Source organism: Orcinus orca, chromosome 11 (genome assembly GCF_937001465.1).
Source record: "Orcinus orca chromosome 11, mOrcOrc1.1, whole genome shotgun sequence".
NCBI lineage: Eukaryota > Metazoa > Chordata > Mammalia > Artiodactyla > Delphinidae > Orcinus > Orcinus orca.
In genome coordinates, this window is record NC_064569.1 from 90,501,586 (window position 1) to 90,744,280 (window position 242,695).

The 242,695-nt window shown below is 46.1% G+C and overlaps 2 protein-coding genes and 1 long non-coding RNA gene across 7 annotated transcripts; 2 read left to right on the forward strand and 1 right to left on the reverse strand.

The window, feature by feature from the left end:
- Positions 1 to 49,922: 49,922 nt before the first annotated feature.
- ISX (intestine specific homeobox) lies at positions 49,923 to 68,655 on the forward strand. Its single transcript, XM_033417324.1, is given in 7 exon segments — positions 49,923 to 49,961; positions 50,667 to 50,904; positions 64,801 to 64,952; positions 67,159 to 67,272; positions 68,107 to 68,295; positions 68,297 to 68,393; positions 68,579 to 68,655. Coding segments are annotated over 7 exon segments (906 nt in total).
- Positions 68,656 to 76,793: 8,138 nt separating this feature from the next.
- LOC117199005 (uncharacterized) lies at positions 76,794 to 209,162 on the reverse strand. 2 transcript variants are annotated; one of them, XR_004480182.2, is made up of 5 exons: positions 208,335 to 209,162; positions 191,525 to 191,677; positions 112,793 to 112,876; positions 88,403 to 89,021; positions 76,794 to 76,918 (listed from the first exon to the last, which is right to left on the reverse strand). It is a non-coding gene; the product is annotated as an uncharacterized LOC117199005 (long non-coding RNA). The 2 variants fall into 2 exon arrangements; XR_007470111.1 differs by lacking the exons at positions 76,794 to 76,918; positions 88,403 to 89,021; positions 112,793 to 112,876 and adding an exon at positions 181,937 to 182,637 and having other exon boundaries at positions 208,335 to 209,160.
- Positions 208,519 to 240,160, forward strand: HMGXB4 (HMG-box containing 4). Of its 4 annotated transcripts, none has more exons than XM_033417320.2 (11): positions 208,519 to 208,617; positions 214,123 to 214,271; positions 214,524 to 214,602; positions 214,710 to 214,824; positions 215,388 to 216,343; positions 229,967 to 230,048; positions 231,000 to 231,064; positions 232,043 to 232,148; positions 233,022 to 233,191; positions 237,432 to 237,554; positions 238,058 to 240,160. In XM_033417320.2, exons 5-11 carry the CDS (start codon positions 215,456 to 215,458, stop codon positions 238,100 to 238,102), a joined length of 1,479 nt encoding a protein of 492 aa, XP_033273211.1. In that variant the 5' UTR covers positions 208,519 to 208,617; positions 214,123 to 214,271; positions 214,524 to 214,602; positions 214,710 to 214,824; positions 215,388 to 215,455; the 3' UTR covers positions 238,103 to 240,160. The 4 variants fall into 4 exon arrangements, with proteins under 4 accessions (XP_033273211.1, XP_033273212.1, XP_004286246.1 ...); XM_004286198.4 differs by lacking the exon at positions 214,710 to 214,824 and adding an exon at positions 213,376 to 213,474 and having other exon boundaries at positions 208,548 to 208,617; XM_033417321.2 differs by lacking the exon at positions 214,710 to 214,824 and having other exon boundaries at positions 208,525 to 208,617.
- Positions 240,161 to 242,695: the final 2,535 nt, after the last annotated feature.

A 242,695-nucleotide genomic window follows, 5' to 3' on the forward strand; every position in this document is an offset into this window, starting at 1 on the left:
TACAGAACAGAAATAGACTCACAGACACAGAAAGCAAAGTTATGGTTACCAAAGGGGAAAGGGAGAGGGGGAGGGATAAATTAGGAGTTTGAGATTAACAGATACACACTACTATATAAAAAATAGATAAACAACTAGGACCTACTGTATAGCACGGGGGACGATATTCAGTATCTTTTAATAACCTATAATGGAAAAGAATCTGAAAAAGAATAGATATATGTGTATAACTGAATCACTCCACTATATACCTGAAACTAACATAGCATTGTAAATCGACTATATTTTAATTTTTAAAAAACCCTGGGTTTCAGAAATCAGACAGGAGTTAGAATTCCTTCCCACTGCTGGCCTCTGTCTCCAGGAAGGCAGAGACCATGTTAGCTTGACACCTTTGGGTCCCCTAGCATCAAGCCTAAGACATAGTGGTACTCACTAAATATTTGCTGATTGAATGAATGAGTGAATTCATTTACCAACAAAAGGATCTTGGAAGAACCCCCTAATCTGTCTTCCCTCTGGGTCCTCCCACATATCAGTTCCTCCTTACAGAGAAACTGCGAGGATGCAATGAAGTTAGGTATTTCAGAGGCATAACATATAGTTTTGCTCAGTAAATAAGTCTGACGCCCCTGCCGCGTGTCACATTCCTGGAGCACAGGCGGTTGCTGTTAAGGAACGTGGCACCTGGCTTTGGAAGACAAATCAGCATAGAGGAGACATTTGTTATTCGGGGGCGAGAGCAGGGGAGTAAGGAGGGTGGTCCAGAATCCAACTCTTCTTCACATTAGCACCCTCCAGTCCTTTCCAGCATGCCCCCATGGCGGGCAGCGTGGGTAGGCACTGGCACCTACCTGCCCCTGCCCCTGTGGAACTCTGAAGGACCCATCCTCACTCTCCCAGCCCCCGCTTCTTCAGGGGTCCCAGAGATGTGACTCAGATTCAGCCCGTCAGGTACCTGCTCGTGGGGAGGGGTTAGCCAGGGATCAAGTCCACCGCCCTTCGCGCAGTGCGTCTGTGCTGTGGGTCCTACGTATGCTGTGGGTCTAGCCACCTGTTATTTACCCGATGCCTTCCCTAATATCTTTTCAACATTTCCCTTTGTACGGAGGCAGCTGTTAGGGGCTTAACTATGTCCCTGCAAAATTCCCATGTTGAAGTCCCTAGCCCCCAGGACCTCAGAATGTGTCCGTATTTGGAGATAGAATCTTGAAAGAGGTAATTAAGTTAAAATGAGGTCATTAGAGTGAGCCCTAATCCAGTATGACTGGTGTCCTTATAAGTACCAAGAGGAAATTAGAACATAGACATGCCCAGAAGGAAGAGACCATGTGAAGACACAGGGAGAAGATGGCCGTCTACAAGCCAAGGAGACACGGCTCAGAAGAAAACAAACCTGCCAACACCTCGATCTTGGACTTCCAGCCTCCGGGACTGTGAAAACATAAATGTCTGTTGCTTAAGCTCCCCGGCCACTCCCAGGCTGTGGTACTTTGTACGGCAGCCCTAGCTGACTAATACAGCTTCCGGGTCAGTTTCTGTTATTTGCAATCCTTCAGTGGCACAGCCCATGACTTTCTAATCTGAGAAGTGGGTGAAAAACAGCACAGGATGGAAGTTAAGGCCTTCGACCTTGGGACCAGGCCACCTGGGTGCAAGCCCTCCCACTTCTACCTGCAGGACGCTGGGTGAGACACATGACCTCCCCATGAGCCTCATCTGAAAAAGGGGCTGATAGTTGTACTTTTCTGAGGGGATTGCTACAAGTAGGACGAATATATGAAAAACACTTAGAACGGTGCTTGGCACAGAATAAGTGCTACATGGATGTTAGTTATTATTTCTATGGTCCTCTTCGTGGAAAGACACATGCTCTAAGAGAGCCAGAGGAGTCCTGTCCTAGAGATGGGCTTGGACCTGCGCTCTACCCAGCTTTCCACGAGGATTTTCTGTCTCTCCCAGGGCTACCCGCCGTGTTTTAAGCCACGGAACCACAGAAAGGGAGCTGGAAGAACTCCACCACCTCACCCCTTTCTCCCCGCCACCGCCACCATCTTTACAGTGGAGCACAGTATGGAAACAACCATTTCTAGTCCAACCCACCTATTTTATACAGGAGGGAACTGAGGCTCAGAGAGGAAACGCCCTGCCCCCAAGATCACACAGCCAGCTCCTAGCAAGGCTGAGAGCAGGAGTTTGGCCTCTGTTTTTGACGCAGGGAATAGAGAACCACCAAAAGAAACAGTTATGACCTCCAGAAGCCAGAGAAGGAAATGATGTGAAGAGAAGAGGAAATGGAATTTCCTGCTGCCTGGGACATCAGTCCTCGGAGGAAATTAGTGAACAATGGAGAGACTTGAAAGTTGGTTTGCCGGCCCCTCCCGCACCCTTTCCATAGACAGCCCGGCCCTGGGGCTGCTGCGTGCCCTCGGGGCCAGTGTACCCTCCCTCACCTCTCCAGCTGAATGTCTTCCATTATCTTTCCTCCCCGTCACCGTGGTTTGGCATGCTGTGGCCTCCTAAAAGAGACACTGAGCAAAACAGAGGAAGCTGGGTCCAGGGCGACATCGAAACTCTTCAATAAAGGGCACAGTACCGACCCTGGCCATCGGCCTGCCCACGGGCCAGAGGACTGGAGCAGGGCTCTGCCCTCTAGTCGATCTTGAAGTGGTCTGGGGGGGTCTTGGGAGGAGGGTCCAGGGTGCCCAGCTGTGAGTGAGGGCAATACGGGTGCTTAGAATATCACTGGCTGTTTATGTACCACCAATATGGAATTACTTTAACCTTTTAATACCCAGTGTTGGCTGCAATTCAGCATTGACTAAACCCAGACAGATGACTACCAACTGGACACCTCCAGGGCTGGACCTGGAGCACCCAGCTGGACACCTCCAGGGCTCCAGCCGGCATTGAAGGCCCTCCGAGATCCATCTGACCCCTGGGTCACTTCCTAGGTCCATCTCCCACTTTCTCTCTCTGTGTGAGGTTGTGTGGTATCATGGAAAAGGCAAGGGATGTGGAGTCGGAAAGATCTGGATTAAAATTCTTGCTCTGCCACTTACAAGCTTACAAACTAAGGTGAACTCAGGAGACAAAGTTCTCTGAGAATGATTCATAACAAAGAACAGCCAGCCATCAATCCCTGGCTCTGTGCCAAGCATCCTAAGCGCTCATTGAATCCTCACAACCACCCTATAAAGAAGATCCCCTCTGGGGCTTCCCTGGTGGCGCAGTGGTTGAGAGTCCGCCTGCCGATGCAGGGGACGCGGGTTCCGGGAAGATCCCACATGCCGCGGAGCGGCTGGGCCCGTGAGCCATGGCCGCTGAGCCTGCGCGTCCGGAGCCTGTGCTCCGCAACAGTGAGAGGCCCGCGTACCGCAAAAAAAAAAAAAAAAAAAAAAAGAAGATTCCCTCTGTAGCCTTGTTTTACAGACAAGGAAACTGAGGCACCAGAGCCAGTTCAATAGCTCATCCAAGGTCATCAGCTTCCAAGTTGCAGGGTGAGAACCCTGCCCAAGGTCAAGCCTGTGCACGTGACTACCCCATTATGCGTCCCTGTTAAGTGGGGTAGCTAAAATAACCTGCAAAACGGCACTGACCCCTCTAAAGCCTCCATGTGGGTGGATTCCCTCCCCTTTCCATCCCCCACAGGTTCTCACTGTCCCTGTGCTCAACCCCAAGACGCCAGGAGGAACCCCACCTATGCGCTTCCCTCACACAATCTCACCTGCCCGTGAAGCTGCCTCCTGGCTCACTCTCCACCCAAGCCCTTCTGTCTGCAAAGCAGCAAGAAACTGTTAGAAAAAGTCAGATGGGCGGTACTGATCAGCAGCAGACGGGGCGGGGGTGTGGGTGTTTGCTCCTCCACTGACCCGCTGCAAGGTCTTGGATGCACTGCCCCTCTCTGGGTCTCAGTTTCCTTGTCCATAAGGTCAGAAGCAACAGCACCTAACACACAAGGTTGTAGTAAAGGGTTAATGAAAGTCTGTGTGCAGTATGCCAGGCACACAGCAGCTGCTCAAGAAACTCTGCTGCTGTGGACGAGGCTCGCCTACGAGCCAGGGAGCTGGCTGGTGGAATCTCTAGTCGGCATTGATCTGAATCATTCCGGAAATGTTTCACTACAGGATCCACCTAAGCGGGGGACAGCAGCCTGCTTGTGATGGGTGTTCCGTCTCCAGCTAGGAAGCGGGCAGCCTAGGTCTCTCAGGGAAGATCAAGGGCCCTCAAAGTACTTCCCAGCTCACCCAGCCTCCCCATCACCACTCCTTAGAATTCCCACCCACGCTTCATCATCACACACCGTGTGGCCTTCCCCAAAGTCTGTACTAGAAGAGGCCACCCCGGACAATGGAGCCGATCCCAAGAGACAGACAGCCGTCCTCCCCAGCCACCCCAGCACTGCCTTCAGTGTCACTGACCAGTGCTTTCTAACCACAGCCCTACCAAAAGTCACCAAAAGTGACTGAATCCAACCAGGTGGTCTTGGGGCCGCGTGCAGGACAGCTGCCCACTGAGATGGCAGTGCCCAGGTCTCAGTCTCACACCTCCACCTCAATGGCTCTATCAGCCACCTCGTTAATGGGAAGAGAGGCCTCTGACTCTGGATGCCAGACAGGTGTTGCCCGTCCACGTCTTCCCTGCATCCTTCCCCTCCTCCAGCCAGGCTTCCACCAGTAGCATCCTGCCAGCCCCTTCCACAACCACCCCGGCAAGGCCCACTCTGAGCAGAGAGGGAGGAGTGGGCAGGACAAGAAGACAGGAAACTGGCGGGGAGGGGGCACTGTGAGATACTCTTCTTGGACCTTATATCCATTCAAGAGGGAACCCAAGAGTTGGCACCATCATTTACAACGACCATCTCGTCTTTCGGGATGGAAAAGGGGGGTCCAGAGAGGGGGTGACTTGGCCAAAGGCTGGAATAAAACTCCTGCTGGAACCCAGCCTGGGTTCTAGAGCACTGCCTTCTACCAATCAGATCCATTCTCGCCCTCAGCCCTCAGACCCACCCAACACACACGCAGCCAGCACCCCCCGGGTGCCTGGAGGGCTCTAATTTGGACAGAGCCATGGTATTTCACACCTGGGATCTCCCCGAGTCCCAACAGCCAGGCTCAGCATCCTCTGCAAATGCACATTCCTCCCCAGTGCCTGCGTCTGCGCTGTCTTTGAGAAACACGATGACGAGCTGACTCCAGCTTGGCAGAAAGACCCAACCTCTCAGAGATGCTACATGGAGTCTCCAAGCTCAGCACCTCTGAAGCCACAAGCACGGAACGATGCCTGGCTAGACGGGTGGGTGGGCAGGTAGACGAACAGAAGAAATCATGTTTTTCCGTCACATCATCTGTGATTTTTTTAAGGACTGGAAGTGGGCAGTTTCCAGGCATGCGGCTGTTTTCTGCCTGGTGAGCACACAGCCCTCCCCCATGGGCTCTCTCATTAGAGCCGAGTCAAAGGTCATGGGCCCATGTCAATATCTGGAACTTCAAATCTATTTCCTCAGCTTCCAAAATCCTGGTCAGATCGGGGAAACAGAGGTAACACAAATCTCGTTTGGTTAAGACCACAGGCCCTGGAACAAGGCTGCCATTTCCTCTGTGTAAACTTGGGCAGGTTATTTAACAGCTAAATAATTCAGTTTCCTCCTCTGGGGACAAAAAATAACTTTTCAGAGGTTCTTTTGTGTATGTGTGTATATGAATAGAGCAAAGCACTTGACTCCAGCTGAACCTGAAACTCTATGACCCCAGGCACTGGGAAGGGATGAGGTGTCACCCTGCACACAGTCAGGCTGCTTATTATGGGATATGGCTGTGACAATTACAAGGGGTGGGACAGGATGAATTGGAGAGGGCTGTGAATGGGGTGACAATGTAGGAATGGTTTGGGGCTCTGTAACTTGGAGTAAAAGAAGATTCCCCACAGCAATGGCAAAATAATTGATCTGTATATCCCCTGAGGAGGTGAATCCTGGTGACCCCTAGGGTCTTCCATTCGGAGCTGGGGAGAGTGTGCCTCCTAGGAGGAGGCAATTAAGCTGAGCTTAACTGCTTTGCTGAGGCACAGAAGAGAGATGGTAAGGCCCCAGAGGAAACCTGGGAGAGGACAGCTGATTGAAGACACAGGGTCTGGAGCCAGACTCAGTTAACCCGGGGCAAGTCACTTAACTTCTCTGTGCCTCAGTTTCCCCCTCCGGAAATGGGGATGCTAATTGTTCCTTGATTCATTGAGTTGCAGTGGGAATTAATGGGTTCATATGCACCTGGAACACAACCTCCTCCGTGGAAGGAGGCCTGAGGGTCTAGAATTCCCAGGGGGTATCATCTCAATTGAATGCTTCTTTCCCTAAAAGAACCCAAAGCATTTTCAGAGGCTGCTCACTTGGTTTAAACAGCTCTCCACATGGCAGTTTCCTCCAAGCTCACTACCATTGTCTCTACCTCACTAGGGTGTCAGAGGTGTGGAGAAGGCGTCCTCCGAAAACATGGGGCATCACGCGAGGAGAGTGATGTCCTGGAGAGCGGCAGCCACCAGGAACGCGGGTCCACACCCTCAAAGCCCGCTCGCGTGGTGGAGCGACCTTCCTCACCGGGGACCATGGGCCTTCACCAGAACCGGGAAAACATGAAATGAAACCAGACAATCCATAATTAGAATGGTAATAAAGGCAGGGGGAGGAGTAAGGCAGTGAACTCTATTAATAGCGCTGATAAATGTTCTGGGAAAGTACTGCTGTGTTCTGAACCTGCCCGTGGGAAGTGTTGCTTACACTTATTTGCATATTAATTTGGAAGGAAAATGCCGGGCTCTTTCTGCTGGGATAAATCAATTCCAGGGGAAGTTCTCAGATGGGAAGCTGCTAATTCTTCTTCTCTTTTCCACCCAGCACAAAGACACCCATTTGTTTCCAGGAAAATATTTTTAAGAGCCACCGCGGTGTGAGAGAAACCAGGCCAGAGAACTCCAGGCAAAGTGCAGAATTTGCCAATGGCTGGAGCCACGATGGGCTTCGTAAGGCCCAGCTCAGTGGTGGCTCAGAAGCCTGACAGGTCCTGGCTTCTCTGAAACAACACATTTGGAGCAAGTATGCAAAGTAGGTTCACCTCGAATCCCAGGGTTTATAGACTGGTACTGGCTGTTAATGGAACATGGAGTTGAGAATTTGAAATCCAGGATTTGAGATCCTAGACCAGACTCAGAAGACAGAGTGCAGTGATGTATTAGTGATGTCTGCCCTGGGTGAGGGTCTGGTGGGAGGAGTCATGTCTGCCATGCTGCCTTAAGGAGAATCATGCTTCATATTCTGGAGCAGAACTTTATAAACAGGCCTTCTGCGGCACAGTGAGGCAGGCAGGGTTGAGAATGGGAATAAAACTGCAGAGCAGCCAAGCAGATAAGAGACAGTCCAAGGAATGGGGTGAGAGAGGACGTAATTGAATACCAACATTTTTTGAGCAACTACTGTGCGTTGGATACAGTGTCAGGTCTGAGGAGTACAGAGATGACTAAGATTACATTTTCTTAGACAGATACCATATGACGTCACTTACATGTGGAATCTAAAATGTGACACAAATGAACTTATCTCTGAAACAGAAACAGACTCACAGACATAGAGACTTGTGGTTGCCAAGGGGCGGGGGTGGGGGAGGGATGGATTGGGAGTTTGCGGTTAGCAGATGCAAACTAGTAGGTATAAGATGGATAAACAACAAGGTCCTACTGTATAGCACAGGGAACTATATTCAATATCCTGTGATAAACCATCATGGAAAAGAATATGAAAAATAATATATATATATAAAAATAACTGAGTCACTTTGCTGTAGAGCTGAAATTAACACAACATTGTAAATCAACTATACTCCAGTCAAATAAATTTTTTTAAAAGCTAATTCTTTCAAGAAATTAAATCTAATGAAGGAGACATGCATGTAAACAGGACTTATCACGTAATGAGATATCACTCCTCTGCTTCTTCTAATGACTGGGCTGCCTCTTTCCACACCCTCCACAAGTCCTACTTCTCCACTTCTCCTCTTATTTACTAATATTCCCCAAGTTCCCTCCTTGGACCGTTTAGCTCCTCTCCTCACTGAACATACTCTGAAGGGACTCTCTTTTGTTCCCCAAGCTAGAGCTTCCTCCCCTGCACCAATGGCTCCGAAAAATCTGCCTCAAGGCACAGTTTCTCTCCCTAACACCATTCCCAGGTGCACATTGGACATCGCCACTAACACCATTCCCAGGTGCACACTGGACATCTCCACTATTACAATCCCATTTTACAGATGCGGAAACCGAGGCATGGAGGGATTCACATGATAACAGGTGGTAGACTGAGGATTAGACTTGCTCTCTCCTTAGAGCATCCTCCCCTGCAGGGAGAGGGAGCATGGTGCAGGGGCAAAAGGCAAGGGGTCCAGGACCAGATGACTCGTGGTCCAATCCCAGCTGTTTCCTACTGGCCGGATGGTCACCTACTTCCCTGAGCCTCGACACCCTCACTAACATGGAGAAAGTCACAGCACCTGCCTCATAGGTTTGTCATGAGGATAACATGAGTTCAAAGATGTAAAGACAGAATGACACCTGGCACACAGCAAGAGTTGATCCCCCTTCGATTCTTTTTTTTTTTTAAAACAAGTTTCTTTTCTTTTTTTTTAAATTTTATTTATTTATTTTTGGCTGTGTTGGGTCTTCATTTCTGTGCGAGGGCTTTCTCTAGTTGCGGCGAGCGGGGGCCACTCTTCATCGCGGTGCGCGGGCCTCTCACTGTCGCGGCCTCTCTTGTTGCGGAGCACAGGCTCCAGACGCGCAGGCTCAGTAGTTGTGGCTCACGGGCCTAGTGGCTCCGCGGCATGTGGGACCTTCCCAGACCAGGGCTCGAACCCGTGTCCCCTGCATCGGCAGGCAGATTCTCAACCACTGAGCCACCAGGGAAGCCCCCCCTTAGATTCTTATATGCTACTTTCTGTCTTCCCCACCGGCACCGAAAGCCCCCAGGACAGGGATGTTGTTCTGTTCACCACTGGATCCTTAGCATCTAGAATAGTTCCTGGCACTGATCTGAGGTCAATTTGTAGAATACTTGTTCAACATGAGTTCTGCCGGGCACAAAACATGGCAGAGACGAAAGGATTCGGGAGGCGGTAGAAGGAAAGGATTTTTTCTACTAGGAAGAAATGGAAAGAGATTGTCAAAACGTGGAATGCTGAGATCTGTGCCCCCAAAACCCTAGGCTTTGGGGTCAGATAAAACTGGGGTGCTGGTCAGGAGGTGGGCCATCATGCGGACCTTCACATATGGGAGCCTGCTTCCTCACCTGAAAAGTGGGAGTTCTCATCCCGCATGGAGGGGTATCAGGGGGCAGAAGAGATCACCTGCGTGTCTGCAGGTACTTAGTAAACTTCAGTCTCCTTCCCCCTCAGGGTCCCTGCAGAGCCCTCTCCCACCTCGTGCATCTCCTCGATCCTCCTGACCGAGTGATGGCTGCCCGTACCAGCAGGGACCCCACATTTATCCGCCAGACCTCACCTGCACTCCATGATAGAAGAGATGCGCTTTTTCTACTACGCTCTGCGCAGGGGGGGGGGGGTGGTTAAGCTCCTGTTTTTGTGTTTACAATGCAAAATTTGTCAACTTGGCACAGTTGACAGGCTGCCTCTGTGCTCCTTTAATTGCCTTCCCTGCGCGAAAGCATCTGTATGTGTGTGCACGTGTTTCCTGGGAAGGGCTTGCTGGCTGGCTTGGGCAGAAAAGGAGCTGATTTCAGAAGATGGGTCTGTCCCTTGGGATGTCTGCCCATGACCCCAACCTCGAGAGGCAGTGTGGGGTGGGATAAGGAACCCTCTCTGGGAGTCAGGAGACTTGGACTCAGGTCCACTCTCAGCCCCTTGAATTATAGTCAATAGCAACAAAATCAATAATAATAGTGTGACAAGGACGAAAATGGGCTTTTTCTAGCTCAATGTCAGACCCCAAGACATTCTACATTTGAAGGTGAGTATTTGACCCCCGCCCCCTCCAGGAGGTAGGAAGCAGGAGGTGACTGAACATCTGCTTTGCAGTCATTGGCTGACCACCCCCTCTGACCTGTACAATGGCAGAACAGTCTCAGGAAGGTCTGGATACTGGGTGACTTTTTTAAAATTTATTTTATTGAAGTAGAGTTGATTTACAGTGCTGTGTTAATTTCAGCTGTACAGCAAAGTGATTCGGTTATAAGGATATTGGGTGACTTTTATTTGGAGTGTGTGGGGTGCTGGGAACTGACCTCTATCCAAGATGATGGAATGGGGGTGAGGGTACTTTCTTCTCCCCTCAAGCCCAGAGAGATGGGCTTCAAGGGGGCCAATGGGAGACTTTCTGCTGGTTTTGGGTGGTTTGTACACTGTGACTTCTATGTGTTGCTTGCCTAATGAGCCTAGGGGTGAAGGGCTGCAGCTATGGGCCTGGACAGTGAGGCAGGAAAGAAAGATGCTACCTCAGGATCTTGATACACAGCCGCGAGGTGTGGGCAAAGCTGGGCCAGATCTGGGCCACATGGAGTGAGCCAGCCCAGAGCTCTCCCAAGGTGACCCCGAGATCAGGCTAGACAGCCAGATTCCCAGGTGCAAAGGAAGGAAATCTAAGTGGGCAGTAGGTCATCTTGTGGCCCTGAGGGGAGCTGAGACAAGCTAACGATGGATGAATGCCAGACAAAGAGAACCTGATGAGTCTCCGTGAGTCCGTGAGTCTCCGATGAGCTCACGGACCCACTGAATGAACCAACCTGGACCTCTCCAACCTCAGGACTTCGTATTGGGTGAGGTACCACGTTTTCCTCATTGCTTAGGTCACCAGAGCTTTCTGTCTCTTGAACCCAAGCCGAGTTGAGTAACTTGTCCTAAAGTTCTCAACTAGTAAGTAGAAGAGTTAAAACTTGGTGACGGATCTGTGAGCCCAGGGCTTGTCACGAGTCACTGTGCTGAGGCATCCGTGGGAAAAGTGCTATGTGAGCCCAGGTCACCGATGTGTCAGCCCAAGTCACACCTGAGACACAGGCAGCAGGGGAACCTGAAGACACAGACCTTAAGATGCTTTAAGAGGGCAAAAGCAGAAGCTCCAAGCACACATCAGGATATAGGAAATTAACAGATACACACTACTATATACAAAATAGATAAACAACAGGACCTACTCTATAGCACAGGGAACTAGATTCAACATCTTGTAATAAACCATAATGGAAAAGAACCTGAAAAAGAATTTATATATATATATATATATATATATATATATATATATATATATATATATATCTCACTTTGCTGTACCCCTGAAACTAACACAGCATTGTAAATCAACTATAATTCAACTTAAAAAAAATGTTTTAAGGATATAGGAAGTACTCAGTAAAAGTGTATTCTGAGAAACCATTATAGATCAGAGGGAAATGGGGAGACACAATAACTAAATGCAATATGGTAGCTGGGATTGGATCGTGGAAGAGAAAGAGGACATTAGTGGAAAACTGATGAACTCCAAATAAAGTCTGGAGTTCGGTTAAAAGTAATGTACCAATGTCAGTTTCTTGGCTTTGACAAATGTACCGCAGCAATGGAAGATGGTAACGGTGAAAGAAACTGAGGGGATGGTACACGGGAACTCTCTGCACTGTCTTTGCAACTTTTCTATACTAAACCTAAAACGATTCTGAAATCTAAAGTTTCTTTTTAAAAAGTTTATTAAATGACTGATGAATGCGTAAGAAGTCTAGGTCCAGGGATTAACGGAATACCTATCTTTCATTATAGTTACTTAAGTCACTATACCTACAATTGGCCGTTCCCACATCTCTTTCAGTCCCTTCAGTAGCCCTGGGAGGAGTGCAGCGCACAATACTTGGCACATAGTAGGCTCTCAGTAAATATCCACTGACTGGATGAATTAACCCTCTTTGCATTTAAGGAATTTGAAGCTGAAAGAGGCCAACTCCCTGTACCCATGACTCCAAGGCTCACGCTCCTTGACTCCACCACCCTCCCAGCATTAGGGGTAGAGCCATGTCAGAGCCTGGGATTCTCTCCGCCACCACTCTGGGCCACAGCTGCTCAACTTCACGGTTTATGCTTGAGAAAGCTAAAAGCAAGACGCTACAGCCTCTCCATGTCCCAGAAATCAGCACCATAAATCTATTCTGAAATTTAATAATATCTGTTTTCGCATTTATGGCATCATTATTACAAGCCACTTGCTTGGGCTCAAGGTGGCTGTAGGCAATTATTTCATTTGACGGACTCAGCCCACCCGCCGCACCTGTGACCTGGCCTCCCCTAACGGAGGGACAAGCGGGCCAAGGTAATTCCGAATGGCATGGGGGGACAGAGTTCCAATTAATGGTGTTCAGGAGGTTGGGGGGGGGCCCTTTTCCTGCAGATCATAAATACCTCCTGAGGCTTTCCATCGCTCTAGTGTTTAGGGACCCACCTGCCTTGGTGGCAAGAATTCTAACAAAAGAACTCAAAGGAAATTGAAGAGATACAGTGGAAAAGTGAAATTGGCTAATCCCCTTCCTGCCACTCACTCCTCCCCAGACATGACAATCCTATCCATCCTTCAGAGTCCAAGTCAGACTCCACCCCCAAGACACACACACACACACACACACACACACACACACACACACAAACACTCACTCACTCACACACATTCCCAATGGCAATGAATCTTTCACTCTTCCAAGTGTCCTGTATTCCTATCATAGCACCAGTCAAAGTCAGCCTGGATTGGAGAACTCGTTTATTCATTGATTCACTCATTCACTTGATGAATATTTATTGAGAATTTACTATGTGCTATGTTCTATAGATATAACATTGACCATAATAGACACGAACCCTACCCTCACAGAGCCAGCCATCTAGTTGCTTATATGTGAGTCTGTCCCCACTCCCCATTGAATGGTGGGTTTCTGGAAGTAGGGATCTATATTTTCATCTCTGATCCCCAGTAGTTAGCATAACACCTGGCACACAGTAGGAGCATAATACGTGCTTGCTGAGTGATTGAATCAATGAATCACTCAACACTAAAACCCAGACTGCTTATCATACTTAAAACTCTCAGGTGTCCCCCGCCCCCCATTGTCTGCAACAGGGCCAGCAAACTGCAGCCCATGGGCCAAATCTGGCCTATCACCTGTTTTTGTAAATAAAGTTTTATTGAAACACAGCCACACTCATTTATTTATGTATTAACAATGGCTGCTTCCATATTACCATGCAGCATTGTCACTTCTCTCATTTCCATGCTCCCCAGTCCCCACCCCGCAGTGCCCAGCCTCCCACCGACTCAAAGAAAACAGAAGCACAGAGGTCAAGGAGAAAATCCCAGTTATATAAATTGGGGATAATCTAGGGTCTGGTACCCGTAGACGAGAGCAGAGAACAATGGGTCTCCTGCATGTTCTTATAACACAGCAGAGGGCAGGAATGGGCAAGGGCAGAAACCCAGGAGTGACCCCAAAGTCAGGTTCCAGTTGGCTGCCTCACTGGGAGACCAGCTGGGGGTGCCTTCAGTGGCAGCTCAGAGCCAGAGGTGCCACCAGGGTCTGGCTAAAGGTGGGGAGATGTGAGTGGGCCAAGCCCACCGGCTGGCACTGAGGTTGCTTAAGTGTTTTCTGCCTCCAGATTGGCTTTACCTGGAAAGCAAGGCTGTGGATGTGGGAGCAGGAGTAGTGTGTAAGACACTGCAGAGGGAAAGGGCAGATGGGTAGGGGAAGACAGCAATTCACCCTGTGGCATCAACTCAGCCTGTGGTTCCCTGTTATTGTGATATCATACAATGTCCCTCTATGTGCCCACGCCCATGCCCCTGCTCCCCACGCCACAATCTTTTTCTTTTAAGATTTATTGTTTATTTATTTATTTAATTTTTATTTTTGGCTGCATCGGGTCATAGTTGCGGCATGCAGGATCTTCCTTGAGGCATGCGGGATCTTTTGTGGCGGCGCGCGGGTTTCTCTCTAGTTGTGGCGCGCAGGCTCCAGGGCACGTGGGCTCTGTAGTTTGCAGCACGCAGGCTCTCTAGTTGAGGCCCGCAAGCTCAGTAGTTGTGGCGTGCGGGCTTAGTTGCCCTGCAGCATGTGGGATCTTAGTTCCCTGACCAGGGATCGAACCCACGTCCCTTGCATTGCAAGGCGAATTCTTTACCACTGGACCACCAGGGAAGTCCCCACACCACAATCTTGACATCTGTGACTTCAAAAAGCCATAGCAAGACTGAACCCAGGCAAATATAGAGGGGATAACTTTCGAAGTTTGCAAAAAATGGAGACTGGCTACCTGATAGATGAACCAGGAGTCATCTGAGACGGACAGGACAGAAATCAATCTCTGTCTCAAATTCCCAAGAGGTAAGAGCCCAGAAAGCATTGGTCTGACAAATCGTCTGGGGCTGACCCTCTCTGGATTCTCTCTTTCTTACAGTTCAAATTTTGTTCTCTGCCCAAGAAGTTGGGAGGCTTTTGGCTTGGACCTCTTGACTTATGTTTTGGAAAGTGATGACATGAACTTGGAACGTGTGTTTTGCCCCTGGCACCAGGACTGCCCTCCGGGAAGCAGTGGCTTTTGAGATTCTGGATAAATGGAAATGAGAGAAATACCATGACTAATAGGATCTTAGAAGATTTTCTAATTTCTTAAAGAATATTGGTATGATGGGAGCAAGGCATTGATGTTTCTCAGTGAACCAAGGTAGACCAAAGTTTCTGTGTCAATTAAAATGAAACTTTTTAAAAACCTTCTCTCCTTGCAAACATTCACAGTCCTCACACAGTTCTAGCCCCTTCTCCCATCTCTATTTCCCTGAAATGAGCTGCACCCCATAAGTGATGAGGGGTACATCACGAAGGAATGACCTTCACCCCAAGTCATCCTTTCAGGGTTCTCATTTTAGGGGGTAAATTCTCAGCCTATTATGCTGCTACTGTGGGCTCTGGAAAGTTTCCACGTGATCAAACATTCATTCAACTTCTTCACATAGAGATGACTTATGCCCCCTCCAGGTCCAACCCCAAGAGATCAGAAAATCCCTGAATTATATGATTTCTCTGCATCATTTAGGACAGTGTTTCTGAATGTATGGTCTCCAAGTCAGACGCAACAGGATCTCCTAGGGTTCTTATTAAAAATGCTTGAACGGCCCTCAAAACCTACAAAATGGGAATCTGGGATGATGTTGACCATCTGCATTTTACATGTCCTGGGTGAGTCTGAGAACCGTAGGGAACCATAAAAAAGATCACACCCAAAGATAAATGGAAATGCATGTTCACGCTGGAGACTATAAATGCCAACCAAAGCCAATGTGGCCCTCAATACCCACCATTTAACAAGATGCACTGAATCGGGCGCCCTCTAACCTCCATTCTCTACTTCCCTAGAGGAAGCGCCACGAGCTCCCGTTTGCAGTGGCCGCAGTAGCCTCCTGACTAGTGTCTGTACTTTGTCCCTCAGCCCCCATGATCTCCTCCCCCAGAGCAGCGAGTGCCCGTCTTGTAAAGTAAGTTACATCACGTCACTTCTCCGTTCTCTACCCTCCAACGGCTTCCCAGCACACTTGGAACCCAACCAATCCCACGCTCTTACCATGGTCCACTGGGCTCTACAGGACCTGGCCTCCACCTGCTCTCCAAAAGGGTCCACTCTCCCCTCGCTTCTGTGCTCCAGGCACCCTGCCCCTGCTGTTCCTTTGAGCACATGGGCCATGTGCTGACCTCAGGCTCTTAGCATCTACTGGCCCCTCTACCTGGAAGCCCTTCCCTCTGATACCCTCTTGGCTCCCTCCCTCACTTCCTTGAGCTCAAGGTCACCTCCTCCACAAGGCTTTCCCTGTTCACCCCATCTACAAAAGCACCCCCATCACTTTCTATCTCTTTATCTTACTTTCTGTTTCCTGATATTATATTACACATTTATTTGTGTATATTGATGAAGTTCATCTTACTTTCTGTTTCCTGATATTATATTACACATTTATTTCCTGATATTATATTACACATTTATTTCCTGATATTATATTACACATTTATTTGTCTATCATGTATTGTTGCTCTTCTCCACTAGAATGGAATCTTCACAGAACAGTGTGTCAGTCAGGATAAGCCAGGTTCTGCTGCACAAACAAACAACTCCAAAAGCTCAAGGGCTTAGAAGCACAAGGGCAAGTAGTTTAACCTCTCTGTGTTTGAGTTTCCTCATTGCTAAGGTGGAGTAATACTGTTATTTTTCACTTCCTGTCCAACATGGATCAGCTGTGGGCTCTACTCCCATGCTACCATCATCCTCACTCAAAGACCTAGGCTGATGGACAAGCCACTACATGGAAATTGCAGGTGACTTGCCAGATGGAAAAGAGAATGTGGCAAAGCATGACATGGCTGGTACACAACATCCCATTCAGATTTCGCTGGCCAAGGCTGATTCAATGAGGTGGGGAAGTATAATCCTTCTCCAGGAAAGGAAGTAGAGTTTGGGGAACGGTAACATGTCTGCTAAAGGCTAGGACATTTGTTTTATTTGTTTCTCTGTCTCTAGTGCCCAAAACAGTGCCCGGTATGATTAGGTGCTCACTTATTGGATGGGTAGAGGTTTGGATCCTAACGTTGGATGGCAGCTTGACTTAATTCTAAGGTCGTGTGTGCTGGGGCTGATGCTGTCCCATATAAGATAGGCTCAGTGGTATCTGACGCATTCAAAGATCCAGCTACGGGAGCTGAAAAAAGCATGGCAGCACAACTGACAGCAGCCTTAGATGCCTAGAGCCAGAAGGAAACATCAAGACCACTACTCCAGTCTCCCTCCCGATGAAGGAGTTCTCCTGTCCTCCCCAGAGAATCCCACTGCAGGGAGGTGCTTAGGCAGGGCAGATCCCAAGGCACAGACCAGCAGCACATACACACAGGAACGCAGGGTTCAAAGCTGGGGACTCAGATATCCAGGCCAAGTTGGGTCACTCAGGAGACCTGGGTCAAAGGCAGCTGGGAGGCCAGGATGTCAGAGCTTGGAAAACAGAAAAGCACCCCAAAAAGGGCTTCTTCAGGGAGAGATGATGATTCTGAGACCCAGAGAGGAGCAGTGATTTACCCCAGGTCACACAGCTAGGAAGTGGCAGAGGCAGGATTTGAACCCAGGATCCTCCTCTCCTAGCCCAGTGCAAACAGCAGGCTGGGAACAGCAATGATGATGATAATAGTATTAAGAGCTGTTAATACTGTCCTCTTACCATGTGCACTATTGTAAGTACTTTTCATGAATTTTCTCACATAATCCCCAAAATAAGCCTATGATGTAAGTAGTTATTCATTTCCATTTTATAGATGAGGAAACTGAGGCCCCAAAGTTTAAGGAATTGATCCAAAAAACACAGCTACTAAGTGGCAGAGCTAGAATTTGAGCTCAAGTCTCTCTGACTCCAGCCCCCATGCTCTTAATGGATAATATACTGATACTGTATTATACTCGTGACCAGCGCCCGCTATAGACCCAGCAGGAGAAAACAAAGTAAGCCAAAATTAGAATTGGAGACCCAGGCCTGGGGAACTAAAATAATCTGCAGCCAGGGAACAAGCCCAGTGAAACCTGAACCAAAGGTCAGAGTAAGGGCAGGGCCAAGGAACTGAGGGCTGGCGGGGGGCAGGGATGGGAGGACCCAAATGGAAAACGGAAATAACAACAGTGGCATTCATGTAGCATTTTCCATGTTCCGGCAGTCCAGTCTCTCACCATGCACTAACTCATTTAATCCTCATAACGGCCATTTGAGGTGGAAACAGTATTACTCCACCTTAGCAATGAGGAAAGTAAAACACAGAGAGGTTAAACAACTTGCCCAAGATCACACAGCAAGTCACTGGGGAGCTGGGATTTGAAATGGGGTCTGGCCCCACTTTTCACTACTGCATTGGGGATCAGTGATGTCCTGGGCACAGAGCCATGTGGACACAGAGCCAGCTGGCCACCAGGGCCCTGCTCGGACATGTCTGGGGACAGCATCGGTCTGTTTCATTAGGTTGCCCAGTCCTCCAGGAAGTGTGCCAGTGCTTGGAAGTTTCTGGCTTATCTCAATCGATCTGAAGCCTGCCTATCCTTGTAAGTGTCCCTCACTGGCCCTAGTTCTGGCCGGTATGGCCGCAGTGATAAACTCCACTCCATGATTGCTTTCTCCATTCTCAGCACTCCCTCCTGACCTTGGCTGGCCCTTCAAGCTCCTCACCTTCTCAGCCCCATCCTCTGGATGAAGGCTGGAGTGCCAGCATCCCATCCAATTCATCTGGCCCTGGTTCCCCAAATACTACTTCCCAGCACACAGAGCCCCCAGTGAGACACTGGCTGGTCAGTGTCTTCCAAATGTGCCCTGATTTGTTACAGACCTCCTGCCAGTTTTCCGTTAGGTCAGGCAAGTTAGGCAAGAGCTCATTTTCCCAGCTCTTCCAAAGAATGTCCCTGGACATATGCTCTCTTGCTCTTTCCAGGGCTCATAAAATGTAATATTTACACAGGTGCAAGGGAGGCACTGCCCAGCTGAGCCTTCTCTCCCAGCTAGCAGGCATCCAGGATGCAGACCCAGTGTCTCTGTCCCCATAGAACTGTGCTGGTTGGCAGTTCTGCCTCCACAACTTTGTCCCAAGTCTCCCTAACACTTCTCTTCAGAATCTTTGCCCTCAGGTATCCCCTGGAGGAGACTGAAACAGAAGAGCGATTGACAGAGAGACTTCTGCAGGATGGGCTTAGTTGAGAGGGATGAAGGGAGAGAGGAAGCAGATTCCATGGTTAAGTAAGATGAGACACCCTGGGTAAGACAAAGGGCCACTGGCTTCTTTACTGTCAGACCTCTCAGGGCCTTGAGTGTGCTCCAGTGCATTAGAAATCGACTTAAGGGGCATCATTTGATTCAACAGATATTTATTGAGGATCTATCAGGTACCTTCTTTAGGCAGTAAGAATACACCAGTCAATAAGATAACCAAAAAAGAAAAAATTCTTTGTTGGAGACAGACAAGAAACAAGAAACATAAGAAATAAGTAACATACATAGGATGCTAGATCATGGTATGTGTTACGGAATTTTTTTTTTTTTTGAAAAAGCAGGATAAGAGGGATTAGGAAGGCCACGGAGGAGGGGCAGCGTTGCAACGTTAAACAAGGTGGTCCGACTGGGTCTATCGAGAAGATAGCATTTGAACAAAGATGTGAAAAGTTGGCTGGGCAGATATGTGCAGGACCAAACCACCAAAGAACATTCTGGAATGTTGGAGGAGCAGGGGAAATGGGTACCAGAAGCCTTGGCATTATGGGCATCTGGGGCCAGATCATTCTTTGTCCTGCATACTGTAGGATGTTTAAGAGCATCCCTGGCCTCAACTCACTGGATGATAGTAGCACCCCTTCACCCAGTGGTGATAACCAAAAATGTTTCCAGAAGCAACATAAATGTCCATTAACAGATGAATGGATAAAGAAGCTATGGTACATATATACGACGGAATACTACTCAGCCATAAAAAAGAATGACATTTTGCCATTTACAGCAACATGGACGGACTTGGAGGCCATTATGCTAAGTGAAATAAGTCAGACAGAGAGAGACAAACCCTCTAGGGCACCACTTATATGTGGAATCTAAAAAACACAACAAACTAGTGAATATGACAAAAAAGAAACAGACACATAGAGAACTAACTAGTTGTTACCAGTAGGAAGAGGGAAGGGGAAAGGGTAATACAGGGGGAGGAGAGTAAGAGGTACAAACTATTAGGCATAAACTAAGCTTCAAGGATCTATTGTACAACAAGGAGAATATAGCCAATATTTTACAATAACTATAAATGGAGTAAAACCTTTGAAAATTGTGAATCACTATATTGTACACCTGTAACTTATATAATATTATACAGCAACTATACCTCAATTTAAAAAATCCTAAAAAATAAAAAAATTTTTTAAAAACCTCATCTCATGTAGATCTGTAAGCAGGCAGCTGGCCCAAGTGCAAAGCCTTGAAGTTCTGTAGTTGAGACCAGCCCGGATCACCCATCCAGCAAACTTCTATGTCGTCCTTGGTCTCATTACTCTCAAGGCAAGATCCCAGGAAACAGCTGGGCCATGGAGCCCAGAGGCAGGGAAGCTTCTGGATCGACAGCCGGGGATCCAGGCTGACCTGGGCTTGGATTTGGCTCTACCCCTTCCCAGTTGCCTGACCCTGCAAAGTGGGGCCGTTGATATTAACCTGCCTTATGTGGCCGTGGTGAGGCTTAGGTGAGAAGACGTTTGTGAACACACTCAGCAAAATGCCTGGCACAGAGCGGCCCCCTCCATGCTGCCTTCTGTCTTAACACCTTGTATTTGTTTTCTGTGGCTGCTGGATTCCCACAAACCTGGTTGGCTTAAAACCACAGGAATTTCTTCTCTCACAGTTCTGAGGCCAGATGTCTGAAATGGGGCTGTTGGCAAGGCCGTGCTCCCCCCAGAGGCTCTCAGGGAGAACGCTTCCTCACATCTTCCAGTCTCTTGGGTTCCTTGGCTTGTGGCTGCCTCACTCCAATCTCGGCCTCTTGGCCTTCTTCCCTGTATATGTGTGTCTCTCTGTGTTCTCTCCTTTTATAAGGACTCCAGTCATTGGATTTTGGGCCCATCTGGATGATTGCATCTTGAGATCCTTAACTAATGGCATGTGCAAATATCCTTTTCCCAGATTAGGTTATATTCTGAGGTTTTGTGTGGCCATAAATTTGGGGAGACACTATTCAACTCAGTGCACACCTCAAGGCCAAGGAACGCAGGCCAGGGCCTTTGCCCTGTACCTCTGCTCCCTTTCCCCAGCAAGAAAGGCCATCCTCGGGTCTTCTGTTCACACAGCCTGGTTGTTTTCTCTCCTGCAGAAGAGACCTTCCTGGTGTCTGGGTCCCATGGGTCCAGGTCACATCCCAAGGCTGACCCAGGGCAGGAGAAAGGAGCTCGCTTTCCCGCCCTTTCCTGTTCTGGGTTAGCCCAGAAGTTCTCTGGGGACTTCAAGGACACAGTGGGTGCCCAAGTGGAAGAAGGCAAAGGGGGAGCTGGGGGGACGCGAGTAGAAGATGCCCATTTTACCTCTTTCCTTGCCGAAATCAGCTCTAAGCCTAAGCCTCCGGTTGCGGCCAAACCTGAGCCCACAGCGCCCCCTGGCGGTCGTCTCGGGCACGCACTGCGGCTCCCCTGCGCTTACGCAGCCGCGCGCGGCGAAGGCGGCTGAAAGTGAATTTAGCATCAGCACAGTTATTTAAATTGTTTTAATTAATCACAGATTGAGCAGTAAATGAACCTCTAAGTGGAGAGAGAGCGCGGAGTGAGCGAGAAAGAAGTGAGGGGAGAAAGGCGGCGCCTAGGTGAAGGCTTAGGCAAGCACAAATGGCTTCCGAAGGGGCAGTGGGAGAGGGCTGGAGGCGCAGATCGCTGAGCTTTTCCTCCCACTCCCGTCTCACCGCCACAGACCGGGTGCCACGCGGTGCGGCGGGAGGCGGCCCAGCCGGCCCGGTGGGGTTGGGAAGGGCGCACAGCCTTGGCAGGGCGGGCGGGGTGCCTACTCCCTCGACAAAGAAGGATAGAAATTTGCCTAAAAGGGAGAGCAAGCAGGAGGGCGGAGTAACACTTAAGTGTTTAAAACGTGCCTCGTCTGTGCTCAGCACTTTTACGCCCATTTCTTGGATCTGAAAAGCACACACAGTTGAAAACACCAAGCAGCCTGACCCAGCAATGCCAAGGGCGCCCCGTGGGACCTCGAACGTGCATTCGGCGCCGGGATCTGCAGAATGGGAGAGGGGCCCAGTGGAACTGCAGAAGATAATGCCTAAGAGCTCCCAGATCTAGGATTCTTTGCCCTTGAACGAGACATTTCAGTGATGCTCTGGGCCAGCTTCCCCAGTAAAACAGGTTTACCACCTTCTCCGGAATTTAATGCGGGATTGGACAACCCGCAGCCCGCAGGCCTGTTTTCGTACAGCCTGTGAGCTAAGAGCGGATTTTTTTTTTTTTACATTTTTATACGGTTAAAAAAAATCAAAAGAATAATATTTCATGACACGTGAAAATTATATTTAATCTAAATTTCATAAATAAATTCTATTGGAACGCAGCCATGCTTTTTCATTTTAAGGATTGTCTGAGGCTGCTGGCACAACACAGAGGCAGTGAAGTAGCTGCAACAGAGACTGGATGGCCTGGGAAGCCTGAAACATCGACTAGCCGGCCATTTACGTCACAGGTTTGCCGATCCCTGATTTAACACATCATGATTTGTCAGATGCGCGATTTTTATGTATCACCACCAAGGACGCACGGGACCAAATTAAACTATACCATGATGCTTTCACATGACTTAGATTTTATTATTTTACTTTGGCTGAAAGTTATTTAGACTATTTACACCTAGATTTGGATCACACTTGTGCAAACGTAAAAAGGAAAATGTATGCGAAATAAACTGGTTCCAGTATTCCCCAGACATCTTCATATCCGGAGACCAACTCTTCTGCATCACTTTTTGACTCAGAATCACTTTTGTCCTTGTCTTGCACACAATCTCCTCCTCAGTGCCCCGTGTGAGGCAGTTTTTTTTTTTCTTCTTTTTTATTTGTTTTAATTGAGGTAACAGTGGTTTATGACATTATCTGAGTTTCATGTGTACAATGTTATATTTCAACTTCTGTATACACTACAGCACGCTCACCATCAAAAGTTTAGTTTCCGTTCATCACCCTACAGTTGACCGCCTTTCTTCATTTTGCCCTTCACCCTTCCCCTCTGGTAACCACTACCCTGTTCTCTGTATCTGTGTGTTGGTTCTGGTTTAATTTGGTTTGGTTTGTTCATTTCTTTTGTTTTATTTTAATTCCACTTATGAGTGAAATCCTAAAGTATTTGTCTCTCTCCATCTGACTTATTCCGTTTAGAATAATACCCTCAGGCTCCATCCATGTTGGTGCAAATGGCAAGATTTCATATTTTTGTGGCTGAGTAGTATTCCATTGTATATATACAACACAACTTCTTTATGCATTCCTCTGCTGATAGGCACTTAGGTTGTTTCCATATTTTGGCTATTGTAAATAATGTAAATATTGTAATGTAAATAATGTAAATATTATTTACAATATTGTAAATATTGTAAATAACGCTGTGATGAACCTAGGGTGCATCACCTCAGGATTTTCCTCCTAGCTGCTGACACCCGATCTGGAAGTTTTGAGTCCAGTGTACAGGCTGTGACAACTGCATTGTGACTGCTGCCTGACATCCCAATTTCAGAGACGTTAGACTGCTTGTGGAGGGGGTGACATCAATAACAAACTTTTTCAAAATTGTAGCAATTGTCGTCTGACTGGACTATAATAGGAAACAAATCAGATCAAAATTCTGTCCTCGAGGAGCTGCAGTCTAATGGGTTAAGAAACCAAGAAACAGAATAATATGGGTTGTGTCAGTGGCTGATGAGTGCTCTGAAGTGAAATAAGTGGAATAGGAGGAGAAGGAGAAGTACGTGACAGGAAGGTGCTATGGAGGCAGGTTATATCCTGGAAGTCCTCCTGGAGGAGGTGGTATTTGAGCAGAGACCCGATAGGGTAAAGGAATGAGACATGGAGAGACGTGGGGTGGGGGGCAGTGCTCCAGGTGGATGGACGGCAGGTGTGACCCTGGTGGGAGGGCCATAAGGTGGGAGAAGGGAGGTGGAGCCACATGAAGCATGAGAGAATTCTGGATTTTATTGCAAATCCGATAGAAAGCCACTGAGTGGTTTTGAGGAGAGGCATGGCACAATCTATCACATATTTTTAAAGGCTGGCTCTGGTTTCTCTGGTGTAGAATGTAGGGGCTGGGCAAAAGCAGAAGCAAGGAGACCGGCTCAGAGCGGAGAGGTAAAGGCAGCTTGGACCAGGGTGGCTGTGATGGAACCAGTGGGAAGTGGTCAAAATGTATCTATAATTTGAAAGTAGAGCCGACAAGATTGCTGATGACTAGGAAGTGGGTGTGAGGGATGGAGGGACACCGGGGATGGCTCTGAGGGTTTAGTCCTCGGACTGGAGGTAGAAGTCCCCACTCTCTGGGAAGGGAAAGACTACAGAGGATGAAAACGTCCAGAATTCCATTTAGAACTTGCCCGGTGTGAAATGTCTATGAGATGGCCAAGTGAAGACCCAAGGAGGCCATGGCAAGGACAGCTCTGTGTTTCAGTGGAAGGAACCTCTGGGAGAGAAACCCTGGGAGACATCAGGGCATAGATGGCGGCCAAAGCCATGAGCCTAGATGGATCGCAAAGGGGGTGGGTATCAGTGGAGAGGACACTCCTCCGAGGGCTGGGCCCTGGGACCCTCCATGAAGAATCCCGAGAGATGAGAAGGAAGGAGCAAAAAAGACAGAAGGAGCCACCAGTGAACAGGACAGCTACGTCATTCGGGGGACCCAGTGCAAAATGAAGAAGAGGGGCCCCTTGCTCAAAATTATTAAGAATTTCAAGATGGCAGCAGGAGAGCTTTTTTATTGAAGTATAGTTGATTTACAATGTTGTGTTTCGAGTGTACAACAAAGTGATTCAGATATACAGATATAGAGATAGATAGATATAGAGATAGACAGATAGATAGATAGATAGATGATAGATTGTTCTTTTTCAGATTCTTTTCCATTATAGGGTATTACAAGATGAATACAGTTCCCTGTGCTATACAGTAGGTCCTTGCTGTTTACCCATTTTATCTATAGCAGTGTGTATCTATTAATCCCAAGCTCCCAATTTATCCCTCTCCCCTCCTTTCCCCTCTGGTAACCATAACTTTGTTTTCTGTGTCTGTGAGTCTATTTCTGTTTTATAAATAAGTTCATTTGTATCCGTTTTTTAGATTCCACATGTAAGTGACATCATGTGATGTGTGTCTTCCTCTGTCTACTTACTTCCCTTAGTATGATAACCTCTAGGTCCATCCATGTTGCTGCAAATGGCATTAGTTCATTCTTTTTTTTTTGCTGAGCATTATTCCACTGTATATATGTACCACGTCTTCTTTATCCATTCCTCTATCAATGGACACGTAGGTTGCTTCCGTGTTTTTGCTATTGCAAATAGCGCCGCTATGAACACTGGGTTGCGCGTATCTTTTCAAATTAGAGTTAAAGCTCAAGGCTCTTCTGAGCATTAGTCGCTAAGCAAATGCATAGGACACACATCCATGAAGCAGGTGAGATGGAACACCAGGGGAGTGTGGGGTCCCAGAAGCCAAGTGAAAAAGAAAAAGAGTATTTCAAGGGGAAGAGTATGGCTGGTTAACTGGGTCACAGACATGAAGAATGAGGACCGACCACCAGGTACGGCAAGATCGATGCCACTGGCAGCCTCAGTCAGAGCAGCTCCTCGGGTGGGGTGGGGACAAAAGCCTGATTGGATGGGTTCAAGCAGAAAGAGAGAGAAGATACAGAGTTGGCAGGTAGACAGCTTTGCTGTCTTGTTGGCGGGAGGGGTTTTGCTATAAAGAGGAGGAGAAAAGGGAAGCAAGATCTAGAGGCCATTACGGAATCAAGGCAGTATTATTATTATTCATTATCGTTATCACCTATTTGTACACTGATGAAATTATTCTGTAGAGAATAGAAAGTTGATAAGGCAAGAAAGAAAGGGGAGAAGTGTCCTTGAGGGTTGGAGGAGTTGACCTTCTGTGGGAGAACAGTTTGCTGACGGTGTGAGGAAGGAAGGCCGGCCTAGGAGTGGGCGTGACCATGTGGTATTGTGGTATTGTTGTCATGACAACTACTGTCTCAGTGAAATGGGAAGCAATGCCAGGGCATCCTTGAGACGCGGGAGAAAAAGGGACACTTTTGAAGCTAAAGAATTGTTGGTGAATTATTAGTGAAAAGCAAGTCTGAAATAGTCATCTAGGAAAGGGTGGGGGAATAAGCCCAGTTCTGTACCCAGATCTCTTTGGACCACTCCCCACAGTAAGAAATTCATTTACATCCAGACCCAGTAGACAATGCATTTCACAAAACAGCATTTAACCTTATTATATCTCAGGGGCTCTGACCTTTTCTATTTTATCTCACTTTCTTAATGCTTGTTGGACCCACTAAATCGGCTTGACCCGTGAGTGAATCTTGACCTGTAGTTTGTAAAACGCTAGGGAGCTAGGGAAACAGAGTTGGCCAACAGACCCCCTGGGGGTTTGCTGAAAGGAGTGGTCATCGAGGTAAAGGAACACCTGGGTCCAGGTGTGGAGTAGAGAGAAAGTTGGATTTAACCTAGACCGTGTTTTGCCAAGTAGGTACCACCCAGTGAGAAGTGACGGGTCATAGGCTCTAAGGAGGGAGTCGAGGGCATGAGGGGTGAGAGGCAGTAAAAGGATGCTAGGGTGGCAAGGAGAGTGAGGTCTAAGAGCATGGAGACAGGGAACCGCAAGGAGTGATGGGGAATGACAGGGGGTGTTGGTTAAGGCATGGAATTGGGTGGGCGGTAGGGAGAAGCAGATAGCAAATATTGGTAGAAACGAGGTCCACAGTGTAACCGTGGGCGTGACGGACTGAGACAGGGTGAGGAGAGGAATCTAAGGAACAAAGAGGCTGGGCTATCGGAGGGATCCTCTCTGCAGGTACTAAGCCCCCCCTAGATTAGGACCCCACAAGTCCAGGTTCGAATCTTGGCAGGGGCTAAAGGCTTCAGTCTATGAGACACAAACTCAGGCCCTAGAGGTGATGGCAAGGAAGAAGGGGTGGCAGGAGGCTTGAATCTCAGTCTGTGGCTGACCCTGGGCAGCAAGGATGGGCAAGGAGTCCCCGCAGTACGGAGTATGGGAGAGGAAAAAAAGTCTACCTGAAAGGCTGCTGGGGCCTCGGGTGCCCAGGGGAGATCCGGGCGTCCCCCAGAACAAGAGGGCACAGGGAAGGCCCCGGGGAGGAGGCCGAGTGCGTGGGGAATCTTGCAGACAGCACTGCTACGTTCTAGAGGGCACGCCCCAAGGGTCTGGGCAGTGGCGTCCCTGGCGGGGGGCGGTGGGGGGGACTTCCTGCCAGGGAGGGAGGAATATTTTATCGCTGACATTGTTTAGAATTGTGGGTGCATGGTGATCATGGAAAGCAGACTGACCTTGATCGGTTTCATTCTTGTTTTAAATTCTCTACAGCCCTTCCTGCCTGAACCGGACTGCTGGCTGGGGCAGTTGGCAGACACATGAAATTGAGTCAGTCAGGGATGAACCGAGAACAGTAGAGATGAGATTTGGGAGTTGGGGGTTGAAACAGCTAACGCCCCATGTGTGCCGCCCTCTTCTAAGGGCTTCCTCACACAAAGCCACTCATTGAATCCTCACAACCACCCGTGAGCTGGGCTCTGTAATTAGCCCCATATTACGGAGGAGGAAACTGAGGCACTGAGAGGTACCTGACTGGCTGGAGGGTCTAGAGATTCCAAGTGGAAGAGCCGAGGCTCCCACCGAGGCCGGCTGGCTCCAGACTCTGGGCTCTGGACCCCTGTGTGCCCTTGCCTCATGCTGGGTCCCATCGTGTTGACCTGGGGTCCTAGTTTCTCGTGGCGGCTGTGAGAGTGTTGGGTTCATCCTGGTGGTCCCTCAGGCTGTGAGGGTTGAAAGCAGGGTGTTTCCTGGGCTCCTGAATCTCCCTTCCCCTATCCTCTACTCAATCACTCCAGTGGCTGTGACCTTGGGCAGAGGGCCGGTCCCTTGGGCCCCAGGACCTCAGCTGCCCCTGTCTCTGTCTAATAAGGACGGGGATGACCAGATTTCTGGATGCAGCAGTGACTATTAGAGGCAGGGAGATGCAGGACTCCACACCTGTTACTGGAGATAAGAAAATTTCTTTATCTTTTTTTCACACATCTTTACTGGAGTATAATTGCTTCACAATACTGTGTTAGTTTCTGTTGTGCACCAAAGTGAATCAGCCATAGGCATGCATATGTCCCCATATCCCCTCCCTCTTGAGCCTCCCTCCCACCCTCCCTATCCCACCCCTCTAGGTCCTCGCAAAGCACCGAGCTGATCTCCCTGTGCTATGCGGCTGCTTCCCACTAGCTAACTCTTTTATCGACAGATGAGTGGATAAAGAAGATGGGGCACATACATACAATAAAAATTTCTTTTTTTAAGGCAGGTCAGGTTGGAGTTTCCCTCCCTTGCAACCACAGCACCATAAGTGAATTACAACGAGAGTCTGCCATACAAGAGGTCCAGGACACAACAGTGCAGAATCTAGGGAAAGCCAAGACTTGGAGATTCGAGCTTCAAAGAGGACTGGCAACCAGGCTGTACCCACCAGGAAGGCCTTCATGATCCCTGAATAGGGGGGCCCGGAAAAGTAGTGAGGGGCCCTATGGGAGAACTGGATGTCAAGCAAGGACCCAAGATGTACCATCAGGCCACTTCCTGGCATGCAACATGGCAGGAGACGTAAGAATACCAGCCGGAGAGTGGAACTGCCCCTACTGGAGCCTGATCCCCACCCTGTATTAGCTGTGTTCCCTCAGACACATGACTGAACCTCTCTCTGTATCAGTTCCTGTCTCTGCCGAGTGAGGATAGTGAAGTACCTGCCTCCAGGGTTGCCAGCTGGGCAGATGAGACCATCCTTGCCAGGTGTTGAACATGATGCCTGGCGTTGCTGAGAAAGTGCCGTCGATGAATATTATTCCCCTTCCTTTTCTCCCCTAGGTTAGCTGCCTTGTGGCCATGTCTTCCCACGCTGCACTCCCCTCCATTTCTGCCTGTCTGACTTGTGCACACCCTTGAAGAGGCAAACTTAGGCGTCACCTCCTCCAGGAAGCCCTCCCTGCTTTCCTCCTACTCCAGGTCTGGGTAGATGCCTTCGCTGTGCATCTCCCTGTTGAGTTTTGAAATCTTCCTCCCAGCACCTATTATAGCAGGGGGTACATTATAGGTTCTTGGTGATTGTTTAACAAATAAGGGGGTGAACAAGCAAGCTGGGAAAGTGGGGACTGGGTTTCAGGAACAAGGTAGAGGTTTATTTATCAAAACTGGGAATCAAGGGACAAGTGATGAGAAGGGCTCATACTGAATGTCCTGATGCCTCCTCCTACACACATTCTAGGTCCTGTTGGTCTCAGAGCCATTTTTCATTCATGCAACAAATATTACTGAGCTCCTGTTATATTCTATACCCAGTTCTTGGCACTAAAGATAGAGAAGTAAACAAGATATTCATCATTCCTCATCTGTTTGTGCCTGTTATGTTCTAGTAACAGAAACAGACACACAAGGAAATGCATAAAATACAAGATAATTTCAGATCAAGGTAAGTATTAGGGAGAAAATGAAAGCAGGTGGGGGCGGGGCGGGGGGAACCAAGGCAGAAAGTTCCTCTAAATGAGGTAGTCAGGGAAGATATTTAAACAGAGATAGGAATGAATGATGAGAGGGAGGAAGCCAGGCCAAGTCCTGAGGAAAGACTGTCCACACAGGGGGAACAGGCAGCAAGTGCAAAGGTCCTGAGGCAGGGCCAGGCTTGGTGTGTCGGAGGAACTGAAAGAAACAGGGAGGTGGTGCTTGGGAAGCCAGATGCAAGAGGAAAATGTAGGTAAAGGTAACACAAGTGCAATAGGAAGCTTTTAGAGGGTTAAGCAGGTTTTAAGCATGATCTGACATGATTTTAAAGGAGCAATGTGGGTGCTACATTAAGAAATGACTGTGGGGGGCAGGGGCAAAGGGAGTAGCAGGGAGCCAGTGAGGAGGCTTTCTTGGTTGTCCAGGTGAGAAGCAATGGTGGTTTGAGAAAGAGCAGTGGTGGCAGAAGTCGAAGGAAGTGTGGATTGGGATATAATTTGGAAGAGGAGGCAGTAGGGCATTGCGAGCATACCAGGTAATCAAGCGGCCCCAGCTGCTGGAGTACTCGGGCCCGAGAGGTGGCTATTTCCTCTCCAGCTTTACCCCGGCTTGGCCCTGAGCTGCCCACGCTCTGAGGCCTGCTGCCAGTGTGTCCGCCGTTCACCCCGCAGCCGGCCACCAACAGTGGGCGGACACCTCCTGCCCTGGAACAGTCTTCCTCCCTTCCCCACCTGCTGTAGCTAACACCTGCTTGCAGAGTTCTTTACCTCCATTCTCTTCCCTAAGGATTTCTGCCTCTGTCTGAAGACACCTTCTATTAATATAAAGGAAATACCAATGGCCAGCCCCAGCTCTGCCCAGTGTTCTGTCATCTGCAAAGAAACTCTGTGTGTCGTGTCTCCTATGAGGCTCAGAAGTCATAATAATGGCTAATATCGATTGAGCACTTACGAGGCACTGGACCAAGCTAAGTGCTTTCCTTACTGGTATGGGTTTAATTGTGTCCCCACAAAAGACATGTGGAACCCCCAGTACCTGTGAACGTGCCCTCATTTAGGGTCTTTGCAGGTGTCATCAAGTTAAGATGAGGTCATTAGGGTGGTCCTAATCCAGTCTGACTGGTGACCTTATAATAAGAGAAGGGACAGAGAGACGTGCGGGATTTCAAGCCTCGTCCTCTCCGCCCCGCCCCGGAGCCCCGCCCCTGCCATTTGAGGGCCGTCACCTTGCGGCAGAGCTCAGTGCCCACCTGGCTCTAGGAAGGGTGCACTGCTGGATTCCGTCCAGGTGTGCTGGGCTGCGGAGCTCTGCTCGCCACCACTTTCCCACTCCAGTCATACCCGCTCCTGTGTTGTTCTTGCCCAAGACTGGGACACGGCTCGTTCAACAGCCCAGCACAACGCAGGGGATTGAGGACCGGCCACCAGTGATTGAAAGACCCATTTTCAGTATCGCGGTGTTCCAGATTTTGGAAAAATACAAAATCTGAATCATTTATATCTTGAGACATACCGGAAAGTTATACGCTGAATAAAAAAATCAAAATGAACCAAAGTGACTGCTTCAGAAAGCATTCCTATCCCATCCCTCCCCCATATAAAACAATTTCCAGGCTGTCATCTAAATTCCCAGGACTTCCCCGGTGGTCCAGTGGTTAAGACTCCACGCTTCCACCTCAGGGGGCACGGGTTCAAGCCCTGGTTGGGGAACTAAGATCCCACATGCCGCGAGACGTGGCCAAAATAATAAATAAATAAAAATTTTAAAAATTAATCCTCATCTCCCGGGTTATTGATGAGATGTAGCCCTTCTCCCTATGTTAATAATCATTTAGTAATCTTAAAGTGTGAATAATAATCAATGCCATTTCCTCCAGAGTCTGTCTGAACCCCGAGACTATTTCCCAGAGTCTTCATGGAGGAGTCATGTTAGCCTAGGGTGGGGAGATTGGAGGGCGATGAGAAGGGAAACTGAGGAAGTTATCCTATGGGGAATGAGGAAAGAGGGAGGGAGGGAGGCAAGGGAGGTCCCAAGTCCAGCGCAGCCTCTGAATCCTGACCACTTCCCTTCCTGCGGGGCGAATCCCTCTGCCCCCCTCTCCACCCCCATCACCACCGCCATCAGGGCCCTGACTACCTGTGATTGCCTAGGTTGTACCTACACACGAACTCCAGCTGGGAGGGCTGGGAGACCCCAGCTTTCACTGTTTACCAGGTTCTACCCCCTCCCGCATCTGCCGCAAGGAGAGCATCTTCATAACCGGCCCCAGGTCCTGTACTGGCCGACAGCAGCTCTGGCACTCCAGAGGAGGGAGGGTGCAAGGGGGCCCAGCTTCCCTTTCTTCAGCCAAAGACCCTACTCAATGCATCTGGACCAAAAGGATGCTGTTGACCCTCAACCATCTAGGGAGACGGAAGGGAGAGAAAGGAGGCCTCCCAGCCTACACACACTGACTGTGAGATGTGTGTGGCCCCCCTCTCCAATGATTCCTGGGTGTGCCAAAAATATCGTCCACTCCATCAGCCTCCAGGCCGGGAGGCGGCCGGCCGGAGCTGGGCTCAGGCACAGAGAGATGCTCCTCTGCTTTATTTCCTCTTAGCCTCGTAATACACTGAGTGTAACTGGTGCGTGAATCAATAGACACGCTCCCTTTTATGTTCTCTGTGGAGACCGCCCTGTGTCCCTCTGCCTCACTCCGGCACTGTCCAGCTGGTCACCCTGACGTTTCTGGAGCTGGCAGAGAAGATACTTTGTTGCAGCCCCTAAACTGGGGAGTGACATATTCTCAGGCTCTTGTAAGTGGCAGCTATCACATCATGGGAGGACCAGCCTCCCTTTTCATTCCTGGAGAAAGAGTTTGTTTCTAAATATAAGGAATTGGTGAGGCCAGGTGGCAGCCAGTGGGAACCGATGCTGGTGAGCGGGCCCCGCCATGTCTGTCCAGGGTTACAGCTTCCTGCAAGCCCCGCTTCTCACTTCCTGCCACCACTGCCACCCTGACTACCTCCCAGCCCCATTCTGCCAGCGATCCCCAAGGTCCCCCGCACAGCTAATCTTTCTGGACTAGCAAGGAGGCAGTGCCATGGGAAAAGTCTGGCTTTGGGAGACCAACAAACCCAAAATTGAATCCAGATCTGAGTATCCAGGCCAGGTGACTTCACCTCCCCGCGCCTCGGTTTCTTCATCTGTAAAATGGGCAGGTCATACCTTTCTCCCTGGCTTTTGGGAAGGATTCATTAAATCTCCCAGAAGCTCTGGCACAGCATTGGTGTCCAACAAATGTTAGTTTGAAGCCCCCTTATATCCTCCCTCCAGTCCTGCCTCCCTTATCAGATTGTCATGAAGGGCTTTTCATTATGCCAAAGAATGAATTCAGGAAATAGTGTGGGGAAGGCCCGGGCTCTTCACTCTAAACACACAGCTGCGGGTTTAATTATCCCTAGAGCGGTTCTCATGCAGTTCCTTCCGTGGCCAAACATAAAAATCATCAATGAACTGGCCACTTATATACACATCCTTGCCTGAATGTCCCACCCCATTTTAACACCAGTGTCCCTGGTGGCTCATCACACCCTCTGGTCAGTGGGGAGTCAACCTCACAGACGGACCTCGGCATCCCGTGATGCTGTGCCCCTGAAATTCAGATTCATTTCATTTGAGAATGCAAATCTCACAAATGAGGCAGGATTTCACGAGCTCAATGAAAGTGATATCAGAGCATGGTTCCAGTCACACACAAAGCCTTTGACCAGGGAGCAGCTAAGAAGCAGCCTTGTGCAGTAAGCCCCTCCTCCTCCCCTTACTCAGTACACACCCCTCAGCAAGTTGCTTAACCCCTCCATGTTTCAATTTCCTCGTAAAACACACCGAATATGTCCTACCATGTAGAGTTGCGGTAAAAATAAATCCATTAATATACACAAAGAGCCTGGCACATGGTAAGCACTCAGAAAATGCTGGTTATCAGTACAATGTAGAAGGGTGAGACCAGTTAATAATTAACAAGGAGGAAATCAATGAGGATAATGAATAAGTACGTCCAAAGAGAGTAATTTAAATATCAAAGTACTAAGAGAGGCCCTTAGGAAAACTTGGGAAGCCCTCAAGCATTTTTGCAAAAAAAGACCCTCTTTACAGTGGAGCTGTGAAAATCTAATAACAAGTGAAGGTTGTCCTAACACACAATCAGACTGTCTTGTCAGAAAAATTCCACCAAAAGGAGAAAAATGTGATTCATTCTTTGTTCATTCTAAAAATTCGAGGGACTCGTTTAATTATAGTACAATAGTGTTTGACGTAACTTACAATTTACTTACTTTCATAAATTTTGCTTTATGTTTAGTGACAAGTTGGTCTCATCCAAAGAGATGGCACACGGGCTGACACTGGGCTGACATGACAGTGATGTCCTTGCCCTTGTGTGACATAAATACTTGTGTGGCCGGAGAGAGGGTTCAAGCCAGAGGAAATGGAAACAGGAGATTGTCTTTCTTTCTTTGGATCAGTAAGTATTTACTGTGCCAGTTACTGTTCTAGATCCTTGGAATACAGTCATGAACAAATAGACAAAAAGTCCCAACCCTCAATTATAATCTAACTGGCAATCTCATTGGCAAGAGGGACAGAGAGTAAGCTCTAAGCCATACACACACACTTATTTAAGTTACTTAAATAAGTAACTTATATAGTGCATAAGCGCTGTAGAAAAGGAAAGGAGGATCAGGGTGCCAGAGCAGGGGTAAGCAGGGAGGGACTGGCTGAGAAGGTGGTGCTTGAGCAGACTAGAAGGAATGAAAGCGTGAGCCATGGGATTGTGCAGGGAAAAGCATTTCAGGCAGAGGGAACAGCAAATACAAAGAGGCAAGTGTGTATGGTGTGTTCAAAGGAGCTGCCAGGAGGTCTGTGTAACTGGAGCACACAGAGGCCACGGGTCAGATTTCACAAGGCCTCATAGGCTGTTGGTTCTCCTCTGGATTCAGGGAAGGGGCTTGAGCAGAAGAGGCCAGATATGTCAGCTGTATGGAGCAGAGACTGGAGGGGAAAGGAGAAAAACAGGGAACCAAATGCAGCTGTCCAAGGTGGGGACACAGCTGGCTCACCCCAGGGGCAGCGGAGGTGGGGTGGGAAGTGGTGGGATTCCAGACACATCCGAAAGATGCAACCAACACGAGTTGCTGATGGATTAAGATGTAGGATGAGAGGAAAAGGTGTGGGATAATTCCTAGGTGTTCGATTTTGGCCCATGTGGGCCCAGGTCTGGGACCTAGGTCAGCTCCCCATCCAACAGTTCAAGGCTGCAGTGAGTGGTGGAGAGTCAGACACAGCCTCCCACAATACAGCCACCGCCATGCGCAGCCTGGGAAATAATAATAACGGCACGCATCAAGTGGGGACTTACTGGGTGCAAGGCACGGTGCTCTGCTCCTATCATCTCATTTAAGCTCACAACAAGCCTGTGACATGGGCATCATTAGTTCCGCTTAAGAAATGAAGGACCCTGAGCCCAGAGACGGCACTAAAGTTCACAAAGGTAGGAAGTGACACGACTGAGACATGAACCTGGGATTGTCTGACTTGATAGCTTGGGTCCCTAACCACTGTGTGACCCTGCCCCACCCCCATGCCAGGCAGGTCATTTCCCCTCCCTGACCATCTCGCATAGGGGAGGGATGACCTCTAGCGGTCTCCCAGCTCTGGTATATTTTGTGCTACAAAATCAAGAGTCAAGAGACCCACGTGCCATCTGTCTTGGCTTTCCCACTAACCGAACCTGTGACCCTGGGAAAGTCACTCCCCTGACGGGTCTCACCTGGGCTTGATGATCCCTCCAAACCTTTTCTGCTCAAAAACCCTCTGTCTATATGAATACCACCATTTCCAGAAAGTTCTGGTGCGCACCAGTGGACCTTTTTAGGATGAGTGATGGATTATACGGCCCTCTACACAGAAGACTTCCCAGAGAAGCCCTGGCAAGCCGCCCATCACCCCGGCCTGGCCTGTCAGCATCCCCGCTCTGGCCGGCTGCCCCTCCGAGAAGGTGGAGGATGGACCGGGCAGCTGGGGTCCTGCCCAGGCCCGGTCCCTCAGAGGTCCATCCACACCCACCTTCCTCCTGAGCTCCCAACCTTCCACCTGTCCTCCCTTTCTCTCTTTCATTCCCTTAATCAAAACAAGAACTGTTCAAAGTCAGGACTTCGTTTCAACTGAGATAAGGGCTCTAAATGCAAGTCAACATTCACTGCACCCCTGAGACACTGACCCTGTCAACAACCAGGGAGGGAGACAGTTTTATCCCCACCTGTGTTAGTGAGGCGGGGGCCTGGCACAGGAGGGTGGGTCTTCGCCTCCCTCGACCCCGTCCCCTGCTCTGGGCAAACCCTGCCGTGACTCTTCTCTGGGCAAGTCCCACCCCCTAGGTTAACATCCCCATCTCCACAGCACCTCCTCCTCCCCTTCCTCTCAGAGATGCCTCGAGTGCCACCTCCTTCAAGAAGTACTCCGTGGTTCCCGCTGCCCACACCCCCCCACCCTCCACCCTGGGTGTGATCAACCTTCCAGTGAAACTGCATAGACAGTTTCATCTTCTTTCTTTCATTTTATTTGTTAATTAAAATTGTATATATTCAAGGTGTACAACATGATGATATACATATACACAGTGAAATGATTAGTACAGTCAAGCTAATTAACATATCACCTCCTCACACAGTTACCGTGTGTGTGTGATGAGAGCACCTGAAATCTACTCTTAGCAGATTTCCAGTATTCATTACGCTGCCCCAACCATGGTCCTCATGCTGCATGTTAGATTCCCTAGACTTCTTTATCCTCTATAAGTGCAAGATTGTTCCCTCCACCAGCGAAACTCCACTTCCCCACCCCCCTGCCCCTGGTGACCACCATTCTACTCTCTGCTTCTACGGAGACAACTTTTTGAGGTTCCATATAGAAGCGAGATCACGCGGTTTTTTCCCTTCTGTGTCTGCTGAACGTGACTTCTTGGTTATTAGGATGAGAGCTGGAAAATAAAGTGCTTTCTGAGTGTAGAGGCTCTAAGGGAGGACGGATCTGGGTTCAAATTCCACTCCTCCTGTTTCTTCCCTCAGCAGCCTTGGGCAAGATACTCTCTGGGCCCCCCTTTCCTCATGAGGCTTCTAGGATATTTCAACTGAATGATCAGTTTTAGGCACAGGACTGATAGCAGTACTTTCTGCAGACCGGGCACTGTTCAAAGCCCTTTATGGTCAATTCTCACGGCAGCCCTGTGACATGGGTTCTATCAATAAACCCATTTTACAGAAGAAGAGACTGAAGGACAGAGTGTTGAAGTAACTGGCCCAAAGTTCCCTGGCTCCTCTCCTTCTCTGCTGTGTGGCTTTGGGCAAGTCACTTCACCTCTCTCATCTTGGACAAGTTATTTTACTGCTTGTGTGCCCCGGTTACCTTCTCTGGAAAATGGAGTATCTGGCATGTGTTAATAGTCAAAGACAGATGGGGTGTTTTTTTAAAATCCTTACCACCTTCATCATCACTACTGATACAGTTACAGGTTTATCCAAAGAGATACTCAGGAAGCATTCAACAAAGGGAGGAGGGAAGGCGGGCAAGAAGGAAGGAGTAAGTGAATGAAGAATGAATGAACATATGAATAAATGAATGTTATCACCCACCCAGAGAAAGCTCTGGAATGCAGAAGGGGGGCAAGAGGGTATGAAGCATATTTAAGTGATACACCTGTGAATTGATGGACCCTGTGGGTGCAGAACAAACAAGGACCCACATCACTGTAGCTAAGTAACCCTCCACCCCTCAGCTGATATCTCCCTTCAACCCCCAGGGCACGAGTCGGGAAGCATTTGCACCCTGATGGATGGTGATACAGACGGAAACATCAATTGATCGTAACTGGTCCATGAATGGACCCCACAACCCAAGTTATCAGTTTAAGGCCCCAGGGATGCTTTATTAACATTTCTAATTTATAGGCTCATTTGAGAAGTCATTAGGGACGACAAACCCAATAAATCATGGGTTAAAAGGACTCCAGACAGCAGCGCACAGGGTGGGTGGTAGCCATTGAACTTTTGAGACAGTCATAGCAACTGTCACCAGGGAAACGGGCTGCCAAAGGGAGTCTGGAGTTGGCGGTGGTGACAGCTGGAAGCAGATTATCAAGAAGACAGCATTTTCTGGTCCAGCAGGATAGGCAGGGGAAGAAACTGCTATCAGTTGTTCAGCGCTTTGTGCAGGCACTGTATTTGCATTGCCTCATTGAAGCCTCCTCGAGTCACATCTGCGTCATTGCTGTCCTGATTCCCACCTACAGGCGAAGCAACCGAGGCTCAGGGAGACTAGGTCACTGGCTCAGTTAAGAGTTAAGCTGGGATTTAAAGGCAGGAGGTACCCACCCAATGATCCATGCTCTTAATCACTGAACTTTTCTGGCCACCAGCCCAATGTCCCCATTCTACAGAGCTGGAGACTGAGACCCAGTGATGGAGATACACACACAAGTCAACAGCAGAGCTGGGATGAGGACTCAAGCATCTCGACATCTATTGTCTCATTCTTTCTGGAGTTCTTCCCTGACTCTCTGTCATTCTCGTCTCCTTACTCTGTTGTTTTGTGTTTGTTTTTTTCATTCCTTCATAGTATTTATCACCTGCCATGTTATAGATTTATTTCTTTGGATCCCAGCATGCTCATTTGTGAGGGGAGGGTTGGGGCTGTTTAATCTTATAACAACTTGTACCCCAAGTGTTACAACTGTTGCACACCCATCTCAAGCATAGGATCTTCCCGGTGGTACCAACATAACCAAAGTCCACTTTCTAAAATTCTCCCTTTGGTTACACTCCCTGCTGCCAATGGTCAGGAAGAAATGGGGCCTCCTACGTTTGCCCCTTTGAGGGTTTTCTCTGTGCCCTGGGGAGTGGACCAGCCCCTTTCACATTGACACGTTTCTTCACAGGTTACAGCTTTTGTGTCTCCTTAAGTTGCCTTTACACTTCTCTGTTTCAGCGTTTTATTTGTTCATGATTAAGTTTGTCACCAGAAAGGCCATCTCACTTCCTTTTCTAAGTTTTTAAGGGATTTTTTCCTTGTAGCTCCAAACTACAAGCTGTAGTCAGGCAATATTCTTGCTTCCCTTCTTGTTAACAATAGAACCCCAATCTTATTCATGGTGGCAGTGTTCCCAGGTTCTAGATTACATTCCCTAGTCCCACCTTCAGCTAAGAGAGGAGGCTTAATGAGATGAAAGAGAAAGTCATTGGATGAGTTTCCTTCCAGAAAGTCTCTTGACAGGGGGCTGACCAAGCTAAGAGACTGGTCCTTCTTCCCTTCTACCTGGAATGTGAACTTGATGTCCGGAGCCCCAGCAGCCAGCTTGGACTCTGGGGCAAGCTCGAGGATGGAAGCTGACACTAAGGTATGTAGACCCTAATGATAGTGAATCTGCCAGCCCAGCCCTGACCTGACACTCCTGGCTCCATTTACACGACAGAAAAAATAAATAAATACACTATGATCCCTCTTGTGTGTGAAATTTGTGGTTATTTTTATCCAGGATTTCCACCGGTTGGAGGAGGAATGGGTTGCTTCCACAAAAGCTAAACTCTTCTTGTTAAACTCATGTGCCCAGATCATGGTCTGACAGGAGAACACCAGTGAGGCAGTCAGGAGACCTGGGATCCAGTCCTCAATACTCAGGAGTTGTTCTAGGATGACAGATGGATTGTTCCCGTCTTCACACTAGTGTTTACACTAGTCTCTGCCTCATTGTGGAAAAGAGTTGAGAAGGTTTATTTGAGTACGGAACAACCCAGCACATATTTTCAAGGAATGAATTGATGAAGAAACCAGGGTGAAGAAAAGGAAGTCCAACACACTCTAAGGTCCAAGAGGTCAAATGAGGTGTTTAACTTAGCTTCCCAGGAGCCACAGAGAGAACAGAAACACGACTACCTACAAGTGGTCAGGATGACAGTGATTCTGAAAATTAGATAGCTGCTCAGGTGCTCAAGAGAAGCAGGCTTTTCTCCTGGCTTGGTGGTCTGAGAAGAATGTAACTGTGTGTTCTCATCAAGGAAATATCATGTGAGCCTCAGCCAGAGCCAGTTCCTCCGGGGAATTCCCAGGACTTCTCCCTCCATCTCTGTAGAGATGAAATGTGGAGAGCAGACAAGTTTGAAGGTACAATCTGGAGTAAGAACTGACCTGTGGCATGGGTATACTGTGCTACCAGTTAAGGGAAGATCTACATGCATTAACAATCAAGTGGACCTACCTCGACACAGAGAGAGGCCAAAGGAAAACCTGTGGGAATACCTCTGAGAATACTTGTGGGAATACCTGTGGGATACTTTAGGGAATACCTCTGAGAATACTGGTGGGAATACTTGAGGGAATACCTGTGGAAATACCTACAGAAATACCTGTGAGAGTACATGTGGGAATACCAATAAGAAAGTTTTGGGGGATGCCTGTGGGAATACCTATGGAAATACCTGTGAGAGTACCTGTGGGAATACATGTGGGAATACCTGTGGGAATACTTGTGGGACTACCTATGGGAATACATATGGGAACACTCTGGTAATACCTGGGAGAGTACCTCTTGTAATACCTGTGGGAATACTTGTGGGAATACCTGGGAGAATACATGTGGGAATACCCGAAGGAAAGCTTGTGGGGATGCCTGTGGAAAGCTGTAATCCTTAAGAGAACAGCTCTGGATCTATTCCCACACCAAGAAATAATGTCCAAGTCCATCAAGTTGAGCCATAATAATTTTAGCTTAAGTTTTTTTTCAAAGTACATTTTACAAATCACCCAAGAAGGCATTAGAGAAATCCTAACACTGCATCCACAGACACCTAATGTTAAGCAAGTGTCACCTCCTGGTGAGTCCCGCAAACGGCTGAGTAGGAAAATGTAGCCCTCAGTGACTACATGAGTGAATGCAATTCACAGGTTGTTGAATAAAAGCCAACTCGATGCTGGAGGACATCTGCCAACAGTGACAATTGCGGGTTGGAGCAGTTCATCCTGAGCCAGTTTTTTCTGACAGTAATGAGGCCATTCCTGGTTTCTGACAATAAAACCATGTCATTTGCATAGAAAAGACTTTCAACTTTCTGTTCCTCATAGCAAAGGGCAACTCATTCAGCTCATCCAAAAATTCTTTCAAGTCATAAAGCACCCGTTAGAGGGAGCGGGGACCAGAGCACACGGCTCTTGTGCCCTGTTTGAAATCGTGGTCTGCTTCGTCAGGACACGATTCCTCCCAACGCCAGCCCTCAGGCGGTGCTAAGGGGCACATTCTGTCTCAGTGCCCGTGGCAGGGTGGGGATGAATACCAGCACTTCTAGGTTAGCCCATAATTGGTTTCTCTCCACATGATTAGTTTCTCTCCACTGAGTCAAAGGTCAAAATCAGTCATTGCTCCTGCAATTCTTATATTGTTCCTGACAGATTTCTGCACCAGTGGCATAAGAAAAGTCAATCGTGTGGAATAAATAGGCTGAAAACCCAAGGGCTTCTTCATACAAAGCACCAGCCAGAGAAACCCAGACTTGCCATTTCTAAAAGGGGAAATTGACAGGTGATTTAGTTAGAATAGCAAGTGAACCAATAGGTCTGTCAAGGGAAATAGAGGATGAGCCTTTACAAAGTGGGATAATCTACCCTCTGGGTCCATCCAGACAAGGCTACCTGTAGAATTAAGGAAAATATGCGACTGGCTAATGAACGCTTGAGACAGGGCAAGTCCTAATAGAGATGAGCTGTAAATGTAAAGTATACATCAGAATTCAAACTTAGTATAAAAAAGAATGCAAAATAATTTTATATTGATTATATTGATATTATTATAATATTTGGATACGTTGGGCAAATAAAACGTATCATTAAAATTAATGCCACCTTTTCTTTTTTAAATTTTTTTATGTGACGCTAAAACGTTTTAAATGACTTGCATGCACACTGTGGTAGCCGTCTGCAAGATGACCCCCAGTGATTCCCTCTTCCTGATAAGTCACACCCTCTAGTGACTCCCTCCCACAGGGTTGGTCTGTGTGACCCACAGAATATTTTTGTTTAAGTCCATTTACCATTATGATGTCAATGTTTATGTAACTTTTTGTGTGCATCTCTAAATGTGAACACCACATGCCTGTCTATGACCAGTTTACAGAACGCAAGGCGTCTTCTAGGTTCAAGTAATTCACAAGTTGGTGAATGTCACCTTACCACATGCCCCGTATGGCTTCCTTAAAGAAACACTACGGTATTATTTTAGTAGAATATATCAGAAGCAATGGTATGTCACTCAAAATTAGGTTACAAAAGACACTGCTGCTTCTGCCTTGGTCTCTTTCTCAATCTCTCCATCTCTCTCTCTCTCTCTTTCTCTCTCGTCACTTACTCTAAAGGAAGTTAGCTGCTAATGTGTGAGCAGCCCTATGGAGGATCCTGCATAGCGAGAAACCAAGGCCTCCAGGCAACACCCATGTGGATGAACCTTCTTAGAAGCAGGTCCTCTGGCCGCAGTCCAACCTTCATAGAACGGCAGCCAAATGGACATCTTGACTACAGCCTCACGAAAGACCCTGCATTAGAATCACCCAGCTAAGCCACTCCTGGATTTCTGGTCCTCAGTAACCGTGTGACGTCACAGACATTGTCTAGGGTAACTTACTGCACAGCAAGAGATACTAGCACGCGCGCTTTTCATTTCTATTAAGCGGCACTTCCCTGGCGGTCCTGTGGTTAAGACGCCGCGTTTCCACTGTGAGGGGCACGGACTGAATCGCCGGTCGGGGAACTAAGATCCCGCATGCCGTGCACGGCCAAAAAAAAAAGAGAATCCTCTAGAGCAGAGGCTCCTACACCTAGCTGTACATTAAAATCACTTGGAAAACATTTAAAAATAGCTGATGCCCAGCCCCATCCCCCAACAGTTGAATGATTCTCTAGGGGTAGAGCCCCAGCATGGGTATTTTATAAAACTCACCCAGGTGACATGAATATTCAGCCGAGGTTGAGAGCCCTGCTCTAAGGAAATGCTTCTCCAGTGTCATGGTGCTTAATTCCACGTATCATCTAGGGCTTGGCTACCCCAGGTGTGCATCTGAATCCACCTGGGAGCTGTTAGAAAGGCCAAGGCTTGGGCTCCAGCCCAGGTGGAACAAATCAGAATCTGCATTTTAATAAGATTCCCAGGGAATGTGGACGCACACTGAGCTTTGAGAAGCACTGATTTAGGGCATCAATTCAGAACTGGTCTTCAGAACCCACACTCCAGATCCCTGCTAAGGGGAACCGTATCCCAGCATCTCTTCTCCCATAAGCATTTATTAAGATTGAATTGTAGGGGCTTCCATGGTGGCCCAGTGGTTAAGAATCCACCTGCCAATGCAGGGGACACAGGTTCAAGCCGTGGTCCGGGAAGATCCCACATGCCACGGAGCAACTAAGCCCGTGCGCCACAACTACTGAGCCTGCAAGCCACAACCACTGAAGCCCGTGCCTAGAGCCCGTGCTCCACAACAAGAGAAGCCACCGCAATGAGAAGCCTGCGCACCACAACGAAGAGTTACCCCTGCTCGCCACAACTAGAGAAAGCTTGCGCACAGCAACGAAGACCCAACACAGGCAAAAATAAATTAATAAATTAATAAATAAGATTGAGTTGTACACGATCTTCCTCGCCAAGGGATTCTGACATACTGGTGTGGGTGGGGCTGAGCCATGGAGAATTTGGGGAAAGCTCCCCCCAGGGGGTTCTAAGCTGTAGCCTGGGTGGTGAGATGGGTCTCAATCTGTCCTTTCCCTGAGTCTTTCATCTCACCACGACAGTGGGAGTCAAGAGTTTAAAGATGTCTTATTTCCATACAACATAAACCCTACAAGCCAACCGCCCCATCTAGAACTTACCTAAAGAAACAGTCATTTCGGGCTTCCCTGGTGGCGCAGTGGTTGAGAGTCCGCCTGCCGATGCAGGGGACACGGGTTCGTGCCCCGGTCCGGGAAGATCCCACATGCCGCGGAGCGGCTGGGCCCGTGAGCCATGGCCGCTGAGCCTGCGCGTCCGGAGCCTGTGCTCCACAAAGGGAGAGGCCGCGGCAGTGAGAGGCCCGCGTAACACAAAAAAAAAAAAAAAGAAACAGTCATTTCTTCCAATTCTAGAGAGGGAAAACTTGCCACATAGGATTTACCCAGTGCTAACGTGTTCATTTCGATGCTGGGGACCAGTCGTCATCCCCTGAATCACATCCTTGGGGACGAAGCCCCAGCGAGATGCCCTACCATGGCACAGCAAGGTTTAAATTTCATTATAACTCGAATAAGCCTCCCAACTCCTCTTCATACATCAACTCACTTCTGTGGTCACAGTTTAAGAATTGTTTTTATTTCTTAGTTCATTTATTTTCTTTTTCCTTTCTGACAGCCTTTATCAAACCAAGAACTACAATGACAAAATCCACATGGAGCCAGCAAAGCCAGTTTTCATTTACCGGCAACTCCGTCGATAATGGGTGAGGGAGTAAAACCCAAGGCATTTCACGGCATTTCAAGAGAGTCTCAGAAAAGCAACTTCAACCAATTAGAAAATTCCATTCCTCTCTTTGAAATGCCCCCATCCTTTGAGGTATAACCATGAGTTCTAACGGGCCTGGCCATACCTGTGGTTGAGGTGGGATGGATATTATCACTTTGTCCCCGTCTGAACATCACCTTCCTAAACATCGTAAAAAAATAAGACCTGCTCACTGTAATACAATTGACAGCACTCTCGCCTTCAAACTGTTTACCGTAATTTGCAGTATCTATCTGGCTGCTTGCTCATCGTGTCCCCTCTCTGATCATAACCCTATCTGGACAGGAGTCACGTTGGTCTTCATAGATTCCTCCTCCTTAGCCTAGTATCTGACACATAGTAGGTACCAGATGAATGTTTGCTGAATGAAGCCCTGAGTGGAAAATTGCCCAGATCCATGCCGTGCACTAATACTCAGGAACACTAGACCCTATAGTGACGAACTATAGACCCTATGGTGACGAACTGCCTCTCAGCTTGATACAGCCGTCTACAGGAGATATGATCTATAGGTAATCAAGGCGGTTCAAGCTGACCCCTGCAAGCCCTGTGCCAATATTGATAGACTGGTCTTCTGAGGTTATTATGACTGACTCTATGTTTTGTTCAATATAGAAAATTTATATTTTTATATGTATGAACAACAAACATTTGGAAAGTGAAATGAACAAAACAATTCCACTGACAGTGGAGGCTAAAAGTAACATAGACCACTTAGAAATAAATACAACAAAAGATGTGGAAAAACCTCTACCCTGAAAACTATAATACATGACTAAAGGTAATTAAAGAAGATGTTTTTTAATTTTTATTTTATATTGGGATAGAGTTGATTTACAGTGTTGTGTTAGTTTCAGGTGTACAGCAAAGGGATTCAGTTATACATATACATGTATCTATTCTTTTTCAAATGCTTTTCCAATTTAGGTGATTACAGAACACTGAGCAGAGTTCTCTGTGCTACACAGTAGGTCCTTGTTGGTCATCTATTTTAAATATAGTAGTATGTATATGTCAATCCCAAACTCCCAATTTTTCCCTCCCCTCCACCTTTCCCCTTTGGTACCCATAAGCTTGTTTTCTACGTATGACTGACTTTAAATACATGATGGAAATAGAGGATTTTGACCATCAGACACAACCCAAGGTCCAAGCAGACTGCACATACCTGACCAGAGAGATATGAATCAACTTTAAACCAGGTCCAGCCCCTCTGGTTACCAAATGCAGAAAGGAAAGAGCCTTGTGTTCTGTCCTGTGCACTGAGTATCTCCACTCTCCATTTTAAGGCACCTATAGCATATGCCCAGCCTGCCTGGAAGGACAAGTTCTCATTCCCAAGTAAGGGAACATAAAGACCCGGCAGACTACTGAAGGGCTTTGAATGCTCTCAACAGAATCCAGGGTGAACAAGAATCAAACACAAGCTCAAAATGTCAGTTCTAAGCATCTCAGTTCCCCCAAGAGACCACGTCAAATGCCAAGTCTCAAGTACAAATAGTGCAAGGACAGGGGTCCACTGAGAACTCCTGATCTTCTCACCAGGCCATCCCATGATGGGCCATCTTTATATTCTTGTCCCGATCCCTCAGCCTATATAAAGTAGCCCACAGAATCCCTGATGCACAGAAGTCTAGACCCTGAAAAATTGCTCTGGAGAGAATAGAATGGGAACCCCCCACCTCCAACCTCAAACCTCTCAGCCACCAACCCATTGAGGTCTCCATACAGAAACTTTCTGGGGAGTTCCTTCTTAAAACCCAGAATTTTGAAATAACTCAAAGAGGCAGCATGGGGGTGCAGGGGTCAAACAGGGTCATAGAAAGATTGGGTTCAAGCTGGGACTCTGCCTCGCTGGTAACTACCAGACAGACCTTGGGTGAGTCCCTTCCCTCCTCAGGCTTCAGTCCCTTTGACTGCACAACAGGGAGAGTAACTTCCACTTTCTGGGGAGGCTGCAAACATCAGACACACCAATACGAAGAGGACTTAGGAAATGGTCCAGCTATGAGCAGTGTGAGTACATTCAAGGGTAACCAGGAGGGGAGGACCGGAGGAGTGCTGTTTCCTCCTGCCTTCCTCTCTTCCTTCTTTCCCCACATCTTAGGAGGGAATTAGTCAACGTGCACGTCGCTGAGAACAGCCCCCATCCCCAGAACACATGGTCACACACCTTTCCGGACACAACATCCCAAAGCAAAACCCACTAGATCTGCCACACACGCACTGCGGCTCATCCCCGCTACAGCGATAAATGAGCTGCCTTCTTTCTGCCCAACGGGCCCTTGGTTTTATCCAGAAACGGAGCAGCAGAGGGATGACGGCAGGCGGCCCCACTGCAGCGTCCCAGGGAGCGAACGGTGAATAATGAGATCCCCATGGCTGGTTCACTCTTTCTGCTAGCGATGGGTTTAACTGTGAGCACGTGTCACAGTCCTGGCCAAGGGGAATAAAGGAAATCCACTTGGAGGTTTCTGGAAAATGTCTTCCTCTGTGATGAAAAGAGTGAGAAAAGGCCAGTCTTCCCCTGCAGCCTTGGGATGAGTGTGTGAAGCCATAAAGCCTGGAGCTGCAGAGACCATCCCCAGCCACGCTGGGACAAGCTCAAAGACAAAACCAATGCACTGGGGATGGCAGAGGAGAAAGATGGAAAGTGCCCGCCCTCAGCATTGTTGCTGCGCCCAAATGAACGAGCTCTGGAGCCTCCAACCTACAAATATTCTCCTGTGAGCTAACAGACCCCTACTGTTTAAGCCGCTTCAAGTTGGGTGTTTGGTTACTTGCAACAGAGCCCATCCTGATACACACTTCCCCCCAGACACCAACACACACAGCCTGTAACTCATCTCTGACTTATTCAAATCCCCGGTGGATGCTCCCCTTAGCCCTACAGTCGGGTTCATGAACCATCGCTCACAGAAACACCCACGGCTCTGTGTCACCTGTGGGATAAAAGTCAAATCTGAAAAAACTAAAGTACCTTCCCTCACCCGCTCGCTCTCCAGCTCAACATCCTGTTTTGTTTTCTTTACACCATGGTCACAAATGGAAAATACATCATTGGACATTTATTCATTACCTGTTTACTATCTACTTCCAATGTAAGCTCCATGAGCAGAGGGGGGCTGGTCTGTTTTGATCACAGCTGTCTTTCCAGCACTGCAATCATAGTGTGGCACATCATTGTGGGTGCTTTAAAAATATTTTTTTATTGAGTTCTAGTCGATGTGCAATATTATATGCTTCATAGTGATTCACAATGTTTTAAAGTTCTGCTCCATTTATAGTTATTATTAAATATTGGCAGTATCCCCCGTGTTGTACAATACATCCTTGTAGCTTATTTATTTTATACATAGTAGTTTGTACCTCTTAATCCCCGTCCCCTATCTTGCCCCTCTCCCCTGCCCTCTCCCCACTGGTAACCTTTAGTTTGTTCTCTATATCTGTGAGCCTGTTTCTTTTTTGTTATATTCACTAGTTAGTTTTATTTTGTAGATTCTGCCTATAAGTGATAATCATACAGTATTTGACTTCCTCTGTCTGATTTATTTCGCTTCACGTACTACCCTCCAAGACCAGCCTTGTTGTTGAAAATGGCAAATGGATGGACACATAAATGAACAGATGGCTCCAACATACCTTTCCAGCACGTTCTTCCTAAATGCCTCTTCATAAAATAAAATCTCTCTCCCATCAATGAACTAGCAATAGTGCACCGTGCAGCCAGGTGTCTTTCCTTGCTCGTGTGTTTTAGGGTAGACTGAGGGAACTTGTGCGACGGCTCCCCTTCTCTCCTTCCTCCACGTCAAAGCTTTCTTTGATCCAAAGAGCTGCACAGAGTTACTCCTCTGAACTCCTCTGACACTGACCACTGACCACTTTCCACCAAAGTGACCACTTGGCCACTCACTGGCCTGTCTGCCCTCTTCTCCCCTCCCTGACACACTCCCCACCCTAGCGTGTGTGTCCCTCAGGGCAGGGTCTGTGGCTCATTCATCTGCATCTCTACGTGCCATCTAGTGAGTGGCACATAGTAGATGCTCAAGAAACATCTGTGGGGATGAACACACGTGGGAACGCCCAGGCTGTGGGGTGATGGTCTGGAAGGAGAGCGAGTGTCCAGGTCCACACCACAAGAGCCCAGGGTGAGGCTCACCCCAGAGAGAGAGAGAGAATACAAGGAACTCTAATGAGGTGCCGAAAAGAACAGGTGTGACTCTGGAAACTTCTCTCTCTGAGATGTGGTTCTTCATCTGCACGGTGAGAAGTTTGGACCGGATGGTCTCTGGGGATTATGGCAAAGGGAGCTGAGTGTGGGTTTCAGAGCTGGACTCACCTGGGTCTGACTGCTGCTTCTTGTACGGGTTAGCTGCGTAGCCCTGTAAGCCGCCACTCACCTCTGGGCGCATCTCCTCAGCTGTAAAATTGCATGAGTGACCGCAGTTCATAGGGCTGTTGGGTGGATTAGATGAGGCAGTGCGTGCACAGCGCCTGACTCCAGGCCCTCCCTCCCCTCTGCTGCTTCAGCCCCTGGAGTCCCTGTCCCCCCTCCTCACCGGCCGCCGCAAGTGTCCATCACACCTTCTCCGCCCCAAGCAGAAGGAGACCCACCCTCCCAATGCAACAACTCCTTTGGCCGCCAACAGGGGGCTTGACTCCTGTGGGACTCTGGCCACCTGGCCGTAAAGGAGGCATTTCCCTGTGCACCAACCCAGCTGGGCTACTTTCCTCCTGGCCCAGACGAGAAGTCCCCTTCCCAGCACCTAGACAAGGCCTTATGACTCATTCTGGTCACAGAATATGAACAGAAGTCACTCAACCGCTTCCACTGCTGACTCATTACCATTCCCTCCTCTGCTCTCTCCACTTCCCTGGAAATCCTGAATCCGGGTAGCATCACAGTCTGGAAGGAGCCTGGGTTCCCAAAGGGATGTTCAACTACACTGACTGTGACATGAGTAAGCAGTGAAGCCCCCAAGATTTGGGCGTTTACCTGTGACTGCAGCGGTGGCAGTCTCCCCGAGCTAGACCAGCAGTGGTGGCAGCCTCCCCGAGCTAGACCAGACCACCTGAGCCTTCCCAGGGCCACGGCTCCTGAAACAGGACAGATGCTCTTTGCTCTGACTCGCCCTCCTCAGGGAGTAAGGATCGGCCTTCCCCTTCCCCCTCCCTCCGAGAGAAGGTCTGGATTCTAATGCCCCATTCACGCTCCCAGTCTCTCCCAGGGTATCCGTCACCCTCATTCAGATGGCACCTTGTGGCCAGCCTGGCACCCTGGAGCTCCCCAAAGGCCTGCTTAGATGAGACTGTGCCGTGGTCTGGGCCTCAGTTTCCCCACACACCCCATGAGGACCTCAGGAGACCCCTCTCGCTCTGATATTTGCAAGCCCAGGACAGCACATCTTAGAGGGACTGCCCTCGGCCAGCACCAAGCAGACCACACCCTGGCCCAGCTTCCAGCCTACGCGTGACCCATAAATTCTCCCTGCTGAGTAAACACATGTTATGGGGCCTGGGGACACTTCCTGGCCATGCTGTTCCCACCTTCCCTTGTCCTGCTCTGGCCTGGCCAGCTCCCCTGCACACACCTCCCCGGGACCCCCAATCCCCACCCTTCAGTCTCCCTCTGCTTCTTACCACTTTCCCCCAACACCTGCATCCCCGGCCGTAAAGAGGGTGGAGAGTTTCCTCTCTTATCAGCCGTCTTCTCCTCCTCCCTGGTTACACAGTAATTGCGAACAGAACTCCTGGCAAGGACGGGTCGGTGCCTATCAGCTCCCCGGGGACAGTTTCCTGGACAAAGAGAAGGTGCCCCTTCAGTGCAGTCTCAGGAGGCAAGTAAGAGGCATGCAAATAGGAGGGGGGGAAGAAAGGACCCCAAAAGGAAGAGAGAGGCACCCCGGGCCCAGAGCCGATGGACAGGCTTGTGCAGTGAAGTCAGGGAGAGAACGGAAGAAAGTGATGGTCGGACCAGAGACGCCAGGGGAGACTCAGACACCAGTACTCAGCGCAGCCCCGTCACAGAGAGCCAGCCTGGCAGTGGTGACCCAGTGACCCCCTTCCAAAGCCTCCATCTGCAGGGCAGCCAAAGCACGGCTATTCTGGAAGGTCTACTCTGGAGTCTGGGAGCAGCGGAAGCAAGAGAAACCCAGGAGGGTTTCTGGGAGCGCCCCTCCAGCTGCACTGTGGCCCAGGACTGAGTTGGGCACCTGGGGCCCGCCAGCGGCACCCCAGCCTTCCAGAGGCCTGGCTGGAGCCAACGGAAAGGGCGAAGGTGGCCACCCCACCTCCAGATCTCCCCGGGGCAGGTTCCCTCCTCCCTCCAGCTCTTTGCCGTGTTCCCCACTGTCCGTGACCTCGGGGTCCCCGGCCTACGCTGGCGATTGTGCAGGTGACCACCCTGGAGAAGACTCGCTGCAGTAGGACTGAACCCAGTTTGGCAATGGTGACTCCCTCGACGTGGAGCTGGCGAGGGCTCTGAGCCCCTGGGCACGGGGTTCAGCCCCTTCCAGTGTTCCCGACGTGACCTGCCTCCTTGATCCCAGGGTGTTTTGAGGTGACCCATGGAAGTCCCCGTGGAGACATAACCCTGCTTGGACAATCCCACACGAGGATCCACCTCTGCTCACTCTCTTGGTTCCAGGAGCTTCGGGAAAGGAAGAACGCCACCCTCCACTGGCATAGGCCCCTCTGCCCCCCTTGCAGCCGCCCGCGGAGGGTGCCAAGGTGGGCCCGGCTCTCCATGGGGGGATGGAGAAGAAGAGCTCGCGGTGCTGTGAGGCCCCAAAGAAGCGGGGCCTGTCCTTCTCCATCGAGGAGATCTTAAAGAGGCCGGCTGAGAGGAGTGATGCAGTCAGGCCAGAAGGGGCAGGTGGACAGGGCACCGGGCAAGCAGCAGCTGCAGACTCTGGGCCGGAGAGACCCCCGCACGACCAGCCCCAGGGTAAGTGTCTTCTGGCCATTTCTCATCTGTTCCTGGGTCTCCAAGACCCAGCTGCACTCAGGCAGAGAGGAAGCTGCCCCCAACAGAAGAGAAGCCTTCAAAATTCAGAGATGTTAGGCACTGGGCTGTCAGCCGTAAATACTCTTCTACGCAGCCCGGCACTGCGGCTGTTCCAATGCGGACCAAGCCTCGGTTCCTTGCAGGATGCAGGGCCCTGGGGCTCCTTCCTGTAACCAGGCCACAGCTAAGAGTTATCGTTCATTCATTCAGCATTTACAGTGTGGTCGGCACTGCCCCAGAGGCTGTGCACGTCTCTTCTTTAACTTCAGTAGAAAAGCATAATTATCATAACTTGACAGATGTGGAAACTCACCTGTAAAGGGAAGAGGTGGGTGATGCCCCCAAGTCACAAAGCAGAGGACCCGAGACCCAGCCGCCCCCAAACACCTGCTCGGTCTGTTGTGTTCTTTCCCTACGTAAGCAGAGTTCAGCCTGCACGGCCTCTAGTGGCTGAAGCCGTGGCCCGGATCTGCCCACCCTGATCACACCCCAGGCCAGTGCCCACCCCAGGGCTTGCCCCCAAATAACAATGACCAGATCCCAGGCCCCTGCTTGAGAGCCAGCTGGAGGAGGGCTGGAGGAGGGCACACACACGCTAAGAGTCAGGAGTCAGCAGTCAGTGTCACCTCTCCCCCGGCCTGCTGAGCCACCTTGGCAAAGTGCCTTTCCACTCTGGCCTCAGCTTCACCCTTGGTGAGACGGCTAAGTGACGGAGGAAATGGAGCTGGTGATGTCTCGAGGGCCCACTGGAGTCTGATAGGAGATGAGCCTGGAGTATCTCACAAAAGGGTCCCAGTCCTCTTTCCTTTCCACCCCTTTAATCCAAGGAAAGGAAGCTCGGGGGGCCCCGTGATGTCTTCTACCAAGCACGGAGCTCCAATCCCTCCAACCAAGTCAAGTCTCCCAAGATGGAGATTGTGCTCAGAGGCGGGCCAAGAGAAAGACCCTGGCGGGCAACACGTCCCCGGGGAGCTGGCAGCTTTCCCAGTAGCTCAGCCTATCAATAGGAAAGGGCCCCAGCTTAATGTTGAGAAGTTCATTAGTATCTTCCAGTGAATTGAATGAGCCATGAGCATTCACAGAAACCGTTCTTCTAAGGGTCTAACCAGAGTCTCTCCTGCTGCAGCTACATAAAATCCATGTCTGTCCTCTCTGCTGTGGAGAAAGAGAGATCTTATTTCCCCTCCCAGAGCAGCTTGCCTTCTCCTAGCCTGACATTGGCTGATGGCAAAAAGGAGGCGAGTCATTCTAAACCCCCCCTGAAGCTGCTGGCATGTTTCACGCCAGCTATCCCGCTGGACCCAGAGGAGACCCCCCAGTGAGCGCTTACGAAAATAGCAGTCGTAAGATTGGACGGTACTCCACAGCTCTCATGGCAATCTCACGGCCGTTGTTCTATCCATATCCAGTTGTGAGCCCTAGCTTAGAGCTGATGAAACCAGGAAGACAAATCACCTGCAAAAACCGCAGAGTAGGTAGCATTAGAACTGAACCCTGGTGGTCTGAGACCATCCACTCTAGAGTATTCCTGAATGTGGTCTAAATCCATCCGTCTCCCCGCTGGGTTGGAATTCAGCACGTCCAAGATTCCTAAGGGTCGCCGTGGTGGTTTTCAAGATGACTTCGAGGGGCAGGCAGACAAAGATATTTTTTTTTAACATCTTTATTGGAGTATAATTGCTTTACAGTGGTGTGTTAGTTTCTGCTGTATAACACAGTGAATCAGCTATATGTATACATGTATCCCCTTATCCCCTCCCTCTTGCACCTCCCTCCCGCCCTCCCTATCCCACCCCTCCAGGTGGTCACAAAGCACCGAGCTGATCTCCCTGTGCTATGCGGCTGCTTCCCACTAGCTATCTATTTTACATTTGGTAGTGGATATATGTCCATGCCACTCTCTCACTGTGTCCCAGCTTATCCTTCCCCCTCCCCGTGTCCTCAAGTCCATTCTCTACATCTGCATCTTTACTCCTGTCTACAAAGATTATTTACGTCAATAGTTCTGTAATGATTTCTACACTAACCTTCTATTTATGACACGTGATACCATTTACCCACTTATGGTCATGATGTGAGGTTTTCTTTTAAAATAAATGTATTTATTTAGGTAAAACAAAAAAAAAGTCTGTTTAAATGTGAAGTAAGTAATAATGCAGGTGAGATGCCAGCATGTTAGAAACTATAAAGGTAACTTGCACAAACTGCAAAGACCTGGAGTCTGTGAGATGCTAGGCTGGGCGGGGAGGGCAGGAAGCTGGGATTCCAGAAACCTGGCCTCTAAGACCTGGTCTGGCACCGATGCACTGGAGGACCTCAGGCAAGCCGCTGCCCTGGCTGGGCCTTTGTTTCCTCATCTGGAACACGAAAGAGCAGAGCTAGAAAATTCCTAAGGGCCCCCCCGCTCCGACATGCCACGACCGATTCCACAAGAAGCTGCTTGCACAAAAGCCTCGGTGGTGTCACTCGTGGGCATTTTCCATGGCAGAAGCTTCCTCCCTGCAGAGGGGTGTCCGTGCCAGGCGAGGCAGGACCTACTCACCACCTCCACCTCTCACTGCCCCCCAGGAGGCCCCACCTCCGCCAGTGCTGGTGGCCCAGCTGACGCCTCTCCACCTGTGTCCTGTTCCCCACCAAACACACACACACACACACACACACACACACACACACACACACACACACACACAGCATGCAGGAGCCCTCAGGGAATGGGCAACAGGACAGAAGAGGTGCATCCAGGGCCCTCCCCTGTCCCAATAATAACAACAGAGGAATAAACTCCTCTGTCTCCACGTAAAGGGCTTCACAGAGGGGCTCCTGGAGGTTGACTGCAAAGCGTTACCTCAGGATCCCAATCTCCTAGGGAGCTTGTGAAGAGGCAGCATTCCAGGCCTGGCACCTAAGACTCTGCCTCCAGTCTAGGGTGGAGGCCAGGAATCTATTCTAGCAAGCTCTCCCAAGTGAGTCTGACACAGGTGGTCCAAGGACCGTTTTTTTGAGGAGGCTGGAGTCCAGAGAGGCAAACTGGCTTGTTCGGTGCTACAGAGCAATACGGGCCAGATCCGGGGCCAGGTCGGCGATCCAGACCAAGGCCAGTGCTGGGCCTCCCTCATTTCTCAGGGCAGAGACCCAGGTCCCTCCCCACAGCTTCCCACTCTCACAGGGACCCTCATAATCTAAGGCTTGGACCTTCCCCAGCCTCCGTGGAAAAATCCAAGAGGGTCTCCCAATTTGAAGGGATGCTAAGCCCAGCTGCCCGCTCACTCCTCCTGAGAGAGGAAAGCCCCCCCAGAGTTCGGGGGTCCTCAAAGTCCAGGGAGACCCAGTCAGGAGGAAGTGACTTTGTACTGGAGGATCAGACCGTGGAAAGAAAGAGATCATCTCTGCACCTGTCCCACTGATGACCCTCTGCAGGGAAATTGCGAGTCCCGGCGGGGAAAGGGGAGAGGAAGATGGGCAAATAAGGGACCACTTCAGTGGGTAAACCAGTGTGGATCTTCCGGCCTGGGAGGGACACAGATATCTTCCCTTGTCCATTCATGGGCCATTTCAGTCCCTCAGTGAATCATTGCTGAGTGCTTACTCTGGGCCAGGCGGCAGGCTGGGGAGGCAAAGGTGAATAAAACCAGAAGTAGTGGCCACCCACCTGGAGCAGAAGTGGGGTCAGCAATGAGAGTCCTGGCAACACCACCTTGGGGCGGTGCTAACTTCCGCCCCTCTTATCTGGTGGAGGTGGCCGGGGGCACCGTGGAATTCTTGAGCCTGGAAGAATATCTTCTTGCCGTAGTCAGCAGCGTTTCTACAAAGGGCCTCACATTAAGTTTTGATAGCTAGATGGTCTCTGTGGCAATTACTCAACTCTACCATCACAGCTGAAAAGGAGACAAGGTATAAATGAACGGGTATGTCTATCTTCCAATAAAACTTTATTTACAATAACAGGCAGAGGGCCAGATCCGGCCTCAGGCTGTAGTTCATCAACCCCTAACCCACTGGTGTGACATTCAAAGCCCTTCACAGACTGGCCCTGCCGATCCCCAGGTTCATCCCCCATCACGGCCTCCCGTCCCTCACTTTCCAGGCACATGGAGCATCTCTCCCACTTCAGTCTTTCTTGCCCTTTCAATGCCTCCAGACTTTGCCCCTTAGAAGCCTCTGCAGCCCTCCCCCTTCTCCTTCCTCCTCTTCCTCTTCTTTCCCTCATCCTCTCCCTCTGTCTGAGCTTCCTGTGGCCATTGTACCAAATTGCCACAAACTGAATGGCTTAAAACAACAGAAATGTATTATCTTAGAAGTTCAGAACCAGAATTCCAAAACCAAGGTGTTGGTAGGGTTGATTCCTTCCAGAGGCCCTGAGGGAAAAACTGCTCAAATGGCTCTCTCCCAGCTTCCGGTGGTTGCTGACCATCTACAGCCGTCTTCGGCTTGTAGATGCGTCTACAGGCCTCTGGGTCTGTGTGGAACCCTCCTCTCCTTTCTCTCATGAAGTCACCTGCCATCGGATTTAGGGCCCACCCTAAATCCAGGAGAACCGCATCTCAAGATCCTTAGCAGGGCTTTCCCTGGTGGCGCAGTGGTTGAGAGTCCGCCTGCCGATGCAGGGGACACGGGTTCGTGCCCCGGTCCGGGGAGATCCCACACGCCGCGGAGCAGCTGGGCCCGTGAGCCATGGCCGCTGAGCCTGCGCGTCCGGAGCCTGTGCTCCGCAACGGGAGAGGCCACAGCAGGGAGAGGCCCGCGTACCGCAAAAAAAAAAAAAAAAAAAAACTTTAGCCTAATCATATCTGCAAAGACCCTATTTCCACATAAGGTCACATTCACAGGGATCAGGGATTAGAACTTAGACATTTCTTCTTGAGGGGAACACAGTTCAACCCACTCCCCCTTTCCTCACTTCTTCGTCCCCCTCATTTTCCTCTTTCCCCCCTCTCTTCCCTGTCCCCTTCCTCTTTCTTTTCTCTTCTCCCCCTCCCTTCCCTCCTTCCCCTGCCCTCCCTCCTCAGCCCCCAGCTGCCTAGAACTAAAGGCAGTGGCTCTGCTCTGCTCTGGGCCCTGGGAGGGGGAGCCCTGGCTCAGGGCTGGGGCCAAGCCTTCTTCTCGCTGTTCCTCTTCTTGTCCTCACACTCTTCCACACTGGGTTGATGGTTTCTTATTCCTTATGACTCCTCATAGGTCACTTTCGGTCTCCATATATAGAACTCTCAAAGTTCCTTTTTTCCTTTCTTTTAATCAATGCTTGTTACCCCTAGAGGTTTACTCCTCCAAATACTCCTTGTACTGTAGCAGTTGTTAATCATTTTTTGGCCAGAAATGGCTCTTCTCCCTGTTTACAGGGCCTAGGGCTTTGGATACCTCTAATCTGGGTACTCTGCACACCTGCACTTGGGCTGGCCTTCTGTATGTATTTTCACAGAGATAAGAGCTAGTTAGCTTCCTCCTCAGTTCTCGGCAGGAAGGGTAACTGAATATGCATTCCCGCATTGAATAGAAACAAGTTCTGTGACACTTCCTGTGTCACATCAGAAAACATCCTCTAGCTTCACAGCTTGTGTCGTCTGTCTGTTCCCCTGCATTGTCACAAGTATAGAATGGAAAGGAGTAAGGGCAGGAGGGAAGCAAACACACACACACACACACACACACACACACACACACACACCCCTACCTTCTCATAACTGTTGAAATACGCTGCCACCTTGAAAGCACATGTAATCAGCCCATGTTGCAGTACCCTGTGCCCAAATCCAAGCACACTGTCTCGAGAGCCACACTGTAACAACACAGAGAAACATACAACCCTGACACAGTGCTTTGAGAACGCAGAGGAGACAGCAACAAACTCTGCTTGAAGGAAGACTTCAGAAGGAGGTGGCATCTGAGATAGCAGTCAGGCAGAGGAGGGGAGAGAGCACGCCAGGCAGAGGGAAGCAGGTGAAGCAGCCCAGAGGAATAAAATGGAATATTCCTTTTGAGAAACAAAGAAACTCAGGGTGGCTGGAGTTGAGAAATCATGGACCAATGTCGGCGGAGGTGAGAGGCATGAGGTAGGCTGAGGTCACGTGTGCCAAGCTAAGCACCTTGGCCTTTATCTATGTCCATCAGCATCTTTAAAACCTACGTTTGGGGAATTTCAGGCTTCCGCTGAGTTGCACAGTCAGAGAGACCTTGGATGAATGGGGGACGGAGCAGGCTACACTCTGGTGCCTTCACAAGGTGTCAAGAGAGGAGCCCTCATGCTATTTGTTTTGTAGCTTTCCCGCACAAAATCCTTTAAACAAAGGTACAACTTCTAGTTTAAAAAGAAAAAACACATATGAAAAGTGTGGTAGAGTATGAGGGGACATATATGCTGAGAGCCATATATAAAAAATACTATGAAAGGGAGACCATACATGTGGAAAATAACCATCTTCACGCTGCTGAGGGGTGGATGGGCACTGACCCAGTCACCCCTGGGAACAGGGCGCAAAGCCGTGGCTGGTGAGCTTTCCAATGGTCTCTCAGCTGTTTCTTTTAGCAATTTCTTTATCCTCATCTCTTTCCACTCTAGCTGTATTCGCTGGGTTGTTGTTTATTTATACAAGTAATCCACGTTTATTATAGAAAAATTAAAAATACAGATAAACAGAAAGAAGAGAAAAGAAAATGTAGCTATAACTCTACCATCTCCTAGGCAGTAGTAAGTACCATTAACACTTTGATACATGGATACATGAAGATTGAGAGAGATTTTTTTGTACAAATATGGAGGCTGGTTTCTTGCACACTGAAATTTAGCACTCTTTACTTATCGATTAAACAAAAAACCTGTTGTGTTTCCACATGGAGATTCACAACAGACCTTGGAGAGAAGGAAATCTTTGACTGATCGGGGTTTTGATGGATGAGTAAGAGTTTACTAGGCAAAGGAGGAGGACAGGCTTGCAGATGTAGGGGGTAGTGAGAGCAAGTCCCTGGAGGATAAAAAGGCATGGCCGATCTGGGGAATCTAGAAGCCATCAGGTGGCGCAGAAATAATGGAAGTGATGATTGGGTAGAAAGCAGATGACCCTGGGAAGCGGGGAGCCTGAAGAGCTTGAATGCTGGGCCAAGGAGCGTGCCTTGCACGCTGTGGGCACAGGGAACTGTAGAAGTCCAGGACCACACCCGGAGGGAAGAGGCCAGAGCATCTCTGCCCTGGGAGGCACCTCCCTGCACCCCACCTGTCCTGTTCAGGTGTCCTCACCCTGCAGGAGGGCCCCAAGGGGAGCCTGGATCTCCATCCTGCCGAACCCGCTGCCTTGGGAAGACAAGGACAAGACCCGTTTCCGGAGTCTCAGCCCAGCTGCAAAGCCCCCGGGGCCTTAGCTGAGAGGCCAATTAGCAGACGGCAGAGAAGGAGCCATCAGGGGAGGGAGCCATGCACGGAAAACCATCCGTTTATAATTAGGTGACCTAATCACCTGTGTAAATTGTGTATTTCTTATGATCAATGTGCTAAACGTCTCAGGTTTAATTAAGTTCTGCTGACTCGTTCTCTTTGAAGACCCACTGAAGTGGGATTCACAGCTCCAACAATTAATAACCGGGTGAGGGGCAACCTGAAAGGGGCGGCGGTTCCCTGCCCGCTTCCTGCCCCGTCTCCCCACCCTCTCCCGGGTGCCCTTGGATGGGGCTCCACACTCCCCATCGTCCTCTCTGAGCCGGGGCCCAGCCCTTCCCCATGATTAAGAATCATCCCATGCAATGGGCGCTCCAACCGTGAACTGGTACTTCCAGCTTCCTGTTTAATGAGGTTCCTTCTGGTTCCAAAATTCTACCTGCAGAGTCCTGTGTTCTGCCTTCTCGGTTCCACATTCCATTTATGCTGTTCTGCCTCCCTCCCCTGCTTCATCTCTCTCATCGCCTACTGTGGTCTGTAACCCAAGCCTCAGGCTTCCTGGCCCCCTAGAGCAGCCTCCTCCTGCATTTGATGGGAAAACTGAAGTGTTGACCTTCATACTTCCTGAGCCAGCCCCTCAGATTCTGCTCTCCCCCATCCCCCCTGCCCTGTGGACCATGGGCAGGTCACTGTGCTCTGAGTCACCACCCGGAGCTCCAGGGCACCATCCTCTCCACTGGACACGTTCCTTCTCCCCAGTCACCAGCAGAGAGATGGGCCTGGGCCAGTCTTCCCTTCCTCTCACTTTCCCTGTACTTCCAGTTTTCCCAGCACCATCAAAGTCAGCTCTATGACTGATGGATACTCTCCTTCCTAGACAAACGTGGCAATTAGAGGAAACTGCAACACGAGAAGAGACGTAAAGTGAGACCCAGAGTATGACTTGTTCAAGAACCCAATGAGAAAACCAGTAAGGTAGCACTCACTATCCAATAGAACTTTCTCTGATAATGGAAATGCTCTATATCTGTGCTGTCCAATATGGTAGCCACTGGCCACAGGTGGCTATTGACCTATGCCTCGTGTGACTAAGGAACTGTATATTTTATTTTATTTTAACAGCCACAAGTAGATAGTGGCTACCATACTGAACGAGGCAGACCTAAGGAGTTAAAATTTTAACAAGGTCCAGCCTTAGATCCTAACCTTGTTCCCCTAGCTCCAGGCTCAAGTCTATCTGTCTCCCAAAATGGCTCTTCTGGTGGGGTGTCACTAGTCATATTTCAGGGACCCCCACTCACTGGGGGTGATCTCAACTCCAGGACCCCTCTCCCTACCACTCCTTTTTATAGTTCTCCAATTTAGGGATATTCAGTCCCAGATAACATCCCACGAAGAGTTGGACGGGGACAATCAGTGTTTGACTATTGACACCCCAAGAACCCATGCTCAGTCTTAGGGGAGGGGCTTTGGCCCTTGAGTCCTGCAGCCCGGTCCACTTGGGGCTCAGCCTCCATCTCGCCAACCATGTGAATTTTAGACACCCCTCTTTCTTCACAGGAGAAGTCACTACAGCTGTTGGGCACATACACATAGATCCCATCACAATCATTATCATCATCTCTCAAGAATAAACATTTATCCTGAGAATGTATATAGTTCAAAGCTAATGAGAATAATATTTTTCTTACTGGCCCATAACTTGCCAAGCAGCCCCTCCCCAATTATTTTGCAGGGTAGGGTTCAGATCTTTTCCTCTTCACCTTATCTCCAAACGATGCCCTTCTGGTCCTACAGGAAATACGGGAAAGCCATATATATCTTAATAGCTGCTCCCTTAATTACACAAATGGAAACTTGAAATAATCATTTTATTAAGGCTCATGCTTAGTCATGAGCGCTTGTTTGCCTAACTTTCCTTCTGGGGAAAAAGGAGGAGATGGCTTATTTCTACTACAATCTACATTCTGTTTCTAATCCTCTGTTCTCCACTTTGCCTACTTTCCTGTATTCCGGTTCAGCACCCTACGTTTTCTGTTCAGTATCCTCTATTCCAAAGCTCTGTATTCCCAGAAGAATCCCAGATCCATGCTGTCCTTGACCTCAGTTTGTCCGTCCAACCTGGAATCTTCCATTCTGTGAAATTTTTTTGCAATTTTCTATAGAACTGCCCTGTATCACTAATATCATCTAACATGCTGACCTCATGAATGAATGAATGAATGAATACTTTCAGCATGGCTTGCCATTTCTCTCTACATCAGTTCTGGCTGGGTTTGGCTCTATCCCTTAAATACATCACCAGCTCTAAACACAGAATAAATATCTCTTTTTTTGAACTTAAAAAGTAGGGTGGACTTGAGGAGGGAAAAGGGGATAGAGAAGGAGAGAAATCAGATCACATCAGCTGGTTCACAATCCAATAGCTTACTCTAGGGGGTAATCATGTTTGAAACCTCGCTGTCCGGGACTCCCAAGAAGCTTCCAAGAGTCAGAAAAATGAGTAAAAGTACTTTGAGGGAAAAAAAAAATGGACTAACAAAAATGAGGGGTAGTCAGGAGGGGTGAGACCAAAGGCAGACTATGAAATGCACTTGTTGATTCTCAGAGATGCAGGAGCAATTCAGCCGGGAGAGTTATCCTCAGCAGAAATCTCTCCTCTCTGGCCCTCTCCTTTCACCCACCAGGCAAGCCCAAGGCCAGGCCTTTTAAGCCATTCAGCCTCCAACTGAAGAGAAAAAGAATTACAGCGTGTCAGGGCCTTAGCGATTTGATCATTCAAACCCTCTCTCCTCGCCCATTTCTACAGATGGGGAGACTGAGGCCCAGAGAGTAAACAAAACATGGCCCAAGCTGTAGACTGGAGCCAGGAACAGAGCTCAGGGCTTCTGACATCCAGCTTAGTGGGTTTTCTACTGTCCAATGATAGCAGGACGGATAATAAGCACACACACACACATAAAAGTTAATTGATCTCTTCAGCTGTTAAACCACCACAAGTGAAATCCATTTTTCACTGTGTCTACTCCAGCTCATAGTTTATGGTCGTTTTACCTCTTTTGGGGGGAAAAAGAAAGCGGACTGAGTGGAAGTAAGGAGACCTCAACAAGAGTTTAGATCCCCACCCCTCCTTTCCAGCTAATTCTGCTCTCTCCCGACCTGTGACATCTGACAGTGCACAAGAGTCCACACAAATCATTCCGCGTCGTTTCTTGTGACAGTGTCTTGTCTGCCGAATGGGTTGAGAACAGAGCCTAAACTTCACCTTTATTCATTTAGAGCAAATAATTATGAAGCTCCCGATAGGTGCCAGTTACTCAGCAAGTCCAATGTATAGTCCCTGCCCTCCAGGAGCCCACAGTGGAGAGACACAGACACAGACACAGAGAACAGCAGGCTTCTTTCCCCAGAGGGTTTGAGTCTTGCCAATGTGCGTGAGGGATGCTAGGACAGGACGTACCTAGATTCACCATCATTTCTGAGAGCAGACTTTTCTTACAGGAGTGAGAAAGCAATCAGGAGCCATGGTGGTCAACTAGAATGGTAGGAATTGGCCCCAAAAGTGAAGGTGATCTGTGTGGGGTGGGGTGGGGGGGGTACCTTTCCTACTATTCCTAAAATTGCATCATGTGGTCTTTGTTGCAAGTCAGACTAGAATTGTAACCCTGGCCTCAGAAGTCCATGGTCAGAGAGACAAACCTGCCCCACCTGGTTTGGTGCTTCCTCCAATGTTCACCGTCCCTTGGTTTCATCAGGAGGTACAGCAAGGCTGGTTGAATCTCCATCCTCCCTACTCTCCTAGCTTCTCTCACCCTTCTCCAGAGCAGCTTTCCAAATCCCTTCTTCATTCCTCCAGCCTCTAATCCCTCCCACCTCCTTCACTCTCTGCTGATGACCTGAGCTCCCGTTGTCCTGTCCTGAACAACTCAATGCCAGGTATAATGAGCACCTCTGACCAGCCTGCCCCGCAGCCCTGCTCCATCAAGCATCCGCCAAAGCCCTCACTCTTCTTCCTCAGTTTCTCCTCCTGAGAGGCTTTAGATATATGCTCCAGGCCGCACTCCAGACTTTTCCCCAACCTCCCTCTAGCCTTTTTCGCACCTTCTCAACATAAAAGTTCTTCTTTTCCTCACCACCTTGACTTCACCCCAACCACTCACACCGCATCCAATTTAATACAACATATACTTGTTGAAGTTCCTACCCAGTATCAGAGACACTGTATTTAGTGTGTTTGTGGATAACACAAAATTGTTCTTTTTCGCTTGGCTTTGACCATCCTAATTCAACCCAAGTAGTCTTCCTGTGGACCTCAATGATGTCCTGAATGCCAAATTCGGGACCACATGCCTCACAAATCCATGTTGGAACAAGGCAAGCTAAATATACATACACACAGGCCAAGGTCAGGGTTTAGCACTGTACCTGGTACTTAACAGGTGTCGAATAAACACACTGATTGTTTCTTATTTTTCTTCCCCTTCATCCTCTCTAATTTAAAGTCTGTGATCACTCCCTTCTTTCCAAACCTCTCTTCCCCCACGTTTTCTATGGAATTTTGTGGATCTGAGCTCCCTCTGTCTTAGGTAGGGTTCCCCCAAAAATAGACTGAGAGAGAGATTGGCTGGAGAGATTACGTGATGTTATATTGTTAATTTGTTTTAAATCCCTGGGACCACATGATCATGGTCTCTCCAGCTGTCAACTGCAATATTTCCTCCACATCCCAGCAAACCTTTCTGAAGATGTGCACAGTTGTTGTCTCCTCCAATTCCCCTCCCCTTCTCTCCTCTGCCCACTGCCCCTGAGCCCTTGCTGCCCCTATTCTGTGGGAACTGCTAACGTTAAGGTCCTCACGCAGCCAGGTTCAAGGACCCCCTTTCTGTCCTCATTGCAATTAATCCAGTTACAGCATGGACACAGCCGAGCCTTCTTTCTTAAAAGAGTTTCTTCGCTAGGTGTCCATGTCACTGCACTTGTCGCCTACCACAGAGACCTGTCCTTCTTGGCCTCCCTCATTGATTTCTCCTGGGTCCCCCGTTGGTTCCTGAGCCTCTAAATAGTGGACGGACCCAGGCTCACTCCTAGACCCTCCACTTTTCTCCTCCTGCCTAAGTGATCTCACCCACTCTCATGAGATCAAAGGCCAAATATACGCTGATGAGTCCCCAGTGTGAACCTCAGTCCCGAGATCCCCTTTGAGCTCCAAACACATAAGCATCTGCCTATTTGATCCTTTGCTTTGAATAGCCAACAGGCATCTCAAATTTAACACGTCCAAACTGAATACCTGATTTCCCGTCTCTCTCTCTCTCTCTCTCTCACACACACACACACACACACACACAGGCACACAGGCCTAGCTTCATGGGCCTGTGTGTGACCAGTGTAGTTGCACAGGGCCCTGCGCTCAGAAGGAGGCCTGGCACTTGCGGGTTAAAGCTCATGGTCACCCTCTTGAAATTCTTAACGATTTTATGTTTGAATCTGTGTTTCGCAAGCGCAATCCAGTGGGACCACGAACCACGTACCAGGGGCCTGGAGCCTCAGCTCAGGCTCAGCGCCCCTCTCACCGCCTCCCTGCTTCCCTGGGATGGGCTCTCAGCCACCTGTTTCCCCGCCCCTACCCAGTGACTGCTGCCTCCTCTGTCGTCTGTGTTGGGGGTATTGGGGAGGGAAGGGCACGGATGTGAGGAGGGTCAAGGTCAGGCACAGGCACCCCGGCACCAAGTCGAAGGGTGGGCCCTGTGAGGGTCCACACTCATGCTATTAGTATCCCTGTACCCAAGGGAGCAGGGCCTTAAGTAGCAAATAAAAAACCACCCTGACAAGTCAAGAGAGAGAGAGGAAGAAAGGAAAAAGCTTTCTTTCTGAACCCACGTTTTCCTTTTGCGCTAGGACCACCTATGATGCAGCGGCTCTGAGTGGGCATGAGACTAGTCATGTGGCTGGAAACAGGCTGTCAGGGGCTGACTGCTGTGCTTTTACTGTAAAGGGCTGGATGGTAATTATTTTAGCTTTTGCCGTCTCTGTTTCGACGACTCAACTCTGCCATATAAAGTCGCCTAGGGCTGCCCAAAGCAGCCATAGACAATACATAAACCCATGGGTCAGGCTGTGTTCCAATAAAACTTTATTTCTAAAAACAAACAGTGGACCAGATGTGGCCCCCAAGCTGTGGTTTACCATTCCTTGTTACAGACAAGGGAAATTTGTCTGAAGGCATCTGAGCAGCAGAAAGGACAATCAAAGAAGTTTCTAGAAGGTCATCTTGGCCACACTGTCCAGGATGGATGGGAGAGTGGGGTCAGCCTAGGAGCAGAGTTTCTAGGAAAGAGAACCTTGTAAAACTCCAAACCTAAGGAGCTAGAGGCCAAGTAGTGGCAACAGGGGTTGAACAGGTAGAACAAGACAGCACAAAAGCTTCACTGAGACCAAGGTCACTAACCCAACTTGGACCCTCTTCCATCCAGAGGAGAGGAAGGGCAAGCGGAGGATCCGAACCACCTTCACCACAGAGCAGCTGCATGAGCTGGAGAAGATCTTCCACTTTACCCACTACCCTGATGCCTATGTCCGCAACCAGCTGGCAGCCAGGATCAACCTCCCAGAAGCTCGGGTACAGGTACAGCCATCCCCGCCCTCGGCCCCCCACCTCAGTGCACTTGGGGCATGGGTAAGATCCCACGTATCCTGCACCCTCTAGGGCTGTCCCATCAGAAATTTTCCATTGCCTTTATCCCATGAGTACAGTTATACTGGCCAAATATCATCTTCCAGGAAATGAGGCCACCATAGTTATAAGATGGTTTCTCACCTTGGGGGATGGACACGGAGGTAGCGTAGATATCTGCTTCCACACCCTCCTTCTGTACTTGGCTGTAGCTCCAGAACCTCGTTCACCACACAGCCTCATTCACAAAATAGGTCTTGACAATCTAGACCAGGGCTCCACAGACTTTTTCTGTAAGGGACAAGATGCTAATTAAGTTAGGCTTGGGGGGCCCATAACGTCACTGTCACAACTATTCAACTCTACCCTTGTAGCACAAAAGCAGCCGTAGTTTACAGTATGTAACAACTGAGCATGTTCCAATAAAACTGTACTGGTGAACACCAAAATTTGAATTTTGTATCATTTGCATGTGTTACCAAATATTATTCTCATTTAGATTTTTTTCCCAACATTTAAAAATGTGTAAACCATTCTTAGCACAAGGGTTGTACAAATACAGGTAGGAGGCCAGAGAAAGCCCAAGGCTCTAGTTTGCCAACCCCTGACCTAGAACACATGGGCATCACTTTGGAGGCAGCACAGAGAGGTGGCAAGGACCCTCCATGGTCAGAGACCTAATCTGTGATCTGGCATTTTTTCCCCCCAAGTGCCTATGGCTTCCTCTGTGGTTAGAGATACAGTAGCCCCTTGTCACTCACTAGGGGTATGCCTCGCCCTCTGCATATCCCCAGTCCTGCAAGAACCGCTCTAGCAAATCCAACTGTTACATGTTGGCACTCTCTCTAAAACAGTTTTCTAAATCACTCTTCATTTTTTTTTAACAAATATAATGGGGGAACTATACTCAATATCTTTTTTTTTATAATTTCACTTTTAATGAATAAACAAAAAAGCAATCCTTGAAAAACAGAACAATATAATTTTTTTAATTTTATATTGGAGTATATTTGATATACAAAGTTGTGTTAGTTTCAGGTGTACAGCAAAGTGGTTTAATTGTACATAAACATATATCTATTCTTTTTTCAGATTCTTTTCCCATATAGGTTATTACAGAGTATCGAGTAGAGTTCCCTGCGCTACACAGTAGGCCCTTGTTGATTATCTATTTTATACATAGTAGTGTGTATATGTTAATCACAACCTCCTAATTTATCCCTCCCCCCATCCACCTTTCAATATCTTATAACCTATAATGGAAGAGAACGTTAAAAAAGAATATATATATTTATATGTATATGTATAACTGAATCACTTTGCTGTACATCTGAAACTAACACAACATTGTAAATCAACTATATTTCAATAAAAATTTAAAAAAATATATGATGGACTCATTCGAATTCAAAATCTGCTCCAGGGTCTATGTCAACATTCCACCCTTCATTTCACTGGAACCTACTGTTCTTCTGGTGAACGACCGCCCCTGTCTGGACTTCTCCCCTTTTTCTTCCTATTTGAAAACAGTCACCAGCTAGGTGGGTAGCATCTGCATCTAGTGTAATGCCCAGAATTCAGCATCTGCCTCGGCAGTATGACCAAGTGCAGATGGCAGCATGTCATGGACAATCAGGGCACCTGTGAACACAGGGAACCGCCAACATTCAACCAACCTACAGATGCCACGGGGCCCAACGGGGTTGCAAACCGGTGGCCCACCAGCAGGAAAGAACCTAGATGGGTTTTATTTGAACTGCACGGTATCTTAAATCTCAGCGCTTTCACATAAAAATCAAGATTTCTGCCTTAGAAGTTGGATGAGCTTGCAACGCTGGCCTCACATTTCCACATGGTGACTGTTGGCTAAAGCTGAGAAGCTGCCCCCTTTAGCCACTGTTCACCGCAGACTCCACCACTCCCAGTTACATGGCACCCAGCTGCTTCACCCCATCCCATGAGCCCACACCCCTGCAGGTATTGAAGGTTGTGATCCCCGGCCCCCTCTCTCAAGGCAGATCAGATCCAAAGAAATCCTGGATGCCTACTGTAAAGGGTTGGTCCCTTGGAAGGCGCCGTCATTATGCCTTTTGGAGGGAGGAACTAGATGGAGAAAATCCCTTTTGCTTATCTCCATCCTCTCTCGCCTCCATCTCAGATCTGGTTCCAGAATCAGCGAGCCAAATGGCGGAAGCAGAAGACCAGCAGCCTTGGGGCTTCGCCGCAGCCGAGCGAGGCCGACTTGGCCCCGCCCACAAACCCAGACGTGGTCGTGAGTGGCTGAGGCGGAGGGCGGGGGGCGGTCGCGGGCGGGAGAGGGGGTGTGGCTGGGGACCTCCGGAGCTCTGTCTACAGTAAAAAGTGCAACGACAATTCTTTTAGAAAGATAGTAGGCCCGGACGCTGGGGAAGTCGCTGCCTCTGTCCCCGTGTCCTCCTCCACTGAGTGCCAATCACACTCCTCTCCCTCCTCCGGGGATCCACGTGTATTACTTATGCAAAACTTCCCAGTTTATGGAGCAGGATCACAGAGTAAAGGGCGGTGCATGGAGGTCGAGCCCACTGGCTGGGGAGTCAGGTGGCCCCGGTTCGAATCCCAGCTCTGCGCTTAGCAGCAGTGTGGCCTGGAAGAGTCACTGTGCCCCTCAGAGGACAGTCATAGATTTGATGAGGATGAAACGACCGCTCATCACCTAGGAAATGCTCCCTAAGGTTTAGCTGTCCACTGAGTCAACACAGATTTGGCATGTGTACCAGATGCGAAACAGAGGGGCGGCAGCAGTACACGAATAGACACTCCTATGGGTAACGGTTTGTACAAAGCCATGAGTGACCCTATGAGGTAAGATTTTTAATTTATCCATTTTTTGCTAATGCAGAAACTCGACTCTGAGAAGCAAAGTGACTTTTCCACAACAAACGGTTGCTGTAAATGACGGGATGGGGACGATGTTTCCTGGCCCCCCTGGGCACACATTTCTCCCCAAGTTGGTCCCCCTACCCACTCCGAGCTGCCCGAGAGTAACGGGGAAAGGTTGGGAAGCCGAGGGACAGCCCAGGGTAAAGTTCAGGGCTCACTTCTCTCTCCTGGCCTCTCCTTGTGACAGGGCCCCATGCTGCTGCCCCCTGCACGGCCCAGGCTGGCTCCTCCCACAGGTTGCTATTTACCGGCTCAAGGTCAACTGGCCTCTGCCTGGCTCCCCACCCGGATCGCCCTCCTGCCATGCCACCCGTGGGAGACACAGCCTCTCCCGGGCCCTCTCATCATCCAGCAGACCTGCATCCCTGCACTTTGCTTTTTTTGCACCTCCGCACCCCAAATGGGGCAACATCTGTGCCACTTCCACACAAGGACCAGACATCCTCTCCTTAGTGGAGCTGCTCTCTTCTCCAGGTGAAGGCAGGTGGCGGGAAGGTGCCCAGGTCTCTGGGGGAATCGATCTCACGATCCAAAGACAACCCACAGCCCAGGAAGCCACCCTGAGGTTGTCCCTTGGAAGGTTGCATCGGACTTAGCAGCAAGGTGACCAATAAAGGAAGCTCTCATCTCTCCTGGCCAATGTCACCCTCCTGCTTCAGGCGACAGACACTGTGGGAGGTCTCAGGATGATCTCTGGAAGGAAGAGGTCGTCCTCTTGCACCTGTACTTCCTCTAATTTGCTGTGTGACCTCCAGCCAGTCACTCACCCCCTCTGGGCCTCATTTGTAAAACAGGCAGTTAGACAAGGTGACTTCTGAGGGTCCTTCTGGCCCTTACTTTGGTGAGATGAACTATGGTGAGAACAGAGGCACAGAGGAGACTAAGGAGAGGTTTGTTCATTCATTCATAAGGGCTCACCTACTGAGCACTTCATAAATGGAACTGGATATTGACATGAACAGCTGAGGCTCTGTGCCCTGAAGCTCAGTCCAGGTTGGTGGAAGGAATGGTACTGACCTCCCCCTGCAAGCAGAACATTCACTCAATGACTTTGCACGAGGCCCATGTCTAACACATTCTGTTTGGCTTTGATATGAATGTCCGAAAGAGTGAAGGAAATATAGAAACATTTCTTTAAAAATTTAAACAGAATTTAGTGTCTTTGGTTATTCTGCTGGCTTGGGGAGAGATGTTGTCATTCTAGTTTGAATGAAGGTTAGAGAGTAAGCTCTTTTCAGAGTTTAACTCCCCAGGATTTGTGCAAGGGGCCTAGTTAGAAGGCCAGCCTCACTCTGTGCTGAAAAGCCTAAGAAAGAGGGAGAGAGAAACTAGGGTGGTTAACTTTTATGGGCTGGGTAATTTCATAGGCTAATGAGTGGAAGGATTATTCCAACTACTTTGGAGAAGGGGTGGGGATTTCCAGGAATTGGGCCACTGCCCACTTTTTGGCCTTCTATGTAATGGCACTGGTGGGAGTCTCGTTTAGCGTATGCTAATGTATTACAATGAGCGTATAATGAGGCTCAAGGTCTACTGGAAGTCGAATCTTCCACCACTTTGGATCTAATTGGTTCTAACCAGTTTATGTCCTATCCTCAACGGCTATCTCATTCTTTCAAAGGTTGTGCCCTGCCCCCTGCCCCCCTGGTTTCAGTACGATCATATAAATATAAAATGAACACGTGCCAACGTTTTATCTAACTCACTAATTAATGGGGGAACCAGTAAGACATCATAACAGTTCAAAGGAGAATTCAAAGAACAGACACAAGCAGAGGCAATCAGGAATGCTGAAATGAATTACAAACAGAGACAGAAAGGGTCAATGGCCACAGGGAAGTAATCAATGGCATCTCCACCAGGCACAATTCATTTGCATTTCTATAGACAAGTATCATTTGCATTAGTACCAGTTTCCAACAATTATACAAAGTGGAAAAATAGCTCACAGACAATGAAAGGGGCAGAAATTCTGGAAGAGTGCGCTAGACAGAACAATCTTTTTATGCTTATTTCAAAGTCTTTCACAATTTTTCCTGACCTAAAAGTTACTTAATCTCTCTGGGGATACCAGGACCTGCCTCAGAAGTTAGCTATGAGATTATATTAGATGATATAGCCAAGTGTTTTGTACTTGTAAAACACCATGATGTTAGGAAATGATTATTTATTGCCTTTCAAACTCCTCTAGAACTCAAGTTTAAAAGTCTACATCTAGAAAGTGTTTAGAAATACAGTAACATTTCTTTAATATTCATTGACCTTTGATGGTTCAGTTTTTTAAAAGGCTAAACAAGACACAAAATGGGCAAAGAGCAGAAATAAGAGATTCCCAGGAAAAACATATAAATAGATACTAAACATACAAAAATAGTCTCAACCTCATCCATCATTTAAAAATGTAAGTAGGGCTTCCCTGGTGGCGCAGTGGTTGAGAGTCCGCCTGCCGATGCAGGGGACACGGGTTCGTGCCCCGGTCCGGGAAGATCCCACGTGCCCTGGAGCGGCTGGATCCGTCAGCCATGGCCGCTGAGCCTGCGCGTCCGGAGCCCGTGCTCCGCAACGGGAGAGGCCACAACAGTGAGAGGCCCGCGTACCACACACAAAAAAAGTAAGTAAAACAGTAATGCAATACATTTTTTTTAACTTTCAGGCTGGCAAATATTTCAAAGTGTTGGTAAGGGCTTGATGAAAGTCACTCTCATATAGAAGGAAGTATAAATTAATAAATTATTTTGGACGATAACTTCACAACTACTCATATTCTAAATGCACATCTCTTTGACTCATTGTTTTTGCAAGAACTTATCTGATAAATACACATGGATATAAATACTGTCTATAAGAATGTTCACCAAGGCTTTGTGACAGCAAACCCTGGAAACCACCAAAATAAGACACTGGTTGAGACAACTGATTATAGCATATTCATCCAGCTGTTAAAAATAATGAGAGGGGCTTCCCTGGTGGCACAGTGGTTGAGAATCTGCCTGCTAATGCAGGGGACACGGGTTCAAGCCCTGGTCTGGGAGGATCCCACATGCCGCGGAGCAACTAGGCCCGTGAGCCACAACTACTGAGCCTCCGCGTCTGGAGCCTATGCTCCGCAACAAGAGAGGCCACGATAGTGAGAGGCCCACGCACTGCGATGAAGAGTGGCCCCCGCTTGCCACAACTAGAGAAAGCCCTCGCACAGAAATGAAGACCCAACACAGCTCAAAATAGATAAATAAATAAGTTTAAAAAAAAAGAAAAAAGAAAAACATAATGAGAGAGACTGAAATACACCTCATGGGAAACTGTCATTAGACACATCACTGAATGGAAAAGGCATGTTTCAGAACAATATCATGGGCTCAGTTGAGTAAGAAACAGATCAGATATCCTGATATTTAAACACATCATCAGAATGTGATGGTTTCTGCACCGTAATAAATCCCACCAACACTTAGTTGCTTGAAATAATGATCTCTTTGGCTCAGGCTTGACCGGGCTCCCGGTCTAGTCGGTGCTGACTTAGCTGATCTCGGCTGGGCCTGCTCCTGTGTCTGCGGTCAGCTAGTCGGTCAGTGGCCACCGGGGGAATCTCAGGTGGCCTTACTCACAGACAGGCCTGGGTCTGGTAGGCTGTTAGCTGAGGCCACAGGGTGACTGGGCCTCAGTAGGCTTCCTCGTAGTGTGGTCACAGGATTCCAACAGCACAAAGGCAGAAGGTACAAGGGCTCTTGAGGCTTGGCCTGAGAATTCACTTCTCACTTCCACTGCGTCCACTGCTGAAAGCAAGTCATAAGGCCAGCCCGGATTCAAGGGGTGGGAAAACAGTCCTCCTCTTGACAGGAAGAGCTACAAAGTGCATGCCCTGCTTACCATCCACCGTAACACCCAAATGAATTTCTCATCTAGACTTCTTCCTTGAGTGCTCCTGACACCTCCACTTGACTGTCTAATGTCATCTTGAGGCAGAAGATAGGTGGGCCCCCGGGGCAAACAGTTGGAGTTCGTTCTCTGTGGACCGATACTCCAAGACGAAAACAGCCGGACAATCGAGGGAGGAGGCTGGGCCCTGCCCAGATAGAACATGAGACCACATATTCCTCATTCTCAAAGTCAGGAGACCTCCCCGACTACACATGCACAGAAAAGCTCCTTGGAGGTCAAACGGGAGGGGGCGCCACCCCAGAGTAAGTGATGCTAGCTACCCATAGGCCTCTTCAGTAGACTCCATCTTGGCTAAGAGATGCGCACACACCCGGGAGGATCCTGAGATGTACCAAATACGGACTCTGAACCAGGCAAATCGAAAGGATTGGCCAAAGAAAACCTAGAAGAAATGCCCCAAATAAGTGATTTAAACTACCACGAGAGCGCGACTCTCTCCCTCTCTGAGCCCCCCCGTGTGTCTATCCCCACGTACTGTACTCTGTTTTCTTCTAATAAACACTTTACTTGTTTCACTACTTTCCATCTTTGTGGGAATTCTTTTCTGCAAAGCCGAAGGGCCAGGGCCTTGTCACTGGCCACTGGTCGAGTGGCTAGCATTTGGCGCTCTCACCGCTGCGACCCGACCTCAGTCCCTGGCTGGGAACCGAAACCCTGCTTCAGGCTGCTGCAGGCTGCGGCCACCTGACATCACTCTCAAATTTAACACGTCTGAAAACAAACTCTATTCACTCCCCACCCCAAACGTGCTTCTTCCTCAGCCTTTCTCCTCAGCACATGGCAACGCCTTTCTTCCAGTTGCTCAGGCTCAGATCTTTACAGCAATTTTGATGACTATCTTTTCTTTATAAATATATATTTTTAATTGAAGTATAGTTGATTTACAAAGTTGTGTTAGTTTCAGGTATATAGTAAAGTGATTCAGTTATAAATATATTTTCTTTTTCCAATTCTTTTCCATTATAGGTTATTATGAATATAGTTCCCTGTGCTAAACAGTGGGTCCTCGTTGTTTATCTATTTTATATATAGTAGTGTGTATATGTTAATCCCAAACTCCCAATTTATCCCTCCCCCTCCCTTTCCCCTTTGGTAACCGTAACTTTGTTTTCTGTGTCTGTGAGTCTATTTTTGTTTTGTAAATAAGTTCATTGGTATCATTTTTTTAGATTCCACATATAAGTGATATCATATGATATTTGTCTGATGACTATCTTTTCTAATCAAGCAGCAAACCCAGCATCCAACTCCACCTCCTTGATGCCAGCCACGAGCATCTCCTCACTGTTTCCTTGTGCTCACCTTGCCCCATCTGGGCTCTATTCTTCACTCCGCAGCCAGAGGGATGCTGGGAGAATGTGAGTCAGATCATGACTCAAACCCTCAAGTTCTTCCCTGCCTCACGTGGAATAAAGTCAAAAAGTCCTTCCCGTGGCCAACACGGAAGTTTCCGTGGCTCCCATCATCTTCCCCAGGGCTCCCTGCTCCGGCGTTGCTGGCCTCCTACCAGCTACTGCTCCACAGTGCTGAATACAATCCTACCCCAGGGCTTTTGCACTTCCTGTCACTGCCTGAAACATCCTTTTCTAGCTATTTGCCTGGCTCACTCCCTCAATCAAATAGTACTCAGACAGCCCCCCTCAGGCCATCCTACCTAAGAGAGCACGCACATACACACCTTGTCATTCCCTACCCCTTACCCCATTTTTTAATTTTTACAGTGCTTATCAATACCTGACATAGTATGCATTTCTTTATTTATTGTCTATCTCCCAACAGTAGAATGAAAGTTCCATGAGGTCAAGGATATTATCTGATTTGTACACTGCTGTATTCCCCAAACAGGGCCTGGCACGTAGTAGACACTCAATATTTGTTATGTGTGTGTGCGTACTCACATCTATATATCTAGAAAGTTCCTAGACAAATACAAAAAAAACCCTGACAGCAATTACTTCCAGAGAGTGGGCTGATGGTCTCACATAATGGAGAGAGGAATATTTGTTTTCCCTGATGCCTGGCAGTGTTTGAATTTTTTGCCCTAAGTATATACTTTTAGAAATTAAATGTTAACAAATAACAGGACAATGGTTGCTTTTTCTCACTTCTCTTGTGCTTTACAACATGCCCTCTTGCTATCAAAGAAAATGCTTTTCTGCCTCTTCTGGTGCTGGAGGGGTCCCATGTGGGGACAGGGGGATCACCCAATGAGCCAGTGCAGAGAATCATAGGAGGGGATGGAGGTCTGGAAAGCGTCCTCTGGAGGCGGGGAGGGCAGACTCAGGGCACAAGGAGAAGTGGACCAGGAGCTCTGGGACAAAATCCAACGGAGATCAAGTTCATTCACAGAATAAAAGAACACGGAGCAGGCAGGCTCGGAATCTGAGAACAGAAGGTGCCGGGCCAAGAGCTCTTGGCTGTAGGATGGAATTTTAATGTAATCTCAGGGAAATAAATGCAGAAGATGGTCAGGTGGAAAAGACCTTTTATGGCCATCAGACCAAGAAGCTGATTTGCTGCATGGTGGTCTAATAAGAGGGCAGATCCGCATAGGAACAGCGGCGATGGCTTGACAGAAATCCTCTAGTAAATTTCTGAGCAAGATGTTAACAGGGTAAATAAGGAGGAGGAGCCCGGGGACTGCGTTCTGGCTCGTAAGCAGATCATCTGCAGAATTCGGCAAAACATGGATTCCCTTTCGACAAGGATTTGAGCCCCTGCTCTGGTGACAACTATTGTTTAAAGCTAAGTGGCCCCACCTCGTCACTAAGTCTGGACTCCTGAAATGGAAGAGTCAGCTCAAGTAACTGAAGAGTGTGAGTGGGGCTGCATCTAAAATTCAGTTATGTCTCCACCTCATTCCCATCTCTCCGCTCTGCTTTCCTCTGCGTCAGCCAGCCTCTCAGGTCTGAGGGGAAGAGTCTCCCTTTCCCAGGATTATCACAAAGGTCCTGGCATTGGGTGCCGCTAGCCACACCCAAGGCACAAAGCATCCCTCAATCTGTCTGTCCCGAAGGTTGAGGGGAGGGTGTGAACCGTTCTGACGGACCCTAGGGTACAGCCAGAGGTGAAGTCAGCTCTACCCCCAACCATGTGGATTGACAGTAGAGGAACAGGGGATCCCCTGGGAAAACTGGGATGCTGCTACCAGAAGAAAGGGAAATGGATTCTGGGTTGACAAATAATAGTCATTCACTAGAGATAACCTAAAATTTTATCTATTTTATACCACATAAGAATGCTTTCAGCTACAAGAAACCAACAGTAACTTATACCAATGTGAATTTGGGTTTCTCATCTAACAAGAAACCTGGAGGTATGGCCAGCATGTGTACGATTCACTTGACCTTTCTCCCATGGACACACAGTGACTGCTTCAGCTCCAGCCATCACATCTGCACTCAATTAGGAAGAAGCAAAGAAAGCAGTGTCAGTGATGTCTGTCTCTTCTACCAGGAAAAACAAAAAGACTCACAGACATAGAGAACAAACTTGTGGTTGCCAAGGGGGAGGGGAGGTGGGGGAGGGATGGAGTGGGAGTTTGGAGTTAGTAGATGCAAACTAGTATATATAGAATGGATAAACAACAAGGTCCTACTGTATAGCACAAGGAACTATATTCAATATCCTGGGATAAACCATAATGGAAAAGAATATTAAAAAGAATGTATATATGTGTATACCTGAGTCACTTTGCTGTACAGCAGAAATTAACACAACATTGTAAATCAACTATACTTCAATTTAAAAAAATAGATTAAAGAAAAGCCCTCCCAGAAACCCCCCAGCAGACTTCCACTTAAGACTGTGTAGCCAAAACTTTGTAAAAGGCCACACCTAGATGCGAGGGAAGTTGAGAGAACAAATATTTAGATTCTCCAAGCATGTTTGTTTGATGGAGGCTGGCGATGGAGGAGAAGGTTGGAAATGGGTGTCTGATCATTCAAAACAACTGTGGCTACCACACAGGCAGTGACTTGCCAGGGTGACAAGGTCAGAAAGCACAGAGCTGGGTCTTGAACTCAGGCCTTCTGAATCCAGAATTATGGCCCTATCTCCTTTGCCATGACTTCTCTAAAAACCAGGCTGGGAGTCAAGAGCAACCAAATAAACAAATTCTTTTTCTTGTACACAAAGGAGGAGAATCATTTTGTTAAAACATAACAAGCCCCCGAAGACGGAGACAATGAGTGGCAGGTCATCTGCCTCTTCCTCCTTCTCCCCTCCCAGGGCGCTGGTTAGGCTTAACATCTTCCACAGCGGGTCTCTAGGTGCTCTTTATTCAGACTTTCATGGTATAAAACAAACTTCTGACTTGGAATTCAGGAAGCCTCAGCTCTGGTCCCGTCCCCATCATGAGCAGCAGTGGCCAATTTGCTCCCCGTCTGGACAGCTCAGCTTCCTCCACTCTAAAATAACATTGGTCAAGATGTGGCTCCTGGGGCCCCTTCCAGTTCTGATGGTCTTTGTTCCTCAGAAAGCCAAGGTCTGAGCCCAACTCGTCACCTGAGCTCCCAGGAGACACTGACTCACTTTCTCTCTGGTCCCCGGGGTTCTAGCCAGAAATTGGCTCGAATAAGCACTGACCCATTCCCCTACCCCCACAAAGGTTCAGTGTTAACGAAAAGATCAGGGTTAATGAAAGTGTTTGCCATGAGCCTCAGGCTCTGCAAAGAAAGGTTCTAAATGGAAGCTGTTGCTAATCTTTCTCTGGGGTCTCAGCTAAAAAAATTGGTCCCCCTCAGGGCTGAGTCACTCCAGCTAATCGTCTGCTTCCTTGACCTGGAGTTAAATGCAGTGGATGGGCAGAAAGAACACGCTGCATCACACGAAAGGACTTTTCCACTTCTTACAACAGAGCCCTGCCCTTTGGTAGCACCTTGGGAAGCTGTGAGTGTGTGTGTGTGTGTGTGTGTGTGTGTGTGTGTGTCCATGCTGGGCGTGTTCCAGCTTTATCAAGCCAGTAGTTGACCTTGAGTCTTACAAAGGAATAGGTAGTCTCCAGGATTCGACAAGGGCTTATCCATTCCATAAACACTTACAGAGTCCTCTTCTGGGTCCTAGAGAAACAAAAACAAGAAGACACAGTCCCTGGCCTCAAGAGTGGATCTGGCAGGAGAGGACAGACACTTAGGTTAGACAGAACATTAGGATCTGGGGGGATATGAGTTAAATGGAGCAGTGTGGGAGCACCGTATTGAGGTGATTCAATCTGCCTAGGGAAACCAGAGACTTCCAGAGAAGGGAACATTTTACTTATACTTCAAGTATTAGTAGGAGTCTGAGAGGTAAAGAAGTAGGAGAAAGAACACTTTGGCTGAAGGAATTGTTACACAAATGGGAGCAGAGGTGGATTTACTGAAAAGCTATGAAACTTCATTTTGGAGGTTCCTCCTTTGTATGGGTCCCTTCCAAGATCTTGGACTGAATTTGATACTTGTAATATTGCATTCTCCTGCTTTGAAAAGGGTCCCCTGAATTGCATAAAACTTAGGCTCCATAAAATATGAATCGAGCTAGATTCCAAAATCTTCCTTGGTGTAATTAGATAGAGGAGTCACCTACCCAATCCAGGTACCTGTTCAGACAGTACCTGAATGGATTCTGTAATCCCAGCATTATTGCATAAAGACAACAAAAGGATGGGCTGCAGATGGCTGAACCCACAAGCAACCTGGAAGGAGAACTCAGTGGAGCTTTCTCTGCAGACTTCAACTCAGCAAACTATCAAGGGCAGGCTCTGTTTCCTAATAGCAATGCCCAGCTATTTATACTAAAGCCCTCGTGAAGATCCTCAAAGCACCGTGACCAAGGAATGGATCTGGTTGTGGTTTTGAGCACCCTGTGTGTCCCACGCCATGCTCAAACCATGCTACTGCATCTGGGGTCTCTAGTCCTCACTTCCAGGCCCTCAAGAGCATGTCTTGATCTTTGTTGGTTCATTTGCTTGAAGTCGAGGTTGAAGCCTTGAGTTTATACTTATATCATTAGGTATTTGAAGCTTTCAGATGCTCCAGAGAAGCTCAACCCTCTGCTGTCCTTCTTCATGGAGCAGCAGGTTGTGGACAGCTACCTGGGTGTCTCTGTAGCCCCATCACCCTGTGCTCTCAGCCACTGGAGGTCCCTCCCCATTGGCATCGCCAGAGTGACCCTTCCAAGAAGACAAGCACCAGTACCTAAGTGCTCACGGAGCCTCTGCTAACATTGCTTGCTAATGTCTCATTGGCCGGAGAGTCACATGACCACTCCCCCATGTGGGCGGAGGCTACATAATCGAGTGAACACCCAGAAGTGTGGTTCAGCAGGGGTCACCAGCATAACTGTCTGCCCCATGGTGCGTGACCCTGAGCAACTTAATTCAAGAAAGGGAATTTCTCTATACTTCATTTTCTTCATCTGTAAAGTGACGGAGCTAAAATCAAGGCTCTCAGCAGTCCCTTCTCCTAGCAGCCTTCCTATAAGGACAAAATCACAATGGAAACGAACCTTGAAGAGTTGGCTGAGACAAAACAAAACTTCACTTTGAATAATATAATACATATATAAATGTTCTATATGTAGAAGATATATAAGGTTTATTTGTATAAATATAAGGTTTACTTCAGACCAAAAAACCAAATGGGAAAGTTCCTGAAGAAAGAGAGATGGCTTATCAGTAACCCATGAAAAAGAGGCTTAGGGGATTTACTCAAAGCGAGCTTAGGGCTTCCCTGGTGGCGCAGTGATTAAGAATCTGCCTACCAATGCAGGGGACCCAGGTTCGAGCCCCGGTCCAGGAAGATCCCACATGCCGTGAAGCAACTAAGCCCGTGTGCCACAGCTACTGAGCCTGCGCTCTAGAACCTGCGAGCCACAACTACTGAGCCCGCGTGCCACAACTACTGAAGCCCATGTGCCTAGAGCCCATGTTCTGCAACAAGAGAAGCCACCACAATGAGAAGCCTGAACACCACAACTAAGAGCAGCCTCTGCTCGCCACAACTAGAGAAAGCCCGTGCGCAGCAACGAAGACCCAACGCAGCCAACAGTGAATAAATAAATAGTTTTTTTTTTTTTTAAGTGAGCTTAGTGGAAGTTAGCAGTGTGCTGCAGCCCCAGAGTGAGTTAAGGGAGGCTTTGGCTGCATGAACAGAAGTATGAGGGACAGAATTAGGGGTGTGGGTGACACTTCTTTTCTATAATCCAACAACAGCTGGAGTGATGCAGCCCTTTCTTGGTGCCTCTTTTTTTTTTTAGATGTTAGGGGTAGGAGTTTATTAATTAATTTATTTATTTTTGCTGTGTTGGGTCTTCGTTTCTGTGCGAGGGCTTTCTCTAGTTGTGGCAAGCAGGGGCCACTCTTCATCGTGGTGCGCGGGCCTCTCACTATCACGGCCTCTCTTGTTGCGGAGCACAGGCTCCAGACGCACAGGCTCAGTAGTTGTGGCTCACGGGCCTGGTTGCTCCGCGGCATGTGGGATCCTCCCAGATCAGGGCTCGAACCCATGTCCCCTGCATTAGCAGGCAGATTCTCAACCACTGCACCACCAGGGAAGCCCCTCGGTGCCTCTTTTTAAGAGAGAAGGGTAGACAGAAGAGATGTCCAGAAGAGATGACCTATAGAGAGATCAGACTGACACCATCTAAACCCCCATCAGTTTCCGCCTCATTTAACAGTGGAACAACACTCCTTGTGTGACTCCTAAACATTAGGCAGTGGGGAACACACACCACCATCTGTGAATTGTTCTCCCCTAAAAAAGAAAAAAAAAAAAAAAGAACTTGACTCCAATTATGCTGTAGACTTAACTACCTATTTCAGGAAGTATAGACAATAGAAGAATAAATTAAATTAAATACCAGGAAGAAGCAATTAGTCATATTCAGAATATGGGATAGTCAACAGAACAAATGATTGTGTTTCTCCAACAAATCTGTAGCATGGAAGAGACAGGGGAGGAATTGTTAATGAGTAAAAGAAACAGGAGATATAATAAGCAAAGGTAATATATGAATCTTTTCTGGACCTTGATTTTTTTAATCATAAAATCTCGAATACAATCAAGGAACTCTGAACATGAGTAATAGAGGATATTGAAATTTTCTGTTGTGTTGACTGTCAAAATAACATGGTCAGGTTTTTAACATCCCTCCTTTGTTAGTGATGCATACTAAAATCTTATGCATCAAAAGATGTAATGTTTGGGATTTGCTTCAAACTACTTCAGCAAACAAAACAGAGGAGGAGAGAACAGAGAAAACGACTGGCAAAAATGATCATAGTTGTGGAAAATTATTGATGAGCGTGTGGGAGTTCATAAGCTATCGTCTCTAGTTTTGTATATGCTAGAAATTTTTCCTAATAAAGAAATTTTAATCCAGAAGCCATTCATTTAAAAGAGGGAGTGCAGAGCAGAAAAAAAAAATGACCTGGAAGGCACAGGAGCACAGGTTCTAAAAGCCAGGTCTCCTGAGGGTCGCATGAAAGCACCGGGTATGTTTGGGACACAGGTGAGGGATTCCAGGAAATCCAAGGTTTGAAGGGCTTGTCAGGAGAAAGAGGGAGGACTCGCTCTGTGAAAGCACCCCAGACGGCAGCATCAGGACCAATACAGGAATTACAGGAAGAGAAGTTTAAGGCCAATGCAAAGAACACAGGAACTAGGTTTTCCAAAGGTCCCTTCTCCCTCACCTCTCTGACTCCCTCTTCTCCTGCAGCCCTTGGTGAGCCCCGCATTCCAACCACACTAAATCATCTGAGGGTCCTGGAACACATCAGGTACATTCCTATCTCACACCCTTTGCCCTGCATTTTCCTTGGCTAGGAATGCCCTCCCCTCTCCCCAGCTACTGGAATTCTACTCATGCTTCAAGGCCCCACTCAAACGCTGCCCTGCCCGCCTTGCCCTTGATCTCTCTTTTGAAGTAATTGCTCAGAATCTGCTGGTGGCTGTTACATGCATATCTCTCTAGATAGATATCAAAGATAAGTTATAAATTACCTTCTAAAATGATTCCTCCTTTTCACTCCCACAACTCTGTGTACCTTTATTGTGATAATAGTGGCCTCCATGTATGGAGGGTCCTATATGAGCCAAATGCTTTAATGCTCACCCCAGTCCTATGACACAGGCACCATAAGTGTCAGAGGGGGATGCAACTGAATGTCACACAGCAAAGGTCTGATTTCAACTCAGACTTGCCCGATGTCAAAGCTTTAAACAAATGTATATGTTATATACGTTTATAACATATACAGTATACATATGTACATATATGTGCATATGTCTATATACTATTCTTTATACTATGAATGTATAAAGGGTGTGTGTGTATACACTACTCCCCTTATTCATAGAGTCTGTTTTCCTTTCTAGTACACTGTCTGGCATAAGGTAAATGTCCCATAAATATTTGACGAAGGACGGATAGATGAATGAACAAATCCAGCATTATGACTAGTTATACAGACGCTTTTCCCCACAATGCCCCACGTGGTAAACTCTGGACAACAGAATAAATAAATGGGACTAGGCGCCAGGATTCCACACGGGATAGAAGGGCAGTCCAAGTGGCAAGAGTGGCAGGGGCCTGCCAAGGTCCCCAGGAAGTCGAGGGGGTGACAGAGGGAGGGGAGTTGCCGACAGGGTCCCTGTGGGACCACCACCCGGGCTGTCATCAGCCCAGGCTGCTCCTAGCCGTTCCTGGAGCCAGTGGCGGGGTAGGGGGGTAAGAAAGCCTCTCTCTTCTTCCCCAGTTGCCAGGGCCCTGACCGCTGTGTGACCCCTGGGGTGGGGACCTGTACTCCCCAGGGGAGGAAGGTTATAGCCCTGTTATCGGCAGGAGGCAATGAAGCCATTTCGTGATAATTAGAATCCTAACCAATTTAAGTCATTTACAGCTCTCAAACAATTCCCTGGTGATCCTTATCTCCCCAAGAATCCTGAGATGTTATTCGAAAGGGGTTATAAACTAAGAACCTGGTTGGGGGTGGGGAATGAAAACAGAGGAGAAGGAGGAAAGATGGCCTCCCAGGGTGATGGGAAAAGAGGAAAAGTTTTAGGGCCCCATTCGCGTGCCTGGTCCTTCATCCGATGTGGGCAAGGCAGGCCTATCCTTGTGGATTTTGTAAGAGAAAAGTGTTCTGTCTCTAGAAGGTTCCTCTTTAGAATCATGAGATCTTGGCTAGAAAAGCGGAAGAAACACCTAGGAAGGTATTTCCAAAATCAGAAACCCTGGACATCTGTGGTTCGTGAGATGTTCATGGGTGTTGAATGAAAATATTCCCAAGGTGAATGGGTTTGGGCAATTCATAAACTGTGACTCCCTCGTAGAAATCACAGGCCCCACTGCATCTCAAAGATTCTGGCAAGAGTTATAGGAAAGAATCTAAGATCTACAGGAAAGTTTAACTCAGTGAAACCCAGTGTGTTCAGACTTTGACCACTGAACCTATTCACCCCCACAGGAAATCTATTAATAACAACACAAGAAGCCTCTAGAAATATGGATCTTTTTATCCTAGTTTCCTTCTCATTCTTGGACTGAAGTTAAACTGAGTGGCTTTCTGTTCTATAACACACCCCTAGTTAGGACAAGTATTTGCATTCAACAGTGGGCAGTCAGCCATCTGTGGATACCTTTGGAAGATAATGGGGGACAACCTCCATTTTTTTTGGTCTTACCTGAGAGGCCATGTGAAAGAGGAAAAGGAAAGGAAAAAGAGAATCTTCTGACAAACCAAAAATCGGATCACCAACTGGCCTCACCTCCAAAGGTGACAGAAAGAGACTTAGTCTGTGCATACCAAAAGGGCAGAATTGATCCAGTTAAAGAAGGAGCTTTCTAACAGTCAAAGCCGCAGACAGCAGAACAGATGGCCTCAGGAAGGAATGAGCTCCCTGACATGTGCGTATGAGCCAAAGCTGAACAGCCCTTAGGGGTGTAGTACTCAGTCAATTAGTAAATACCTGAGAATCTGTATTGTTCAAAGCACTGACTGAAGGCAGAAAAATAGTGATGAGCAAAGTCCCTGCTGTATGTGAGCTTATATTCTGATGGGGAGGGAAGAGAAACAGGTAAGAGCCAAGTAAACAAAAATAAATGTAATAAGATATTAAAATGGTGATGTCCTAGTAGTGGGAGAGAGGCTAGTGAAGTTATGGTGGCCAGGCAAAGCCTCCGTGGGATCAAGACACCTGAACTGAGAGCTAAGCTCTAGGAGCAGTGAACCAAGCATACAGTTCAACATGTCCAAAGGCTCTGCAGTGGAAATACTTTGAATGTATTCAAAGAACCAAAGGGAGGCCAGTGTGGTGAGTGGGGCTGGGAGAACACTGTGGATGAGGGAGGAAAGGTACAGCACAGTCTAGCATCAGTGGCCTAGACAACCCCATGCATCCTTCTGGTTCTGAGGATCTTTGACAGTACCCCTGACTGATCAGATTGAGATCGTAGAGTCCCTCTCCCTTGACAAATGTCAACAATCTCAGGCTCAAGCCTCAGTTTCCTCATCTGACAACTGGAAGCTGTAAACTTTGCAAAAATGCTACCCAGATAAGGGACTATGTACTTACTTAGCAAGCACAGAATCAGTAATATGTGCCATTCTAAACACTTTCTAATATTACTCATTGACCCTTCCTAATATCCCTAGGAGGTAGACACTAGTAGTATTCCTATTTTATCAAGGGGAAACTGAGGCACAGAGAGGCACTTGGCACATTTAATCCTAGTAGATGCTAAGAACATCATAGCTACTGTATGCTTAGATGTAAAAGTTTCCAGGAGATGTAAATAAAATATTTTCCATGATCTTTGTGCTTCCCCACCCCCACTTTCGGAGCTCCCAATCTGGAGCATATACATGTCCTTATAGATTCTCAGTAAAGAATTATTCAATTGAGTCATGTGGCACCAATAAATACAACCCACCTCCAGAGCGTGAGGATAACTAAGAGTCTTGCAGTCATCCCTATCAAAATTCTAACAGCATATTTCACAGAAATAGAAAAAGCAATCCCCAAATTCTTATAAAACCACAAAAGACCCAAATAGCTACAGAAATCTTGAGAAAGAAGATTGTAAACTGTATTACAAAGCTATGGTAATCAAAACAGTATAGTACTGGCATAAAAACAAACACATAGACCAATGGAATAGAATAGAGTACCCAGATAAAACCCAAATAAAACCACACATATGTGGTCAACTAATCTAATCCTTGACAAGGATCCCAAGAATACACAATGGCGAAGGGATAAATAAATGGTGTTTGAAAAATTGGCTATCCAACACAAAAGAATAAAACTGAACTCTTACACCACTCACAGAAATCAACTCAAAATGGATTAAAGACAAATATAAGACCTGAAACCATAAAACTCCTAGAAGAAAACATAGGGGAAAGCTCCCTGGCATTGATCTTGGCATTGATTTTTTTGGATATAACACCAAAAGCACAGGCAACAAAAGCAAAAATAAACAAATGGGATTACATCAAACCAAAAGGCTTCTGCACAGCAAAGGAAACCATCAACAAAACTAAAAGGCAACCTGCAGAATGTGAGAAAATATTTGCAAACCATATATCCAATAAATGGTTAACATTCAAAATATACAAGGAACTTTCACAACTCTATAGCAAAAAAATAAACAAACAATAAGAAAAACCCCAAATAACCCATTTTTAAAATGGGCAAAGGACCTCAAAAGACATTTTTCCAAAGACAACATACAAATGGCCAACAAGTATATGAAAAGGGGCTTAACATCACTAATCATCAGGGAAATGCAAGTCAAAAGCAGAATGAGATATCACCTCACACCTGTTAGGATGGCTATTGTCAAAATGACAACAGATACGTATTGACAAGGGTGTAGAGAAAAGGGAACTCTTGTGCACTGTTGGTGGGAATGTAAATTGGTACAGCCATTATGGAAAACATTATGGGGGTTCCTCAAAAAACTAAAAAGTAGAACTACCATGTGATCCAACAATCCCACTACCAGGTATATATCCAAATGAAATGAAATCAGTATCTCAAAGAGATATCTGCACTCCATGTTCATTGCAGTGTTATTCATAATAGCCAAGATATGGAAACAACATAAATGTCCCTCTATAGATGGATGGATAAAGAAGATATGGTATGTACATACACATAATGGAATATTATTCAGCCATAAAAAAGAAGGATTACCTGCCATTTGGAACAACATGGATGAATCTGGCGGACATTATGCTAAGTGAAATTAGCCAGACAGAGAAAGATAAATACTGAATGATCTCACTTACGTGTGAAATATTAAAAAGTTGAACTCATAGAACCAGAGAGTAGAACCATGATTACCAGGGGCTGGGGGCTGGGGGAAATGGGGAGAGGTTGGTCAAAGGGTACAAACTTTCAGTTATAAGATGAATAAGTTCTGGGGATGTAATGTGCAGCTTGGCAACTATAGTTAATAATACTCTATTGCAGTCTTGAAATTTGCTAAGAGACTAGACCCTCAGTGTTCTCACCACATGGAAAAAAGAAATAACTATGTGAGGTGATAGACGTGTCAATTAATTTGACTGTGGTAATCACTTCACAATGTATACGTATATCAAACCATCACGTTGTACATGTTAAATACATACCATTTTTATTTGCCAATTATACCTTGGTAAAGCTGGGGGTCGGGGGGAGTCTTGCAGTTAAAGGAGAGGGCACTGCACAGCTACAGGACCACAAGGGAACTCGTATTTGTCTAGCCTCTACTCCGCATCACATCCCCGTGGGGTTTGGATTACAATCCCCACTCTATAGCTTGTAAAAAATGAGGCTCAAGTGAAATCTATGGTCACCCATAATAAGTAGTAGAGCTTCATACTCCAAAGAGTTTCCCCCAGACCCAGTCCACGTGGACTCTGGGTGGGGGGAGGAGCATCTAGCCTTCAAGAGATCATTTCCTTATTGGGGGGGGGGGTGTCTCTCCCACCTGGGATATAATAGGTCCAATCCATGAGAACCAAACAGTACACTTACACCTCAGCTGTGGCCTAACAGAGGGAAAAATAAGTATAATTTCCCTCCTATGCTGAAAAATAAAATTAAATTAAATTAAAAGGGGGCTTCCCTGGTGGCGCAGTGGTTGAGAGTCCGCCTGCCGATGCAGGGGATGCGGGTTCGTGCCCCGGTCCGGGAAGATCCCACATGCCGCAGAGCGGCTGGGCCCGTGAGCCATGGCCACTGAGCCTGCGCGTCTGGAGGCTGTGCTCCGCAACGGGAGAGGCCACAGCGGTGAGAGGCCTGCGTACCGCAAAAAAAAATTTAAAATAAAAATAAATAAATAAAAAGGTATCTTTATTACAAACTATATATTTAACACATTTTATCATGTTAAAACGTTTTTAAAAGACTGAGAAAAAAAAGATCTCATAAAGCAAACAAGTGTATTATTTATCTTTCCATTTAACCTTACTGCAATCAATTTATTCAAAACACTAACCTTTTCTGAGACTTTGGCTCAGACTATTTTCTTATTATACATCCACCTCCGTGGGCGTGTGCATCTGTATTTTCATGAACCTCTAACTAAGATGCAGCATTTCCTTCCATTAAGACTGCAGACAAAAAATTACACGGTGGTGTATTCACAGTACCTATGACCTGCAGATACCTCAAAATATCTAATGTATTAATAAAGAAGCACATGTATGCCACAGTATCACAACTGTTTTACTATTTTGACAGCTGGATTTCAGTATAATTAATTACCTTTAAAATCTGTGTTTTATGTCATCAATTCATTATTCAGAGAAACGGTCATGAGTTTTGCCAGACAGCCAGAAGATTCTACGGTTTCAAAAAGCTAAGAACCCCACCTCCACACGAAGTCTTCCTTCTCTGCCAGGGGCTTCTGAAGAGGAGACCCCAAAAGACTTTTGTGACTTATTTTTTTTAACATCTTTATTGGAGTATAATTGCTTTACAATGTTGTGTTAGTTTCTGCTGTATAACAAAGTGAATCAGCTATACATATACATATATCCCCATATCCCCTCCCTCTTGCGTCTCCCTCCCACCCTCCCTATCCCACCCCTCTAGGTGGTCACAAAGCACCGAGCTGATCTCCCTGTGCTATGCAGCTGCTTCCCACTAGCTATCTGTTTTACATTTGGTAGTATATATATGTGTCAATGTTACTCTCTCACTTCGTCCCAGCGTATCCTTCCCCCTCCCCATGTCCTCAAGTCCATTCTCTGTGTCTGTGTCTTTATTCCTGTCCTGCTCCTAGGTTCTTCAGAACCATTTTTTTTTTTAGATTCCATATATATGCTTTAGTATATTGTATTTGTCTTTCTCTTTCTGACTTACTTCACTCTGTATGACAGACTCTAGATCTATCCAAAACAAATAACTCAATTTTGTTTCTTTTTATGGCTGAGTAATATTCCATTGTATATATGTGCCACATCTTCTTTATCCATTCATCTGTCGATGGACACTTACGTTGCTTCCATGTCCTGGTTATTGTAAATAGCGCTGCAATGAGCATTGTGGTACATGACTCTTTCTGAATTATGATTTTCTCAGGGTATATGCCCAGTAGTGGGATTGCTGGGTCGTATGGTAGTTCTGTTTTTAGTTTTTTAAGGAACCTCCATACTGTTCTCCATAGTGGTTGTATCAATTTACATTCCCACCAACAGTGCACGAGGGTTTCCTTTTCTCCACACCCTCTCCAGCATTTATTGTTTATAGATTTTTTTTTTTTTTTTTTTTTTTTTTTTTTTTGCGGTACGCGGGCCTCTCACTGTTGTGGCCTCTCCCGTTGTGGAGCACAGGCTCCGGACGCGCAGGCTCAGCGGCCATGGCTCACGGGCCCAGCCGCTCCGCGGCATGTGGGATCGTCCCGAACCGTGGCACGAACCCGTGTCCCCTGCATCGGCAGGCGGACTCTCAACCACTGCACCACCAGGGAAGCCCTGTTTATAGATTTTTTGATGATGGCCATTCTGACTGGTGTGAGGTGACACCGCATTGTGGTTTTGATTTGCATTTCTCTAACGATTAGTGATGTTGAGCATCCTTTCATGTGTTTGTTGGCAATCTGTATCAAATCGGAAAAGAAGTAAAACTCTCACTGTTTGTAGATGACATGATACTATACACAGAGAATCCTAGAGATGCTACCAGAAAACTCCTAGCGCTAATCAATGAATTTGGTAAAGTAGCAGGATACAAAATTAATGCACAGAAATCTCTGGCATTCCTATACACTAATGACGAAAAATCTGAAAGAGAAATTAAGGAAACACTCCCATTTACCATTGCATCAAAAAGAATAAAATACCTAGGAATAAACCTACCTAAGGAGACAAAAGACCTATATGCAGAAAACTTTTGTGACTCTTTAGGCTAATCGGAGGCCCAGCGTCTCTCAGCTTCTGTCCTGCCCCCTCTCCACCTGCATCATTCATGCTGAAAGAAATTGCAGTCGCACTGGGCTTGCATCCTGCCCACCACATTAACCTCCGGAACCAATTTTCCCCCATCAGACTTGCTCCACCCACTTACCTTTTGAAGACCAGGGAAAGCGCCAGCCTCTTCAGTCTTTCAAAGGGAGGCTTTGAGTTGATGAACTGGAATTTTATACTCAAAGGGAAGATCAGATTTCATCTGCAGAGTCCCTGGGCAGCAAGGAGCGCAGCTCACAAAGTCCCCTGGCAGCAAAGTGTTTTCTGTAGATGGGCTCACATTCCCCTCCATATAGCAGTGGGAAATGCCGCCCCAGCACACTTCTGATGAGTTTAAACCCAGACTTAAAGTTTGTTCCATCACAGGCACGGAAATCTTCCTTCCTTGAATCACCTGACCCAGACCTTCGAGTAACCTGCCCTCCAGGGAACTTTGGTGTGATGCTTCCACAACCTGGGATGCTCGCTAGGGGCTGGAGGGTCACAAGACTCAGGGTGGGGGGTGGGCAACCACTTAGCCAGTTTTGTTCTCTATGTCACCACCCCCACGGCTCATTCTCCAGGGTGTTTCCAAAGCCCTCTGGGGAGATGCAACCCAGGGCAGAGGACAGAGGGTCCTGGGTTAGCAATGGGAAGATTCTGGTTCAAGTCCAAGCTTTCCTCACGGCTGGATGCATCTGGACAGCGGCCCCAACACCTCTGGGTCTCAGTGTCCCCATCTGTAGAAGGAGGAGGGAAGATTGGATAATCCGTCTCTGGAGGCCTTGGGTACCACATCAACACCACTCAGTGAACGGCACCTGGGAGGTGCCGCCCACCACCAGCGCTGCCTGGCCTCATTTCTGGCTTTGCTTGATCAGACAGGTAGCCCCATTCGGGCCCCAGAGTCCACAGCCTTCTGCCATGAAAAGGAGCCCCTCCATGGAGGCAGGATGTCCAGGGGTCCTCAGCCAAAAGGGTCAGGAAGTGCTGGGGGTCCAGGGCTATGCTCAGTGACAGGCGTTGCTTCTCGCTGGTGTCTTAAACTCCCTCATCAACATGCCTCCTTCAGGGTCCTTCTGAGTCAAGGCCATGCTGGCCCAGGCAAAGAAGTCTGGCCAAGGAGCCCTCTGAGAGCAGCAAATGGGGGAGGGTGGCATGTTAGTCCTGCGTCCCCCGGGAGGATCCTGGGACTAAGCACACTGGGATACCCTTTGAGGATAACAGTATATGGGGAATCATTGCCCTTAGAGATCCCTCATGCAAACGCCTTAGTTTTCAGCAGAGAAGGAGGCAGAGAGGCGAAGGGCCTTGCACGGGGTCACACGGTACTGTCAAGAACCTAGTCTTTCTCTCCCTTCCTTTTTTTTTTTTTTTTTTTTTGCAGTACGCGGGCCTCTCACCACTGCGGCCTCTCCCGTTGCGCAGCACAGGCTCCAGACGCGCAGGCTCAGCGGCCACGGCTCACGGGCCCAGCCGCTCCGCGGCATGTGGGATCTTCCCGGACCGGGGCACGAACCCATGTCCCCTGCATCGGCAGGCGGACTCTCAACCACTACACCACCAGGGAAGCCCTGCATCAGCTCTTAGTTGCAGCACCTGGGATCTTTTAGTTGCAGTATGCGGACTCTTCAGTTGTGGCATGTATGTAGGATCTAGTTCCCCAACCAGGGATCGAACCCAGGCCCCCTGCATTGGGAGCATGGAGTCTTACCCACTGGACCACAGGAAAGTCCCTATTTATTTATTTATTTATTTATTTATTTATTCTTTTTCTGATTCTTTTTCATTATAGGCTATTACAGTATATTGAATTTAGTTCCCTGCGCTATACAGTAGGTCCTTGTTGTTTATCTATTTTATATACTGTAGTGTGTATCTATTAATCCCAAACTCCAAATTTATCCCTCTCCCCCTCTTTCCCCTTTGGTAACCATAAGTTTGTTTTCTATGTCTATGAGTCTGTTTCTGTTTTGTAAATAACTTCATTTATATCATTTTTTTAATTCCCCATATAAGTGATATCATATGATATTTGTCTTTCTCTGTCTGACTTACTTCACTTAGTATGGTAATCTCTAGTTGCTGCAAATGGCACTATTTCATTCTTTTCATGGCTGAGTAGTATTCCATTGTGTATATATATAATCTTTTCAAATTAGTGTTTTCATCTTTTCTAGATATATGCCCAGGAGTGGGATTGCTGGATCATATGGTAACTCTGTTTTCAGTTTTTTAAGGAACCTCCATACTGTTCTCCTTAGTGGCTGTACCAGTTTACATTCCCACCAACAGTGTAGTAGGGCTCCCTTTTCTCTACACCCTCTCCAGCATTTATTATTTGTAGACTTTTTAACGATGGTCGTTCTGACCGATGGGTGTTGTCGCTATTTTTAATTTTAGCCACTATGATAGGTATGTAGTGATAGCTCATTGTGATTTAAATTTGCATTTCTCTAATGGCTGATGAGGTTGAATCTATTTTCATGTGTTTATTTTTCCACCTTTCTATCTTCTTCAGTGAAATCTCTCCAAGTTTTTTTCAGTTTTTCCTGAAAACTCTGATTGGAATAGAGAGGTTTATTCAAAAAGTCTCTGTGATGCTTGGATCCCCCTTTTCTGGCCCTTTGGCTAGAAAGAGCAGGCTTTTGTGGGGCTTTTTGTCTATTTTCTTGGTGGGTCCAGGTTTCTAGCTTCAACTCCAATTCTTGGAAATCTGAGGCAAAGAGAAAACCCTGGGAACTCCCCACCAGTCCTTCCTTGGGTCCCAAGATCCCAAGCCAGTCTCCTTCTTCTCTCCACCTTGCAGAATCTTTTCGTGTTTGTTTTACATACCATGTCCAGGGTGTTTAATTGTACTTAGTGGAAGTCACTGGGAAAATGCAACAACTAATCTGCTTTCCAGAAGCAGACGCTTCTCTGGATTATGCTTTTCACATCTCTGTGCCTTTGCCTATGCTGTTCCCTCTGTCAAGAACAACCCTTCCCTTCCTTTCTTTGAATAGTTATCTCCAACTTCACAGCTCAGCTCCTGCCCTCTCCACCAGGGTCCCTGACGCCACAGACCAGGTGAGGTGACCAATAGCATCCCTGTGCCTGGAGCACCGTAGTGACCAGACTATGTTAAGATTTTCTTTTTGTCCTTCTTGCTTTCTAGGCCATCAGCCCCTGGAGGGAAGGACTAAGTCCTGATGGACTGTGTGCCTCTAGCTCACACCACAGTGCCTGGTGCATAGTAGGCACTTGATAAATGTTTGTTGAGTGAATGAATAACATTCACTGAGGTCTTCCCTTTTGCCTTTGGGTGGTGCACAGGAATGAAGACAATGCACTTGACGCCGACCCCTCCTAGACTTTTGTGGGTGATCTTGGGCAAATAGCCTGACCTCTGCTGACATCAGTTTCTTCCACATTGACTAATTAGCATGAACATGGGAATAACTATTATTATCAAAACCCACTATTTTTATCACTCAGTATGTGCTAGGCACTATGTTAATTGCTTCATCTTCATTATCTCATTTAAGTCTTAAAATAACTCAATGAATGCTAAGTGTAGTAAGTCAGAGAGACAAATACCGTATGTTCCCACTTATAGGTGAAACCTAAAAACACCGAAGTCAGAGAAACAGAGTAGAATGGTGGTTGCTAGGAGCTGAGGGTGAAGGAATTAGGGAGATGTTGGTCAAAGGGTACAAACTACCAGTCATAAGATAAATAAGTTCTGGGGATGTAATATACAGCATAATGACTACAGCTAACAAAGCTGTAATACATACTGAAAGTCCCTAAGAGTAAATCTTCTTTTTAATGTATACTTATTATAGCTGATTTACCATGTTGTGTTAGTTTCTGCTGTACAGCAAAGTGATTCAGTTACACAAATATATATATACATTCTTTCTCATATTCTTTTCCATGATGGTTTATCACAGGATATTGAATATAGTTCCCTGTGCTCTACAGTAGGACCTTGTTGTTTATCCATTCTCTATATAATAGTTTGCATCTGCTGATCCCAAACCCCCAGTCCATCCCTCCCCCACCCCCTCTCCTGCTTGGCAACCACAAATCTGTCCTCTATGCCTGTGAGTCTGTTTCTGTTTCGTAGATAGGCTCATTTGTGTTGTATTTCAGATTTCACACATAAGTGATATCATATGGTGTTTGTCTTTCTCTTTCTGACTTACTTCACTTAGTATGATAATCTCTAGGTCCATCCATGTAGCTGCAAATGGCATTATTTCATTCTTTTTTATGGCTGAGTAGTATTCCATTGCACACACACACACACACACACACACACACACACACACACACACACCCCACATCTTCTTTATCCATTCATCTGTCAATGGACACTTAGGTTGCTTCCATGTCTTGGCTATTGTGAATAGTGCTGCTATGAACATAGGAGTGCATGTATATTTTTGAATTATAATTTTGTCTGGATATATGCCCAGGAGTGGGATTGCTGGACCATATGACAACTCTATTTTTGGTTTTTTGAGGAAGCTCCATACTGTTTTCCACAGTGGCTGCACCAGTTTACATTCCCACCAACGGTGTTAGAGGGTTCTCTTTACGAGAGTGAATCTTAAACATTCTCAACACAAGAAAAAAAATGGTAATGATGTGAGGTGATGAAAGTGTTAACTAGCTTTATCGTGGCGATCATTTTGCAATATACGTATGTGTCCAGTCATCCTGCTATACACCTTAAGCTTACACAATGTTATGTGTCAATTATATCTCAATAAAGCTGGGGGAAAATAAAGAAAGAAAGGGGCAAAGATAAGCCAAGGAGTTGAGTTCTAGTACCTCCACTGCGCGTGTAAAGAGCCCTAGGCTCCGTGAGGCTGATGAACTACCCTTAGGCACAGAGTAAGTGTAAGAAAAATGTAGGCCAGGAGTCAAACCTGGATCTCTCGGCCTCTGTCACCCTGTGTTCAGATGAAATTCCACAAGATGTTTCTCCTGAACGTAAATTGGATCAATTCACACACCGTCGTGGGATGCTTGCCATATGCTAGGAGTTGGAGATTTGCTTAAATCTCCAAAGTTACAAAGATTGCAATCAAAATCAGATAAAGATTTCAGAGGTGCTTAAAGCATTAAAAGGGAGGGGATGGGAAGGAGAATAACTGCCTCTCATAGAGTGTCTCCCTCTCGATCCTCTCCATGGCCCTGCGGGGGTGTTCTTGCTGTCTTCACTCTCCAGAAGAGGAACTGTGCTCTTAGGGAGGGGAAACAGCAGGCCAGAGGCCAAAGGACAGTAAGCACTGCAGCCAGGTCCGGAACCCAGGACCATCTGTCTCCAACAGATACATGTACCATATCGTGATAGTGGGCTTAGTCCAAGAAATGAAGAAACCAGAGGTCAGGCCTCATCCTGAGGTCCCTGTAGATTTAAACCTATGGAGTGTGATGAGTTAAGTATCCAGATTCTGGAAGTCCTGGGCTTGCGTCCCAGCTCTACAGGCTGTGCTATAGCTTCTGTAACGTCCCAATGTCCTCATCTATACGATGCGATGACAAGAGAACCGTTGGCTCAAGAAGGCAATGTGTGAGGCCATCTGGCATATCCCTGGCACACAGCAAGCTGTCCATCAATGGTATTGAGGGTATCCTGCTCGGCCCCACTGGGCCCAGTGCTGTGCCACAGCCCTCCCAGTCTAGAAGGCGTGACATGTGGCCTCCAGGAAATATGACATCTGGTTGGAGAAACAGGCAATGAAACAGCTAAACTCCAAGGTAAGGTTCAAAACTGTGGCAAAATTAATTCTGCCGAAGGAGTTCAGTAAAGGATGGGAGATGAGTGAATGCTTTGAGGGGTCTGAAAAGGCTTCATGAAGGTGGGGTGGATTCCTAACTGCCAAGAGAAAGACAGAGACAGAGACACAGAGAGAGACAGAGAGACACGGAGGTCTAGTTCTCCAGGAGGCGAAACAGCATGAACAAAATCCCGGAGGCAGGAAGAGAAGGCCGGTGGGAAGGCAGCAAGTGACCTTGACTGGAACAAAGAATCGAGAAGCCCTTGGGTGTGAAATCCCAGGAACTCTGATTCTCCAGGCTTGGGTCCTTCCTCGAACATTTCTTGAACATTCCTTGATGCAGTCAAGCCCAGGACAAAGTTGTCTTCTTATCCAGCGTGTGATCTCTGAAATTGCATTTATGGCCCTAAAGCAAAGTTCAGTTTCAACTTTCAGATGACCAGCAGAAAAGAGATGTTCATTCATTCAGCAGCGTTTGCTGGGGATTCGGGAGCAAACAAGTCGAACACGCTCTCTGAGTTTGCTTTCCAGGAGGGCAGTCAGATCATAAGCAACTTCCTACACAGTCCTAGTAATTCCTTTACTGTCATTGTGCTGCGTGCACACAGGTAGAGGTGTGACAGGGGATGACCCTCCCTGGGGGCTCAGGGCAATCAGATGGGCTATGAAGCCTCTGGCAAAACCAGGGCAGAACTGACAGCAGGGAGCTGATCTTCACCCCAAGGGGCTGAATGCCTTTTTAAAGGTCAAGGACAGGACAGCAGGACATTCCTCCGACATCCAGGGGTCACCATCTCTCATAGGAACCAGTAACAGAAGCCAGATCAGGTCTGATTTGACAGGTTATAAATGCAGGCCTTCTCGGGGATGACAGGGTTTTGGAAAGGAAAGCTCACAGGCCCAGGAGCTTCTGCAAGGGTGTGCGTTTCAGTGTGACGCGGATCACCAACTTAAATAGGTCATCTAACCGCAGCTTGGAAATGCAGAGCCTGCCCAAGAGGTGGGAATTCTCCTAGACCCATGTTTTTAGAGTATATTCTGTTGAACACTGTTGCCCTGCAATATCTGAATAGGGACGGACTCTAAAAACAAAACAAAATTAAAGTTCCTTGGCTATTTTTTTTTCTCAGAGCCTTGAATTTGCTGATGTGCATGTGATTTTTTAAGATGGGCCACAGTATACAGCACTTTCCAACTTCATTTAACTAAGAACATTTTTTAGGGACAGCTTAATATGTTCCCTCAAACGGTTAGGAAAACACCCTCCTAGGGTTACCGTCTACGGCTGCACAAGACGATAAGACTTAGGGGGCTCATTTTCAAGCTGGAGTTACTTTGGGTATGGTCTAGTGCAGCCTCCTCTCACTAACGGGTTTCTTTCATTTCATCCTGAGAAACGATCCCTCAGCCCCTGCTTGAATGCCTCCATTCACAGGGCACTCATTACCTGATGGGGCAGCCCATCCCCACGGTTGGAAGTGGAATTCCATCCAGAGCCCTTCATTAAGCTGAACTGAAATTCACCTCCTTGACCTATTCATCTATTGATACAAGTAATAATTATGGCTACCGTTTATTGAATACCTACTATGTGCCTGGCTCTGTGCTAAGTATTTTCCATATGTGATCTCAAAGAAACCTCTCAAGCTCTCTGAAATCAGCATGTGACTCTTCTACAGCTGAGGAATCTGATTTAAGAGAAGTTCCGTTACTTTTCCATGCTTATCCAGATAGGGAGGCACAGATCGAGGACTCAAACTCTGACGGTCCGACCCAAAGGCCAAGAACATCAATGTACCTAACCACTGTACTTCCCTGCCCTCCACTCAAAGCTCTGCCCTTGGAACCCTAGAATAATAACACCCACACCTGTGGGCCATTCCCACATACCAGGCTCCATTCTGATGGCTGAACGCATCTAATCCTGACGGCACCCATGAACTAGGGTCTGTGACTATCCCCGGTGCACAGACGAGACCCTGGTCAATCACCCGCATGGAGTGCACAGACCCAGGTGGCAGGTGGGAGCTTGGAACCCAAGCCATCGGGCACTAGAGCCCACCATGTTGGCCACCACTCTGGCCCTGTCTCTGCCCTTTTCCAGACCCCCTCCTGCACACTGGCTGAAGGGACTGTGTCCACGTGAGCCTCATCTTCCCCATCTCATTGGTCCCTGATCCCTCCCAGGGCAGGGTGTCTAGACCCCTGTCCATCCTCGCCATGCTCCCACAGCCCCATCCTGCATTCTGTGCAAACAGCCAGGTCATCTCCACGGCCCCAGAGAAGCGAAAGGTCAAGAAGCCAGGACTGAAGCCGAGAACAAGAAGAATACAAATGGCCATCCCATGGGGCCTTGCTGGGTCCCTGTCCTTCAGGGCAATTACTGCGTTTAACCCACGTGGCAGCTGCTGGGATCTGGAAGGAACTCTTGTACACATCAGCTGAATCAACGGAGGAATCCTGTCTTCATTTACAGATGAAGAAAGGGGTGCCCAGAGGTCTTAGAACAGGCTCAAAACCACACAGCTAGTGACCAGTTCAGAATTCAAACCCAAGTCCATCAGGCTCCGTAGCTTTTGCCCTCTCTTCCGCCTGACACTGCAACCCTGCTCCACAGAGGGAGTCCACAGAAAGGGACGCTCACTCCAGCTGTGTCTTGGACCCCTTTGCTGGCCTCGGGGCATCCAGGAGATCTCCGAGGCCCCCCCGCCAACCCAGGACGAGGAGCCTCCTGAGTCTGGTGGGCATGGGAGGAAGGAGGGAGAGATGCCATCACCCGGAGCTCCAGATCACGCGGCCAGTGCCGGCACGCCACCAACACAACTTTCTGACAGGAAAACACTCTCTCCAATGACTCACTCAGAGGCGTCTCTAAAGAGTTCTGTAAAGCTCTGCATTTCGGTGTATGCCTAGTGGATTAAGCCAGTGTGGGCATGATGGGCCTACAACATAAACAGGGGGGAACGTCAGGCAGAGAGCTTGGGGTGGTGGATTAGATTACAGGCTGGGGTCCTGAGCACTTTCCGACGTGCCCAGCTGGCCCTGGCCTGTGTCTCCGATGCAGAGGGAGGCTGAAGGCTCTGAACTTAACAGAGGAGCCAGGCAGGAGCAGGCAGGGCTCTGAGTTCAGAATCTGCCCATGCTGGTCATGGGAATTTCAATGATCCCTCTGAAACATACAAGGATTCCCTTGTATATTCGTTCATTTCCACTGTCCCCAGTGTGACCCCTGGGTGAGAACGAGACTGGGCTCGCCACATTGTACTCTGACCCTCAGAGGCCATCCCACCGTCGCATGGCATTGGACGAGTCACTGACCTTCAGCTTCCTCTCCTGTAAAATGAAGGGCGGGCAGCGGATTCAAGCACAGATCCCAGCCTCAGATCCCCAGCCGCCAGGGTGGGGGTTGCAAATGTGTTCTATAAAGGGCCAGGTAGCAAGTATTTTAGGTTTTACAAGCCTTATGGTCTCTGTAGCAGCTACTCAACTCTGCACTTGTAGCTCATAAGCAGCCAGAGGCAATATGCAAATATATGGGTGTGGCTGTGTTCCAATAAAACTTTATTTACAAAACAGTCAATGGGCCGGATTTTTCCCACAAGCCATCACTTTCTAACTCCTGCCCTAAAGGGTCCCCAAAATGCTGCTGGACTCTTGTGGAGATAAAGAAGATTTGAACACTAAGGTTTCTGTGGCCAGCCACATTGACCACTTCACCAAATCTGTCTTGCCATTGATACGAGACTCTGTCTTTTAAAACCTGAGTAACCCCAATTAGGACATGTAAGAAGCACCTTCCTTCTTCTGGTGCTGGGAAGTCCCCCCACCTCCCTGGGCCCCTAAAAATGTATATATTGAAGGCTCTTCTAGGACAGATTCAGCAGCCAGTGGGGTGTCCAGATGAACAGCCTCAGAACATCAGTACCAAAATCTGCTTCCTATGAAGGTAGAAACTGGGACTCAGAGAGGTTAAGAAACTTGCCTGAGGTCACAGAGCTAGGAAGGATCCAGGCTGGAACCAGAATTTAGTTCTTTGGGCTCCTGACTCTACCTCTCACCTCTTCCCGGGAATGATTCCAAGGCCCCTTCTGGTCCACTTCTCTGAGTCCTAGGAAGGTGGAGGGCCCCACAGGAAAGAACAGAAGGACGGCAAAGGGAAGACCAAGGAGCTTCTTCCATCACCCAACTGTGTGCCAGGCTATGACCTCAGTTACAGGAGGTGTTGCCCTCCCTGTGGACAGATGAGGAATCAGGCCCAGAGAGGTGGAGGGACTTGCCCAAGGTCACACAGCCAGTAAGTGGGAGTCAGGAGAGGAACCTAGGCCTGTCAGACCCCGTATGGCAGGGCACGGTTGATTTCTCTGGCCATGCTCTGCCCCTCCATTTACATGCTCAGAGTAGGGCAGGAGCCCTGCTGGCATCTCCCCAGGTGGCATACAGGAGAAAGATGGGGAAGACGGCACCCCACCCCCAGTGCCTGTCTTGGGGCACCACCTGAGCCAACAGGTGTCTGTCAGTCCAAGCCCAGAACCATGAACACTGGCCCCCCTTATTCAGTCTTCAAGAAACCTCTGTGTCTGGGACACCAGCTGGTTTCAGCGCCCAGGGAGGTTATCAGTCACCAGGAAATGCCTGGAGGTCTTGAACTTTTGAACCCCTCACTCACCTCCACTTGAACCCAACGAAATAGCCTCTCTGCTGTTATTACTTTATAGCCCTGATTGTAAATTCTTCCCCAATCCTACTTTATGGCTGCAGGATAAAAACCTGTGCCTGGGGTGTAGCTCTGGTGGAGGGTGGCCGCAGGCTTTATAAAGTGGTGCTGTCACAGCCAGGAGGAGGGGTGTGGCTAGGTGGGCCCAGGCCAGAGCATCCCAGGGCTCACTCAGGCGGGAACCCTCTGGGCTCCAAGGAGGGAAAGCCGACCAGACGACCAGATGCTGCCACAGCAGCGAGCGGGGCAGTGCAGAGCCCTAAAATCTAAGCAGCAGCCCCGAACCCTTCCTGAGGATTGCGGCATCCGTGGCAAGTCCCCCGCCATTGGTTCATGCATCCCTGGGACCATATATTATGATTATCTTCATTCTGCAGATGAGGGGACAGACGCTCTGAGAGGTGGCACGTCCAAGGCCACACACAAAGCCCAGCTAGGACCAGAACACAGGTCCAGAGCTCTGTCCCCACAAACTCTCCTAATAAAGTGTCTGCAGGGCAGCGTATTTTAGCCGAATTGGTTCAGCCTCCGGGAATCCTCAGCCAGCGTAGGAGAGCAAGCATCACCCTCCCCAATTAGCAGACACACTCTCATCACACAGATGTTTACTAAGCGCTCCACACACTCCGTTAATGAAGGACGCGTTAGCCTCACCTCACTCCTGCTACTGACTTCCATGTGGGAGACACAGACCAGCACCCACCAGCCCCCGCTGCCCCTCATGCCTGCGGACAGGTGGGCCTGTGCAGCCCGGCCCCTCCTCTTCCCAGTTTCTCGGGAGCCACAAGCTCACAAGCCCCCTCCATGGGGACCCCTGCCCATGGAGGGATGCAGGGAAGGAAGGAGACAGCACCCCTTGTGGGCTGTCAGATTCTGGCCCCCGGATCTAAGCCACATCCTCTATGTCCTGCTCCATCGGTAATAAAGATGCTATTTCGGCCCCCATTTGCCCCCTTCCTCCTTTGTCTCACTTCACAGTACAGGCAAAGGCTGGCAGGTGGCAAATGCTAGTGTGTTTGGGGGACAGTAGGGCCCCCCTCACTGCGATGACTGTCCCTCCCTGTGCCTCTTTTCGCCACTGGGAATGGAGCCATGATAAGACAAAGGAACCTGTGGCAGAGACTGACTAATTGTTCAGCGTGGCTGGACATAAATACATCCCCATGGAGTTCTTTTTCTCTTTCCTCACAAATCAATAACTGCTTACCTTGGAGGAGTTTTCATTAGTTAATGCCTGCTGAGTACTCTGCTGATAAACTAGCCTGCTAATAATGCCTTGCGGTTGCTACTTTTATTATTATATATTGTTGCTGTTTTGAAATCCTCATTTCCTGAGCCACACAGCTGGCTTTTACTCAAAAGACCTGGGGCTTGAGCCACCTGCCCTGAATCCTGAGGAAAGGGGCGCTTTGGACAGCCCAGTTCGTCCCTCCCTCCTCAACCTCTTTATACCCTCAACACAACAGTCTCAAAAGAAGCTTCCTTCAGTCCCAGAAAACCACCACTGCACTGGGCCTCTGGCTTCTGAAGCAATGGAATCGTCTGCACTCTCTGAGCCCCACCCCCTGAAATCAGCCACCAGCGGGAAGAGCGGTAGAGAACATTTATTAAGCACCGACCGTGTGCCAGCAATGGCGCCATGTGCTCACTGCTGGCACCTCATCTGGTCTTCAGCGCCCCTGCCCCCCAGGTGCCAACGCAGGCCCTGCTTCCCAATGAAGTGACTGGGACTCAGGTTAGGCTGCTTGTTCAAGGTCACAGCATCAGCAAATAGGGAGAGGTGGATCTAAGCGCGGGTCTGTCTTTCCGGCTCACACCTGATAAGCCCCTCGGGGATCTTTTCTAGCCTTGACCAACTTCTCTCGCTCTTTTTACATCCCTTGTCACGGGCTCCAGGACCCCAGCCTGCCTACTTGTCTTGCCTTCTTTCAGATTGCCCCCACCTACTCCAACTTTTGGGTTTCTGGCCGGCTGGAGGGGTAGGACGGGGTCACAGGGCATGGCCTCTCCCTGACAAAGGCAAACGCCAGAGACCTTTGTGGTCATCACTTAAGGGATGAAAAGAGGGACACAAATAAGAAAAATAACTTCTTCTTGGAGGAAGAACCACTATCTGGGCTTCTGTGGCCCAGTGGTTCAGAACCTGGGCAGAGGAGCAAGGAGGCCTGGGTTCAAAGCGTACATGTGCCTCCCGTTAGCTGTGTGACCCTGGCAACTTATTGAAACTCCAGTCTTCCCATCTGGGAAATGGCCATTCAGGTAGCATCTGCCTCCCAGATTGCTGTAAGCGGAGAGAAACCATGTGAAGGGCTTGACTGCTGCCCAGAGCAAGGTGGTTCTTTATATCGGTAGCGCTAATTATCGGTAACATGTGACAAGAAAAGACTACACGTCAGGTGCTGTTCTAGGGAGTTGTTTTAGCTAATTTAGTCACCACAACCACACTCTGATGTTCTATTTTACATGTGGGGATCCTCCTATGATCTCCATTTCACAGATAGGAAAACCTGAGGCTGAGAGAAGTGAGTAGTTGGCTGAAGGTCATTCATTTTTAATTATAATTTTTTATATTGAGACAACTGGAGTTTTACATGCAGCTCTAAGAAATACTACAGAGAGACTCTAAGTGCCCTTTATCTTGTTTCCCCCAATGATAACATCTTGCAAAACTGTAGTACGATATATACAATGTATACCATCAGGATAATGACAGTGATACACTCAGGACACAGAACATTTCATACATGAACCCCAATGTTCAGAGCAGCATTATTTACAATTGCCAAGATTTGGAAGCAACCTAAGTGTCCATCAACAGAAGAATGGATAAAGAAGATGTGAGATGATGATAGATAGATACATAGAGAGATAGATACACACAATGGAATATTACTCAGCCACGAAAAGAATGAACTTCTGCCACTTGCAGCAACATGGATGGACCTGGATGGTATTATATTTAGTGAAATAAGTCCAACAGACAAACACAAATACTCTATGTTATCACTTATATGTGGAATCTAAAAAATAAAACAAATGAATGAATATAACAAAACAGAAACAGACTCTCAGACAAAGACAACAAACTAGTGGTTACCAGAGGGGAGAGGAAAGGGGAGAGGGGCAATATAGGGGTAGGGGATTAAGAGATACAAACTACTATGTATAAAATAAATGAGCAACAAGGATATATTGTACACCACAGGGAAATATAGCCACTATTCTGTAATAACTTTAAATGGAGTATAATCTATAAAAACATTGAATCGTGTTGTACGCCTGAAACTAATATAATTTTGTAAATCAACTATACTTCAATTTAAAAAAGGAACGCAGAACATTTCCATCATCACAAAGATCCCTCAGGTTGCCCTTTGAAATGACACCCACTTCTCTCCGATCCCTAACCCCTCCTTAAACACTGTCTGGAGAACTTTCCTTATCCATTCTTTTAGGTTAGGTCTTTTGGGGGCAAATTCTCTTCTTTTTCCTTCATCTGAGACTGTCTTGGTTTCCCCTTCATTCCTGAAGGATATTTTCACTGGGTTCAGGAATCTGGATTGATACTTCCCAGGGAGCTCTTCGTCATATCGTTCCAAAGCCCCCATCCAGGCTGGCTTCTTCTCTCCACCTTCCAGAACCTTCTTACATTTGTTTTCTATTTAATGCCCAGGGTTTTGGGTTGTGCTTTGTAGGAGGAATAGGGAAAAGTCTGTCTACTCCATTTTCCTGGAAGCAGATGTCCCACACACACATTTTAATTAGTGATAGAATCTGGGTTCAAAGCCAGGCAGTGGGGGCTCAGAGCCCTTGGATGTAATCACTAGGCGGATTGCCCCAGACCAGGTTATTCAGGGTGCTGCTCTCTGGGGACTGTCCCCCTACCTTGTCCTTCCTTACCACTGTGAAGTCCTCGGAGGTTCACAGGCCAAAATCTCTTCTCAAGAATGACAGTTTCAGGACTTCCCTGGTGGTCCACTGGTTGAGACTCCGCACTTCCACTGCAGTGGGTGCGGTTCTATCACTGGTTGGGGAACTGAGATCCCACATGATGCGTGGTACGGCCAAAAAAAGAAGAAGAATGACAGTTTCAAGTCCTGTTGGTCCAGCTCAGACATCTTTGCAGGAGGTAGACAGAGACCTCTCAGGGGTCCTAGTTCACGTTCTGTTAGTCTGTGAGCCTCGCCACTTAAATATGCATGAGGTCCACTTACAGAAGACCAGAAACTTGTTCTTTCTTTTCATTCATCCATTATTTAGTAAATGTAGGTTACCAGGAATACAAAACCATAAATGCCTTTTAAAGTGTGCTCTAACTTTGTACCAGGCACTTTGCCTGGCACTTTACACATTGGCCACGTCTTGGGTGACATTTCTAATCTTCTCCGCCTCATGTCTTATTCTAGCCCCTGCTGGGGGAGGGGGAGGGTGTAGGCTTCCATCAGTCTCATGCACACGTACCCTGATGGTGCCCTACCTCAGGCCCCATGCGCATTTCTCACTTCCTGTCCCCAGGTGCCTGGGGGACACCCACTCAGCACCCATTAAGATGAGAACTGGAAGTGTAGGGCAGCTAGCTCCCGTGGGGCAATTCTTGGTGGGGCACCTTCTGTCCTGTTTTTATTTCCCTTGATCCTCCCTCTTCCTTCCTTTTTTTTTTTTTTTTTTTCCGGTACGCGGGCCTCTCACTGTTGTGGCCTCTCCCGTTGCGGAGCACAGGCTCCGGACACGCAGGCTCAGCGGCCATGGCTCACGGGCCCAGCCGCTCCGCAGCATGTGGGATCTTCCCAGACCGGGGCACGAACCCGTGTCCCCTGCATCGGCAGGCGGGCTCTCAACCTCTGCGCCACCAGGGAAGCCCTTCCTCACTCTTGAGTAGACATCACGCTTCCATCACCAGTTCTGCCTCCTTGTCAGGTGGGGGAGTTTTCTTGTCCCTCCATGGTCGAGCTGGGACTGTCATGGTGCAATGGAAATGAGCGAAAGGTGGTAACATATACTAAAATAGGTAAATCATCTCAGGTTTCAGTATAATGTCACCTTTTCCTTATACTTTTGATTTTAGTGTGCACAGAGAAGCATATCCTAGGAATCATTAACTTACTGAGCTCACTGGGCAGGATGTGGGCCTCATGCCACCAGCGTTTTATTGTTTGGGGGCATGTCTCATACTTTTTTGCATGGTTTTGTTGCTAAGCAAGCCTGCCTGGTTTTGTGGTTAAGCAAACCTGCTTTCTTGAGTGATCATTAACTTATAGGGGTCTCCCATACTTTTTTTTTCTACTTACAATTCCCTAGTGGGATTAACTATTCAATCACCTACTTTGTCCGTTTACTCTGTCCGTATCACTGACTCGGTGGCAGCATTAAGGATACCCCCCCTTACCTCCTGCAGCTGCCCAGTGGTGGAGTGTGCTGAAAAGCCAGCCTGGGATCTAATTCTGGGGTAGAAGGACTACAGAGAAAACTGAACGCATAGCTGCAGGGGGGCCTCCTACGATAATCAGGGAACTCAGGGGCAAAGGGCAGGACCCTGAGGCCCAGAATGAGGACAGTTGGATGAACTGACCTGAGAACACTGCACCCAGATTCCTCTAAACCACCAGGTTGGCAGACACAGCCCTCTCCCCTCTTTTAGAAAGAGGAGCTCCCCTTTGCCTAGAGACCCTGCCAAGCCCTTTCCTGAGGCCCAGAAGTTGAGCCCCTCGAGCTCCCCATTGCCTGCAGGATGACATCAGGTCTCAGCCCAGCCCAAGCAGGAAAGTACCATTGCTGCTCTGGGTAGAGGCAGTTTTCACTCCAAAGGAGTCTGAAGACCCAGCTAAGAAGCAGGCCTGTGTGGGTTTTCACCAGTGAAATATAAAGATGGGCAGGGAAGAACTCACTGACGTGGGGGCACCCACGTGTCACCTGGCAGTTAGCGTCTGGTAAGGATACTTGGAGCCCCCCTAACACTCTGCTGGGACGGCTCCTTGAAGCTCAAACACAATGATGTTCTCTAACAAATATGGCGGAGATGCTGGAAATGTTTTGGCATAGTGCTGAGAAAGGGGCCAGGAGACTTGACGGCAAGAAGGCTAACTGGGTTTATTATGTGAGATAGGTGAATCCATCCTTCACTGACTGTACGTGAACACAGGGGGTGGAGGCGGGGGCGGGGTTCAGTTAGGACGGAAGGAGAGTAAACCGGCATCTTTGAGGAATATGGGGGCAGCTGTCTTCTGCAGGCTACAGTCATCCTGAGGACTGCTTTCTAGGGCCAGTCCTTTTTTTTTTTGGCTGAGCCACTGTGCGGCTTGCAGGATCTTAGTTCCCTGACCAGGGATCAAAGCCGAGCCCTCGGCAGTGAAAGTGCAGAGGCCCAACCACTGGACCACCAGGGAATTCCCCACTAGGGCCATTTCTGGTACCCAGTGTCTATGCCTGGGTTCCCCCAAAGGTTTGCGTGTGGATGGTTTATTTGGAAATGTGATCCAAGAAGGAGTGAGGACCAAGAGAAATAAACACCAGATGGGAGGGAAACCAATGCAAGGACCTGTTATCCTTCTGATAAGGGTGGGAGATGCTGCCCCGGAACCACAGTGTCCAGTATCGATGGAGATGATAGATTCCGGCCACGTGGCTGTGCCTTGTCTGTGAAGGTCAAGTTGATGAGTTTACCCAGATAGACAGCAAGGCCGAGTGCCAAGCTGGGGACGCCCTCATCAGCCTCTGCCTCAGGCTCCGCTCGGGGGGATCCCAGACTCAGGTGTGAACATGACCTAATTCCAGTATCACTGATGCCCCTGCCCCTTTACAGGTGAGGAAACGCAAGCTCTGAGAAGTCACCTGACGGAGGGTTGAAGACAAGGCCCCTGGCCACATTCTGACCTTTCTCACCCCAAGGTTTTGCAGGACGAGGCCAGGGGAGTAGCAGCCCAAGCAGGAAAGTACCATTGAGGGGATCCTCTCTCACCCCCTACCTATGTGGCTCCTCTGTGGTTTCAAATTCCACCACTCGACAACAGACTTGTCACCTGTCATAGTGCAGAATCCATTATTATTATCAATAGCGGTAACGGATCATTAAACAACAAATGCACTAATCTCATTAAGTCATTTATTTAATTAACTTATTTTAATTCATGTAATTAGTTAATACGATAATGCTTTCTTTCATCCAAAGACAGCCTGCAGACTCTCCGAGCTCCCTGTATTACTAGTAATGGATTTTCACACGTTGAGAAGGAAGAAGTTTGGGGAGTTGCTCAAAGTCACAGAGTGGCCTGGTGGGGGGTCATTTAGCCTACGGGGAAGCCCACGGCCCTTTATCTCCTTTTATCCCTCAATGTCAACGCCACCCATCCTTCAGGACTCGGCTTAGGGGTCATCTCCAGCAGGAAGCCCCCCACCCCACCCCACTGTCTCCTGGCTGGGTTAGATGGCTGTCTGTGCAGCATGTGTCACAACTGCAGGCTGATGCCCCTCCCCATTAGAACGCACGTCCTTTCAGAGAAAGGGATAGATTATCACAACAGCGACAACCACAAACACGGCGACTACCTTCCTTCACTGAGCACCTACTCTGTGCCAAGCATCTTCCTAAGCATATTGCAAAGATAGTCACTTCTTTTTAAATTGTATTGAAGTAGAGTTGAGTTACCATGTGTTAATTTCTGCTGTACAACAAAGTGACTCAACTATATGTATATATATTCTTTTTCATATTCTTTTCCATTATGGTTTATCCCAGGATATCGAATATAGTTCCCTGTGCTATACAGTAGGACCTTGCTGTTTATCCGTTCTCTATGTAATAATTTGCATTTGCTAATCCCAAACTCCTAATCCAACCCTCCTCTACCCACTCTCCCTCTTGGCAGCCACAAGTCTGTTCTCTATATCTGTGAGTCTGCTTCTGTTTCATAAACATGCTCATTTGTGTCGTATTTTAGATTTCAATTCCACATACATATCAGTGATATCATATGGTATTTGTCCTTCTCTGACTTACTTCACTTAGTATGATAATCTCTAGACCCATCCATGTTGCTGCAAACAGCATTATTTCATTCTTTTTTATGGCTGAGAAATATCCCATTGTATATATACACTACATCTTCCTTATCCATTCATCTCTCGACAGACATTAATTAAGTTGCTTCCGTGTCTAAGCTATTGTAAACAGTGCTGCTATGAACATAGGGGTGCATGTACAAGATAGTCACCTTTGACCCTCACTCCAACCCTGAGAGGTGGAAATGGTTTCCTTTTTGGGTTTTTTGGTGTTTCTTGGAGGGGGGGGGGGTTGGATTAAGGAAGTGGAAACTTAAAGACAGTAAGAAAACTTGCCCAGGGACACCCTTCGGAACTGGGATTCAAGCTCGTGTCCAGATGACCCCAAAGCCAGCTCCCTTAACTACCATGCTAGGCTGTCTTATTCATTCTGGAAGTCTCCACCTCTAGCATGAGGTCTATTTACTAAATGCTTGTATAATGAGCGAATGCCTCAAATGCTCCCTTGACAAATTTAGATCTCATAACACGAGAAACACAAAGACCCCATGGTTGAAGGAGAAGTGACAATGACAGGCTTAGAGGAGTTCTGTTATTATATTGATCATTTACGATAATGTTGAACGACATTAAAAATTTCAGTACTGTTGATGGGATTACATTTTATTCTAAGGCTTAAAACCACACTCAAAAACAATAATTCTATTAGTTGTTGAAAACGGTAATAATCCCAGTGAGTATGAATTTTATTGCTATGGTAACTGTAAAGCCCAGAGATAATAAACAAAAAGTTCCTGCATGTTGTGGGGAGTATATTTTGTTGCCCATACTCCATCAGGCATCATAATTCCATTAATAGTTAAAAATTGTAATAATGCCCTTGACAATAATTTTTATTGCTATACCTATAAAATACAAAGATAAGAAATAATTTTGTCAACTGGAAAGTGGTGATAATAACTCAGTTGTATTAGTGAGAAGCCTGTGGTTTGGTTTCAGTGTGACTAGCATCTTGACTGGGGGGAGGAAGCTAACATCTGAAAGAGTCACTCAAAAGCTGTTTGGAATAAGTCCTTCCTTCCGTTTCTAGTGCCTTCATGGCAGGGAAAGAATGCACTCAGACAGGTTGATGGCGGCCCTGCCACTACCCTGTGATCTACCCTGGGGCTCAGTCTTCCAATCTGTTAAATGGGACTATGTGGATTCTATTTCAGTTTAGACTGATATCTGGGGATACAGCCACACATCATGCTGGCTCTGACCACATGGGGCTTATGGTTTGGGAGGAAGACAGATATTAACACTATTCACACACATGATTTTTTTATCAGTGAGGAATCTGTCAAGAAAACAGAAGCCACTCTGTGTATTCCAAGTATGAAGGGATTCAGGGTAGGAAATCTGAGGTTTGCATGATGCTGGAAGGCAGGGAGCCACCCCTGATGAGCTGGTTTTCAAGAGCTCACCCAGAGGCCACTGGGAAGCTCCCATGAGCCACCTCAGCCTGCAGCCTTGATGTAGGTGCCCCTCAAGAAGCCCACCTGGGCACTGCTTCCAGCCTCACGTCTGCACACCTGTCGGCTGCAGTGCCTCTGGAGAACAATGGCTCTGTTTCTCTTCCACGGATCACATGCCCCCCAAGTGCCTTGTTGGCCAACTCTAACCCAGAACCATCCTGGGAAGGGGATTCTGGGAAATGGCAGCCCCAGGCTTCACTCCATACTGAAAGGGTGACAGTGATGCTGAGCTGGCCACAGGCAACCCCATATAATAGGTAAGTTATCACTTGATTAGAGCCTGGAAGGGCAAGCTCAAGGACCAGGAGGGATGTGTAAGGGGGGGACCTGGGGGACATTAGGGATTCTGGGAAGGCTTCCTGGAAGAAGTGTCATTTAACTTGAGAACCAGAGGATGAGTAAGACTAGGTCGAGTGAAGGGAATAGTGACAGGCTGAAGAGGGGAGAGAATTAGGGAACAGAATTCCAGGCAGTGGGAACAGCATGTGCCAAGTAGGGCTTTGCTTTCACTGGCAACCTCTGGGGAGCTTCTCCTGCAAGTCAGCAGCAGAGTCCCCTTCAGTGAGCTGGGAGTGGGGTAGGGGGATGACACAGAGGCTTCTGGAATGCGATGATAGAGTTTGCTCATGTCACCAAGCGTTATCATCCACAGACTTCACCATAGCACGAAATTTTTTTGATGAAGAGTTTTTCATGAATATAGCACCTCAGAGTGACTAGAACGCTGACTCATGTTTCACAACGTATATGCCTCATTTAATTTATTTTTGACAGTGTTGTCATGTTTTTGACAATTAAATAATTTCCTTCCCCTGCTTAGGACTAAAGGTCACAGAGCCCTCCATGACTCCTCCGACCTAGACACACCTACCTTCTTCCACATAATCCAGGTCTCAGTTAGGAAAACACTGAAAAGACAAAACAAACAGGACCAGATATTTGGGGGTGATGTGGAGGGGGAGACAGGGAGAGCTTGAGTTCAGTTTTAAACATGTGGATTTCATGGTACGCTGGAGACATCCAAATGGAGGTGACAAGTGACCATTTCTGTACTGGTCTGGAACCCTGCAGAGAGGGCTGGGCTACAGATAGAGATTTTGAAGACGTGGGATACAGGTGGTAACTGAAGGCATGATGGTGGATGGGAAGAGCAGAGCAGTTAGGAGGGAGCTTTGGGGAACACTGACACTTAATGCCAGATAAGGGACAAAGGACAAGTGTCCAGGGAAGTGGGAGGACGGCCAAGACACTACTGCATCGAATAAGCCAACAGAGATGGGCTTTTCAGGAAGGAGAGAGATAACGAAAAATATCTGCACATTTAGCAGCGTGGAGAACACTGGCGACCACAGTGAGAGCAGCTTGTTGGGGGAACCCAGACCGGCATGGGCCAAGGAGGGAGGAGAAAGAGGACATATAGGCACCCAAGAGGAGGAGAGAGGCAGGGTGGCAGCTGGAGGGGAGCGTGGGCTCAAGGTTGAAGTGGAGGTGTTTGTTTTCCAAAATAGGGGTGGGATTTGAGCACATTTAAAGGATCCAAGAGAGCAAAGTGCAGGAGAGAAAAAAGGCAGCCAAAAGCAGAAATGGGAACTACGCTAAGGCAAGCAGGATGCGGGGCTCATTTCCAGCAGCGTGGATGGACCTAGAGATGATTCTACTAAGTGAAGTAAGTCAGACAGAGAAAGACAAGCACCATGTGAAATCACTTACACGTGGAATCTAAAATACGACACAAACGAACTTATTTACAAAACAGACATAGAAAACAGAACTGTGATTGCCAAGGGGGAGGAGAGGTGGGGGAGGGATGGATTTGGAGTTGGGGGATAGCAGGTGCAAACTAGTATATATAGAATGGATAAACAACAAGGTCCTACCATCCTATGATAAATTACAATGGAAACGAATATGAAAAAGCATGTGTATATATATGTATAACTGAATCACTTTGCTGCACAGCAGAAATTAACACAAATTGTAAATCAACTATATTTCAATAAAATAAATTTTACAAAAAAGATGCAGGGCACAAACTTAAGGGGGCACTCACTCCTTAAAGTGCAGGGGCATTGCCCAGCCCTGAGAGCACGCACCTCCTTAATTTTGTACCCAAGGAGCCTGGCTGGCTTCACCCTGAACTGAAAGATCTTGGGGTCCTGGAAGTGACAGGTTGTGGAGCACAGGGGTGACTCTGAATCCTGCTCCTTCCCAAAGGGGATGTTATCGTCAAACTTTCAGGACTTGAAAGATCTGTAGAGCCCATCTACTTCTACGGCTTTTCAGACTGTCCTTAGGTGGGAAATCTTCCTTCCTCCAGTGGAAACTGGGAGCCAGGAGCATTGAGCTACAGATGCTGCAGCACCAGGGGGCACAGAAGCCTGGAGTCTCCACGGGTCACTCTGCAAACCTCTGGTCTAGTTCAAGTGAATTCATCTGTGAATTCACTGCAAATTTCAGTCCAGTCTCTAAGGGCAGGAGGGAAGCCGAGTGGGGGAGCAGCGGGAAGCCCACGCAGCTGCGGAATCTTCTCTCAGTTGCAAAGGTGAACTTTGCTTTCACCTAACCTGGCACATTTAAATTCAATGTATTTATCTCTGCCCTGCCTTGTTCTGTTCCCCAGCGGTTTCAAGGCAGTGTACGGAGATATATGTGACACAACAAGATAAAAGCTAATGGTGTATACAAGTAGATAACAAAATAGCAGAGGGGGGCTTCCCTGGTGGCGCAGTGGTTGAGAGTCCGCCTGCCGATGCAGGGGACACGGGTTCGTGCCCCGGTCCGGGAAGATCCCACATGCCGCGGAGCGGCTAGGCCCGTGAGCCATGGCCGCGGAGCCTGCGCGTCCGGAGCCTGTGCTCCGCAACGGGAGAGGCCACAACAGTGAGAGGCCCGCGTACCACAAAAAAAAAAAAAAAAAAAAAATAGCAGAGGGGAGTGAATGGGAGAAAGGTTTGGATCTGAGGTGTGCTCACTGTCTCAGCCGCTGGCCGAAAAGGGGTCACAAACAGACAGATAGAGGGAAGGAGAGGGACAGGGACATAGAGACAGACAGAGAGAAACAGAGACAGACAGAAGAAAGAGAGAGAAACGGACACAGAGAGACAGGCACAAAGAGAGAAAAACAGAGAGAAGGAGAGGGAAGAGGCTGGGGGGAGAGGAGAGGAGGTTAGAATGAGGCTGAGATGCAGACCGGACAGGACACACTGGGACTCAGGAGCCTCTCAGATCCCAGCTCCGCTGCTTGGCCGTGCCATCGTGGGCAGGTCCCTTACCATCCCTCGCCTCAGTTTCCTCATCTGGGAAGTGTGGGTAGTAACCTTTGCTTTTCCTGGCCGTCCCCCATCCCACCCACTCCTGGGCTGTTGGCGGCACCGGGAGATGACAGATGTCAGCCTTTGGAGTTTGGAGGACGGGAGGGGTGCCGTGATGCTGATGACAGCGGTGATTTTTTCTACTCCACACAGCAGGCTTCGCATAGCTCCCCCATTTGGCTGGGCTCAGAACCCAGTGCCCACCATCAGGCCTGGCAGGAGGACTAGTAAGATGGGGGGCTTTGGCTGGCTCTGGGGGAGCCCTCTGCCTCTTTTCACCAAGTGGAAAGGCCAATTCTGAGATGTTTTCTCTCCACCACTCTGAAGCCTTCTGGGGACTCGGGAGGGGTTGACACGGAGGCAACGGTAGAATAGAAACCCCGTGTGGCTGGCGTTTCTCCCCCTCTCCTCTGGGTGTGAAAAGCCCATAAAACAATTAGAGCCCATGTTGCCTTCCTGCCAGAGCAGGACGGGCGTTTGTGCTTTGTCAAGTGTAATCAGTGCAAGCTCCCCTTGCAGCTGTGGGAGAAGATAGGCAGCCCCATAAACCTGGGTCACCAGCAGGGCACAGTGGTGAAAAGGTAAAGGGAGGAGAGGGCAGCACCCCACCCCATCCCAGAGAAAGTTTCCAGCTGGAATTCTGACCTGGTCAGCGGGCAACTTCTCTGATTCCACTGGGCGTGGCCCAGACTTGGGGAAAGTGGCTGGTGGAGGTGGAATCAGAGCTCAAGCACTTTTCACCAACAACCAGGGGTGACAGTAAGCCTAGAGGCACGGGTACAGGAAGGCCATGTGCCAAATATCGAGTCACTTCTATTCTGAGCCCGCAACCCTGCCCCTTGCCTCTGCCCTAGGACTACCCACCATGGGGCCTCAGGGAGCCGCAGGGGTCCCCAGGACCCTGCCTGGCTACAGCCTGCATCAGTCCTGATTAGACAGTGCCAGGAACTGCCAGGGCTTAAACCCTCTGAATATCTCCGCTGCCAACAACCCTGGCCTCGTAAGCATGAATATCTTGAAGAATGGCCCCTCCTGTATTTGAAAGCAGCAGGACCAGGGAGAGGACAGAGGGAGGGAACAGCCCTTCTGTGCACTTGGGAACCGATGTGCCTGCCATCAAATGCTTTCTTTCATTTAATTCTAACCACAGTGAGGGGGCTCTACCCCTCGAGAGTAACATATAGGAAAAAAGTCACTCACCAAATTTCCACCAGTGTGTCCTCAGGAGAGACATTTTGGCAAAATCCTCAGGGTGATGGGTAAAGGCCCAAACTCCTGGTCGTCCTGAAAAGGAAAGGAAATTGATCAGTGCCAGGCGTCAGGGCCTGACAGTGACCTGGATGGTCTTATGGTTTGGGATAAAATTCCCAGAACTGAGGACAGGTGGTCTGAGGCCAAGCCCCTTCCTGGGGGAGAGGGGAACTGGGTGGGGAGGCTGGTGAGCTAGCGGTTTCTCTTCGTGATTCAAGATGTGTCCTCAGCAGTCACTTCTACCCTCTGGTTGTCAGTTTCCTCATCTGGAAAATGAGGGACTAGGATTTGATGACCTCAGTTCTACTCCTTCTGTGATTCTATGTTTCTCGTCCAACCACTACATGGAAGGAATGTCTATGGAGGAGGCAATTCCACCCAGCTGAGAGGTGGCACGACGTGACTTGAAGAGCACACGGTTAGGAGGCAGACTCAGGCAGGGCTGCCATGTACGTTTGTTGAGGTCACGCACTGCACAAACGTGCGCAGCTGAGGGAGTGAGGAGGTCTGCTGGAAAACCGCCTGGTCCCATTCATGAAGCAGTGCATCCTGGTACAGGGCTTCACCTGCCTGGAGGATGGACCTTCTTCTAACGTGCATAATGAGCTTCATAATGCCATATGAGCTAGTGGAAGCCTTGAACTTGAGTTCTAATCCCAGTTTTGATAGTTTCTAGCTCTATGGCCTCAGGCAATTCAGAGAACTTGAACTTGAGTGTTGTCATCATAGAAATTGGGATTGTCCTTGTCTCCTGGCAGAAATAATGTGAGGCTGAACTGAGAATGTATCTCCAGTATCCAGCAGAGCACCTGACCCATAGCAGGTGGTCAGCTGAAAGGGTTTCCTTCTCACCTCTTTGCTTCCTGGGTTTCTCTTGGAGAATGTTCACTGGTGTTCTGGTGTTAGAAATAACTGCCCGTAATGCAAATCAAAACTACCATGAGACACCACCTCACACCACCATCATTAAAGAGTCTACAAATGACAAATGCCGGAGAGGGTGTGGAGAAAGGGAACCCTCCTACACTGTTGGTGGAAATGTAGATTGGTGCAGCCACCATGGAGAACAGTATGGAGGTTCCTTAAAAAACTAAAAGTAAAGTTGCCATGTGATCCAGCAATCGCACTCCTGGGCATATATCCAGAGAAAACTCTAATTCGAGAAGATACATGCACCCCAATGCTCACAGCAGCACTATTTACAATAGCCAAGACATGGAAGGAACCTAAATGTTCACTGACAGATGAATGGATAAAGAAGATGTGATACACACACACACACACACACACACACACACACACAATGGAATACTACTCAGTCATAAAGAAGAATGAAATAATGCCATTTGCAGCAATATGGATGGACCTAGAGATTATCATACTAAGTGAAGTAAGTCAGACAGAGAAAGGCAAATTATGATATCACTTAAATGTGGAATCTAAAAAGATGATACAAATGAACTTATTTACAAAATAAAAACAGACTCACAGACTTCGACAACAAACATGGTTACCAATGGGGAAAGGTCGGGGAGGGATAAATTAGGAGTTTGGGATCAGCAGATACAAACTACTATATATAAAACACATAAACAACAAGGTCCTACTGTATAGTACAGGGAACTATATTCAATGTCCTGTAATACCATAATGGAAAAGAATATGAAAAAGATACATATCTATATAATTCAGTCACTTTGCTGTACACCAGAAATTAACACAACATTGTAAATCAACTATACATCAATTAAAAAAAAGGTAAAGTTTGGCCAAAAGTTTGGTCAGCTGACTGCTCAGTCTCTCCTGACCCCAGAACTGGAGGGTCGGTGGGTCCAGGCTCCCAGCAGCTGAGAAGAAAAAGCACAGCGGGATTCCCACAAGTCCTTGCCTTTGCTGTCACCTGCATGACAGTGGGCAAGTCCCCTCACCTCCATAAGTCTCGGTTTCCCCATCTGTAAAGTGGGAGTGGTACTGACTCAGAGTTTACGGGAGGGGTTTGATGAGATGATGCACAGTCTGGGACAGCACATGGTGGATGGCATCACACTGGCACATTTCAACCATCAAACATCTCCATCCAGGACCCCCAAATCACAGCCAATGACCTGGGGAGACCAGCAGGGCTGGAGCCGCCTGGCATGAATGACTGTGGCTGCCGTAATTGGGCCTTTGAAAGCCATTTGCCTCATTTTCCCCCCATCTCCCAAGAGGTGGTGAGGCTGAATGCAGCAGTCAGGATGTGCAGAAAACCCCAAACGGGACTGTTTAGGAGACAGGCCGGGCCAGCTAATTAAAATGGGTGCCTCTGTACGCGGGGTCTCTCCCGCGAGGCCTGGAATTCTGGGAATCAACACAACCATCAGCAAACAGCCGCTCTACTAGGCACTGGGACTCGAGGAATACTGAGTCACAACCCTGCCTCCAGAGGCCCTGTGCTCGAGGCCCTCGGTCTACTGGGGAAGAAGGCGAGCAGGTAAACAAAACACCATAGCCCACAGCAATAGGTGTCACGAGAGTGGGGATGCCAGGGTCTATGGCGGTGCCATGGAGACACAAGGGGTCACCTGGGCCACGTACTGAAGGGTGAGTAAGAGTGATACTGAGCAGAACTCTGTGGGGCACCTGGGCACAAAAGCCTTTGTGTCCCCCGTTTCCTGATTACAGGAAATAGGCTTCATTCAGCCTCCATGCCTTTCCCTGAGTTCCAAGGGGCAGGTTCAAACAGATGCTAAGTAGGAAAGGGAGGGGATGTGGACACAAGGGAGGAGCAGTGAAGAAACAATAGTGCAAGGCCAGGCTCTAGGAGTTCTGTGTTGTCTTACCCCTAGGTTCTTCATACGGGGAGGAGGAAGGGTGAGCTGGGACGAAGTGAGAGAGTGGCGTGGACATATATCCACTACCAAACGTAAAATAGATAGCTAGTGGGAAGCAGCCGCATAGCACAGGGAGATCAGCTCGGTGCTTTGTGACCGCCTGGAGGGGTGGGATAGGAAGGGTGGGAGGGAGGGAGACGCAAGAGGGAAGAGATATGGGAACATATATATATGCATAACTGATTCACTTTGTTATAAAGCAGAAACTAACACACCATTGTAAAGCAATTATAGTCCAATAAAGATGTTAAAAAAAAAAAAGAAAGAAAGAAACAATAGTGCAGCCCTCTTTGAACCATGACTATAGAACTTCTCAGGACCCTCTCCAGGTTGGGACACACAGTTTTGAGGGCATTAGCCCGCTGTGGCCCCCTTTGCCTGGCAAAGCAATAAAGCTATTCTTTTCTACTTCACCCAAAACTCTGTTTCTGAGACTTAATTCGGTGTCGGGGTGCAGAGGCCAGATTCAGCTTCAAGAGTCCACCAGGAGGGGAACAGGCATTCCAAGCAGAGGAACGTGCCCGAATCAGGTCCCAGAGAGGGAGGCGAGGAGAGAGAAAATGAGCCCCCTCGGCTCTCCCACAAGGAGGGCTCCCCACGGCCACTGGCGTCACAAGATGACCAGGCCAGAGTCAACTCAAGGCCCTCGCCTGGGACAGCAGCCTAACGGTTACCTGACTGTCCAGTTGGCTCCAGGCATCTTATACCAGACATCGGGCATCACCCAGCTCGACCCCCTCACTTTGGAGATGTATGCTCCCCACCTGCCCACCACCCTGCCCTTCCTTCCAGGTGAGCCCAAGGGACACCTCCTCCTGTGAGGCCTTCCCTGAGTCCGCCGGCAGACAAGCTCAAACCTCTATTATGGAACTTAGGCAGTGTGTTCGAATTACCTATCTGCTTCTACACCCAACTTGTGAGCTCCTTGAGAGCAGGGGCTGTGCCACCTGTGTGCGTTCATCGCAGCAGGGTGTAGAGGACCAGGAAGGTAGACAATTAACAGCCAGGATAACAGTAACCACTAACAGTTATTGAACATTTACTAGTGCCAGATATTAGGCTTACGGCCAGGCTCTAAGTGTCCTCATCACCTTCGTTAGTTCACTGAATCCTCAACTTATGGTCACCAGGGGGCACGGGAGTGGGGGAGGGATAGGGAGTTTGGAATTGACATGTACATACTGCTATATTTAAAACAGATAACCACAAGGACCTTCTGTATAGCGCAGGGAACTCTGCTCAATATTATGTAACAACCTAAATAGGAAAAGAATTTGAAAAAGAATAGATACATGTATATGTATAACTGAATCACTTAGCTGTACACCTGAAACTAACACCACACTGTTAATCAACTATATTCCAATATAAAATAAAAAGTTAAAAAAACAACCCTGTGAGGTAGTGCTACTATTATCCCCATTTTACAGATGAAGGAACTGAGGCTCAGAGAGAGGAGGTAGATTACCCGAGGTGAGACGGCTAGTACATGTCAGGGCCGGGACTCAAACTGTCTGACCCCAAAGCCTGGGTCTTCACCAGTGAGTATCTTTAATATGTGATATGTGATAAATTTGAATTGGATTGGACGTGACATCTGGAGGAGGAGGAGGGTTGCTGGGAAGATCTAAAAAGAGGGAATTACAGGAGCCTAAGGTCAGAAACCACTGCCTGGGAGTTTTATTAGTTAATACTCAGCCCAGCGCTCAGCACCAGGTAATTGCTCATTCAATTTAAATTGAACTGGAATTAAAAGATCATCCCAGTAGCTACAGAGGCAACTGCACAGGGAGAGTAGCAGGAGAAAAGCCTGGAAAGGCTCATTGGGCCAGCTCAGGAAGGGCCTGGAATGTCAGGCTAGGGCCTTGACTCTAACCTGAGAGCAGGAAGAAAGCCATCAGAGGCTTCTGAGAAAAGATGCTCTTTGGGAAAGGAGGACACTTCCAGTATCCGAGCTGGCTCACGGGGAATGGGAAGCCCACTCCTAAGGAGAGGGAGTCTGGGCAGAGAGCACCCACATATGGGGGACCTGCTGCTCATCTAGGAAATACTAGACTGAGACCTAGCTGGGCCACACTGTGTCCTGGGCAGGATCAGGTCCACTCCCAACATTTGTGGGGAGACGAGATGGAGGCCCATGTGACGTGCGCAGTACTGCCCTGAGACGGGCCCAGGCCCAGGGGCCCCACGTTTAGCATGCCTTCTCGAAAGTTCTAACCCTCCTCCAGGGCCTCTGACCGGCAACAGCCAGCAGTGCCAGCCTGGAGTGATGCTGCAAGTGCAGGCTGGGTCCTACGTGGGCCACAGTTCCCGCTTCTCCCCTTTGTGGCGCCCTCTGACCCTCTCCCTCCCACCCCCAGCCCCCTTCTCTGGCCCATGACCCAACTCTGGTTCCAGGAAGGGGGCTGAGCAAGCAAATTGTCCCCACTGGCCAGCGTGGTACTTCTTTCCTGAGATGATTTGGGACTGGGCCACAGAATGAGGCTGGCACGCTGATCTGGCGTGGCTCAGGGCTGTTCACGTAAACAGGGACCCGCCAGTATTTGCCCCAGCTCCCATATACCCGAGAAGCAGCCATAACCATACATCTAAATATTTAAAAATTATCACTCAAACTACATACGGTTACATAAAATATGTTCTATCCCCCTTCCTTGACAAGTAGATCTTCATCACAATGAAAAGTGGGGAAACCAAGGCTAGCGTTGTCAAAGAGCCGAGCTAGGGTTTGACCCCAGTCAATCTGTCTGCAGGGCCCAGGCTTTGTCCCCTACACGAGGCTGCTTCTACTGCCTCACCAATGGGCCCCTCTCCAAGCATCCTTTAATTTACAGTGGATGCTCTCCCCCATCTCATTTCCCAAAGATATTGTGGGCCCCTTACACAACCCCTGGCAAATAGGGTCCTCTTTTTAGAGAAAGCAAAGAAAGAGGCAGGTTTCAGAAGGAGCAAAATCATTCGAAACCCATGCCAATTGTCTTGTTTCCAGCCCACTCCCTCACTCCTTCCTTCTATGATCTCTGCATTACAGAGGACAATGTGGGAATCACACTTTACAGAACCTCCTGGCCTATATGACTCTGGGGTAGAGTCTGCCACTGAAAGGAGCTGGCATGAGGTTTGGAAGGCGGAAGAGAAGGGGAAGCATCATTCTCAAGAAGTAGCAGATCTTGAGAACCACTGGCTTCACTGCGACCAACCAAGGTGGTTGGAAGGAGGTTCTAGAGATCCCCAGGCATTGCAGCTGTTTCTTGGCAGACTTTTGAGAACCACCTGCTTCAGTGCTTCAGGCCAGGTCAGCATCCCTGGATTTGGGGAGCAGTTCCTCTGACCTCTGTCCTCCCCACTTTTCCAACTGTTACGTAGGCCCCTGCTTCTGTAGTAAACCTTCCTGCTTGGAACACATAGGGAGGCTTCCATTTTCCTGACCAAACTAAGGCCGATATAAAAGTCAATGCCATAAAAGAACATTGACTTTTTTTTTTTTTTTAGAACATTGACTTTTGAGTGGACTACTGATTCATGAAAAGTGTCGAAATTTTAGAACGAGATTTCTTTTGGTTCCATTAATTTCCCAGAAGGACCATGATCCAGAAATGAGCTGAACTTGTAACTCATGTCAAAAAAGAAGCTGAGCTGGGCTTCCCTGGTGGCGCAGTGGTTGAGAGCCCGCCTGCCGATGCAGGGGACACAGGTTCGTGCCCCGGTCCGGGAAGATCCCACATGCCGGGGAGCGGCTGGGCCCGTGAGCCATGGCCGCTGAGCCTGAGCTCCGCAACGGGAGAGTCCACGGCAGTGAGAGGCCCGCGTACCACAACAACAACAACAACAAAAAAAAGAAGCTGAGCTTTGGGGACAGACTTACAAGGGGCCCTGACAAGTGGGCCAGTGGTGGTCCACAACTGTGCTTCCTCTCACCAGGACCGTCTCCAGACCATTTTGTCCTTGGAATCCCATTTGGGGGGTGGGGGGGGCAGCAGCGGAGAGAAACACAACACAGCTCCTGTTCAGAGAAGGCAGCAGAGGGGAGGGCAGTGAGAAGGCAGGGAAAGAAAAGGAGACTCGCCCTGACCGGACAGCTGACCTCCCCGGCTCTCATGCTGGTTTGGCCCGGGAGGCCCTGACAATAGACTGTACCTCCTACAAACACCCACTCCTTCCATCCCTAGCAGGCACGGCAGGCCAGGAAATGGCCCCCAAAATATCCGCATCAAAACCCCGAAACCTGCGAGTGCTACCTTATCTGGAAAAAGGATCTTCGCAGACAGTACTAAGGATCTTGAGAAGAAGAATTTACCCTGGATTATGCTGGTGGGTCCTAAATCCAATGCCAAGTGTCCTGATTAGAGACAGGCAGAGGGCCAGCTTCACAGCACCAAGGACCGAGAGCTGGGAGGCACTGCAGGAGGTGACATCATCTGATTAGATGGTTGGAAGGCTGTCACTAGGTGAGAAGGGACAGTGGCACCTACTGATTAGCTGGCCCTTCCCAGCAAGCACGGCCTCTCCTCTCGACAGGCTGTGAACCCAGTGGATCAGCTTCGCTCAAAGGCAGGGGAGCAAGACACGTGGGAACTGAGGAGACCCAGGTCACTGACATGCATGGGTCCGCTCTGGACTCACACCCTCCTTAGGTTGGGTTCACTAGAAACCGACTCTGAGATGGAGATGTGTCTGCAGGCTGTTTCTTGGCGGGGGTGGGGTAGGCGGGGACCTTTCCAGCACCTCTGAGAAAGCACAGGTTGCAGGACTGGGCAGAGGGAAAAGTTGGGTTCAGACGCAGTGATTACAGAAGCTCAGCTGCTCCTACGAACGGTTCCAGAGCTGATGGCCTTTCAAAGTTGTCCCGAATGATATTCCTCAAGGGACCAGTCACTGCATACAGGGGGCTCCTGGCAGGGGGCTGGGAGATTATCTAGGACAAAGTCACTCTCTTCAACCGAGCGCAATGCCTAGAAAGGGACTCAGCCGTGAGCCACCAGCAGCCTCCGATCCCAGCAACTGAGGGAAGGAAATGGGTGCTCCAGCCTGAGAGCTGCGTAGCAAACCACAGGACCACCACATACACTCCTCACCACCAACATCTGATAGAAAATGATGTCTAAAGGACCTAGTAAGAAGCCACAGTAAGAATATTATGGATGTTTTGCTCATGGAATGAATATCAGATACCAGAGTTGGAATGAGCCTTAGAGTTCATTTGGTCCAGGGGTGATAAGCGAGTAGCATTTATACTCTCCCAGTCTGGGCCATGGCAGACATCACTAATCAATCATAGCCTTCTGTCTTTGAAGAGCCCGATGGATGTGGCCTTCACGTGCTTCTCAGCGAGACATTCAGGCAGCCAGGACCAATCAAATAATGTTGACCTGCAGGACGGAACCTACTCTCCACATTTTCTGAGAAGGTGCTGTGCAGAGGAGTGGCTAACTCTCCAGCGCACGGTATCTAGAGGCAGAACTGGGTGGGAACCAGTGGGGCGTCTCCCCCCAGGGCTCCTTCCAACGGTGCCCGTCTCATAGAGCACCTGCCAAGACAGTAGCGCTGCCTGGTGCACAATAGGCACCCAGCCCCCTCTCCTGGTTGAATCCCTGTCTCAGGAAGCCAGGCCACAGCCTCAGGATCAAGGTCTCACACCCCCTCCTCCGATAGCCCGACAGCCCTGTCAGAACTGCGGGGACAGATTTGCACCAGTGCTGATTTCTATCATCCTCGCAGCGGGTTAGCAAGGGCTTAGAGTAATCTGCGCCCTGGCACCAGGAGACCTTCATTAAGCATTACGGGATAATCCTGATTGTATCAAGGACTCTTCCCCTAACTTGGGAGAAAAGAAATTCACATGCTCAAAAACGGGAGGGAGAGAACCCCCCAAAACGTTGCCATCATTATGCTGCTATTTTTAATCCTGCGTGACAGCTGGAGATGGCAGCCAGATGTGGGGCTCAGAACCCCCCTCGCCGAACGCCAGGGCCGGAAGGAGGCTGGAGAGTGGGGAGGACAGCCACTCGGTGCTACGAATGGGGCGTCCCAGAGCCGACGAGTGACAAGCCCAAGGACGCCCACCGAGCTCCCCACCCAACCTGGGATTCGTGACACGCGGGCCAGGGCTTTTGCTATCACACTCCGCTGCCTCGTAACCGGGTCCGCAGCAGGACACCGGTGACCAGGTGATGCCACCAGCTGGTTTGCCCCTGCAGGTCTGGCTCCCAGCCGTGGAGCGGGCGCTGGGAGCTCTGTCTCCCCCTGGTGGCCGAACCAGAGATGTGCCCCGAACGACGCTGTCCATTGACAGCTGGAAGAGGGCAGCCAGGAGGGGGAAGGAGATGCCCACCACCCACACCCTGCAACCCAAGTCACCGTCAATTTTCTCATTAGAGTCTCTTGGTCCAGTTTTCACCTCCTTAAGAGTAACAAACGTGACGGCCTGCCAGTCTATGGTCCTTTGTGACAGCAGCCCTAGCAAACGAATACAGACCCCCATCCTCCTTCCTCCTCTGGCCCCCCGTGACTCCCCCTACTCGAGTCTCTCCCCTTCTCCATCTGAAGATAAACCCTTGGTCATTCATTCTACAAATGTTTCCCAAGCATGACCATGAACTAGTTCCTGGAGAGAGAGAAATGAATAAGAACTTTAATTCATCCAACAAATATTCACTGAGCAGCTATTAAGTGCCAGGTTCTGTTCCAGGCATTGGGATATGATGATACACAAGAAAGGAATGATCCTGCATTCAAGGCGCAGACAGCCTGGTGGGGGAGACTGACATGCAAACCTCTAACACATCTTCCACCAAGTTCTAGGTGCAAATTCAATATGGAGTTTGCACTGGGTGCCCAGCTGCTCAGAGGAAGCAGTAACAAACTCCCAGGAGAGTGGAGAGGAAAGGGCCCAGGAAGCCAGGAGGGAGAGGTGATGCTTGCTTGCGCTAAGCCTTGCAGGATGAGGAGGAATTCGCTCTCCTTCTCCTTCTCCAGAAACGTGCCCATCCCCCAGCAGTGCTTGGTGGACATTTGCTGGCCACGTGAGCAAAGAAATTAAAGGACACAAGTCTAGACGGATGGAGAGAAGGGGGGACAGAGGCAAGGGATGGGCAGGCAGTGGCAGAAAGAAGGCAAAGAAAAAACACTTGCCCCAGAGCTGCTAGCCCTCCCCAAGCTGACATCTGTTCTGATCTGAAAGTTAGTTATGGTATTTGGATGCTTTATTTTCCATCCTGCTTAATAATTACAACAGAACCCAAAGTGTGAGATAACACTGCATCATTATAAAATGAGATTTCACTATTCTCCCAACTCGTGAGAATTAACGGGCTTCGGAGAAAACCCATGCTTTCATGTAGCGATTTGGCCAAGCAGGTGTCTCCCTCCTAATTTCTCCAATCCCTCATAGGCAGGGTGCAAAGGGGCAGAGATGGCGGCTTCTCCCCCATGCCCGTGGGTGTGAGCACGCCGGGGCACAGCTACACGGGGCCACAAGCCCATGAAAGTATCTGGCTATTCCTCCTGGGTTGGGCGCATTCCCAGGAGTCAGGACTGTGAATTTATTCATTCAGCAGAGATTTATGGAGTGCCTAGTGTGTGCCAGGCATCGACTGTCCTAGGTCTTGGGGAGACAAGGTGAGCAAAGCAGGCGAGATCCCTTCTGAAACACTGATTACACTTTAGCCAGGGAGACTACACTCGTAGACAAGCAGAACGTCAGACAGTGAGGATCCTGTGCAGAGAATTTAAATCAGAGGTTGTCCCAAGAGAGGGGCGAGATGGCCACTTGGACCTGGTGGGCTGAGACAGACTCTCTGAGCAAGTGACATTGAAATTGAGGTCTGAATGAAAAAAGAAAGAGGTAGCCACCCCAAAGTGGGCTCAGGGAAGAGCAAATGCGAAGATCCCAGGGTGGGAGTGAGGGACAGACAGCAAGAAGGGGTGGAGGGAATGAGAGCGAGTAGGATGCGCTGAGGGGGGAACATGGCAGCGGAGGGGTCTTGTAGATCAGAGTAAGGAACTGGATTTCATTTTAAGGCCAAAGGGAAACTACTGAAGGGTTTTAAGGGGTGGGCGGGATCATAAAGTATTTTTGATTTTTTTAACATTTATCTTATTGAAGTATAGTTGATTTACAATGTTGTGTTAACTCCTGCTGTACAGGAAAGTGATTCAGTTATACATATATGTCCATTCTTTTTCATATTCTTTTCCATGATGGTTTATCACAGGATATTGAATATAGTTCCCTGAGCTCTACAGCAGGACCTTGTTGTTGATCCATTCTCTATATAATAGTTTGCATCTTATTTTTGGTTTTATCACATCACCCTGGCTGCTGTGTAGAGACTGGATTGTGAGAATGATGGAAGATGGGGAACAGTGAGGGGACCTCTGCAGCCAGGATGACATTGCTACAATAGTGTCTGTCCTGCCCCTCAGCCCCAGTCACATCTCACTTGGTACAGTGCTCTGCAGCTGAGAAGGCACCTTCACTTGATAATGACATTGGATTGTAATCCTCACAACAAACACAAGAGACAGTACTGTCATCCCCACCTCAGAGATGAGGAAACCACAGCTCAGAGAGGTTGAGTGACCTGTCTGCCACAGCTAGTTAGTGGCAGAGCCAGGGACTGGAGGAATATCACTCCCTGATGAAAAAGATGGTAAACACACACACACACACACACACATACACACACACACACACACACACACAGAGCTTTGAGAGAGTGACATCTAGACCCACAATGCCCAGTGACAAGTTTTTTTGGCCAAAAGGCCGGGACTTATACAGCCTGATGGCCTTCCTGCCCACATCCTTCAAAGACGTCCCCAATGTGAATAGACATTCATTCCAACAAGGCGCTTGGTGTTCAGGGCATTACCGGGGCTGGTGCGGAGGGACAGATGGGCGTCAGCTTTGGAGCCAAGGCCCTCAAATGGGACTCCAACTTAGCCGCTTCCCAGCTGGGCCACCTGGACCCTCTTGTCTCCTCAAGGACACATGGAATTAACCCAGCTTTGAGGGGGGCTATAGAGCCTGGGGCACTTTCTCTGAATCGTCTACGTGGGGGAAATCTTTCTCCTTAGGGCTAGTTTGTATATCTTGAAACATCCCAAGATTGCTGGGAGCTGGGGGACACATGGGTGCGGACGGTGGGGACACTTTGAAACCTGAGACATCTGTTCGGTTGCAGCCCAGAGCCTGGCTGGCTCTGCCTCTGCTCGGCTCGGCCTGGCGATCCCGCAGCTCCATTCTGGCCTCTGCCCAGGCAACACCCCCACCTAGTGGTGACGCTGCCCTCTCTCCAGGATAGCAAAGAGCCTAGGAGACAAGGAGGCTTCGCATAGGAATCGCCGGGTCAGATTCAGACAGCAGGTTGGGGACGGGGCCTGAGACTCTGAATTTCTAAGGCGCTCCCAGGAGAGGCTGGTACTGGTGGTCCTCAGACCCCACTTCGAGTGGCAGGGAAAATGGCATTCCTGAGCAGTGCCGACCAGAGGCAAACGTGCAGGGGCTTATCCACGAGGCTTGTATGTTGTCTGTGGCTCCAGTGGGCACAGCCTGCCGGTGGTCGGAACAGAAGAAATGGAGTTGGACTGGGTCACACATAAGGAAACGCTTTCTGGTGTTACCCCAAAGCACTCATACGTAGAGAGTGTCCACAAGCACCGGACCACAGGGCCAGGTGCTGGGGATGCCAAGACAAGGGCTCACAGCCTGCAGTCCAGCTGATTTCTTCACCATCTTAGGAAGAGTGACTATTTCCAGAGAACCCAGCAGGGGGCAGGAGAGGGACAGTGTCGCAGAAAGGGCACTAGATTCAGCGTTCAAAGACCAACATTTAATCGTGTGTGTTATCATAGCAGGGGACTTTAACACCCCACTTTCACCAATGGACAGATCATCCAAAATGAAAATAAATAAGGAAATACAAGCTTTAAATGACACATTAAACAAGATGGACTTAATTGATATTTATAGGACATTCCATCCAAAAACAACAGAATACACTTTCTTCTCAAGTGCTCATGGAACATTCTCCAAGGTAGATCATATCTTGGGTCACAAATCAAGCCTTGGTAAATTTAAGAAAATTGAAATTGTATCAAGTATCTTTTCCGACCACAACGCTATGAGACTAGATATCAATTACAGGAAAAATCTGTAAAAAATACAAACACGTGGAGGCTAAACACTACACTACTAAATAACCAAGAGATCACTGAAGAGATCAAAGACAAAATAAAAAAATACCTAGAAACAAATGACAATGAAAACACGACGACCCAAAACCTATGGGATGCAGCAAAAGCAGTTCTAAGAGGGAATTTTACAGCAATACAATCCTACCTTAAGAAACAAGAAACAACTCAAATAAACAACCCAACATTACACCTAAAGCAATTAAAGAAAGAAGAACAAACAAACCCTGAGGTTAGCAGAAGGAAAGAAATCATAAAGATCAGCTCAGAAATAAATGAAAAAGAAATGAAGGAAACAATAGCAAAGATCAATAAAACTAAAAGCCAGTTCTTTGAGAAGATAAGCAAAATTGATAAACCATTAGCCAGACTCATAAAGGAAAAAAAGGGAGAAGACTCAAATCAATAGAGTTAGAAATGAAAGAGGAGAAATAACAACTGACACTGAAGAAATACAAAGGATCATGAGAGATTACTACAGGCAACTATATGCCAATAAAATGAACAACGTGGAAGAAATGGACAAATTCTTAGAAAAGCACAACCTTCGGAGACTGAACCAGGAAGAAATAGAAAATATAAACAGACCAATCACAAGCATGGAAATTGAGACTGTGATTAAAAGTCTTCCAACAAACAAAAGCCCAGGACCAGATGGCTTCACAGGTGAATTCTATCAAACATTTAGAGACGAGCTATCACTACCCTTCTCAAACTCTTCCAAAATATAGCAGAGGGAGGAACACTCCCAAACTCATACTACGAGGCCACCATCACCCTGAGACCAAAACCAAAGATGTCACAAAAAAAGAAAACTACAGGCTAATATCACTGATGAACACAGATGCAAAAATCCACAAAAAAATACTAGCAAACATATTCCAACAGCACATTAAAAGGATCATACACCATGATCAAGTGGGGCTTATCCTAGAAATGCAAGGATTTTTCAATATATGCAAATAAATCAATGTGATAAACCATATTAACAAATTGAAGGAGAAAAACCATAAGATCACCTCAATAGATGTAGAAAAAACTTTCGACAAAATTGAACACCCATTTATGACAAAAACCCTCCAGAAAACAGGCATAGAGGGAACTTACCTCAACATAATAAAGCCCATATATGACAAACCCACAGCCAATGTTGTTCTCAATGGTGAAAAACTGAAACCACTTCCTCTAAGAATAGGAACAAGACTAGGTTGTCCACTCTCACCACTACTATTCAACGTAGTTTTGGAAGTTTTAGCCACAGCAATCAGGGAAGAAAAAGGAATAAAAGGAATAAATCGGAAAAGAAGAAGTAAAACTGTCACTGTTTGTAGATGACACAATACTATACATAGAGAATCCTAGAGATGCTACCAGAAAACTACTAGAGCTAATCAATGAATTTCATAAAGTAGCAGGATACAAAATTAATGCACAGAAATCTCTTGCATTCCTATACACTAATGATGAAAAATCTGAAAGAGAAATTAAGAAACACTCCCATTTACCACTGCAACAAAAAGAACTACCTAGGAATAAACCTACCTAGGGAGACAAAAGACCTGTATGCAGAAAACTATAAGACACTGATGAAAGAAATTAAAGATGATACAAGCAGTTGGAGAGATATACCATGTTCTTGGATTGGAAGAATTAACATTGTGAAAATGACTATACTCCCCAAAGCAATTTACAGATTCAATGCAATCCCTATCAAACTACCAATGGCATTTTTCACAGAACTAGAACACAAAATTTCACAATTTATATGGAAACACAAAAGACCCCGAATAGCCAAAGCAATCTTGAGAAAAAAAACAGAGCTGGAGGAATCAGGCTCCCGGACTTCAGACGATACTACAAAGCTACAGTAATCAAGACAGTATGGTACTGGCACAACAACAGAAATATTGATCAATGGAACAGGATAGAAAGCCCAGAGATAAAGCCACGCACATATGGTCACCTTATTTTGATAAAGGAGGCAAGAATATACAATGGAGAAAGACAGCCTCTTCAATAAGTGGTGCTGGGAAAACTGGACAGCTACATGTAAAAGAATGAAATTAGAACACTTCTTAACACCATAACACAAAAACAAACTCAAAATGGATTAAAGACCTAAATGGAAGGCCAGACAGTATAAAACTCTTGGAGGAAAACATAGGCAGAACACTCTATGACATAAATCACAGCAAGATCCTTTTTGACCCACCTCCTAGAGGAATGGAAATAAAAACAAAAATAAACAAATGGGACCTAATGAAACTTAAAAGCTTTTGTACAGCAAAGGAAAACATAAACAAGATGAAAAGACAACCCTCCGAATGGGAGAAAATATTTGCAAATGAAGCGACTGACAAAGGATTAATCTCCAAAATATACAAGCAGCTCATGCAGTGCAATATCAAAAAACAAACAACCCAACCCCAAAATGAGCAAAAGACCTAAATAGATATTTCTCCAAAGAAGATATACAGAGTGCCAACAAACACATGAAAGAATGCTCAACATAACTAATCATTAGAGAAATGCAAATCAAAACTATAATGAGGTATCACCTCACACCGGTCAGAATGGCCATCAACAAAAAATTTACAAATAAATGATGGAGAGGGTGTGAAGAAAAGGGAACCGTCTTGCACTGTTGGTGGGAATGTAAATTGATACAGCCACTATGGAGAACAGTATGGAGGTTCCTTAAAAAACTAAAAATAGAACTACCATATGATCCAGCAATCCCACTACTGGGCATATACCCTGAGAAAACTATAATTCAAAAAGAGTCATGTACCACAGTGTTCATTGCAGCACTATTTACAATAGCCAGGACATGGAAGCAACCTAAGTGTCCATCGACAGATGAATGGATAAAGAAGATGTGGCACATATATACAATGGAGTATTACTCAGCCATAAAAAGAAACAAAATTGAGTTATTTGTAGTGAGGTGGATGGACCTAGAGTCTATCATACAGAGTGAAGTAAGTCAGAAAGAGAAAAACAAATACAATATGCTAACGCATATATATGGAATCTAAAAAAAAAAAAAAAAAGATTCTTAAGAACCTAGGTCCAGGACAGGAATAAAGATGAAGACGTAGAGAATGGACTTGAGGACACGGGGAGGGGGAATGGTAAGCTGGGACGAAGCGAGAGAGTGGCATGGACATATATACACTACCAAATGTAAAATAGATAGCTAATGGGAAGCAGCCGCATAGCACAGGGAGATCAGCTTGGTGCTTTTTTTTTTTTTTTGTGGTACACGGGCCTCTCACTGTTGTGGCCTCTCCCGCTGTGGAGCACAGGCTCGGGACACGCAGGCTCAGCGGCCATGGCTCACGGGCCCAGCCGCTCCGCGGCATGTGGGATCTTCCCAGACCAGGGCACGAACCCGTGTCCCCTGCATCGGGAGGCAGACTCTCAATCACTGCGCCATCAGGGAAGCCCAGCTTGGTGCTTTGTGACCACCTAGAGGGGTGGGATAGGGAGGGTGGGAGGGAGAGGCAAGAGGGAGGAGATATGGGGATATATGCGTATGTATAGTTGATTCACTTTGTTTTAAACAGAGACTAAGACCTCTGTAAAGCAATTATACTCCATAAAGATGTTGAAAAAGCAAACAAACCAAATCCTGTGTGTTACCGGGTTGCATAACCACAGGCAAATGAATCCTCCTCTCCAGGCCTCAAGTTTGAAAAAAAAAAAAGGGGGAATGGGGTAGGGAGATGGGGGAGTGCCACTGGTTGATATCATCTCTAAGAAATTTTTCAGTAATAGGATTTCAAGATTTGCAAGATGGTGTACATAGCAGTTAGGCACACAGACAACTAGACTGCCTGGGTTTGCAGTTTGTCTCGGCCAATCACTAGCTCTGTGACACTGGGCAAGTTACTTAACCTCTCTGTGCCTCAGTTTCCTCATCTGTACGAAAAGAAATAAGAATAGTGCCTACTTATTGAAAAGAATAAGTAAAATTGATATATAAAACACCACCTGCCCCTTTGTGTCATGTGAATGCTCGGTACTATGATAATATGAGGTGCTCTGAAGTCCTTATCAGCCCTTTAAAAACCTCATTAAGCCAGGCAGACTGAGAGGAATTCTAAAATGATGAAGACACCAGATTAGAAATCCTTTGAAAGCAAGGCAATTTGTAAATGCCAGACCTCCTTTCCCTGCCCCCATTTTTCTGGCCATAGAGCAATTTTCCAGGGGAAATTCTCAACAATTCTCCCCACACTCTCTTTTTTAAGTCTCCATATGACCAAGTTTTGGCCAATCACAGCTCTCCGTCCCCAGGCTCAGTGATTGGTTCAGGATGGGCACATGACCCAGGCCAGGCCAATCAAAGGAATCTCTGGGGCTTTTGCCAGAGATATTGGGAGAGACAACCTCTTTCCTCTGGGATCAATAAAATCCTGGTGCTACCTAGATCATCAAAGCTGCTACAGGGAGAGAGCCAACCTGACAGTGGGGCCAATACAGAAGAAATCTGAGCCAAAAGAAGGAAAGAGAGCTCTGAGAGCATCATTTGAATTCCTGATCCAGGCATTCCTGACTCCAGACACCTACACTTCTGAGTTATATATGCCAATAATTTTTTTTTTATTTCTTAAGCTAGATTAAATTGGGTTACACTTGAGAGTTTACAAAAGAGTCCTACGATGGGTATTATGGACTGTCTGTCTTCTATCCTGTGATGCCCAGATGTGAAGTCCCTTTCTTTGTGGAGGAGACGGAAATGCCTATTACCACAATGCATGATGGGTGTGACTGTGCCCATTCTACAGATGGGGAAAGTGAAAGCAGCATCACATAAAGGTCACACAGGTGGCAGAACTTGATTAAACCTGGTCTATCCAGCTCTAAAGGCCATGCTTTCTACATTCATCCATACTGTCTTCTCTGAACCCACCCACTCCCCTCCCCCTAGAGGAATGAATCACTTATCTGAAAACAATGATGTTGAATGTTGACTGTCCCTTCTCAAAGAGTGGTTCCTAGATCAGCAGCACAGCCTCGCCTGGGAACTTGTTAGAAATGCAAATTCTGGGCCCCAACCCAGACCTACTGCTTTAGAAATTCTGAGGGTGAGGGCCATGAACCTGCTTTAACAAGTCCACCAGGAGATTCTGATGTACACTAAAGCATGAGCACTTCTGCCCAAAGTGAACAAATCAGCTTCATTCTGGTTTAATTAGGTATTTGCTGAGCAGTCTGCCAGGGCTGGGGGTGCAGAGATAGGCCAGACGAGGCCTTTGACCTCAAAAAACTCCCAGGCTGGTGGTAACAGCCAAAGCAACACTCCACATCCACCGAACCAACATTCTGGTTTCCTTGGTCTTAGCAAATATTCTCAAACCTCCAGGCCTTCAGATATTCACCCTGCCTGCCTCCACCTTCTGCATCTCAAAGGCTCCTATCTCGCTTCAATATCCAGCTTCAGTGTCACCTCCCTGAGGCCTCCCAGCAGAATTATTAGCCCCTCACCTAGGAGGTGGTCCCCCAGCAGGACTCAAGACCGAATCACACTGCACTAGCAGTGCTTATGAAACAGTGGTCTCTCCCATCCAACTGTGGGTAATTTGAGGGCAGGCACTGTGTTCCATCCCTTGTCTGCCCCCAGCGCCCAGCACAGGGCCTGGCACAAAGCAGAAGCTCATATATGTTCGATGAATGGGTTAAGAAGGGAATTAAAGGCAGCCCTAAGGAGCAAAGGCTCGCAAGCACAGCCTGAGAGGGTGCCGGGTCTACCCTCGGCTACTCAGATCCAGCAACGTCAGCACCAGCATCTCCTGGGAGCTTGTAAGCAACGCACAATCTCAGGACCATCCAGACCCGCTGAGTCAGAGACAGCATTTTATTAACAAGATGCCCAGGTAACTTACACATTTAAAGTTTCAGAAACCCTGCAAGGGGCTATCTCACCCCCTCTGCGTTCATGCACAAGGAATTATCATTGGGGGTGATTTTATGAATATAGAACACATCTATAGATGCCATCAGCTGAAGCCACTTTCTGCTTCCCTGCGGAAACTCGCAACTTGAAACTGGAAGACTGAGGAGTCCACGGACAGACACACCTCTAATTTCCCCTAGCCCAGGACACAGCTGCCGGGCAGCATCCCGAGAAGGGAACAGAGACACAGCTTCCTCTCTCAGCCGAGCTCTCGGCACTGCAAAGACTTCCAAGAAAGATACACAGAGCTTGGTTCTGGTCGAAAAGTCTCCACTCATCTAAGAATACAATCAATAATGGCCAGGGGAAATCAGCAGCGCCTGGAGATCGATCTCTCTGTGTATTTATGGAGCTCAGATCCCAGGGTGGCAGGGGGGCTGCGGCGGGCCGGACAGCGTCTGTGCCGCTTTCCAGAGATCCTGATTCCCTTCCCAAGAATTATGGGGTGTCCTTTGTCTCTGCTCGATAACACCCTGGAGTTACAGAGCCATTTAGAAGCGAATTGGCTCATTTTTCTCCCTCCACCTTACTCACGGTGACAGGTCACCCTGGCCTGGGCCAAGGTTTCGCTCCTTGTCAGAGATATAACATTTTAGAGAAAAAAAAAATATTGAAAAATTGAGAGGTAGGCATTTTATTTTATTCCAAGTATTTTTTTTTTCCCTTGGATGGAGAACATAGCATTTCTTTTCTGCAAACTTTCCCATTTTTCCCCCCTCTAAATATGCCAGACCGCATAATCCCATGAGCAGACAGTGACAATACTGGGTTTATTTTTCCCCAAAGCTGCAAAACCATGTGCTAAAATTAAACTGACGGCAAGAGTAGGATTGAGACAAAGCATTTAACCTCCCTAGATCTGTTTCCCCATCCATGAGGATGATAATCCCAACTGCTAAGGTCACTTCAAGGAAAGTGCTTCATACAGTTCCAGTAGCTATTCATTCATACCCGTCTACAAAGTGTTATTGTGAGAATATTAAGTGCCACGTTCTGAGCTTAGGTATCTCAGGCGCTCCATGAAGTTGGTACCACTTGTCACAGGGGGTGTGGCCTGCGCGGTGGCCAAGGCTTTGGGGCCACTGCTTATTCGCCGGGATGGCAAATCATCTACCCTCGCTGAGCATCCTCGTCTGTGAAATAAGGATGCTAATATGATACCACACAGGGATGGAGGGGAGCTTACAAGAGGATATATTTAGACACCCAACAGGGCTTGGAAGGGGTGAACCACCATCACATTTAGTCTTCACTGGAATCCTGGTTGTAGTGTCACTGTCCCCACTATACCAGCAAGGACCCTGAGATTCACCTACAGTATCTGCTTAAAGTCACACAGTCAGCAAGTGGCACAGCCAGGAATTAAACTCAGGGGTCTGATGCCACTGGGCCACACTGATTTCTTGCCCCTGACCCTCTGGCTCCCTGTGGGGAGCACCAATGGTAGGCAGCAGCAGGAGACTGGAGGGTGGGAGGAGAGAGGGGCTGGAGTATTTATGCCCCAGCTCCCTCCTTCCTCAACCCAAAGCCCCTGGTCTCCTGGCCTCTCCTGTGGCTACAACTCTCTCCAGATCCTGAGCAGCTGCACCCTTTGCAACTTCAGGTGGAGGACTGATGGTGCCTCCAGATGCTTCCAGGCCCGGGAAGCTTCACCAGCACTTGAAGGTTTCCTAGTTCCACCTGCACCTTGTAAACAGTCCCTTGAGTACACTCTGTCCAGTTTCAGGGAGGCGTCTGTCTCCTGCCGGGCTGCCTGCATAGAGGAGGGCGTTGGACTGACTTTCCTCTGAGGTCCCCTGGGGCTCTGGGGATAGGTCCAGGTGGGCAGGTAAAACACATCACCTGGCCTGGGATGTCACTTCCTCATTCTCTCTGAGGTCCCTCTGGTCTCTGGCACAGCTAACCACACAGCTCTCAGGCCAAAGGCAGGAGGGTAGGCCAAGGCTGAAGTTTCCTCGGGCAAGGCTGGCCGGGCCTGGCCTTCGCCCCAGTGGCTGAGGGCCGCACCTGGAGGCAGGCCCCTGACTGCCTTCCCCATTTCTCCCTACTCACCCCCTCCCTAGAGAGGGAATCCTAAGGCAGAGGGCCCGTGAACAGGACTCAGACAAGGGCACAACCCAGATGGGTCTTGCTCCCGAGGAGAGGACTAGAGTCAGGGAAATCTCCCCACACACACAGACGGAGCCCCTGGAAAGGGGGTCCCCTTGGCAAACCCAACGGGCTTCTGGCTCATCCTGAAATGTACCCCCACCCCTGTGTTTGAGTCATGGGTGCCAACTAACTTCTGGGGTAACCAGCAGAGTGGGTTAAGAGTGAGCCCATTCTCATGCCAGGGGTCTCTGGGTTTGAATCCTGGTTCTGCCTTTTACTCGTCTGGATGAGTTAATTTTTCTGTGCCTCAATTTCCTCGCCTATAAAATGGAAATAATAACAGCACCTCATGCAAAGGTTTTCTGCGAAGATGAAGTAAAAATATTCCATGAAAGGCTCTGGCGCGTATTAAGGGCTCGGTGAGTATCAGCTATTATGGTTCCTGAGCGTGATCCCCCGCCCACAGGCCCTCTTGTGCTTCTGTATCTTTGCACGTGCTGCTGCCTCTATTTAAAATGACGTTTCTCTCTTTCTCTGCCTGGTGAACTCCTGTTTATCCATCAAGACCCCACTTAAATATCACCTCTTTCAGGAAAGCCACAGGCAAAGATAGTTGTCCCCTCCTCCCTCCTCTATAGCGGCAGTTGCCAACCTGGGGGCATCACATCCGAGGAGAAGTGGAGTGAGGGCAAGGGTTCCTGATTCAAGCACACACCTATCACCCTCTAAAGGCTGAATAAGTAAAATGCCCCATAACGTGTGACCAACTGTTTGGGGCATGGCTGCTGTCGCTGTCTCCCCACCCAGGCTAAGTTAAGGCTCACTAGAAGGCAGGTTTTTAAAACTTCCTAATCGAGTCATCTCCTGATCGCCCAGCGCATCCCTGTAAGAACGGGAAGCCTTCCTGAGTATATGATCCGATCATTTGCACTCACCCCTAAATGTGGGATATGTAATGTCCAGAAGCCCCCAAATCTGAAATGCTCACCCTCAAAAAAATTACAGCAGAGTTCCATGTCTGTGATAAACCAGTTGCTTTAAAAGCCCTAATTCTTCACCCCTCCCTGTGTCCGTGACCTTTGCCGTGTAACTGCCCACACCCTTGAGTCGACTCTGGGCTCAGCCATGGGGTTTTCTTCCTGCAAAGAGGTGTCAGCAAATGGAGCTGAAGCAGAGGCACGACAAAGCACTTGCTTGTTTCTGCTCTCGCTCTTGCATTTGCCATCACCACAAACATGCCTGGATGGCCTCCAGTGAGAGACATGTGACCTGTCCCCAGCCGAGGCCATCCTGGCTCAGCCACACCTGCCAAACCCTAGACATGACAGAGAGGGCAGCCTAGACCAGCAGAGCCACTCAGGTGACCAGCAGTTGTCCCCAGACACCTCAGTGACCACAGCTGAAATCAGCCAAGCCTGGCCCAGATCAGCTGAGCCCTGCAGACTCCTGAGCTAAATAAATGCTTATTGTTGTAAGTCACTGGATTTGGGGCTGTTTGTTATACAGCATTACTGTGGCTATAGTAACTGATGCAATGTCTTATTCTACCATATTCCATAATTCCTCCACTAACACTATGAAGGGTTAGTGATAAACATACATGACCACCATTTGATGTCTGGACACACCTCCTGCTCAAGCCGGCTGTGCCCTGGTGGCAGGAAGCAGCAAAAGTCAGGTAGCAAAAGAGTTTAAGCTTCAGACCTGGGGTTTCCAGCCCACTAGCTCCCAGGTCCTTCCCTTAAAATCCCCATCAGTGGGTGTACACTACAGGATTTTGCATAAATCTAAGTATCTAAGTCTAGTATCTAAGTTTCTATCACCTATACTCAGACTTTGGTGGTGGAGACAAAGCCTCAAGCAGCAGGAAGGATTACCCATGGGCTCAGGCTCTGCCAGAGGGACCCCTGTATACAGTTGTCCCTTGGTATTTGTGGGGGATTGGTCCAAAGCCAATGATGGTAATACCAGGGCACACACTTCTGCCCTGGATGGACGACCACAGAATAGCAAACCCAGAAGGAACTCCTGAAATGTTTAGGTCCCATCAGTTCCTAGAGGAGGATTCTGAGACCCAGAGAGGATGGGGGTCCTGCTTCGGTAGACCTGTGACTACAACATGCCACCCTGGTGAGAACATGCTTCTCGAGGCAGTTTCTGGGTATGTCATACCCTTAGCCTACTGCCTCTCCAGGCAAGGCTGTCTCAGTCTGTTCAGGCTGCTATTACAAAAATATCACAGACGGAGTGGCTTATAGACAACAGAAATGTGTTCCTCACTGTTCTGGAGGCTGGGAAATCCAAGATCAAGGTGCCAGCAGATTTGGTGTCAATAAGGGCCAAGTTCTTGGCTCAGGGTCCATTTTCTCAGCATAACCTCACATGGTGGAGGCAAGGGAGCTCTCTGGAACCTCTGTAATAAGGGCACTAATCCCACTCATGAGGGTTCTGCCCTCATGACCTAAGCACCTCCCAAAGGCCCCACCTCCTAAAACCATCACCTGGCGGGTGGGGGAGGGGCGTTAGCATTTCAACATATGGATTTGGGGGCTGGCCATTCAGTCCACGGCAGAGGGACTGTCTATTTCCTTCAGTCCTCACTTAATGCAGCTCATCTTCATCATCACATATCCGTGAGGCCCTGAGGGACCCCCACACCCTCTGGGCCTTTATTTCCCTTATTGAACTGCCTGGATCCAGACTGGGTGATGGGCGCTGTCCAGGATCTTCACCCCTCCTAAGAATTGTCATTCTGTTAGAAAGATGCTTACAGCCCAGAATTTCCAAAGGAGGCAAAAGAAGGAGGAAAAGATTCTGCTTTCTCTGATGAACCAGAAAAGGACCGTTAAGCACTTAAAAGTATAAAGCCACCCAAAGATGCTTAACAGCCGCCAGAGATAATTTGTGAGGAACGGCAGAGAGAAAAGAAATGGGGGAAATGAATGATTTCAAGCCTGCAAAGTGGTTTCGTCCCAGAGGACCTAAGAAAGATGCTTCAAGTTCAACTCCCTTTGAAGACAAAATGAAAGATTCTGAAGTCAGGGGCTGGGAGCCCTGTCGCCTTCACTGGAGACGGAGGTAGGTCAATGCCGTTCCCTAAGGAAAGCGGGTGGGGACACGCTGAATGATCCCAGCCCCCAGCTCCTATCTGAAAAGAGACTTTTAGATAACAAAGTGAGGGCAAATGTTTACCAGAAATATTACAGCACAGGGATTAATAGCATTATATTCAAAGATATATAAATAGATAACAAAAAAAACCATTCACCCCTAGTGGAAAGATGAGCAAAGAACAGGAAGTTTATAAAAGGAAAAAAAAAAACGTTAATAAACAGCAAAATACAAACCCTCACTAACATAGACATGTACATTAAAATGACAATTAGACACAATTTTTTGCCCATGAAATATGCAAAGTTGTTTCCTGTTAAGAAACATTCATTAGAACATGTCAAAAGTTGAGCTGATATATTTCATGATAGGTATAAATTTGTCCAACCTTCTTTGAAATAGTCATTAAAAGTACACATCTGGGCTTCCCTGGTGGCGCAGTGGTTGAGAGTCCACCTGCCAATGCAGGGGACACGGGTTCATGCCCCGGTCCGGGAAGATCCCACATGCTGCGGAGCGGCTGGGCCCGTGAGCCATGGCCGCTGAGCCTGCGCGTCCAGAGCCTGTGCTCTGCAACGGGAGAGGCCACAACAGTGAGAGGCCCACGTACCATAAAAAAAAAAAAAAAAAGTATATATCCTTTTGCCATATAATTCCGGCCCTAGAAATTTAACCCAAGGAAATAATTAAAGATATAAACAAAGATTCATATATAGGGATAGTCATCACAAGATTAATTGCAATAGAGACCCAGACATTGAACAAGGAAATGGTCAAGTATATTCATATAATGTACACATAATGAACATGTAATGGTACATTCATATAATGAAATACAAGCATGCATGACAAGTCATGTTTTCCAAAAACATTTAGTGGCGTGAAGAATTGCTCACAATAAAATATTAAATAACAATACAAGACACAAAACTGAATATGTAACAATACCCATAGGTAAAAATATGTAATTTTGGAATACCTAAATATGGGCATAGAAAAGAACATGGCAGGAAATATATCAGAATGTTAGCAGTGAGACTGTAATCAAGAAAAAAACATTTAAGATATAAAAGGCCTTTGGATAAGACTTGAAATCCTATAGGAATGATTAGGTTGAAATCAGATTTCCTTTTAAATTATAAGATATAAGCCTTGAATTCCACTCTCTCCAATACAACTGCATTAAAAAAACATAATTAGTCATTCATTCCACAAACACAGAGCACTTTTATGTCCAACATTTTAATAGATTTTAAGGATATAGAAACAACTAAGTCAGAGACCCCAATGCCAAAGACTTTGTTTGTTGTCAGCTGAGGAGGAGATATACACTAATAATTATAGTAGAATACAGGTGGCTTCACAGAAACTTAAGCAGGGAGTGACTGACTCCCAGCACACAAGGAGTGCAGGGAAAGTTTCTTGGAAGGCAGGGGAGAAGGATATTTGAATGAGCCTTGACAGGTCCATAGAAGTTAGCCAGGTGGACACAGAGGAGGCAAGAAATTCCAGGTAGAGGGAACGGTATGTGTGCGGTAGGCAAAATAATAAAGATGTCCATGTCCCAATCCCCAGAATCTGTGAATATGTTGCCTGACACGTTAAAAGAAACTTCGCAGATGTGATCAAGGTTAAGGACCTAGAGATGGAGAGCTTAGCCTAGATTATCCAGGTGGGCCCAATCTAAGCACATGGGTCCTTAAAATCAGAGACTCTTTCCTGGCTGTGGTCAGAAGGACATGTGAGTACACAAGAGTGACCAAAGAGATGCAACATTGCCGGATTTGCAGGTGGAGGAAGGGGGCCAAGGGTCAGCCTCTGGAAGCGGGCAAAGGTAAGGAAAGGGATTCTTCCCCAGAGCCCAGCGAAAGCAGCCCGGCCAGCACTATGATTTTAGCTCAGGGAGACCTGTTTCAGACTTCTAGCTCAGTGAGAAATGTAACGTCATAAATTCATGTTGTTTCAAGCCACCAAGTTTGTGGTAATTAGTTACAGCAGCAATGGAAAACTAATACATGGTGCAAAGACATGTAAGACAGAAATGCACGTGGAAGGAGCTACCGTGAGGTCAGGGGTGTGCTATGTACTATCTATTAATCACCTGCCAAACATCAGGTCCTCTCTTCGGCTTTTTGCACGAGACCCAGTGCCCACCCTTTCGGGGCTCACAGACCAGCAGAAGACACAGACAGGTGATAAGTAAGTGACAAAGGGCTCAAGGGAGGGCAAGACCAGGCTGCCTGGGGGACTGGGTCATGGCTCCATTGAGAAGGGGACCATTGAGTTGGTTGGGTCTGGAAGAGTGAGTAGCCATCGACCTGGGAGAAAGGCCTCCCAGGCTGAAGAACGTGAGCTAAAACACTGAAAATAGCTCAGCATCTTTGGGGAGCTGAAATCCATATACCCAGCAAGGCCATGTCGTGATGTCAGGATGCGGGTGGCAAGTAAGGGCTCCCATGACTAAGCAGAGGATAGGGCTCTCGCCATCTGTGGACCTCTGTCTCTGCGTTGGCACACTCGGGGTGCATCTCCCCCTCCCCCTCCATCGTGAGCCCCAAAGGGCAGGAGCTGTGTCTGTTCACCTAGGTTTCCCATGAGTCAGGCACAGACAGTGAGCCTCATGCATAAAAGTGCTGGAAAGTGTTTACAGAACAAATGAATGGAGGACAAACAAGGAAGTGAACAGAACTCAGGTGTAAGGTGCAAACACAGGCTCAAAGGGGAGACAGAAGCCCATCGTTAAGCCGAAATCAAAGTAGCTCAAATAGCAGGAATGGACGTGGTTCCAGCATGAAACTCAAAGCTCTCCAATCCCGGGGAAAGACTAGCTCAGGGCAGGCCTGAGCCTTCAGGTCAAGGAGCCACAGCTGTGGGGGACAAATGTGGAGTGGGGGGAGCAGGCGGGTCGTGGCCACTGAAGGCCCCTTCCCACCAGCAGCCAGGCTCCGTTTCCTGAGTCTCCAGCATACAGGCAGAGTCAGTAGTTTTAGCCACTGCCTGGACACCGCCTGGGATGCCCCTGAGCAATGGTGAAAGGTGACTCCTTCTTCCTTCCTTTTGGGCCCATGAGGCTAATCATAAAATACTCTCTGCTTCCGAGTCCCTAGGAGAAAACGCCTTCTAAAGCCATTAAGTTGCTAATGCATGCATTCGCAGACCAGAAAGAAAGGTGCGGGATTGATGGATGTACTTGTCATACTTATGGTTTGTAGCCATGTGATTAATGGGCTTTGTGGTTTAGAATGCAATGCTCATTTCACTCTCCTCTTTAAGCTCCGGGTGATTTATAGGACCTGGCATTGCCGTTGCATTTCAGTGGGATGACAGTGATAACATTTTATCACCCTGGATTATCAATTAGTCTCCTTTAAGAAAAGGATGTCCCAAATTCAGTATGGAGACAGGATGGAGAGAGGGGATGCTCCTCGAGAGCATCTGTGCCGGGCCTTCTGGAGATCACGGCTTTTCTCCCTGAGAGCCACATCCCAATTCATCTCTAAGACAGGCTGCAGGCATTTGGAGACAGGACGGACGCCGGGACCTTCCACCCCAGAGCATCCTCTCACCCCTCACCAGGCTGTGCCGTGGCTCCTCCCTGGTCTCCAGCTTCCACATACAGCTGGGATGAGCCGAAAAAATTCGTATGTTGTAGCCTTAACCCTCAGGACTGCAGAATGTGACTGTACTGGACATAGGGTCTTTAAAGAGGTAATTAAGCTAAAATGAGGCCCTTAGGGTGGGCCCTAATCCATTATGACTGATGTCCTTATAAGAAGAGGGGATTAGGACAGAGACAACACACAGAAGGAAGACCACGTTAAGACACAGGGAAAAGGAGTGCCTTTTCCCAAAAGGCTGGTGTTTCTAGGAGCTCGTGTCAGCCCCCAAACAAGAGGGGGGCCCACCATCTGCAAGCAAAAGAGAGAGGCCTCAGGAGAAACCAACCCTGCCAACACCTTGATGGTGGGCTTCTAGCCTTCAGGACTGTGGGGACATAAGTTTCTGCTGTTTAAGCCCCCAGTTTGTGGTGCTTGGTTGTGGCAGCCTGAGCAGACTGATACGAGGATCCCCTCTCACATTCACATCCTTTCCCGAAACCTCCACCATCTTCACTACATTCTCACGGTGTGGCCTTGGCCATCCCAGTTAGCCTGCCTGCGCCTCAGTTTCCTCATCTGTAAAATAGAACAAATAATAATTACCTGGCCGAGCGGTTGAAAGTATTGAATCGCTTAGCCCAGTAGCTGATACACAGCCCATGCTGCAGCCACAGAGAACGCGACTTGCTGTTGGGCCATCCAGCTGCTGCTCCCTCGGGCCAGAGTGCCCTTCTCCCCACTTCTCTTTCCTCCCAGGAAATCACATGTCTCCTTCGAGTCCCAGCCCAGGTGCCCTCTCCTCTCTGAGACCCCTCTGGTTCTCCAGCAAGACAAGGTTCCCCTGCCACTTCTCTGCACTCATCCCATTGCGTCCATGCCGGCTTCTCTGCTCCACGAGCCTCATCCCACCAGGGACAGTGAGTTCACTTAGGATTGGACTAGGTCCAAGCCTCCTCTATCACCCACACCTAGTGCAGGACCTGGCACACAGCAGGTGCTCAATACAAGGGCCTGGAAGGGCCAAGGGCAGGTTGAGCAGGAACCCAGGAGTAGCTGGTGAGATCTTGGGAACTAGACAGGGCTCAGTTAATTAGGAAAGCTGGGTGTGGGTCTCACCTACTCACCTGCTGTTGCCTACCCCCTGCACTTTTATCTCATCCTCTCTCTTTACCCCCATCCCCTGTTCTGCTTCTGCCCTTGGTCCTTCATCCAGCAGATGTGAACTGATGCCCACAATGTGCTAGGTGCCAGATACACACGGGGAACCAGACAGAGAGGGCTGCTACCCTCGGGAGCTGGCAGCCTGAGGGGACATCCAGTAATAAATAAGTCAGCATGTAGATGCACAACTCCAAGTTTGACAAGAGCTAGTAAGACCAAAGAGGGAAGTAAGGACCAGAACAGCAGCGGAGACCCACACCAGACAGGGCACTATGGGAAAAGCCTCTCCCAGAAACTGGGGTTCAAGCTCAAGGCAAAAGAGTAGTCAGTAGTCAGTAGTCAGGCTGGATTTCAGTTCCTACTTGCCCCCCACGGTAGGCAGCCTCTTGTGCAGTCCACAACCTGTGCAACTGAACACAGTGTACAAGGGTCCCATTTCTGGCCTCACCCATTTCTAGACTTCCTGATTTTGACCTTCTGTGCTTCCTAGGGCCTAAGTTCACTTTCATAATTGGTCCCCTCTCACTCTTGGCTGCTGGTATTACACCCTACTCCACAGATTCAGCTCTTGATTCTGGAAGCAGATGTTGGCCTGAGCTCCTGGCTGGTGTTTCTAGGAGCTTGTGTCAGCCCCCAAACAAGAGGACACAGATACCAAAGCAGAAAATTCATCAGTGAGTTGGAAGTTTAGTATATAGAGAAAGCAAGGAGGAACCCTGGCTGGGAGCCCCTTAAGGACAGGGACCACACCACCATCACCTCTGGAACCCCAGCAGCCACTCAGTGCCTGGTACAGAAAAGGCATGCAGCAACACTGATGGGGGGGGGGGAAGCTGAGGGAGGGGACAGGGAGGGGCAAGGAAGGGAGAGGGAGGGAGGAAAGGAAAACCCTGGGGACAAGAACCCAGACAAGCAGTCAGAGCAGCAGATCCACAGGACAAGGGTGGAAGAGGGACCAGAATTAAGGCAATGGTGTCATCCAGGTGAGAGATGATAGTGAGAACAGTGGGCAGGGTTACGTTTTGGAGTTGTAAGTTTGAAATGTTTGTGAAATATACAAGTAGAACTAGGCAACTGTCAAGCAGATAATTGGATATACACATCCTAGCTTCAACTACGCATGGGCTAAAGGTATAAATTAGAGAGGAGTCAAGGTATAGGGAGTCTAGGTCAGCCTTTGGAAGTTGAAGAGAGGAGGAAGAGCCAGACAAGGAGAGTGAGAGAATGAGCAGGGCAACAGCAAGATAAACAGGGAAAGTGTGGTTTCGTGAAGCCTACAGAGGGGAGTGTTTCTAGAAAGAAGGAATGACCAACAGGGTGGAAAGTCGCTGAGAGGTCAGTTAAGACAAGAACACAAATACCCACTAGATGTGGCCACTGGAGGTTTAAGCTGGTGGGAGATGTAGGAGCAAATGCCTGATTAGATTCAAGAGTGAGTGAGAGGGCTTCCCTGGTGGCGCAGTGGTTGAGAGTCCGCCTGCCGATGAAGGGGACACAGGTTCGTGCCCCGGTCCGGGAAGATCCCACATGCCGCGGAGCGGCTGGGCCCGTGAGCCATGGCCGCTGAGCCTGCGCGTCCGGAGCCTGTGCTCCGCAACGGGAGAGGCCACAATAGTGAGAGGTCCGCGTACCGCAAAAAAAAAAAAAAAGAGTGAGTGAGGGGGAAGTCGTGGTGATGGGGAGAACAGTCAACTCCTTCAAAGAGTTTCGCTGTAAAGGGGAGTAAAGAAAGGGGGAAGGGGCCACAGGAGGGAAATTCGGAGTCAAAGAAGGATTTTGTAATTACGGCATGTTTGTATGCTGATGGGAACCACCCAGAGTTTAGAAGGAAAAACTGATACTGCAGGAGAGGGGAGAGCAGCTGCATGTTGTCCTCAAGAAGATAGAGGGTGTCTAGTGCCCAGGTGGAGGAACGGCCTTGGATAGGACAGCTCAGCAACTGTACCAGGAAGGAAACAGATATGGACAGAAATACAAGCCTCGCACCCAGGAGATGCTCAGCGTATGTGGAAATTACACCTTACTGCCCACCTGATCCCAGAGTGGCTCAGCTGCTTCTCACCTGTCTTCCTCACCCAGACCCAGTGCCTGCTCTGACCATGCTCTCTGCTTATTCCCGGCAGACCTATGGGTCCCTAGCGTGATTCCTCTGCACTGTCCCAGGCCTGCCTTTCCCCCCACCACCGTCCTTCGCCCAGGCTTTCAACAGCCGGCCTCCATTCTCAGAGCTCCCATCCCTAAGACGTGCCAACAAGCAGTGCCCCGGACAAGCACTGATGGGCAGGAGAATGTGGTCATGCCCTTGGCGGCCACCAGGAAGCTTTGAACAGCTGGCAGCCCCGGGAACTGGACCGTCTACACAAAGCCAGCGACCTCTTGCCAAATGTTAGTGAAGTGTCCGAATGGAAAATTAAAATGCTGCCGTCCCTGTTCTCTGCTTCCTCTCCTCTCTGAAGCAAGCCCCTTCCACTGCCCTGTCTCCCAGAAATTAGAGGAGAGAGGCTAAGCCGGGCATGTCTACCGGAGCCAGGGACGGCTGTGACTGAAAAGAGAAATCGGAGAGCACTGAACATCACAGAAGCATCTGAGGAATGCCAGGGAGATGCAGCCAGTGTTCTCTGTGGATTCTCTCTGCTGGGGCATCCATCCAAGTACATCCAAATGCACAATGGCTGAATGGCTGGCAGAGGGGTTAGGCACAGGAGGGGACGCTCCCATTGATTCCAAATTTGGGGGGTTAACTTTCTGGTCTTCTTAACAGGAAGTTGCCACAGACAAAGCTCAGCTGGTTGCGGAGCTGGGACCAAAGGAGAGGCAGCCCCAACTCTGCCTCTCCCAGCCCCCCAGGTGCTGTCCTTACGCTGCCGCCATCCAAAGGACCATCTCCCAGCCAGAGATCAACAATTACCTCTGTTAGCTGGAAGGTGGTGGTTAATTACTTGGTAAATATTTCAGAATAGCGGAAGATAGTGTGAAGTCCCTACCTTTAATGAGTCAGAAAGAGTGTGAGCCCTGACTTGTCAAAACCTCAATGAACTGAAAAGATACATGTACCCAATGTTCATAGCAGCACTATTCACAATAACCAAGACATGGAAGCAATCTAAATGTCCATCAACCGATGAGTGGATAAAGACGATGTGGTGTATACAATGGAACACTGCTCAGCCATAAAAACAAAGAGTGAAATAATGCCATTTGCAGCAACATGGATGGACCTAGAAATTATCATACTAAGTGAAGTAAGTCAGAGAAAGACAAATATCATATGATATCACTTACATGTGGAATCTTAAAAAAGTATACACATGGACCTATTTACAAAACAGAAACAGACATGCAGACATAGAAAACAAATTTATGGTTACCAAAGGGGGAAAGGGGAGAGGAGGGATAAATTGGGAATTTGGGATTAACAGATACACACTACTGTATATAAAATAGACAAACAACAAGGACCTACTTATAGCACAGGGAACTATACTCAATATCTTATATATAATAACCTATAATGGAAAAGAATCTGAAAAAGAATACATTCGTATATGAATGTATATGAATCTGTCTCCCTGTCTCTTTCTCTCCTCTGCTCTCTCCCTCACACTTCTCCTTCTTTTACTCTCCTCCTTACTCTGTCTTGCCTCATCAATCCCACTTCCTTTTACTATTTCTCTTCCTCCACTGCCATGCTCCTTCTCTCCTCACTGCCCCCTTCTTCTAAAACAATCAGGAGAAGAGTGTATGCATATTTGCTAACCAGCCTCTTATTCCATGACTGTTAGTATCAAGCCTGGAACTAAAATCACTAGAGAATACTATAGATATGTTTATACATAATCCACACAACCCAGAAGGGCAATAAAATAATAATAATAATGAAGGGTAATAAAATAATAATAAATAAAATAATAATAGGTAATAAACGATAATAAAATAATAATATAAATAGGTAATAAAGGGTAATAATAATAGGTAATAAAGGGTAATAAAATAATAATAATAATGACATGCTGTATGCTTACTGTATGTCAAATGCCGTATGCTAACACATATATAAGGAATTTAAGGAAAAAAATGTCATGAAGAACCTTGGGGTAAGACAGGAATAAAGACACAGACCTACTAGAGAATGGACTTGAGAATATGGGGAGGGGGAAGGGTAAGCTGTGACAAAGCAAGAGAGAGGCGTGGATGTATATACACTACCAAACGTAAGGTAGATAGCTAGTGGGAAGCAGCCGCATAGCACAGGGAGATCAGCTCGGTGCTTTGTGACCACCTACAGGGGTGGGATAGGGAGGGTGGAAGGGAGGGAGCCGCAAGAGGGAAGAGATAGGGCAACATATGTATATGTATAACTGATTCACATTGTTATAAAGCAGAAACCAACACACCATTGTAAAGCAATTATACTCCAATAAAGATGTAAAAAAAAACAAAACAAAAATAAACCACTTTCACAAGTATTAAAACACATTTAGGAGAAGGCGGAAGATGGCGGAAGAGTAAGACGCGGAGATCACCTTCCTCCCCACAGATACACCAGAAATACATCTACACGTGGAACAACTCCTACAGAACACCTACTGAAGGCTGGCAGAAGACCTCAGACCTCCCAAAAGGCAAGAAACTCCCCACGTACCTGGGTAGGGCAAAAGAAAAAACAGAGACAAAAGAATAGGGACGGCACCTGCACCAGTGGGAGGGAGCTGTGAAGGAGGAAAAGTTTCCACACTCTAGGAAGCCCCTTCGCGGGCGGAGACTGCGGGAGGCGGAGGGGGGAGCTTCGAGGCTGCGGAGGAGTGCACAGCAACGGGTGCGGAGGGCAAAGCGGGGAGATTCCCGCACAGAGGATCGGTGCCGACCGGCACTCACCAGCCCGAGAGGCTTGTCTGCTCACCCGCCGGGGCGGGCGGGGCTGCGAGCTGAGGCCGGAGCGCAGGGAGAGGACTGGGGTTGGCGGCTTGAACATAGCCTGAAGGGGTTAGTGCACCACAGCTAGCCGGGAGGGAGTCCGGGGAAAAGCCTGCACCTGCAGAAGAGGCAGGAGACTTTTCCTTCCCTCTTTGTTTCCTGGGGCGTGAGGAGAGGGGTTTAAGAACGCTGCTTAAAGGAACTCCAGAGACGGGCGCGAGCCGCGGCTAAAAGCGCGAACCCCAGAGACTGGCGCGAGCCGCGGCTGAAAGCGCGGAATCCAGAGACGGGCGCGAGCCGCGGATGAAAGCGCGGAATCCAGAGACGGGCGCAAGCCGCGGCTAAAAGCGCGGACCCCAGAGGCGGGCGGGAGACGTTAAGGCTGCTGCTGCCGCCACCGAGGGGCCTGTGTGCGAGCACAGGTCACTCTCCACACCCCTCTTCCGCGGAGCCTGTGCAGCCCGCCACTGCCGGGTTCCCGGGATCCAGGGACAACTTCCCCGGGAGAGCGCACAGCGCGCCTCAGGCTGGTGCAAAGTCACGCCGGCCTTTGCCACCGCAGGCCCGCCCCGCACTCTGTGCCCCTCCGTCCCCGCCGGCCTGAGTGCGCCAGAGCCCCCAATCAGCGGCTCTTTTAACCCCATCCTGTCTGAGCAAAAAACAGACGCCCTCCAGCGATCTACACGCAGTGGCAGGGCCAAATCCAAAGCTTAGCCCTGGGAGCTGTGAGAACAAAGAAGAGAAAGGGAAATCTCTCCCAGCAGCCTCAGAAGCAGCGGATTAAAGCTCCACAATCAACTTGATGTACCCTGCATCTGTGGAATACCTGAATAGACAACCAATCATCCCAAATTAAGGAAGTGGACTTTAGGAGCAAGATCTATGATTTTTTCCCCTTTTCCTCTTTTTGTGAATGTATATGTGTATGCTTCTGTGTGAGATCTTGTCTGTATAGTCTTGCTTCCACCATTTGTCCTAGGGTTCTATCCGTCCATGTTTTTTAATTTTTTTTCTTAATAATTAATTTTAATAACCTTATTATACTTTACCTTCGTTCTTTCTTTCTTTCTTTCCGTCCTTCCTTCCCTCCTTTAGACAACGAATCATCCCAAATTGAGGAGGTGGTCTCTGACAGCAAGATTTAGGATTTTTCCCCATTTACCTCTTTTAGTGAGGGTGTATGTGTATGCTTCTGTGTAAGATTTTGTCGGTATAGCTTTGCTTCCAACATTTGTCCTAAGGTTCTTTCCGTCCCTTTTTTTTTTTTTTCCTAAATAAGAAGTTTTTAATTCAATAACTTTATTATACTTTTTTATTTTTACTGTATCTTCTTTCTTTCTGTCTTTTTTCCTTCTTTCCCTCCTTCCTTCCTTCCTCCCTCCCTCCCTCCTTTCTTTCCTTCTTGCTTTCTTTCCTTCTTTGCTTCTTTCTTTCTTTCTTCCTTCCTTCCTACCCTCCTTTCCTTCTTTCTTTCCTCATACTTCTACTAATTCCCTCTACTTTTTCTCCCTTTTATCCTGAGCCTGTGGATGAAAAGCTTTTGGTGCTCCAGCCAGGAGGCAGGTCTCTGCCTCTGAGGTAGGACAGCCAACTTCAGGACACTGATCAACAAGAGACCTCCCAGCCTCACATAATATCAAACGGCGAAAATCTCCCAGAGACCTCCATCTTAACACCAGCACCCAGCTTCACTCAACGACCAGCAAGCCACAGTGCTGGAAAACCTATGCCAAACAACTAGCAAAACAGGAACACAACCCCACCCATTAGCAGAGAGGCTGCCTAAAATCATAATAAGGCCACAGACACCCCCAAACACACCACCAGACGTGAACCTGCCCACTAGAGAGACAAGATCCACCCTCATCCACCACAACACAGGCACTAGCCCCCTCCACCAGGAAGTCTACACAACCCACTGAACCAACCTTAGCCACTGGAGACAGACATCAAAAACAGGAGGAACTACAAACCTGCAGCCTGCAAAAAGGAGACCCCAAACACAGTAAGATAAGCAAAATGAGAAGACAGAAAAACACACAGCAGATAAAGGAGCAAGATAAAAATGCACCAGACCTAACAAATGAAGAGGAAATAGGCAGTCTACCTGAAAGAGAATTCAGAATAATGATAGTAAGGTTGATCCGAAATCTTGGAGATAGAATGGACAATAGATTGGACAAAATGCAAGAATCAGTTAACAAGGACCTAGAAGAACTAAAGATGAAACAAGCAACGATGAACAACACAATAAATGAAATTAAAAGTACTCTAGATGGGATCAATAGCAGAATAACTGAGGCAGAAGAACGGATAAGTGACCTGGAAGATAAAATAGTGGAAATAACTACTGCAGAGCAGAATAAAGAAAAAAGAATGAAAAGAACTGAGGACAGTCTCAGAGACCTCTGGGACAACATTAAACGCACCAACATTCGAATTGTAGGGGTTCCAGAAGAAGAAGAGAAAAAGAAAGGGACTGAGAAAATATTTGAAGAGATTATAGTTGAAAACTTCCCTAATATGGGAAAGGAAATAGTTAATCAAGTCCAGGAAGCACAGAGAGTCCCATACAAGATAAATACAAGGAGAAATACGCCAAGACACATATTAATCAAACTGTCAAAAATTAAATACAAAGAAAGCATATTAAAAGCAGCAAGGGAAAAACAACAAATAACACACAAGGGAATCCCCATAAGGTTAACAGCTGATCTCTCAGCAGAAACCCTACAAGCCAGAAGGGAGTGGCAGGACATACTGAAAGTGATGAAGGAGAAAAACATGCAGCCAAGACTACTCTACCCAGCAAGGATCTCATTCAGATTTGATGGAGAAATTAAAACCTTTACAGACAAGCAAAAGCTGAGAGAGTTCAGCACCACCAAACCACCTTTACAACAAATGCTAAAGGATCTTCTCTAGGCAAGAAACACAAGAGAAGGAAAAGACCTATAATAACGAACCCAAAACAATTTAGAAAATGGGAATAGGAACATACATATCGATAATTACCTTAAATGTAAATGGACTAAATGCTCCCACCAAAAGACACAGATTAGCTGAATGGATACAAAAACAAGACCCTTATATATGCTGTCTACAAGAGACCCACTTCAGACCTAGAGACACATACAGACTGAAAGTAAGGGGATGGAAAAAGATATTCCATGCAAATGGAAGCCAAAAGAAAGCTGGAGTAGCAATTCTCATATCAGACAAAATAGACTTTAAAATAAGGACTATTAAAAGAGAAAAAGAAGGACACTACATAATGATCAAGGGATCGATCCAAGAAGAAGATATAACAATTGTAAATATTTATGCACCCAACATAGGAGCACCTCAATACATAAGGCAAATACTAACAGCCATAAAAGGGGAAATCGACAGTAACACATTCATAGTAGGGGACTTAAACACCCCACTTTCACCCATGGACAGATCATCCGAAATGAAAATAAATAAGGAAACACAAGCTTTAAATGATACATTAAACAAGATGGACTTAATTGATATTTATAGGACACTCCATCCAAAAACAACAGAATACACGTTTTTCTCAAGTGCTCATGGAACATTCTCCAGGATAGATCATATCTTAGGTCACAAATCAAGCCTTGGTAAATTTAAGAAAATTGAAATTGTATCAAGTATCTTTTCTGACCACAACGCCATGAGACTAGATATCAATTACAGGAAAAGATCTGTAAAAAATACAAACACATGGAGGCTAAACAATACACTACTTAATAATGAAGAGATCACTGAAGAAATCAAAGAGGAAATCAAAAAATACCTAGAAACAAATGACAATGGAGACACAACGACCCAAAACCTGTGGGATGCAGCAAAAGCAGTTCTAAGGGGGAAGTTTATAGCAATACAAGCCCACCTTAAGAAGCAGGAAACATCTCGAATAAACAACCTAACCTTGCACCTCAAGCAATTAGAGAAAGAAGAACAAAAAAACCCCAAAGCTAGCAGAAGGAAAGAAATCATAAAAATCAGATCAGAAATAAATGAAAAAGAAATGAAGGAAACAATAGCAAAGATCAATAAAACTAAAAGCTGGTTCTTTGAGAAGATAAACAAAATAGATAAACCACTAGCCAGACTCATCAAGAAAAAAAGGGAGAAGACTCAAATCAATAGAATTAGAAATGCAAAAGGAGAGGTAACAACTGACACTGCAGAGATAAAAGAGATCATGAGAGATTACTACAAGCAACTCTATGCCAATAAAATGGACAATCTGGAAGAAATGGACAAATTCTTAGAAATGCACAACCTGCCAAGACTGAATCAGGAAGAAATAGAAAATATGAACAGACCAATCACAAGCACTGAAATTGAAACTGTGATTAAAAATCTTCCAACAAAGAAAAGCCCAGGACCAGATGGCTTCACAGGCGAATTCTATCAAACATTTAGAGAAGAGCTAACACCTATCCTTCTCAAACTCTTCCAAAATATAGCAGAGGGAGGACCACTCCCTAACTCCTTCTACGAGGCCACCATCACCTTGATACCAAAACCAGACAAGGATGTCACAAAGAAAGAAAACTACAGGCCAATATCACTGATGAACATAGATGCAAAAATCCTCAACAAAATACTAGCAAACAGAATCCAACAGCACATTAAAAGGATCATACACCATGATCAAGTGGGGTTTATTCCAGGAATGCAAGGATTCTTCAATATACACAAATCTATCAACGTGATAAACCATATTAACAAATTGAAGGAGAAAAACCATATGATCATCTCAATAGATGCAGAGAAAGCTTTTGACAAAATTCAACACCCATTTATCATAAAAACCCTGCAGAAAGTAGGCATAGAGGGAACTTTCCTCAACATAATAAAGGCCATATATGACAAGCCCACAGCAAACATCATCCTCAATGGTGAAAAACTGAAAGCATTTCCACTAAGATCAGGAACAAGACAAGGTTGCCCACTCTCACCACTATTATTCAACATTGTTTTGGAAGTTTTAGCCACAGCAATCAGAGAAGAAAAGGAAATAAAAGGAATCCAAATCGGAAAAGAAGAAGTAAAGCTGTCACTGTTTGCAGATGACATGATCCTATACATAGAGAACCCTAAAGATGCTACCAGAAAACTACTAGAGCTAATCAATGAATTTGGTAAAGTGGCAGGATACAAAATTAATGCACAGAAATCTCTGGCATTCCTATATACTAATGATGAAAAATCTGAAAGTGAAATCAAGAAAACACTCCCATTTACCATTGCAACAAAAAGAATAAAATATCTAGGAATAAACCTACCTAAGGAGACAAAAGACCTGTATGCAGAAAATTATAAGACACTGATGAAAGAAATTAAAGATGATATAAATAGATGGAGAGATATACCATGTTCTTGGATTGGAAGAATCAACATTGTGAAAATGACTCTACTACCCAAAGCAATCTATAGATTCAATGCAATCCCTATCAAACTACCACTGGCATTTTTCACAGAACTAGAACAAAAAATTTCACAATTTGTATGGAAACACAAAAGACCCCGAATAGCCAAAGCAATCTTGAGAACGAAAGAAGGAACTGGAGGAATCAGGCTCCCTGACTTCAGACTATACTACAAAGCTACAGTCATCAAGACGGTATGGTACTGGCACAAAAACAGAAATATAGATCAATGGAACAGGATAGAAAGCCCAGAGATAAACCCATGCACATATGGACACCTTATCTTTGATAAAGGTGGCAGTAATGTACAATGGAGAAAGGACAGCCTCTTCAATAAGTGGTGCTGGGAAAACTGGACAGGTACATGTAAAAGTATGAGACTAGATCACTCCCTAACACCATACACAAAAATAAGCTCAAAATGGATTAAAGACCTAAATGTAAGGCCAGAAACTATCAAACTCTTAGAGGAAAACATAGGCAGAACACTCTATGACATAAATCAAAGCAAGATCCTTTCTGACCCACCTCCTAGAGTAATGGAAATAAAAAGAAAAATAAACAAATGGGACCTAATGAAACTTCAAAGCTTTTGCACAGCAAAGGAAACCATAAACAAGACCAAAAGACAACCCTCAGAATGGGAGAAAATATTTGCAAATGAAGCAACCGACAAAGGATTAATCTCCAAAATTTACAAGCAGCTCATGCAGCTCAATAACAAGAAAACAAACAACCCAATCCAAAAATGGGCAGAAGACCTAAATAGACATTTCTCCAAAGAAGATATACAGACTGCCAACAAACACATGAAAGAATGCTCAACATCATTAATCATTAGAGAAATGTAAATCAAAACTACAATGAGATATCATCTCACACCAGTCAGAATGGCCATCATCAAAAAATCTAGAAACAATAAATGCTGGAGAGGGTGTGGCGAAAAGGGAACACTCTTGCACTGCTGGTGGGAATGTGAATTGGTTCAGCCACTATGGAGAACAGTATGGAGGTTCCTTAAAAAACTACAAATAGAACTACCATATGACCCAGCAATCCCACTACTGGGCATATACCCTGAGAAAACCAAAATTCAAAAAGAGTCATGTACCAAAATGTTCATTGCAGCTCTGTTTACAATAGCCCAGAGATGGAAACAACCTAAGTGCCCGTCATCGGATGAATGGATAAAGAAGATGTGGCACATATATACAATGGAATATTACTCAGCCATAAAAAGAAACGAAATTGAGCTATTTGTAATGAAGTGGATAGACCTAGAGTCTGTCATACAGAGTGAAGTAAGTCAGAAAGAAAAAGACAAATACCGTATGCTAACACATATATATGGAATTTAAGAAAAAAATGTCATGAAGAACCTAGGGGTAAAGCAGGAATAAAGACGCAGACCTCTTAGAGAACGGACTTGAGGTTATGGGGAGGGGGAAGGGTGAGCTGTGACAGGGCGAGAGAGAGTCATGGGCATATACACACTAACAAACGCAGTAAGGTAGATAGCTAGTGGGAAGCAGCCGCATGGCACAGGGATATTGGCTCGGTGCTTTGTGACAGCCTGGAGGGGTGGGATGGGGAGGGTGGGAGGGAGGGAGACGCAACAGGGAAGACATATGGGAACATATGTTTATGTATGACTGATTCACTTTGTTATAAAGCAGAAACTAACACACCATTGTAAAGCAATTATACCCCAATAAAGATGTTAAAAAAAAAAAAAAAACACATTTAATCCTCACAGTAACTCTTAAGGCCAAGTGCTATGATCTCCTCTATTTTACAAATGAAAAAAACTGAGGCACATGTGACTTGCCCAAAGTCACACAGTTGTGTTCTTTACGGGGTCAGAATTCAAATTCAAGTAGCCTGGATTCAAAGCCTGTGCCACTGAGACTCAAAGAGGTTGAGCGACTTGGCTAAAGTCACACAGCCGAGAGTTTGTACAGCCGGGATGAGAGCTCAGGAACGTCTGATCCCACAGCCCAATTCTTGCTTCCCACCAGAGGTAACGCATGCGATCCCTGCTCCTAATTTGGAATGCACAAGAGATGGACATTCTACACTTGTTTCTGAAACTCCTTGTCAACTTTTCTGTTCCTTTTATAGGTGACCTTGGATAAACTATTTTCTCCCTGTGGATCCCAAACTCTGATTAGAATTAAAAATTTCCCACCCCTTAGCTTACCGGAATTCCTCTCTTCAAAGGATGCATGCAATTAAATACACTTCCAACTAAAATTGCCAGGTACTAATCTTTTTTTCCCTTTGAGGATTCATAAGTGTCAGTGGTTCACATATATTAGATGTTCCCGTGTACTTAACCACCAGATTTTGAGTGCCCACCACATGTTGGAGATAAAGCATTTCCCAGCCCTCAAAAAGCTCACAGTCTGGAAATGCATATAAGGCAGGGCCATTAACTCTCAGTCAAGGCAAAAAAATGATACGAGCCTTAAAATTGGAACTGCTAAATACTACAATAAATTATTAAATATTTATTGGAACCAATAAAATCGGTAAATTAATAAATTATTGGCCAATAATTTATCATGATAAATTGGTAAGTTGATAAATTATTGGCCAATAATTTATCATGATAAATTGGTAAATTGATATACAGGGAGACAGATTCATATACATTCATATACATAATTATATACACATATATATAATCACAATAAATTATTAAATATTTATTGGAACTGATAAATATCTAGCTTGGGGGCTAGAAGGATCCTGGAAGGCTTTCTGGGGGAGGAGGCACTAGAGCTGGGCTCCTAGATGCACTAGATCTCAATATTTCGTTTCTTGTAGGGTCTCATCACCTTTGGAAACCTGCACATATGAGGATGTAGAAAGTTGCAGAGACTGGATATACTCTATGTTGTGTCTAGAAGTTGGATTTTTTTCAAATAAATTTATTAATTTATTTATTTTTGGCTGTGTTGGGTCACCGTTGCTGCCCGCGGGCTTTCTCTAGTTGCGGTGAGCAGGGGCTGCTCTTTGTTGTGGAGCACAGGCTTCTCTTTATTGCAGAGCACGGGCTCCAGGGCACACGGGCTTCAGTAGTTGTGGCTTGCGGGCTCAGTAGTTGTGGCTCACAGGCTCTAGAGCGCAGGCTCAGTAGTTGTGGCACACGGGCTTAGCTGCTCCACAGCATGTGGGATCTTCCCGCACCAGGGCTCAAACCCGTGTCCCCTGAATTGGCAGGCGGATTCTTAACCACTGAGCCACCAGGGAAGTCCCTAGAAGTTGGATTTTTCCTACTGTTAACCCCTCTATGCCCACCTGACCCATATCACTTTATAATTGGTCTCTTTTTCCTTAAAAGCGAAAAAAAAATTATCTAGGTTTTCTGTTGTTGTTTTTTTTAAAGCTTCCTAGATGTCTCAGTACCAGAAAAACAAGCTAATCTTCTTAAAACACCATTCTTATCAAGTTTCTCCCAGAGTTTAAAATCCAATGCCTCTGTACTCCACATGCCTACAGGATTCTGTCCAAACACATCAGCTTGGCATCAAGGTCTGCCATGATGTGTTTCCAAATCACTCTTCTGGTTTTAACTCTAACATAATGGCATATGCATTCACTATAGGTATACTATGGGAGTGACGCATGTGCTGAAAAAGAACACAGAATTCTCTGAGATTCGATTAAGGAAGAAGGTAAAAAATTGCTTCAGGTAGTCAAGCGCACTCGGTAAAGACCTAGGATATTCCCCACTGAGCTTTCCCTTCCCCCTTAAACTGTCCCAACTGGCTCCTGCCTAAATAATGGACTAGGAAAAAAACAAAAAAACAAAACAAAGAAACCCACAAAGAACCAAACACTAAAACAGAAAGTGGTCTAGGCATCCAGGAGGCAAACCAGCACAACTTTAGTTGGCTCGATATGTCAAAAGAATTCAACTACGTGATTCAATCTTTATGGGATATCTATTAAGTATTGAGTATAATATGACATAATACAGTAAATAAACTTGTGAGACTTGCTTAATAATCTGACACAAGGAGAGCTGGGGATGTCCTAGCGGAAGCACTTGATATCCCAATAATAATAATAACAGTCACCATTGCAGATGGAATCTGCACAGTCCAAAAGCTCACAGATACAAGAAATAAAACTTTTTATATTGCTGTCACTGCATTTAATTTCTCTCTTAAGCTTCATTTTCTTTGATGGCAGAAACTAAACCTCACTCAGTTTCTAGTCTTCTTTCCTACTGTGTAGTCCCATATTCTTAAGAGTTAAATAATGTCCAAGCACAGGTATAAAGAGCAGAATCTGATCCTCAGACATTATTATCTAACCATGTGGCATCTTCAGAGAGTCCGCACTGTTGTGTGTCCTTGTCCCAACAGTGAAGCCTACAGGCTAAATTCTACTGAGGGCCTACAGAAAACTCGCTGGGGGAAGACTGAAGCTTTTCTTGACCTCTAGTAATACAAGTGGGATCCAGAAAAGGCATTCTTTGCTCCCCAGGAAACTTAAGAGACTGACCCAGTAATCTCTGCCTGACAGACACCTGGAACCATTTCTACTCAATTCCTCAGGCCAAATAGAGCACAGGAGAATCATGGGGTCTTGCCATTTTCCCAGCGTTTATGCAGGAAAGGGGGCACATGTTCCCTCTGCTCTCAGGTACCGTAATTAACTGGGAAATTCTGTCATTTCCTCTCCCCTTTATTTTTCCTCAGAAAGGAAGGACAGGCAGAGCTCTTTCTAGGGAGTAAACAGCGAAGCTCCAATCTTCACTAAATATTTTCTCTCTGTTTTTCAATCCAGAAGATTTGTATCTCCTCTGTGGTGGGAAACTTTTAAATCATAATGCATTCTTGCCACTATATTGAGAAGAGTAGAAAATGTATGTGATGGGTTCATCAAAACTTACTTTTATTAAACTTTGTTTTAAACTTCATCTCTACACAAAATTCAAAAATTTATTTTAGACCCAGAGATCCAATAAGAATGGTGAACTCCACGCAGGATAAATACAAATAAACCCACACCTAAGCACATCATAGTTAAACCACTGAAAAGATTTTTTTAAATCTTAAAAGTGTCAAGAGAAAAAGGCCATATCATATATGGAAGGGACAATATAAGAATGACAGCTGACGTCTCAATGCAAACAAAAGTGGCTGGAAAACAGTGAAACAGCATCTTTAAAGTGGGGAGAGAAAATAAAATCTGTCAACCAAGATGTCTGTCAACCAAAGAAAATAAAATCTGTCAACCAAATCTGTCAACCAATGAAAATATCTTTCAAAAATGGAAGTGAAAGAAATATATTTTCGGCAGACAAAAATGCTAAGAGAATTTATCTCCAGCAGACTTGCACTATAAGAAGCGCTAAAATAAGTTCTTCAGGCTTACGGGGAATTAAATCAGATGGAAGCCTGGATCTAAAGGAAGAAATAGAGAAATAAGAATGATAAATATGAGGGTAAATATTTATATAACTCGGGCTTCCCTGGTGGTGCAGTGGTTGAGAGTCCGCCTGCCGATGCAGGGGACACGGGTTCGTGCCCCGGTCTGGGAAGATCCCACATGCCGCGGAGAGGCTGGGCCCGTGAGCCATAGCCGCTGAGCCTGCGTGTCCGGAGCCTGTGCTCCGCAACGGGAGAGGCCACAACAGTGAGAGACCCGCGTACCACAAAAAAAAAAAAAAAAAAAAATAGATAAGACAAAATAAAAACATATACCAAGAAGGAAACTCAATACTTTCATTAATGTAAAAGGACTAAGGATTCTGATTCAAAACCAGAGATTGTAAATCAACTATATTCCAATAAAAAGTATTTTAATAAATAAATAATAAAATAATTTTAAAAACAAACCCAGAGATTATCAGAGTAAATAAGAAAACAAGACCTAACTACATGCTATTTGTAACAAAAGCACTTTAAATATGAAACTGACAGATTAAAAGTATTTTTAAAAAGACACACCATGTAAACACTAAGCATGAGAAAGCTAGTGTGCCTATATTAACATTAGGCAAAGTGGACAAAGGATAAAGTGGATGAATCCCTTGAAAAACACAACTTACTGAAACCAACACAAGAAGATTAGAAAGTCTGAATAGCCCCATATCTATTGAAGAAAATGAATTCTTTTTTTAAATTTATTATTTATTTATTTATTTAGGCTGCCCCGGGTCTTCATTGCAGCAGGCGGAGTCTTTGTTGTGGCATGCTGACTTCTTAGTTGCAGCATGCGGACTCTTAGTTGCAGCATGCAGGCTCTTAATTGCAGCATGCGATCTCTTAGTTGCCACATGCATGCGGGATCTAGTTCCCCGGCCAGGGATCGAACCCGGACCCCCTGCATTGGGAGCGTGGAGTCTTACCCACTGGACCACCAGGGAAATCCCAGAAATTGAATTCTTAATCAAAACTGTCCCACAAGGAAAATTCCAGGTCAAGATGGTTTAATGAATTGTAACATCTAAGAAATAAATAAAACCAACTTTACATAAACTCTGTCATAGGTTGAGCTCCCCAAGAAATAGACATTGGGATAGAGTTTTAGTCAAGTCGTTTATTGGGGGATGCTCTTGGGAACAACATCTATAATGGAGCAAAGGAAGAAAGATTGAACAGAAAAAGTTGAACAATGATGGAGTTGCAACAGAGGTTTCAGCCTCTTTAAAGTCATCTCAAACACAGGAGGGGTCCAGATCTCTGTAGTCCTACATCAACCTAGTCATTGGGTGCAGAGTAGGCAAGACAACTCCATTTGTCTCAGGGCAATTCCTGGGGCTGATTCATCAACAGGCACCATTCCCAGAAGCTGGAAAAATGAGCCCTTCATTCCTGAAAGTGGTATCTGCAGTGGACAGGGACACCACAGGATCTGTTATGAGCTCTTTCAGAAAGTAAAAAAGGAAGAAACACTTTGCAACTCATTTTATGAGGCCAGCGAAAATTCAATAACAAAAACTGAAAAAAGGTATAGCAAGAAAAGAAAATTACAGGCCAATAATCCTTTTGAACATAGATGCAAAGATCCCTTAATTAAATATTAGCAAATTGAATCTGCAAGAGAGTAAAAATATATAATACAGCGTGGTCAAGTGGTGTTTATTCCAAGAACTCGAGACTTGATTTAATATAAAAAAAGAAATCAATGCAGTTCACCACACTAAAAGAATACAGGATAAAAATCACATGATCATCTCAAAAGATTCAAAAAACGCCTTTGACAAAACTCAATTCCAATTCATGATTATTTTAATTCTCAGAAAACCAGAAATAGGAAGGAGCTTCCTCAATCCGATAAAGAACATCTATGAAATATCTACAGCTAACATCCTACATAATAGTGAAACACTGAAGCTCCCCAAGATCTGGAAGAACTCAAAGATGTCTGCTCGCACTACTTCTATTGAGCATGATACTGGAAGTCCTATCCAGTGCAATGAAGTGATAAAATGAAACAACAGCACAAATATTGTAAAGGAAAACATAAAGATATATTTACTCCCAAATGAAAAAAGCTGTTTATATAGAAAACTCTAAGGAATCTACAAAAATACCAATAAGACTAATAGGTGAATTTAGCAAGTTCACAGGATACAAGACCAGTACATAAAAATTAATTGTATTTCCAGAAAGGAACAATTGAAAGATTAAATTTTTTAAAACAACCTAGTTAAAAATAGCATTAAAAATTAATTACCAAAGAACGACTCTAACAAAAGACATGCAAGACCTCTCTATTAAAAATTAAAGATCTAAATAAATGGGGAGGTACTGTGTCCATTCTCTTCAAATTTATGTACCATTCAATGTACTCTTAGTTAAAATCCCAGCAGACTTTTTTGAAGAAACTGATAAGCTGATTCTAAAACAGATGAACATGTAAAAGACCTAAGATGGCCAGAGAATTCTTGAAAAATAAAGTTAAAGGACTTTCACTACATGATTCCAAGGTTTACCATAAAGTTACAGTAACCAGGACAGTGTGGTATCAGTGCAAGGGAAGGATAGAGGGAACTTAAAGCAGGACAGAGAAATAAGAAGCAATCAGGATCACCAGACGTATGTTTAAAATAGAATTATGGAAATAAAAATATAATTAAAATTTAAAACTCAGGAGATAAATTAGAACTAGCCAAAGAGAAGATCAGCAAAACAGAAAATAGATTTAAAGAAGTTATTCAAAGTGCCCATGAGACAGAAATGGAGGTAGGAAAAGTGAAGAGAAATAAAGAATAGAGTGAAATATCCAACACATGTCTAATTAGAACTGAAAGTGAGAGAGTAGAGAGAACGATGAACAGGCTGTATTTGCAGACATAAAAGAAAAAGACTAAGGTTTTACCAGAACTGACGAAAGACACAAAACTAAACAGTCAGGGAACCCAAGAAAGCCCCAAGCAAGATAAATTGAAAAGAAATCCCTATCTTGATACATCAAAGGCAAATTTCAGAATGCCAAAGATCCAAGGGTATAGGTTCCATGAAAGGAAGGAGCGCCAAGCACATAATAGCCATCAATAAATATTACTTGGGCGGTGAATGGATTAAATAGGAAGTCTCAAAACAAGTCAGAGAAAAGGCATCTATTATCAATACACACAAAGGAATAATCAGATTGACAACTGACTTCATAGCAACAATGGAAGCCACAGAAAAGTGAAGTAACATCTTCGAAGTGCTGAAAGTAATCATCAACCTAGAATTCTGCACCAAGAGAAAAACTATATATAAAGGTGAAATAAAGGCATTTGTGGAGGGAGGAAGGGTAGGGGAGAGAGAGAGAGAAAGAAAAGACTAGTAACCAACAAACTTTCACAAAGGGAACTTTTAAAGGATGTGCTTCACAAGGAAGGAAAATGATCCCAGAGAAGATTTCACATGAAAGAAGAAACAGGAACAAATAAATGGTAAATATGTGGATAAACTTAAACAAAAATTGATTTTATAAAATATTCACAATAATGTCCAATATATGAGGTTCAAAAAAACCAAGAATGGAAATACTGAACAATGACAAATAAGCCTGGAGGCAGATAATAATAAAGTATTCTCATAGCCTTGCTTTGTTCGGGAGGAAGGTAAAGATGTTAATTAATTTTAGAACATTGTCATATATATGTATATGCTACATATAATATATATTACATTTGTGCATGTTATATTCTTATATTGTCTATATAAGAATATATAGTATTACCTGTTATACTTTAGTATATTTTATTTAATTATAATATATTATAATATATAATAATATTATATATTATTATCATATATATTTCTAGGGAAAACACAAAAAATAGAAACACAGGTTTAGTACAACTTCCAGACAAACAGAGGTAAAACTGAAATAAGGATTAAAATATCTCAATCAAGGCAAAAGAAAATAGGAAAGCAAAGGTAAAAAAGCTAGAAAAAGTGAGATGCATAAAAAGTCAAAATTGGATAGCAGAAATGAATCTAAATATATAAATCATAATCGATGTAAATGGACTAAATTCTCCAGTTAAAAGACTGAGATTTTAACACTGGGTTAAAAATTCACCTATATGGGATCTGGGAATGGGTTCTGCCTGGCAGCCTATAGGGGTTTTCTGTTCTGATGCACCCTCTGGGGTCAGGATGGGGTAGGACAAGGATATGGATGAACATTTGTTCGCTGATATACTACTTGATATCCAAAAGGAATCAACGTGGCTTACAGAGATGCATATAGTAAAACAGAATTTTTATGATGAAATCAAAGAGAAAGGAAAATAGGTTGAAAATAATATAAGATGAAGTCAGATTAGCCCATAAAATGCATCCATAAAGCCTTGCTGGAGGTCAGCTGGAGAGTTAACTCTGAGATTCCCAGCAGCAAAAGCAAAGAGGGAAACGTGAACATTATTGTAACATTCCCAATGTCCAAAGCATCAAATACAAACCAAAAGAAGAATGACAGCTTTCCCTGGTGCAGAGACCTGAGAGAAATTTGTCCCCAATACAGGGGAAAGTATGCAAGGTAATGGATACCACTTTCTAGATATTTCTTTAACAAATCCAAGAACATGGATTTTGCCCTAGTTTTTTATAATGCCCTTCAATGAAGGCCTATATGAAAGCAGTTCTACAAGGGCCAAGACAGTAAAGTCCAAATACACAGCTCCCTGATGTCTGGCTTGATCCAAAGACAATATTGATAAGAACTGGGATAATGGTTCTTGACTGTTTGGGGCCACTCAGATAATCCAATTACAGCATAGCGGTGCCAAGAACATTTCCCGAAAGAAGTAACATATTTGCTGAGTCTCAATTCTAATTCCCATGAGGTCCTGCTGCACTGACTTGTTACCCTTGGATTCTATTAGAGATTAATAACAAAAATAACAGCAACTACAATAATAAGCACTAATATCACCAGCAGCACCAATGCTTATACAGTACCATGTCTCAAGCACTTTTTTAAGCACTTGGACAAATTTTGTAACCCCTCCCAACCCGCATACACACACACTTTTCTTGAGCAAGCTTGTATAGATTTTCTTTCCTTAGACAAGCAGTAGGCATGAAAAAGCCACAGTAGGTTCTTTTAAGAAGTAGAATAAGACAAACCCTCTTTCAGGAGAATCTGTCAACCTGAGATGGAAGAGACCCAGGCAGGAAGATCAGTGAGGAGGGGTTGCAGCAATCTTGGCATAAAGTGGTGGAGAAAGGATTAAATATATATATATAGTATTTATCATATATATTATATATATTATCAGAAGAGTCAACAATGCCGGACCAATTAATGAAAGGGGCCGTGGAGAGGGAAGAGTTAAATACAGGTGACCTTGCACGGGTTGCTTGCTTCCTCTGCCCTTGGTCTCCTCTCTGTAAACAAGGGAGTCTCTGATCCTCTGATTATGTGAGCTGGCACGTGGGCACAGAAGCAGTGCAACAGTGGTGATATTTATTTTGTGTGCTGATTGATTTAAATGGATGGCCTTGAGATGTTATGGAGGCTTCTGAACACCGAGGAATGATTAAATGACAGCCACTGCAGCTTTGTTGTTAAGCGTCTTGTCTTTATCCATCAAGACGTTTTAGAAAGGCCACCAGGTGTCATACACTGAGCTAGCGAGCTAGGTCCCTGAGATACGAGACATAGCTCCTAGCCTGGAAGAGCGTGCTGTCTGCAGCCCCCAACCCGGGGGAAGAAGCATCTCCTCCAGATGCTTGAAGCCTAGCCCGGGAGACAAACACAGAAAGAACCACTGAAGACCCAACATAGATGTGCTGTCTGAGCTCGCACCCGGGCTCCGGGGCTCAGAGGTGGGCGAGATGGATTCCTGTGCTGCCGCTTAGAAACAGGTTTATTAATCACAAAACCCATGAAGACGATTTTGTTCTCCCCAAAACAAGTTAAATCGTGAAAGCTTATTACATGGGGAGAAGTGTCAGAGGGATTTGAATACAATTAAAATATAATCAGGGCTCTTAAGCACATTGTTTTCACAGCTGGTGAAAACACAAACTTTTGTCGAAAAACATAAACAGCTAAATAGCCAATGTCAGCCTTGAGAGGTGGCAAGCCCCCCCCCCATGGGGCTGGTAGAACAATGGATAGGGATTTCGTCTCATCTGTCCAAGGCAAATCCGTGGATTTTCATTTCCCCATGTATAAAGTAGCTGTAACCGTTTCTGCCCTGCTTCTCCCATGAACTGCACGGCTACCATTTACTGAACACATACAATGGGCCAGACACCATCCTAGGAAGTTTCCATGCATTTATCATCTCCATTCATCTTGACAGTGATGGTGCAAGGGCAGGGCATTATTATCTCAGTGTGATAGAGGCCACAGAGAGTTGACATAACTTCCGGAGTTCAAAGGGCTATGTGGGGTAAAGCTACATTCTGAACCCAGAGCTGTGTTGCTCTAAAGCCTGTCAGCTGAAGCGGTCTTTGAGGGTCTGTAACTCCAAGGAAATGAACTTGGTAGATGCAACGCCTGACTGTGAAGCTCCTTGAACGTCAGGCTGGAAGACACCTTGACATCCACTCTTTTAAACCATGTCCTCTCCTGACCTAGGCAACTCTGCCACCATAATTAAGGATCCAAGTGTCCCAAGAAAGACAAAGGTTCTTAGCACTTGTCTCTCAGCTGGCAGGTGCCCAAGAAGAAACAGTCACGAGTGGATGGAGTTGCAGAAAACCTTACCTCCCCCTTCCTTCCAAGAGCTTTCCACCACAACCCCCATATCCACGGAGCCAAGCATGCATGCAGACCCACACAGGAATCCCGAATTAGCTCAACCTGCCTCCCAGCAGCTGGATGAGCCTAATTAAACCAAATTAATAATTTATTCAAGCAAAATGAGACATGCCAAGAATCTCCGGGGAGGCTGTAAAATGATAAAGCTGTCTTACTAGGAAAATGTGTCAACACCCCATGCAAACTCTTTGGCTCTGGGGTAGAAGTGGGAGGCCCATCTGACATGAGTCACCTTCTGAGGCCGGCTCCTGGGTCCCATGCAGATGGGAGCATCTGCATCTCTCCACGCGTGACATCACCTGTCCTGCCACACGCTCCTCTGCTGCCCAACCCCTTTCCATCCTCTCCCTCCCCTCATCCTTCTCCCCCTCTTCCTCTTCCTTCACCCCAACACATCATTAACCTAAACTTTCAAGATCACTCTCCCCCACCAGAAAGGAAAGCTGGATGACAAGCTAATATTTCCATGTCACACACTGAGTGGTTCTTACATAAAAATTAACAGGCGCTTGACAAAGTCATAATTACTAACTAATGGTGCATTATGCAATTTCCATAATTAGTCATGTTATTGATATTTCCTTCCGACCACAGAGCCGGTGAGGGAAATGGCTAGTCTGTGTGCAGGTTGTTAAGAAAAAACTTCTGCGAAACACTTCCCTTCAGACTCAGACACACACCCAGACCCGGCTCCCACCCTCCCGGGGGCCGGTCCCCTCTGGAGCTGGTTTCTTTCTTCAGTGCAACAGGAACCAATCAGTCCATTACATGCAACGGGCAATGTGAAGACGCTGAGGCTTGGCACTGGGACAGATTTCTCAACTGTCTCAGCCATTTGAGGCCTATCACAAGGGCAGCGGTGGAAGTTGAAGATTTTTATAGAACTCTGCAAACAGCCTCTTCACCCATGATACTCACGGCCATCCTCCTGGAAGCTGTAGCTGTTAACCCATTTTAACAGGTGAGAGGACTGAGGCTTGGAGAGGTGAAGCAATACGCCCAAGTACACAGCGGGCATGTGCAAAGCTGGGATGCAAATGCACATCTTCTGATTCAAAGCCTGGGAGGCTGTGCCGCGTAGTGGGGTCAGGCAGCAAGTTCAAACACTGGCTCTGTACTTCAACAGTTATGCTGTCTTCCAGAGAAAACTCTAATTCAAAAAGATACATGCCGGGGCTTCCCTGGTGGCGCAGTGGTTGAGAGTCCACCTGCCAATGCAGGGGACACGGGTTCGAGCCCTGGTCCAGGAAGATCCCACATGCCGCGGAGCAACTAAGCCCAGGCGCCACGACTACTGAGCCTGCGCGCTAGAGCCTGCAAGCCACAACTACTGAGCCTGCGTGGCACACCTACCGAAGGCCCGTGCGCCTAGAGCCCGTGCTCCGCAATGAGAAGCCACCACAATGAGAAGCCTGCACACTGCAATGAAGAGTAGCCCCTGCTCACCGCAACTAGAGAAAGCCCACGCACAGCAACAAAGACCCAACGAAGCCAAAGATAAATAAAATAAATTAATTAATTAAAAAAAAAGATACATGCATCCCAATGTTCATAGCAGCACTATTTACAGTAGCTAAGACATGGAAGCAACCTACGCACATATTCCATTGTGTACATACACACAATAGAATATTACTCAGCCATATAAAAGAATAAAATAATGCCATTTGCAGCAACATGGATGGACCTAGAGATTATCATACTAAGTGAAGTAAGTCAGAGAGAGAAATACAAATATCATATGATATCACTTATATGTAAATCTAAAATATGACACAGGATGACGTGAGAGAGTGGCACTGACATACATACACTACCAAATGTAAAATAGATAGCTAGTGGGAAGCAGCTGCATAGCACAGCGAGATCAGCTCGGTGCTTTGTGACCACCTAGAGGGGTGGGATAGGGAGGGTGGGAGGGAGACGCAAGAGGGAGGGGATATGGGGATATATGTATATGTATAGCTGATTCACTTTGTTATAAAGCAGAAACTAACACACCATTGTAAAGCAATTATACTCCAATAAAGATGTTTAAAAAAAGCCAAAAATAATAAAATATGACACAAATGAACTTATTTACCAAACAGAAACAGACTCACAGACATAGAAATCAAACTTATGGTTACCCAAGGGGAAGTGGGGAGAGGGATAAAATGGGATTAGCAGATGCACACTACTATATATAAAATAGATAAACAAGGATTTACTGTATAGCACAGGGAACTATGTTCAATATCTTGTAACAAACTATAATGGAAAAAAGAATCAAAAAATAATATAGACATATACATATATTATAGATATGTACAACACAACCAAATCTCTTTGCTGTGCACCTAAAACTAACACAATGCTGTAAATCAACTCCTCTTCAATTTAAAAAAAATGTGTTGCACTCCAAAGTGTTGAATCTGGGACCTGGACCAATGGACGGATGCTTCAGAGAAATATATTTGGGTGCAAAAGACAGAAAAACAAACAAGCAGACCTGAACCAAAAGAAAACAGGCTTATACAGGAAGTAGTGAGAGTCCCGGCCCTGAAGGCATGAAAGCCAAGGCTGGGAAGCACTGAGCAGGGATATGGAGGGGAGCTGAATATCAGAAGAAGTTCAAAAAAGATGACTTTAAGTTGGGTGGCCCTATGTTGCAGTTTGCCCACCGCAGTCCCTGTTACCACGGTTGTCCCGGTGCAATGGTTAACAGCGCTCTTTTACTCCCCAAAAGTGTCCCGGAGTGGACCCCTCACTTTATACCCCTTTCAACCCTGAGAGTCTGATTCTCTTCCCTACCCTGCTGGCTCTCTCCCCGCTATTCAGCTGCAGGACTTGTTTGAACATCACTTCCACAAGAAGCTCCGCCCTGTGCCCCCAGACTAGGTGGCAGCCGGTTAGTTCCATCTGCCTGGCAGAAATTCTCCTGTAAAACCAGCCTGAGTTTCCTTCTAGAAGCCTACTGTCAGTCCTCAGGGAGTGGGCGGGGTGGGCAGACGACCTGGCCTCTGACCATCCTCCTGACCACAGTAATCAGGGTAGGGACTGAGAGCACCACTTGGAGAGGCTGTGGAGGACAAAGCCCACACGGAGCCAAGCTGAGAAGTGAAGCAGCGACTTCGTTCTAAAGCCACCCTTAGAACACCTGGATTCAGCCATGCCTGAAGCCAACCTAACCCACCTTGGAAATTACCTGAACCAGCAGGGCCCTCTTTTCATTAATCCAGTTGAGTGGGGCTTCTGTCACTTGTAGAGGAGAGACACATGAATAGGTGGTGTCCTCGGAGTGCCCTGCATTTTTCCTGTGGCAGCTCTTGTCACCCTTGCTTGTAGGTCCAGATATCACATCTGACTCTCCCACCAAAACAAAAGTCTCATGAGAGCTTGATGCCTGCCTAACTCCTCCCAATCCATTGAGGAACATGGCCTGCTCCCTCCCATCATTGGAGTCTCCACAAAGGTAATCACCGTGAAGAGACCTTCCTCGACCACCCTGCCTAAAATAGTTCCTCCCACGATGCCTTACTTCCCAGGCTATGTGGCGTCTCTTCAGAGCATCTCTCCTGTCCCTTTATAACATTTCACTGTAGGTGACATTTTTGTTAGCTTCTTGTCTGTCTCCCCACGAGAATGTAAATTAATGTAACTGGCTGGAGCAGGGACCTCGTTTCTTGGGTTCTCCATTGTACACACAATGCCTGGCACAGTGCAGCACCCGACAACCATGGTCAGTGAGTGAGTGAGTGAATGAACAGCACTGGCCTGGGAATTAGATAAGATAATGGATGCAACAAGCTTAACAAAGTGCCTTGGTAAGGATAAGGGTTCAATAATCGTTAGCTGTTCTTTCTACCACCAATTCTACTGGAGTTATTCTTCCCGCATGTTAACCACACCTGGCCATGTACCAGGCACAATGAGACTGCTAACACATTAGAGCTATAGCTAAGAGCTTTACACGTACTCTTTCCCTTAGTTTCACAACCACCCCAGGAGGTAGGTATTATTATCATCCCCGGTTTACAGATAAGAAACTGAGGCACAGAGAGGTAAAGTAATGTGCCCAAGATCACACAGCTAAGTGGCAGAGCCAGGGTTGGAAGCCAGGAAGTCTGGCCCCAGCATCCATCACATCATCACTAATTAAACAGCTTGTATCTTGTGGAAATACGTAAGACAGAATCTTTGCTCCCAGAGAGTGGGCCAGATACATAAAACAGAGTGCCCACCACACAACTGTTTAATTAATTAATTAATTAGTAATGCATCGCCTTTGTGAGGAGGGGAGCCACCCGAGCCACAGAAGCCAAACTTACTGTCTCTTTTCCGTGAGATTTACCTTCACAGATTTACCTTCATTTAAGCTAAGAGGTCATTTTAAGCCATAATTTCAGCTTTTTTCAATTCTGGAGGATTCAATGGAAGGGCAGGCTTACCTGAGATCTTTTCCTTCGAAGATTGGTGGGGGAAGATGTGGAGTGCAGGGAGGTAGGCAGAAGCGTGACTGTTGATTATATTCAAGATTATATTTGAAATAATTTATAAAATGTCACATAGAAAATGGTCCTTTGAATGGAGACTGATGCTCCTTCACGCTGCCATTTTTCTCCCCTCCACCCGTGAGAAGTGTTCTCTTTTTACTGTCTCTCCCCCTCCCACCTCTGAGCAGCGTACAGGCACATTTCAGAGGAGCCAAGAATTAAATCACAATTACATTTCTCTCGTCTCTCAAACAAGTAAGACGGTTCACTTCCATTGGCTCCTGGAGGCCAGTGGAGGGTTAATGATAATAACACTCTGTATTCACAGGCTGCTGTGCAGCAGGGAGTGCCTGCAAACATCACCCTGCAGCAGCCCATATTATTAACTGGTAACTGGGCTCTCAGCCCTAAGTCATAGGCTGGAATGAGACCCCACAGTCTAGTGAGAACCAAAAGCTATGTCTAAAAATGGCTAGATCCAAGGGTTAGTGCTCTGTAAGAGCAGCCAGCATTTCCTTGGCCCCCACCCTCCATGCAGGCCCTTCCTCCTGTCTGAAGATCTCAGTGCTTCACCTCTAAGAAGAGCTCAACAAGGGGAAAGGCAGTTAGAGATGCTTTCTGCTGCTAGTAACAGAACATCTGACTAACACAAACAAACAAGGGGCTGCCAGAATTCACTCATTAGCTCAATGATGTCAGGGCAGTGTCTCTGCAATTTTCTCAGCCTTTCCCTCATCGTTATAAAATGGCTGCTACAGCTCCAGGCATCACGTCCACATTCCAGGCAGGATGAAAGGCAGAGGAGAGCAAAGACAACTCTACCTATCCCTTTTACCAGTAAAGCAAAAGCTTTCTTGGAAGCCTCACTTCACCCACAACAAATTTCCACTTACATCTCATTGGCTAAAATAGGACCACATTAAAACACCTAGCTGTACTCTAGATTGACTATCAAGGGAGAAAATGTTGGGAATGAGTGCCGGGTTAATCAGCTAGCAGTGTAAGGTAGTGGAAAGAGCACTGCCCCAGGAGTCAGATGAGCAGGCTCTTCTACCATCTGGGACTATGGTCTCAGTTTCCTTGCCTGTAAAATGGGAAGTATTGAACCAGATGATCTATAGCTCTGACACTGAGTCAGTTTATGACTTCTACAGAAACACCTGGGGCTGACACAGAAAGAGTCAAAAGGCTGTGATCCCCTGGCTCCTTACTCTACCCTGAAATTGTAGCCCTGAGTGCTGGAGCCTAGTCTAGGAGGAAAGGAATTACAGCCATGGGGAAATCAAAGGAACTGGAGAGTCAAGACACTTGAGTTCCCTTTCCTTGTTCAAACTGCTAACTGCCCAAGGGTTTGAGTGTGCTCAGTATAGAGTCTTCCAATCGAAAGTCATGTAACCTGAAATAACAGTAAATTAAGAATGTCAAACATTGAATGAAACTTTACTAGGCACCAGACGCTATGCTAAGAGCTTCACCTGCATTACCTCATCAAGTCCTAACAATCCCATCATGTAGGTGTTATTAACACACCTATTCGATAGATGAGTAAACTGAGGTCCCAAGTCATGCCCTTGCCCAACTTCACACAGCTATGAGGTGGAGGAGTTCGGGTTCAGACCCAGGGACTTGTACCTACAGCCCATGTTCTTTTTTTTTTTTTTTTTCCTGTGCTTCTGACAATTTATTGGAAGAAAAAACACATGTCACTTACAGAGCCTGTGCCACTCCAAGTGCCCCAGGGGGATGCTGCTCTATTAGCTGGAAAGAGCAGCCCAGGTTCTTAACACTACCTAACATTTATCCTCTACCCATCCGTTATCCTGCTTATCCTCATTCCCATGGCAACCCTATGGGGGATGCATTGTCCTCGTCTTCTACAGATGAAAAAAGCGAGTCTCCAAGACATTACATGATTGACCTAAAGTGACCAGCTGGTAAGTGCTGGAGGGTGAACGGGAACACAGCGCTTGCCCTGAGCCTGAGCCGTGCCCTTGCCACGGTGCCGCCGTGCTGTATGGGAGTGTGTCGGGGCAAGAGGCCCTGGGAGGCTCCTCGCCTTTGGATCTGTCCTTTGTAAGCCCTGCCACAAAGCCAATCAGTGCTGACCCTGCTTGGCCTGGAATGTGCTAATTCCTGCTAATTCTGGAATCTGCATTATTAGTAATAGCCCGGGGAGGGGCATCCTTAGCTGTGTTGCTCCTTTGGGGGTTTCTGTGGCAGCCGGGGGTGTTGGAAGAGCTGAGTCATGACAGGAGATTGACAAACACCACGGCTCAACCTCCGCCTCAGCCGGCTGTCCTGGGGCTCAGGGTGGCCAGCGATGGGGTGCGGGAGGGGAGACTGAGCCCCTCAGCCCCTGTCTCTGACCCTCAGTCCCTACAGGAGCAGAACGCAAATCACATGACAGCCGTGCCTTCCAGGAAGATAAAACGCTGGTCTGAGGGATTCTGGAAGCCTGACCCTTCGGACCACAATTTACAGCTGTGCAGTGTGCGGATCCCCCTGCCATGAACATGGTGGTAATGCCAGCCTCCCCTTAAATCCCACAGCGGACCCACGTCCCAGCCATACTCAGTTCCAAGGTGGAAGGGGGCGGGGGCGCTACTTTTGAGGATGCAACATCATCGGGATGCCTTCGGGAGTCAAAAGGAAGCTCAGAAGATCATGTCATGTCAACACCCCCACTTCCTTCAGTCCACACATCCCCTTTACTACAGCCAAGTAAAGAGGGGGTGCCCAGGGACTTCCCTGGTGGTCCAGTGGTTAAGACTCCGGGCTGCCAATGCAAGAGGCACGGGTTCCATCCCTAGTAGTGGAACTAGGATCCCACGTGCCGCACGGTGCGGACAAGAAAATATATGTATTTAAAAAAAGAGGGGGCCCCCAAACAAGGTGAGCTCCTAGTAAGACCCCCTTGCCTCCCTCTCCCCTGGCCCAATACTCACGACTGCCAAATGTCTGGAGACCCCCCCGGGTCTATTCTCATCATGGCCTTTATGTCCATTTGCGTCAGTCCCCAGTAGAAGCCCAGGACCCCCGGCACTCTCAGTCTCATTCGGTTCTACAGGTGGTGAGGCCAACCCTATTCCGGGACCCCCTTCCCTACTTTATTTTTCCCCACAGCCTTCATCCCCATCTGAAATTCTCTATGTTTTATTTACTGATTTGTCCATTTTCCACCTCCCACATCTGAAAGTAAGTTCCGTGAGGGCAGGGATATCACCACCTTAGCCCCAGTATCTTGAAGGTCCTGATACACAGTCAGACATCTACAGATAGTTGTCAAACAAATGAAGAATGAAGAATGAGTGCAGAAAGGGATACCTAACTAAAAGCGGCTTGCAGAAATGTATTTTATATCTCAAGAAGCGCACAGACAAATTGCTTCCGGGGGGGTATAAATCAGCAGCTCCATGACATAAGGGATCCAGCTGGTTTCTCTGTGGTTCTCCTGGCTTTTCCATCATGCTTGCAAGATAGCTGTCCCAGCTCAAAGCATCACATCTTGATATGACAATGTCCAAAGTCAGGAAGGAGCAGGTGTCCACCCTCTGCCCCTTTTTAAGGATGAAGGGAAATTTTCCCACAAGTCCCCAGCAGCCTCACGGGATAATCTGCATCACATGTTTATGGCTCAACCTACCATTGGCCAGGAGAATGGGATTACTGTCTTCAGCTTACACCAATCAGCATTCAGTTTCCACCTCCCAACTAGGGAGGGGCCCATGGAGTATCTGGGCACTCATTACCTCAACAAAGCCTGGATGCTCTAAGAAGAAAGGAGGTGGGAAGGAAACGACTATGGCGGAGGCTGTGCTGGGCATCTGCCATGGATGCCTTAATTTTAAATGCAATCTCCTCCTTCATTATGCTTTTCACATGGCAGAACCCTTCACTGTTCCCCAATGCTTTACTGCCTCTTATTCTACTTTGACCCTCAAAACGTGGGCATGGCAGATAGTGTTGCCAATTCACAGAGGAGGAAACTGAGAACTAAAGAAACAAACATCTCCAAGTGGTGGCAAAACCGGAAGTGATTACCACGTGGGTCTGACACCCAAGTTGAGAATGCTCTTTCCATTGTATCAGAGTGTCTTCCTGATGAAGGTTACATTATATAGAAAGCTCCTTTCCTTGGGAGAACCTCAAATCAATCAATCAATCAATCTCGCTCTCTCTCTCTCTCTCTCTCTCTCCCTCTTCCATATATGTATATGTATAAGTATATTTGTAACATCATTACTTTCATTCCATGTAATCCCTATAAAACCAAGTGGCAGTGGCTTCCCTCGTGGCACAGCGGTTGAGAGTCCGCCTGCCGATGCAGGGGACACGGGTTCGTGCCCCGGTCCGGGAAGATCCCACATGCCGCGGAGCGGCTGGGCCCGTGAGTCATGGCCGCTGAGCCTGCAAGTCCGGAGCCTGTGCTCCGCAACGGGAGAGGCCACAGCAGTGAGAGGCCCGCGTACCGCAAATAAAATAAAATAAAATAAAAAAACCAAGTGGCGGGACTTCCCTGGTGGCGCAGTGGATTAGATTCCGCGCTCCCAATGCAGGGGGCCCGGGGTTCGATCCCTGGTCAGGGAACTAGATCTCACATGCATGCCGCAACTAAGAGTTCAAATGCCACAACTAAGGAGCTGGTGAGCCGCAACTAAGGAGCCTGTGAGCTGCAACTAAGAAGCCCATCTGCCGCAACTAAGACCTGGTGCAACCAAATAAATATTTTACAAAAAAAAAAAAAGTGGTCTTAGGGTTCTACCTAGACCCAATATTGCATGTGACCCAGTATCGTATTCCAAACCAACAGTCTCTATGCTCTGGTTTTCTTCTTTTGAAAAGCAAGGTAAATCCTTACTTGAAGAGCCTCACATAACTTCTAAAGAAGGAAAGTCTATAACACACAACAAACATCTCACAACTCCTCTTTCCTCAACTCTCTCAATAGCTCCCATGAATCACCCTCCAAAATCCTCTTCTCCCTTTCTCCAAACTTACCTAAACTCTTCCCCCAATCAGTCCATCTTATCTTTCTTCCGTCTTCTCACACCTTTCATGTGTATGCTTCTGGCTTTGAGCTGTATCTTTCTGCATTTCCTTTTCCACCCACATTAATCAATCCAGCCAGCCTGAGTGACTGTTTCTGCCCTGACCCATTATCTCAGCCCTACACAAGGGCCCAGGAACAATCCTGACACAGACCGAATAGCCTCGGCAGCCTGCGGAGGGAGGAGGATGTGCCGTATCACATGGTAACATTCTCCCCGATCCCAGTCACAAGTCAGAAGTTCAAAGAGCTTCTCACACCAGCACTGCCTCTAGGAGCACCTGATGAAGAAAGACATGGTGAACGAGAAAACAACCTTCCTCCTTATTCATGGTGACTTTTCATGATCTAAAAAGCAGTTTCCCTTTCAGTTGTCTCACCCAATCTTTACAACAAGCCTGTGAAGTGACTGCTATGCTCATCCCCATTTTACAAATGAGGAAATAAAGAATCAGAGAAATAGAATGGTTTGCCAAAGGACAGAGCCAGAAGGAGACCTAGAACAGTTCTGGCACATGGCTACTGCATAAATGAATGCCAACTTGAATGCACGGGTGGATGGATGGGCAGAGGGATGAATGAACAACTTCAAAACCCATATATGTTTCACCACATCACACTGACCCCAAGACAAATGCTGCTTCTGGAAGTTTCCCCAAAGATATCTCCTCTGAATTCTCTTCTCAGGAATTCCAGAAACCATTTTGACAGCGGCACTAGATTCACCCTGTAGCCCTACATCAGGTCCCACCTGGGCCCCCATCCCTAGAGCCCTCCTCTCCCCACCACCAAGGCCATTTAGCAACCCTGCCCTGGCTGTGGGTTCAGACCCACTCAAGTCAGACAGAGTGAGGACTGAGCTTCAGCGGGATGGATTTAACCACTTGAAACTCTAAGTGGGGTCCCCAGCCCAGCAGCATCAGCATCACCTGGGAGTTTGTTAGAAATGCAGAATCCCAGGCCCCACCCTAGATCGCCTGAATACAAATCTGTATTTTAACAAGATGCCCAGGAGACTCACAGGGGTGACAGCAGCCTCGAGTCTTCTTTTAGGGTACAGCAGCATGCTCTTGGCCTGACCCTTCCCTGTGCCTCACTTCTACAAGGAGAGCTTTGCCTTGTTTCCAAGAGAGATCCCTGCCTACATTCGACTTATGATAACTACGTCCCTTCATTGTTCCCAGTAAATGAATGTTTTTTGGGGGGGGGGGCCTGCTTACCAGCCCCGCTCTCTAAGCCTGAGAGCTCCAGTTTAAAATCTCGCAGTCTTAGAACACGTAGGTTCCCATATGTCTATAGATCATGGATAGACTTTGAAATTAGAAAAACCTGTTTTTGAATCCTGGGTCCACTATTTAACTTGAAGTATACTGCAAACTCTCTAAGTCCTACCTATGAAATGAAGGCAGAAACCTCCACTGCGGGATATTTATGAGTATTTCATGGATCACAGAAGAAAAAGCCATTGGCCCAAGATAGGCACTCAGTAAATGTTAGCTCTGTTTCCCTGCCCCTGCCATAGATGGCTTTGTTAAACCTGCAGACGAACCTCTGGGGTCCTGACATTGTGAATCTGTAATTACTTCCCTAAATTTTTTAGGATGCTCTGGGCTACAGGTAATAGAAGACCCAACTGAAAGTGACTTAGATGCTAAGGAATTTCTTATCTCACGTAACAAGAAATCCAAAGAAGTCCAGGATTGGTAAATTCAGTGATCCAACGCCTTGAAGGACCCAAGCGCTTACTTGCTCTCTACAATCTTCATCATGCCTTATGGGCCCAAGAAGGCTACAGTGTTTTCAGGCATCACACATCACATCCAGCAAAAAGGAAGTTTCCTATCATGTACTTTTTAAAATCTTTTCAGAACAACAGACAACAGGCCTCCTCTCAGTTCCCTGGGCCAAGACTGGCTCATACACCTATGCCTGAACTATCCATCGGTTTGACCACTCATGATCTCCCTGGGGCTGAGTAACGGCCCAGCATCTAATGAAGCACATAATTCCTCCGAGCAGGGAAATCAGGTAGGGGAAGCTGTTGGCTCACCAATCAACAGTATCTGCTACCCACCTGCTTCCCAGGGTGGGCCTTCCCTCCACTGCCTGCTGCAGTAAAGCGCCACCCAAGCGGATGGCCATGCTCTCAATGTGCCCATTCTGCCTACGGCACTGGTTCTCAAACTCACTTACACCTTGGAATCTCTTGGAGAATTACTTTTTTTTTTTTTTGGAGAATTACTTTTTAAGTACCGATGCCTGGGTCTCCATCCCAGAGATTCTGATATTAATTGGTCCAAGGTGAAGCCTGAGCCTGGAGATTATTTAAATCTCCTAGAATAAGCTAATGTTTGAGAACCACTTGTCGGTTCCAGTAGTTCTCAACCATTAAGGTGCATCAGAGTTTCTGACTGAGCAGGTCTTGAGTGGAGCCTGAGGGTTTGCATTTCTACAAGTTCCCAGGGGATACCAATGTCACTGATCCAGGGACCACACTTTGAGAACCAATGGTCTAGATTACTGCTTTTTAAACTTCAATGTGCATAGGAATCACTTGGAGAATCTTGTTTAAATGTAGATGCAGATACAGTAGGTCTGGAATGGGGCCCGCAAGTCTGTATTTCCAACAAGATCCCAGGTGATGCTTGCAGCCCAAACTGCATTGCAGGGTCTAGAATAGGGATCAGAAAACTAGGGCCCATGGGCCAAACCCAGCCCACTGCCTGTTTTTGTAAATAAAGTTTTATTAGAACACCACCTCACTCACTTATTTACACATTGGCTATGGCTGTTTTTGCAAGAGCGGCAGAGCTGAGTGGTTGCGATAGAGAACACATGGGCAGCAAAGCCAAAAATATTTACTACCTGGTCCTTTACCAGAAAAGATTGCGGACCCCTGGTCTAGAACGATAACCGGTTCTCAAACTTGGCTGTACATTGGAATCAGCTTTGGAGTTATAAAAGCTACTGATCCTATTCCCAGAGATTCTAACGTGATTGGCATGGGGGTTCAGTCTGGGCCTCCAGATTTCTATAAACTTCCCAAATGATTCTACTGTGCATTTGAGAAACGCAGGTCTCCCGGACACACCTCCAGCCCTGCAGCTGTGTCAGTACTTACATCCGTCACTTTAGCTGGAATCTGCTTCCAGAAGAACTAGGCTTCTGCTTTTATCAGCTGCTCTAGTTAAACACAACAGCCAGCTGGGTCCTGAGCCGTGCCCCTCCCCAGGGGACAATTTTGGAGGAGTTTCTGCTCCTTCCAATATGTCAGGTTTTGCATGCTCATTTGCAATATATAAATGGACATTCCCACCCATTCCCAGTTAAACTTCATTCAATTTGCAAAAAAAAAAAAAAAGTCCATCCTGACCCCATCCTACTGAGACAGTCACCGTTGTCTGGATTGAGCCATGGCATGAGGCCACCCACCAGATGTGCTCCTCAAAACATGAGAATTGTCCTTCCCGGAAATAAGGAAAAGAGAGAGAATTACTGGCAACAGGAGGGGAGTTTTCAGGCCTCCCTTTCCAAATGTAGTGTATACAAGCCCTCGGCAATGGGCTCCAATTAAAGTCCCTAGGAGTCCCCTGGTTAAAATATTTGCATATCGCACAGGGAGATCAGCTCCGTGCTTTGTGACCACCTAGAGGGGTGGGATAGGCAGGGTGGGAGGGAGGGAGACGCAAGAGGGAAGAGATATGGGGATATATGCATATGTATAACTGATTCACTTGGTTATAAAGCAGAAACTAGCACACCATTGTAAAGCAATTATACTCCAATAAAGATGTTTAAAAAAATTTGCATATAGCCCTTTAGTAAACCCCAGCTTTAGAAGGAGAAATGTTGAAAGAAAAAAAATCAAATGGGCACTGCAGATAAAGCAACTGAAGGTCACGAGGTTATTTCCCAATTTTACATCGCAGATAATGACGGAACCAGATTTTGACACCTACTGACTCATTACATTGTGATGCACAGTCTTATAATGCATGTGTATCCTTTTTTTCATTTGAGTTAGAAAAAACATGTTCCAAAAGGTCCCAGCCCTGACCACTGGATGCCTGTTATCCTCGGATCCATGACAAGACAATACAGTGCTGGCTGCAGCTGTCAGCCAGAGCGAGAGAAAGTTCCTTCTAGCTCCTGCCATGCTGAGGGAAGAGGCTCGATGTGCAGGTTCAACGTGTGGAAAAGGTCATACGCATCCCTCTGTTGGCGTGCAGTGTTCCTTCGGCAGATACTGACCATCGCCTGCCTAGGCGTCATTCCTCCCTTCTCCCTTGCTAATAAAACGTCCGTTTCATTCAGGTGACAAAGTGCCTAGCTCAGGAGATAAACCATGACTGATTGGTCCAAACTAGTTGTACAATCTTATTTCCCTTTGCCAGGTATTAGGTCTGAGAATGGGCATTCGATCCAGTTCTGGAAAAAAAGATACTCAGAGGAGACAACCAGGTGCTTCTGGGAAAGCTATTTCTATCTAGTAAGAGGGAGACATCCTCTCCCTTACTGTTTGGTCACTGCAGTGAGGGCATGATCCTCAAAGCTGAGGCAACCATACTGCCCTCATGATAAAAGACATTACCCAACACGCAAGAATACTTGACAGAGCAGAAAGATAGGAAGATCTGGGTCCCTGATGACACCATTCAGTTGCTGAAACAGCCCTGTAACTACCTAATTTCCTGTTAGGCAAACAATTAATCTCCTTGTGCTTTAAGCCACTGGTAGTTAGGTTTTCTATTACTAGCAACCAAACACATCTATATTAGTTATCTATTGCTGCATAAAATCACCACACACTTAGCCATTGAAAACAACACATGTGTATGATCTCAGTTTCTGGAGGCCAGGAATCTGGGCACAGCAGAGTTGGGTCTTATGCTCAGGACCCCTTAAAGAGGCTGCAGCCAGGGTGTCTGCTGGGCCTGGGGTCTCATCTGAAAGGACTCTGGTTGTGAAAGGATTTGGTTCCCTGCTGGCTGTTGCCTGGAAGTCACCCTCAGTTCCCTGCCATCTGGGCTTCCCCAGAGAGCAGCTCACAACGTAGCCATAGCCGCTGGCTTCATGAAAGCCAACAGGAGAGAGATTCCACAAATATAACGGAAGTCAGCATCTTCCATAATCCAGTCACAGAAGTCTGCACCTTTGCCATATTCCACTGGGTAGAAGAAAGTCACAGGTCCTGCCCACTCACACAGAAGGATTTAGACATGGCAGGACTGCCAGGGGGTGGGCATTACTGGAGCCATCCTTCAGCCTGCCCACCATCCTTATTGATACATCTATTGATCAAATTCAGAGTAAAATCTTCCCCTCCCACCTCACCTGGATCCTGAGTGAAACAACCCAACTCCTATAAAATACATTTAAGGCACCTGGGAAATTTTGAATATAAACTATATATTAGATGATATGAAGAAAACAGTGTTAATTTTATTAGGTGTGCTAATAGCACTGTGATTCTATAAAAGAAAATGACCCTTTTCTTTTCCTTTTATCGCCATGGTGTGAGGCTTGCAGGATCTTAGTTCGCCAGCCAGGGATTGAACCCTGCCCCGGCAGTGAAAGCTCAGAGTCCTAACCTCTGGACCACCAGGGAATTCCTGAAAATGACCATTTTTTAGAAATACATAATAAAGTATGTTGGGATGAAATGCCATAGTGTCTGAAGTCTACTTTCAAGTATTTCAGCAGGGAAAAAGGAAAAGAAAATGGATAGAGCAAATGTAACAAAAACACAGTAATTATTGAATATATGAGAAGTCATTGTACTATATCTCAATTTTTGAGTATGTTCAAGTTTTCTATAATTATTATTTTAAATCTGGCCATTCTTTTATGACCTCCATAACGCTAAGAACTCCACATTAAACACAGAAGATTGAGCAAACTTGTGCTGAGAATACACAAGTGGCTCTGAGCTGATGTCCTTCAAGGTCTGTCCCTGCCTCCCTCTCCATCCTGCTGCTTTCCTACACATATGCTCTCACCCTGCCAACCGAAAACCACCTATTTCCCCAAACAGACCACGATCCTTCATGCCCCCTACAAGCTTTTGCATATTCTGCACCTTTCCCTGGTGGTTTCTTCCAACACCTTCCTCAATGCCATCTACCTATCTGGTCTACCTCCAAAATTCAGCTCAAGTGTCAGATCTTCAGTGAGAACTTTCCTGACCCCATCTGCTACGTAGAATGGACCCTCCCTCTCTGGAGCTCCCACTGTGCCTTGTGCACTATAATGATTATTATAGTACGTATCACAATGTATTGGAATTATCTGCCTTCGTATCGGATTTCCCCACCAGGCTAACAGCTTCTTGAGAATATAAGATTTCTCATTCATCTCTGTATCCAGTGATTAACACAGGGCTTGGCACACGGTAAGTGCTAAACAAATGTCTGTTGAACAAATAAATGAGAGATCGAATGAATAAATAAACGAATGAAAAAATCTATACATCCAATTGCAATCTATTGATCGGGTAGAGATGAGTCCCGGAAGAGCATCAGCTCACTAAGTGATTTCTGCAAACCAGCTGTGCCTCCCTCACCACCTGAGTCTCCCTTGGTCTAAATATGGGATCGTTGCAAATCCCAATACAGAAAAGACTCCAGGACGCTGATATTAAGACAAAGCACTAAGCACAATTCCTTTATATGGCTCAGAAACAGACACCAAAAACAATTTTTAAAGAGGAGCTGCAGAAATTGTCTTCAAATTGATCTTGGAAAGGATAGCTTCGTTGGCAGCTACCATTCTGTGCGGGTAGCGCTCAGAACAACAGGGCCATGGGATAGGAAGGCAGATTTGGGCTCAATATCGAGAACTTTCTTGAGGCAAGTTCCCCATTTTCTGAAGAAGTTCCCCATTTACCCAAAAGTGAACAGTTACTTACCAAGCACCTGTGGTTCCAGGTGTTAGGTTACTCCCAGGAACAGCATAGAAAGGTAACTACCCTTGGAAATGACGTGCTGGATAAGCCAAGGCCAAGTCTGGGCGATTCCAAGAATACTGCAGAGGGGGTCCTTTCAACCTAGACCCCCAGACATTGGACCAGATAATCTCTAGTTCCTTCCAAATATCAGAGCTGTTCTTCTTGTCCTAATGCTCCTTTCCCAGTTACAAATTTCACATAGTGGCTTCTAGGCATCTTCTAGGGAGACTGGAGAAGATAGTAAATACCTTCTATCAAAGAATGTAAACTGAATCATATCTCAACAAAGGGAGAGAGAGGGAGGGAGGGAGGGGTAACGAAGGGAGGGAGGGAAGAAGCGAGCACCTCAGGGACAAGAACCCAGACAGGCAGTCTGAGCAGCAGATCCACAGGGCAAGGGTGGAAGAGGGGCAGAAATTAGGGCCACTGGTGTCATCTAGGTGAGAGATGACAATAACCGTGGTGGACACAGACCTGGGAAAAGCTGGGGGGAACATGTAAACTTGAGAAAGCAAGAACCACGTGCCTCTGGTTTGCCATTATATTCAGAACTTGGCACATAAGAGAGAACACAAAATTGAATAAATATATAGTAATGGAAGTGGGTGGGAGGGGACAAAAGCAAGAGGGCCATTATGGTTGGGATGATTGGGGTGAGGGGAGCTTTATGTATGTGAGAGATATGAAGAGTACAAGAAATGAGGAGAAATGAGTATTAAGAAGTTTTGTGGGCTTCCCTGGTGGCGCAGTGGTTAAGAATCTGCCTGCCAATGCAGGGGACACGGGTTCGAGCCCTGGTCTGGGAAGATCCCACATGCTGCAGAGCAACTAAGCCCGTGCGCCACAGCTACTGAGCCTGTGCGTCTGGAGCCTGCGCTCCGCAACGGGAGAGGCCGCAACAGTGAGAGGCCTGCGCACCGCGATGAAGAGTGTCCCCCGCTCTCCGCAACTGGAGAAAGCCCTCGCACAGCAACGAAGACCCAACACAGCCAAAAATTAATTAATTAATTATTTTAAAAAAAGAAGTTTTGTTATGCCTTTTAATGCCAATTCTCTTTGTCATTTTCTCAAGAGGATTGCAATAAAAAATTAAATTGCCTGTTCAGCTACTTTTGGGTTCTGGACTGATCATTCTTTGCATGAGATTCCTGTTGAAAACAGATAAAAAGTGGCCTAAAATTTATATGAGTGACAATGTTTTTAACATGATAGGAGACCACAGCATTAGTCAATCGGCAATGATATCTTTGAGATGCCTGTCTTATGCAAAATGAGAACGCCATAGAATTAGCTAGACATACAGCAAACTTAAAAGTCATTCCTGAGGTTCACTGATCTACAGTCAACTTGTTGTCTGGTCTTGTTAGATTGTCCAAATTTCCTTTTTGTGTTTTTTTCATGCCCTAGCTAAGGAAGAAGGCAGGAGTGGAGAAAGGACCAATGAGGAGATTTGTTGTGTGTGGTTTTAACAGGCAGTGACAGGTCCAGCACCTTGTGATACAAAAGGCCCCAGTAGCTCATGCAGCATGGGTTGTCCAAAGCAGCAGAAGAGGAACTCTCGGATGGATGTGCAACGGAAGTTAGATTCCCTCTGACTTCCCAGCGGGTCAGTGGGCCACTGGATTGGATGACCTCTCCACTGGTGGGCAGGGAAAATACTCTTGCCCTTGCGTTGTTCTGGGAGCCAGGTGCTGCTCCATCATTCCACTAAGGAACCACAGCCTTCAACATTTTCTTCCACTTCAATACAAAGTATTACCTGAATTAATTCATGCAAAAGTCCCAAGAGTTAGCTATAATTGGCCTAATTTTATAGATCCCAGGGTCACACCGCTAGTAAACAGAGAAACGTGATTCTCAGATCCAGTTTTCCAACGACTCTGTTATGGACTGAATGTTTGTGTTCTCCAAAATTCACATGTTGAAGCCCTAACCTCCAATGTGACTGTATTTGGAGATGGGGCCTTTAAGGGGGCTAATTAAGGTTAAATTAGGTCATAAGGGTGGGGTCTTAATCCTATAGGATAGTGTCCTTTATAAGAAGAGGAAGAGATACCACGGGATCTCTCCCTCTCTCTCTTTCTCGCTTTCTCTCCCTCCCTCCCTTCCTCTCCCTCTCTCTCTCTCTGTCTCTCTCTCTATGTCTCTCTCTCTCCCCTCCTCCCACCTGCACAGAGAAAAGCCCATGTGAGGATATAGTAAGAATGCAGCCATCTGCAAGCCAGCAAGAGAGCCCTCATTAAGAAACCAAATCAGCCAGAACCTTGATCACTGACTTCTAGCTTCCAGACCGTGTGAAAATAATCGTCGTTCAAGCCACCAGTCTGTGGTCCATTGCTCAGCACCTTCTTAATGTGCCCCTGTCACCTGCCCCTCCCTCTGAACTTTGCTCACCCTACTTCCCTGCACTTAGGTCCCTTTCCTGGCTTAGGTGCGCCAGCACCACTCAAATCTCTGAACAAGCATCACCCTCTCCAACAAAACGTTCCCGACCCTCCTTACGCTGGCCCTGTACAGATGTCAGTAATCACGGCAGCAACAAAAAACATTTATTAAGCACTAAGTGTAACCAGGCACTCTGCCATGCATGTGTCATTTACTCCTCCCATCCACTATTTCTATCCACTTTATCAAATAGGCACTATTTCTATCCACTTTGCAGATGAGGAAACTGAGGGTAAGCACCTTGCCCAAGTAAGTGGCAGGGCCCAGATTCGAACCCTGGCAGTCTGACTCCAGAGCTTGTGACTCTCCAGACCTTGCCCAATCTCACAGCACATGAACACCTGATCACCTGCCCTGTTTATCACTTTGTCTCCTCCCACCAGACTGTGAGCTCGGCAGGGGCTGGGACCTTGTCGACCCATCTCTGCATCTCTGTGCCTCCACTGCCCGGCACAATGCCTGGTGCATCCTGGGCCTCACAATGGCTTGGGGAATGAATGAACAAGTGAATGAATGAATGCCTCAACCTCACACTGGTAGCCACCTGTCACAGAGATCAGAAAATCTGCAGTGCCTTTGACTGTGGTTATTAACAAAGAACCTCAGTGTGGGATAATGAAAGTTACAGCGTGTGCCGTCTGTCCACACGGCCTCCCTCTGTCTCCATGCACACATGTCTGAGTGAACAGATAACTCACGCTGAGATTTACTTAAAAGGCATTTAACTCAGCTCGCACGTCTGCCAACCAAGCCTATTACTTGCAGTAATCTATTCCATGCATTACCATTCTGAGTGCCAGCGCGGAGAGACTGTGGTGGGTTGGTAGGGTTATTTTTCCCCCTCTCGCCAGTTGAGTTATTGTCTGCTTTTGTGGAATAAATTGCTGTAAGTTGAGTCACCAGCACTCCAAAATGGGCGAAAATATTCTAGATGCTCTATGGGCAGCTGACAACATTACAGAAATACACAAAGTGTATGTCCAAGTTTACACAGATGGTGATGAGTTGTGAGGGATGTCGGGAGAAGGGAAGGGGTGAGGGGTGGCCTCAGGCAGGGAGATGCTCACAACATGCTATTCCTCCTGCAACGGGGTTCAGCCTCTAGGAAGGGAGTTTGGGAGGTGAAATGCCAAGAAGATTTCAGCTACGAGGATAAACAAGGGGGCTGATGGCTGGAAAAACCAGCTTGGGAAATAAAATAAAACCAGCCTAGTAGGGATGGTATTGGGGACATTGCTGGTGCCCTGCTCATATCCCCTTTGATGGCTCTTACCTGTCCTGTGTGCCCATCACCCAGCTTCTAGGTGCTTTGATTCTCAAGGCTACACCTGTAAACTCTCTTTGGAAGCCTGCCCTTTGGGCTACTGGAGTGACTTTGAAACTCTGCAGTCCACCTCCCAACCCCAACCTCCAACCCCGTCCCCCCAGCCCCATGACAGCTCTCAGCCAGTGACTGTCTGGTGTGACAGTGCGAAAGCCCAGAGCCCAAAGCTCCGAGTGGGGAAGTGTTCTGAGGTTTCATATCCACTCCAGAGCTTCCCACGGAACCAGAACGATGCTGTGGCTTCGCCTAAGGTTGCACGGCTGCTAGGCTTCTTCCCCTTCCCCGTCCTCCTTTCCCAACTTGCTTACAGGTTTCTCTGCGGAGCATCTCCTTAATAAACCACGTGGACACAAAGGTTGGTCTCAGGATCTGCCTCTGGGAAAGGACCCAGGGTTTGCAAGTCAGGAGGATTCTAACAACTGCAAGGGTCTGTGGGAGTGAATTGTGGGAAATCCAGGAGCTGATGAGGCAGAAGTGTCCAGGGGAATTGAATGGGAGTTGAGGGCAGCAGTGGGATCCCCAGAAAATCCATCTGGCGCCTGAAAGAGCAGGTCAGCTCCACCGACCACTCCAAAGATCTGGAAGGCATGTGATGACGCCACCAGGCAAATAAGAACTTTCCTGACCCCTTTTCCTCTACCCTCCACATGCTCCTACCCAATGCTCCACAACCCCAGAGGAGCCAGAGATAGGAACTCTCAGTGGGAAAAAGAGAAGGACCATCCCCTTCCCAAAGCCAGAGCCCTACCTGCAGTCGGCCCAGCTGGATGGGGGAGGGAGGCATCTTACCTTGGAAACACACTGAAGCTGACTAATAGATTGGACTGTACATTCCAATTTCCGAACAAAGGTTCTGTTTTGTATCTTAAAGTGACCACAGGGGTTTCTCTTGCCTCAGCTGACCCACAGAGCCATGAGGACACCAGAATTTTCCTCCGGCACCAGGGAAGGGACAACTCTTCTAAAGCCAGGGTTAGAGGGACAGGAAGAGACAATAATAAAGTGACTTTTGGAATTACACCTCACAAGTCCTGAAAGTTCGACACACCAGGACACATATAATAGACATTTGTCATGGGTGTTATTATTACTATCTGTACTGTAATTGATTTGCTGCATATAATGGTTTCTTATGACCCTAAGACAGATATGTTGTCAATGGGAACACTCTGGTGAGAACAGAGACAGAAAGATCAGTTAGGAGGCTGCTGGGATGAGGGATGATGTAGCAAATGCCAGGACTGGCTACCTAAAGCCATTTGCATTCCCCTTTCCCCTGCCTCCCTCTCCTATAGAGCCTGGAAAGTGAAATACTCACCTCCCCAGATTCCCCTGAGACCCGTGGGAGTCATGTGACATGGTTCTTGAGATGTAGATGGAAGACTCTAGAGAAGGGTCCCCTTCCCAAATAAAAAGACAAAGGCTCTCAATTAAAAGGAGTGATGGCCTAGAATGTGGAAGTGATACTCAGAGAAGCAGCAGCTATCTTGTGACCATGAGAACCAATGCCAACGCTGAGGATGGTGGAAGAGAAAAAGTAGGAGGAGGGCTTCCCTGCTGGCGCAGGGTTGAGAGTCCGCCTGCCGATGCAGGGGACGCGGGTTCGTGCCCCGGTCCTGGAAGATCCCACATGCCGCGGAGCGGCTGGGCCCGTGAGCCATGGCCGCTGAGCCTGCGCGTCCAGAGCCTGTGCTCCGCAACGGGAGAGGCCGCAACAGTGAGAGGCCCGCGTACCCCAAAGAAAAAAAAAAAAGTAGGAGGAGCCAGGGTCTCTGACGACATCCTTGGGCTTCCGTTCCGATCCTGAAGGCCTGTCCCAAACTTCTTGTTGCATATGATCAATTCACCCTTTACTTTTTTAAGCCACTACAGCAGTTTCTTGATACTCAGTCCTAGCTGATCTGAATGATGAGGGCTTGACCTAGAGAAGCTGTAGAGGGACAGAAGGGGGAATGCGGGGGATGCTTCGGAGATATCATTGATAAGACTTGACACCTGATTGGACATGAGAGGAGGAGGGAATCAAGGATGAAGAGTGAGTGGCTTGCCCTAGATAAGGAATAGAGGCGTAGAAACAGATTTTAGTGGACAGAGGTAAATCCTCAACGTTTTAACAAGTTGCTAAGAACTGAACTGTGTCCCCCTAAAATTCATATGTTGAACCCTAATGTGATGGCATTTGGAGCTGGGGCCTTTGGGAGGTAATTAAGTTTACATGAGGTCATGAGGGTAGCGCCCTCGTGATGGGACTAGTGAGCTTATAAGAAGAGGAAGGGACACCAGAGCTGTCCCCCTACCACATGAGGACACAACGAGAAGGCTGCCAGCCAGAGAGAGGGTTCTCACCAGGAACCCAATCGGCCAGCACCTTGACCTTGGACTTCCAGCCTCCAGAATACTGCGAAATAAATATCTGTTCCTTAAGCCAGCCAGTCTATGGTATTTTGTGTGGCAGCCCGAGCAAACTAATACCTAAGTACTGTACCTAAGTACTGTGTGTTGTGCTAATGAATGAGTTTTTTCTCCTATTGTCTCAAAGTTGTACATAAACCCCCAAATTTAGGACAATGGACACCAAATACTCTCACGTCTGAACAGAGCTGTGACACAGCCACGGAGGAGGATCTAAGAGCAGACAGAAGCACCTCTGCCCCCCAGTCATCCCCCCTCCCAGAGCCCCTCCAGCCTCTATCAGCAGAAGAGCTAATATCTAAATTTAAGGGGATGCATTAGAGAAGAGAGCCTTGATCTAGGGGGAGAGGGCGGCCACCTTTCCTTTCCTGCCACATACCCCTCCCCTCCCCCAGCCAACCTCAAGAAAACCACTTACAAAGATTAGGGCTCAGTCTCCCTTTGGGTTCCCCCAGAAGGAGACCTTGACACAAGAGTTGAAGGACAAGTGGTTCACTTGAGAGATGATCCCAGGAAACACCAAGAGGGCAGTGAGAAAGAGGAGGGGAAATGAGGGCAGTGAAAAGGGTTTGGTTATTGAGCAAGGGACCCCTTGAACAACGGAGCTGAATCCCGCTGGGGAGCGCTGGGGTCAGGGAGGAGCACGAGCCTCAGAGCTATCCCCCATCAAGGGACAAGGGGACAATGGGGGTTAATTCACCAACACTCATTAGCCATCAGCTGGGGGCTGCTGCTGGGCTGTTGATTCCCTGCACTTCTGTCTGCCACTCCTGCCAAGGCCCCCGTAGAAAGCTCTGGGGTAAAGAGATGCAGGGGCTGCCCCAGAAGTCAGCAAGTGAGCACTTTGGGGGGGGCGGGGCACCCCAGCACCTGCTCCAGGTGGCCTGAAAGGAAGGAGGCTGAGTCTGTGTTAATGTCGCAGGCTTTCCAACTTTCCCTCTAACTCAACGGGGAAGAAAAGAATTGAAGAGAGAGGATGGAGGAAGAAGCTGTGAGCTCCACCGTCAGCAACGGCACGGGGGCGGGTGGTAAGGATGGCCAGGGGGCAGGACCGTGGAGAGGTCTCCACAGGGCCCTCGGAGAAACCCACACGGGGTCCCCTTGGCTCTCAACCTTCTCATCCCCCACCCCGTGCGGGTCCCTGCTGCCCTGGGTCACGTGTGCGCTGCAGGGAGGGAAGAGGGCACGAACTAGAATGTGGAATTGAAGTTCTCAGCTGCAAATAACCAGAGAGCTGTGGGATCCGCCTGCAGCAGTATGAGAGGGAGACAGTAGTGTGTATTGCGCCCCCAGGTGGTCAAGAAGGTCCAATACATCCACATGGCGATGCTACTGAGTACCAGACACACAGCCCTGTGCTTGGCATCGGCGAGCTCGGTTAATCCGCTCAGCAACATTACGAGCAAGGCATTACCGTCCTGATTGTACAGCTGAGAAACATGAAGCTCATGAAAGCCACACAGTTTGCTGAGAATCGTACAGCTGATGTGTAGCGGAGTCTAAATTCAAACCCAGGCAGCTCCGCCTGACTTTCAGGTTAATTTTAGATGCCTCGTTCATTGACTGGTAGGTGGATAAACAAATCATGGTATATCCATACAATAGAATACTACTCAGTCATAAAAAGGAACAGACTACTGCTGCAAGACAGAACATGGGTGAATCTCAAAGACATTACCATACGTGAAAGGAGCCAGGCACATTCTGTGGGACGCCATTTCTGTGAAATTCCAGAAAAGGCAAAATACAGGGACAGGAAGCAGATCAGTAGTCGCCAGGGCCAGAGATGGGGGAGGCAAGGGGGCCATGAGGAAACTGGGGGGGGGGGGTGCCAGAAGTGTTCTATATCGTGAGCATGGTAGAGCTTATGCTCTTGTGTGCCTTTGTCAAGACTGAGATAGCCGCTTGAAATGGTCAATCACATTATATACAAATTACACCTCAATAAAGCTGATAGAAACCTTGGACGCCTGGGTTGGAAGTGCCAGTGGAAATATCATGGCAGAGATGGGTCTGGAGTTCAGAGGACGTGCTTGGCTGCAGAGTTTGTGAGTCATCGGGGTATCGCACAATAGACACCTGGGGAGTGGAGGAGCTTACCGAGGGAGAATATGCAGAGCAAGAAAGGCAGAAAAAGGAGCATGCAACCCTGCAAAACCCCAAAATTAAAGGGGCAAAGCTCAGGAAGGAGACTGCAAAAGAACCATCAGAGCAATGGAAGGAAAATCAGAAACGGTGTCCAAGAAGTGACCAGAGAGGGCTGTTGTGTAAGCCCTTGGTTCTTCCTTGGCTAACGTGGCTCTGGAAACCAGGATGGCAGAGTGGGAGGAAAAGTGAAGCTAATGGGGGCAGCAGAGGGGGACAAGGCAGGAAGGGAGCAAAGCTTTTCCTCGTGCTTGAGCGGGTGCTGAGAAAAGGGTAGCTGACCCTCTCCCCATCCCCCTGGCCACGCTACCCACCCAGCATCATCCTTGGTTCCTCAGACACAGAAACCCAGAAAACCACACCCTGCTGAGGACTCCAGACCTCCCCCAAGGGTGTTAGCAGAACCAAGGGGGTTCTGGCCATGTTAAGGCACAGGCTGGGTGCAGGGGTGGGAGGTGGCAGAAACAGAGAAATTAAAAGTCAGATGAGAGGCAGCAGAGGAGAAAAAAGGAGAGAGAATAGAGAGAGAATCTAGAGAAAATCTCTGGCCAGGAGGGGCCTCAGATGAATTCTAGACCGCCTCCCCCCACCTCGGAAATTGAGCAACTGAGACAAAAGAGGAGAAAGAGGAAAAGATAAAAGCAGTGACACTGGCCGATGTTTGCGCCTCGTTTATTCACTCAACAGACATGTGTAGACAGCTTACTGTGTGCTACAGGCCAGGAATCAAGGTCAAAAAGGGCAGAGTCCGGCTCTCTGGGGGTCCACAGTCCAAAAGAGGAGACAGCCACGTCCCGTGGAAAGTTACTCTCTGTGCTGCTCACGAGGGTCAGTGTCTCAGAGCTCCCAGCCCTTAGTTCTCAAAGTATTTGCATGAGCCGGGGTCAATACAGATTTGGGGGGTCTGAAGCTTATTCGGAGATGCCTCTTGTGGAAAAATAATTCAAAATTATAAATGCAAAATTGGGTACAAAAGTAGAAGGGGTCTGTGCAAGTGAGAGACCCTGAAGCTTAAGCTTTTTTGGCTTTTATAGCAATTCCTGCTCTGACCACACTTAAGTTGTAGGGAAAGTAAGTACTTCTAAACTGGGCCAGCAGTGCCCTCTAGTGGAAACGCAGAGGAAAGCCTTAGAGAGCCCCAAAGCTTGGACACAGCTGCCCCGCACAGCACAAAGCCAGGCAGGCCAATTTGGCCATCAGCTTCCCCGAAGTTTCTCATCAGCCCCACCTTCCAACCCCAGAGTTGTGTCATTATCATTAGAGGTTCAGAGATCAGCATGTACAGTTACCTGCAGTTGGATCTGAGGCAAGTAACTACCCTTCTGAACTTCAGTTTCCTTTCCCATAAATAAGATGAATCTGTATACGATTAAATTAACTGTCTACTTTGAAGGGTGGTTCTAAGGATTAAATAAGATGACCCACATGTAAGTGCTTTATACAAAGGGCAGTTTGATGTGTACGTTATTTTTTAAGGAAAATGTATTGACACTGACCTATGTTTCTGCTTCTCAATCAACTCTTCTGAAGAAATCACCTTTACTATGCCCCCAAGACGGACCATGCAGGGCCCCAGTTACACTGTGCAGGATGGAAAGGGGGTGTGTGTCTACCTCATGCACAACTCTGCAGCCCCCAGGAGAGTCAGGTGGGAGTTTATTCATCTCCGGAGCACCCCCAGCATTTCCCTTCCAACAAAGTCTTTAAAAAAGTCGGTGTGGGGACTTCCCTGGTGGCGCAGTGGTTAAGAATCCGCCTGCCGATGCAGGGGACACGGGTTTGAGCCCTGGTCCGGGAAGATTCCACATGCCGCAGAGCAACTAAGCCCGTGCGCCACAACTGCTGAGCCTGCACTCTAGAGCCCGCGAGCCACAACTACTGAGTCCGCATGCCACAACTACTGAAGTCCGCGCGCCTGAAGCCCGTGCTCCGCAACAAGAGAAGCCACCGCAGTGAGAAGCCCACGCACCACAACGAAGAGTAGCCCCCACTCGCCACAACAAGAGGGAGCCCGCGCGCAGCAACAAAGACCCAATCAACCAAAAATAAATAAATAAATAATAAAATAAATAAATAAATAAATGGCCCCAGTGGGACTTCCCTGGTGGTCCACCGCCTTCCCTGCGCTTCCACTGCCAGGTGGCCCAGGTTCGATCCCTGGTCGGGGAACGAAGATCCCGCAAGCCACACAATGCAGCCAAAAATAAATTAATAAACAAATGCCCCTAGTGATGAAAATGAATAAATAAAATTTGGTACATTGCCACCATGGAATACTATACAGCTGTGAAAATAAATTACCTGGTTGTGTACGTGTCAACACAGACGGACAGCAAGACAAAATTTCGTGTTTGTGCATTCTGCAGCTTGGTTTCTGAGGTCTTCTCTTCTTTTTCCTCCCTGATCAGTCCAGCTAGAGATTTATCCATTTTATTGATCTTCTCAAAGGATGACCTTTTGAAAATAAAATAATTGAAGTAATTTTAGACTTAGAGAAAACTTGCAAAGATAGTCCAGAAAGTTCTCATACACCCCCCCACCCACCCAGTTTCAGGTTCCCTTTATATTACTATCTCACATTACTGTTGTATATTTGTCAACTCTAAGAAACCAACACTGATACATTATTATTAACAAAACTCTAGACTCTGGATTTTCCAGGTTTTCTATTAATGTCCTTTTTCTGTTCCAGGATCCATTCTGGAATACCACTTCATGTTTTGTTGTGTTAGTGTCTTCTGGTCTGTGACAATTTTTCAGCCTTCCCTGGTTTTTCATTACCTTGACAGTCTTGAGGAGTACTGGTCAGGTATTTTGGAGAAGGTCCCTCAATTTGGGTGTGTCTGATGTATTTTCTTGTGACTTGGCCGGAGTAATGAATGTAGGGGAAGAATACCTCAAGGTGAAGTGTCCTTCTCATCTGGCATATCAGAGATGACTAGTATCATTTGGTTAAGGTAGCATTTGTCAGGATTCTACATCAACACTTACTATCTTCTCTTTCCATAATTTACTCTTCAGAATTGAGTCACTAAGTCTAGCCAACTCTCAAATGGAGAGGTGGGAATTAAGCTTAACCCCCTGGTGGAGGCCAGGGGTGTCTGCATATACTATTTGGGATTCTTCTACAATGCATATTTTTCTCTTCTCCTTTATTTATTTATTCATTCATTCATTCATTTATATCATTACAGACTCATGTATATTTATTTTATAATCTGTGTTACGATCCAATATATCATTTAGTTTGTTGCTTGAATTGCTCCAGCTTTGACCATTGGGAGTCCTTTCAGGCTGATTCATCTGTCCCTTTGACATACCCTCACCCCCTTCTCTCTTTGTTAAGAACTCTCCTTACTTTCTGGTACTACGGACTGCTCCAGGCTCATTTGGATTTTCTCTTCCCCAGCCTAGAATCCATTTTTCAGTCTCATTTCTTTTCTCTATTTTTCCTCTGCTTTCCACTTTACTGATTTCTGCCCTTCCCTTTATTACTTCCTCTCTTCCACTTATTTTGAGTTTAATTTGCTCTTTTTTTCCTCTCATTTCTTAAGGTGAAAGTTGATGTCCTTGATTTAAAACTTTGAGACCTGTCTTTTTTTTTTTTTTTAAGATATTGGGGGTAGGAGTTTATTAATCTATTTATTTATTTTTGCTGTGTTGGCTCTTCGTTTCTGTGCGAGGGCTATCTCCAGTTGTGGCAAGCGGGGGCCACTCTTCATCGTGGTGCGCGGGCCTCTCACTATCACGGCCTCTCTTGTTGAGTAGCACAGGCTCCAGAGGCACAGGCTCAGTAGTTGTGGCTCACGGGTCTAGTTGCTCCGTGGCATGTGGGATCCTCCCAGACCAGGGCTTGAACCCGTGTCCCCTGCATTAGCAGGCAGATTCTCAACCACTGCACCACCAGGGAAGCCCTGAGACCTGTCTTTTGCTGATAGATGTATTTAGTGCTATAAATTTTCCCCTAAGCACTACTTTAGCTGCATCTCACAAATTTGGATATGTTTTATTTTCATTCTAATTCAGTTCAAAATACTTTCTAATTTCCCTTTTATTTTTGGACCTATGCATGATTTAGAAGTATATTATTTCATCTCCAGATATTTGAGAATTTTCCAAGTATTTTTATGTTATTAATTTCTAATTTAATTCCATTGTTGTTAGAGAACATATTTTATATGACTTGAATCCTTTTTAAATTTATTAAGACTTTCTTTAGGGCTCACTGTACAGTCTATCTATCTTGGTAAATGTTCCATGTGCCCTTACAAAGCATGTATTGCTGTTGGGTGGAATGTTCTGTTAATGTCAATTAGGCCAATTAACATGCTGCTCAAGTCTTTAGTGGCATTCCTGATTTTCTGTTTACTTATTCTATCGGTTATTGAGAGACGGTTGTTGAAATCTCTGATATAATTGTGTATTTGTCTATTTCTCCTTACAGTTCTATCAGCTTTTGCTTCATGTATTTTGAAGCTCTGTTATTGGACCATAAACATTTAAGATTATTATGTCCTCTTAATAAATTGACCTACTTATCATTGTGAATAACCCCCCTCCTTTCTCTCTGGTAATATTCTTTACTCTGAAATCTACTTTGTCTAATATAAAAAGTTACTCCAGCTTTCTTTAGAATGTCTTAGGCTGCTGTAACAAAATACCACAGACAGGGTGGCTGAAACAATAAACATTTATTTCTCATAGTTGTGGAGGCTGGAAGTCCAAGATCAAGATGCTGGCAGATCCAGTGTCTGGTGAGAACCTACTTTCTGGTTTGCAGATGGTCTTTACCTCATTGTATCCTCACGTGGCAGAGAGCAGAACAAGAGAGAGGAAGAAAGCTCTCCTACATCTCTTTTTACAAGGGCACTAATCCCATTTGTGAAGGCTACATCCTCATGACTCTATTAACTCACAAAGGTCCTACCTCCAAACACCATCACATTGGGGATTAGGTTTCAACATATGAATTTGAGGGGGCAGGGGGAACTTCAGTCTATAGCACCATATTTTTTTCCATATTTTACTTTTAATTTATTTGTGCTTTATATTTAAGGTGGGTTTCTTATAAGCAGCATATAGTTAGGTTTTTTCCCCAACCTGTCAATTTCTTTTATTTTTGTATTGTTTATGCCATTTCCATTTAATGCAATTATTGATATGGTTGGTTTCAACCTACCATCTTGCTACTTGTTTTCTGTTTCTCCCATCTTTACTTTGTTGCCTTTTCTCTCTTTTTCTGCCTTCTTTTGGACTAATTAAGTATTTTTATGATTTCCTTCTATCTCTTTCTTTGGCTTATAAGCTATAACTCTTTTGAGTGTTTCTGTGATTGCTTCAAGATTTACACTATACATCTTTAACTTATCTCAGTCTGTCTTCAAGTGATATTTACCACTTCATATATATTACAAGGATCTTTCAACACTTTACTTCCTTTTTTACCACTCTTGACCTTTGTGATGTTGTTGTCATTCATCTTATTTCACATATGTTTTTAAAAACCCACAATTCGTTGTGACTATTTTTGCTTTTAAAAGCCAATTTTCACTTAAAGAGATTTCAAAGAAAACAAGTTTTCACATTTACACACATAGTTACCACTCCCAGTGCTGTTTATTCCTTTATGCAGATCCAGATTTCCATCTGGGATCATATTCCTTCCACCTAAAGGAATTCCTTTAACATTCTTGTGAAGGTCTGCTGGTAATGAAATTTTTAGCTTCTGAAATTATTTCTTTTTTACATTTTTATATCAGTTATAGCTTCATTTGAAAGATACTTTTGCTGGGTATAGAATCCTAGGTTGACTTCTTTTTCAGGACATTACAGATGGTGCTCCACTGTCTTCTGGTTTACACTGTTTCGAACAAGAAGTCTGATGTCATCCTTATCTGTGCTCTTTTTTGTGTAATATATGTGGGGTCCCAAAGGTCACCCACATATTCAGAAATCTGTTAGAAGGACTCATAGGATTCACCATATAGCTGTACTCATGGCTAAGATTAATTATAGCAACATATAAGGATACACAGTAAGGATACAATACGGTAAGGATACACAGTAGGGGTACACAGTGAGTATACATAAGGGGAAAAGACACAGCAACAGCCTGGAGGAACCCATGTACAGACTTCCTTATGCTCTCTCTCCCATAAGTCGTCACACAGTGCACTCTTCCCCTGCAGTAAAAATGAAGGAACATGTGTGATATTCCTACCCAGAGAAGCCCATTGGATACTCAAAGCTTATATTGGGGGGTTGGTCATGCCAACTCTGCCTAGCATGTACTAAAATTCCAGACTTCCAAAGAGAAAGCAGGTGTTCATCTTAAATCACATTGTTTGCACAAATGGCAGGCACAGTGCACCACCCCTACCAGTCAGGAAAGGGTGGAAACCCCCCACCCCAAAATCCAACTTCACAGACACCAGCCAAGGGCCAAATTTTCTAAGGATAGTAGTCTTAGGCCTGCAATGTTAAGTCTTTTCTGCACAAAATGTCTTCTTTTTCTATTTATGCCTTTAAGATTTTCTCTCTATCACTGGTTTTAAGCAATTAGCTAATGATGTGCCTTGGTGTCATTTTCTTTATGTTTGTGATTTTGGAAAATTTGGAAAATTTGATACCAATATTTCTTCAAATAGTTTTTTTGTATCCTCTCTCTCTCCTCTCTCTCTCCTCTTTCAGGGACTCAAATTACACTTACATTAAACTTAATCCTTTCCTACAGCTCACTGATACTCTTCATTTTGGTGGTGGTGGGGGTCTCTTCTCTCTGTTTCATTTTGCATAGTGTCTCTAGCTATATCTTAAAGTTCATTAAACTTTTCTTCTTCAGTGTCTAATTGACCATAAATCCCATTTAGTATATTTTCCATCTCAGACATTGTAGCTTTCATCTCTAGAAATTTTATCTAAGTCTCTTATTTTCTGATATTTTTGATGTCTTTACTGAAATATAATTGACATGTATTAAACTGCACATATTTAAAGTATGATATTAGATGAAGTTTTGACATATATAAACACCAATGAGACAATTGCCACAATCAAGGTAATAAAATAATATAGAGCGCATCCATGGACCACAGTGGAATCAAACTAGAAACAAAAATACAGAAAAATTTCCACGTGCTTGAAAACTAAGCAACACACTTTTAATAATCCTTAAGTTAAAGAGGAAGTTTCAAAGAAATAGACAAATAACACTGAATGAATATAAAACATATGAAAATCATGGGACACAGCTAAAGCAGGGACAAGAGGGAAATGTATAGCATTAAATGCACACACTAGAAAAGAGGAATGTGGTGACATCAGAAACATGGCAGAGTGAAAAATCTACCCTTGTCTCTCCCCATCAATCTACAGCCAGTAAAAAAAAATCCACAACTCAACAAAGGTGCCTCTGCCCAACATAACAGGTCGCCGAAGAATTTCACACATTTGCATGTCTAAAGGTGGGTGGGCTGTAACACACAGAGGAGGGAACAGCAGCCATGGTTCCTGCAATCCTACCCCTCTGACCAGGCACAGAGCCCACAGCTTCAGAGAACCCAGGGACAGCAAGGAAGGCAGCACACGTGACTCCAGTCACCCAACCACACCAGTGCCCACTGCCACTGCTAACCGGGCAGCAGCAGCAGTGAGGCCTGGGACCCCATCCCTCCAGCTGCTGAGGCACCCGTGATCCCAGCCCCCACCTCCCTCCATTCACAGTGGCAGAATTCATGAACCCAACAACAATGGACAAGGTAGAGGCACCTGCACGACCCTGGCTTCTCCCCCTGCATCATCCCCCTCCCTCCACAGCAGCAGAGCCTGTGACTCAGGGGGTCCCAGATGCAAGGGAAGAGCCCACCATCCCAGTGATGACAGAGGCTCTGGCAGAAGCAAGGCAGCAAACACCCAGGTGGCACAAGAAGCAACAACAAAGGCACAGAGCCACACCTCTTACAGAGCCAGTGGAGGCTGGAAAGTGCCACGCTCAAATTTTACCAGGGGCAGCTCAGGCTAGAGAAACCAAGAATGTGTGTGACAGCGCCACCTACCAGAAAACAAAAGAAAGGAATCGAACACCTAACCTGTCTTTTAATATCAGCAGAAGAATAATTCATCCAACAACATGAAGAGCCACAGTAACACTACACGAAAAGAAAGTGACAGTTCTCCAGAAGCCAAACTAAAAGTCACAAAATATTGCAATCTAATGGATAGAGAATTCAAAACAGCTGTCATGGAGAAACTCAACAAGATGCAAGAAAACACAGGAAGGCAGTTTAATGAGCTCACGAATAAAATTAATGAACAAAAAGGATATTTTACCAAAGAGATTGAAATTCTAAAAAAGAACCAAACAGAAATTCTGGAGCTGATGGACACAATAAACGAGATAAAGAATGCATTAAAAAGCATTGGAAATACAGCAGACTATATCGAAAAAAAGAATTAGTGAGCTCAAAGACAGAAATCTAAAAATGATACAAGAGAAAAAGTAAACAAGACATTTTTAAAATGAGGAAATCCTACAAGAGCTATTCAACTCTTTTAGGAAGGGCAGCATTAGAATAATGAGTATCCCAGAAGGAGAAGAGAAGGAAAAGGGAGCAGACAGATTATTTAAAGAAATAATAGCTGAGAACTTCCCAAACCTGGGGAAGAAACTGGATATATAAGTCCATGAAGCTAAGAGAACACCTAATTACCTTAATGCAAAAAGACCTTCTCCAAGACACATAATATTAAAATTGCCAAAAGTCAGTAACAAAGAAAGAATTTTAAAGGCAGCTGGGGGAAAAGGATGGTAATCTACAAAGGAACTCCAATTAAGCTATCAGCAGATTTCTTAACAGAAACCCTACAGGCCAAGAGGGAGTAAAATGACATTCTCAAAATACTGAAAGTTTAAAAATTTTCACCCAAGAATATTCTAGGGGAGTTGCCTGGTGGTCTAGTGGTTAGGATTCAGCACTTTCACTGCCGTGGCCTGGGTTCAATCCCTGATCAGAGAACTGAGATCCCACAAGCTGTGCAGTGTGGCCAAAATTTTTTTTTAAATTCTATACAGCAGGGCTTCCCTGGTGGCGCAGTGGTTGAGAGTCCGCCTGCCGATGCAGCGGACACGGGTTCGTGCCCCGGTCCGGGAAGCTCCCACATGCCGCGGAGCGGCTGGGCCCGTGAGCCATGGCCGCTGAGCCTGCGCGTCCGGAGCCTGTGCTCCGCAACGGGAGAGGCCACAACAGTGAGAGGCCCGCGTACCGCAAAAAAAAAAAAAAAATTCTATACAGCAAAGTAATCATTCATATATGAACAAGAAATAAAGACCTTCCCAGACAAACGAAAGCTGAGGGAGTTCATCAACGCTAGACCTGCCTTATAAGAGATGTTGAAAGGAGCTTTCTACCAGAAACAAAGCAGTCAAATACACAAAACTTTGAACGAGGTCATAAGCAGACAGAACCAGAAAACTGCAACTCTCTATCAGATTGTATAGGTTTTTACATGATGCTCTATTACAGCATAAAGGTTAAAGGGAGAAAAGAAGAAGGCAGAAAAATAACTACAGCTATCTCAGTTTGGTAACAAACTCACAACATAAAACGGGATCATTTAAGACAAAAGAAACATAAAAGGGTAAGAGGTAAAGGATAGAATACATAAAACTAAATGAAGATAAGATGCAAGCAACAGAAAAAGGACTACTTTATCTTTGAGGCATTTTATACAAGCCTCCGGGTAACCACAAAACATAAACATGGAGCATAGAAACGCCATATATTTAAAAAAAGGAAATTCAGAAAAATACAGAAAACCACCAAACCAAACTGGCAGCCAGAAATACAAGGAAAAGAAACAATAGACATATAGAGCAATCAGAAAACAGAAAATAAAATGGCAGTATCGGGACTTCCCTGGTGGCACAGTGGTTAAGAATCCCCCTGCCAATGCAGGGGACACAGGTTCAATTCCTGGTCCGGGAAGATCCCACATGCCACGGAGCAACTAAGCCCACGCACCACAACTACTGAAGCCTGTGCTCCTAGAGCCCGTGCTCCACAACAAAAGAAGCCACCACAATGAGAAGCCTGCACACCACAACAAAGACCCAACGCAGCCAAAAATAAAAATTAAATTAATTAATTTTTTAAAATGCAGTACCAAATCCTAATATATCCATAATCGCCTTAAATGTAAATGGATTGAATTCATCAATCAAAAGACACAGAGTGGGACTTCCCTGGTGGCCCAGTGGTTAAGAATCCATTTGCCAATGCTGGGGACATGGGTTCAACCCCTGGTCCAGGAAGATCCCACATGCGACGGAGCAACTAGGCCCATGCACCACAACTACTAAGCCTGCGCTCTAGAGCCCGCAAGCCACAACTAGTAAGCCCTCGCGCAACAACTACTGAGCTCATGCACCACAACTACTGAAGCCCACATGTGCTAGGTCCTGCATGCTGCAACTACTGAGCCTGTGTGTTGCAACTACTGAAGCCCACGAGCCTATAGCCTGTGCTCCACAACAAGAGAAGCCATCACAATGAGAAGCCCCTGCTTGCCACAACTAGAGAAAGCCCGTGCGCAGCAGTGAACACCCCAACGCAGCCAAAATAAATAAATAAAATTTTAAAAAGACACAGAGTGACTGGAGGGATTAAAAAACAAGACCCAGGGCTTCCCTGGTGGCGCAGTGGTTGGGAGTCCACCTGCCGATGCAGGGGACACGGGTTCGTGCCCCGGTCTGGGAAGATCCCACATGCCGCGGAGCGGCTGGGCCCGTGAGCCATGGCCGCTGAGCCTGCACATCCGGAGCCTGTGCTCCGCAATGGAAGAGGCCACAACAGTGAGAGGCCCGCGTACCGCAAAAAAAAAAAAAAACAAGACCCAACTATAAGCTGCCTCCAGGAAACATACCTCAGCTCTAAAGACGCACATAGGCTAAAAGTGACGGGATGGAAGCTAATACTTCAAGCCAAAAGAAAGTAGGTGTGGCCATCCTCATATCAGACACAATAGACTTCAAGCCAAAAAGGTAACAAGAGATAAAAATGGACAGTATATAATAACAAAGGGGACAATTCATCAAGAAGACATAATAGTGATTAATACCTATACACCAAACATAGGAGCACCAAAATATATAAAACAATTATTAACAGACCTGAAGGGGAAACTGTCAGCAACACAATAATAGTAGGAGACTTTAACACCCTGCTTACATCAGTAGATAGATCATCCAGATAGAAAATCAACAAGGAAATAGCGGCCTTAAATGAAACATTAGACCAGATGGATGTGATAGATTTGTACAGAATATTCCAACCAAATGCAACATACATATTCTGTCAAGTGCAAATGGAACTTTCTCAAGAATAGATCATATGCTGGGACACAAAACAAGTCTCAGTAAAGCTAAGAAGATTGAAATTAAAGACTGAAATTTAAGAAGGCTGAAATTGTATCAAGCATATTCTCCGATCACAATCGAATGAAACTAGAAGAAAACTGCAAAAATCACAAATATATGGAGACTGAACAACATGCTACTGAACAACTATTGGGTCAACGAAGAAATCAAAAAGTACCTGAAGACAAAGGAAAATGAAAATACAACATACCAAAATCTATGGGATACAGCAAAAATGGTACTAAGAGGGAAGTTTATAGTAATACAGGCCTACCTCAAGAAACAAAAATCTCAAATAAAGAATCTAACCTTACACCTAAAGGAACAGAAGGGACATATCTCAACATAATAAAAGCCGTATAAGACAAACCCACAGCTAACATCATACTCAATAGTGAAAATTGAAAGCTATCCCTCTAAAATCAGTAACAAGACAAGGATGCCCACTCTCATCACTCTTATTCAACATAGCATTAGAAGTCCTAGCAAGAGCAATTAGGCAAGAAAAAGAAATAAAATGCATCCAAATTGGAAAGGAAGAAGTAAAACTGTCATTATTTGCAGATGACATGATTTTTATATATAGAAAACCATACAGATTCCATCAAAATACTATTAGAAATAAACGAATACAGTGAAGTTGCAGGATACAAAATCAATATACAAAAATCTGTTGCATTTCTATACACTAACAATGAGCTAGCAGAAATAGAAATTAAGAAAATAATCTCATTTACAATTGCAATAAAGAAGAATAAAACACCTAGGAATAAATTTAACCAAGGAGATGAAAGACTTGTACATTGGAAACTACAGTAAGTCCCCTACATACAAACGAGTTCCGTTCTGAGAGTACGTTTTTAAGTCCAATTTGTTCAAAGTTAGCCTAGGTACCCAACTAACACAATTGGCTATATAGTACTGCACTGTAATGGGTTTATAATACTTTTCACACAAATAATACATAAAAAAACACACCTTGAAAAGTACAGCAGTACCAGCTACATCGCTGCTGCTTTTACACTTGCTTCCAGACATGCTGTGCTTGAAATAAAGATACTGTACTACTGTACTCTACACAGTACTGTAAAGTACACAAAAGCGCAACCACTTGTAGAGGATGCATGCACATGACAATGTATGACAGACGTGTGAACTAACTTACATGACTGGACATGTGACACACATTCATATCTTTGAAAGTTCGAAACTTGAAGGTTTGTATGTAGGAGACTTACTGTATAAGACATTGTTAAAAGAAACTGAAGACACAAATAAATGGAAAGATATTCTGTGCTCATGGAATGGAAGAATTAATGTTGTCAAAATGTCCTTATTATCTAAAGCAATCTACAGATTCAATGCAATCCCTATCAAAATCCCAAGGACAGTTTTCACAGAAAAAGAACAAAAGATATATAGTTTATATGGAACCACAAAAGACCCCAAATAGCCAAATTATTCTTGAGGAAAAAAAGAACAAAACTGGAGGTATCACACTCCCCGATTGCAGACTATATTACAAACACATAGTAATTAAAACTGCATGGTATTGCAAGACAAATAGATGTATAGATCAATGGAAAAGAACTGAGAGCCCAGAAATAAACCCACACATATATGGACAATTAATTTACAGCAAAGGAGCAAAGAACATACAATGGAGAAAGGATAGTCTCTTCAATAAATGGTACTGGGGGACTTCCCTGGTGGTGCAGTGGTTAAGAATCCACCTGCCAATGCAGGGGACACAGGTTCGATCCCTGGTCCAGGAAGATCCCACATGCCATGGAGCAACTAAGCCCGTGTGCCACAGCTAATGAGCCTGTGTGCCACAACTACTGAAGCCCACATGTCTAGAGCCCATGCTCTGCAACAAGAGAAGTCACCGCAATGAGAAGCCCACGCACCACAACAAAGAGTAGCACCTGCTCACCACAACTAGAGAAAGCTCACAAGCAGCAACAAAGACCCAATGCAGGCAAAAATAAATAAATAAATAAACAAATAAATAAATGGTGCTGGGAAAACTGGACGGCCACGTGCAAAAAAATGAAAATAGACCACTATCTCACACCATACACAAATTATTTCAAAATGGGTTAAAGACTTGAATATAAGACCTGAAACCATAAATCTCTGAGAAGAAAACATAGGCAGTATGCTCTTTGACATTGGTCTCAGCAGTATCTTCTAGATATGTCTCCTCAGGCAAGGAAAACAAAAGCAAAAATAAACAACTGAGATTACATCAAACTAAAAAGCTTCTGTACAGCAAAGGAAACCATCAATAAAATGAAAAGACAACCAACCAAATGGGAGAAGATATTTGCAAATGATATATCCAATAAGAGGCTAATATCTCAAATATATAAAGAACTCATACAACTCAACAGCAACAAAAAAAAAACAAAAAAAAAAATACAACCCAGTTTAAAAGTGGGCAGAGAAGCTGAATAGGCATCTTTCCAAAGAAGACATACAGACTGCCAACATGTACATTAAAAGATGTTCAACATCACTAATCATCAGAGAAATGAAAGTCAAAACCACAGTGAGGGACTTCCCTGGTGGCTCAGTGGTTGAGAATTTGCCTGCCAATGCAGGGGACACGGGTTCGAGCCCTGGTCTGGGAAGATCCCACATGCTGCAGAGCAACTAGGCCCATGAGCCACAACTACTGAGCCTGCGCGTCTGGAGCCTGTGCTCCACAACAAGAGAGGCCGCGACAGTGAGAGGCCCGTGCACCGCGATGAAGAGTGGCCCCCGCTCACCACAACTAGAGAAAGCCCTCGCACAGAAACAAAGACCCAACACACCCAAAAATAAATTAATTAATTAATTATAAAAAAAAAACCCCACAGTGAGATAATCACCTCACACCTGTTTGGATGGCTGTTATCAAAAAGGCAAGAAATAACAAGTGTTGGCAAGGACGTGGAGAAAAGGGAACCCTCTTACACTGTTGGTGGGATATAAATTGGTACAGCCACTATGGAGAACAGTATGGAGGTTCCTTAAAAAATTAGGAATAGAACTACCATATGATCCAGCAATCCCACTTCTGGGTATTTATGCAAAGAATACAAAAACACTAATCCAAAAAGATATCTACACCCCCATGTTCATCATGGCATTATTTACAATAGCCAAGATAATGGAAACAACCAAAGTGCCCATCAACAGATGAATGGATAAAGAAGATGTGGCATATATATACACAATAGAATAATACACAGCCATAAAAAATATGAAGTCTTGTCATTTGGGACAACACACGCATGAACCTTGAGGGTATTACACTAAGTGAAAAAGCCAGACTGAGAAAGACAAATACCATGATTTCACTCATACAGGAATATAAAAAACTAATAAACAAACAAAAACAAAACAAATGAGCAAACCAAGCCAAACAAAAACAAACACATAGATACAGGGAACAGAGTCGTGGTTACCAAAGAGGAAGGGGTGGGGGGAGGGTGAAATGAATAAAGTGGATCAACTGTATTGTGATGAATGGAAAATAAATTTTTGGTGGTGAGCATGTTGTAGGGTATACAGAAGTAGAAATATGAATGCTGTACACATCAAACTTATATAATGTTATAAATCAACGTTACTTCATTTTTAAATAAATTTTTTAAAAACTAAAAAAAAAAAAAAAGAGGAATATCTCAAACTGATAATTGAAGCTTCCACCTAATGATCCTAGAAAGGAAGAAAAAATTAAGCCCAAAGCAACAGAAAGAAGGAAATAATAAAGTTAAGGGCAGAAACCAACAAAATTGAAAACAGGAAAACAACAGAAAAAATCAATGAGACAAAAATCAATAAATTTACAGAGAGAGAGCACAAGCGGGTAGAGAGGGAGAGAAAGAGAACAGAGATTACCATTATCAGGACTGAAACAGGAGATATCACTGCAGACACCAAAACAATAATAAGGAAATACTACGAACAACTCTATATACAGTTGTAGGTTCGTGACTCTTCTGTTTTTGACAAATAAAAAATTTTATAATTTAAGGTGTACAACATGTTTTGGTACATGTATACATTGTGAAATGATCAAACTAATTAATATATCCATCACCTCCCATAGTTATCATTTGTATGTATGTGCAGTGAGTATACTTGAAATCTACTTTGTTAGCAAATTTCAAGTACACAATTATTAACTATAGTCACCATTCTGTACACTAGGTCTCCAGAATTTATTCATCTTACAACTGAAAGTTTATACCCTTTGATCAAAACCTTCCCTTTTCCCATACCCCACAGCCTCTGGCAAACACCACTGTTCTCTCTTTTTCTGTAAGTTTGGCTTTTTCAGATTCCACATATAAGTGACATCATACAGTATTTGTCTTTCTCTGTCTGACATTTCATTTAGTATAATATCCTTAAGGTCCATCCATGCTGTCACAAATGACAGAATTTCCTTCCTTCTCATGGCTGAATAATATTCCATTGTATACATGTACCACAACTTCTTTATCCACTCACCCATTGATGGACACTTAGGTTGTCTCTATGTCTTGGCTATTATGAATAATGTTGCAATGAGCATGGCAGTACAACTATCTCTTCGATATCCTTTTTCACTTTTTTGGATAAATACCCAGAAGAGAGATTCCTGGATCATATATGGTAGTTCTATTTTTAATTTTTTTAAGAAACTTCATACTGTTTTCCACCATGACTCTACTAATTTACATTTCCACCAACCGTGCACAAGGGTTCCCTTTTCTCTACATCCTCACCAACACTTGTTATTTCTTGTCATTTTGATGATGCCATTCTAACAGAATACGGTTTCTCATTGTGGTTTTGATTTCCATTTCCATAATAAGTACTGATGTTGAGCACCTTTTCGGGTACCCTTTGGCCATCTGTATGTCTTCTTTAGGAAAATGTCTATGCAGTTCCTCTGCCTAGTTTTTAATTGGATTGTTTGGGTTTTTGCTATTGAGTTGCATGGGCTCTTTATATATTTTGGATATTAACCCCTTATCACATATATGATTTGCAAATATTTTCACCCATTCCATTGATTGCCTTTTCATTTTGTTGATTATTTCTTTTTCTGTGCAGAGACTTTCTCACTTCATGTAGTCCCACTTACCAATTCTTCCTTTTGTTGTTTGTGCTTTTGGTGTCCTATCCAAAACACCGTTGCCTCGTTAGGTGGTTTTAATTAGGTCCCATCACTCCCAGAAGTCACTCCCAAAAGGGCCCTGACTAATGTACAACCCATCACTGCATCGACCGTCAGGCCTAGCACAAAGAAGCCGATTAAAACCCTGCTGAAAAGGGCAAAGCACAGAAAAATGGTCTGAAGAAGAAAATGTCCAAATGAAGCACAACTTGTTGGGCCACCACCTGCTACTGCCATGCACTGGACAGTTTTACTTGGGTCAGGTGGACCGAGAACAGCACCAGCCCCAGGGAGTGCCCAGTCTTCACATATCTTAAATGCCATCCTCCACTCATCATGGGACAAGGCATTATCACTCACAAAGCCTACATGACCAACTCAGGCTACCAGGCAGGTCCTCCTTTCTCTCTCTCCAGGTTTCAGAAACAAAAGAACCATGATAGGATATTCAATAGAGAATCTTTTTCCATCAGCATCCATTCCAGGATCTATGACCTCCGGGCTCCCACACTGACCTACTTCTGGATGAGATGGCCTCCAGTGTACAACTCATCAGAGAAGCTTCTCCCGATCACTGTTTTAAATAACAATCCTTACCACCTCCACCCCATCCTGGTATCCCTTCCAGGTACTTTTCTCTACCTTTAAGCATCATCTAACATGGTACCTATTTTTTTATGTTCTGCCCTCCAAGCCAACTAGAATGTAAGCTCTAAGGGGTCAAAGACTCTCAGCTTTGTTCCCTGTTCTATGCCCAACATCTAGGGCAGTGCCTGACGCATGCTGTGTTTTCAATAAATATTCATTGAATGAATGAATGAATGCACATGCAGTGATGTAAGACTAAGAGCAAGTTAACAGAGAGAACAGACAGAGGAGCGATCCAACTTCCAGTCTTCAGGAGGTGACGATGAGCAATAACTTGATATGCCCATCCTCAGGTGAGATAAAAGAAGGAATGGGACAAATGGGACTCATGAGGCATTCAGGTCCAAGCTAGTAGTACAGTTAGGCAAACAGCTATGGTTTTTGCCTACCTAGCACCCATTTACCCTTCTGACAATAATGTCTGACTTCCCTTTAGGTTCTGCCTGACCTACTTTTGGGGTGAGGATGTGACCTAATTTAGCCAATCAGCATACCCCACACCTTTGCTCATACCAGTTGCTTTCTGTTTGGACACATGATCCAATTCAGGAAAGAAGAGTCAATCCCATGATATCTACCAAAACAAATGGGAAAAAGAAACTTCCTCTCCAAGGACATTGCTAGCAATTAAGACGATAAAGCCTGGAGCTGTCGCAGTCACCACCTGGAGTCTAAGAATAAAGCCAACTCAGAAGAAAGCACCAAAGAGAGATGTCAAGAGACAAACTTGAGTCCCTCCCTGGATCCAACCACACCTGAAGGTACTGGGCATTTCAATAATGCCAGCCAATAAATTCTCCTTTTCTGGTAAACTATTTTAAATTGGGTTTCTGTCACATACAACTAAGAACATCCTGACCAGTACTAAAGAACAAGAGGGAAATACATTCTTGAGGTTCTTAAATACCTAGCTGAGAAGCCTAATGTCAGGCAAGGTGTTCCAGAAGGGCCATCCCATACCTTTTGGTGAAACTCATTGCCAGTCTTTTTGGTGAGCAGGATAGGGGCTGAGGAGAAGGTCATGATGCTAGTTTTTTATTATTTGTGTTTACCTTTTGGGAATTTATTCAACACTGTCTCAAGAGAGCATAATATGGTGAAAACATCACTGAACCAAGAGTCAGTTCTGGAATGGAAAGCCCACTAGTTAAGACGTTCTTAATCTTTGATGGGGTCAAAACCCCAGAAAAGTACACATGTGCACAAACACATAATTTTGCGTAGAGTCTCATGGGTTTCACAACTCGAGAAGCCATTCTATATCTGTAACCTCTCTGCTCTACAGAAACTAGGACACTAGCTTCTGCTTGGACTCCTCTGGTGACAGGGAGCTCACTACCTTAAAAAGTAGCCCAACGTAATTGAACTGCTCTGGAAAAATTAATTCGTCTTCATATTGAACCAAGATCTGCACACTGTAACTTCTACCCATTGGCCTAAATTTTCCAGAGCAAAACAGAAAAAAAAATTTCTCTCCTGTGTGTAGCATCTCTTCATTTCTCTGAAGACTGTTTCTAACTTTTAAATGCAAATAATTTATGGGGAGAAATGCAGATGATGTGCCATGCAAATTATTTTACAGTGCATTGTTATACAGATATACTCTGCCACCTCACCCTAAATATGCCGAACACCCAAATGTAGACGCTAAATTCCAGACAGGCACCACTGCTATTAATCTGCATGGTCTAGGTTTTGCAAAGACAGGAATTACTGTATAAAAATATCTTGAAGGAAATAGCAAAGTTTTTTGGAAAGAGCACTTCACTGAGACTCAGAAGACTTGGGAGTAGTATCTATCTCCCATTCCAACTACCTGTGTATCCTTGGGCAAATCATTTAACCCCTCCCTCTGGGCCTGTTTCTCACCTATAAAATGTGACAAAACCTACCTCACAGGGATGCAGTGAGAATCAAATGCTATCGTGTTCGTAAAACTTCTAGCCCAAGCCCGGCACAGAGCAAATTCTCACCACAGGACATCTCCGGAGCTCAGCAAGCTCAGCGTCTCATTCGATGCGCTCGGCACTCTTGCACCAACGGGATTCCCCTTCCCAAGCGGAGTCTGCGCTCTGGGCTCGACTGAGGCTCCCTGGCCGCTCGCGCTTTTCTCTCCTTCTCCAAGATGGCGGCGGTCGGCGGCGCTGAGGCGGGATCCGAGCGAGCCTAGTGAAGGTAGCGGCGAGCGGAGCCCCCACGAGGCCGAGCTGGGCCCCCACCCCCAGGCGGCAGTGGCCCCGCCCCGCCACCACCCGCCGCCTCGGGCCGCGACACCGCCCTGAGGGCGCCCGGGGCCCGTCGCGGCCTAGCCCAGGGGCTGAGCCGGGGACTGGAGTAGCGGCCGCAGTCCGCCCCCGGGAAGGGGCTGGAGCGGGTCGAAGGAGGAAGGCGGGCGGGAGCTGTTCAAATGGGGAAGGCGGGAAAGTGCGGGCCGGGAGGGGGCGTGCGGCCGCCCCGGGGGCCCGCGGGCCGAGGCCGCCCCTCCCCCTGCCCGTCAGTCTCCGCCCTCGGGGGCGCCGGGAGCCACCGGGACGCGGGAACCCGAGTGGGGCCGCCTGGCTCAGGACCCGGGACGCAGGGTCCCTGGGCTGTCAAGGGGCGAGGGGGCCGGGTGATGGGAGGGCCGGGGCCGCGGCTGGCAGGAGAGGATGCAAGGAGCTTTCCTCTTTTCCTCTTCGCACCTTCGCACAGCTTTATTGAACTAGCTGTTGCTGCAGAACTGCCGGGAGAATCCTGTTGGTTTGCCGTGGGGACCACAAAGACGGTGGTCCTTGGGGCTCTTTGTAGCAATAACCCGGTGTGGTGTGTACTCTTTGCGTGCGACCCAGTTTGAACATACCTTCCGAGTGGGTTTTTCTCCATCCAGGCCCATTTCCCCCCAAAGCTGGTACTTGTAGATTTCACTTTATTTTCTGTCGGGCAGAAGAGAACCATTTATCTCCCTGCCTCCTGATGGCTGACTATATTCCCCCATAGCAGAATAAATAAAAAAACTGAATCCAAACTAGAGCCCGTTGATTGGACAAGGCTTGTCAAAATTTGTACCGCTGGATTTTTGGGAATGTGTGTTGTCAGCCGCTCTGTGAGGTCGTCGTGGTTCCGCTCAATTGCACTACAGTGAGGGTTCAGTCCCCATCCCAGGCTGTCGGGATCTCTGCAGTTCCCAGAGCTGGCAGGGGCTGTGAGTGCTGCATAGGTAGGTTCGTGGAGAAGGGAGTGGCAAGAATTCGGAGTCGCTGGGTTCTGAGATTGGAGGCGATCTCGACGAAAATGAGAAGACATCCCCTGCTCCTATCCTAGAAGTAACAACAACGACAACAATTCAGAAACTGGCAACAGCTGGATGTGCATCTTCCTTTTCCTGCCCTGGCAATTTGAGTTCCTGAAAGAAGTGCTGGAAGAAGAGAACACGGAATCTTGAGCAAGGCTGTCCTCCTGGACTGGACCTGGGTCTCAGGATTTTGCTTACCGCCCCGTTTCCGAGGTTTACTTTGTCTTTTTCAATACACACTTACATTTTGGGATGAAGAGGCTTGTTAGTGATTGCTGGGGCTCAGATGACCTCAAAAAATCACCTTCTGAAACTTTTTTTTTTTCAGTATTTGTAATTTGGACCTTCAAAATAACAAAGTACTGTGTCTGGTGATTTTCAGTTTTTCCCTGATTCCTTTGATAATTCTAAAAGCAAAGCCTGAACATCACGCATGTACTTACCTACAAGTGGAAGAGCAGCTCTGCCTCCTTTTTCATCTCCTGAAGAAAAGTCCCACGAGAGCCATTTGATAAGTTGCACCTTTCAAAAGTACACATTTTTTATGATGGCATATTTCTTACTTCCATAAACAGCTTTAACTAATGAACTTTTACTTCTGTTGTCATTTTTTAGCCCATTGAGAGGAACATAATTGTAAAATTATCCCTGCCTCTTGAAGTTGACAACATTGGATTCTGTAAACTCCAAAATTTGTGGAATTCGGGAGAATGAGCTTTAACACCTATTTTACACTTGCCAACATTTAATGTAATTATGGCTTCTGTTTTCTAATGTGAATATCAAACCTAATATTTTTCATTTTCATTAATCCTGACAATCTGCTGCCTAACCCTGGACTCTGCATTTATCGTGGATAATATTCAAGACCTGGAAAGAATATCACAGGAGTCGTCTGATCTTATATAAATGTTGCCCTAACTCTGCCTTTCTTCCACACTGTTGCTTGAGACTTCTTTATCTGGTTTCATCTTTCTTCTATGAGTCAGCAACCAAAACTAACCTCTGGGCTGCAATAATATCCTGCTTTTAAAGAACCCAGAAGTTCAGGGTCTATCAGTCTGCCCAGGCTGTGAGTGAGATAGTCCATTGTGTCTAAACTTAGTTTTTTAAGCTCTTGGCTGTCCCAGTTCTTTATTGAATTAGACTTGCCTTCAGGCCCTGTTCATTTTTTACTATCGGTTATTTAATCTTGTAGTTATAAAGTGCTCTTCCATGTCTTTGTAAAAATTGAATAGTAGCGGGCCTAATTCTAATACATAATGCTGACAGCCAGCACATGTTTTCTGTGCAGCCCTGTGCCTCTGAGGATCAGCTCCTAATTTTCTGTTCCCTTTTACAATTATTTCATCCACTGGCTGTTTTTCAAAGCAGTCAGTTATGAGACCATGAGCACTTTTTCACAGTCAAGTGACATCGTTGTTTTCTTTCTCATACTGTCTTCAGAGGTACTTAACTCCTATTCTGACTGTTCGTTGTTCAGCTCTGTTTTATGTTAGTTTTGATGTTACCAAAGGGAAGGCCTGGTTATAAGTCTCAGGACCTGCCTTTGCGTCATACAGAAGAGCATTTTGTTGTTGACAACAGATTGGTGGACACACTGATGATGTTGAATATTTAAGATTTTTTGCCCATTATTTCTCAAACGTTCTTTGCCAAACTCCATTTATCATGAAAAACATTTAAGCTGAGGTCTCAAATGTGGTATTTCTTGGCATTATCGGCCTATGAAGATTAATGGGATCCATATACTCTTCTAATAAGCTCACTACTTTAGTGCCAGTGAGTGGATGTACTATTTTTAAGTGAATGGATATAATTCCCTATGATGATCCCCTCCCCTAACCCCTTGTGGAGTTACACCACTTGGGTGGACAGGGGATGACAGTAATTTCTATTTGAGAAAGTTTAATGCCTAATGCTGGAACATGAAAAACTGGCTATATTAAGTATCTTGCCTCCTCGTAGTTTCTACATGAGACCTGACCTCATATCACCTTCATTTCCTGTGAAAAGCCCTTTGAGTAAATAGTTCTCCAATTACCTGTAAAATAACCCAGTTCATTTCTTCACTCTTACCTTGACCAAGTTCATTCATTCCACTTCTTAGGGAAGTGGAGAAATGCTTTTTTATGTTTCTGAATCTGACTTGTAAATCATTCTTGGTAATACTTCTCTTTCTGTTTTCAACTTAGGCATTATCTGTGCATTGTATCTTATCTGACTTGTGCAAATAGGCCTTTTTCTTTTGGTTTATTTTAAATGTAACTCTTATGAAATTTTCCCTTGTTAATTCATCTTTTCTTTCCCACAAGTTACATACTTCACTATTACCCATACCTTCCTGAAGGGACTGGCAATGTCTCATTGAAGTGTCCTTCAGCATTTCTAAACCCCACTATAGTGGTGAAGGTAAAATAAAATTTAAGTAAATAACCAGTCAGATCAACTTTTAAGCATTTCACTAACTGAATGAGGACATTTTCAATATATTTAGTATATAATTTTTAAATTTCCTGAAAAAACTTTTCCTGCGGGAATTGTGACATTGCCTGTCCTAAAATTATTTGAAGAACTTTACCTTCGAGTGCAGTTCATGGCTTGTCATCTTCAAAGTCAAAATGGACGTATAAACTTGAATGCCAAAAAAGGAATTTTAGGGCCTCCCTGGTGGCGCAGTGGTTGAGAGTCTGCCTGCCGATGCAGGGGACACGGGTTCGTGCCCCGGTCCGGGAAGATTCCACATGCCGCGGAGCGGCTGGGCCCGTGAGCCATGGCCGCTGAGCCTGCGCGTCCGGAGCCTGTGCTCCACAACACCACAACAGGAGAGGCCACAACAGTGAGAGGCCCGCATACCGCAAAAAAAAAAAAAATTTTAACAAATTTAAGACAATATTTAGAACATTTAAATTTTTGTAGTTCTTCAAATCAGTGAAAATCTTAATAATGATGAAAATTTCATCACCAGTGTACAGATGACAATTCCTCCTTATTTTCACCTATAGCCTTTAAGAAAGGCTTGATAGAGTTGAAAGCTGTTCTGTGGGCAACTAATATAAGAAGTGTGCCTACTTTTACACTTCTCTGATTTTGAGCAAATTCAGAGAGCCCAACAAAATGCATACCAAAAAAGTATGCTCTCAAGATCTTTAATATCACTATCATGTTCTCATCAGTTCTGTTTAAATTGCAATACAATAGATTTTAGCCTTTCACCGATTCAAATGGTAGGATTTTGTGGTCTTGAATGCATGGTATAACCTGTCTTCCTCTGCATCCTGCTTTATCTGTGCATTTTGTAACCGTGATTGAACCTATCCCTCTGACTTAATGTCGGTTTTCACCCTGTCTCAGTGTTGTCAGACCTGTTGGCATGTCAGAAGTTCTCATTAATCTTGAAGTATTTTTTTATATAGGAGGTGTTTTATATACTTCCCCAAACAACAGCTTTAATTCATGAATCAAATCAAATTAAGCCTAATGCACTTCCTACAGCTTCATCCCTAGTGTATTTACAAACAGAAAGAGGAGGTGACAAGACACTCCTTTATTCCTTGCTGCCCTTCCAGGCTGCCCTTGGATCACTACGCATTTCCATCTGGAAGGTTGCTTCTCCACAGTGATTTCGCATTACAGGAGGGTTTTCCTTCTTTGTTTCTCAGACCTGGTCCTGTAGACGGGAAGGAGCCTGGACACAGGGACCCATTCTCAAAGGCCCGGCAGGACCGCCATGGCTTATGATGACTCCGTGAAGAAAGAAGGTATGACCCCTTAACCTGAGAAGCATTCCAAAGGGGGTGTCCTCTTCAATCCTTGCAGCCCATGGACATAGAGACCAGGACTGGCCATCACAGCCTGGACTCCCAAGTGATGATCCAGAGCACTAGTAAAACTCCACGTCATCCCCAGACTGGGCCCATGGAAACGAAAACCAGGACAGGGTTCCAACACAAGAGTCCGAACCATAAGTCTCTGTAGTTTATTGGGGTGATCCCCTGCAGCACTCGTGGTCCTTGCCAGCTCCAGTGTGCAGGAGTCTGAGGATAGGAGTCACACAGTGGACACCCACAGAGCAGCACAGCACACGAATCCTTATTCTTTTCAGCCTTACCTCTGCAAGTCTGTGTCCACCTGCCAAATCACAACTAAGAAACCATGTCTAAGGATGCACCTTGGGCCTTTGCATAGCGTGGAAGCATTGTTTCTTCATGTTTGATTCCTGTATTTGCAGCCAAGTCATCAAGACATATTCTTGTCCCCTTGGATCTAGCCCTGTGTTCCAGTGGACTTACCAAATAACATGATTCTAATTTGGAAGTGAAGGGACTATTGCATTTCATATGTGGCGATATGGTTGTGACTTACTTGACTTTCTCATTTCCTTTCCCAAATGAACCTGTGCTTCTCAGATTGCTTTGATGGTGATCACAGCTTTGAGGACATAGGGCTAGCTGCTGGCCGAAGCCAACGAGAAAAGAAACGTTCTTACAAAGATTTTTTAAGGGAAGAGGAAGAAATCGCTGCTCAGGTCAGGAATTCTTCCAAGAAGAAGTTGAAGGTAAATTCTAAACATTTGAATTAGGAAAGTTTTAAACTGTTTCGTATCATGTTTCCTAGTATTTGAAGAAAGAGGTTTCTTTGAAAAACATTTAAAAAGAAAAATAAACATCATTCACATCTATTTTCACTATTTCCTGTGTTTTACTTTATTTTCCAAAGTCAGAAATCATCAGAAAACAACATTGGTTCCAAACTGCCTTTGCCTCATCATCTTATCCATTGCTCAATTCTTCTTCCTCTTCAATTCTAGGATAGTGAACTTTACTTCTTGGGGACGGACACGCACAAGAAAAAGAGGAAGCACTCCTCTGATGATTACTACTATGGAGGTAAGGATGGGAAGGGGCAACAGGCGGGAGAAACACATCACTGGTTCTTGGAGTCGGGGTAGGGGAAAGGGATCCAGATGTTGCTGACTCAGTGGCCTATTTAACAGGACAGTGGTTCTTGTTCTGAGTGCCGATAAACCAGTGTGAAGGAGGAGAGAGGTGGAGGGCTGGTATTTTGGAGGATTCAGCATAGAAGAACAGTCTTCATTTGTGATACACCAGGTACCAGGTTCCTTCTCCCCTCAATCATCCACTTATCTTGTGCCCATTGCTGTCTAGCATCCCTTTTGCCATATGTAGTCCTGGGCCCTCTGGCCTGCACCTGTGGGTTACTTCTCAATCCAGCGCGTATCCACTCACAAGACCAGTTTTTCTTAGCTATATTGTGCACATAGCTGACAAGACTAACTCTTTCCTAGAATGGATTTGTCCTGAACACAGGAACAAATGATGCTTTGTCTTCAGTGTAATCTAAATTGTAACTACTCGTAATCCTGCAGCTATGGTCCATTCTTCTGGGTATGCTCTCTTTGGTTGCTTGTGAAGACTCAGTGAAGAAAAACAACTTGAGTGGCAAGAGCTGTCTCCAGGGTCAGAGGCAGAATCTACCAAGCCAAGAAGCACATGAGCATCATCTCTGAATGTTTGGAATCAGTTGAAGGGCCTCCCCTCCAATCATTCCTGTTAGCCTCTTCCTCATCTTAGTTGGGTGTTTTTGGTGAGAGAGGAAACTTGCTGGAAGTTGCTTTGTCAAATGGACAATTACTTCTCTTTATTATTTCTAGATATTTCGTCTTTGGAGTCGTCACAGAAGAAAAAGAAAAAGTCTAGCCCGCAATCTACTGATACAGCTATGGACCTGTTGAAAGCGATCACTTCCCCTCTGGCAACAGGCACCAAGCCTTCCAAAAAGACAGGAGAAAAGTCCTCCAGTTCTTCAAGCCATTCAGAGAGTAAAAAGGAACACCACAGGAAGAAAGTCAGCGGAAGCAGTGGGGAGCTGTCCCTGGAGGATGGTGGTTCCCACAAATCCAAAAAAATGAAACCACTGTATGTGAACACAGAGACGCTGACCCTTCGTGAGCCTGATGGGTTAAAGATGAAACTTATTCTCTCACCAAAGGAGAAGGGAAGCAGCTCAGTTGATGAGGAGTCTTTTCAGTACCCCTCTCAACAAGCGACTGTGAAAAAATCCTCTAAGAAGTCAGCTCGGGATGAGCAAGGTGCTTTACTCCTAGGACATGAGTTACAGAGCTTTCTGAAAACAGCCCGGAAGAAGCACAAGTCATCCTCAGACTCACGTTCGTCTCCTGGCCCTGAAGGCTGTGGGTCTGATGCCTCCCAGTTCCCAGAATCCCACAGTGCTAACCTTGATCTTTCAGGGCTTGAACCTATTCTAGTAGAATCAGACTCCTCCTCTGGCGGGGAGCTAGAGGCAGGGGAGTTAGTGATCGATGATTCTTACCGGGAAATCAAGAAGAAAAAGAAGTCAAAGAAGAGCAAGAAGAAGAAGGACAAGGAGAAGCATAAAGAGAGGCGACACTCCAAGTCCAAGAGAAGTTCGGGACTTCCCGCTGCAGCAGTGGGAGAGGTCCCAGCGCCGCCCGGCCCTCCGCCCAGCATCCCGTACACTGGAGCAGCCGCCCCTCCCCCACCGCTTCCTGGCCTCCACACAGATGGGCACAGTGAGAAAAAAAAGAAGAGAGAGGAGAAGGACAAAGAGAGGGACAGAGGAGAAAAGGTAAGGCATTTTTTAAAGTATGATGCAGGGTAGGAGGTGAAACAGGTTTTTCCTTGACAGTAGTAAGTGGACTTGGAATTAAGCAGATGAACCGCTGGGAATGTAGCAAGGTAAACCTGCTGGAATGATATAAAGTAGAAAATATTACCAATGGTATAAAATAGGAGCGACCTTAATTATTCATGGGTTTTCTTAATAGAGTTGTTCTCCCACCGTGCCAAGCATAGGTTTAGAAATACAGAGGCTTATTCTAACTGGCCCTTAAAATTCACAGAAGGAGCCAAACCCAATTTCTTTCACTCAGCAGCGCTGTCTGGCTGAGGCAGTTGAGAGAGATAAAAACGTATTCATTCTGTGAGTTCATTGTGAAAAATAGATTTTCAAAATTAGAATGATGACCGATTAACAAAATAAGCTAACGGCTTCCCACGAACTGGTGTTGGCTACTTTCTGGTATTCTTTTTAGTGTCCAACGTGTGTGCTCTCACCATTTGAATGCTTCCTGTGTGCCAAGCCCAGTGCTACCATAGGAGTTAAGAGGTGGAAAGAGGGGCAGGAGGACACAGCTCTTGACCTCAGTGAGCTCACTGTTGTTGAGGAGACGGGAATGAGAGATCAGCCGCCTTGGTTTGATTTCTTTCTCACAACTCAAGAAATTTTCTAGCAGTTGTACTACAGTACAGGGGCTGATGACTGTGTCATTACAGGTTTCCTTTAAAAGGTAAACTTTTTCCCCAGATTACCAAAGTAATATATTATTTTTCTAGAAATTTAGAAATTCAGAATAGTAGAAAGAAAAAAAATAATAGTTTTGCCACCTAAGGACAACCATTTTCTTCCTTTGCTCTGCAAAGTTAAATGTCAGGTAAAACCTGAAAGAAAGGCAGCTAAGAAAGAGAAGAGCAAATATATTAAGAATATGGGATTGGCGATTTCATTTCAGTCTATAATTGAGTCACAAGTGATTTTCTCCACTAGTAGGAGTGCCTTTTAAGCAAGTATACAGATCAGAAAGAAAAAGCTGCATCTTGTTTTTTTTTAACTGTACCTTCTGAGCTAAGAATCAGTGTGAGCATCAAGAACTGAACAGTCCAATACTAGGGTGGGTTTTATTCATTGTTTATTCCAAAATTGTTTCATGAAATAGTACATATCCTGTGTAAGAGTCTGTTTATTCCAAGAATTTCCATTCTAGTGATACATGATAATGCCGTAAACTAATCTTACAGTGCTAAATGGGAGGAGGGCAGGGTGGTCAGAGAAAGCTCTAAAGAAGAAAAAGATTGTCAGCAGAAGGGAACACATGGAGGCAGAGAGAGGTTTAGGAAGCAACATAGCAAAACAGCTGAACTCTAGTCCTATGTTTCCAACTGTCTGATAAATATTTCTTCCTGGGTGCCTTGGCTACCTCAGAGCCATGTGTCACTAATGGAGCTCATCATCCAGACCCTTAAACATGCATCTCCTCCTCCATCTCCTTCTGGAGTCCACATGTCCTACCAGTCAATCCAAACTAAAAACTATATGCTGATTATTTTTCTCAGTACTTCATTATGAAATTTTTCAAACAGAAAGTATTGAAAGAATTGTACATATGCCACCCATTGAGATTCTTCAGTTAACATTTTGCTGTTTGCTTTATCATCCATCCGTCCATCCATCAATCCATCTTATCTTTGTTAATGTATCTTAAAGTAAGTTGTAAGTGTCACATACACATCCCTAAACACTTCAGCTTGCATATCATTAACTTCAGCTCAATACTTGTTTTCTGGGCTTTTTTTAGGTAAAATTCACATATGGTAAAATGCACAGATGTTAAGTATACCACCTGATGAGTTTTGATAAGTTCACACACCTGTGTGACCAAACCTCTATCAAGATACAGCTATTACCCTCATCACAGATACCCAGTGATGTTTCTCATACCCTTTCTCAGTCAATCTCCACCCCTAAAACCAACCACTGTTCTGATTTTTTTCCAACCTTATGGTTCACTTTTACATTTCCCTCTTCCCTGCCCACACCCTCCACTATTTCCACTCAGCTGTTGGGCCTGATACTCTTCCTCTTTAATAACTTCCACACCCTTATGCCCTCTATCACCACTGCCTCATCCCTCCCTCATCCCTCTCATTAAGTACATTACTACTTAATGTAGTAATAAATGGCCCCCTTTCCATTTCTTCCCCCATGCAAAATTCATCTTACTCTGATGCCAGAATGAACTTAAGGACCACTTTGATGATGACAGTTGTCTGTTCAGCATCCTCAGAGCATCCTTACTGCCTTTATGTTAGACCCATAAGCTCCAGGAGGACCGGGATCATGTCTGTCTTGCTGTCTACTCTGTCCCTGGTACCTAACCCACAGTCTGGCCCATCGTAGAAAGTCAGTAAATACTTCTTGAATGAATAAGTATCGAAGTCCAAACCCTTGACCAAGCATTCATAATTGTGATTTAGCCCGAAACTTCCCTCTTCAGCCTTACCTCCTGTTAGTCTGCTTTGCGTGTACTGTGTGGGGACCATACTTGTTCCTTACCGTCTTAGCTCCACTCCTTGGATGGTATTTTGCAGTGACCTTCTTCCCCTTGTTTTTTCTCCTTCACATATTGAAGGCCTGCCTTCCCTTCAAAATGCAGTCAAATGCCACCTCCCCTAAGACATCCTGACTCTCCAGTTATAATTAACTTCTGAATTCCCATAACACCCTTGCTATGGGAAGTTGCTGCACTTGTTGTCTTCCTTATATTGGATTCATCTTTGTATATATTCGATTTCCCCTACTGAAGACTCCTTGAGGGCGTTTTAGTTCCTTAGGGACTCTCAGCCACCTTGATGTTATTACCTTCAACTCCTCGGTGTCCTTGGTAAGCATTTTGTGACACATGTCAAATGAATGAATATGTGGATGAAAACATAGCATCGAAAAGGTAGGTTGTAAGCAAATGGTAAAGAATCTTGAATGCCAAAGTAAGGGATTTGGCCATGGGCACTTTGGGGTTATGAGCAGAGTTTAAATATGCTGTAAATGATAATTTAAGAATAAAATGATGAAGCTATACCTGGTGACTTAGACCGAGGAGAGACTTGTGGCAGATCACCCAGGAGGTTATTATAGTCGGAGGTCAGTAATGAAAGCCTGATAGAAATAAAATTGAAGAGACTGATTCAAGAAAGACTCTGAAGAAAAAACTGACAAGATCTGGCAGCTGGGCTTGGCTCTGGGGAGCCAGAAACATAAATGAGTATATAAATGTCCCTTAAGGTTTTGAACCTGGGTGGCTTGCAAGATAAAATTATAATCTCCTCAAGGGTAGGGACTTATTTATAATTCCCCCATGCAGCTAGCAGTTGCTAGTGAAAAGTGAATTTCAGTTTATAGCAAAAAATCTTACTATGAATCAGTATTTGACTGTGACTGTCCAAACCTGAAACCTGATACTTCGAATGTAATCATTTATTTAGCCAACAGATTATTTATGGGACATACCCCATGGTTTGGTTTTTGTTTTTGTTTTTTTGCGGTACGCGGGCCTCTCACTGTTGTGGCCTCTCCCGTTGCGGAGCACAGGCTCCGGACGCGCAGGCTCAGCAGCCATGGCTCAGGGGCCCAGCCGCTCCACAGCATGTGGGATCTTCCCGTACCGGGGCACGAACCCGTGTCCCCTGTATCGGCAGGCGAACTCTCAACCACTGTGCCACCAGGGAAGCGCTACACCATGTTCTTTAAACTTGACCTGTGCCTGAAAATTTCCATGGAGCTTTAAAAAAAATCCTTTCCAAAGAAATAAAGAAATTTTTTAAATCCTGGGTTTTGTTTCAGTATAAAAAAAGAACTATCTGAGGGAATTCCTTGGCAGTCCAGTGGTTAGGACTCTGCGCTTCCACTGCAACGGGCACGGGTTCAATCGCTGGCTGGGGAACTAAGATCCTGCAATCCGAGCAGTGCGGCCAAAAAAAAAATAGTATCTGAAAGTCCACCTAGAGATAGAACGGAAGGTTTCAGGAATAGCATTCCCTCTGCCTGCAGTGAGCACACACAGAGAGCCCCCTGGTGGAAATGCTGGAGGCCTCTGTGTGCCCTTTCTACCCTAGAATCTGTGACCAAGACTGCAATGAAAATAGAGAAGCAAGAGAATGGCTGGTTTGGGAGAAGAAGAAAAGTTAGGTTTAGATTCCAAGATATAAGCATCTAGAGATTCAGCATAGCTAAGTGGTTAAGAGCGTGGCTATGGAGCCAGACCCCTTGGGCTGCATTCCTGGCTCTGCCACTTCGAAGCTATGCGATGTTGGACAAGTTGCATGACTTCTCCATCTACACGTGGGGATGATGATAGACCTACCTGGTAGGGTTGTTAAGGGTTCAGTGAGGTAATACATGGGAAGGTGTTCAGGGCCTCGGTGTGCCAAGGCCCTCTGGGGCGCCACAGCAGACTCACAGTGGCACCACTAGATTTTTTCAGCATTAACATTTCAGAAAAAACAGTCATACTTGCCATCTGTCAGGTACCTCATGAACTACTAGCGCAAAGTAATTCACAGTTTCAACGTCTTTTTATGTTCCATTCCTTTCAGTGATTGCTGTGATAAAAAGCACGTACCACGTGAAGACCCACACAGGAACCATGAACCAACAAAGTTTGGGAACCTTGGCTTTGCACAGTGTTGGCACATTAGCTAAATAACATTCAATACATGTTAGTTGTTACAGTCATCATCTCAGTAGACTTCCCAGGGAGCAGTGGAAATGCGAGACCTAGAGTTCAGTGGACCACCTGAAACCAGGGTTGGAAGAGGGGCCGTGGTGCTGGAGGAGACACTGAGAGGGCTTAGCATCGCAGAGGGAGGAGGACAGTTTCAAGAACAGATTAGGCTCATGCTTGAGAAGACAGGAGTTCAGGTGTAGTGGGGAGAATGGAAGCCAGGCTGGCAGAGTTCATATGAGAATGAGAAGCGAAGGCAGCAGTGGGGGACTCTTCCTGGAGAATTTTGACTGATACAAAGAAGGGAGATTGGACTCTCTCCCCTGTGAATGGTGACACTTTCAGTGTGGAGTTTCATTTAGGGAGTGTTTTTTTAGCTTTTCTGTTTGCCTGTTTGTTTCTTTGTTGTTGAATCCTGCTTTCCAGGAGGAGAGAGAAATCATATGGTGATACCTTGATGATCGTTTCCGCTTTAAGACCATCCCGTTGGAGTGGGGAGCTTTTGGTTTATGTTGGAGGAGCAGGATATGGTAACATTTCAGAAATACCTTACTTTTGGTTTTACTAAATCAGTAAAAGCCCATTCACTTCCACTCAAACTAAAATCTGTGACGTTGCCACTTCAGAGGAATGCCTTCACTTACCTGTGTGTTTCCAGAATGTTCTCATTTCCTCTAAGCAAATGAAGCCTGGCCCAGTGGCCTAGTGCCTGACACACTCAGACATTGCTGTTGATCTACTTAATAAACTAAATTCTGAGAGATAGGGCTTCCCTGGTGGCTCAGTGGTTGAGAGTCTGCCTGCTAATGCAGGGGACATGGATTCAAGCCCTGGTCTGGGAGGATCCCACATGCCACGGAGCAGCTGGGCCCGTGAGCCACAACTGCTGAGCCTGCGCGTCTGGAGCCTGTGCTCCTCAACAAGAGAGGCCGCGATAGTGAGAGACCCGCGCACCGCGATGAAGAGGGGCCCCCGCTCGCTGCAACTAGAGAAAGCCCTCGCACAGAAACGAAGACCCAACGCAGCCAAAATAAATAAATTAAAAAAAAAAAAAAAGTTAAATTCTGAGAGATAACTAGACTTGTCATGGTGTTACATAAATTCTCCCTCTGTTAAGACTGACGCTGAGTAACAGTAGCGATAAGTGGTACAAATCAGGAGGTACCATCTCTGAGAGCCTGCTATGTGCCAGGCTCTCTGAGGCATTTTTGCACACATAGGGGTCTTGACTGACAGGTATTGTTAGCCCCCTTTCACAGAGCAGGAAGCTGAGAAGAAAAGACATGGAGCCAGAATTTTAATGGAGGTTCTTTAACCCCAAGGCTGTACTCTTTCCACTGTAGCACATGCCTTTCTAAAACTTAAGAGACGGTTACCCGGTGCCACAACCAATCTTTGACAAAGCTAAAAGTAGGTTCTAGGGTAAGGGAGACTGACATGGTGCACTGGTGTCTGAGATTTGTCCTATGGAAGCATACAGATGTTGAAATGAAGGGGCGGAAAGCTTGGACTCGAGTTCAGCAGACTTGGTTCTTGTTCTTGTTGCTACTTACTAGCCTTGTTCTCTTGAGATTGCTTCCTCGCTTCTCTGCTCACTTGTGAAATGGGGTTATTTGGATTAAATTAGGTGTACACGTAGCACGCTTGGCACACACAGGGCAGGGCTCAGTCAGTAGCTGCTGTTAACAACGACTGTTGCTTTCATCCCACATTCTTCGGAAATATAAAATATACTTGAAAACATCTTTTTAAAAGTTTTTTTTCAAGCACTCATTTCACATATTCGACTAAGCAAAAGGGCTCTTGTTTATGTTTTCTTTTGCTTTTTAATATTAACATCCACCTTTTAGGAAGCAAACTCTGTAGCTGTCACCTATTTGGAAAGCAGTTAAGAACCAGAAAGAAAACAGGGTCTCTAAGGACCAAAAGCAGGTGTTATAGAGCAAGTTTCCTACAGCTCCTTGGAGCATGTCGTGGGCACCAGGGAAAGGAACATCAGCTGGAGAGGAGTCAGGGGACCATTCTGACCCCGTTGTTTTCTTCGTAGAACTTCACCTACGAGGGTGTTGTGAAAAGCAGACGAGGTAACACAAATGAATGTGCGTACTGGCCTTTTCACACACAATTCTGAGACTTTGTTATGCATTCAGTACATATTTATTCTGCACTTACATTGTGCCAGGCACTGAATCAGGTACAGTGTTAGCTCTCAAAGAGCTCCGTGTGTAGTAAGGGATTGGAAAGCATTCAGAGTGTTGAACCTCAGCAGAGGTGGGTGCAGAGTGCCAGGGAAAGCCTGTGGGTATCCAAGCAGCTTTCAGGGGGAGGCAGCCCTGAACTGAAACTTAAGGCCAAATAGGTATTCCAGTCAGGGAGTGGAAATTCATGTGAAGGCCCAAGAGGGCATAGGATGTTCAGAGAACCACAGGAGGTCCAACCAGCAGGTTAAAAGTAACCATGTGGAAGGCAGGAAGGGGGCTTTAGTAAATTACAATAATAATAAGAGCTATACTCACTGAGTTGTTCATATGTTCTAAGCACTGCACTACGTTTTTTACCTATGGTGTATTGGTGAATTTTCACAGGAACCCAATGAGATGTAGGTATTATCCTGTCCATTTCACAGAAATAAGCTCAAAGTGAAATAACCTGCCCCAGGATGCACACCTGTTTAGTGGCAGCACAGGAATTTGAACCCAGATTTTTCTGATTACAGGACCCAGAAAGAATGTTTAATTTATATTCAGTGGTGTATTATGAGAGAGAGCAGAAATAGATTCCCATTCAGAATGGTTAAAATAAAAGCTTTGGTGTGAAAACTTTACTGCTCTGTCACCCTTTCCTTTAGCCAGATTGCATTTAGGGATCTGAGTCAAGTTAGTTCAGAGGAGCATCAGATGGTGGCCCTGCCACTCGCTGGGTAAATGACTCTGGATCTGTTTCTCATGTTTAAAATGGCAGGAATGATGGAACTTACCTCGTAGGGTTGCTAGGAGGGTTAAATGAGTTTCTATAGGTAAAGCCTTGGTAACAGTGTCTCCTACACAGTATTAACATCAATGAAGAGATTGGGTTCCTGTCATCAGCAGAAGAAAGCCAAGTTTTATTTTGAAGATTCATAAATGATGTTTTGCCTTAATTCCCAGATGTTTTATCCTTTAAAATAGGTTTTTAAACTAAAATAGGTTCTTAAACCTAAGCTATAGGTTCATAGATGGGCTTGAAGAGGGATTTCTATCAGTTTCTCAAAGAGTTCTATGATCTCAAAGAATTCAGCGTGACTGCTTTAAACAGGGCATTAAGAAGTTGCTCTTAGGGCTTCCATGGTGGTGCAGTGGTTGAGAGTCTGCCTGCCGATGCAGGGGACATGGGTTCGTGCCCCGATCCAGGAAGATCCCACATGCCGCAGAGCGGCTGGGCCCGTGAGCCATGGCTGCTGAGCCTGCGCGTCCGGAGCCTGTGCTCCGCAACAGGAGAGGCCCCAACAGTGAGAGGCCCATGTACCGCAAAAAAAAAAAAAAAAAAAGTTGCTCTTAGAAGGTCTTGATATTGTGACACGTATCCTCAAACATTTAAAAAGAAGTTCTGGCTGTAAAAATTACAACTTTGTGAGTCACACTTAAGTGGATTTGTTGCTAGTCATTTGCTGCTAGTAATAAAGTATCCAAGTTTTTAAAATATTAACACTTTGTTAAAGGAGAGTCCATGTTATTCCAGATGTAACTACTGTGATTCACTTGCCACACTGTTTTCTTGCACTAGAAAGTCTAGGGTGCAGTTATTAGCCTTGCATTTAGAGTCACTTGGAAATATTTTGATGTCTCGAGATCATTATTTGTGTTATTTCTAACTATTAATGTAGAAAGATGTCTGTTCCCTGGAAAAAATTTAACCCTTAAGTTCGAATTCCAAACTTTGGATCCACAGGCCTGAGTTGCATCTTAGAGCACAATGGTTAGGTTCTAAGGTCAGCACATAAGGTGAAAATTGTCAGAGTTTCCCTTGAAAATCCCTTAGGAAGGCTCCACGATGAAGGCCAGCAGTTGCTCAGTCCAACAGAATGTCAGCCCAGTGCACCTGGATTTTACTCTCTTCGCCAGGTGAAGTCATTGGTATATGTTAAAGAGCCATAATTTTATTTATTTATTTTTTCATAATTTTATTTTTTAAACTATGTCAGCTCCAAACATCAGAATTACACTTGGGTAGCGAGTTACACACACTGAGGGAGACATACAGGAACTGCCTGGGGAAAGCCGATCTCATGCTGTCACACACACTCCAAGGAATGGGTTCTTAGAGCAGAACCACACAGACTGATCAATCCATATCTCCCTCTCTCCGTCTCTCTCTCATAGCCAAACAGAACTTATATGAACTCATGCCTTTCTTTGTAATGCAACCTCATTTTATCTTGGGCCCAGTAAAGGGGGATGTGAAAGGATTGGATCACTTAGAGCATTTGGGGATGTGAGGCTGCTACTAAGTTAATAAAGGCGATGCAGCACCCAGAGCTCACTTGCGTGGCATCTGAACATGACTAACTTTACCAGAAGAATGCTAAAAATAGGACCTTTACTACTGAAACGAAAGTTTAAAGTAAAGGCCTTGCTGCTATTTTCTTTGTCTGATTTAGGTCAGAAGATTTCACTCTATCCTCCCTCACCAGAATTTCTATTTTTAAAAAATCTTGTATTAGCTTTTTGGATGCTACAACTTCTATTTTGAAAAATACAGAGGGAATAGAAAGGAACTTTCCTATTGTGGCATAACACATTACCACAAATCTAGCAGTTCAAAACAATATCCATCTATTAGCTCACAATTCTGTAGATCAGAAGTCCAGACAGGGCTCCACTGGGTTCTCTGCTCCATCTCTCACAGGACTGAATCCAGGTGTTGGCTAGAACTGGGTTCTTAGCTGAGGCTGGAGGTCCTCTTCCAGGTTGTTGACAGCATTCAGGCCCTTGCAATTGTAAAACTCATGGCACCTTGTTGTCTTCAAGTTCAAGGCCAACAACAGGAGAGTGTCTCCTGTTGGGTCTCACCTCTTTTAAGGGCTCACTGGGTAAGGTCAGGCCCACTCAGGATAACCTCCCTTTGGGTTCACTCAGATTCAGCTCACTTAGGGACCTTAATTACATCTGCAAATTCCCTTCTGCCATGTAACATAACATGATAACGGGAGTGATGCCCCATCATATTCTCCAGTCCTGCCCACAGTCAAGGGGAGGGCATTTTACGGGGTGTGTCCACCAGGAGGCCGAAATCCTGGGCGCCATCTTGGAATTCTGCCTACCGCAGAAATAACATGACTGAGTACCTACTGAAGTGCCAAACGCTGATTAATTCCCACCTCTGGGAATGGTATTAACCAAGTTTTACTGACAGGGAAACTAAAGCTCAGGGAAATGAAGCAGTTTGTGTAACTAGTAAATAGTATGGTCAGGATTCTAACCTAGCTCTGTCGGCCTCCAAAGGCCAGGCTCTTTCCATTTTTTCACATTATTTCTGATAAATCCTGTCACTTCTCCCTCCCTTTCAATTTATCTGCCTTTCTCCAACCCCACTGTCTTGGCTGTAGGCCTTCATCATCCCTCTTGGGCACTCCTGCAGCAGCCCCCCAATCCCCATCGGGCTTCCTGCTTCCGCTGTTGCTCTGCTCCAGTCCATTCTCCATGGTCCTAACGTGCAACCTGACCATGTGACTTCTTGCTTAAAATACTTGCATCACTTCTTTCCAATGGAGTCCATACTCTTTAATACAGGTTACAAGGCATCCGTCTCTAAGCACTCCGTGCTTCTCTGAGATCATCTCCTACTTCTCTCTCTCATGAGTGTTACCACTCTAAGAGCCTAGAACACCCGTAACCACTCTTCACCTGGCTAATTCCACCCAGCTTTCCAATGTACATTTAACGTCACTTCCTCCAGAGGCTCTCTTCAATTGCCTAATTTGTGAGGTGCTCCTCATACATGTTCCTGTAACACCCAGTAGTTTCCCTATAATATTGTTGCATTTTATTATGACATATTTATCTGTCTTTTCTGTTAGGTTATGTGTCTGGTTCTTGGCTGTATTCCCAATGTCTGGCACATAGTAGATGCTCAGTAAATATTTATTAAGAAATGAATGGCAGAATACTTTGGTGGGTTACTTCTTTTCTCTTTCCTTTGCAGTCTCCTTCTTTTTAGTCTCTGTTTTTCCTTCTTTGCCATTGAAATACTTTTAATATCACATGTCAGGGGACTTCCCTGGTAGTCCAGTGGCTAAGACTCTGCATTTCCAATGCAGGGGGTCCAGGTTTGATCCCTGGTCAGGGAACTAGATCCCCACATGCCGCAGCTAAAGATCCTGCATGCCACCACTAAAAGATCCCGCATGCCGCAACGAAGATCCCGCGTGCTGCACCTAAGACCCGACACAGCCAAATAAGTAAATAAATAAATAACAAAATTTTGTTTTTAAATATCACATGTCAGAGAACAATCCACTTCTCATGCGTTTTATTCAGGATCAGATAATTAGTATAAGGTGAAGCTAAAATGGTGAGAAAAAATGGTGGGCCTTCAAACTTTACATCTCATGTTTTCCACTATTTTATGCTGCTTGACTGCCTTAGAATAAGATCTGGGCTCCAAAAGCTCATCCTCTTAACTACTCACTGTACCCAGTACAGATACTCAATAAATGCCGGTATATTTTCTACATAATTGAATAAAGTCCTTTATAAGAGTTATGAGAGGAACCCCTTTCTTCACTGTGTGGATTTGGATGTAACATATTGGGTAAGAGTTGTGATTAATTTTGTAAAGGTAGGTTCAGTTTTATGTTATAGCTGTAGATAGCCTTGTGGAATAGAGAGCATTGACTTTTCATAGTCTTATATCATGTTTGAGAAAACATTGTTAAAACTCCTTGCAGGTTTTATTTTATGGCCAAATGTCAGGCCTATGAATAAGCTGTTTTTAAAAGATTAGTCTAAAATTTTTGAAGCTAAATTTATAACAAACATGGCATAATTTTCATAGCCAGAGAAGTGCTATCTCATTCAAAGCAGTTTACTTTGGAAGACATTTCAGGGTTGTTTCCATTCTTCAAAAATGGTTTCAGAATTCCTTTTGGAATTGAAGTCTGAGACATCACACAGCTTCTTTACTGTCATAAGTTTTGGCTAGTCTTTGGCCTTTGAGGATAGTTGTTTTATGAAAACAACATTAAGAACTAAGGTGAGGGCTTCCCTGGTGATGCAGTGGTTAAGAATCCACCTGCCAGTTCAGGGGACACAGGTTCAAGCCCTGTTCCAAGAAGATCCCACATGCCGTGGAGCAGCTAAGCCCGTGCACCACAACTACTGAGCCTGCGCGCTAGAGCCCGCGTACTGAGCCCACGTGCCACAACTACTGAAGCCTGCACGCCTTGAGCCCGTGTTCTGCAGCAAGAGAAGCCACCACAGTGAGAAGCCCGTGCACCGCAATGAAGAGTAGCCCTCACTCACCACAACTAGAGAAAGCCCGTGCGCAGCAACGAAGACCCAATGCAAACAAAAATAAATAAATAATTTTTTTAAAAAAAGAACTAAGGTGAATAAAGTGTGTGATCAGGCTTCATTTAAAAACAAGGTGCAACTCTGAAGTCACAAGACAGGACTGTGTTTGTTGGTTTGTTTTGGTTGTAAAATCAGATTCTTGAGGCAAACAGAAGTTTCCGGTAGCTTTTAAAGCACCAACCAACCGTTAATGTCATTATAAGTGCAGGACCAGAAAGGACTATCTTGGGAGGCGATGGAGGACTGATCATCATGTTTTGATACTTACAGATGAGGTTGTAAGGAAAGCCAGACTGAAGACATCTCAGTTTATTAGATAATGGTTACAAACGGATAATCTTTTCTTTTGAAAAGTAATTTTTTCTGTTAAAAACATATTTTTTTTCTTTGGCCCATAATGCATAGCCCTGGAGGTCAGGCTAGGCTGTAGCCATTCTCGTGTTATAACTGGCATAGCTGCAGGACCCAGGGAAGTCACTATTTTTCTAAGTTTCCTTTCTCATCCTCAAAATGAGAGATTTGAACAGGTGATATCTAATGCACCTTTTCAGGTAGGAAAGCTCTTTTCTCCTGAGTCTATGGATAATTGTAAAATGGGATGCATAGTAATATATAGTATCTTTTGTTTTATATATCCCTCATTGAACTGGTTTTGAAAGCTCATTTTGTTTTTGTTTCTCAAAAATCATGCATTGCTTTTGGAATTGTCATAAGTGAAGAATAAACATATTTCAGGTAGTACAAAGCAGTTTGTTGAAGTGAAAGAGGTTCATCTTACGTTAAGTACCAAAGAATTGTCTTCAGTTATTTACTTCTCACCTTGGACCACAAGAATGTGAATAATAAAATAACGATAAACTACAAGTGACGGTCAAAGCAGGATCAGGAAAATTTTAAGATTAGAAATCAAAACCAGAGGAACAATATGAACAAAATTTAGCTCTTGATTTTCTGGCCCCAAAGCAAAGGGAAATTATGTGGTTCTTATTTTCAAAGAAGATGAAAACTAGACACCCAAGGAGAGGTAAAGATTTTCTTAGCACTTAATTCTAACCGAAATATGTAACATTTGTAGAAAGGATGAAGAGCGTTACAAATAATTATCAAGTAGCTGCAACAACCTGAAAAATCTAAAATTAATTTAGCATGTGGATTTTACCTTCTAAAGTAAAACTGATACTCATCTCTGAGTCATAAGTAACATGGATTAAAAATTAATTATCGTGTTTAGGAAAGCTGGTTAGTAATTTAGCACTCTTGATGGAAAAGTGCAGGTATCTTTTTTGTTTTGTTCCCATAGATGCAAGGTTGCTCAACCTGTGTTCTAATTAAGTCTTACCCTGTTCTATTTTTATGTGGTACTAGCCAAAAAAGAAGAACATGTCGGCCTACCAGGTGTTCTGTAAGGAGTATCGTGTAACCATTGTGGCTGACCATCCAGGCATAGGTAAGAACATTTCTCATCTTTAGTGCTTTTACTTTCCATCTGTGTCCCTGAAGCAGTGCAGTTAATCCAGTCAGCAGGCAAACTTATTCCCATAGTATGAAAAGAACACAAATCTCATTTCTTTCCTCAGTTGTGCAAGTCACTGTAGATTTTGTCTTAGTTCACCCCGTCCATAAAGCACAGTACATAAATACGCAGTTGTTTCTTTCCAAGGTTCTACAGTTGACCTTTTCCTTAAACTGCCCTCAGTATAGAGTCGGAGTGAGATGACATATTACATTGTTCATATTTGTCTCTATATGGAAGTTAGTGAGGTGAGAAGCACACTACACCTCAGGCCTTAGACAAGTCACGTACCCTCTGCACATCTCATTTGCCCAATGTGTGAACTAGCTTCCCAACCTGCTCACCAGGGTTGTTGTGAGGCACACTGAAGCACCGTGAAAGACACAGATGTGCTTTATAAAGCACGACCTCGCTCTACATGTGGAAGCACAGCATTACACGTCTGGCAGATCGCTTCCGAGCTGCTCTAGGGAAATTCTTCTTTGTCTCTGAGCTTTCAGAAATTCGGTAAAACTCTAACATCTCTTAATCAGTCAAATTCTCCATAACATATTTTCTCTAACTTAAGTAGATAAGCCCTGTTCCGTGGAATCAAATTAAAAGACACCAGAAAGATGCTTAAGGAATAAGTCCTTAGAGAGTAGACATGTGAGAATTTGAGCCTGTCTCACGGCCACCAAAACAGCCCCTTCCTTCCACAAAAGAATCAAGGAAAGTGATGGGGTTTGGTTTGGTTTTCTGAAAGACTCTTGTGCTATTTAAATCTGATCTTCAAGACCCTTTTCCTAGTTTTTGCTCCTATCAGTCGTCTGTTTTGTTTATGGTTAAACCTTTACTGTTTTGGGTTCTTTCTGTTTTTTTTTTTTTTTTACTCTTTTATGCTAGATTTTGGGGAACTGAGCAAAAAACTGGCTGAGGTGTGGAAACAATTGCCAGAGAAGGACAAACTGGTAAGTACAGTTTACAACGGACACATTTTTCATTGCTTTATGCCTTCCAAAATGTGTGATCCTCCGACACACCATCCCAAACAGTGGAAAATGGTTTAGCAGAGGACAATAAAGTAGTTGGCACCAGTTCACTCTACATGAGGATTTAGCTGCAGGGAGGCTGTCTTCTAACCTCATCTAATTTTTTCCCAACAACCTGACATTTGAGCCAAAAGATGATGTAACTTGGGCAATGAGTCGTGTTAAAAGAGAATCTAAAGTCAGAGACCTTGACCACAAACACCTACTAGTCAGCTGTGGTCTGAGAACTGAGGAAAGTGGTCCACCTGATAGTCACAGCAAATAATAAAAACATGGGACAATGTTTACTAGGTAAGTAGGTTCCAGGTCATCATCCTCATCGACCATTACCAAATAATAAACCTTCTTGTCAAAAAGCTAATAAGACAATGATAAATAGTCATATTTGAATCACAGTTACTTTCCAATTAGATGATATGAGGGTAGTCTAGGCATTAGAATTACCATCTTGCTTTTTTAAGGTACAGCTCATCTGGGTGAAAACAACATATATTTTTCACCCAGGTCAATTATCTTTAGTTTCTGTTTTCCATGTCATTGTTATCCTAGTATTGGTGTTTCCAACCGGCAGGTTAGAAGAAATATTTAAACCACATGGACATTAGGATGAGCCAGATGTTTCCTCTATGATTTTACATTTCAACCTTAGAGTGATCATAGAATCAATACTGCAATGTGACCATTAGCACTGGGGGGTATTCGTGGTCCTCTGCTAAGATACTACTGTCACCGCTATCTGAAGCCTGTTCACTGACCCTCCAGCTTAAAAGTTAACATTAACCCTCTGTCTGCTCCCCTCCACTGTTCCCTTTCTTTTCTTCATTCTCCTCTTCCATGACTGCTTTCCCTTTTACTTTTTTTGCCCTTTTAAATTTGTTTGCCCTGATCTGATTGCAGATTTGGAAACAAAAAGCTCAGTATCTGCAACACAAACAGAACAAAGCAGAAGCTACAACTGTGAAAAGAAAAGCATCCAGCTCAGAAGGTTCCATGAAAGTGAAAGGTAGTGACCACATCCCTCTCCTCTTTTCATTCTTTTCCCTAGAGCACTGTGAATTTTGCTTCCTCACTAAGAAATGGGGAGAAGAGCCTATATTAGAAGCAGATCTTGATATCCAGATATTATTACTAAATATTAAGGGTTGCCAAAAAAATTTAGAAGATGTTGTGGGTTTTTTTGCGGTACGTGGGCCTCTCCCTGTTGTGGCCTCTCCCGCTGCGGAGCACAGGCTCCGGGCGCGTAGGCTCAGCGGCCATGGCTCACGGGCCCAGCCGCTCTGCGGCATATGGGATCTTCCCGGACCGGGGCACGAACCCGTGTCCCCTGCATCGGCAGGCGGACTCTCAACCACTGTGCCACCAGGGAAGCCCTAGAAAATGTTAAGTCAGAAGTCAGCAAGCTTTCCTGTAAAGGGCCAGAGAGTAAATATTTTATTTTTTTATTATTATTTAATTTTTTTTTAAATTTATTCGGTTGCACTGGGTCTTAGTTGCAGCTCTTGGGCTCATTAGTTGCGGCATGCAAACTCTTAGTTGTGGCATGCATGTGGGATCTAGTTCCCTGACCAGGGATCGAACCTGGGCCCCCTGCATGAGCTTGGAGTCTTAACTGCTGTGCCACCAGGGAAGTCCCTGAGAGTAAATATTTTAAGTCTGAGGGCCATATGCATTCTCTGTCACATATTCCTCTTTGTTTTTTCTACAACAACCATTTAAAAATCTAAAATCATTCTTAGCTCACAGGCCAATATAAAAACAAGTCATGAGCCAGATTTGGCCCACAGTCCATAATTTTGTTAATGCCTGGTAGAGCTCATAAAAAGGGAAAATCTGGAAGAATATTGGCAAGCTTTCTCTATTTTGTCTCTCTTCTCAGCTTCCTCTGCAGGAGTACTGTCACCCCAAAAGAAATCCCCACCCACCACCATGCTGTTACCCGCCTCGCCAGCCAAAGCCCCTGAGACAGAGCCCATCGACGTGGCTGCTCATCTCCAGCTGTTGGGAGAGTCCCTGAGCCTCATTGGACACCGCCTGCAGGAAACCGAGGTGAGGGCACTGCCAGCAGCATGACTCCAGTTGCTTATATAATTTGAATCCACTTACTCATTCCACATACATTCATTGAGCAACTACTGTATGCTGGGTTATGCCAGGTGCTCAGGATACAGTGATAGAGAAGAGAGATGGTAATAGAAACATCTAGAGATTTGGAATCTACCTACTGGCTCTCAAAGTTTACACTAATACCGTCCTATTGAAACAATGGCACAAAAGGAAATTAGACTACCCTGTAACTTTTTTTCCCCCAGTTTTACAGAGATACAATTGACATATAATCCTGTAACTCATTTTTATTTTTTAAAAATGCAATGGGAAAAATGAGTACAAATCCCATGGAAGCTTTGATCGTTATTATTTCTAAGAGAGTTTGGATTTTTCTATGCATTTCCAGCAAGGTTTTCAATAGACAGATTAGATTGTACAGGGGATTAAGTGTTCCTCTACTGCTTTGAAAGTAGGTAGCAACTGGGAGATTGAGGTTCTCAAGCTCTTCATTTCTCTGCCCTTGAATCATACAGTCCTATGTACCCTAAGGAGATCTGTGTCCTTTTAAGCTTCAATTTCAAAATCATTTAACCTGCAAAGCTGTCATGTTCCATTTCTATTACCATATGCAATTTCTAATCATATTTCTCCCTGGCTAACTCAGTAAGTAGTGTAGTATTTCAGTTTTCCACTGGGTCCTAATAGGAAATTTCAGCAAAGAAATCAGTCTGAATTACTAAAGCCATCTTTAAGCTGAGAAATCAGTGTAGGGATATAAAACTACTCACTTGTTGAATTACTACTACTTAATTTGTTGAATTATTATTCAACAAATAAAATGCCAAAGGCCGCAAGAGATGAAGCTTTGTCTAAGTTCTTTGGCTAGTTTCTCAAAATTTAGTAGGTGTCAAAACAGCTGCTTTCTTGTAGGCCCAGATATTTGAATGGATATAGATATTTCCAGAATAAAATATTCTGGGATCCTTATTTATTTTTCATATTTAGACATTCTTACATTTCCTAAAAAGTTAAAATTTTAAATGATTTGTGTTTTTCACCTTCCATATTCCAGATTTTCCCTGATGTTTCCATTGAGTTTAACAAATAGTTGTTGAGTACTTAGGCATTATTCCAAAAACTGGGGGGAGTAGAAATTATGATGATTTCGTATCCTCAGGAAACTTACAATCTAATTGGAAAGATAGAATAGATAAATAATTAGCAAATAAAACAAGCCAGCTTCTGTGAGCGGTTGCTGTGGGAGAGTTACATATACATATTGACCAGAAAAGGGAAAGAATGTTGCAGAATCTCTAGTCCCCTTTTTTTTAACATAAGGAACAGTCTTATTACGATATAATTCACATACCATAAAGTTTACCCTTTTAAAATGTAGAATTTAGTGGCTTTTAGTATATTCACAGATTTGTGGCTCCATTACTACTGTCTATTCCAGATCATTTTCATTACCCCCGAAAGAGACCCCATATACATCAGCAGTAATTCCCCATTCCCCCTATACTCCACTTTTTCCCAGACTTTAATCATTTGTGTATATCTTCACAATTTTGCCATTTCCACATACCACTTTATACTGTTATTTACTTTGTATTTTTTTAATTTTAATTTTATTGGGGTATAGTTGATTTACAATGTTGTGTTAGTTTCAGGTGCACAGCAAAGTGATTCAGTTACACATAAATGTATATTCATTCTTTTTTAGATTCTTTTCTCATATAGGTTATCCCAGAATATTAAGTAGAGTTCCCTGTGCTATACAGTAGGTCCTTGTTGGTTATCTGTCATATATAGTAGTGTGTGTATGTTCATCCCAAGCTCCTGATTTATTTATATTTTTATTTAAATAAATTTATCCATGCTTTCACAATGATGTCCTCGATATCACAAGTGAGATACTCTAATCTTTTTTCTAATATATCTCAAAATGGATTTATATCAAATAATTAATGTTCACCTCTACGCCACCTGAAATTAGTAAACGTACTACACTTTAAGGAACACTAATTTATACAGTTTGCTCATTTAAAGACTGAATACCTGAAACCTAATGAAATTAACTGACCGTTATTACAAGTTTACACAACTCGCTGTGACCGAGCACAGCTTGCCCCACTTCTCAGCCTGCTCTCATTCTGCGGCTTTGTGCCACCTGAAGCAGTTACAGTAGCGCTCGAGAGCAGAGAGTTAGGGGGTCAGGAGAGGCTCTGTGAAGGGGATGTGGAGTTCCAGTGGGACCTGGAAGGATAAGCAGGACTTGGTATCACGGAGCTGTTGGAGAGAGACATCGTAAACCAAGAGAACATCTGCTTCTCGGCCCTGGAGTTTTCTGCAGAGATGGGCCAAAAGAGACCCAGTGGGGCTCTAGACCCCCCATTCCCACTTCAACCAGATCTTTTAGCTGTTTTATATATTGGGGTTCCACTTAACGTTTTATTTCCAGAGGGCTTTATTGCTAAAATGATGAAAAACTAGAAGATCCAATGCATAGGGTAGAGGAAGGCTGAATATTAAGGGCATAGTCCAAACTACAGAGGGAAATGACTGCTCAGGAACTACTGGAATTTTTTGAGTAGGGAGGAATGATCAGAGCTCTCATTTGGTTTTCACTGAGAATATCTTCTATTTTAGATTGGGAGTGAAAAGTGACCAGAATTAGGGAAAAGTTATAACAATAATCTAGACTAGACATGACAAAGATTTGAATTTAACAAATATTTATTGAGAGCTTACTCTGTGCAGAACCCCAGTATTTATTGGAAGGATATAAAAATGAGTATGACTTGGTTCCTACTCTCAGGTTGCTTATTGGGAGAGTCGAACATAAAATATTAGCTATCATTAACTGTAGGGCAAAAGTATGGAATAATATTCCTAATTGCTGTCTTCCGTTGAATGCTCACTCAGGCAGCTTTGGTTCAGAGTGCTGTACATGGATCCTTTCCTTTAATTCACACTGCAACTTTGTGAAACAAAATTTGTGTTCCCTTATTTTATAGAAGGAAAAACAGACTTAGGTTAAGGAACTTTCTCTAGAGTTTAGCCCATAAGTGCTGAAACAGAGCCTTGAGTTTGGTGGTATGACCTCAGGGTCCATGCTTTTAACCCTTTGCTGCCTGCCTTGGAAGTGGGGGGAGACATTGGACAAGGAGAATGAAGGGAAAGAAAAGTCAACGGTGGCAAGGCCTTGAGACTGGGCAGATGTGTGAATGGTGGTGATTTTAGCAGAGGAAGGGATGCTAGGAGGAAGGGTAGGTTATTTCTCTTTACCGTATGTTGAGATTGAGAAATATCCAAAATGAAAGCCCTAGCAGGCAGCCCGAAAGGCAGTTTTGGAGATGAAGATGTTGGTAATAGTAGTAATCATTATTGATACTTTCTGAGCACTTCCCAGGTGCCAGGCACCACCCCAGGTACTTGATGTCTGTTGTCTCACTTAATCCACTCCGTGCTACAGATGCTGTCAGTACTGTGTTTTTCAGGCACAGTATAGAAAGCCGCTTGCCCCTCTCGGTGAGTGGGATATAGCCAGGTTCTCAACCCCGCATCTCAAGCCCAGAGCTCATTCTCTGAAGGACGCTTCTGTGCTGCCTTCCTAGGTGACATATCCTCACAGTACTTCTGGTTGAAGCAGATTATACAAGAGCTGGGCAGCATTATTTGTAGCAAGCAATCTTATTTGCTATGTCTTTGAATCACAGAGATATAAACAATATGCATTTTATAAGTTAAATTTTAAAAAGAACAGAAAAGTGGTATCATCCACTATCAAAAAAGCCACATATGTGAAGTGTGTGTGTGTGTGTGTGTTTGTGTTAAATGTTAATGTGTAGAATTCTCATGGTTATCACATTTGAGCTATATTTGTGGAGTTCATAAGAAAAATACTTTTGCATACATGATCTCCACAAATCTTCCCAGCAGGTCTCCAGAATAGATGAGGCATTTTTTACGATTTTTCGATATAGGTTTTTTGGGGTTTTTTCCTACTGTTCCTAAGTGACTAACCTAAGGTCTCACAGAGGGTACAGGGGATTAGGAATATAGAAAGGAAACCTGGGAATGTATTCTTATCAAAGCAGAGACCTTCCATTTCTGCCACAAGTTTCATAGAACCACCCAGGACTTAAAGAACCGTGCAAGGAACTCACCCAGAGCCTGGAGGGAGCCTCAGGAGTGTAAGTCAAGCTTCAGTCCTCTCCTGTCACGCTCTCCTTTTCAGGGCATGGTTGCTGTGTCCGGCAGTTTGTCAGTGCTTCTGGATTCCATCATCTGTGCGCTTGGCCCCTTGGCGTGTCTGACCACACAACTACCTGAGTTGAATGGCTGTCCCAAACAGGTCTTGGTGAGTTTCCTTGTTTCCTGGGATTTGGGGGGCCAGACCCCTTGGGAGCCAGAGAGGCCCTGCCTTCATGAGCCCTGTGAAGCACAAGCCCATAGGCTTCCTGGATACAGCGTTGCCATAGGCTGTCGCCCCGTGAACATGACACTGAGTGTTGAATGCCTGCCAGGCCTTCAGTGAAACAGCAAACACGCCGTTTCCTAAGATTTCTCTCCTTTGGAGGGAAGCGTTGTAGCCCTTAAGGTACTGCACCTCCTGTGTTGCCTATTTGCTCTTCCAGAGACAAAGAAAGTACAGGAGTCTCCTGCCTCTATTTTACTAGGGTTAACGGGAGAAGCCAGCAGAAAAGCTCCCAGCATAACAGACAACGGCGTGACATCTTCTCTCTCCCTGTTTTCTCTAACTCTAGATTTTCTTTCTCATCTCTCTCCCTTGAATAAAGAAATATGTCTCAGGGAACTAAGGTAAAATACTCTTCAGCCGAACCTTTTTCCTTTGTTTTGCAGTCAAACACACTAGACAACATTGCTTACATCATGCCTGGACTGTGACAGCAAAGACTCCTGGGACAGAAACCTTATCCTGCCTGTTGCTGGCTTGTGTATATGTGACTGTTCCAGATCCCTTCACTGGCATCTGGGTGTAGGTTTTAAATTTTTATATATATGCATATATATATATATCTATATATATAATGTATAATATATACATAGGACTGTAACTACTTTGCTTTTAATAATTTTATGAAATGGCAAAGGTTTAGCCAAGAGGAAACCTTGGCGTGAATATGGGCTTGGGATTCTTCTACTGTGGTGGATAAATCTGCCTTAAAAATCAGTGTAACTTGGGGGCTGGGGGCTTGTTCTGGATGCCAAGTGCATCGCTTTAAGGTCAGCTAAAATGTGATTTTTTTCCAAACTCAGTTGTACCTCCAGACCCATCACTGACCATTTGCCTTACCTGTCTTACAGTCTGAAATGTAATGGGAAAGATTATGGGAAGATGTCAGTTAACTGAAAGTACAAAGCTTTTCAACTTGAAGTGACCTAGGTGGGAAGTGATAACATCGTTCCCATCTGAAAGTTATTGCGATGGCTTAAGTTAACTTAGTAGGGGGTTCATTCCAATTCCTGCTCTACCAGTGTCCATGTCGCAAAACTTATTGTAGTCATTGGTACCATTGGCAGCCTCAGCCGGAGCCAAGGAGATTTGTGAGCCCTGGAGAGGGTAAAGCTGTCAGTGCCACCAGTTGAATGGCCTGTATTGTGAGCTGACCCAGAGCATTTGGTCTGCAGAACTAAGAGCTGGTATCTTCCATTGGCCGCGTCAGCTTAGCTCACAGTTCTGCTGCTTAGCTGCTTGGCGGGTGTGGAAGGTGAGCTTTGCCCAGGCTGATTCCTGGGTTCATCTCATTGGCTCCCCTGCTGGGCAGATACACAGCGTTCTGCATTCCACACATAAGCGAATTGCGAAAAAAGTACTCTGTTCTCATGTAGGGTTATTTATGTGCGTGTGTAAATGTGTGTTTAATTATGTGTATTTAACTCTTAAAACTCTCCTAGATTTTAATTTATCCTGTAAATTTCTGTATATATAATTTAAAAACAAGAGCCTCCACCAGCAACAGCATGTGGAAGATACAGATTTGTCATTTCTGCCTCCCCTCCTTCCTCTGGTCTCCTCTGCAAACTCCAAGTCATCTACACTTTAAGGTTTCGCGCCCCAAAAAGGAATCATATTGGGATTCTAGTTCTTTAAAAATGAATGATGTCAAGAAAGTAAATAAAAAGGAAGGTTACCATTCCCAGCTGCCCTTATTTCCAAAGAACCAGGCTTTTGCTTCCCAGTTCCAAAGAAAACAGTTGAGCACTTCAGCATTGTTTTTGAATTCGGTTTGAGAGTCCACGTCAAAACCAAGCTCTGAGGTGACTGCTTTCTTCCCTTGGCCTGGACAGAGCACTGCAGCATCAAAGTAGATCTTTGAGGACAGTGCCGCCAGCCTATTTAATTCTGCTGCATCCTATTTAATTCTTTCCTTTTTTCCCACCAGTGTGGTCACAGGGCTGTGTTTCTTAAAGGTATTCTGGCTGCTTAATGCCTTTCTCACCTCAGAGCAGTTTTGAAATTTAACTGGGAAACAGAAGGAAACAGGAATTCTTGGGAACCAAAATCACGAAGAGCAGAAATCCTGGTTTAATTTTGTGTGTTAGCACCTATCCCACGCCTCCTCTGTACCCATGTCAGTTTTCTGTTTGACACAGGGTATCAAGGAAGGGCCTCGGAGACGTGGATTAGTACGGAAAGAAGTCAGTCCTACCATTGTCATTTGTACACATTAATGAAGTCCTGACGAGGACCTGCTTTTTGTTTGTTTGTTTTCCTTTAAAATCCAAACCTATTGTATTTGTATTTAAAATTTGTACACATTTGTATCATAATCTGTTCCTTGTGGTATTTGGTACTATTAGAGGAAAAACTTTGGATTCAGACCTTCTTGCAATTTTTATATCATTGTTTTATTTTTTTTAAATAAATTCTAGCTGTTTGATCCAAATCCCATTACAGTTGTATAAAGAAATAAAATTTTGTACTTATATTATTAAAAATCACATTTTTAATATTTGTAGTCCAGTGTCAGGTATCTTTTCCGTTGCTAACGAAAGTTGCTATGAAATTTTAAACCTGTCTTTCACACTATATCCTACCATAATTTTCTTTAAAAAAAAATCCGTTTGGAATAGAGGTCAAGTTTCTGATCATAGCCATCTTCCTAACAAACATCTTGCTCTGTTTCTAGTAACTTTTACGTTGCGGACTCTCATCTTCTCTCTTGCAAACTGCAAAGCCAGTGGCTCTGATAAGCGTAGCTCTATTCATTGGCAAATGAAATTGTCTGTACATTACATTGTTGGCCTAACTCAAGAAATACCTATGAGTCTTGTATAAGAATCACATCCAAATCTTGTGCTAAACCATGTGTTTCAGTACTGTCCTTACTGAGTGATGTTGGATTGGATAGGTCACTTAATCTTTATGGGCATCTGCAGTCTAATCTGTAAAATAGTGTTAGTCACTTCCCTGTCTACAAGCCTTGAAGCCAGCCAGCCTGACATGAAGTTTAGTAGTATTGTGAACATTCAATATATGAGATCAGACCTTTCAAAGTAAAAATTTCAATTCCAACACAAGGTTGTTAATAGTCATAAATAGCAAAATACTATGATTGGTTGAAAGGCTCACTTCTTATGGAGAGGCAGCAAAAAAGAGACAGCTATATTACTGAACGACTAGAGTGATTGGCATATTTTATCACACTTACTCCTCCCCAAGGCTTTATGAATATTATCCCCCTTTACAAATGAGGAGACAGATGCAGAAAAGTACTTTTCCTGAGTTTATACAGCTACATAAATGGCAAAGCCAGAATAAACACACTGGTACAGTTGACCCCAAAGCTGAGGCTCTCTTCAACGCCAGGCCACTTTCAAAGTTAAATTGTGTATGTAATTCATCAGAATCCTTCCCCATTATATGCAGTCCTGAGCAAATGTGATTGTAGGAAAACTGTCAGACCTTTTCATTGTTCAAATGTCCTTTTGTCCTAGCTGGATTTTACTATACAGACCTCACTTTTCTTGTCATCCTGTTGTCTTTAATCTTTGGAGGCAAAGTATCTTGATTTTTTTGTCTAAAAGTACTTAAAGGATATAATTATGTTACATTTATGCAATATGTCAATTTTAAAGGACTTAAACATTTTTATCCTTAGGAAGGCATTAGATTTTTTTTCTTTTTCTTTTTAACATCTTTATTGGAGTATAATTGCTTTACAATGGTGCGTTAGTTTCTGCTTTATAACAAAGGGAATCAGCTATACATATACATATATCCCCATATCTCCTCTCTCTTGCGTCTGGCATTTTGATATTGATATTGCTAAAACACTTAAAAGGAAAAATTAAATTAAAACAGACTTTCTACTAAATGAGTTTGTTCCTGCTAGGAAACACTTTGAACACATAGTTTTAATTAGTTCTGTACTACATTTAATGTTTGCAATTTACATTCCTATCTATTGTATTGACAAAATCCACACACTTCCATTTCTAATATAATAGCTAAATAGCTTTCTGTTTACATAGAGCTATGATTTCACTCCCTGTTTAGGGGTATATGGTTTCTTACCATGAAGCATAAAACTTAATGGCTGTTTTATTCTTGGCAGAAAGCCAAGATCTGCCCATAATCACTTTAATCTCTGCTTTTTTGCGGTACGCGGGCCTCTCACTGTTGTGGCCTCTCCCGTTGCGGAGCACAGGCTCCGGACGCGCAGGCTCAGCAGCCATGGCTCACGGGCCTAGCCGCTCCGCGGCGTGTGGGATCTTCCCGGACCCCCGTGTCCCCTGCATTGTCAGGCGGACTCTCAACCACTGCGCCACCAGGGAAGCCCTGCCCATAATCACTTTAAACCAGAGTGGTGCAAGAAGGCAAGAACTTCTGGTTAAATCACCACCCAACATGGGGATGTTAAAGGTTGTTAATGGAAGAATCCAATGGAAAATCATGCTAAATATATTCCATACAACCAAGCAATATGTTTAAATGAAGAAAAACATGGAAGGTACCTGACATGAAGATCATCTTAAGTGTACATCTCCCCTTATAGTCCAAATACCATTACAGAAAGGTAGATTGATTTAGATTTTCATGCGTTAGTCACTGTGCTGCACAACAGTGAGAGAAATGGACATAGCATCCCAGCCCTCAAAGAGCATCTAGACTACTGGGGGTATGGGCATGTATTAACAGGTCTCATGAGCATTATTAAAACACTTCAAAGCACAGAAGTACATAATGTCCATAAAGCTTTTATGTTGTACGGTAAAGATGTCAGCCCCTATGACTGCTCAGATTAACGGAAGTGATTAAGTTCTAATTCAGGTTTTCTATCGTCCTAAATTTCTGCAATTTACTAGCCTTTCAAATTTAAAATTCACAGATATGCCCAAAAAATACTGAAGCATCCTGCAGTAACCCAAACTACCAAAGCAGTGGTTATTGTATCTTTTGGAGTGCATGTCATTAGAAGCAAAAAAAAATAACCAATAGATCTAATATTGGTATCTAATGAGTAGATGACATAG

Coding starts and splice junctions, on each gene's coding strand:
- HMGXB4 (XM_004286198.4), top strand. CDS start 213,444: ATGGCTTATGATGACTCCGTGAAGAAAGAAG. Junction 214,272..214,523: donor CTTCCAAGAAGAAGTTGAAG/GTAAATTCTAAA, acceptor CTTCAATTCTAG/GATAGTGAACTTTACTTCTT. Junction 232,149..233,021: donor AGGTTCCATGAAAGTGAAAG/GTAGTGACCACA, acceptor CTCTCTTCTCAG/CTTCCTCTGCAGGAGTACTG.